This window comes from Lepidochelys kempii, chromosome 2, assembly GCF_965140285.1.
Source record: "Lepidochelys kempii isolate rLepKem1 chromosome 2, rLepKem1.hap1, whole genome shotgun sequence".
Taxonomy (NCBI): domain Eukaryota; kingdom Metazoa; phylum Chordata; order Testudines; family Cheloniidae; genus Lepidochelys; species Lepidochelys kempii.
The window spans coordinates 188,088,613-188,375,531 of NC_136381.1; the positions used below are offsets into that span (position 1 = coordinate 188,088,613).

Genomic DNA, 286,919 nt, shown 5'->3' on the forward strand with positions numbered 1-286,919 from the left:
CTGTTTTTTCAGCCGCGGAGTGCATAATGACCTCATGCACGAAGTCCTCCTTGGTTCTTTGTGGCAGCTTTCTAATTCTGCACAGCTGTTCAGCCGGCAATAAAGAGGGAGGCTGGGCTCCCAAGGTCATATCTGTGAAGCCAAAATGCAACATTTTACAGAAGCAGTGTTTGCAACCCACAGACCACTGACGTTTTTTAAAAACGCAGCCACTATTCACATACCTGTCACTAACTGGCTGACCCCAGGCAAGCACACATGAGCCACAAGACCCCCAAATGGTGAGTAACCACATGTACAGGGAAAAATCAGTGTTCCCGGACCCTACTGTACACTGGGCACGTGGCTCTTTGGGGACAGGAATCCCCTACCTTGCTGGTTCTCCCACATTTTCCACTGGCTGTGTTCATTATGGAAGATCTCACTGCTGAGGGTGAGCAGGGAATCAAGGGAGGGTCTTCTCCAGGAGTGCAGCTTCCGCCCTGGCCATTATGTGGCTCGCGTGTGTGCAGCAATGGTCCTCCCCACAGTGAGGGCAGAGTGGCGTGGGAAAGTTACCCTTAAAGGGGCAAGAAACAAAGCAGCTCTGCCAAAGAACCTACAGCAGTGGATTGCCCAGTATCTCCATGAGAGTTTCCTGGAGATCTGAGGCAGATTCCCATGAAGTGAGGAGTCAAACACCACCCTGTTCTGCTGCTCAAAGTAGGCATGTGGTGGTATGCACATCATACAGACGCAAGCCTGCTTCTGTAACCCTCCTGCCCCCAACATCTTGTTTCAGCGATTCCCAAAATCAAAGCCACTTACCAGGGACCTCCTCTCCTGTTTGTGCTGCGCCAAGATCAGACTGCTGTGACTGGATAGTCTCCTCCAGGGTAGAGAAGAGCTCCTGGCTGCATGCATCTCTGACCTCCGAGCCGTCCTCTGGGTCCCCCTCCACATCCTTGTCCAACATTTCTTCCTCCTGGCTTAGACCATTCTTGACTGGCACACAAGCCACTGAAGTATCCACAGTAGCCTTTGCAGTGGAGGTGGGGTCACCATCTAGTATTGCGTCCAGCTCTTAGTAGAACCAGCAGCTTGTGGGCACAGCACCGGAGTGGCCGTTTGCCTCCCACGCCTTGTTGTAGGCGTTTTGCAGCTCCTTCACTTTGACCCTACACTGCAGTGTGTCCCGGTCATGGCCCCTTTTTATCATGCATTGTGAAATCTGTCCATAGGCATCAATTCCTACAGCTGGAGTGCAGCTGGGACTGGACAACCTCCTCTGAGATCCAGTAGCTCGGCATTGCTCCAAGTGGGGGATCGCCTGGTGCGTGGAGCAGGCATGGTCACCTGGAAAGATGCGCTGAGACCACTGCACACGTCACCGAACAAACGGGAAGGGGACTTTCAAAATTCCTCAAGCAATTTACGGGGTGGGGATGATGGTCAGCTGAGGGTAGGGCAGTTGAGTTCAAACATGACCAGAGAGGCAAGAACAGGCATTGTGGGACATTTCCCAGAGGCCAATCACAGTGCTGTAATTGATCGGGGTGTCTACGCTGGCATTGTGGCACCGTACCCCCAGTGCAGAAAGCTGTACATCTCATCAGGGTAGGTTTTTTTTTTTTTTTTTAACAGCATTGCAACTGCACAGTTTCTGCGCACTACATGGCTTGGCCATGTGTACACCTCGGGCGTTACAGCACAAAAAGCCGCTTTACTGCGCAAAAACTTGCCTGTGTAGACACGGCCTTACCCGATACTATGCAAGAGAAGAAAGTGAAATTGCAACCAAGGTCAAATACCACTATAAGCAACACAAGTTATATGCAGAATTCCAAGGGAAAGTACATGGGCTGAAACGTCAGGTAGTAGAGATCACACAGGAACCTTTGCATTTAGCTAAAAATTAGTCAGTTCAGTCTAGTGACACTAAATCTGGGACAAATGACTCCTAACAGGCACACAAGCAAAACAAAAGATACACTGTGGCACCAGGATTACCAAGGTGAATTTTTAAGATCTGGGATGTCTTCCAGGCACGTTACACCTAGAAACAGACAAACAAGTTAACTAGTACAGCACCTACCTTACAGGGTACCCTTTGCATTAAAAGGGGACATAATCAGAGCAATAAAGCAAATGGAAAATGAAAGCATCATTGCTAAAGTTAGACCTCACCAGTTGGATAGGCAGCATTATAGCCTGTGAGGAGCCACACAAACTGTACATTCGTAAGGACCCAAGCAATTTAAACAAAGCACTAAAAAAAGAAAGTGCACTACCAAATTCCTACAACTGAAGTGCTACCTGACTTTAATACTTGATACCAAAGATGGATGTTGGCAAGTGCTACTGGAAAAGTGAAACAGCTACTTCACCACAGTCCAGACACCAGCAGGTAAATATAGACGGTTGAGACTGCTGTTTGGGCTCAAACCTGTAGCAGAAGAATACTGGTGCTGCCAACACGACATACTAACCGGACTTGCCGGGATCAGCACCATAGCTGATCACATCCATCCATTAGAATATCGAGGCAGCCTGGCAGAAGCTGTGGCAGATCATGACTACACCCTCTTCCGTCTGCTAGAAACCACCAAGAAAACGAATGAGAAACTGAATAAAAGCAAGATGAAATTGTAAGTGACTGCAGTACTATCCATGAGGGCACTTGTGGACCTTCAAAGCGCTATAATAGGACCCTGAAAAGGTAAAAGCAATGCAGCAGCTGCCAACACCTGAAGATATTAAATCGGTTTAGGGACAATTCGATTTGAAAAAATTGTCAGATAATTTACAAAGCTGTGACAAGCAGGCTCCAGCCACCTCAAGCAGAGGACAGGAGGGTTGAACCCCAAAGAATAAGCAGCTCAATCAACTGGTTGTATGCAATGTGCTATAAAATGTCAAGTAAAGTCTTTTATGAAAGCTTGTAATGGTCTGAACATGACAGTCCTCGTTAGATACATGTACAGACTATAGTTATGAATTTGTATATAACTGTGCTCCTAACTTCTTCTGCAACATGCAGCTCTACCTGAGGCAGGCAAGGTCTGCCTCCCCAAACAGACAAAACTAGCTTCAAGTACCTAGCATTATATGAGCTAGGAAAAGACAACTTTTATGGCCCATTATCTAATGGAAAACACTGAAACAACTAAAAAGAAAACCCCAGTCTTGGAAAACTATAAGAGAAGGGAGTTTTCTCCCCTTTGAATATCTAAAGGCATTTTTTCCTTTTGTCACTAACCTTTGAGAGAAGGGGTTTGAAGTGAAATCTAGACACAGGGATAGCAGCTAGGGACAGCAGCTCTCTCTGAAATGCTGGATCCTCTTCTACGGTTAGGGGGTATGCTGGGAAATGGTTCAAAAACAATAGGTAACTTAGATAAAAATACCTTTTCTAATACAAAAGGAAGTGTAAAGTCCAAGGTTGTGTCTTTGTTTATTTTCTGTCACTTGTATAGGCTTGCTCTCACTTTCATCTTTGAATCTGATTTTTCTATCAAATAAAAATGTTACTTTTATCCCAACCACATCTCTGGTGTGCAAACTGTGTGGAGTGTATGTGCCAAAGCAAACCACTCTGGGGGGTTGGTTCCAGGCCTTCCGAGGTGACAAACCAGAGTGGAAAAGTCTGAGTGTCTGGTAAGTTTCAGAGTAACAGCCATGTTACTTGTGGCACTTTAGAGACTAACCAATTTATTTGAGCATAAGCTTTCGTGAGCTACAGCTCACTTCATCGGATGCATACTGTGGAAAGTATAGAAGATCTTTTTATACGCACAAAGCATGAAAAAATGGGTGTTTACCACTACAAAACGTTTTCTCTGGTAGTTAAGAACTTGATGTGGATGGATTTGGGTGACTCGGGACTGGAAGGACTGTTGGAGTCACATGTGCAAGGAAATAACTAGGCTGGTAGAAGCCTGGGTGAGACCTTTATGCTTGTAGGCAGGCTACTGGTGTCATGGCTCTGAGCCCTAACAGCATAGTTATAAGGCAGGTAGTGAGAGAACCCCTTGGTCATCCGCAAAAGTCTCACAAGCCTCTCAGATGTGTGTAAAGCCCCGAGGCAACTACTGGACAAAGATGTAGTACGGACCTGGGTACCTCACCATGGTGCAGCCATTGCACATAACAAGGAGATAGTGACCAAACATCCCATTTTGAAATACTAAGATGTGAATGAAGAGGCAGCCATCCAATGGGATTCCAGTAAGATGGGGTTTGGAACATCACTACTACAAGAGGGATAGCTGGTAGCTTTCACATAAAAGTCACTAATATTACCAATGGAACAAAGATACACCCAGATTGAAAAGGAATGTCTTGCAATAGTGTTCACATGTGCAAGTTCAACAGGTACGTTCAAGGATGGGAAACTATTGGAGTAGAGTGGGACTATGAACCACCATGAGTGTGGTTTTTTTAACCCTACATCCTGCCAGCAGCCCCAAAATGCTTACAGCTCATGTTCCTGAAACTGCAATGCTAGAATTTAAATGTATGCTACAAGAAAAAGGACTGAAAGGATTTATCAAGAGCAGCCATTCCGACTGGAAAAAAAAAGTGACTTCTGAGTCCTGTAGGACTGTGGAATAGTAAAATATAGACTCTTTGTAATGGAGAAGCTTGTGCACCAAGTGAGTAAACAAGACAAATGCCAAAAAGATGATAGATATTTAGAAATTTGGTCATCCTTTTCAGTGTACTCAGAAGCAGGGCTCCACAGCCAGCAAGCCAAAATCTTTAACCAGGTTCTTTTCATATTAACCTGATCCTGAATAAGTAATACATGATATACTATGTTCATGCTGTATGGTAACTTTGCCTTAACAAAAAGCTGCCCCCCCCAAAAGCAGCCTTTCCACACGAAAATACAGCAACGGAACAAGAATAGGAGACCCTCAATCTGACAAATCTAGGAAACACAGAAAGACATCAACCAAGCCAGCTATGTGGGAGTCTCAAGTCAGGGGCTGGAATCCAAACAACTATACAAGATATGAATATAAAAATGCTTTTATCCACCATTCTGTCTGGATCATCAGGAACCAGCCCCACCTGCTTCTCAAGACAACTAACTGATGAGATGAGCATACCAGCTATCATATACAAAAGCACCAGCTGAGTCATAATAATGAAATGTATCATAATACGCAGAACAGAAACTCTCAGGAACACATTTGCAGCCATTTTGGAACAGAAGCCTGTATTTGGAAAGCCAGAGTCACCACATACTGGCCAAACATGGCCAAGGATATCTGAGACCTGCTGAGTATTGTGATGTATGTGGGGAAAGACAGGGCAAACAACAAAAAGACAGTGAAAATATAAAACATCCCCAACAGACTTTAGACCAAAAGTAGGAACGGACCTTTTCACCGCAACAATACAAACTACCTCATTACTATAGACTACTATTCAGACTTCTGGGAACTAGAAGTAATGTCAGACACTACTGTAGTGACCATCGTAGGCAAAGAAATGAAGCATTTCTGCAGATATGGGATTCCAAGTTGTGTAGTTTCAGACAATGGACCCCATTTTACTTTTTTTCACATTACCCGCAAATGGGAATTCATTCACATCAAATCATCGTATTATAGCCAGTCAAATGGCAAAGCTAAATCAGCAGTTGAAATTGGTAACTGCTAAAGAAAGCAAGAAAAGAAAAATATATGGTGAGCCATTATTGATTTGAGGATGCACTTCCACCAAAGCCTTAATAGCAGCCTGAAACAATGCTTGATGTCAAGGTGCATGCCTAGTCCCAGCATTACTACAACCAGCATCTGTAAAAGTAGTAACAGACCAAAAGGAAGAGTGTCATAAATATAAAGGGAAGGGTAAACCCCTTTAAAATCCCTCCTGGCCAGAGGAAAAATCCTCTCACCTGTAAAGGGTTAAGAAGCTAAAGGTAACCTCGCTGGCACCTGACCAAAATGACCAATGAGGAGACAAGATACTTTCAAAAGCTGGGAGGAGGGAGAGAAAAAAAGGGTCTGTGTCTGTCGGTATGCTGCTTTTGCTGGGGATAGACCAGGAATGGTGTCTTAGAACTTTTAGTAAGTAATCTAGCTAGGTATGTGTTAGATTATGATTTCTTTAAATGGCTGAGAAAGGAACTGTGCTGAATAGAATGACTATTTCTGTCTGTGTGTATTTTTGTAACTTAAGGTTTTGCCTAGAGGGATTCTCTGTTTTGAATCCAATTACCCTGTAAGGTATCTACCATCCTGATTTTACAGGGGTGATTCCTTTACTTCTATTTCTATTAAAAGTCTTCTTGTAAGAAAACTGAATGCTTTTTCATTGTTCTCAGATCCAAGGGTTTGGGTCTGTGGTCACCTATGCAAATTGGTGAGGATTTTTACCAAACCTTTCCCAGGAAGTGGGGTGCAAGGGTTGGGAGGATTTTGGGGGGGAAAGACGTGTCCAAACTACGTTTTCCCAGTAAACCCAGATAAAGTTTGGTGGAGGCAGTGGATATTCCAAGGACAAAGGATAAAATTAATTTGTACCTTGGGGAAGTTTTAACCTAAGCTGGTAAAAGTAAGCTTAGGAGGTTTTCATGCAGGTCCCCACATCTGTACCCTAGAGTTCAGAGTGGGGGAGGAACCTTGACAAAGAGAAACACGCGAAGGCCAAAGCCTGTCAAGAACAAAAAATTAAAGACCTCCCAGGACTACAACCCAGAGATTCTGACAGGATCAAATTGTTTCCTCAGGACAAATGATGAACTTGAAAGGAAGCTGAACAGATAAATCTTTATTCATATAGGGTAGCAGTGGATGGACATATGTCACCAAAACCACATAGACATATGCCCATGACAAACACAGACATGGAGTATGGAGAAATAAGCACTCCACTTGGACTTGATCAGCAGGGTATGGAAGAAACAGGCCAATGTGCTGTTAGCCCGAGACAGTAAAGGCTAGGTTTTACTTCACAGAAGATGGGCTATCTGCAGTATTCTACCCCCTTTGCATCTATCAACAGTGTTTTAGTGTAGTTAAGACACAGGCAAGTTAAGGGTGCAAAAAACCAAAATGTTTATTGGGACACACAACAAACTAGGACTCCCTGCAACTAAGATAACATTGAAGCAGTTATTCTTTGTGTTAACACAGACGGTATAATGGGGATGAATGCCAGAGCCCAAACCCTTACACAGTGCGGGTTTACAAGAACAACAGAGAAGGATTATATCCTGTCTTGCAGACACTGGACAGGAGAACAGGAACACAGATGAGAACCAGGGACCTCAAGGGAGGATCAGGAACACAACAGGAATCAGAGTTCAGAAACATCTGTCACAGGTAAGTAGATCTTCAGCGGGATGTCTTCTGCCTTCTATACTTGACCTCAATATCCTGCGTGCTGACTGTAGACACTACACAGTGTGATGGTTTAATAGGTGAGTGAGGGTAAGTCCAAGGAACCTTATTAGGTGTTACTAGTCCACCTCAGGTCTTATTCCCTCAGGGCTCTAGCCACCAGCAAGGCCAGTGCTGTGGGAGGAATTCTATGCCTCACTGGGATGACCTTCTTTCACAGCATCCAAAGACACAGAACCCCTTCCTGCCCCCCGCTGGCTGGAACACATCCTTACGTAAGTTTCCTGTTGCTGGGTGGATTTCACTATCATGTGACACTATCTTTCCCACCTTTCCTTCTGCTTTGGTGCCAAGCTTGAAAAAGAGCACCAAAAGAACTGAAGGAGAAGAGGTGCCAAGACAGAGGACAGGTTGTCCTTTTACCAATCCAAAATGGCTACTAGGTACATTTAATTGAACCTTTTCTACCCAACAGTGCAATAAATAGATCTCGAAACACACTCTCTGAGCACACCACCACCAGAAAAAAGAACCAAATGCAAGGCAGTCTCCTTGTTGTCACAAGACAGACAGACTTGCACTCACTCCAGTATCAAACCACCTGCAAGGTATAAACAAGACTTTGTTGAATATGAAGACACAAAAGAACAACTCTCCCCAAACCAGGAGGAAAATACTTTCGTTTTCCAAATAAAACAAACAAATAAAAACACATGATACAGACTAAGGGTAACAGGGAGGCTCTTCCTATAAGGGCGAGAGAGCTGGCACTAGATAACCCTGATTGCAGAATGAGTCACCTGGGAGAGAGGAGGGTGATTGCCCTATGAAGAGCAGCAAGAAGCTACAATGAAGGGTGGGGAGGGATACGTAGAGATTAGACACATGAAGTTCTGTGGGAGCAGCGGCAGTAGGATGCAGTAGGACATGCAGCAGGCAACCACAGTGGTGACGCTCAAGGCACAGCCGTGGTGCACTGATGCCAGCCCTGAGAGCACTGAATTAAGCCAGGTAGGCCCAATCAGCCAATTGTCACAGGGCGCTCCACTCACTACTAGGAGGCGCCCCCTTCAGGTGATTATCTGTGCCTGGTTCAGCACCCCCTTCCTTCTCTCCCACAGTCTGCAGCTCTTCTCCCACTCACAGTCAGAGTGCAGCTTCTGCATGACTCAGCCCTCCGGCCAGGTCATGTTGTAATTCTCCTTTTGTGGGGGTGGGGGTCTTTCAAAGTCTCTCTGTATCAGCAGCATTAGGCAGTCCTCACACCCACTGCCCTGGCTACATCTTCCCATTCACTGCACCCAGCAATACGACTCTACAGTAGATGATAGCAGAACCCTAGCCCACCCTCTACTTTGGATTCCAGTCCAGGTCCCTACAGCAAGCAGTTAAAGTGTGTGGCTACACCTACATTACTGCTCTCTTTCCTGGACTACATCCTATCATGCTTCCCCGAGTTTTCGATTCTCCAGCCTTCCTAGTGAATGTCAAAAATGTTGTAAATTAGTTTTGACGTTGAGTGAGCTTTGCTGTAGTATTAAAAACTGAACCTCATTTAGGCCAGGAACTTCTAGTAAGTGATCTGACACTCCTCAAATTGAAAGTGGAGACACCAAACCAGGGGTGCTTTAAATCAGTTCTTGTGTGCTAAACAGAATGATGTGGGAAGGCTGGAATGTTTCATATTGTTATTTTAACATATACAGCACTGCAAAGATAAAAATATTGGATACAATGGAATAAAGCTATGGTAGTGACCTTAGTTGTCCCTCCTGCTAAGCTCAGAGGGAGGCCACTCTGCCTCTCACAGCAGATAGTTAGTTAATTATTAGGTTAGGGCTCCGGCTGCCTTGGGTAGGGCCAAGCACCACTCAGTCTATAGCCAGAGCCTCTTGGCAGGGCAGCCAGTAATTTATATTGTCTGGGGCTCTGACCCCCTGGGCAGGGCAGAGCACTGAGCAATCTTTTAGACCAGACTTCTGGCTAGGGTAGACAGCCAACACACAAGACACAGGCCTTCCGGCCTAGGGTGAGTAGGACACCACCCCGGGGTGAGGGTGGCAGCAGGGGGCCAGGAGACCCAGGCCCACCCTACTCCACCAATTCCCAGCCCAGGGCCCTAACAGTGGCAAATGGTCGCACCATGGGTCAGCAGGAATCCTACCAGAACACACTGACTCACAATGTGACAGCACAAACAGACTGATGTCTGGTTTCCCTGGGCTACTTCCTACTGCAGTCCATTGTCAGGGCTCCATCATCTGAGAGTCCTCGGTCTCCTCTGGGTAAATAGCAGTCCCAGCAGCTCCTGTCCACACTCAGCCCCCTCTGGGGGTAGGGCTGGAGTCCTGCAGCAGGCTAGCAACATCCACCACCTTTTCTGGTTCCCTCCTAGTGAGCTCAAGGGCCTGCCTCTTATACCTTCTGCCCCACCCCTCTGCTTCTGGAGTGGGAGCAGGGCTCGGCTGGCTTGGCTCCACCCACCAGGAGGAATGTAGTAGACCCTCCCCTTCAAGCATGGGTGGGAATTGCAGCCTACGACATAGATGGTTTGTAATGTCTCATGTGACTGACTAGTCCAATCTGAGATTTGCATGATCTTTGGCAGTTATTGCAAATGTATGTATCTTGGTTGGGAGCTGCTTGCTTCCTATGGGCTCTTTTCTCTTCAAGCTGTAGAAGCCAGTTCCTGTCATGGACTTTGATGCTCTGATGGAGATGATGGCATAGTTTATTGTTAAATTATTCTTAATAGGCTGGTTGAACTGAAGTAGTGCAAAAGGATTTGATCTGTAGAAAACTTTCAATTAAGTGAGTGGATATGACTGTAATTATCTATCTGTTTTACTTCTGGACATGGACATCCAGTTATTTTATTAACATTATTAATGTCCAGAGGAAGCATGCTAAAGAATGTTTGTTTTTTCTTTGAGAGCCAAGCACCATCTAGTGGATAAATCAGAAGTAATCGCTCTGGCTTCATGTTCCTACATACCTTTGTAAGTATCAATGAGTGAACCTCCAAAGGTTTAGAGTTGGGATAAGGCCATGTCTAAACTAGCAAGTTTACAGCAGCACAGCTGTACCAATGCAGCTCACATAGCTACTTTATGCCAACAGGAGCCAGCTCTCCCATCGACATAATCAAACCACCTCCACGAGTGGTGGTAGATATGTTGGCGGAAGAGCTTCTCCCGCCAGCACTGACATAACACTGCCCACACTGTTGCTCCTGTTGGTGTAACTTACGTTGCTTGGGGGAGGGAGGTGTTTTTTGTCATAAAAGTGGTAGTGTAGACAAGCCCTAAGAATCCAGAAGTTTGAATGGGTATCTGAAGCTTAATTAAACTGTTCAAAACACCCAACTCTGCAAAATCAAACTAGACATCTTACAAGAACAAAATTTCTTGTGAGATTTCCAGCATTTCCACTCCTGGATGGAAATCTTGCAAGACAGCCTTCCACACAGTATGTTGTTACATGGGGGTTCCAATCACAGCTGGAACCTGTAGATGTAAAGGCAAGCAATAAAATAAGATAAATGTGCCAAATATTGCAAAAGAAAAGTTTGGGCAGGTGCAGGAATTGTCCTTTCCTGTGTGCCCATAACAGTGTCCAGCACAACGTCATGGTTGTGGTCTCTAGGCGCTGTTTTAATAATAAAAACTAATAACAAGCATATTTTATACCACAAGCACCATTCCCTCTAATGTTTTCCATCCATGTGCAGAATGAATTTTGTTATGTGCACCAAATTACTGAGGTAATGTGCGGATATGCGCCACCAGTAGAAACAAAAACCTAGATATAATATATATTTTTTTAAAAGTTACCATAGGGATAATTACTTCAGCCAGGATAGATTAGGCATTTTAGAACTCACTACTCAAAGAATTATATTAAAGGATAAGAGAGAAATAAAAATTATGACATGTATAGACCAGTCAAAAAACTCAAATACTAGCACTTTGAAAAAAATAAAATTACAGAGACTATATGTGCATTGCAGGAAGTACCAAGAAATAACAACAACAATAATACAAATATGTGTTTGGAGGTGAGTGTGAAAGACGGTGTGTATGAGTGATTGATATATGCATTGCCCTTTTAAGTACATTCGCAACCTGGCAGGACTCCCCAGTGGACTGCAGCTGCCCTGGGCATCCTTCAGGTAATCAATATTGCTAACTCTCATGCTATATGGTGCTTTTCTTTAAAGCCCCAGTGTGTATACACAGGCACAGGAGGATGATATTTAGGAAGAAGTGTGTATATACAGCATCCCCTTGAATTCTGGGAGAAGTGGAGCGGCTTCCTCCCATTCTGAGTTATAGTCAGGGAACTAAAACTTTAAGTATCCGTACGCTCAAAGTGTGGAGTGCTGGCTGACAGCTCTGACATGGAACTGCATGCCGACAGAAAAGTCAGGCCATTGCTCCAGTCCCGGGCAACATGGATCCAGGGAGGGGGAACACATCTCCCAGACTGCATTCCTCACTGAAAGAGGCCCTTTTTTTTCTTATTCTACAGAGGACCTAGCCTTCTCTCTCTCTCCACCAGAGGCAGCTCTATGGAGGTTACTGTCATTCTAATGTTTACACATCAATTTACAGTGTTATGACTCTATATTCATAATGGAAAAAGATAGAAACTCAGGGACTGTTTTAATTAAAGTGCAGAATTTCAGATGATGGCAAAACGCCCCCCAAATGGTGGAGACTTGCTAAAATCCTGAGCGCTACTATTTGTTTTCAGCCCTATGCTTTGCTGCTGTACCTTGCCCTTTTAAGTAGATTTGCACTCAAAGCAGACGCAGCAGCAGCCACCAGCAAGCTCCCTCCATCCCACTCCTGAGCCCTGTCGCATTCCCTTCCCCACTCTGCAGAGACGGGGTACAGGGCTGGGGGGGAGAGGGACACCCTGATATAATGCCTTCTCCCTCCTTGCTCTGCATAGCAAGCAGGAGGCTCCCTGGAGCAGTTCCAAGACAGAAGGCAGGAGCTGCATGGCAGTGGTCTGAAGGACGCCTGAAGTGTGGCACGTGATAGCCTGCTGGGAACTTGGACCATAAGAGCCACATTCTGCTTTTAGGGTGAAATTCACCCCTGTACACCAGGCCAGCACAATGCCTACACAGTGCTTCATTCAAAACTCCTCAAAATAGATCCTGAGTGGTAGAGCTTTGTGTTGAAGTTTTCAGTGCTACTACCTCTGCTGCATCTAACCTCTGGCTATATTAGAGGATTTTACCCTTTGGGACTCAGTCTGGGAGTTTTAACTCCCACAAAATTCTCTTTAAATAATAATAACGGTCATTAGTTCAAGCAATACTTGTTGTCTTTGGCTGAGTTTCCATGTTTTTTCACAGAAGACTGGCAGCATAAGAGTTTGGCAAGCTCTGGTGGCACACAATGTAGGACTGGCTTGCGATGTTCTTACACACGAGTAATCTTTTATCAAATGAATAGTCCTACAACTGAAAAGGGAATCTTGGGTGCCTAAGGACTGTTCCCAAGAATAAGCATTGCAGGATCAGGATCTATTAAATTAAATGGTTTGTACATTATGTCTATCAGAATTTAACCGACATAATTTATCTCCCATATCCAAATATCCAGTACGATTGGTGTCTGTGTGTGTGCATATGGCAGCAGGTATGCACTTACACACAACTTTTTACAAACAGTGAAACCCTACAAAAGTGTTCTCTGATTAAGACCTCTATGTTTCCCTCCAGAGTAAATACCAGGGAGAGAAACAAATGCATCACAGGTTCTGATGTACAGCCATTAAATTGGATTTTCCGTTTCCCCATAGGTCCAGTGAGAGATACAGTGTGGGCAAAGTGCAAAACCAGAAAGAGTTATGGAGGTTGGTGAGCTGTCCTGTCGGAAGCTTGTGTTGTGATCTGGGAAGTTTAGATCTGGATTTGAATTTCACAGCTCAGGACTGTCTTTATAATGGCCCCAACTACAACATAAATGTCACTCTCCACCCCAAACTTTGGGTCACGTTAGCTTCAGCTCTGAACTCAATAATAGATTCATGAGAATTTTTGAGATTTTTTTTTTAAAAAAATCTGTCACAAATTGGGACAAAATTTGAAATCTCAAAAATTGTCATGAATCAATAACAATGCATGCTTTACAATATGCCTTGAATTTTATGTTTTAAAAAAAGAATGAACAGTTTAGCTACCAACCAAATTAAAAAAAAAAAAAAAACGAAAAGAAAAGAAGAAAACCCAAACTAGCCTCTGACTCCTGATATACAAATAATAGAGAAGTAAACCAAATTACAGTAATTTTGTTTTCAATGTGATAAAGATTTTGCCTTGATTGGAACTCTTTGAATTATTTTCAGGCTAGTGATAGTAAGATCGTTGAGCAAACATACAGATAGTGATAAGTATCAGGGCAAAGATATAGCTTCTCCTAGCTGGAATACTGGTTCTTTCATATCAGAAAGCTTTTTAATTATATTTGCTTTAAGAGCTTGGGGTACAGTAATTCTCTTGAAGGGAAAAAATATACAAGATTTTCCCTATCTGCATGGGTTACTCACTGCTCTATAAGGAAATGTGTACTTATGAAGGTGGGGGTGATATTTAGCCCTCTGCTTGGTGCTTGTGCTGGTCTTCTGCATAGGGATGAATTTCATACATGATAGTAAGTTCCAAGATTTAACAGTAGTTCTTGATCCTGCCATAGTGTTTTATTATTCATGTGAAACATGACAGCTTAACAAAGGTGCAGTAAAATGCAAGCACAGGCATCACTAATTGCTATTCATTCCAACTAATTGTTTAACCAGATCTTCCAAGTATTATATTTAAAAAGGATGAAGTTATGAGCAGGATAATTAGAAATGATGTTCTTGTACTGCACCTTAGTTGTTAGGTTATACATTAATCATGCAATTATATAATTAATTTGCCCATAATAGACCATCTGTTGTTTAAATAGTAAAACATAATAGAACCTGTGGTTGTGATTAACACCCACCTTGGGTGTGTAACAATGAGGTAGGAGGTGACACTTGTGGTATCAAAATATCTCCTGCTAGTACTTAGCTTTAAAAGCTATATTAACCCCTTCTCTGCTAATCTTCAATTCCAACATATGTACAATTTTATCTGCTGAACTTCTTTGGAACATCATGGCACACATACCTGGTATGACCAGCGCAAATAGAAGTAGGTCTGTCACCTTTGAGAGATTGTTGGGTGGCACTAAATGAATGTTAAGACTTCATGCTGGTGTGTAGGCAGCATGTCACAATGCAATGTGACATTTTAGTGAAGCATCATTACATGGCATTGAAAGATTATCATATGGAGACAGACACTGGCAATTTTACTGGATGGTTGTCACATTGCATCGGAATTCCACAGTGCAGTCTCGGACTTTGTCATTACATTTGTATGGAAACATAATCACAGGGGATAGAGAACTTCTGTGGGGACACATTATGCCATTTCAACACCATGAGGAAGTCTCACTGAAACATTGGCACATTTTGCATGGCCCTTAAATATTTGGGGGCCCAGGAATGTCCCAGTTCATATCACTCCGTTAAAACCAGGATGGTGCTGGAGACAACAGGACCTGGGAGCAACAGTAATCAGTGTGTGGGCCTGACATCTTGCCGAGAAATATTAATATTTGGTGATTTTATATGGTTTGAATATGTGTATGACATGAGAGAAACAGGGCCAGATCCCGACCTTGAATAAGACTATTTTGTGCTGCTCCAGCACAAAGCAACCTTAAAACTGCTCTAAGCATGTTAAAATTCTCTTGGCATGAGGGATTCCCCAGTTGGTGAGATGATGTACAGATGGCATAGCCAATTCAGTCCCACAACTAGAGTGTGCAATGGGCTGTAGCTGGAGCACACTGTGCTCCGGCAATGTGCAACGGGTGTATTGGCCTTGTGCTTCCACCACAAATACATAAAACATGCTCACTTAACATGCACATATGTCAATGCTGAATATTTGCTAATGCTGCTGAAGTTGGGATTAAAGTTTTGCATTATATAGCTGTGAAGGAGATTTAATAGGTTTTGAGAAGTGTGTTTTATCTGTTGGAATCAGAAGAAAATTCCTTGTGAAGGCTGTGGAATCTGTGACTAGCAGTGTAAACCTACTCGATGGATGTGAGGGTACATTTAAAGGTATCACATAACTTGGCATTTCCTTGCTTCTATGGCTTGCACTTTGGGGGGATGTCACACTTAACCAACCTTAATCCCTTTCAAATGAACGATTTCCTAATGGAATTGCTGTGGGTGTTTTGGTTTAGTATTTTTTACAAGTGAAGGAGGATATGAAGGGGTAGATAACAAGGGTGGTGGGGAACGAATGCCCTCTCTCAATGTTGCCTATGGTGTGAGGGGACAGGAAGTGTTAATGGAGGCACAGTATCAGGCAGACAGTAAGGTGGGGATGTAGTGTTGAGTTGAATTTGTGGAGGTCTTCGTTCTCCAGTTACCAAGAGTGGACCAGGATATGTTGTAGGAAGACCTTTGTAAAGTGAGGGGCTTCTGGGGAGGAGCTCACACTCTACTTCTCTGCTTAAGCCCATCAAGGTTGCCATCTTTGTTCATTCAGTAGTCCTTGGTCACACTACAAGGGAGGTAAGGAGAGAATAATTGTGAGGGCACCGGTAGGTCTGTCTTTATCTCCCTAATTCCAGCACAACTGTGCCTGCAATCCTGGGATGGAAAGAGTAAGAGTCTGTCAAGCCATCTATGCTATTGCTTCTGAAAAGTGGAGTAGCCTCTGTCGAAACCACAGAGCTGCAACAAAGGCTGAAGAGCGCTTTAGCTTGTAGCTCCTCTCACCTAGCAACTCCTGCTACTCATCCTGACAGGGCCCACAACATAGATTATTTCCTTTCAGTTTTTGATTCAATGTACTACAGAACTGGGGAGGGGGTGAGGGGAGAGGGAAGCATTTTCCCTGAGGGCAGTTTGGCTTCAGTCTTATTGTAAGGTAAAAAAGGGAAAATTAGACACAACAATCGTTAATCACTTAGCTTAATTGTAACCTGACTTCTTCATTGGGCAGTGGTTTACAATAAATTAGCTATTTGGAAAATCTGGAGGATAACAAAGGAAGCATTGGTTAGCGAGTATTGTCCAAAAAAGGTGAGCCAAACTCAGAAGTTTTTCCTAAAGGACCTATTTTTAGTTAACTTTGGTTCATAAGATAAACAACAGATTTACTTGCAAATCCTCAGAAATTGAAAAGTTTAACCACAGATTCTGATCTTAAATTGGGGTAGATGCACTGGATTCTTTTTCCTAAAACCAAGAAGTGACAAAGGGAACCCAGCCTTAATTGTAGAAGTGTGGTCATGCCAATATAGCACTGTTGCACAGAATTAGGGTTGGAGGTGTAAAATAAGCAGCATATAGTCTGTGCTATATATTCCGTCGGAGTGTATATTTTGCAGTATTTATTCTCCAATGGGAGGTGGGGGAGGAGGAACCGATGCAGAGTATCCTGCACAGTACCTATTCCCAGACATGCAAAAGGTGTAGAAGAAGCAGTGTATGCGGCATAGTATCTATCTCCCAGGAGTGGTGAAGGAAACAACGTACGGGGTGTGGGTGTTGTATAATGTTTAGCCCCTAAGGTCGGGGGACGGATAATACGCGAAGTATATAGCACAGTACTGGCTGCCTGGCGGAGGGAGGCGTATCAGACGCACAGCCTACTGCCCGATGGCTGGTCCTGGGCGAATACGGGGCACGGAGAGCGCTCTGCGGGAGGGGAGCCACCGCGCAGAGCCTCACCCCAGGGCAGGGCAGGGAGACGGGCCGAGACTCTCCGGCCGCCTCGGCGGGGCCTCGGGAGGCACACAGCGCGATATGGGCCGGGCGGTCGCGCCCAGCCTTGTGCTCCCCCCCGCCCCCCCCCCGGAAGGGGGAAGGGGAGGGGGGCTGCGGGGCGTCACGCACACAAACACACACACACAGCGTGTCACTCCGTGGCCGTGCCCCGGCGGGGGGGTCGGGCGCGCGCACACACACACAGAGCGAGCGCTGTGCGCTATCTGCTCCCTGGGGGTGTCGTTGTCTCCCGGCCCGCCGTTTGCAGCGTCAACGACGAGGCGACGCTTTCGGGACCGGGCTCTGGGGAGAGACAGACACACCGCCACTGGAGGAGGAGGAGGAGGAGGAGGAGGAGGGGGTGGGGAAGAAGAGGAGAAGCTGGCCGTGACGGCGCGGGGCATGCTGGGCACTGTAGTTTCCCGCCGTTTTGCGGCCGCTTGCTGCCCGCTTGGGAGGACTCCATTCCCCAGGATGCTCCGAGCCGACGGAGGTCACGTGTCCGCGGCTGGGGCAAGGGCCGGGCATAAGAGCGGGCGGCCATTTTGTGAGAGAAGCAGTCGCTGCTGCCTCCGCGCCTGCCGCCCCGGCTCCCTGCCGCCGCCGCCCCCCCGGACTTGCGGTTTGTTTCCCCCCCCCCTCTTCTCCTTGCAGAGCCAGTGAGACGTGATCCGGGCGCACCCAGCCGCGGCCTTCTCCCCTGCTCAGCGCCCCGCCACTGAATCGCATGTCCACTATCCAGAACCTCCAATCCTTCGGTAAGCGCCTGCCGGGACCCCCGCCCCTCCCCGCCACGGGGGGTTCCTGCCCGGCGACTCGCCAGCGCGGAGCCAACCCTGGCACCCCGCCGCCCCCCGCCAGGCTCCCCCAGCCTCCCGTAAGCGATCCCTGCCCCTCCCCCGTCGCCGCGGAGGTGCCAGTGTCCCAGCCTCTGACAAGGGCTCCCTGACCTGCTGCCGCCCCCATCCGCCATCCCGGGTGGATGGGCTTTGCCTTGCAGTGGGGAACAGCCTGATGGGAGGGGAGCGGAGCGGAGCGGGGGGCGTCCCCACTCAGTCCATTAGCCTTGTCCCTCTTGGTAAGGGGTACTGCTCTGGGGGTATCCCCCCCCCCAGCCTGCCCTCTAGGATCTCTGCTTCTCTGGCAGTGCCTAGGCTGCCCCCTCAGCTGCTGTGCAGTGCCTCCCCCGAGGCGTGATAGCGTCACTTCACTCCCCCCCCCCCCCAATCCACTGTATAGACCCTCTGGGACTGGATCTGCCCAGGCACTGGCAATTAATCTGCCATGGGATTATCTTTTCTGTCGTCTGCCACCCACTGTGGGGGAAAATCTCTGGTTCCCAAATTCCAGTGACTGCCCTACCTTAAAGCCCACTTCAGGTATTGACTTCCGTGGATTATGGAGCCTCCTTTTTGCATGGTTCAGAACTGTTAATCCTTATGGAAGGCATCCCAGGTACTGGTACTATGCTGCCTGGGGCAGGGGGAGAAGAGAGAGTCCCAAATCCTAGGGACTGACCTGCCAGGGGAGCCCATCTTGTGAGTAAGAATTGGCCTTCCCCCTGTCCAGAATCTTATCCCCTTTGGCAAGGGATTTTCCTTTCTTGGTCCCCTCTTTCCTTATATCCATACTGACTGAAATTCCTGTTTGGTCAGTTTGCCCCAGAATTTAAACCCTTCCCGTGCCCGCTCCCACTTACTCTTTTAATAAGGTATAGACTCTAGGGATTCATCTGTGATTCAGAAACCCTGGATTCTTTAACAGAGGTGTGGAGGAAGTGGAATCAACTTACCTCTCCTTCCTTGCAGCTATTGACAGGCCAGAGTTGTGCCTGCTCCTCTGGATGCTTTCTGTCCTGAGCCCCTGGATCCCTCTTCCATGCTCTCCCCACTTTAGTTGCTTCTGTAGGCCAGGTTTGTGCCTTGCCTGCTGCCAAGCTAGTTTGCTGGCGCTGTTAGGCCTGAGTGCTCCTTCTCTTGGAGGTTTGTTTCTGCTTCTGGGAAGTAGTGGAGTTGCATAGGTAGATGCTTAAATGAAGATTTTCAAATGTGACTAGTCATTTTTGGACCTCAAATTTTCTATGCTAAATTTGACACCTTAAAATGGCCTGAATTTCCAAAAGTGCTGAGTTATATACACCTTCTGAAAATGGGATGCATTAAATTAACCCAAATCACTAGTAACTTTTGAAAATCTTGACCTAAAGGTCATTATCTACTTTAGCTGAAGAATGCTATGTAACAGGTGAAGGAGTTGAGTGGGAAACATGCAGGTCTAATCTAAATTGGTTAGAAAAGGTATTTAAATACCAAAAAGAAAAGGAGTACTTGTGGCACCTTAGAGACTAACCAGTTTATTTGAGCATAAGCTTTCGTGAGCTACAGCTCACTTCATCAGATGCATACTGTGGAAAATATAGAAGATGTTTGTTTTTATACACACAAATCATGAAAAAAATGGGTGTTTATCACTACAGAAGGTTTTCTCTCCCCCCACCCCACTCTCCTGCTGGTAATAGCTTATGTGAAGTGATCACTCTCCTTACAATATGTATGATAATCAATGTGGGCCATTTCCAGCACAACTGTATTTAAATACCATTTGTTTAGAGGGTAAGGAATACCTCAAACTAGTTGAAGGGCCACAGGAAGCCATATTTTTTCTTCTTTATTCCCTTCTAAAAACACTTGGCTCTTCTTCCCCATGCGTCAATACAGTTGAAGACTGGAGGGGTCTGAAGGGTGCTGTTGTGTAGACAAGGCTAAAATGAATTGTATTGGCTTTTTGCCTGAAACTTGGTACCAGTTGTAGAGGGCACTGTGTATGCAGTCCCTGGTATCTGCTGATGTTTGTCACCATGTCTTGAAGACCTTCTCTTAGCACTGTTACATATGGTGCTTAAAATTACGGTGACTCTCTGGAACTAGTACTCCTCACTGGTAGGGAAATTTTTCAGCAGAAATATTAGTTGACACGCCCTTAAGGTGATGGGGCTCTGTGTGAAGTGAAATTTTGATGTGACAGTTCTTGAATTTCAGTGTTTATGGTTTAACAAGTGTAAACAATAGTTTTGGGCTATGTCATCTGTTTAACCTTTGAGGGGATTTTGAAGAGAAAGCACATGTATAAGTTGGTGAAAACATTACAGTGAGTTAGCTAGAGCTATTATAATGTTAGTTATGTTTAGGATAAAAGAATGTTTTTTTCCCCTGTTAAACAAGACTCTTCCAAAGGTCATTCTGTATAACTGGAAAATTCTCCACTAGCTGTATTGATTTATCTTTTTCTCATGAAAAATGTTTTGTATGTAGTAAATTGCCTTTTTCTCTGCAGACCCCTTTGCTGATGCAACTAAGGGTGACGACTTACTCCCGGCAGGGACTGAGGATTACATTCATATAAGGATCCAGCAACGAAACGGCAGGAAGACATTAACTACTGTTCAGGGAATTGCAGATGATTATGACAAAAAAAAACTTGTGAAAGCCTTCAAAAAGGTAAAGCTGCTAGCTTGATGTGGAAATAGGAACGTAATGACAATTTCTGAAAACTGAGTATTTTACTTATACTTTTTGCTGCATGTCGTCTTCTTTTTCACATTTGGCTAAAAGCCAGAAGGGAACAGTTTGTCAAAACTGTGTATTAAATGATGACCTTTGTTCAAGGGACAATACAATATTCTTGAAATTAACATTTTTTTTTTTTACAAATGTTAGTCTCTTAAAACTTGTGCTAAGTAGTCTAGTTAATTTCCACAAGTGTCTGTCATTTTTGTTTATTTGGCAGATATAAATCAATTACATGAGTGTTGCTTTTAACTTCATGGTACTGCAATTTTTGATTTGCAGTGAGTCTTGTTTCCAGTGAAACTCTTAAGAAACATGGAAACTAGTGGCAAATTGGACAGGCAAATCTTAAATGTGACATTCCTGTGCTTAACTTTCCATCTTTTGCTTTTAAGTGTGGTGTTTGGGTGTGGTGGGGGGGGAGGGGGGAGTGGGGAGTGGATGCAGCTTGCTAGTTTACAGTTTTTTTTGTCTGTAATGCTGCTGTCCTGGTGTCACCAACTAGCTTCCATAGTGTGTTTAATCAGTGTAGTTTTAACCATGTTTGTGTCTCTCCATCCTTTTGTTGATAGATAATCAGCTTATTTGTAACCTTCAATATTTATCTTGCGCAGCTTCTGTTGTGAAAGTACACTGTAAAGCATAGTAAGCTTCATTACAGTTTACATGAGATGTCTTACAATATGAATGTTTTTCTAGAAATTTGCTTGTAATGGTACTGTGATTGAGCATCCTGAGTACGGTGAAGTTATCCAGCTTCAAGGTGACCAAAGAAAGAACATTTGCCAATTCCTCTTGGAGGTGAGTGACTAGAGACAGACCACTAGCAGTGGTCTCTCTGAAACTGATAAAGACCTTAATTGTTAAAGGTATGATATTAATTTATTTCTTTACATTTAACCAGTTTTTGAACCTTTAATACACTGACCTGAAAGAACAAAACCAGATGCTTGCAGTACATAAGAATGGCCATGCTGGGTAGGACCAAAGGTCCATCTAGCCCAGTATCCTGTCTTCCGACAGTGGCCAATGCCAGGTGCCCCAGAAGGAATGAACAAAACAGGTAATCAAGTGATCCATCCCCCTGTTACCCCTTCCCAGCTTCTGGCAGACAAAAGCTAGGGGCACCATCCCTGCCCAACCTGGCTAATAGCCATTGATGGACCTATCCTCCATGAATTTATCTAGGTCTTTATTTGAACCCTGTTATAATCTTGGCCTTCACCAGGTCTGGCAAAGAGTTCACCAGACTGACTGACTGTGTGTTGTGTGGAAAAATACTACTTTTGCTTGTTTTTTAACCCTGCTGCCTATTAATTTCATTTGGTGACCCCTAGTTCTTGTGTTATGAGAAGGAGTGAATAACACTTGCTTGTTTACTCTTTCCACACCAGTCATGATTTTATAGATTTCAATTATATCTACCCTTAGTCATCTCTTTTCCAAGCTGAAAAGTCCCAATCTTATTAATCTCTCTTCACATGGCAGCTGTTCTATACCCCTAATCATTTTTGTTGCCCTTTTCGGAACCTTTTCCAATTCCAATATATCTCTTTTGAGATGGAGCGACCACATCTGCATGCAGTATTCAAGACGTGGGCGTGCCATGGATTTACATAGATAATAAGACGGAAAATATATTGCCTCTATCTCTTTCTTAATGATTCCCAACATCCTGTTAGCTTTTTTGACTGCTGCTGCGCATTGAGTGGATGTTTTCAGAGAACTATCCACAATGACTCCAAGATCTTGAGTGGTAACAGCCAATTTAGATTCCATCATTTTATGTATGTATAGTTGAGATTGTTTTCCAGTGTACATTACTTTACACTTATCAACACTGAATTTCGTTTGCCATTTTGTTGCCTAGTTCACCCAGTTTTGTGAGATCCTTTTGGAGCTCTTCGCAGTCTGCCTGGGACTTAACTATCTTGAGTAGTTTTGTATCATCTGCAAATTTTGCCACCTCGCTGTTTACCCGTTCTTCCAGATCATTTATGAATATGTTGACTAGGACTAGGCCCAGTACAGAGCCTTGGGAGACACCACTATTTACCTCTCTCCATTCTAAAAACTGACCATTTATTCCAACACTTTGTTTCCTATCTTTTAACCAGTTACCAATCCATGAGAGAACTTTCCTTCTTATCCTGTGACAGCTGTCTTTGCTTAAGAGCCATTGGTGGGGGCCTTGTCAATGTCTTTCTGAAAATCTAAGTACACTATATCCACTGGATCCCCCTTGTCCTCGTGCTTGTTGACCCCCTCAAAGAATTCTAGTAGATTGGTGAGGCATGATTTCCCTTTACAAAAACCATGTTGACTCTTCCCCAACAAATTATGTTCATCTGTGTCTGACAATTTTGTTTTTTTGCTATAGTTTCAACCAGCTTGCCCAGTACTGAAGTCAGGCTTACTGGCCTGTAATTGCCAGGATCACCTTTGGAGCCCTTTTTAAAAATTGACTTCACATTAGCTATCCTCCAGTCGTTTGGTACAGAAGCTGATTTAAATGATAGGTTACAGACTACGGTTAGTACTTCTGCAATTTCACATTTGAATTTCTTCAGAACTATTAGATGAATACCATCTGGTCCTGGTGACTTATTGCTGTTTAGTTTATCAGTTCTAAAACCTCCTGTAATGACACCTCCATCTGGGACAGTTCCTCAGATTTGTCACCTAAAAAGAATGGCTCAGGTTTGAGAATCTCCCTCTTATCTTCAGCTGTGAAGACCAATGCAAAGAATTATTTAGTTTCTCCACAATGGCCTTATCATCCGTGAGTGCTCCTTTAGCATCTCGATCATCCAGTGGCCCCACTGGTGGTTTAGCAGGCTTCCTGCTTCTGATGTACTTAATCTTTTTTGCTATTTTTGTGATTGTATAGTCTTTAGATTTTGTGCAGTATTTTGATAATCGGGGTGATAAACCTCTTCTAGGAGTCTATTGAATTAACAGTTCCCATTCTTTGGGGGGGGAAGTTGAGTTTTGCCTCTTGTTGTAAAAGATGAAAATATGTCTGACAAATATAACTGATACTGAACAGGTGCTGTGTGGTGGGGGAAGATAGCTAATCTTTTGTCTTGTCATAAGAATACTCAGCTGTAGCTGCTGTTTGGAGGCATGTGTTATCAGCTGGAGTTTTTTAAAGCAGTTTAGATCAGAAGGATAAGTGGAAAAGACTAAAGGAATGAGATGTTCTATGTTGTTTCTAGTGACCAGGTTCCTAAATAAAAATTTCAAGGCGTATAATTTTGAGGGGCAAACTTCCGGAGAGAATTCTCTAACATTTGACTCTGGAACCTGGAAAACAGCCATGAATCCTATATTCTACCTGTTGATGCACATGGAGTCCCTTGTCATTCCTAATGACTGCTAGATCTCCTCTCTTGATGTAATGTTATGGCCATTCCACATCACAGAAGCTTTACTGAAATGTGTTTCCCTTTTGCAGGTTGGCATTGTCAAGGAGGAACAGCTGAAAGTTCATGGTTTTTAAAATGTGTATAATCACATGAAGAAATCTGCAGTTTTTGTTCATACTCAAGCTGGCTAAACTGTGAAATGAGTCTTTGCAGTAAATGGACTTCCCACTTACCTAAGCATTTAAAGTTTTATTCACATTTGCATGATTACAGAAAACATGTGGTGTGTAGACTAGAAACACATAAAAAAATTGCAGTAAGATGGTAATGAAGACCTTTGTGAATTTTAACACATTTCCAATGGAAATGTTTTAGTGCTGATTGTTGAGTTTATTACTTTTCACCTGACTTTAATGTTTTTGTTGTATTAAAACCATGTGTGTTGCAGCTTAAAAATAGTGTCTTCGTATTTTTCTTTGAGTATTTGGAATGCTTAGTTAGGCAACAGTCCTGATTTAATGTGATAAAACAGCTGTGGCAAATTTAGTTTACTGAATACCAACTAAAGTGAGGTCTGCATAATGAAGTGTTAGCTAATTAAAGTCAGAAGTAAGATAAATTAGGACTTTATGATCTCTTTTGAGTTCGTGCATTTGAATGCCAATTTTATTCGTACAGTTGTTGGTAGATTGTACAATTAAGAACTGGATCTTCACTCTGTTAAACTCTTAAGATAATCAGTAAATTCTGAAATGCTAGTCTTACAGTCAAGAGGACTTTTGCAAGCAGTACTGATTTCCTAAAGGAACTTGGCTATTGTACTTCAAATCTAGGTTTTCTGTTACACACTGCCATTATCTTGAGCACCAAAAAAAGTTAAAAAATGCATAGGGTCTTGTCTCTTCCCCTTCTCCCAAACGGAGGGAAAATGTTTTGAGATGAGTTCTGCCACAGCTGTGCCCTTGGAGTTCAGTTCCCTATATGGGATAGTGGTTATTTCAGAAAGTTAGTGTAGGTAACTTTTCTATCAAAAAGCTCATTCTATTTTGTTTGAAACAATTCATAAGCTGTTCTTATTAAACTGGCCTTCTAGTTTCCATTTACACTAAATTAAAGGGACTTCCATCTCTGGGCCATATCTGTTAATAGAAAAAAATTAAATGTTTCCTATTACTGAAATATGCAAAGATCAGTTCCTTTGGGGGAAGAGCATGGATAACCTCTGAATAAGTACCTAAGATTTGCTGAATCAGGAAATTATAAAACAGTTGCCAAAGCTGAGGGCATTAAATGACTTCTCTTCTCCAGCATCCTAGCTCCCCACCAAATATCACCCCCCCACCCCCCAATTTTTGTACTGGTTTAAGCTTCCATTACAAACATTAGGATTAACAGGAACTGACTGACTAGTAAGTGCCGTTTGTGGGAGCTGAAGAGCTATACCAAATACTCATAATGGCTGTTTGCTAGTTATCTCATCCTCAAGGGCTTGACTTTCTAAATGTTGGATTGGTGCAGCTCTGGTGTAACCCCCTTCCACCAGTCTACATCAGATATGATCCTGCAGGTGTGGGGCTAATAAGTAGGGTCAGGGAGCTGCATTCTGTACCTGAATAACAGTGCTGAATTACATTGGCTATTGCTTGGGCAGGAGGATCCTGTTTTTACTGGTATAGCTGGTTTCATTTGGGGGGCAGTGCATTTACTTGTTGGGTACAAAGCACAGATTTTCCAGTCTAAGCCCACATCTACAGTAGGCATGGATGCAGCTAGATTGTAAAGAATTATTAATAAACCTGAAAGCCATGTGACATTCCCCAAGGAACAATCTGAACTGTTGAACAGCTGTGTCCCTTTAATTCTCCAACCTGGGGTACTTTTTACACTGAGAACAATCATGCCTGGTCTGTTCACACACAGCCTCCCAGCTGTATTATGAGTGCTTTAGCCAGCCACTTCTGAATTATAGTACAGCATTACAACAGCAAATTCACAGTTCTGGATTTGTTCCTAGAAATGTGTATCTTGTACTGCCCAGCTCTTTCCTTTTGGACAATACAAACTCATAGTTTCATTTTAGTAATAGAAAAGGATATGCACAAACCCTGTTAAATCAAATGGAAGTTTCAAAACACTGGTTTAAATCAGACAAGTTTATTAACTGCAGAAAGATTTTTTTTAAGTGGTTACAAGTAATTAGGCATAAGTCAGAATTTGGGTTACAAGAAAATAAAAGGTAAAATGCAACTAACATCTAACTTAAGCTAAGTGAATTCAAAACACGTCTCTTGCTTTTGCAGTCTTACTGGCTGGATGTCTTTCAGCCATGACCCTTCCCCCAGTCCAGTGTTTCTTTCCTTGTCCTTTAGGTGTTGTAGGCAGAGAGAAAGAGAGATGATTTGTGTCCTTTGTTCTCACTTATATTTTCCTCTCATCCAAAATCATCTCCAGCTGAGGTTCAAGAGACAGGCTGTTTGCATAGGATCTCCAGCTGTTCCTTGACTAATCTGTAAATTTTTTGCTCACACCCTTTTTTGTGCCAAAGAATGGCTGCTTAACTAGGTGATAGTCCATTTGATTATGTTGACGGCTGGCCAAGGCATCAGTTTGCCTTTTCCCTCTGAGGAACTGGTTTATGCCTGGTTTTCTACACTTGGAACCTCTCAGCAGTGTCTAGAGGTGAAAGTAAGCTAGTATGCCCTACTGGACCAGCTTCCCCAGTGGTGATTTAAAGGGCCAGGGCCCCAGCCACTGTGGGGAGCCATGGGCTCTTTAAATCACTGCCGGAGCCCTGCCTTGCTACCCTGGGGCGCTGGCAGCCAGGCTTGGGTGGGGATTTAAAGGGCGCGGGCCTCCTGTCACTCCTGAACGGCAACACTTTTTGGCAGCATTTTGGCAGGCGGTTCTCTGGTGGCCTCACTTGGTGGCGGCATTTTGGCGGCGCGGTGTCCTGCGGGTGCATACAACTGCCCTGGCAGTGCCATTGTGCCTGTGGGCTCCACAGTGGGGACCCCTGGCTTAGGTTGTACTCTACTCTAAAAATAATGCCAGAAAGAAATAGAACACTTTAAACTGGTTAGTTTTAAAATACTAAGGAAACTCTCACAAAACAATTACATCAGAGGTGGGGGATACTCAGTTTTCAACACCAACTTTAACTCTGCCCTATTCTCCCTGATCACTCTCTGCCATCCTGGTTATGGTTTACATCAGGGGGTGGGGAAACTTTTTGGCCTGATAGCCACATGGGGGTTGCAAAACTGTATTGAGGGCTGAGTAGGGAAGTCTGTACCTCTCTAAACAGCCTGGCCCCTGCTCTGTATCTGAACCCTCCCATTAACTGCCCCCCTCAGAACCCCTGACCCATCCAAACCCCGCCCCCTCCTGGGACCTCTTGCCCCTGACCGCCCTCCGGGACCCTATCCCCACCCCTGCCCCTGACAGGTCCCCGGGGACTCCCTCGCCTATCCAACACCCCCTGTCCTCTGACCGCCTCCCCAACCTCTGCCCCATCCAACCACTCCCTGTCCCCTGACTGCTCTGCCCCATCCGTCCTCTGGAACCCCACCCCCTATCCCAGAGGTGGGCAAACTACGGCCCCTGGGCCACATCCAGCCCCCAGGACCGTTCTGCCTGGCCTCTGACCTCCTGGCCCCTCCCCTGCTGTCTCCCCGCTGCTGCGCAGCGCAATACTCTGGGCTGCAGAGCCACAAGGAGCGGGGTGGGGGGAGGTTGGATAGAGGGAAGGGGAGTTTGGGGGGTGGTCAGGGGCGTGGATAGGGGTTGGGGCAGTCAGAGGGCAGGGAATGGGGGTTGAGTGGGGTCAGGGGTCCTGGGGCAGGGGAAGTCAGGAAGGAGAGGGGTTGTATGGGGCGGCGGGGGGCAGTCAGGAAGGAGGGGATGGTGGATGGGGCAGGGGTCCCAGTGGGGCAGTCAGGAAGGAGGGGGTTTGGGTGGGGTGGTTTGGGGGAGGTCAGGGGACAGAGCAGGGGGGGAGGGGCCATCAGGGAATGGGGGGGGTTGGATGGGGCAGGAGTCCTGGGGGGGGGGGCTGTCAGGGTATGAGAAGCGGGGGGTCGGATAGGGGCTGGGCCATGCCTGGCTGTTTGCGGAGGCACAGCCTCCCCTAACTGGCCCTCCATACAATTTCAGAAACCCAGAAAGTTTGCCCGCCCCTGCCCCATCCAACTGCCCCCTGGAACTCCCTGCCCCTTATCCAACCCCCCCCCTCCCCTCCCCCTTACAATGCTGCTCAGAGCAGCATGTCTGGCAGCCATGCTGGTGCCAAACTTGCTGCTGCGCTGCCCGGCAGGAGGGCGCAGCCCCACCCACTGCCCAGAGCGCTGCCTGCACAGCAGTGTAGCTGCGGGGTGGGGGGGCAGAGTGGGGGAGGGGCTGAGGGCTAGCCTCCCGGCGGGGAGCTCAAGAGCCAGGCAGGGTGGTCCCGCAGCCTGTAGTTTGCCTACCTCTGGTCTACATACTCCTGTTATCCTAACCAAAACACTACAGCTAGACTTGTATGTTCCAAACCACCAGTAAGTAGAGAGGAGACCAGATATCACTCTTACTGATGGGTCAGAGACTTATCACCTTGTTCATATAATCTGCACAAGATCCTGCTTTCATTCACCACCCAGCTGTCTGGGGGATAGCCTGATCACCCGTACAGTATTGGTCAGATCCTGTATTCGTGCTACAGGTTAGTGATTAACTTTTTCAACATCCTCACTGAAGGCAATGGTCCATAGACCTGTACCATGCTCTTGTTGAAACAGGCCTGAAATTTCCTCCTGCTATAGGCTGGGATGATGTGTACAAGGTATATCATATAACAAAAGGCCATACTTTGTAATCCATGTGCACAACAGGGAATGCTTGTTTCTCTTCTGTGGCAACTAGTGGGGATTCTCCCAGCAGTAAGCAGGGGATAAAGGCCGGGGGGGGGGGGGCTGGTGGTTGAACTTTAACTGAATATTTTCAAAAAGAAAAGGAGGACTTGTGGCACCTTAGAGACTAACCAGTTTATTTGAGCATAAGCTTTCGTGAGCTACAGCTGAATGCATCCAATGAAGTGAGCTGTAGCTCACGAAAGCTTATGCTCAAATAAACTGGTTAGTCTCTAAGGTGCCACAAGTCCTCCTTTCCTTTTTGCGAATACAGACTAACACGGCTGCTACTCTGAAACCTGAATATTTTCAGACTCTCTGCAGTGTGTAGATATTTATTTTAAAATACCGCAGTCCCCAAAAATTCTTGTTACCATATGTGTTTATTTCCAACTCTCTCTCTCCCCCCTCACAGAAGAATCTTTAGTCATTCTCGGTGCCATGGCATTGGTCACAATAGTCCAAGCAAGGACTAACCAGTGAGGTGTGTGAATATCCTTAAGATGACTCATTGACCCTACAGCTAGCACACATTTTTTGAAGTTTAAGCCTCTGTACATTCAGGTTCCTTTCATCAGGCATTTATAGAAGCCCATGATTAATTAAGTCTTAAATGTTAATGTGTCTGTAAGCCTGTGGGGTTTGTTGTATACAAGTTTCCATTGACAATAATGTGTTGAATATTTTTCAAATTGGCAGTTCAAATGTTTTTATAAACTGAGTAAGGGAAAAACTAAATAGAGCCATTCTGTGTTTACTGATTTTTACACAGATTCATTTTACATACTACTTCTAATCTACATATAAAAAGTGTTTTAAAGTTGTTGTGGGCTTTTGTTTTGTTTTTAAACTATTTGGAAGACTTAGTTCTGTTTCAGTTACATTCCTGTAACTGATCACTTCATGTTAAATCTTAACCTGTTTTTCAGTAATGCTATCTACTTGAGAAATGTGAAACTATCTAAAAGAAATTGTACAGTGTTGTCTTATGTACATTTTCTAAAAAATTAAAGTTTATGCCATTTTTAAGGTAGATTCTTTCTTGGAAAATATGAGTAATGTATATCCTCTAGGGCTGTTGATTAATCGCAGTTAACTCATGCGATTAACTCAAGAAAATTAATTGTGATTAAAAAAATTAATTGTGATCAGGCACACTGTTAAACAATAGAATAATTGAAATTTATTAAATATTTTTGGGTATTTTTCTACATTTTCAAATATATTGATTTCTATTTCAATACAGAATACAAAGTATACAGTGCTCACTTTATATTTATTTTTTATTACAAATATTTGCACTGTAAAATGATAAACAAAAGAAATAGTATTTTTCAGTTCACCTCATACAAAAACTATAGTGCAATCTCTTTATCGTGAAAGTGCAACTCTCAAATGTAGATTTTTTTTGTTACATGACTGCACCCTATAAAAAAAATGTAAACTTTTAGAGCCTATAAGTCCACTCAGTCCTACTTCTTGTTCAGCCAATCGCTAAGACAAACAAGTTTGTTTACATTTATGGCAGATAATGCTGCCCACTTCTTATTTTCAATGTCACCTGAAAGTAAGAACAGGCATTCGCATGGCACTTTTGTAGCCTGTATTGCAAGGTATTTATGTGCCAGATATGCTAAACATGCATATGCCTCTTCATGCTTCAGCCACCATTACAGAGGACATACTTCCATGCTGCTGATGTTTGTTTAAAAAGATACGTTAATTACAATTTGTGACTGAACTCCTTGGAGGAGAATTGAATGTCTCCTGCTCCATTGTTTTATTTGCATTCTGCCATATATTTTGTGTTATGGTAGTCTAGGATGATGACCCAGAATATGCTGTTTGATTTAAGAACACTTTCACTGCAGATTTGACAAAACACAAAAGATTCCAATATCAGATTTCCAAAGATAGCTATAGCACTCGACCCAAGGTTTAAGAATCTGAAGTGCCTTCCAAAATCTGAGAGGGATGAGATTCAGAAGTCTTAAAAGAGCAACACTCAGGTGCAGAAACTACAGCTCCCAAACCACCAAAAAAGAAAATCGACTTCTGTTGGTGGCATCTGACTCAGATGATGAAAATGAATTTGCATCGGTCCACTCTACTTTGGATTATTATCTAGCAGAATTCATCATCAGCATGGATGCATATCCTCTGGAATGGTGGTTGAAGCATGAAGGGACATAAGAATCTTTAGCACATACGGCATGTAAATATCTTCCAACGCTGGCTACAGTGCCATGCCAAATGCTTGTTCTTACTTTCAGGTGATATTGTAAACAAGAAGCAGGCAGCATTATCTGCTGCAAATGGAAAAAATTTGTCTGAGCAATTGACTGAACAAGAAGTAGGACTGAGTGGACTTGTAGGCTCTAAAGTTTTACATTGTTTTATTTTTGAATGCAGTTATTTTTTGTACATAATTCTACATTTGTAAGTTCAACTTTCATGGTAAAGAGATTGCACTACAAGTAATTGAGCCTTGAGTAATCTACTTTCTGAATTGTCTTTTCATTATGTAACAAAAATACTTAAAGGAAGCAGAATTTAAATGTGGAATATACTTTTCAGAGTGAGAAACGATATGTTGCAGTTTTAAGTTTCAATCTGTGGCTCTGTTAACTGACTTAAGTAGTTGAGCATACTGTGCCATGTTCTGGAATGATCTCACAGTCCTAAAACAAGGCTGTTGACACGATGTCCGGAATGTTAGGTAGAGGAGGATCGTCTAGCATTCTGGACAGTCACAATATTTTTACATGATGTAAGTACTGGCAGTTAGAATAAGTCTCTGCCCACAGTAGATGATAAACTGTTTTCAAATATAGCTTTTGTCTGCATGCTGTCATACAGCCCTTAAAAATCAGCTATCGGCTTGGTAAGTTGTCCCTCTTAAACCATCCTTACTATGACTGTAGCAAAAAACATGGTCAAGCATAGTTCTGCTGCTATACAACAGTAGTTAAGTCTTTGGACATGGTTGTAAATAAAATCACTCTGATCCTAGTGTGAACAGGGCTTTAACTACTAACTGTCTTTGTGCTTATGCGGCTTGACTGAGGTCCCACAGGAAGTCATTAGTAGAGCTGGAACTCTGGTCTTCTGAGTCTATGTCCAATGCTTTAACCACAAAGCTCTCCTTTCAAGTGAGCGCCTTAAACGCATGGGTATTCTACTGCCTAAACACCAAAATAAGGCATAAATACTTAGCATGTATTTGGCAGTCATGGAACTGCTGTACAGCGAGAAGTGCAAGAATAATTGTTACATCTAAATCCAAGATTTCTTTTGAGAACTACTGTGTTTATTTCTCTGAGAACCTACTTGGCTTGCTATGGTTTTGCACTTTTACTGACAAATCCATGGGAACCCAGCCCTGTTGTAAAAGAAATGCAGAGACTGGGGTGCCTTTTGGTAATGTAGGAATTGCTTATGCAAAATGTTGAATAATGTGCTAATCAGTAAATAACATACATCCATATAGGGCAAACATTGGCAATTCTCTTGCATACTCTACTGTACAACCTTGCTAAAAATGGCCTTATGAATTGTGCTCGGTGATTGCTATGTAGTGGGAGTTGTATATATCTTCAGTCTCCTGTAACATCTTTTTACCCAAAACCATATCTGGGCCAGGCTGCAGCAGCACATGATTGGGACTGCATTACACCATTAAATGACTTGATTATGGTCTAGAAGGGCCAGATTTGTAAATGTATTTAGGCACCTAATGATACAAATAATTGTCTAGTGAGATTTTCAAAAGTGCCTCAGTGCCTAACTTAGACACTTTTGAAAATCCTACTAAGACGCTATCTGCAACTTTAATCGTCTACATTACCTTTACAAATCTGACCTAAGTACTTACATGGGAGAAGATTTCTGAGCAGTCTGAAGATTTCTCTTTAAGTCAGCAGAGAAAGGCATAGTAAGATCCAGTGACTAGAAGCTGCACAAATAAAGACTAGAAATAAGAGGCAAATTTTTAACAGTGAGGGTAATTAACTATTGGAAAAACTTACCTAGGGATGTGATGGGTGACTTCTCTGTCACTTGAAGTCTTTAAACTAAGATTGACTGTCTTTCTTAAAGATATGCTCCAACTCAACCAGAAGTTATGGGTTTGATGCAAGAATTGCTTTGTGAAATTCTACAACCTGTGTTACGCAGGACATGTCAGACTAGATAAGCATTAATAACTAGATAAGCCTTCTGGCCTAAATTCTACAAATCTATTAATTGCCGTGCTTAGATCTTTTGTTCTCCTCTCAATGTAAGTGGAAGTCTGGTTGACTTGAGCCAAAGTTTCCGTGCTTTCCAAAGCCCCAGTGAACTCAAAATATATTAGGAGAGAGAACCAGAGTGTGAACAGGAAAGAAGAGGGAACATGATATCTTTCTCTGTCATAAATCTGACCCAGTGTAGAGAAGGGAAATCTTGATCTGCTGATTTTGAACTTATTCAGAATCTCATCCCTGCAGAGTAGCATGAATGACTAGTTAATTATATAAGCAGATGCTTCTAATTTTATAATGATGTGATTTGAGGAAAGAGAATGAGTCTATGCTAGATAATTAATAGCACACAATTGTTAGTCATAAAAATTATTTTTTCCTTGTACATTACAGGTCAAAGAAAAGTCCAGATATTTTGTTGTACATTTTGGCCACAAATTTTAATTTAAGTAAATGCCTAAATACATCTTTAGGGTCCTAAATAAAAATGGTCTGATTTTTCAAAGATGCTGAGCACCCACACCTTTGAAAATCTGATCCTTTATTGAGGTGCCTAAATATAGGTTTAGGTGTCTAATTTTAGGCAGCCAGGTTGGAAAATCCTGGCCTTCTGGTAGGCAATAAACCTGCTCTTATGTTACAACCAGCTTCTAGTAGTGTGCACTATCTTTAGTGGTTAGAAGTAGAGCTAGCTGGAAACTAGAATTTCTATTTTATGTGAAATTCTGAAATTAAAAAAAAAGTTCCAAACAGAATGAAAATGAAATGTTGAAAGGCTCCCTGAGCTGCTCGAAGCCTCAGCATCTTGCCAGGCAGAGAGCTTGGGAGCCAGGGTCCCAGGGAGACTGGGCTGCTGATAACTGGGAGCAGGTTCCCCAACACCCCAGAGGCAGGTTGTCAATGAGTTGGGTGGATGAGCTGGCAGGGAACCCGGCAGGGTTCCATTCCAGTTCCCAGGACATCCAGGCAGAATTTTGTTGAAATCAACATTTTCCTTCGGAACATTTCAACTTTGACAAATCAGCACTTTCTGACAGGAAAACGTTCCATCTGAACATTTCTGACCAGCTCTAGGTAGATTTTATTATTATTTTTATTTATATTAATGTTATTTTCCATATTAAGTAACTGAGTGGATAGTAACCACTTGTGAAATGTATTTCATAGACTTTAAAGTCAGAAGGGATCATCATGATCATCTAGTCTGACCTCCTGCACATTGCAGGCCACCAAACCTCACCTACCCACCCCTCTAATACAGCCCTAATCTCGGTCACACTGACCAGCCCTGCTGCTATAACTGTCTGCTGTGGCTACTTGCAAAAGTGGCTACTCCATTCAGACTTGGAGGCTGATAAACAGATTCCCATTGCAATGGAAAAGGTACCAATGGAAGCAGACAGAGTCAAAGGGTCACTGAAAGGAGCTGAGAAAGCAGACAGGAAAGATGCCGGGGGGAAAAATGCTGAGTTTGAAAGACAGAATAATAACCCACCATGAACATGACTAGTGAGTAGCAAGGAAATAACAGAATATTCTGCCTGTACCCTCACACGATCCAGGAACGTAAAAAACAAGGTCACTATTTACTATGACTGCAAGGAAAAGCTTCATAGTGCAAAGCCAGCCGTTTAAAGAATGAGAGATAGTGAGTAGTAATATAATTGAAACCCTATTTGAGCTGTTCAGAGCTGAAAGATTGAGAATGTTCCTGCTAGTGAGCTATTTGTGTAAAACAAAGGGATTATAAAACAAGGGCAGAAACATGATTTTTAACAATGGGCAGCTTGACAGCTGGAGAAAGCATTACCCCTAATAAAACCTGTGTGAGCAGGCTACTGGGGCTTGATGAGATGGTGACTTGGAAAGAGAATGCTTCAAAAGTGCTCTAAGGAGCAGGATTCACTTTCCACTCTCTTTCTGCCCACTTCTCCCTTCTGAGACAATCACCACCATGACCGGGAAGGAGGTGACTGAGAAGGAAAGGAGAAAGTTTTTCTTTCTCCCCTCCCAATTGCCGGGTGAAGATCAGGGCTCCCTTGTTTGTCTACTTCCTCTCCTGGAAGGGGAGTGGGGGGTGGGGGTTACACTTTTCCCATTGCCACAATCACCTTCTTGGTTTCTAGAAAAGGGAAGGTGTTTCTGTTCCTTCTCACAGCCCATTCACTCCCTCCCTCACCCCATACATACACACACTCCAGTCCCCCTCAGAGGCACTGAACATTCCTCGGCCACAACCCTTTATCTTCAAGGAAGAGCATAAGGTAATGATCAAGTGATCTCGCTCCTGCCATCCATCTCCACCTTCTGACAAACAGAGGCTAGGGACACCATTCTTTACCCATCCTCGCTAATAGCCATTAATGGATTTAACCTCCATGAATTTATCCAGTTCTCTTTTAAACCCTATTATAGTCCTACCCTTCACAACCTCCTCAGGCAAGAGTTCCACAGGTTGACTGTGCGCTGAGTGAAGAAGAACTTCCTTTTATTTGTTTTAAACCTGCTACCCTTTAATTTCATTTGGTGGCTCCTAGTTCTTATATTATGGGAACAAGTAAATAACTTTTCCTTATTCACTTTCTCCACACCACTCATGATTTTATACAGCTCTATCATATCCCCCCTTAGCCTCCTCTTTTCCAAGCTGAAAAGTCCTAGCCTCTTTAATCTCTCCTCATATGGGACCCGTTCCAAACCCCTAATCATTTTAATTGCCCTTTTCTGAACCTTTTCTAATGCCAGTATAATTTTTTTGAGATGAGGGGACCACATCTGTACATAGTATTCAAGATGTGGGCATACCATGGATTTATTTAAGGGTAATAAGATATTCTCCGTCTTATTCTCTATACCTTTTTGAAACAAAGAGATTGAGACAAAATATGGCATCTCTTACAGCCTCTCCCTAATTTCCACTATTAATTCACACTGTGCCTTTTTTTGCCAAGTTAACTCAAATTATTATCTATAATCTAATTAATTCCTCTCAAATTAGCTTAGCTCTATTGAGAGTGGCCACACTGCAAAATAACATTCGAGCTGCACAGCATGGTTGTATTAACTGTTCACAAGCAGAGCTAACTTGAGGGGTAGCCTGTACTCCCTAGTGGGCCAGCTAACTCGAGTTAAAAGCACCATCACACTCAAGGGATTCTGTGTGTGGTTGGGACTCTAGTTAGGGGCAACACATGAGTTCTAACTCAGATTAACTCTGCTGTGAAGACAAGCCATTAGCCATTTTTCCTCACACACAGGGCTGGTTGTGTCAGATTCATATACTTTTGCAACATTCACAAATTATGAGGTTGACCGTCTACTTTTGGCCCCATTGCCTGTACGCATCAGTTATTAACTGTTACTGACTATAAAAAAGATTTGTGAATTTACTGGCATTGCTTAAGCCTGCTGTCTGAAACATTGAGACCTAAATAGCCAGCCTCCTGGCACAGATCCAGTTTTCCACTACAGCCCTCGCTAATGTGTTGTAATTCATTATTTGAATGGAATATGTCCCAGAAAGTGGATTATGAGAGTTATTAATTATTTAATTTTAACAGTGAAAACAAGTCTGTGTTGGTTTTATGTTAACGGAGAAAACCTTTCTTGATGGGACACCCCAATCAGTCAATTAGTTACTCTTCCTCAATGTATCGGGGGTAGCTGTCTTGTCTGTATCCACAAAAACAAAACCTTAAGGTGCCACCGGACTCCTTGTCGTTCTTCCTCAGTGGATACACCCTATCGCCATTTAGCACACCCACAGAACTCCCTGGGCCCAGCAGATCTAGAACAGGACTTGGGGACTCTGCACACGAGCTGTCTGGGCCAGGGTAGTGACAGGATCCAATCTAAAGCAGATCCACTTACCAAACCACGCTTAACAGAATGGAAGTACAGCCACTGTGGAGGCTTCTGCAGAGCTACCGGCTGTGCTGTTACTCTCTGGTTAGGGTGGAGGGGAGAGAAAACTCCTCTGTGCACACACAGCCCACATACTCAAGGTCTATGAGATGGTACAAGGCAATTTACTATGGAGAACAGGACAGCATACAAGTTGCCTTGAAAATAATGGGTTGGTTATTTTTAGAATTGACAAAGCAAATGGTTTTAAACTTGGTTGGGGAGGATTTAAATAGCCTAAATAAACATGTACTAAGCACTGCACAGACTGCAAGCTTAATAGTAAATAGACAACATTATTATATGTTTACATCACAAGCTCTTTGGAGAGGGGACTATATTTATTATATATATGTATGTACAGCGCCTAGCATGATAGGGCCCGGATCGCTGATCAGGGCCTCTGGGCACAATACACTTAACAAATAATATTAACAATTAGAATACTTTGATCAAAAACACCTGGATGCCCTAAACTACTGAGCTAGAACAGGGGCTTTACTGCTACTGCTTGCCTGATCCTGCCTCCTCCTCCCCCTGACGCCCAGGTAAGACTCTTGTTAAAAATCAATAGGAATTTTGCATGAACAAAACATGCAAACTTCTACCCAAAGGCAGTAGAGGCTTGATTAGGAAGGATTCTTCAGTGGTGAATGGTGGTGTGTAGCAGACAGCGTTAATTGTTACAGGTGACTGGCACCACTTCCTAGGGAAGGATGATTCTATCTAAGGTTGCTTGTTTCCCCGACCATGGAAAAACAAGCAGTTCAGATACAGTAAAATGGCCATGTTCATGGAGCCCCAGTACTTTTTATTTTTTTTTTACAAATATGTATGTTAATGGTCAGTAGGTGGGACAAATAGACAGTTGAAAGTGTGTGCTTTACACAGAGGGCTCAGGATGTCAGCCCAGGGGAAGCACTTCCTGGCGCTCCCCAGCTAGCAGGGGCAGTGCAGTGGGTGCTCAGCCCTTCCCCCATCCACACAGCTAAACTTGCTGGCCTGCAATTTAATTTGTATTAAAGGGAGGGTTTCCCTCAGTCTGTAGGGATGATTGTTTCATCTGCTTGCTTTAAAGGCACTGATTTATTCAAACACTTACTTTAGGGAATTTGCTATGTAGGACTGTTCTGTAATACGTGGATTGTCTTAGCTACGACAAACACATATAGGAAGTTATCCTGTTCTTCTTAATCACTGATTAGCTAAACTGTAGATATGTGTCCCTTCATTCCCTTAATCCATTTTATTGTTCTTCTCTGAATTATCTCTTCATGGTAAGGAGGTGCCCAAAACCGAACACAATACTGTAGGTGTGATCTCATCCCATGCTATAGAGAGGGCTTGTCAGCACCCTGCTATGTTCGTAATGCAGCTGCATTCTTCTGGAAGTACCAAGGACTGAATCTAGCAGAAAACAGGCTTCACAGCCGCAGAAGCTATTTCATATTCAGAGGAGGAAGTGCCCCCTTTCTAGTAGCTGCAGAATGACAGACTAGACCACTGGCAGTTTGAACACAAAGAAACCATTCTCTTTCTACTCACTCAGTATTGTAATACAGAAGGGCACGAGCTTATATAAGCACAGTAGTTCTGCAAGGAGCAAGACAAGGTGTGTATGACGTGGAATTTTCTGCTCCTGGGGTGGTTTCTTTGCTTGGTTCTTTGGGTGGAAAAAAAAAACTCATAAACAAGCTTTTTAACCCTTTTTAAAAGGTTTCCCTCGGCTATTTTTCAGGCCACCCTAATGCACCTGACGTTAAGCAGTTCTCCAAGACGTTAAAAAAAAAAAACAGAATAGTTTTGAAGGGGTACCTGTGTGAAGCGAATGGGTATAAAGGGTATGTCTGCACAGAAATCAGGAGGTGTGATTGCAGCACCCACCTCAGCTAGCTTTGATCAAGTTAACTAATTAAAGGGAGCTGTGAAGCCCTGGTAGCATGGGCAGCAGTATGGGCCAGCCACCTGAGAACCAGCGAGTCTGGGACTCCAGGTACATATTTAAGCAGCTAGCCTGCAGCACGGTAGTCAAGCACAGCTTGACCACAACCGGAGGGAGGGTGAGGTTGTTCAATCACAGCTAGCTTGTGTAGGCCTACACTTGCCCCAATCACATCTCCCGAATGCTGTGTAGACATACCTAAAAGAGACATTATTACAGACAGTGTTACAGTATGCTAATTTGTGTTTCTGTAACTCCTAGAAACCCTAACCAAAATCGGGGGCCCCATTGTGATAAACAGTATAAGGAACAGTCCCTGCCATGAAGACTTCACGCTCCTCCCACAGCCCTGGTACCTTGGGTGTCCACAAATTAAACCTTTCAACTCAGAGATGCATCCTTCCTGATCCATCTGAGAGCCCTATTCCTCCAATAGAGTGTAGTGAAAGTGGTCATTTGAGGAGCGCAAATCCGTGACTGAAACAAAGTAGGTCAATGGTGCAAATGGAATCAGTAGGGTCAGGAGACTGTCTTCCCACATCTGCTTCCTGTGGTGGCTTGGTGATCTGGCAAAATGTCTGCTGGAGACAAGAAGCCTGACCTTCCAGTTCCTTCCAGCAGTGTAAATCAGAAGTAATACCACTGATATCACTAAAGCTATTACACTGTAAGAGACAGGATGTCAAGGTTCCTCCCCCACTCTGAACTCTAGGGTAAAGATGTGGGGACCTGCATGAAAAACCTCCTAAGCTTATCTTTACCAGCTTAGGTCAAAACTTCCCCAAGGTACAAAATATTCCACCCTTTGTCCTTGGATTGGCCGCTACCACCACCAAACTAATACTGGTTACTGGGGAAGAGCTGTTTGGAAACGTCTTTCCCCCCAAAATACTTCCCAAAACCTTGCACCCCACTTCCTGGACAAGGTTTGGTAAAAAGCCTCACCAATTTGCCTAGGTGACTACAGATCCAGACCCTTGGATCTTAAGAACAATGAACAATCCTCCCAACACTTGCACCCCCCTTTCCTGGGAAATGTTGGATAAAAAGCCTCACCAATTTGCATAGGTGACCACAGACCCAAACCCTTGGATCTGAGAACAATGAAAAAGCATTCAGTTTTCTTACAAAAAGACTTTTAATAAAAATAGAAGTAAATAGAAATAAAGAAATCCCCCCATAAAATCAGGATGGTAGATACCTTACAGGGTCATTAGATTCAAAACATAGAGAACCCCTCTAGGCAAAACCTTAAGTTACAAAAAAGATACACAGACAGAAATAGTTATTCTATTCAGCACAGTTCTTTTCTCAGCCATTTAAAGAAATCATAATCTAACACGTACCTAGCTAGATTACTTACTAAAAGTTCTAAGACTCCATTCCTGGTCTATCCCCGGCAAAGACAGAATATAGACAGACCCTTTGTTTCTCTCCCTCCTCCCAGCTTTTGAAAGTATCTTGTCTCCTCATTGGTCATTTTGGTCAGGTGCCAGCGAGGTTACCTTTAGCTTCTTAACCCTTTACAGGTGAGAGGAGCTTTCCCCTGGCCAGGAGGGATTTCAAAGGGGTTTACCCTTCCCTTTATATTTATGACACAGGAGAATCAGGTTGAGACCCGGCTCTAGGGCCTTGCAGTCCTGACACAGGGGAAATTCCCACTGACTTTGCTCACTTTTATTTTTTCCCTTATGACCATAAAATAGTTTCAAAACAAGACTTGCAGAGGCAAAAGACTGCTGCATGCACTACCAAGCACCGAATATAAAAAGTGTGTGTCAACACGTTGGTTTGAAATGCCCAAGAAGTCACAGCAGCTACGTTTAAAAATAGCACTGCTGTAGTGCATACATGTGTGTACTGTTTTTCATAGTCTGTGCAGGATTTTCCCACTTGCTTTATTTCATTTCCAAAGTTAGATCTCACGGATCCGAGCCTCCGCTGGTATAAATTAGTATAGTTCCATTGCATCTGTCCCTTTGGTTTTGAAAAAAAACCCATTGTCTTGTTTGACTTGCTTTACCCACACACTCATTTTCATTCAGACAGATTAAAAATCTACTTTAGCCTGGCAACTGCAAACACATATGCACATACGGTCCCTTATATTGCTTCTCCCCTATTGACGTGAATTTGTTTTGTGCACACCTCTCCGCTGTATGAAACACAAAATATTGCTTTGAGTTTTCTGGGGCCTGCACATGATTTCTTCTGCATAGAAAATAATACATGTCGGACGAGTATATCACGTTAAATTTACATCGACCAGCTTTTCAGCTGATATGAATGGAGCTATGCCAGGGGTTGCAACCTTTCGAAAGTGGTGTGCCGAGTCTTCATTTATTCATGCTAATTTAAGGTTTACAGTAATACATTTTAACGTTTTTAGAAGGTCTCCTTCTATAAGTCTATAATATAGAACTAAACGATTGTTATATGTAAAGTAAATAAGGTTTTTAAAATGTTTAAGAAGCTTCATTTAAAATTAAATTAAAATGCAGAGACTTGCGAAGAGTTTTGCTCTCCAGGATCACCATGGGTGGCGGGTGAAGATTCCTCTTGGGAAGGCTGGCCTCTGCCCGCCCCTTCCAGCAGAGGCCCTGCCCCTACTCGCTGCTCTCAGCCTCCCCCCCCCACTCTGAACTTGGTTGGGGTCATGGGGGGGGGGAGGTGGGGTTAAGAGCTCTCAGCCTCAGCTGGGTCCTCTGGAGCTCTCTGCCCAGGCTGGAGAGCTGAGCACAGAACCCCTCCCTCATTCTGCCCCTCTCCCTGCAGCCGTGCCCCATTCCACCATTCCACCCATGCCCCTCCATTCTGCCCGCATTCTTCCTCTTTTCCCCCTTGAGGCCCTGACTCACCTCGCTTCTTCCCCCCTGCCGCCCAGAAAAACTCTGTGCCCCCACCGCGGCCCTAGAGCCAGTGGGGAGCAAGAGCTTCTCCAGCCCTGGGGCTGTGGTGGGGGAAGGTTTTTCAAATCCGCCAATGCCCCCCACCCCCAGCGGTGCGAGGTTTGGGGAGGCTTAGCCTCCTCTGGTCTCCATTATGTGCTGCCTATGAGGATCACACTAAGTCAACCTGTTGGCACTCATAATCTCCTGAACTCATCATTATGGATTTCAGCTTCTCAGTTCTTATGCTCTTGCTTCTGAATTCTGTCTTATGTCCTTTGCACTTAATGATTTTTTCTGTATGCTGTCCTCCTGTATTGCTTATGGGCCAAAGCCTCAAATGATTGAATGGTGTTGCTCCACTGACTCCAATCTGTGAAGCCAATGGAGCTGGGCTGATTTATGCTAGCTGAGGATCAGCCCTGTAAAGGATAAAGTTACAGCTAATACAAACCATTTAAGGGTAACCCACACCCCCAGTTTTCTAAAACCAAATAGTGGTTTATTTAAACTTAGTCTCTATGTTTGTGGTAATAGGGTATAATATGTTATAAGCAACTGAAGTTTTACAAATTAGAAATGTAATGCAATGGTTATTAATTTATAGAGATACATTTAAGTTCAAATCTTGCAACAGGACAAAGCTTTTGTAAAAAGGATTGTTTTTCTGATGCTTCTGTGGAAACATTTCCCGCCCCCCCCCCCCATCTCCCCGATGAAAATCTCCCCTTCCACAATTAATCAACTGTTACAAGATTTAATTTTGTTAAATAAATACACATGTCAATGATGAATCTGCCATTTCCTGTAAATTTCCCAAAGTGACACCAAAGACAGCAGAATGATGTGAATAATGATAGAAAAGACAATGTATGCCAGGAAAATACTCAATGCAGAATTTAGATTGTGAGAGCATGGAGCTAAGTTTTTGGTGGAATTCCAGTGAAGCTGCAGTTTAATTTATGAGAAGAGGAGTGGGGGCGGAGCGAGGGTGTCAAAATGCTGACAGAGGCCACTAGAGTACTGTATTTTTTACACAGGACCCCTTCCAGGGGAAAAGATAGTATATGATCATACAATTAAAGGCTGAATCATAATATATACACACAAAAGGGGCGAGTTAAAGGTTGCTCAGGCAGCCTTAATTCTGGCATTTCCTAACTTTTGAGTTCTTGACTTTGCATCCTTAATAATGTTCTTCCAATTTATAATATATAATCAGTACCTAATACAGGTAGATGGAAACCTTTCTTCTGTTCTTTCCTGTCTCCTCATTTACCTCAATCTAAATAAAACATCATTCATACTTGGTTGCCCTTTGTGAACAGAAAATACAAATATGGAGCTGCCATTCCACAGTCCTGCCGCCCTGATTAGCTGGGGATGGGCAGACAGGAGGAACTGACCCCTCCATGCCCCGAGAGGCCTAGCTGGCTAGAGAGCTGGCTGGAAATCCTGCCCCTACTGCCTGTTGTTAGCTCTCCTCTGATTGGATGACAGGATTGCCATTTGAGAAGGGACTGACCAGGCTGTGGGACAAGACAAGTGCTACTACAGGGAAACTGCGGGAGGAAAGTCTTAGCAAGGGGATCGGCTTTAGGAAGCAACCTGAGCATGTGGGCTCAATGAGCCTGCACTCCATGTAAGAATGGGCCATTGTCCAAAGGTGCCTTACTCCAACGTTTAAGAGCTGAGGCTGGGAGGAGCTATCAAGACTGTTTGTGACAGTTGGAGGTAGAGTTGCTTTTAGGCATCTGTGATTTGTGACATTGACAACAGGGTTGCCTTCAATGACACTGAGGTTCTGTCTGTGTGGATAAAGGCATTCAGATAGATCTGTATGATAGAGCAATTCCTGCACCTGCTTCCCCGAAGGTTGTAAGAGTTTGAAACAACCTACTAGAGAGAGGAGTCCTCACAATGCATAACTCGTATACATTCCCACTGAAATCAATTGAAGTTTTGCATCTGGGTTGTTACCTGCCTGAAGACCTTGTTTATAATTGAATGCTTTCTCTAAACAAAACTCCACAGGAGTGGAAAAGATTGACTAGCAGGTGCTGAAAGTGATACTTACTTCTGGAACTTGACCTCTGAGAGGATAAAATCAACAGACTTTAAGATGGGAGCTGGCCAGGGGATTAATTTCCTTCATCTGGTGATGAAAATAAGTTTATCCTTTATTAGTCTGAGCCAAAGCCCACTACAAGTCTTTCGATTGACTCCAATAGGCTTTGGATTAGGCCCTATCTGAAGAATCTACAACCTATCCTAAAGGATGACCCAACACTCTCACAAATCTTGGGAGACAGGCCAGTCCTTGCCTACAGACAGCCCCGCAACCTGAAGCAAATACTCACCAACAACCACATACCACACAACAGAACCACTAACCCAGGAACTTATCCTTGCAACAAAGCCCGTTGCCAATTGTGCCCACATATCTATTCAGGGGACACCATCACAGGGCCTAATAACATCAGCCTCACTATCAGAGGCTCGTTCACCTGCACATCCACCAATGTGATATATGCCATCATGTGCCAGCAATGCCCCTCTGCCATGTACATTGGTCAAACTGGACAGTCTCTACGTAAAAGAATAAATGGACACAAATCAGATGTCAAGAATTATAACATTCATAAACCAGTCGGAGAACACTTCAATCTCTCTGGTCACGCAATCACAGACATGATTAAAACAAAAAAACAAAAAAACTTCAAATCCAGACTCCAGCGAGAAACTGCTGAATTGGAATTCATTTGCAAATTGGATACTATTAATTTAGGCTTAAATAGAGACTTGGAGTGGCTAAGCCATTATGCAAGGTAGCCTGTTTCCTCTTGTTTTTTCCTACCCCCCCCCCCAGATGTTCTGGTTTAACTTGGATTTAAACTTGGAGAGTGGTCAGTTTGGATGAGCTATTACCAGCAGGAGAGTGAGTTTGTGTGTGTATGGGGGTGGGGGGGATGTGAGAAAACCTGGATTTGTGCAGGAAATAGCCCAACTTGATTATCATGCACATTGTGTAAAGAGTTGTCACTTTGGATGGGCTATCACCAGCAGGAGAGTGAATTTGTGTGGGGGGGTGGAGGGTGAGAAAACCTGGATTTGTGCTGGAAATGGCCCACCTGATGATCACTTTAGATAAGCTATTACCAGCAGGACAGTGGGGTGGGAGGAGGTATTGTTTCATATTCTCTGTGTATATATAAAGTCTGCTGCAGTTTCCACGGTATGCATCCCATGAAGTGAGCTGTAGCTCACGAAAGCTCATGCTCAAATAAATTGGTTAGTCTCTAAGGTGCCACAAGTACTCCTTTTCTTTTTGCGAATACAGACTAACACGGCTGTTACTCTGAAACCTATCTGAAGAAAGATTGCTTTGTAAGACTCTAGAATTTTTTTCTGTTTTTATTTTTTAGAATGAAATTTATTCAAGGTATGATTAGGCAGCCCAGACTACAGTGTGTGTAGTGCACATTAGCTCAGAGATTCCTAAATTCTTGTAACAAGTTGCAACACATCAATATGTGACTTACACACAGAAAACCAAAGATACCAGGCTGTGACCAGGTGCCTGGATGGGCCACACTGAGAATACCATACTCAGGGCAGACTGCAAGAAATAGAGCAGATAATCCCCGAAACTGGGGGTTTATTCTATAATTAGATTCACCAAGCCAGTAACAAAAGAGCTTCTGCAGTACCACACTGGGTAACCAGAAGCCAAACACAGTCTCCATTTAGTCATTCCAGACCTTGGCTCCCATCTAGACAACTAAGTCTAACATAGTGAGGGGTTACTGAAAACTCTATTCGCCATACTTAAAGTTTTACCAATCCCAAAGGACTGGACACGTACTCTCAGGTCAATATGAATCTCAGATCTTACCCAAATATCACACTGTCTGCCAGTTCTTAGTAAACTAACTAAAAATTTATTAATAAAAGAAAAGAAAAAATGCTGTTAATGGTTAAGGAGTCATATACATACAAGTGATTTTCCATATTCATAAATCAGGTTCATAGCCCTGAGTTGTACCTGCTGCCTTGTAAAAGTCTCTCTGGAATCATCCCAAAAAGATTCAAATCCAGATGCAGTTTAGATGCAGATGGCTGATGGCTTGTCTACACTGGCACGCTAAATCGGTGCTGCTGTGATCAATGCAATGGCATCAATTTAGCGGGTCTGGTGAAGATGCAATGAGTTGATGGCAGAGCACTCTCCCGTCGAGAGGTGGAAGCTATGTTGGTGGGATAGCATCTCTTGCCAACATAGCACAGTGCAGACGTCGTGTTAGGTCAATGTAAGCTACGTCGCTCAGGGGGGTGATTTTTTCACACCTCTGAGCGACGTAACTTACATCGACTTAAGCGACAGTGTAGACCAGGCCATAGAGTCTTTCCATGCATATTCCAGGGTATTCCAAATAACTATTTGGAAGATCTCGGTCCTATGGCTTAGACCTTCCCTGTTCAAGTTAAACAGACCTGAGATGAGAGGATCAGGCCTGAGGCTCCTCTTTTATATCTCCCTAGCAGTCTGACAAGCCTCCTCACAGAAACTGTCAGAACAGGGCTTTCCTCCAAAGAAGAATAGACATTGCAGATAGTTTATGGACATTTGCTTTGAAGTTAATTTTCTATTTCCTATGCATACACAAATAATCTAGTTACTCTGTAATACAACCACCAATCATTCATTATAACAGAGATAGATCAGCTGAAGACAATGTAGGTAATATTATTAGTTTCCTGCAGTATCTCATATCTTTGATCTTAAGGTCATGGGCAGCAGGTAAAGCTTCCCCTGAGGGAGGCTAGCTCCCTGTCCCGCCTCTTCCAACCGTGGCCCCACCCACACTCCACCCCCGCCCCATCCCAGGAATGGCCAGTACCAGAGCTTCAGGGATAGTCGCAGAACAGGGCAGCTGGAGTGATCCATCCCGGTCTTCTTCTCCAGGTTTCTGGCAGTCAGAGGTTTAAGGTCACTCGGCGCATGGGATTGCATCCCTAACCACCTTAGCTAATTGCTATGGAGGAACCTATCCCGCATGAACTTATCTAGTTCTTTTCTGAACCCAGTTATATTTTTGGCCCTCAGACCATCCCAAGGCAATGAGTTTCACAGGTTAATTGTGTGTTGTGTGACAAAATACTTTCTCTTGTTTGTATTAAATCTGCTGCATATTAATTTCATTGAATGACCCCTGTTTTTTGTATTGCGAGAAAGGGTAAATAACACTTTTCTATTCACTTTTTCCATACCATATATACCCTTAGTCATCTCTTTTCTAACATTTTTAGTTTCTCTTTGTAATGAAGCTGTTCCATACACTTGATCATCTTTATTACTCTTCTCTGAACCTTTTCCAGTTCCACTATATCCTTCTGGAGGTATATTCAAGGTGTGGGAGTGCTATAAATTTATATGTTTCTGAGTAGCAGCCGTGTTAGTCTGTATTCGCAAAAAGAAAAGGAGTACTTGTGGCACCTTAGAGACTAACAAATTTATTTGAGCATAAGCTTTTGTGAGCTACAGCTTACTTCATCGGATGCATTCAGTGGAAAATACAGTGGGGAGATTTATATACATAGAGAACATGAAACAATAGGTGATTTATATAGTGACATTAGGTTATTTTCTGTCTTATTTTCTATCCCTTTCCCAATAGTTCCTAACATTGTTAGCCGTTTTGACTGCTGCTGTGCATTGAGCTGAAGTTTTCAGAGAACTATCCATGGTGACTCCAAGTTCTCATTCCACTGGAATAAGACACCAATAATCATCAAGCGGCAACAACATCTGGTCACTACTACACTGAGGTGGATTTGAACTAGTGACCTAAATTAAGAGTAAAGGATCCATTGGAGAGGCATGGTTTATTGGTTGGAGCATAGAGCTAAGAGTCAGGAGACCTGTGTTCTTTCTCATGCTATTTGACCTTGGGCAAGTCACTTAACATCTCTGAACATAAATTATGCTATTTATAAAACAGGGATAATAATACCAATCTTTTTAAAGCACTATGAGATCCTCAGCTGAACAGACCCAGGGTGCTTAAATATTGTTCACAGCAAGTTCCATAAAACTTCAAACATGAAACTAACAGAGATCACTTTGAGTATATCATCTATCTAATAATGATGATAAAGCAGAACTTTTTGTTGTATAGTATCTTTACTACTTTTTTGCATGTAGCTATTAGTGTAAGCTTTTAAAATTTCAATATGCTGTACAATCAAAATCTCCAGCGTAAAAAGAAAATGCAATGATCTCATTGTCAAATATAGCCTGTTTGTAGTAATTCAGTACTTTTCTAGCTCCACTAGGGGGAGCTAGTTAATTATTTTAGGGGTGCTTATTGACTTCATGCAATTTTTTTTACTTTCTTATGTGTTTTGTTATGTGATAAGTTTTTCTTGAAATAATGTTATTCCAACCATGGTTAATAGGAACCGGTAATTAGCTATTACATAGTTTGAGAATAAAGCAGAGTACATGACGGCAGTCTTTTGTGGGAGGGTGGGGGGGCTCACTGGAGGAGTTGGGCGGTGGGAACTACTGAAACCAAAGCGTAGAAAGAGCATCAGTACCTTTGCCTTATTTGCAAGTTCACCGATTCATTTCTATCTTGAGAGCCTATCATCTTTCAAAAGGGAGAAAGAAATGAAGGCTAGATTGAGCTTTTATAGAGCCTATATAAAAACTTCCTCCCCAGCAGCTTCAGAAAAACTAAGAGTTATGTTCTCTTGCTGTCCACTGAGTGACACCTTTTGGGGCCAGATCCTCAAGTGAAGTTTGTGGATCTCTGCCAGTTTACACCAAGTAAGGCTCTGGCCCAATACTGCTATTCATATAATAAATAGCAATGGGAGGGCCTTCCCTGAACGTTAAGAACATATCCCGGAAGAAGAAATCTAGTGCAGGTGAGAACCTAGAAACCCAGAGCCACATGCTAAATTAAGAGACTTTTTCTCTGCTTTAAAAAGTGCAAGAAATATAGCATGTCTTTGGGTTTTTAAAAATATTCTGCTGTGAGTAGGTTTGAAATCCATTTTTGTGAACCTAAAACAGATATCCATTTGAGCAAGATGTTCTGAGTAGGTTCCATAAGAGGAATTCTTATAGTAGGAATTCTCCTTCTCTGCTACCACCAAATGTATTGATGACAAAGCCACTGGGGCTCACCTCAAGTGAAAATGTGATCTCCAAGAGTGTGAGGATGATTTTGATTTCCATAACAAATTAATCCCCAAATGCAGTATGTTTGTTATGCTTATTTAGATGGTTTCAGACAACTTGAAAATTCCTTTATGAAGACTACACCACTAAAGGGACTTAGCTAACAAGAGAGACTATATGTGATGAGGTCCATTCATCCTTCTTCAAATGGTATGCATTGCACAATAAGAAACCGAAAAGAGTTCAGGAGCTGTGATGTATCACACCTATGAAAGTATTAATTTGGCAAAGGTAGATTTCAGAAGCAGCCGGATTCAGTCTCCTGGTCTCACAATATGATCAGCAAGTAGGGACTTGTTCTAATGTTTTAACTTGTCTTTCACTGGTAGAGTGTATTGTTAACATTTGCTATCCTCATTGGAGAGTTTGGTAGGTGGAGTTCTGTGAAATAGCAAGGGACTCTTTCTTCAGCACGTCAGTTCAGTAAAACTTTTTGATGGTATTACCTTATCTTTAAGAAGAACTGATCAAATTATAGGCTGAAAATAATATCACTAAATTAGCCCGGTTTTCTATTTCTGATTCATTCATAAACTGATCCTGATTCCTGGGAATTCATTTGTAAGTAAGTGTTCACTGAATAATTTAGATCACTCATTCTCAGTGGGAGGTATGGCTACTTGGTACCTCTGAAAATCAGGCCAGTCTTACTTAGTTGTTTAAATATGAGAGGTGGTAGGATTTATTTTTCCTATGGAATATTTTAACAAAAAGGAAAAACATCTAAAATCTGAAAATTTTGACTTTTTGCAGAAAAATCAACCCTCTGCTAAATTAGCTGTTACACACAAGAAAGAGATCTTGGAGTCATTGTGGATAGTTCTCTGAAAACATCCACTCAATGTGCAGCGGCAGTCAAAAAAGTGAACAGAATGCTGGGAATAATTAAGAAAGGGATAGATAATAGGACAGAAAATATCATGTTGCCTCTATATAAATCCATGGTATGCCCACATCTTGAATACTGCGTGCAGATGTGGTCGCCCCATCTCAAAAAATATATATTGGAACTGGAAAAGGTTCAGAAAAGGGCAACAAAAATTATTAGGAATATGGAACAGCTTCCATATGTAGAGAGATTAATAAGACTGGGACTTGTCTCTTTTCCAAGGTGAAATGGAAAAGGGGAGATATGATTGAGGTCTATAAAATCATGACTGGTCTAGAGAAAGTAGATAAGGAAGTGTTGTTTACTACTTCTCATAACAGAAGAACTAGGGGTCACCAAATGAAATTAATAGGCAGGAGGTTTAAAACAAATAAAAGGAAGTATTTCTTCACACAACGCACAGTCAACCTGTGGAACTCCTTCCCAAAGGATGTTGTGAAGGCCAAGACCATAACAGGTTTAAAAAGAGAACTAGACACATTCATGGAGGCTAGGTCCATCAATGGCTATTAGCCAGGATAGGCAGGAATGGTGTCCCTAGCCTTTGTTTGCCAGAAGCTGGGAAGGCAGGATACTGGGCTAGATGGACCTTTGGTCTGATCCGGTAGGGCCGTTCTTATGTTATGTTCAATTCAGAAATGCCCCTGTGTTGCTTCAAGGGAATTATAGTTCAAGTGCCTTGTGCTCCTATTCTTCTTTATGGCCAGGCTCCCTTTTCAGGTTTCAGACATTCTGTTTTTCCACCTCCACCCCCACACCAAACAATCAACAACTTCCAGTAAAAGCAGACACTGCAAAAAACAAACAAACAAAAAAACTTTAGTTGAAAACCCAATTTTCCATCAAAAAACTGTTTCAATGGAAAAATTTCTATCAGCCTTACTAAGTCTGGAATTGATTTCCTAAATCTAGTACTTAAATTGGAAAATTTTGACCTAAATACTTTACGGGCCAGCTACTCCAAGGCACCCCCTCTCTCTGTCTGACACACCACAGCATCTGTGTTGACCTAGGACACTGAAATTAATCACTTCAAGTGTGAGGCCTGAGATAGCTCAGAGAAGGGGGTTCTCAGGAGTAAGACATTGAAGTTGGCTTTGAGCAGCAGTAGGGTGCATATTGTACAGCTAACCTTTACTCCAGCTGGATTGTAGGGTTCTAATCCAGCCCTTGTTTAATAGTGAAAAAAGTTTTTGGGCTCACTCCTGAAGTCAAAGAGGTTTTTTTCAGTTTCAGCCCAAACCAACAAGAAGCTCCATTTAACAACTGTGAAGCAGTTACAGCAACTCTTGATTCTAAATTTAAAGTTATTACAAAAAGATTCTTTCTCCAGAGACTCTGCAAGAGATTTCTGTAGAAATGAGCCCACAGTCTGCTCTGTAATTGTGAGCTAGCTGGCCGGGAGTTAGTACCCAGGCATTTGGCAAGCTTACTGTTACTATCCACTGAGCCATATTAAAAAATAAGATCTCACGTATAATCATTACCTTCTTGCAATTCACAAGTGGTGGTTTTGAACATATTTCCTCTGACTTACCTTGAACAGCCTTTTCATAAGAGACACTTGGCTAGTCTGTATCCCTGAGAGGAATTTTTCAATTCAGGCACAGATAATTAAACTGGATAGCATTTTTCTAGAATGTAAGATGATGCTTTTCTGCTTATGCTCTCTGACCTAACTAGCCCTGGGTAGAGCCATCTATTACAATGTCTATTTTAATTCCACCGAGAATCACAGCCGTGCCTTATTCACCAGAAAGATCCCAGCTGCTCCCCAAGTTTTGGGATTAAGGGAAGGAGACTAATTTTTTTTCTTGTCATTTGCTTGGTTGATAAGTTGTTGTTTTGCCATTTACAATAAGAAGGAATCAGACCCTGGAAAACTTTTTATGGCCGAAGTGAGCTTCGGTGAGAAATGACAAAATCTAGCCCTACAGCTGGGCTCCCCGGGCCTCAGAACCAGTGTGTGCATGCTGAGTGTGGTGTGGCTTTGTAGGGTCCTACTGTGTGTTGGTCACAGCACCACAGCAGAAGACCCACCATATACCTAGCCCCATTAAAAGGAGAGAGGCTCTGGATTACTAGGTATTTTAGTGTGATTTTCCCTGACCTAGTTACCATCCTTTGCAACCAAGGCCCTTTCTCTGCAGCCAGATCTGCACAGGCAGACTCTTGCACCCACATGGTATCCCAATTAAATCTCCTATTTTGGCATCTAAATAAGTCTGTGCAGGTGATTGCAGAGCTGGGGCCTAAATTTGAATGAAGGTTACTGCATATGCCTGTGGCCCAATCGTGCAAACACACCTGTGAGTAAATTTGCCACTAAGCTCAATGGCTATGGCTACACTGCAGCTGGGAGCAAACCTCCTCTTGGCTACTGCAGCCTAGTGAATCAGTTCTTTCTTTTTAAAATCAAACCACCTAAAAGATTTCATTAGTCTGTAGGAGTGCCATTGAAAGTCTGGACTACTGCTAAGAGGACTTTCTTTTATTCGGAGCATGTATAGGGAGTCACCATCACAAGATACAGCTAGAAAATTGCCCCCAATAATGGCTTCTGTTTTCTGACCCTCTCCAGAGCTGGCCATAAAATGTTCATTGAAAAATATTCATGACAAGGGGAAAACTTCAACCAAAATGTTCACAGTATTTTTCCTGTTGTTTGAATAGCTCAGATCATCATCTTGGTCATTACACAAAGTAAAACTATTTCCCCATGCTTACTTTTTCCCACTACTGTTACTCACACCTTCTTGTCAAATGTCGGAAATGGGCCATCCTGATTACCACTCCAAAAGGTTTTTTTTTCTCCTGCTGATAATAGCTCACCTTAACTGACCACTCTCGTTATAGTTGGTATGGCAACACCCATTTTTTCATGTTCTCTGTGTGTGTGTGTGTATGTATATATATACTATCTTCCTACTGTATTTTCCACTGCATGCATTGAAGTGGGTTTTAGCCCACGAAAGCTTATGCTCAAATAAATTTGTTCGTCTCTAAGTTGCCACAAGTACTCCTCGTTCTTTTGTCTTGGGATCTGGCTTTCTAGCCGTGGCTTAGATTATAAGCAAAAACATTTCCCCAGTTGCTGTGTAGGGAGCAAATACCCAAGAACAGCACAACTTTAAAGTCAGGCATGGTAAAAACCTAACCGGTAGGCTGAATGCTGGTGGGGAGGGAGCCGCCAGCTAGGAAACAGAGTGGTGCACCTTAATTTTCTGAATGGGACCAAGCTTAGACTTAGCCCTGGCAGGAGCAAAATCTATAGGCAAGAAGGCACAATTCCCAAGACTGCTCCTGGCTCTCTGAAGCCTTATCCTTGGGATGGTTAACTTCAGAGTCCCAGCCAAAAGCATGTGGAATTGTGGCTCAAAAAGTGGGAGACACCCCTTGAGGTAGGTAAGCTCTAGGCCAGGGGTTCTCAAACTGGGGGTCGGAGGTTGCGAGGTTATTACATGGGGGGTCGCAAGCTGTCAACCTCCACCCCAAACCCCGCTTGCCTCCAGCATTTATAATGGCGTTAAATATACAAAAGTGTGTGTTTAACTTATTAGGGGGATCTCGCTCAGAGGCTTGCTATGTGACAGGGGTCGCCGGTAAAAAAGTTTGAGACCCACTGCTCTAGGCCATTTAGGTTAAACCTTTCAGTTGTGGATGACTAAAAATGAGGTCCCCCAAATCTGTAGTTAAGGATCTAAAGGAAAGTGTCCTGAATATCAGCAGGGGCTACAGCTGTTCAGCACTTCTGAAATTCAGGCCATCTGTAATTTCGGTGTCTTGCTTTAGGGACCCACATTTAAAAAGTTTGTGGCTGTTCCCGGCACCGTCAGCTTCATCTGGAAGTTAACTGCCAGCTAATTTGTAGTGCTTGAACACAGGTGTAATAGACCTATTTGTTCTAGTCACCTTGCCTGGATCTAGTCAGCTGAATTTCACAACTAGATCCAGCTAGACTACATTTCAGATAACCAGAGCACAGCGAGAGGAGCCTGATCTCTTTCTTTTTTCCTTTTCAGTGTTATAGAACTTTTAATTAATAATGTGTATTGAATGCTCTCCCCCATCCCAATAGCTGCTTTTGATTGTATGTGCAAAGGGGTTTTATGGCAGTGTTGCAGGCAGATGACTAAGAAAGCAGATTCCACTCTATTACTCCAGGTTCATTTTGTTCCACATAACAACTGCCTTCTCACTGCCTACAGGCAGTGACTGATCATCAGTGAAGCAGGTGTTTTTCAATGAACATTTCTGGCACATAAAAATGTATGTTAAAAACCAGCCTTGAACTGAAGTCTGTGGGCCAGATTCTGATCATGATGTGATCGTGTGAATTTGGAGTAACACCAGTGACTTTAATAGTGTGTCTTTTATAGAGTCTTTTAAATAGTGTTTGAAGGTAAAAACCATTCTAAGAGGATCTCTTTTAACAGTGTTAATTTTTTAAAAAAAGAAAAGGAGTACTTGTGGCACCTAAGAGACTAACCAATTTATTAGAGCATAAGCTTTCGTGAGCTACAGCTCACTTCCTCAGATGCATATCGTGGAAACTGCAGCAGACTTTATATATACACAGAGAATATGAACCAATACCTCCTCCCACCCCACTGTCCTGCTGGTAATAGCTTATCTAAAGTGATCATCAGGTGGGTCATTTCCAGCACAAATCCAGGTTTTCTCACCCTCCACCCCCCCACACAAATTCACTCTCCTGCTGGTGATAGCCCATCCAAAGTGACAACTAATAAATTGGTTAGTCTCTAAGGTGCCACAAGTACTCCTTTTCTTTTTGCGAATACAGACTAACACGGCTGTTACTCTGAAACCTTAATTTTTTAAAACATTCTTTTTGGGTTGGCTACAGCCCAGGTCATGTACAGGCGGAGCTACCTTCAGAGGAACACAGAGTAGTTTAAAACCAGTTTTAAACACTTCCAGATATAAATTGACCTCCTGCTGAGTCCAGGCTGGACTAAGCCAGAGGGGCATTAATGTAGTGGGAGTTAGGGGAGAGCAGGGGAATGGGCAAGAGTCTAGGAAGGGATACGGGGAACATGGATAAGGGGTCAGGACAATGGAGGAGCCGTGGATTGTGAGATATGGAAGGATGGAATGGAGGCACGTTGTCTGAGCTTGGAACGGGTAGAAAAGCTTCTGGGAAAACAGTAAGTGGAGGCCTTGGCGGGGCAGGCGACTGGTGAAGCATAGGGGGGTATGCACAGTACTGTGGGGCGACAGATCACAGGTATTGAAAAAAGGCAGGGAACTGGGATGAATGGAGGGTATGGAAGGGTACAGGACGATAACATGGGAGCAGGAGACTGGAAAAAAGGCATGGAACCAGATGAGGTGTAGAGAAGCCAGGATAGTCATGGAGGGGAGGGTTGTATGGGGCTGGGGGCGGCATAGACATCAATCATTCTAATTACATGAATAAAACCAATCTAGCCCATCAACACATCACACTCTAGAACTCCAGCATAACTGAATGTACCTTGGGACTGTATTCCCCTGGAGAATCTTACTGCACTTTAAAAAACCAAACAAACCAATGTGTAACACATAACCACAGGAAATACTCAAGAGCATACTTCCATTAGAGCACAAAACAAGGGGGCAAATTTGGTGGGGAGAGTGATTGTAAATCAGCCCCCAGGAAAGTCAGTTGTTTCTCTATAAGGAAAACTTGATCAAGATGACTTCTTTCAGCTCTCGCAATGAGGGAAACAATCAGACAGAAAACAAAGGCTGTCATCTGCATGCAGAGAGGCATATCATCTCTCAAAGGAATTGATTCAGCACAGTGACACTTCACATTGTAGAACACCTGACGAGTTTTTGTTGGGTAACAAAACAAAACTACATACTGGTGAGTTCATTTAGAACTGGTGACATCTTTAACTCAGCATGTATTTGTGCACCCTTTGAAGCATCACGCCTACCAAATAAATGACTTAATTGTTCCACTTAAAAAAATAAGGCCCCACTCTCATTATCTCTAGTGGAGGGCAGCTTAGTAATACTCTAGACTACACAGGACAACTTTGCCAAGTTAGCCAGTCATGTCATTGTCATGGACCTATGGAAATTTACACCACCTGAGGCTCTGCCCCTCATAAGGAAAGAGACCTTGCAAAGGTTTAACAAGTAACTTGGGGCAGGGTTTCTTAAATTTATTGTAGTGTAGAGCGCATTTTATTAGAGATTGTCTCCTGGACACCTCCCCTTCTCTTTGAGATTGCTTAGACCACCTCCCTTCCCTTTCAGAATACAATAATATCCCTGTAGGAATTAGAACAAATGCATATGTTAGGAAAGTACTTAGGGCAAATGTTTCAAACTTGGGTGCAGAAAGTGAGGTCCCACCCAGCAACTTCCCATAAAGTCAGTGGGAGCTAGAGTTGCTCAGCACCTTTGAAAATGATTATGTAAATTGCCATAGTGCCTTAGCCAGTCCCAAGCCTGGTTGAAAAAAGAGAGGCGGGTAGGGGTCAGATGGGCAGCCAGCCGTAAAACATTCCAAAGAAATCCATGAAATGAGTCCTACCCAACCTCACATAGATGATACTAAGGCTAGAAGAAGAAAGAGGGGGGTGCCCAGGAGATCTAATCATGGACCATAACACCCACAGTGCTAAGTGCTGTACAAACACAGAACAAAAAGTTGGTCCCTGCCCCAAACAGTTTACAATTTAAGTAGGCATCTAAATATGGGTTTGGGAACCTAATTTTGAGCATCCAAGTTTGTTAACATTTGCTTTAAATATTTTAGCTGTCTGTTAATGTAATTTAGCAAAGCACTTGAGCCTGTGCTTAAAGCTAACTTCCACTGATTTCATAAGAATGACCATACTGTGTCAGAACAATGGTCCATCAAGGCCAGTATCCCATCTTCCAACAGTGGCCAATGCCAGATACTTCAAAGGGAATGATCAGAACAGGGCAGTTATCAAGTGATCCATCCCCTGTCATCCAGCCCCAGCCTCTGGCAGTCAGAGGCTTAGGGGTACCCAGAATCTGAGGTTGTATCTCTGATCATCTTGGCTATTAGCTATTGATGGATCTATCCTCATCTAATTCTATCTAATTCTTTTTTGAACCCAGTTATATGTTTGGCCTTCACCACATTCCCTGGCAACAAGTTCCACAGGTTGACTCTGTGTTGTGTGAAGTACTTCCTTTTGTCTGTTTTAAACCTGCTGCCCATTAATTTCATCTGGTTCTGTGTTATGTGAAGGGATAAATGACACCTTTCTTATTCCCTTTCTCCACACCTTTCATGATTTTATAGACCTCTAGCATTTGTCTGGTGAGCTGAACAGTCTGTCTTTTTAATTTCTTCTCATATGGATGCAGTTCTATTCCCTTAATCCCTTTTGTTGCCTTTCTCTGTATTTTTACCATTTCTAATAGGTCTTTTTTGAGATGGGGCAACCAGACCTGTACACAGTATTCAAGGTGTGGACATACCATGAATTTATATAGTGGCATTCTGATAGTTATTGTCTTATTATCTCTCCCTTTTCTAGTGGTTCCTAACATTCTGTTCACTTTTTGACTGCCGCTGTGCATTGCATGGATTTTTTAGAGAACTATTCACAGTGACTGTGCAATCTTTCTTGAGTGGTAACAGCTAATTTATATCCAATCATTTTGTGTATATATAGTTGGGATTATGTTTTCCAAAGTGCATAACTTTGCATTTATCAACACTGAATTTCATCTGCGATTTTGTTGCCCAGTCACCCAGCTTTGTGAGATCTCTTTGTAATCCTTCACAGTTTGCTTTGGACTTAACCATTTTAAGTAATTTTGTATTATCTGCTAACTTTGCTACCGCACTATTTATCTCTTTTTTTCCAGATCGTTTATGAATATGTGGAAAACTGGTCCAAGTAGAATTTCCTGGGGGACACCACTATTTACTTCTCTACACTGTGAAAACTGACCATTTATTCCTACCCTTTGTTAACTATCTTTTAACCAGTTACTGATCCATGAGAGGACCTTCCCTCTTATCCCACAACACCTTACTTTGCTTAATAGCCTTTGGTAAAGGACCTTTCTGAAAGTCCAAGTACACTATATCCACAGGATCCCCCTTGTCCACATGTTTGTTGACCCCCCTCTCAAAGAATTCTAATAGTTTGGTGGGGCATGATTTCCCTTTATAAAAGCTGTGTTGACTCTTCCTCAACATATTGTGTTCATCTGTGTGTCTGATGATTCTGTTCTTTACTATAGTTTCAACCAATTTGCCTGGTACTGAAGTTAGGTTTACTGGCCTCTAGTTGCCAGGATTGCCTCTGGAGACTCTTTTAGAAATTGGTGTCACATTAGCTATTCTCCAGCCCATAAACAGAAGCTGGTTTAAATGATCGGTTACATAGCACAGTTAGTAGTTCTGCAATTTCAAATTTCAATTCCTTCAGAACTTGTGGGTGAATACCATCAGGTCCTAGTGACTTCTTACTGTGTAATTTATCAATTTGTTCTAAAACTCCTCCATTGACACCTTAGTCTGAGTCAGTTCCATGACCTAAAAAGAATTGTTCAGGTGTGGGAATCTCCCTCACATCCTCTGCAGTGAAGACCAATCAAATAATTCTTTTACCTTCTTCACAATGGTCTTGTCTTCCTTGAGTGCTCCTTTAGCATCTTGATCATCCAGTGGCCCCACTGACTGCTGGGCAGGCTTCCTGCTTCTGATGTCCTTTCAAATACTAATAGGAATTTTTTTTGGTCTTTTGCAAGTTGCTCTTCAAATTTTTTTTGACTTGCCAGAGTTTATGCTCCTTTCTATTTTCCTCAGTAGGATCTGACTTCCAATTTTTAAAGGATGCCTTTTTGCCTGTAATGGCCTCTTTTACTGGGCTGTTTAGCCAGGGTGGCATTTTTGGGTTCTCTTACTATTTTCTTCAGGGTATACATTTAATTTGAGCTTCTATTATGGTGTTTTTATATAGTTTCCATGCAGCTTGCAGGCATTGCACTCTTGTGACTGTTCCTTTAAATCCGTTTAACTAGCTTCCTCATTTTTGTATAGTTCTCCTTTTTAAATTTAAATTCTACTGTGGTAGGTTTCTTTGATATTTCTCCCTTTCATGGTGGATGTTAAATTTAATTTAATTCTGTAGTATCTGGCTGGTGAATCTTGCCCATATGCTCAGGGTTCAGCTGATCGCCATATTTGGGGTCAGGAAGGAATTTTCCTCCAGGGCAGATTGGAAGAGGCCCTGGAGGTTTTTCGCCTTCCTCTGTAGCATGGAGCATGGGTCACTTGCTGGAAGATTCTCTGCTCCTTGAAGTCTTTAAACCATGATTTGAGGACTTCAATAGCTCAGACATAGGTGAGAGGTTTTTCAGGAGTGGGTGGGTGAGATTCTGTGGCCTGCATTGTGCAGGAGGTCGGACTAGATGATCATAATGGTCCCTTATGACCTTAGTATCTATGAATCTAATTATGTTATGGTCAATATTACTGAGCAGTTCAGCTATATTCACCTCTTGGACCAGATCCTATGCTCCACTTAGGACTAAATCAAGACTTGTCTTTCCCCTTGTGGGTTCCAGGACTAGCAGCTCCAAGAAAGAGTCATTAATGGTTGAAACTATCTCTGCATCCCAACCTGAGGTGACATGTACCCAGTTGATATGGGGATAGTTGAAATCCCCCATTATTATTGTTTTCAATCTTTATAGCCTCTCTAATCTCCCTGAGCATTTCATGATCACCATCATGGTCAGGTGGTTGTTAGTATATTCCTACTGCTATACTCTTATTACTCAAGCATGGAATTTCTATCCATAGAGATTCTATGGTACTGTTTGATTAATTTAAGCTTTTTACTATAATTGACTCTTTGCTTCCTTTTACATTTTGTGCCACTCCACCAGCACGACCTATTCTGTCATTCCTATATAGTTTGTATCCTAATATTGCCGTGTCCCATTGATCGTCATCATCCCACAGAGTTTCTGTGACTCCCATTATATCAATACACTAATTTTAAAATGGGCATTCAAGTTCAGCATCTTAGCATTTAAAGTTCTAGCATTTCTATACAAGCCCCTATAAAATTTGTCACTTTTTTAGTTGTCTGCCTTCATGTGAATGACTGAATGACATTCAATGTGAATGACTGAATGACATTCATTTCCTATTAATAGATCCTCCTCTACAAGATGTCTCTGTCCAAACTGCATGCTCCTCAGCACCTGCCAGCTTTCCTCCAGCCCTTAGTTTAAAAATTCCTCTATGACCTTTCAAATTTTACATGCCAGCAATCTGGTTCTGTTTTGGCTTAGGTGGAGCCCATCCTTCCTATATAGGCTCCCTCTTTCCCAAAACGTTCCCCAGTTCCTGATAAATCTAAATGCCGTCTCCCTGCACCATCTTCTCATCCGTGCATTGAGACCCTGCAGTTCTGCCTGTCTAACTGGCTCTGTGTGTGAAACTGGAAGCATTTCAGAGAAGGCTACCATGGAGGTTATGGACTTTAATCTCTTACTTATCAGCCTAAATTTGGCCTCCAGGACTTCTCTCCTACCTTTCAGTGGGAGTTAAGCACAGGCGTAAGTGTTTGTTGCATCAGGTCCTTGTGGCCAGCCAGCTCTTTTGCAGATAGCTATTTGGGAATTGCTGATCTGATAAATCTCTGCTCTCGTATCTAGCAAAACAAGCTCTCACAACTATGTGTGTGTATAAAGCAGGTAGGTTCCCTAGAAACTAGGAATGAACAAAAAGTACACTTAATTCTGAAGTTTATTGATGGCAAGATATAGAATGTCAAACCAAATAGCTTACAGGTCAGGTAAACTAACCTTTTAGCTTCTTTGTTAAGATTAAAGCTGTAACTATATTTGTCATGTCAATACAAACAAGGGGTCTTACATAAGATTTAGGACCACAATCTATTTTCAGTTTAGGCTGTAAGTTCTTTGTGACATGGACTGTCCTTTACTGTATTGTAACCCTTCTGCCAGGCCAAGTTGATAGCAGCAAGGGTTCAGTACACAGGGGTTCCCTCTCATCAAAGCAAATGCAAAACTGGCTCGAGCCCCCACCCAGTGACCTGGGAAAATCCTATACACCCCCTGGGTGCCTCAAAGAGGCAATACTTCCCCTCTCGCAAGCACAGGGTCTCGGTGTAGCAGAGAATCTTTAATAACATGAGGTAAACGACATCAGCATTAAATTGGGAAAATACCACAACTAGTGTTCATTAACCAAACCATGAGCAAAGACCCACCCCAGCAAATTGGGCCACATCCTTTCCCTCGGTTTCTTGAGTCCCACAACCCAAACATCTCCTGGGTCCAGCAATCCAAAAAATCACCCAAAGTCCAACCCCAGAGTTCAAAAGTTCATCTGCAGAGTGTTACTCCCCAGGCTGGCTAAAAATGTGCCTGGGGGAGGGTGGGGTGGAAAGAAAGAGGTAAGGGGCACCTTACGTGACCTGAAGCCGACTGCCCCACAGGGCTCCGCTCATCATCTCACAAACAGCTCCGCTGCACTCTAGAGCTTCTGGCTCCCCCCTACTTGACACAGTGCTCAGTGATTTCAGCTCATAGTAGTGGGGAGCCTTAATGCTGGTGCACCATAAGGCCAAAGTGAATTCAGCACAGCACCTGTAGCAAGACTCTTAATAGACCCAAAATTAGCTCTGACATTCCACAGTAGAGAGAGACAGAGGTGCAATTGGTGTTTCAAGCCCTTGCAAAGGGACCCACACCACCAGGTACTAATACCTGTCTCAAGCCTCTCTCAATTCACAGAGTTTTGGAACCCATGTCCCTTGCCTAGCGAGTGCTACTTAGTTGATGGTGAGTACCTCCATCATAACAGAAGGCCAAGTACAGTTCCACTGTCCTTGATTCCCATAATCAGGGTAATAACAATTTATTCTTCCTGCCCCAATAACAGAGACACTGGGGATCCCACAGCAGCCAAAGTGACCATTTGGGCAGCTATGGCCTCATTCTAGGCGGGGTGGGTGTGCCTATGCAAATGAGATCAGCCCCTGAAGTTCTTTTCCAAAACTTGCCACACCTCACCACCAGATGTCAGGGTGGAGCTCATCCTGACTCTGCTTACAGTATGTTTGCACCATCGGGTCCTGGCCTGCTTGTCGGCTCTGAAATATAACTGTTGAGTTATCACATAAGAATTGTACAACCAGTGAGGTGTGCATGGAGAGCAGAATCTGTCCTCTTTATTTCTGATGATAATGTTGCCCCTTTTTGACTCGAGCAGCTAGTCAAATTTCAGGGCTCTGGGATGTTCCAGCTGGAAGTAGAAACTGATGGAGTCTGGTATTCTCTTTGATGCAATCTTGTTTATTTGCAAGGAATGGACAAAGTCCTGCTCCTCCAAATGCAGGAGGAACCAAAACCTAAAGGAGCCGTTTCTTAGGCTATGTCTACACTAGAGAGCTTACGCAGCACAACTGTACTGATGGAGCTGCACTGCTGTAAGATCTCTCGAGTAGCTACTCTATGCCGAGGGGAGAGCGCTCTCCCGTTGACATAATTCAAACCATCCCCACAAGCAGCGGTAGCTATGTCAGCAGAAGAAGCTCTCCTGACATCCTAGCACTGTGCACACTACCACTTATACCAGCGTGATTTATGTCACTCGGGGGGGCGGGGTGTTTTTTTTCATACACTGGACAACATAAGTTTCGCTGACATAAGTGGTAGTGTAGACAGGGCCTTAGCTTACAGCGCCAAGCCTCATTAGCCAACAGACCCAAAAGTTCTCTCTCTAGCTTCATCCAAGGTCATGCTACACAGACAGTCACAGAACTCCCCACCCACCTGGTGCTATTTTCTGGTCAGACTCTATTAGGTCTTGTTTGAGGTGTGGCCCTTAATTGTCTCTCACTATGATCGTAAGTGAAGCATGTATTCACACATCAGTTTGAATGAGGTTTTTATTAACTTAACCCATAACAAGGTTTCACTCAGCTCCTAACAATATGCATATGCTCTCTAGACAATTGTACTTCATCCATTTCTAAGGGGAATAATTGAAAAAACAGCAACATAGCTGTTAGTAGCACTAACTGGGAATTTTCCACTGAATTTGACCACCTTCTTCCCAGGGAAAGTCTGCAAATCCATGACAATGGGTTTCACTCCTGCTGGTAGCTCCCTGGAGGCAGAAGCCAGACCTGCCAAGCAAAGCACGCCCTAGAAGCGCCAGCCAACCAGTACAAAATTCCTCCAGCAGCTGCCGGAAGGCTTTACCAGACCTCTTGCTTAGAGCAATCAAGAAGTAAAACAAAACCAAAAAGGGATCTGTTTTGTTCTTAATATTCGGCTTATTGGAGTCTCAGTGTCACTGGGCTGTTTATTCAGGGTTGGGAGCCTGGCCAATAGGGGAGAATGGAGGTATCAGACTCCCAAACTAAAACTCCCACGAGGCAATGTGCTGCAATGGGAAAATGAAATGTAATGTTGAACTGACTTCAAATAAATTGTTTCAGGTCAATTCAATAAACCGAAATGAAACCTTTAGCTTTTGGAATGTCAGAATGTTTCCTTTGGACATTTCTGAATCAACCATTTTGGGAATATTTCACTCAGTCAAAAATTGCAACATTTCCACTTTTTCATCCTGATTTGGGATGAAAACAAAAGTTGAAATATTGGAATTTCCCCTAAGATGGACATTCTAAATTTTGCAGAGAATAAAGAGGAGTAAGGGTTTGGAACATAAACCTAAATCAATATATTTCATTTTCCCATTAAAGTGGCAGTGGCCAACTCCAAGAAATAATAATTGTAAAGGCCAAGAAAAGAATATCATGGTTCTACTGAAATATAAACAGAGAGCTGTACACTACATTCCCAAATCACAGGGAGGCATAAAGGTTGATTTACATGTAGTGGGGTAGGAGATTTCAGAGGGGTAGCCGTGTTAGTCTGTATCAGCAAAAACAATGAGGAGTCCTTGTGGCACCTTAGAGACTAACAAATGTATTTGGTCATACGCTTTTGTGGGCTATAACCCACTTCATCAGATGCATGGAATGAAAAATACAGTAGGCAGGTATAAATATATAGCACATGAAAAGATGGGAGTTGCCTTACCAAGTGGGTGTGGGGGGGGTCAGTGCTAATGAGGCCAATTCAGTCAGGGTGGATGTAGCCTATTCTCAACGGTCAACAAGAAGGGGTGAATATCAACACAGGGAAAATTACTATTTGTAGTGACCCAGCCACTCCCAGTCTTTATTCAGGTCTAATTTGATGGTGTCAAGTTTGCAAATGCATTCCAGTTATGCAGTTCCTCGTTGAAGTCTGTTTTTTAAGTTTTTTTTTGTTGAAGAATGGCCACTTTTAAGTCTGTTATTGAGTGTCCAGGGAGATTGAAGTGCTCTCCTACTGGTTTTTGAATGTTACAATTCTTGGTGTCTGATTTGTGTCTATTTATTCTTTTGCGTAGAGACTGTCTGGTTTGGCCAATGTACATGGCAGAGGGGCATTGCTGGCACATGATGGCATATATCACATTGGTAGATGTGCAGGTGAACAAGCCCCTGATGGTGTGGCTGATGTGGTTAGGTCCTATGATGGCATCCCTTGAATAGATATGCAGACAGAGTTGGCACCAGGGTTTGTTGCAGGGATTAGTTCCTGGGTTAGTGTTTTTGTTGTGTGGTGTGTAGTCGCTGGTGAATATTTGCTTCAGGTTGGTGGGGCTATCTGTAAGGGAGGACTTGCCTGTCTCCCAAGGTCTGTGAGAGTGACAGATTGTCCTTCAGGATAGGTTGTAGATCCTTGATGATGCGCTGGAGAGGTTTTAGTTGGGGGCTGTAGGTGACGGCTAGTGGCATTCTGTTATTTTCTTGGTTGGGCCTGTCCTGTAGTAGGTGACTTCTGGGTACCCTTCTGGCTCTGTCAATCTGTTTCTTCACTTCCCCAGGTGGGTACTGTAGTTTTAAGAATGCTTGATAGAGATCCTGTAGGTGTTTGTCTCTGTCTGAGGGATTGGAATAAATGTGGTTGTATCTTAGGACTTGGCTGTAGACAATGGATCGTGTGGTGTGGTCTGGATGAAAGCTGGAGGCATGTAGGTAAGTATAGCGGTCAGCAGGTTTCTGGTATAGGGTGGTGTTTATGTGACCATCGCTTATTTGGACTGTAGTGTCCAGGAAGTGGATCTCTTGTGTGGACTGCTCCTGGCTGAGGTTGATAGTGGGGTGGATATTGTTGAAATCCTGGTGGAATTCCTCAAGGGCCTCCTTCCCATGAGTCCAGATGATGAAGATGTTCTCAATGTTGCGCAAGTAGAGTAGGGGCATTAGGGGACGAGAGCTGAGGAAGCGTTGTTCTAAGTCAGCCATAAAAATGTTGGCGTACTGTGGGGCCATGCGGGTACCTATAGCAGTGCCGCTGACTTGAAGGTATAAATTGTCCCCAAATCTGAAATAGTTGTGGGTGAGGACAAAGTCACAAAGCTCAGCCACCAGGTTTGCCGTGACATTATCGGGGATACTGTTCCTGATGACTTGTGGTCCATCTTTGTGTGGAATGTTGGTGTAGAGAGCTTCATCCTACATTCAGCAGATTTATTAAACATGTATACACTTTGGAATTAGAAAAGATTTAATTTAAAAAAATTACCAATCTACCTCCCCAAAAAACTCCCTAAAACAAAAAGTCTGTACAGCTTGAATTCTCACTGGATGAAATTTCTTTTCCAGACATCTCTGGATGCATTTAGTTGAGTGGCTTTTTCTCTAGGGTAAATAATTGAGGGAGAATTCATGGTAGCTTAATAGTAAAGTTTAATGGCCTACAAAACTAACTACGTTATGTAAGGATTTTATAGATTTCTTCACATGTTAGCCTCATGTCAGTTTTGTGAACAGAGGGAATTTCTCATGGCAGTAATATTGCATCTTTCCAGCTCCATCTTTAAAGAGCAAATTCACCTCTGGTGTAGCTCTCACTTTAATGGCTTTTCATCTGGGGTGAAGTTGGCCTTGTAAAGCTGGCTATCCAGTGACCAAATCTGTACCTTGTCTACACTACAAATGTTTTGCAGGTATACCTATACTGTCAGAGCCCTGTAGTGTAGACGCAACATATGCCAACAGAAGGAGTTTGCCTGCCTGTGTAGGAATGCCACCTCCTTGAACAACATTACCTGGTGCTGATAGAAGCATGTTGGGTTTTTTCCCACACCCCTGACCAACATAGCTATGCCATCAAGACTTTGTAGTATGGACTTGGCCCTGGTTTCCTGTTGTAGCATGCTGTCTTTGGGAAATAAAACAGAAGCGTTCCACTTCATAGGTCTCTGAAGAAGGCCTTCCTATTCACCTCCCTGAGTAGCTATAGCTTTGTCTACATTGCTAAAAAGACAGCGTGTTTATTAATGTGTTAGCTAGCCCATTGTAAACTCCTTGTGGATGGAGACAAGGTGGTGCATGTTTACTGCAAGATAAATAGGATGAGGTCAACCCCAAGCGGGGTTACAGCACTGACCTCACCTAGCTACCTCATGGATAAAAATTACAGGGAGCCTCTCTCCACTAGGAACTGACATCATGATAACTATCATTTACTATTATCTTGCTGTGAAAAATAAAACAACAACTCCCCGCCCCTTTTTTTAGTAGTGAAGACAAAAAGCCTATATGGAAAGGATGAGGGAGCAATAGGGGGACTGACAATTTGAAACTCCAGCTGTTTGCTCTCCAGTTCTAAATAGTGCTCGGTTGACATAATCATTTTTACATACTTTTACGGCAGCAGAAGTCTCTATTAATAACAATAAATTATTCATCCCCCCCAACATTGCTTTCGGCAACTGAGAACACCAAAACCCTTGGGTTAGAAGAAAGAGCTGGAGTCTGAAATACAGATTGCCAACCCTACCATTTTTTAAAAGATATCAATAATTTTAGAAATAGTTAGTTTGTGAGTGTACCCCTCAACTGCAAAACAGGGTGAAAATTATGGTGGTGGTATGATATCCATGCAAAAGCCACACTTATAAATCACAGGAACAGCTTGTGATGAACATCAGTCATTGTTAATAGCCTTAGCTTTTGTTCATTTAATTAAAATCACCCCCCAAATATGATCCATGAGCGACACATGGACATGTAATTTTACACAACTACCGTAAAAATGACTGATTTAGATTCCTTGGTGCATAAAGTAAATCAATTAAATAGTTTGACTTAGGCTATTACTATGAGTAAATCTTTATTCTGGGTTGCAAGAATTTTTTGTGGACGAGTGTCGACAGACTGCATTATAGATTTCACATAAATAAAAGTAGGTACATAGTCTGTCTTCTTATATAGCCCCATCACCATAGTATCTGACCACTGCACAAGCATTCATGAGTTTATCCTCACAACACCTCCATGGGATAGGCTGTTATCCCCGTTTTACATCAGGAGACCTGAAGTACGGAGAGATGAAGGCCAAAATAATCAAGCAGCCACTGATTTTTGGAGCTGTTTTCGGGAGCCCAATTTTATATCTCCTTTGCTTGAATTCCAGAGGTGCTGCGAGGCACCTCTGACCGAAATTGGCAGGAGCTGCAAATGCTCAGCCCCTCTGAAAATCAGGTCCGAGATACTTCATGCTGAGTAAGAAGCTGAGGCACTCCAAATCAGAAGGCATGGCTGGCCTAAATGACAGGCCCAGGGTCACGTAGGAAGTTCATGGTAGAATTAGAAACTGAACTCGGTTTTCTTGAGTCTCCATCCAATGCCTTAACTACAAGACTAGCTCTTACTGCTTTCATAAGTGGAAAATAGAATGAGGCTCTATATAGCTGAAAGGTCTTAACTTCCTTCCAAAACGTTAACCTTACCAAAAACCTGTTGTGTGGTATATAACTCTCCAGATCTTTCTATGGCTGTCCAAATGCAGAGCGGATTACTTTCTTAAAATCTATGGTTCAGTTATTGGGTTCAAAATTATTAGGTTCACAGTAGGAATTACTGGGTGAAATTCTATGGCCCGTGTTATGCAGGAGGTCAGACTAAATGATCACAGTGGCCCCTTCTGGCTTTAAAATCTAGGAATAGCAGTAGCTCTTATAAATGATATGAAGCAACAGCATTCCTTAAACTGACGGAAAGCTGGCCTTATTTGCATACAAATGAATGTTAAACTTTCCTCTGTGTGGTTCATTTAATTGCTGTATCGTCATCTGATATCCAGTATCTGCCTATAAAATTAGACTGCAGCGTGATTACAAAAGCCATCAGCAGGTTTTGGTTAACCAGAAAAAGATAAGGTGCCACGAAATCTTTTAATATAACAAAAATACTCTTGGAGCCATCAGTATGAATATATTTGAATACCCACACTATAGGCATTTAATTCAGTGCATATGGAATATCAATAGACCTTTTTTTTTAATCCACTAACATGTTCAACTGCTGGATCCTTTCACAGGATTCATTTCTTGGATGCAAAGCTGGTGCACCTCGCAAAAATATTAGAGACCGAAATCAGTACTATTTGAATATGTTAATTGCAAGCATGAAGGTGTTGCATTATGGGTAAATACAACTCTGCACTTTGTCCGTGCACCATAGCATTTCACAATGTTCCATGGATTTTAGCTACTATTAAAGTTCATGGGATTTGTATGACTGACTTCCCATGCAACAAAAAATGACTTCTAGCTACCTCTTTCTTTTGGCTTAATAAATGTAATGAGAACCAAATGATTTCATATCCTTATTCTGATATACCACAGTACTTTACGTCACCCAGTACGGACATTAGGTGGCAGTATACACTGTATGTTTTCCAGCTGAGCAGTACAGCAAGGAGAGGTAGTAAACTATGCAGTGAGCTGAAACAGAAAGTGATTGCCTGGTAAAGATGTTGTTAAGTAATGGTTGCCTACAGTTACACTGAGAAACCTTGAGGACACTTTAAAGTGGTCACTTCACACAGGTGTTTTCTTACTGGAGGTACAGATGAGCTTGCGCTGCAAAGTTTGGGTCTTAACTTTTTCAAAGTTTCTGTGTTGCTGGGTTGCATAGGCCAGGGGTGGGCAAACTATGGCCTGTGGGCCGGATCCAGCCTGTCAAGTCTTTGGATCTGGCCACGGAATTGCCACCCCCATGGTGCCACAGGCCCTGCACCACTCTCAGAAGCGGCTGGCACCACGTCCCTGCCATCCCGAAGTGTGTTGGGGGGGGGGGGAGTAGAGGGCTCCAGTGCGCTGCTCTTTCCTGTGGCTACGTCCCCCAGTGCTCCCATTGGCCAGGAACAGGGAACTGTGGCCAATGGGAGCTTCAGGGGAGGTACCCACAGGCAAGAGCAGCATGCAGAGCCCTCTGCCCCCCCGCCCCCCCCCCCAGGGACATGGTGCCGGCCACTTCCCGGAGCGGCGCGGGGCTGGGGACAGGGCAAGCAGAGAGACAGGCAGGGAGCCTGCCTTAGCCCCGGTGCGCGCCATTGCCACCCCGGAGCTGCTCCAGGCGCTGGGCCGGAGCCCGAACCCCTCCTGCACCCTACACCCCAACTCCCTGTCCTGAGCCCCCTGCCGCATCCCGCACTCCTTCTGTACCCCAACCCCCTACCTGCACTGCACCCCTCCTGCACTCCCACCCCCTAACCTGAGCCCCCTGCTGCACCCCAAATTCCTCTACATCCCACCCCTCTGCCCTGAGCCACTTGCTGTACCTCGCACCCCTCCTGCACCCCAACCTTCTGCCCTGAGCTCCCTGCCATACTCTGCACCCCTCCCTGCACCACTGCCCTGAGCCTCCTCCTGCACTGTGCACCCCCTCCTGTACCCCAACCCCCTTCCCTGAGCCCCTCGTACACCTTGCACCCCTCCTCTGCCCCAACCCCTTGCCCTGAGCCCCTTCCTGCACACCACACCCCCTCTCACACCCCACACTCCCTCCCGCACCCCAACCCCCTGCTCCAGCCCTACATTCATGGCCCTGCATGCAATTTTCCCACCTCTATGTGGCCCTCGGGCCAAAAAGTTTGCCCACCTTGGAGATAGGCTCATCTCTGATTGGAAGAGCTCTTGAGTACAACTGTAACTGTAGTGTCATGTAGAAATATGCTTCTGTTAGATCCCCACTGAATCAGTCTTACATCTGTAAAATGTGGCAGGAGATGGGCCTGGAAAATTACTAAAAGTCACTAAGTAAGAAACAACCAAGAATATTGAGTGGCATAATCAAAAATTTGAACTACAGGGTTACTTGAGCAAGCATAGGTCAAACAAGTCATCTAAGTATATTGTGGGAGGGGCTCGACACCGCTAATATGTATCTATCCAAGATGCCAGATCCATGCTTGGGGTGGCTCTGCCCTCCCACCACTTGTACCACCGCATTTACACTCTATTTTTAGCACGCCAGCTCAATCAGAGTTAGTATGCATATGGCTCCTCAAGCTGGAATTTGTACCTCCAGCTCAACGTGTAGGCCAGCCACTTTAGGCCGCTATTGCACAGGATGTGGCCAGGAAAAAGAGGGCAAGGCTGGGTGTGCAGCCAGCTTATCTCCTGTTGCTGTAACAGCCCCTGCGGGGTATTGACATCAGATTGCTCTTGTACATCGGGAGCCAGTCAAGGACTCCGGCTCAGGAATGAAGAGTGCAAAGGTGTGTTAAGGCCACCTTTGCCCCTCCATCTGGGCTTACTCATGCCTCAGAAGGACCAGAGAACAGTGGTCATAATGTCTTATGACCATTATTATGATTTTATTTATTGAGTGCTGTCAGCATGCAGGACAAGATAGAGGAAGACCTATCTGTCCAGGGAAGTCATAATCAACGTCAAGCAGACATGGGTCAGACATGTCAGAGACACCGCCTGTCAGTTTAGTTTTGTAGTGATACAACTTTAAAAATGTTCTGTTTTAGAGGGCTTAGTAATGATTGTTTTTACAAAAAAGGAGCTTGTTTGTGCAGAAGGTGAGGGAAGGCATTTCAAGAGCAGGGATTGGGATGGAAGAACAGACAAAGATGAGCCTGGGGAAAAGGATCAAAAGGGGCACTAAGAAGGGAGCTTTGCAATAACTGTAAGCAGAAGGTGGAGGAAATAAGCAGAAAACAGAGGCAGGAACGTTAGCTTTGATGAGCATTTGAGAAGTTTAAATTTGTTGTGAAAGGCATCATCTTGTCTCTAATGGAAATAAGAGATTGTCCTTATCCCCAGCTGACATGCTCTCACTGTTGCTTTGGAAGAACATTCACATAGATTCAGACTCTGAATGGGAACAATATCCCTGCAGCCATTTTAAGGTATTTGAGGGACAACAAAAATGATTAAGGGTTCGGAACAGCTTCTGTGTAAGGAGAGATTAAAAAAGACTGGACTTTTCAGCTTGTAAAAGAGACAAGTAAGAGGGAATATGAAAGAGGTCTATAAAATTTGAAGTTGAGTACACTAAACGCTAAACTAGAACTCACAACACAGCTGCTGTTATAATGCTGCTGTGATCAAGGCAAGGGAGAGGGTAAATAAATTGTCCATGGCCCTTTCCCCCTGTCACACCAGCAGCAGGGAGGATGAGTGGTGTAAGATCCCTATGTTGGCATTCATCACAGGACTATTACTCTTGCCCTGAAATAATCTTCCCAGGCTAGTTGCACCAGCTTTACAGTTAGTTTGTGTCAATGCTGCAGCACAAAGCAGCCAATACTGCTGGAGCAGCTGGCCCCTTACTGTAGCAGAACCTGAATTCCCTATGCAGGAAAATATCCTGAGAAGAAAATACACTTCTTAACAAGGTCTTTAAATGAAACAGAAATGGACTTTTCTCAGTCAATTATTTCAAAGATGCTGTTGTCCTTGACCTTCATTTCTAATAGAATCTCTCTTATTTTCCAAAGTTTTTTTTGTTTGTTTGTTTTAAATATTGGGTCTAAATTAGGTCTCAAAGGGATGCTGGCTCCGGGAGCATGAAAATGAATATACATGCAATTGAATTTAAAGAAAAACAATGGAGGACAAAACAAGTCAGTGGCATTGGAACTGGAGTTATGCAAATTAGTTCATAAAGATTCAGGGTTAGGAAATTATATGTGATCTAATTCATTTTACTTGGCCATCAAAATCCTTCTTGTCCATCGTTCCATTGGAATGAAAGTCCTTCAATTAAATAATAGGCATATAAAATCCCTCTTTTCTATTTCTCCCTCCAAGTAAAACTCTTTGAGTGATATAAAATAACCATGAGCAGCAAGAATTGACGCTGAGAGGAGAGCTGACAAATATGGTAAGCAACATACTGATCAATGCCTTGACAAATAATTTCAGCCTCTGACAAATACTGATCCTATTTTCAGGGCCTTTTTTTTTGCATCTTTGCTTTGGAGTTAAGTGTTCAATATATAGAAGAAAAAAAAGCTTTTGCTTGGTATGAACTATTTCTTTGTGCTCTGGTTCACATATGTTTTGTTAACTCAAAACTGGACTTTGCTGTTGTGGCCTGTAGCCGTGCTTCTCAACCAAGGGTATGCTTACCCCAGGGGAACGCAGAGATCTTTCAGCGGGTACATCAAATCATCTAGATATATGCCTAGTTTTACAACACGCTACATAAAAAGAACTAGCAAAGTCAGCACAAACTAAAATTTCATACAGACAATGACTTGTTTATACTGCTCTATGTACTATATGCTGAAATGTAAGCACAATATTTATATCCCAATTGCTTTATTTTATAATTATATTGTAAACATGAGAAAAGAAGCAATTGTTCAGTAATGGCGTGCTATGACACTTTTGAATTTTTATGTCTGATTTTGTAAGCAAGTAATTTTTAAGTGAAGTGAAACTTGGGGGTATGCAAGACAAATCAGACTCTTGAAAGGCGTACAGTCCTGGAAAGGTTCAGAGCCACTGGCCTATAGAATCAGTAAGGACCCTGTCATCCATGCAATCCCACTGATCTCAACTCATCTCCAAGATAAATGGGGTTGCTGAGGTGCAACTGAGAGCAGAATTTGGCCTAAGAAAAGATAGCAGTCGAATTATTCCTTTTATGAAATCATGAGAGAATGACACAGCAAGATGTGGCCTTCATTCTTTATGTCCTTCTTCTTCCCAAGAAGGTGATGTGGCATGGAATCCTGACTAAAGATAACACAAGACTTTTTAGATTTTGTGCATTTATTTGAAGGGCCAAAGAAAGTGAATAAGATCAACAAAAATGGACCATGGAAATATATATTACTGTTGTAGACAGCACTCCAGTTTGTAACTAGGCCAGATCTGAATGGAATTTCAGGGGACCAGCAAAAGTTCCCTTCCAAAGACCAAATTCCTGCTACAAACAAAGAATGGAGGTGTTAGAACTTCTGAAAAAAAGTCACAAGAATCGTTTGTAATGAAAATGTTAAGTAACGTAAATATAGCTACCCTTTCCTGTAAAAATCTGTAAACCAAAACTATCCTGTGTGTGCAAGTGTATATGTGTGTGTGAAATGAATGTTAAGGTGGCAAAGTCAAGGAGTCAAAAAGTTAAATGCCAAAGTGTAAGGTTCCCTGTGCAACCTTAATTTGGCCCTGTTGTGCATATGTGGATAATATGACCAAGATTTGTAGTCTTCCAGGTAATGAGATCAGCATTTTTTACAACCACTAAATTCATATGGGAAAGAAAAAAAATATTGCTATCTCTTTTGTAATAGAGCACTTTTCAGGCCAGTACTGTACTGTTCATTTTGTCACCAGGGAATCACTATACTTCCCAGTCACTCTGTGGTTCTTAAAAATAACAACTGATGAAAGGATTAAAGGCTGTATCATAAAAATTACTTGACCTGTGCTGTTGGAGATTAATGATTAGATTAAGAAGATAAGAAGGATCTTTCCAATAAAACACTTTTCCCCTTCCAGATTATTTATGACAGCTCCCATAATGAAAATGTCAAGATATAGCTGTCAGTGATTTTTGGATTAAGAAGGTACACGATGTTGTTTTGTAAATGGATAACATTATTTGAAATTACATTCAGCATGTCGGCATTCTTCCCCCTTCATAATAAAGTAATTATTTCCTTCACAGTAAAATGGAAAAAAAATAACTGGAAACTCTGAGAGATGAATGTACTAAATAATGACATTTCTGTGATACTGTCAGAATTCCATTAATCCATCATTGGCTCATCTGCGTCTCTAAATACCTGTAGTATTAACTACATCTGTATAGGTGAGTGGCTGATACCACGGATTGGATTGACTTAATGTACCCTTTCCACACCTATACATAATATATCATTTGAAAGCTTGTTATGTCTACTTTAAGATGAGGTATGAAATGGAGCTGTCAAATGGTGCCATTACTATAGAAACAGGGATAAACAAAGACCACTTTGGAATATTTGCATTCATTTCTGTTAATGTATTACTTACTTCAAGAAATAAAATTGGATTTCTTTGTGACCTCAAAGCATCACAACAATATAGAGGGTAAAACAAAATCTAATAATAAATGTGTACAGGCATCATCATATAATCATCATTATCGTCATCTTGTTCAAGATTGCAACCTTTGTTGAGAGTGCGTAGGTTACTACAGTCTTCATTGCCTTGGTACATAGAACAACCTTCCTTGTGCAGAATTGTGTGACAACAGACACAGTTGATTGTGCAGCGACCCCTACTGGTAGAGGCACAAAAAAAATCTTGTAGAAGCTCAGATGCCATTGGGCCCTTGAAGAATAGAGGGAGTAGTTAATCATCCACATTTTTCCATCCATGTTGCAATGGTGATCCAATATCTGGTTTAGCTGTGTACGAAGACATCCAAATCTTTGTTTGCCAAGATGCTTTTTTGATATGCAACTGTCCTCACGTGGTGGGAGTTTGGCCAGTGACTTGTCCTTTTTAATAGCTAGGCTGAGATACAAGAAATTCATGTCTTGGGGGGTCTTCTTTTCTTTCTCACTCTCATCATACAGCACTGCTTCCAGCTTCCTTACTGCAGAAGTTGCGGCTTGTCCATCGTTCTCTCCAAATTTTGGCAAAATCTCTGAAGCAGTAAGCTCTAGAGGTGCCAAATTCCCTAGTTCCCAGGGGCTGCTCGTCCCCCGCTCCGCCCCTTCCCCAAACCCCTGCCCCCACTCCACCTCTTCCTGCCCCTGCTCCTTCCCCTCCCCCCCCAGCACCTCCTGCACACAACTGAACAGCTGATCGCAGTGGGCAGGACAGCGGGCAGCTGGTGAATGCTGAGCACCCGCTATTTTTTTTCCGTGGGGGCTCCATCCCCGGAGCGCCCATGGAGTCGGTGCTCCTGGTATGCCCCCTTTGTTTTCATAACATTAAACACAGATTTTTTTTTCCCTGTACCAAATAGGGATGACACAGTCACATGCTGTTAATGCACGTACAGCGGGAAGTATGTTGCAGAAGGCAGGAGTGAGTGCATCACAGATTGCAGATGCACAGTGAACAGCAAGGGCCAACACATCTGTATCGGATGACTTAATTGCTCTGGTTCCTTTGACATCGAGAAACCCCCAAACCATACTGGCATCCTTGTGACGACTTCCTTTTGAGTACTGTACAAGTCTTGTGCTTTTTCAATGCTTCTATTGGTGATGGATTTTGCTACTTCACCATTGGAAAAGCCTCCTGCAAGAAAGGAGTGTTTGTGCTGAATGCGCTCCTGAACTCTCAGGAGCATTTTGAACCATATATTCACAAAGGAATTTTACAAGTTATTGCTTGTTGGACGCCATGTTTAGAAATTTCTTCCATGGAGGCACAGGACATCCACCAACCACCTGGCATTTCTTGCATCCAACGTTAGCTCCTATTCAGCACTGTCTTTCTGCAGTTTTCACAGAGTTACTATTGTCATAGCTTTCAAAGATTTTGATTACAGAATTAGCTTTATCAACTCCTTGTAGGCCCTGCCTCAAGTACTCAGCAGCCAATTCATCAAATGTACGCATGTTGTCTTCAGCCATCATTTATATGACATCCATGGCATCTCTTTGATGGGTACATTGTGGTTTCGTTGTTGCATTCTCTTAGCTCATGGATTCTTTCAGCTTGAGCTTCCAGCTGATACCTACTTCACCTTTGTCTGTTCTTCTCATTGTTCCATCAGCATGGAAGAGGGACATGGGGTCACTCAATAGGACTTGTGCCTAATAGGACAATAGAACAGTTGCCATTGAAACATAATCTCTGTATCTTGCTAAGGACAGGGCTCTGTAGAAAACATTTTCTGGACTGAGCTGCTGTGGTTGTCCCCCCCCCCCCTTGACAGACTTAAATTTGGACTTCTCGGCTATGTCCCCAAACGTTTTGATGCCAGATTTCTTGACTAGGCTGAAGAAGCTACGTGTCCCGTCAGAATCAAGTGCACGTCTCACAAATCTTTCTATTTGTTCTACACCAACATCTGCTATTTTCAGTAGAAACTCTTGTACATCTGACATGCAATAGATATATTGATAAGCACCTCTGGATGTGATTCAGTGTCAAATGGGTTTGTCATATTGTTTAACCTGGTTGGTAAGACCTTTAACACTCATCATCCCTCTTCAGTGCAGCGACAAGGACTTGTGTGTGGATTTTGTCTTTGCTACTTCTACTTAGATTAGATTTTCTTTCTCTCACAGTGTTTGCATATTCATAATATGAAGCTGTGTATTGTCATCGATAACACTAATACTGAGCAGTACATAAGTGTCACTGAATTAAAAAGCTAATTTCTAAAATATTTCAAGGGATAATACTGCATGCATAGGCAATTACACATTAAAACCATCTCCCAGGAAGACTAGATACTACATTGTATGTAAAAAATGCTGACAAATGGAGAAGCATTACATGAGGAATTCTCATGCATTTCCATCTATCCATGAAGAAAATTGTGGGCATGCAAACTACTGTTACTGGTGCACAACCTTCAACGTGAGACTGATCTGGTCAGCAAATGTGCACTGAAAGTATAGAAAACTATTGTAATCACTTGTGAGATACGTTGACAATTAAGAATATGTAGTTCAGTGCAAAATTTGGATATTTACATGTTAAACAGCTTCATCATTTCTGGGGAAAAAATACTTGCCCCTGCAAAACCAATACAAATCTTTTAATTCATGTGTGGTGGTTTTGACCAATAAACACCCCATTAAGGTGCTGAAATTAACTTAAACAGTAAACACTGTAATTATTATCATGTTGCAATGTTTCTGGAACTGTGCCAAAAAAAAAAAGACATTCTCATTTTAGGGACCATTGTTTCACCTTGCCTACAGGCTTATGGGACTACTTGACAGCTCCACAACACACCTCATCTAAACATACATAAAATAAGCTTTCAAATGATATGATGTGGCTGTGTCTAGGGTGGGTACATTAAACTCCAAATATGGCCCGTTTTTGGAGAATTGCCACACACCCAGTAGCACTGTACACAGCTAGTGTATATACTAATTATGCAAGTTTTAGGCCATAAAAGTGGTCTAGTTCCTCAGCTGTTGGATTTGTAGGCTTGCCTGAGAGCACTGAAGGCTCTAGTGCCTTTCCTTTTGTAAAGGGCTTTAATTAAAGCTCTGCTGAGAGGACCAGCAGTCTGTAAACTGGCTTATGTAGCAGGATGTAACTACATTAAAGGAATTCGGATCTCTCTGTTGGCTACATTAAGCTGTGAGCCAGTTGCGCTGAAGATAGAGAAGGGAGAGAAGTGGTCAGGTAGACGTTAGGCTTTGGAAGTGAGATGCTAGCAATTGTGGCTGTCCATGCAAGGGGGAAAGAGGTGACATGCAGCGCACATTATGAAATATCTCTATTAATTATGTTATGGTTTACACTCCTATTTTGCAAATCAGTTGCTGAAAAACTGCATTCAGCTTAACTGTGCAGGAGCTTCCTCTTACCCCCGTTTGCTTCAGCTTGATAGACAGACAGAAAACTGAAGGATCCCAGTTGTCAACTTTGCTGACAGCGTCAGAGCCTCTTAGTTGTAACTCTTATATCCGTGCAAATGAAAGAAATGCAAAACCACAATTTCAGTAAAGCAGGTGGGACTTCAGATAAGTATTCTTTTGTGAAACACTGCCAATCACTTCCAGTCTAAATGTTATTTTTAACGCTGTTTTCAATAGCACAGATCCACTGGCAGTTTTTAATCATGCCGCCATAACTTCAAATTTGTTTTTATTGGTTTAAAGTGTTGAAGAAGCCAGGTGGTCTATATTACAATCACTGGGGCTGCCAACATCCCTTTGGCACTAAGCATACATATGTATGTGTGCAGAGTGGAAATTTCCACTGAATAAATGATGTCCCAGTATTCCATTCATGCTGCACAGGTGTCCATAAGAAAGTGGAGTGGAATTTCAGTTTTAATATGGAACATGTGGAATATGTTCTGTGATGATGTGTGTGCCCTATCTCTTTTCAGAGGTAGTGTGAAGGCACGTGGGAGAGGTAGGGTTACCATACATTTGGGGTTTCCCAGACAGCCTCTTTTTTGAGCTTCCCTTCTCTGGCTGGCAGATTTTTGAAATAACAGGAAATGTCCAGGGGGGTTTGCAGAGCAGACAAGCTGCACCTCAGAAACAGCCCCAATTGGTCCTTCCCCTGCCATCTGCAGCTGACTGGTCCAGTCCTCTGCAAGCCACAGCTGTTGGATCCCACCCATCCGGACTCCAGCTCCCAGCCCTGGGGAGGGGATTCCACAGGGAGTTGCTGACTGACAGCTGAGCTTGCGCATCTGCCCTGCCACTGTGACAGGGAGCAACACTGCCCCCCACCGCCAGTGAGTACCCCCTGCTGCAGGAACCCCCTCCATCACCCCGAACTGTATCCCTCTCCAGCTCCCCCCCCCCCGTGCTCCCTCCCCCTCTGGCAGTATCCTCTTTTTGGGACCCTGAAATATGGCAATCCCAGGGAGATGCCAGGGCGCATTCTATATGATACATAAAAGTACATATGACTTGAGAACCCCAATTTATTCTGTGACAGCTGTTGCCTAAGTGGGTGCAGATATTATGTTCTGCACTTTTCTAGCACATAACTGCACATTAATGGAATGTCTTGGTTTTATAATTTGTTTTTTTAACTGCTCTTGGAAATTCCATAGAGAAGCCAATGTTAAAAGAATACTAAGGCTGTTAAATCATAGTTAAAGTTGCCTTCAGAACCATAACACTATCCTTTTGCATGCAGGCATTAAGAGTGAGTTACACAATCACTGTGATGGATTGGTATATGTCTGTATCTAGCTAGAACCTCCAGTCTGTTTTGTGAACATCATTTTGATTGTAAACTGCACTGTGCTCTTCACTTTTGCACTATAGCCTCCATTTTGAGCGGGGACACCCAGGAAGTCAAACAATATTAGTTTGATTCACGTTCTGAGGGAGGCAGAGGCGCTAACAATGGGAAAACCATTAAGGGTCCTCAATACTGATGGTTCTCCATTCAGATGGAGCCACCTTTGAACAATAGGCTGGCTGTAGAGCAGGGGAACTACTATTCCCAGTATAAACCTGGGGGCAGAGGGAAAGCTGGAGCTAGGCAGCTGATCACCTAACAGAGGGTTGATGCTGCTCAGGAGCACACCTGACAGAGGGGCCAGAACGAGTTTGGGGCTCTTTCACCAGTCATCCCTCCAGCTTCTCCCAATCACATGAATCCCTGATATCTGCATGGCTGGGAAGGGGGCATGACCAGTGATGAGCTGCCAAAATCTTAACAACCGGTTCCCTCCTCACCCCACAAGGGGGTCATTGCCCACCCCCGCCCCCTGGGGCTCCTGCCCCATCCAACCCCTCCACATTCCTTGACGCACACCCTGGGACCCCTGCCCCATCCACCCCCCTCCCCTGTCCCCTGACTGCCCCCAGAACCGGGCAGGAGAGTCTCGTGGGCCATCGCAGTGGTGCCTATCCCACCCCTAAGAGCCAGAGGGACCTGCTGGGTGGCAAGGTGGGGAGTCCCGGCGGTGCTTACCTGGAGCGGCTCCCAGGAAGTATCCGGCAGGTCCCTCTGGCTCCTAGGGGCAGGGTAGCATAGCTGGGAGGGAGCGGGGGAGCGGCTGCTCCCCCCACTGATCACATCAAAAGTGGCACCTTAGGCGCCGACCCTTTGGGTGCTCTGGGGTGCAGCACCCACGGGGAAAATTTGGTGGATGCAGAGCACCCACCGGCAGCTCCCCAGCCCGTGTCCAGCCCCAGCTCACCTCTGCTCCACCTCCTCCCCTGAACATGCTTCCCCGCTCTGCTTCTCCACCCTTCCCTCCCCCGGCTTCCCGCGAATCAGCTGTTTGCGCGGGAAGCCTGGGAGGGCTGAGAAGCAGGTGGCGGCTTCGCGCTCAGGCCCAGGGTGGCAGAGGTGAGCTGGGGCAGGGAGCGGTTCCCCTGTGTGCCCCCGGGTTATCTGCTGCAGCGCGGGCAGTCCTCCTCGCGCCCCCCCCCCTGCCCCAGCTCACCTCTGCCTCGCTGGGCCTGAGCGCGAAGCCACCGCTTGCTTCTCAGCCTGGCCTACCCCCAGCATCCCATGCAAACAGCTCTGGAGCACCCATGGAGTCAGTGTCTAAGGTGCCACTTTTGGCCGGTTGTTAAATTTAGAAGCCCTTTTAGAACCGGTTGTCCCTCGCGGAACAACTGGTTCTAAAAAGGCTTCTAAATTTAACAAACGGTTCCAGTGAACCGGAGCGAACTGGCTCCAGCTCACCACTGGGCATGATCATACTGCACTTCAACTCTCTTCTGTCATAGGGGAGTTTTTCCTACCTTTGGACCTTTCTGATGGGTTTTCCTTGAAGTAGAATTGACCTGCTCTCATTCTGTGACTATTTAGTTGCCTATGTGAAATGAAAAGGAGTACTTGTGGCACCTTAGAAACTAACAAATTTATTTGAGCATAAGCTTTCATGGGCTACAGCTCACTTCATCGGATGCATAGAATGGAACATATAGTAAGAAGATAGATCCATACAGAGAATATGAAAAGGTGGCGTCAGAGGCTAATTAATTAAGATGAGCTATTATCAGCAGGAGAAAAAAAACTTTTGTAGTGATAATCAAGATGGCCCACTTAGACAGTTGACAAGAAGGTGTGAGGATACTTAACATGGGGAAATAGATTCAGTTTGACCAGCCTCCAGCAGATGCAGTACATATCACAAACGTCTACCACCACCGTCACAGGGTACATCTACACTGGGATAAAACACCTGCAGTAGGGCTGTGGCAAGCCCAGTTGACCTGATTTGGCCTTGCGGGGTTTGGACTGCAGGGCTATATAATTGCACTGTAGCTGCTCAGGTTAGGGCTGGAGCCCAGGCTTTGAGATCCTGCAAGAGAGGAGGATACTAGAGCTCGAACATCTACACTGAAATTTTATAGCCCTGCAGTTTAAGCCCTGCTAGCCTCAGCTAACTGGCCTGGGCCAGACACGAGTCTTTTAGTGCAGTGTGTACATACCAAAAATGACCAATCTCCTTGTCAGGCTCATTTGAGAGGCTGTGGGCTGAACAGGCATGGAGACTGAATTGCTCTCTCATTCCCAGAGGATGCTCTCTCCGCGTCAGGGCTGAGCTATCCTACCATAGTGAGAAGTGTGCACTGCCTTTGCCTGTCCCCTAGCTACCCAGGGGCCTTTGCTTACCGGTCTGATCAGTTTGGAATTGTTTATAAGAACTAAGTTAAGTACATTCAAAGAGTGTTCTGCCACCTTGCAAAGTATTTTACTCTTTTATCAATAGCTTGCATGAAGTATTGCATTTTGTTTTTATTTATCTTTGTAGAATTATCATGCAGGGACTAAACAGAAAAAGCTTTTATAAAGGAAACACATCCACCACTGGACAAAATTACATAGCAATGCTATAGGTCCCAACTGCATGGAAATGCTTTGAGCAAAGACATGATCCCTTTGAAACTGAATCAAAGTCTTTTAGTGGTAGAATTTCTGCTCCACAGTTTATGAAGGAAATATTTTATAACTGTGAAGGGCCTCTCTAGAGATTTTCGGTATCATCTTTCTTACCCCCAAGGGCTTCCAAACTTCATTAACAGCAATAAATCTTGTTTAGAAGTGCACCATTTCTGTGTTTCAAATATGCATTGAATATTTTGCTGTTTATGCTGTTCCTTGAAGTAACAGCATAATCAAGGATCCAGAAAGTGAAGGTATGTGGTGCGTTCTGAAAAGAACTTTTTGCAATTTATACAGTACCATAATAGATGCTGCAGATACCATTGCTTCTTTGGTAGATATTTGTAATAAACAGAATGAAAATGCCTGTTGAGGCAAATGAATCTGACCTAATGAAAAAAAAAAAAAAAAAAGAACAAGGAAGAAAGCTTTCTAGAGACCTGGATTTAGAGTGGCATTTTCAAAGAAGTTAGGTGCCCAAGTTCAACTGAAATTCAATAAGAACTGGGCTCCTGCCTTTCTTAAATGCCTTTGAAAATCCAAGCTTTAATCCCTGGCTCAATCAAACTATTGCAGGAGTACTCTGTAGCTCTATATATGTGTATAGTTAAGATGCTAATAGATGGTGCTCAACATGGAGTAGCTTGGTTCCTAAAGTTTGTAGGATCAGTAAAACTTGTTGCGCACTGCAAAGGCTGTTATTTACACCATCTGTAAAATGGGTCTAATTTAAATGTCCTTTTCTCACAGGGATGTTGTGAGAATGAATTAATTAATGGCTGTGAGGTGTTCACATGCTACCATGATAGAGGCCACAGAAGTGCCTAAGTGGATGGGCAATACAAAGTTAAGTTGATATAACAATGAATCTATGAAGTTTTAGGAGATATGAGTGAAAATACAGAAATGGCACTGGTATTATTTCCAAGTTTTACTCTTGTTTTATCACTGAGAATGCTAGTGCTATTCTATTTGCATAAGGAAGTTGTAATGTTCTGCTCTTTGCCTCTGATACCTGCGTGCTGCATGCATGTCTACTTGCTGTATTAGGATAATAGGCGAGTAAGTCAAACAAGTTCACCAAAGGCCTGGACTCACCTTTTCAATACTATAGGTATGTCTAAACCAGGGACAAGCAAACTTTTTGGCCTGAGGGCCACATTGGGTTTCTGAAATTGTATGGAGGGCTGGTTAGGGGAGGCTGTGCCTCCGCAAACAGCCAGGCGTGGCCCAGCCCCCGCCCTCTATCTGACCCCCCCTGCTTCTCGCCCCCTGTTGGCCCCCCTGGGACTCCTGCCCCATCCAACCCCCGCCCTCTATCCGACCCCCCCCCCGTCCCCTGACAGCTCCCCCGGGACCCCTGCCCCATCCAACCACCCCTTCTTCCTGTCCCCTGACCGCCCCCGGAAACCCTGCCCTGACTGCCCTCCGCCTCCCCATCCACCCCCTCCTTCCTGACTGCCCCCCCAGGACCCCTGCCCCTATTCAACCCCCCTGTTCCCTGCCCTCTGACTGCCCCAACCTCTATCCACACCCTTGAGGGGGTACAGCAGGGGTGGGGCCAGGGGCTAGCCGCCCGGGCCAGGAGCTCAGGGGCTGGGCAGGAGAGTCCCACGGGCCAAATGTGGCAGGAGGGTCCCATGAGCCTTAGTTTGCCCACCTCTGGTCTAAACTGTAGTTAACCTGGGTTTTAGCCCAACCCCCACAACCAGCCACACAGAAAAACCTCTGATCCTGATTTGGAGGTGCTTTAAGCCCAGGCTAGTTTACCCACCTGAGGGTGAGGGTTAGAATCTAGGCTCTGCTTTAACTCAGGCTAGAACCTGTTCACTTTGTAGTGAGGCTGCAGGCTTAATCATCCAGTGCCTTCCCACAGTTTGCCTCAAAGCACAGACAAGTTCTCCCACAATTGACTGGAAAAGAACCCTAGAGCCTCTTAGCACAATGAATCCTGGACTATGCCCCCGACACACACAGGTGAGTCACTGTGCAGAAGCACTGAGATTACAATGTACGTAGAGCTTTGCTGCGGGGATGCTTACACCCTGGCTAGGCTAACCCAGGTGCTCACACCTGGGTGCCAATGGCCCAGGTTAACTGTACAGGGTAGACATAGCCAGTGATGAGCTGCCAAAATCTTAACAATGGGTTCCCTCCTCACCCCACGAGGGGGTCGTTGCCCACCCCTGCCCCCCGGGACTCCTGCTCCATCCAACCCCCTGCGTTCCTTAACAACCCCCAACCCCCCGCAGGACCCCTGCCCCATCCACCCCCCTCCCCTGTCCCCTGACTTAGAATCATAGAATTTCAGGGTTGGAAGGGACCTCAGGAGGTCATCTAGTTCCCCCGGAACCGGGCAGGAGGGTCTTGTGGGCCACTGTAGTGGTGCCCACCCCACCCCTAAGAGCCAGAGGGACCTGCTGGGGGACGAGGTGGGGAGTCCCGGAGGTGCTTACCTGGGGCAGCTCCCAGGAAGCATCCAGCAGGTCCCTCTGGCTCCTAGGGGCGGGGTAGCATAGCTGGGGGGGAGCAGGGGGAGCGGCCGCTCCCGCCACTGATCACATCAAAAGTGGCGCCTTAGGCGCCGACTCTGTGGGTGCTCTGGGGCTGCAGCACCCATGGGGAAAATTTGGTGGATGCAGAGCACCCACCGGCAGCTCCCCACCCCGCGCCCGGCCCAGGCTCCCCTCACCTCACCTCCGCTCCGCCTCCGTCCCTGAACTCACCGCCCTGCTTCTCCACGCCTGCGCCCCCCCCACCCACCCCGGCTTCCCGTGAATCAGCTGTTCGGCAGGAAGCCTGGGAGGGCTGAGGAGCAGGAGGCGGCTTCCCGCTCAGGCCGAGGGTGGCGGAGGTGAGCTGGGGCAGGGAGTACTTCCCCTGCGTGCGCCTCCCCCCCACAGGTTACCTGCTGCAGTGCGGGTGGCCCTCCTCACGCCCCCCCGCCCCAGCTCACCTCCGCCTCCCTGGGCCTGAGTGGGAAGCCGCCTCCTGCTTCTCAGCCCGCCCCGGCTTCCTGCGCGAACAGCTGATTCGAGGGAAGCCTGGCGGGGGTGGAGAAGCAGAGCGGGGCGGCGCGTTCAGGGGAGGAGGCGGAGCAGAGGTGAGCTGGGGCCGGGGGTGGGGCTCTGCACCCACCAAATTTTCCCCTTGGGTGCTCCAGAGCTGGAGCACCTGTGGAGTTGGTGCCTAAGGCGCCACTTTTGGCCGCTTAAATTTAGAAGCCCTTTTAGAACTGGTTGTCCCTCGCGGAACAACCGGTTCTAATAGGGCTTCTAAATTTAACAACCGGTTCTAGCGAACCGGTGCGAACCGGCTCCAGCTCACCTCTGGACATAGCCTATTTACTTGATTCTAAACATGGGGTCTAGCTAACATTCAATAACATATGTGTCAGAGGGTTCAGCATCTGAACTCGGTAGTTGTCCCAGTGGTGAGAGTTTGAGGCAGTATCTCCAACTGGTAACCGTCAGTGGGGCTGGAGGTAGAGGAACCCAGACCCTCCCTGTTCCACCGGGTTCCAACCCAGGGCCCAGTGACTGGCAGGTCAGGTATGTGGCCTAGAGTGGATGTCCCTCCATAAGCCTGCTCCCTGGGTCACTCCCTGCCAGGATCTCTGCCCCTCCAAAGTCACCATAGAATCCGCTTATGGACTCATCAAGTGTGTGGGAGGGGTTCTCCCTAGCAGGGATCCGGAAGCTCTTCTCCGTCAGGTGCAGCCACCCATTCCCGGTCTCCATGGGGGCCTTCGACTGCGTGGCAGCAAGGTCTGGTCCAGTCGATGTGCAGCTTCCGTGGCCTCTCTGCAGCAGCTAACAGCATAAGACTCCTCCATCACTCTGTCCACCCTGACTGCACTGGGCTGCTCCCTTTTGAGCTCTGCCTCCACTGTGAGCATGCCTCACAGGTGTGGTGGGATGTGACGGTCTGGGCCCAGAGCTGCTTGTTAACCTTTGGTTCCTTTGGTTCCCCAGTGTGGGGCTTGTACATCCCCCTCACACCAAACAAATGTTGTTTGACAAATCCTAGATGTGCTATAGCATTGTTATATCTGGCTTGAAATAGTGAATAAATAACATTAGCCGCATCCTAATAGGCTTTAGGTCTAGATATATTTTTCTCCCTGGAACTTTATTTCTGCCTAAATTTGGACCTGCGTTATATAGCTTTTGCTATGTTATTTCACAATTTCAAATGGAATTTAGACTAATCAAACTTTGTTGCTCACCACCAGCAGCACTCACTGTTTCCAGATTTCATGGATGGCAGCAGCACGTGGGTCATCGGGGCACCATAATAATTTCATTGCTTTAAACCAAGGGCAAGAAGATGACAGCACAAAAATGAAAACATCATCACAGAAATGGGGATACTGTTCTCTCTAAATTGCACTTAAATCCAGACATGATCTTCTCTGTAATAGATGGGAATAGGAATTAATGTGGACAGATCAAGGCAAGGACACTCAGAAGCAAAGCTGTCATTGTTAGGCCTAGTTTATAGGAGTATATAGTGTACACTCCTCACACTCTGCTCTCAGAATCCAATAATTTCTATGTAAAATGGAAGAAATTAGGTGTGAAACAAGAGCATTAACTCTGAATTTTCTTGCTCTGGTTACATGCGCTGCTTCCCGTGGGGCTCGGTGCAGCTGTAAGTGTTTCCCCGGGGTGTGAGCACGGAGAGCTGCTCTGCTGGGGCGCGGGGCTCCCCTCCCTGGCTGGGCTCATGGGGGGAGCTGACATATTACTGTGGCTCTTTGGCAATGTACATTGGTAAATTCTGGCTCCTTCTCAGTCCCAGGTTGTCCACCCCTGTATTAAAAACACTCCAGGACCAGATCCTCAGCTGGCATAAGTGTAGCTCCATAGGCTTTAATGGAGCTATGCTGATTTACACCAGTTAAAACTTGGGCCCATGTGGTGATAATGCTCCTTCTTAACTATAACAACAAACACAATCCTTAATGAAATAAAAAGGAAATTATATTTGGTATTTAACAAACATCTTTCCTCCAGACTGTCAACAAACAGGAAAGAGCAGAAGGTCATGTGAATTTATAAACATCTCAATACATGCAAACTAAGGCATCTGACTAGGAGAGAGCCAGACACCTCCACTCCCACCCCTACCCACTCCTCGTGAGACAGAAGGACTTAATATGAGCTGTGTTACTTGAACTAAAGCTCTACAGACTTCTGGGTTAAAAACTCTGGAGTATATACCATTAACAAAATTCATCAGTACTTCTAATCTTTCATAAATAATTCTTGCCCTCCAGGTTAACTAACTCAAAACTCCTTTCTGCAATTAGTGGTCATAAAAATAAGAAATAGTAGGTGATCTGGTTAATAGAACTGCATTTGAAGTGCTTAGGCCTTTTGAATAATCAGTACACTCAATTATCCACATTGTGTGTCCATTTTACAATATGGAAGGTATGAAGAAAAATTTCAGTGAAATTATTGTGTGTCTGTTATATAAGGACATATCCTCAGCTGTTAATCAACGTTATTCTATACAAGCCCAGGGAGCTAATGGCTTGTCCACACAGCATATTAGTTCACACTAGAGGAGTATAAATTTGAATGCACACTAACAGGCCCATGTGGACAGTTTTGGTGTGCACTGAGACTTCCCTAGTGTGTGTTAACAAAGTACTGCTTGAAATGGGACTATATTATCATGCACTAGGGAACCTGTGGAGCACGCCATTGGGTCCACACAGGCCAGTTAGTGCATGACAGCCTACTGCACACTAGAATTTACACCCTCTCGTGCGGACTAATGAACTATATAGACAAGCCCTATGTCGATTTACAGCATTTTCAAGATCTGGCCCAGTATGTTAAATATGTATGGGAGTATGGTAACTGTACCTTTTGAGCCAGATTTTGAAACAAAACAATTGCATATACAACTGCAAGCTTAATTTTCATACAGTTAACTACAGTGACCCAATTAGAATAATAGAATCATAGGGAATCTCCTTCCTTTGAGGTTTTTAAGGTCAGGCTTGACAAAGCCCTGGCTGGGATGATTTAGTTGGGGATTGGTCCTGCTTTGAGCAGGGGGTTGGACTAGATGACCTTCTGAGGTCCCTTCCAATGGTCATGTACAATCACAGTAAATGCATGTGCAAATTAGGTATATAATTGTATATTCATTTTTCAGCATGCAAACATGGTTGAAACTCTGGCCCTTCATGTCATTAAAACATCTCCTCAAAATTTGCCCTCCTTGACACTATGGGCAAGTCTACCCTACAGTGCTACATCAGTGCAGCCGTGCTGCTGTAGGGCATCTGGTGAAGACGTATTATGCCGATAGAAGATCTTGCCATTTTTTTGCTGGGATTTTATTTATGATATTTTTATTTTTTATTTTATTTTTACATCATCCCATTTAGACTTGAGTTTTTTTCAGGGGTTGTTTTTTAAATATTGAAGCATTTTCTCTTAAGGCCTGACATAGTTTGAGAATTTTAAATTGGCAAGATCAATTGACTAGATAGAGTTCTCAATGATATTATTCCTAGGAATTAGTGATGGAAAAGACCTGGACAGATTCACTGGTTGATTTAATCACAGGTAGCATTTAGGCAATGAGTTTCAAATCCTTTAGATTTAGGTTCCCAGCACAAGTAAACACATCAGCGTTGAACATGGAGGGGTTTTCCAAAGCCTATGCCAGGAACTGGAAACCATCACACCAGTGAGGAACTCAGCAGTCTACAGATAGCTATCAGCAATTTAAGCAAAAGTAGCAGACCGATCAAATCAGGCAGTTAGTTTGTGCAAAATTCCAACTCCAGTACTTTAAAATTGCATTTTCGTAATGCACCACGATTTCTGTACTTTTCACAAAGGTATCAGAAAGGGATACATAAAAACTACAATTGTTATTCTGTTTCTTTCTTATACCGGGGTTTAATGTGATAATATGGAAGTGCTAGTTGTGCATATTTATTCTGAACACTGTATTCTGCTAACCTATAAACTAATGGAATACTATAGAGATGTAGCTATTTTACCATTACAAACAAAAGGATTTTTTTTTTAAATACAATTCTCTCAATTTACTTGCATTGTTCAGGCTGCAATTTAAAGTTCCTGTGGGTGTTGCCGTGGGGAGTGTTTTCACACACACAGATACACACAAGTATTGGAAGTGGGTGCTCCTTTTATACACTTGTTAATTAAAGTGAACTTTTCTCCACCAAGGTAACCCAGTTTTATTCTGAACAGGCAATATTGGGCTGGGGGGTGGGAGTGGGGTGGGGAATGAAGCTGACACTACAGCCATGCTATAAAGAAAGGGATTGGCTACGTAATGTGTTAAAGGACATCAAGCTTACAAACATGTCCAATGTGAACTAGGAGTTTCTAGAAGCCAAGCCTTCTTTGACTGGACTGAATGCTTGTGCAGTTAATAAAGAGTGCTATGGCTTCTGTCCTAACAAACTTCAGCGTATTTATTAAAAACTATGGCTAGTATATATTTTAATCTAGGTTTAAAGAGGCCATCAATCTAAAGGCTGCACACATTTAACTCAATAATAATTATCCTGTAACTTTCAAAGCAAACGAGCAATTGCTACAGTGAGAGGAGAATTACTAAGTGCGCACTTAAGATCACACACTTGGCTGACATGGTAGGCTGAATTATAGTAGAACCTCAGAGTTACAAACACCTTGGGAATGGAGGCTGCTTGTAACTCTGAAATGTTCATAACTCTGACCAAAACATTATGGTTGTTCTTTCAAAAGTTTACAACTGAACATTGACTTCATACAGCTTTGAAACTTTACTATGCAGAAGAAAATGCTGCTTTCCCTTTTTTAAAAAGTAGTTTACATTTAACACGGTACTATACCCTTTTTTTTTTTTTTTTTGGTCTTTTGTCTCTGCTGCTACCTGGTTGTGTCCTTTCAGTTCCAAATGAGGTGCATGGTTGACTGATCAGTTCGTAACGCTGAGATTCTACTGGAACTATATTCCCATAGGTGGTGGAAGTTAGCCAGCTACCTGGTAGGTTCATTGGCAAACCGTATGCTGCTGCCACTAGGCTAAACACTAGACTGAGTCCTACCGCTACCAACCTCAGAAACCATGGTACTGTTCTGGCCAGCCTCAGAGGCCCTGGTTGCCACCTGCTTTGAGACCTTTGAGAAGAAGGGGAATATGTGTTATGTTACGTGTGTTCCCTCAAAACAGTGAAGTAGAGTGAACTTGTTCATGAACAATACCAAGTTTGCCTTTTCAGAATTTTAAAAAACAAGCCCACATCTATTATATAGTGGATCGTACTGTATAAAATATTCTCCTTCAACAATATAATAACACTCCCATTTGTTGCTCTATTGTGTGTCAACTTGTCATAGCAGAAATGTACATTGTCACATGGATTAGTCATTCTTTTTAGCTTGTATAGTCCTTATTAGTGTTGTAATAAATTTTCCAAGTATGATGACAGCAGTCAGATGGTGCATACACAGATACTGCTGTGATAGGAACATTAGAAATATCTTGACAAAACATCAGCCATATCAGTTTAGGTGCAAGCAATGCAGCGATTGTATTAGTCTTGGTGATTTTTACTGGGGACACAGAAAAACTTCTGTTTCTTTAATTCTGTAATATATTTTTGCTTGGTCCCCCTCCACAGATATGTCACACACAGCTAGCATGGTATAAATAGCAGTGTAGCTGAGGCGAGTAGAGTGCCCTCCATTAGAGGCTCTGAGGAACGTGACGACTGAGTGAGAGAGAGACTTGAAGGCTATGAGAGAAGAGAGAAACAGGTCCAGAACTGTGCAGGGCCTGGAAGGTAAGGGCATAAAATTAATGTATAATCGAGGCCCAATGCTGTGAGATACTGAGTGCCTCCTGGAAGGTATGAGGTTGGCACATTACAGGACTGAGCCCCTTAAAGAGGAACACTGAAGCAGCCCGAAAAGCCCATCCCTCATGGCCATAAATGAGATACTATATTTTTTGCAGTCAAATATTGTCTTATCAGCATATAGCACCACTGTGGAAGGATACAGGAGGTGAAACAGGCATAAGGAGGAGGGGAGATAAAATGGGTGATGTGAGGAGAATGAAAAAGGCCTTTTAACTCTGCCTTGGTCTGCCTTTCTCTGAGTGATGCTCTGCAGGTCAGCAGTGGCATACAGACAGCAGTAGCTATCTGGCACAAAAGTGTGTGATTTTAAAATTGTTAGTAGCAGGCGGAGTCCTGAAGGAGTGGGAGGAAGTGGAAATAGAGAGAGAGAGAGAACGCTTGACTTGATTGATTCTCTCATCCTCCTCCACATATAGTGTGAGAGCCACTGATCATCCCCCTGCAAATGAGTCACTATCAAATTGTCTATTCTGCAGCTACTCTACATGGGGGACAGCTGAATCTAGAGTGAGGTGTATTGATTATCTTACTCTGCCTCTTTGCATAACACCTGATGAAAAATGTTAGGTCTTGTCCTTACAAGACTGCTTAACCTGTTAACACATTATTTAGTGGTGCTGACAGATTTTTGTGGAAGATTTGGAAAATATGCAGACTTTTTTCCTTTGGAAAGCAAGAGCTTGTCAATTCTTGGCCGCTATGAACTATGTTCTATTCCCTCTTGGGGTAAAGAGTTTAAAGATCAGTGTCACATAGTAATTGCTCGGTTGCCTCAGTTAAAATCTCAACTGGATAGTCATGAAGTGGATAATGTAAAGAGCGCAAAGAGTAGAATTTTCAAAAGTGCTCAGCATTAGTTTCAATTAGTTTCAGATAGGCCAGCAATGAGCACCCTAAATTTTCTTCCACTTTCCCACCCCAAAGCTCTGGACTAAGGATATTGATACAGTGGTGGATTAAGACTACATAGGTCCTAGATCCAAGCCAATCCAATCCCTCCCCACCCCCCAGCAAACTAGAGAGACCCGCAACAACACAGCTTCCTCCGCTTATAATTTGATCTCTACCCCATCAGTGGAGGAAGATACCTGAAATGAGTAGTTCCTTTGGATTTTTCTTTTCTTTCTGTTTGGTAGCCAACACTGACTGCATGTTATTCTTCAGGAGGTGTTATTTTGTTATATACAAGGCAATAGCAATAAGAGCAGCAGAAACTGGAGCAACACCACCTGATTTAGCTTTGATTCATGTTGTAGAACCTGTGCAGTCTATGGGCATACAAAACACTTCAGAGCAATAAGACTCACACAGCATAATACATGTATAGTAGAACCTCAGAGTTATGAACACCAGAGTAACGAACTGATCAGTCAACCACACACCTCATTTAGAACCAGAAGTATGGAATCAGGCAGCAGGAGCAGAGACCAAAAAAAAAAAAAAAAAGAAAGAAAGAAAAGCAAATACAGTACAGTATTAAATATACACTACTAAAAAAATTAAGGGAAAGCAGCATTTTTCTTCCGCATAGTAAAGTTTCAAAGCTGTATGAAGTCAATGTTCAGCTGTAAACTTTTGAAAGGACAACCATAACCTTTTATTCAGAGTTCCGAACAACCACCATTCCCGAGGTGTTCGTAACTCTGAGGTTCTACTATATAGTAAGTTTCAATCAGAGAGTTGTATCAAGGATAGCAAGGTGATGTAGTGAAATGAAATTGCTATCCAAACAGAAAGTGGTGTTATTGTGGTATGAATGTACTAGGGGATGGCACACAGGCAAACACGCATGTTAAACTGAGAGAAATAAGTGTATGAACACAGCTGTATTTTGCCCCACCTATTTACAAAATATCCACACACAATAGTGTAGGAAAAAAGGGAGATGTTTTCTGGTGTCAGTGTGGCCTAGTATGTAGTAAGATGAGAACCTTGTTCACTGTGCGCAGGATATGTGATGGAGGGAGGCATGTTTGCTAAAGCAACAGAGAGATGCATGCAGAAATACCTACTACTTAAGTTCCCTCTAAGCTGCGCGGCCATGCAGCAGGCTATAAAGGGCCACGCAGACACGCTGCCAGTGGGGAGAGGCGCCTTTCTCCCAGCCCTGGCCCCAGCCCCATGGCAGCTGCAGCAAGAGAGGAGGGAGTCCTCTACCCCCACTGCAGGGCCGGGGCAGCCTGCACCCCAACTCCTCATCTCTGGCCCCACCCCAGAGCCCACAGCCCCAGCTGGAGCCCAACCCCCCCCCCCAACCCCAACCCCTTCCCCAGCCCTGAACCCCCTCCTGCACCCTGAATCCCTCAGCCTCGGACCCACCCCAGAGCCCTCATCCCTGCACCTCAATCTTCTGCCCAAGCCCTGAGCCCTCTCCTGAATCCTTCATCCCCACCCCAGAGTCCACACCCCCAGCCAGAGTCCTCACCCCCTTCCTCCCGCACTCCAACCCTCTGCCCCAGCCCTGAGCCCCTGCCCCCGCCCCCACACACACTCCAAACCCCTCAACCCCACCCCTGCCACACATCACCTCCATATTGGTGCACATAACAAAATTCATTCCACACACGGACATAGAAAAAATTAGAGGGAACGTTGCTTATTACCCCCAGCAACAATGAACAACACCCTTCCCCTAATTCACCACCAGGATTTTTCCATATCCAAGACAAACAAAAACAACACATGATTCAGCATGTCTCCCTGGGAGACTCAACCAGCAGGGCTCCCACAGTGTCTCAACTGATCTTAATGCCCATCCCCAGAGAAATCTCTGGGATATGGGGAAGAATTCACCCACGCTGGCTATAATGCAACTGCCCTATGTACCATGTGCCCAGAAGCACATGGCTAAAGATACTAATCACTTAGAACCAAGGAAGCGTTGTGCGAGGCAAAGGTATCTTAGGGTTGGGAGAATTTGCACAGCAGTTGAACATTGCATGTATGGGAATGGGAGCAGGCTGGCTTGCTGAGCACTTGAAAACATTATTGTTTTGCTGGAACTCTGAAAGTTACCCTAGAGCTGTGTTAAAAAAAACAACAAAAATAGCAGAAGAGTTATCCGTCTTCGTTCATAGCACTGACAGGAACTATGTAATTATTGTAAACAATAGAATAGGGAACAATGCCTGTGTTTGTGCTCATTAATTTCTCTCCCCACAACTCACTTCTGGAATGCAGGCCCTGTTCAGAAGCTGGGACAGTCCTGCCTCAATGTAACTTATAGGGCAACCTTGGTATAGCATAATAGGATAACTGGAGAAGAGAGTTGCAGCCTTAAATTCCTTGTCCTTTATGGTTTAAACCTGAATTGTAATATTACTTGAACAGAGCTTTTGTTTCTGGCCTTAATTATACAGCTTCAGGCTTAGAAGCCTCCAAAAACTGGAGGAAGCCTGTTCAAAAGAGCCAGTTCATTACTATTACAGCTGGATGAATGATATTTACAGAATATATTAGACACCAAAAATTGCTGCCTTAATCAAATAATTTAGTTAACAGGTTTTTTTTTAATGGATTTAACCAGCTCTACAGCTGCTTGTGTCCTATTCATTGAATAAATCTGATGAATGCTGGGGATATGGATTGAATAAATTATGCAATAAGTACTAGCAATATCTGTGACATTAATTATTCAACATATTTTCCCCTGGTATTTGACCAGTACTACTTAATGCACAGGATGTTTCCAAGTTCTCCTGGCTCCACTTATTCTTAGCTGCCATCACAGTATTTCACTAGCACTTTTTAAAATTTCTGTTGCATTTTGAATTAAGATCAGATTTGAAATAAACACCTACATGAGGGTGTCAGTGCTCATTCCATTTCCCCACAGGCCTCTCATGTGCAGAGAGTGAGTCCAAGTGTGCTCTAGATCATTTTGCCTAATACAGCAGGCCATGAATCTCATTGCACTAAAGATGCTGGTCATCAAATTGCCAGTTCCAGAAAGCAGAGAGGATCATTGTTTCTTCGAGTGCTGCATCGAGCCCACACCTCAATAGCGAAATGTATTTCTTTACACTTTAACAGTAGGTGTGTCATGCAATCCTTGAGACAAATGCTGCAGATGTTGTGTGTGTTACTTTCCCTTGTGAGGTGGCTCAGCCAGAACATTTTCAAAGGGTTGATTTTTTTCCGTTGGGACTTGTTCTTGGGTTGGGAGTGATTGTGTGGCAAGGCAGTGGGCAGTGCTGCTTATTGTAATAACAAAGAAGCATGTTTCGCAGTTACCGGATCTTCTCCTACCTGTTTTCCTTTCCCTGTTGTCTTTTGTTATATGTTTATATTGTAAGCTCTTGAGGTCAAGGGCTGTCTTTGTGTGCATGCACGTCCAATGCCTACGGCCGTGGGGTTCTGATCCCTGTGTGGCATTTCACTAGTGCATGGAATAAATAATACTACACTATAACTTAACACTTGCCAACCCCACGAAGGTGCTGTGAGGCTTAACTAATTAATGTTTCTGAAAGACCTTTGGGATGAGCAATGCTATATAAGTGTAATGGATTGTCATCAAGAGTTACATTACCATTTAAATGGGGACTTGCGGGGTATGTCACAACCACCCTCCCATGTGCCTATGAAGGGGGGTTTGACCCCCTTATTAGGAATTGGTGCCATTAGCAGGAGCTGAGGGGAAACAGTGCCCATTGCAGGCTATACTGCACCTTGCATGAAGCTGGAAACTGACAGTCATTTAATTTCAGATGAATTTATGGAACAGAAGATATCCTTGATTATGGGTGACAGAATTGTCATCCAGTGTTGGGGCCTCTGGCACTAGTACACCTCGGTCCCTCCTATTCTTTGCCTGTGGCACATAATAGTTCAGTGTCCTATGGATTGTAATACTTTGGTCTAATTTCACTTGTTGGGCTCAGTGTGGGGTGCTGTTGGTAGCCTGTGATATACAGTCAGTCAAGACTAGGTGATCTAGTGGTCCCTTCTGGCCTTAAACTAAACTCTGCACTTCAGATTTGCCCCAGTGTATCTGGGCCCTTGTTTCCCCACCCCCACGCTTTTCTCAGAATTTCTCTGTCACCATGTAAAATACAAATGCCGAGAAAGCTTTCAGCAGCCATCCATTGGCTGTGTTCTTTTTCCTTTGTGTTTGTGTCACCTGATTAGGGACAAGAATTTCTGTAAATCTTCTGCAGTGAAGTCCAGATGACTCTCATCAATACTGAACATCTACAATGGTCTTTCTATGGTCCATGCATCTTGTCTCCTTACATGAATTCTAGAGAAAACAACCTAGTAAAATTAGATTAAAGAACAAAGAAACTAGTTTGAATTGATCTGCTTCAGGAAGAAGCCTGGCTCAAAGTCAGATAACACATCAGCCCTGAGCTCTATTTACTATTATCCCAGTTATTTCTGGAACAGAAAGAAGTCTACATTAATACCCAACCCAGAACAAGCTAAGATAGGTGTTTCTCAGTCATTGCAAGGGGATTACCAATTTAATTCCTTTTCTTTGCCTGCTGAGGGGTCACCTGGAAAAATCAGAGAGCACAGACACATGCCATGCTGCTGGAACAAATGTAAACTTGTCTGCAAACCCTGAGAGCAGCAGTGGTATCAAGCTCCTTACAGAATTCCTGAGTAATTACAATGATTCACAATGACGTCTCCTGCATAGAAAAAAAAACACAGATTTTTATATTTTCCTTATATATTGCTAACTGATCTGATCTCAGCCAACTTAGAAAAACATTCGCTGATTAAGTGGTCTAAGCCCAGTGGTTCTCAACCTTTTTTCATTTGAGGACCCCTAAAAAATTTGAAATGGAGGTCAGGCCCCTTTGGAAATTTCAAATGGAGGGGCGGACCCCTTTGGAAATCTATTGTCTGTATATATCGTTGAATTCTGTTTAGTCAGTTTTCAGTCTGTGTCTTTTGTGAACCCCTTACATATAGTCAATGGACCCTGGGTGCATACAGGTAGAGAACCACTGGTTTAGCCAAACAAGACAAAATTAACGGTGGTGCTCATAGGCGCCAACTCCAGCCCTGGAGCACCCATGGAAAAAATAGTGGGTGCTGAGCACCCACCAGCAGCCCCCTTTCCCTCCCAACACCAGCACCTCCCTCTCCCCGCAGTGCCTCCTGCCCGCCCTGCTGATCAGTGCCTCCTGCAGATCAGCTGTTCCACAGGGTGCAGGAGGCGGTGGCGGGAGGAGCGGTGTCAGGACACGCTCAGAAAAGGGGGAGGAACAGGGCCTTGGGAGAATGGATGGAGTGGGGGCAGGGCCTGGGGCAGAACTGGCGGGAGCACACCCCCGGCACGTTAGAAAGTCGACACCTATGGTGGTGCTTCCAAGTACAAGTGGAATGATGTGCTCTGTCCTCTAGGGGTTTTTTTTTGTTCAATGTTCTAACATAAGCATGGACTGCAGAATAGACAGACATACAGTAGCAGAGGGCTAGTATGATCCAGAAATTGTTGCCGTCCAAGAAGTCCTTTCAGTATTGTATCCTGCACGTGATAAATAGTTTATCACCCTTTTCATTAGGGTTGCCACTTTTGGTTGTATGTATTCCTGGAGGTTTCATCACACTAGGTGATCTTCAATTCAAGATTCATACCTGGAGGGTTGGCAACCCTACTTTGCATTTTCACTTTTTAATATGTGAACAAGCATTGCACAGAACTGTTACATATTTTCACATGTGGTGCTTTTATTTTTTGATAGCCATTTGTTACATTTCAATGCAATATTCCTCTAATATTCCTTTGTCTAAGTGTTTTGTAACCTTTCAAATACCAGACATCTAGTTCAGATGAAGAATATAAATCAACATTCAGAGCTGGTTATTGGGACCAAGAAACACACAGTTTTAGCTCAGTTGCATGACTAGGTTACATGACATTTAGGTCCTATCCACACTATGAATTTGAACCATGTAGTACCCGGGTCAAGGGACAGTTGTATTGTAATCAAGTTCCCCAACAAATATGGGCTTTTTATTTTTAGTGTAGATGGGCCCTAGGATGAATAGACTATTTCTGCCTGATCCCTTCTTCAGAGCAGGCAGACACAGTGAATAGTGAAGTCAGTTAGGCCACTGGCTTCATTAGGCTTTGCTAAACTCTTAGTAGAGGTCTCCTAAGCATGTTCAGAAATTATTTTTGGATACATATTTTTTAATCATTGCTTTCCCACTCTTCCAAAACTAAAAAAAGCACACGGGCCTCAGTGAGCATTATGGTATGTCTGCACAAAATGTCAAGTTCCAAACAGGGCTGGAGTCCTGTTCAAAAAAGTGTGTGTAATTTTCCTCCATTCTCCAATTGCACAAAGATGGTTCAAGCTTTTACAAAAATAAAACAACAATACTAAGCTTCTGCCCCAAGCATGGAAGATTTCCGCCCCAAAGTTAAAAATTTCTAACATCCCTCCCCACCTCCTCGCAATGAATGGGTAAAAATAACAGTTAGATGAGAAACTCTTTGGCCACCTTTATGACACTTACACCTCCTAGGTGTCTGCTCTAATTCCCTCATGTCGCATGGCTGAACATTTTATACCATAAGCACTGATTATGATACATGGGGGGGAACAAAACTCAAAGAAATCTGACCAAACATAAAAATGAAATAAACATTGTGTTTGGCCCATTCAGAATCCCAGGTCCCATAGCCAAAAGGACCCGATGTCTCTGATCCAAAGGCCACTGAAGTCAATAAGAGAGCTTCCATTAACTTCAACAAGCTTTGGATCAGATCCCATGTGTTTTTGAAAGAAACAACCCCAATTTTTCTGAAGTTTGGACTGCCTTTTATCTCCCCACTGTAGACTAACTCATTTTTTTTTGTTCTCTATGTTTTATATGCTTTGAGCAGGAGGTTGGACTAGATGACCTCCTGAGGTCCCTTCCAACCCTGATATTCTATGATTCTATAAGTACAGGGTTACATAAAACGTGCCATTTTCAGAACACATTTATAAACATACTGGGATGTTCTTTCAGGAGTGTGCTCTCTCTACATATAAACTTGTGCAGTGTCCTGTATTACTGGGAGCTTCTTGAATGAATGTTCGATTAGTTTTAGTAAACATGCCTATACTGAAAGAGCGCCCAGAAAGCACTAAGTAAAACTCATAACCTCCTGCCATAGCATACACTGTACCCAGTGTAAAAGTTGGGACAGATATTTTGGGTCTGTCTCTTCTTCCAAAGTCCTGGTCAGAAATCTAGACGGGGCCATGATATTATAACAACACTCAGCACCCGAATTCTGTGATTCTGTATACCCCATGCATTACCTGTGGATACAGGTTCCATGCAGAATTTGACATAAAACAATAGTTAACGTTATAGAGCCATGGTGTGTAAAGTTACATTAGTGAGACTGTAAAATGATGACTATTGCAACAGTATATGTTTGCCTCAAGATTTAAAAAGGTTTTGAAAGGAAATAGAAAATTCACTGAGGCATCCAAAACCAAATGCAAATTTCATCTAAAGGTCAAGACAAGATAGCAGTAAATATAACCTTTAAAATACCATCAATGTATTGAATATATTTCCATCTATTTTAATCCTGATTTAGTGGCTAGTATTTCATTCACATTTCTAAATTAGTGGATTACATATTAACTCTGTGTCCATAAAGCATAACATTTTCTACTACTCTATTATTTTGGTACAGGCTTGTGTTACAATCCTCAGGTCTCTATTGAATTGACTATTCTAGCAGTTCATATCAGATTCCAAGATCTCTGAGAATTTGTGTCATATATTTTCTAACTAATTCTGTTAATTGATGGTGTCTTATGTGCTCTTGTGTTTAAGACTTTACATAATTGTTCTGACAAAGAAAATCACACACTTTTCATTTCCTGAAAGAAGCATAAGAATTTTGTCTCAGTTAAAGATGCAGTCTTACACAGAACCCCCACTGAAATAAACTCGTATGTGATAAATCTTATAGGATCTTTCTCTAAAAGTAATATACACTTTCAAGTGAAGTAAAAATGACTGGCCCCAAATCTAAAAGCTACAGTTTATTGGTTTTGTATAGCTTCCATTTATGAGAAAGTTGCATATGACTTTCAAAGAAATTAGGAAGATCAGGAACATCAAGCAAAGCACTGAATAAATTGATCTGAAAAGTTACAAATTTAAAGACAATTGGGAGGGATAATGCAAATAATTCAAATGCAGTAATTTTATAATGTAGAGCTTAAAAATGACCCACAGGTTGTTTGTTTTAAATCCTGCAAAACGGCATCTGTTAATTTCTTTCCCATTGGGATTCTTGGGAATTAGTTGTCTTTTTCCCACTGCAGCATTTATTGTGTGTGACTCAGCTAACTATGAGTGCTAGGCAGACAGTAGAATCAATTCTTTCTATTAATTGATCCTTCTGGAAAAGTGGAATTGGACTGTTTCTTTTATTTCTCCCATGGGAGGCTGCCTTCATTTTTCTTATGTTGTGTCATGTACATCTATTTCTATAGGTTCATATAATCTAATTTTGCATGAGGTTAATAGAATAAACCCTATAATAAAAAGATCTAGGTAAATAGAAAGAAACTTGTCATACAGGTTAACAAGAAATATCAAGGCATTCTTGTTGCAATAGATGCAGGAAAGGCATTTAACAGCACAATGCATCATTATTTATAGAGCAGAAAGGCCATTAAGCATTTTTGTGTCATCCTCCCCCCCGCCCCCCCAAAAAAAATTGACATAGAATTTTTGGTTTTTGCAAATTTTTCCATAACTTTTTTTGTAAACTAAAATTTTTAATCAAAAATATTTTTGAAATCACTCCTGAATTTTTTTAAACTAAAAATGTGCTTTCTTTTTTAAACAAAAAACATTTAAAAATGATTGACAAAAAAAGTCAGTAAAAATGTTGATAAAAGTTTTATTGAATGTTTTGATAAAAATATTGTAGAAAATTCAGCGGCAAACAGGTAATAGACCCATTTTAAACCCACTAAAATGGAAACAGCTTTGAAATAGTTCACAAAATTGTTTTTCTAATAGCTCTATTTATTTAGTTTGTATTTACTTTTAAAAAATTCAGATCAAGACAAAGTCAGACTAATTAAAGGTTTAGTCACAAGAGATGAATTTTAAGGGAGGAATGCAAGACAGAGTGGAAACTATTTGATACTCGGATGCGGGAGGGGAGGAAATGGTCACAAATGGGAATCAGAGATTTGTACAGTTCTTTGTTGGAGTTGGTGTGAGACCCATTCTCCATTTCAGAGAGGACACTCAGGTTCTCTGACTTATACCAGTGCAAATCAAGAATTCTAGTGAAGTCAGTAGAGTTACACATCTGTAAAATTGGTGTAAATAAGATCAGACTCAGGTCCATTGTCTGTATTCATAGACAGTCCAAACATAGAGCCAGATTTTGACATCAGTTGACAAGTCCAGAGTAGTTCTGATTACTTTAGTGCAGTTATTCTAGCTTTTATACCAGTTTAACTGAGAGCAGAATCTAGTCCACAACTGGTAAAAAGTGGGTTTTAGATTTGGACATAAAACTGAAAAATGGAATAACATTTTGACCAAAACCCCCACAGAGTCAGCATCAAATATAGGTAATTTTCTAAAATCTGGTACAGTGAACAGTGGTTATATGAGTGGTTTCAGAGCAGCAGCCGTGTGAGCTATAGCTCACGAAAGCTTATGCTCAAATAAATTTGTTAGTTTCTAAGGTGCCACAAGTACTCCTTTTCTTTTTGTAGTTATATGAGTAATACACAGATGTTTTGCCACTGTCCAAACATGTCCAGTTACTGTCAAGAAATAACAGCACATATCTAAAACTGTCAATAAAATTATTCTTACTCAAATATTTGTATTTTACATACAGCAGAAAATGATGCAACACAAGACTCTTAGTTGCTTCATGTAGTTATCAAAAAGATTAATTGCTATTACGTGAAAATATGAAAAACTGATCTGTTCTTCACATTAGATTTAAGAAAATGTATTAGCAAAGGCGTTTTTTTTACTCCGGAAGAGAACATTTAGATTGTGATTTGATCTGAGCTCCCAGTCTAAGTTCCTTTCAACACCAATGATAATACATACGTTCAGATACCACAATGATGAGTGAATTTGTAAAAACCTGAATAGATAGATCCTATGTGATCCAAATAATCTGTATGTGTATTACAGTAACAACCCAAAGCTCCAATCAGGTATGGGACCTCATTGTGCGAGAAGCTGTACAAACACATAGGGCTCAACCCTGCCTTTGAATATACTGTAGGCAGGCGCTAATTGCTATGTAGCTTATAAAAATCAAATGCTATGTGCACGCACATGGTCACAATCAAGTCTGTAATATTGTCATCAAGTCAAAATCCTCATGGCAAGAGTACTGACTGCATGAAAGCCTGGCAGAAAATGAGATTGTGACAGATTATGACCCTCGGAACATCCCAGTGCCAGAGGGCAAGGGGATCACTGGTATCAGATAGTGAATTTCAGCTGGCCTGACCAGTTCAGTGTACCCCAATTCACTTATGTCATGATCTGTGTCTAATAGGTGTCATGTAAGATATTGCTGGAAAACCAATCACACGCTGATCATCAGTATTATTGTGTGGTGGATGTACAGTAAACACCCAAAGGACTGTACAAATGTGAAGGAAATATGGGACTAAAATGTGTTTGAACCAGACAAGTCTGGGGAGTGGGTAAACACGTTCTTTCCAGACACCAGAAAAGCCAATGTCTCCATCCAGGTGCAATCACAGACAATTGACAATAACAGGCTGCAGAAACAGATCAATTTGCATTGAAGAAAGCACAAGCGGGGAAGAACCCAGCATGGAACCTTCTCCATCAGACTCCATGGCACCTTTCCTCACAGCCACTGGACTTCAAGAAGGATACATTTCAAAACTTCACTGGACTATAAGAGAGAGGGGCAATGAACCCCATCCTATCTTTCACCTAAGACGACAAAGGAACCAAGGGCTTTGTAGTTAGTGGGAGATCCTGACCAAAGGGATGTCAGCCATCTTGCTAGAAAGAGGTATGGTAAAAGTCTTATCTTCAACCAAGACTGTAGTTCTCTTAAATCTTAGCCAGTAGGAAAGCAGTTTTCACTTTTATTTATTCGTAACCATTTCTAACTTTATCCTTTACACCTGAACTCACGTAGAACCTCTCGTTTTTGTTAATAAACTTGTTTTACTTTTAATCTAAACCAACTCAGTGCTGTGGGTGAACTGAAATGATTGTTGACTCCCAGGTAAAGCAACAGACTGCTGTGTTTTTGTCTCTTTAAAAGAGCAACAGACCTACATTTTCCAATAGAGGGCTGGGAAATTTGGAAATGGGATGTGTTGAGGTCAGTTGGCCAGTACTAACTAAGGCTGGTGGCGTCAGAGTTGCTGAATCAGGGCTGTTTATCACAGAGACTCGGTGCATGCTTGTGTGCTGTCTGGGAACATCCAGACAGGGAGCTAGAGCAGCAGAGCATTTTAAGTTACTCAGGGTCACAGGACAAGTGGCGACAGTACCTCTCACTGGTGTGGGCTGTACCCCAAAACAAGACACAGGTGAAGAGAGGACAGCATGACTGCAGGATTTCACAGGGACTATTCACCTCAGTTCAATAAACAGTTCATGGCTGATCTACGTTAAGTACCTCATATTAGGCAGAATTTGCTTGAGGCAAATTGAAACTTTCTTGGGGAAATACGTTGGTTTTCACCTGCAAAGACCTTATGGAATCTCACCAAAGGCACCTTCTTGGGCTGTATAGTTTCCTTCCTTTCCTGTTAATTTCAGGATAAATGTACCACTCTGAGACTCTGTCATAATTTCTCAAGGGTGATAGTTGAAGTCCCATCACTTCAGTTGTTTCTCAAGCATATACTGGAGGAAGCAAGCTTCAAATGGCAGGGGATGGATCCAATGGCTCAATAGGTCGTTCCAGCTCTGATTTCTATGACTCTGTGAGAAAGCACTCTGGAGAATGTATTCCTTTTTCATATCACTGATGAGAGAGCTATAGTTGGACCAGCTCATATAAACAATAATACTGGGGGAAAAAACACAGAAACTTCTCTCACATGCTGAATCCTTGCAAGCAAATAAAATATTTACCAGGAAAATATAAAGGAGAATCACCTCATCTAATAAAATATTGAATAGCGTGTCAATGGGACTTTAAAAATATTAATTGGTGAGTTGGTTGGAGTTGAGGGAGTAAGACAGAAGTATCTGGCACTGTCTCCCAGGAAACGTATCTACCTTGCTGCAGTTCTTTTTCTATCTTTTCTGCCTTTTGTATTATTTTTCTTTAGTCAATGTAGCTAATTTAACTGATTCCACCAGCTATTCCAGTATCAAACTCCCAGTATGTCAATGGCCACCAAGTGACATCTCGTTAAGGATGAGGGAAAGTGGTTCAGATAATGAAAAAATTGACCAGAGCATTTGCCCACAGTGGAAAGTGAATCAGAACCCAAACTTTGGGGGGAGTTAGAAAGAGTTTAATTTTTTAAAGAAATGATTAGTTCAGCTCCTGTTCATGTGGTAGCCACAGAGAGTGTAGCACCTTATACATTATGGCAGTCTCTGCCCCGGTGAACTGGAGAGAGAGGAGGGAGTCTTTTTACCTATAGACCCCACTGATGGCATGTGCACAAGAGGCAGCCACGGTGCATCAGCTTGCACTTCCTGAGCAGCACAAGGCAGTCCTGGGAGGGGAACACTACGTGCTTCACCTTGAATACCGCTGTAACAAGTGCCACTGCTGAGCATGCTCCTCCTTCATTCATGTAGACATAAGACCTCCCTCCACCACCACCATTGTGTCATGGTTGCTTTGTCCCCAGGGCAAACAACTGTTCGATGTTGTACAACAAACTATTGCAATAATTCTATAAACAGCCAAACTGTATTGATACCCAGTGATGCTCACTGCCAGGCTAACTTCTCCCTCTTTCCTCAGTTCCCCATTTCACTCCTCTTATATGGGTCCAATACATTTCTTCATAACAGAAACCTGTCTTTTAAAGGGTAACTCTGCAGGAGGAGCATTGTTTCTTTGTATGTACAACTCCATGCAGAATGGGGTCCCAGTCTTGACTGGGGCTTGAATGCTGTAACAGAAGGGAGAAGCAAGAAACCGAACAATGAATTATCCTGCTGCCTCATTTACTCCTTACCTGCTTGGCTGTGATTCTTCTACACTTACATTAAGTGGTACTTTAATCCCATCAGTTTCAATGGAGTAACTGAGGCGCTAAGGCTAACTCAGCAATGACAAAGGCAGCAGAAACTGGCCCTTAGCAAGTAAGACAAAGTGTGTCCTCCAGGCTCTATACTAACAAAAACCAAAAGGATGCTGCAATTTGCAGACTGACCAGACAGGGCAGGTCTCAGGGTTGCATTTTTCAGCATCTGAGCAGGCTATAGGATTGTGAACTTTATGAGGGGTTTTTTTGTGTGGGGGTAACATAAAAAAATTAAAACGGCCATACTGGGTCAGACCAAAGGTCCAACTAGCCCAGTATCCTGTCTTCCAACAGTGGCCAATGCCTGGTGCCCCAGAGGGAATAAACAGAACAGGTAATCACAATGATCCAACCCCTGTCACCCAGCTTCTGGCAAACAGAGGCTAAGGACACCATCCCTGCGCATAATGGCTAATAGCCATTGATGGACTTATCCTCCATGAACTTATCTAGTTCTTTATCTAAGCTAAATAAATAATGCAAAAGGGACATACCTTTCCCTAGACTCTGGCTCAACCCAGAATCCAGCAAGTCAAAGAGAGCCTTTCAATGCACACAATGGAAACCATTACAGTTACTTATAGCTATTACTGAACAGAATGACAGATAGCTTATTCCGGTCCATAGTTACCTGGATTGAACTTTCACCACATACCTGGATGCAGGAAAGGTAAATGGAATAGAGCAGGGTTCATTAAAAAAGCATTAAAGGGCCAGATTGTGCCTAGATCTTACGCATGTGTACAGTGTAAGGTAGGGCATGTGGAGTTTTCTCTCCCACTATGAAGCTTGCAGAAAAGCCAGGTAGAATTGCCCTGGGAAGCACAGAAACTTCTTTCTCCCTACTTCTTTTAAGGTACACCCTTGGGAGGGGTGTGTGTGATAAGTTGGCATTCTGGGTTTGCCCCCTCAATCCCCCATTGGACAGGAGAATTAACCTGCTGTGAGATGGTGGCAAAGGGTGTAACAGTAGGCATGCGTCCTTTGTACACCTGCAAACCCTGATGCAGAATGCCTCCCACTGCTCCACCTGGGATGATATGGGAGCACCTCAGCACCCTGAATACAGGGCCATTCCTAACTGACCTAATCGAGCCGTAAGTGAGGTGTAGGCATGGGAAAACTGCTTTGATTACAATAAGCAGCAACCTGAACCATCCATTGACTGAAACCAAAGATATGTTGAAGTACTGTATAAAAATAATTTCCTGCCTTTCTTCAGTTGTGTGCTCCTTGTGCACCCCAGATTATAATGCAACAAAAAGCATTAGGGCCCTGATTCAATGCTCATTACAGTCAATGTAAAGTCTTAAATGGGAATTGGGTCAAGTCTCAAAACAGCAAATATCCATTGAAATGAAGTAGTACTAGAAACCTCACAAAAGCTCCTCAGCATCAACAAACCTCAAACATTCAAAAATCATGAGTCAGGCTCCTAAGAATCAGGAGATAAGCTTGAAAATATGACACGAGTGCACCCTGAAGACTCAAAACCGAGCAAGCAAATAACAAAGAACCCAACATTTATTAGGCTTAAAATACATGAATTAAAAAAAACCTATCTCCATAGCCCCAAAGGCTTGAAACTTACTTTAAAAAAAAATCAAAAGGGGAGATTCTGAATTACATGCATCAAGGAGATGGAACATTAAGGAAACCACCACATATCATGCGATTTGCGATAAAACAGCCAGAGCTGGCAACACTGGATCCTGTCTCTCAAACACTAGCCTAGGACTTGAGAGACATGGGTTCAAGTTCCTACTCTGCCACAAACTTCCCGTGTGACCTTTCGCAAGTCACTTAAGCCTGGTCTACACTAGAAAATTAGGTTGGTGTAACTATGTCCATTGGGGGTGTGAAAAATCCACACCCCCTGAACAGCACTGTTAAGCCAGTCTAAATCCTCGTGTAGACAGTGCGAGGTCAATGGAAGAATTCTTCTGTCAACCTGCCTACCGCCTCTCAGGGAAGTGGATTACCTACACTGATGGGAGAACCGCTCCCGTCAGCATAGGTAGTGTCTACCTGCACTGCAGCTGCACCACAGTAGCATTTTAAGTGTAAACCTGCCCTTAGTCTCTGTGCGCCTCAATCCCCATCTGTGAAATGGGGATAATAGCATTTCCCTACCTCACAGGAATGTTGTGAAGATAAATACATTAAAGATTGGTTTCAGAGTAGCAGCCGTGTTAGTCTGTATTCTTTTTACATTAAAGATTGTGAAGGGCTTTGAGATCTACAGATGAAAAGCACGATGCTAGAGCCCGATATTATTATACAAGATCTCTGGTTCCATTTCCAGACCAAAGAGGCCTTGGGAAATTTGGACAAGATTTGCAGCCCCATAAGCTGAGGATTCATCATGCTTCACTAGCTCATTCACATTGACTAGCTCATTCATTCATCACACTTCACTAGCTCATGCCATTCTTCTCCTTGTCTGTGAAGGAAGCAAGGAATGCTCTCAACCCAATGGTTTAGAATAACAGAACTCAAGCATATAAAGCGTATAGTGGATCTCATCTTGGTCAGCTCATGCTAGTGCAGGGCTGTTCCTTCCAGTACGGTCCCCAGTGCTTGGTCCAGTCTGACTGAAAATGTCAGAATATTGCAATTGAATTAACCCAACTCCAGACCACAGAAAACACAAAACTGTAATTTAAGAAATTAGATTTCACAAGACAGAAAGACAATAAAAACGAATCCAACTGAGCAAAGGCAATAACGTCAGGAACACCAAACAATAATGGTGATAAGAAGAAAAAAAAATCACTTACTAACTAAAGCCTAAAGCTTCTCCTTACATCTTCGACCAAAAATAACAGCTGGACTAGAAAAAAGGGGTGACTACTAAGATCCCAGGCAAAGTAAGGTGCCTGGAATCACATACCAATTAAGCTGTTTGTCAACTTTTCAGGTAATAGTGTAAAAATAGCAGTAAATTTAACTATCGCTAGTAACAAACAACAAGATATTAATGAAATACACAAGTTGAATGCATGTGGGCAAAAGTGTCTCATGCTGTGGAGGGTTTTGTGACAGCATGCTGACTTCAGTTTACTATGTAGACTCCGAGAGGACCCTGAAATGTCACTCCAAGGCAAAATGTAGCCTACAGATTGTTTAGAGACCCAGGCCACGAAACAGAACAGTTAGTGTATGATGATAAACGCACTCGATTTTTATTCTGATTCCTAGGACTGCAGAGCCAAATGAGATCTTTCACAGGGGCTTCTAGTGAAAGTTATTAAACAGCTGGTGACAATTATTCAATTCACAACTGCCATACGGCATGAAATTTAATAGGCCTAGACAGCTCATCTATTACTAAATATTTGTATTTGTCAAATTCACCAAGAGAGCATAAACCCCTGAAGAATGGCTGCTTGTCCTTTTGCTAAGCTGTCTCAGACAGAATTTGTCATTTGACAGTCAGGTATGATTGCCTTGTCTTTTTGTATTCACTGTGGTCCTGTTTAAGTTTACTAACCAATCAGTTCAGTGAGGTGACTCGCAGAGAATTCCATGGGCCAAGATCAGGCCTTTATCTGGCAGTGATGAGAGAGGATTTTTCTCTCTGAGCTTGGAGCTGTGCTCCAGGTATTGTCGGTTTAGAAAAGTGCGAAGATCCAGCATTAAGCTTGGCGCGAAGGGGATGTGCTTTGTTTTGGAAAGCAACGTTCCCCGCTTCTGGACCTCCCCTTTGCAAAAAGCACGGCACTGAGCGGTGCATATTAGCACTTTGGATCCATTTGCCAAAAATGGTCAGCATGGGCCTAACCCTGCTCCACTGAAGTCAGCGGGACACTGGTCACTTTTGAAACACCTGACCTTAATTGAGACGGGAGCAGTACACCATTGCTAAAGATCACCTCACTCAGGGGCCGGTTGTGCCAGCTACAGAGGATTAGGAAGCACACAGCCCCCTACACCCTTTGTCTCACACCTCTCTGCAGAAGCCAGAAACTATTGCAGTCTCTGTGCTGCCTTTGGGGTTAGACACCCCAAAGATGGTGGGGAAGGGCAGGTAAACAGTAGGCCTACAATCCCAATAGCTCCCCAGCGTCAATCGCTAGCCAGCAAAACTGGCTGGGTAAGCCGTGGTGAGTGTGCTGTGGCCCCAGAAGCCATGTAACAGCAGGTACGCTGCTTCTGTGCATCAAGCATATCCCTGGGAACAATCCTGCCTCGCTGAGGCAGAATTCCTCCCAGTGCTTCCCCTAAGGGGAGGGAATTTCTCAAACCCAAACACAGAGCTGGGATTGCCTTGCACCAGAGAGACTTCTGTAAGGATTCAGTTTCAAAGAGCGTCTTGCCAATTACGAGTTTGTAAAATAATCCCATGCCCAATGGGAGTGCAAAACTCTTGTGTATAAAGTTGGATCACTGATCTGTAATCAGTAGTAATATACCTGAGTGCTCAGAGCTAGCAACGGGCTGAGATAGCATATGGGAGTCAGAATCTTCCGGAGAAGCAAAGAGTGTGTGGAAAGAGGTTGGCCCCAGCCATGGGAGTGTCTGACAGTTTGCATGTGGGGAGAGCAAAATAGGGAACATGGGCACCAGATGGGGAAAAGGAGACATCCCAAGAGAAAGAAGCAACAATCCCTCTTAGAAAAATCCTAGATAAATTTCAGAGAGAATGATAACTTTTCTAGAGGATTTTTAGATCAGCCTATGGAATTTAAGAGGGAACTCTGTCCCTGCCGTAGAATTCTTATAGGATGGCTCATGAAGCCTCCATAAAGATGGTCTTTCTCTGTTTAATTCTATAGGTATTTAGTGTCATTGCTCTAGACACCTGTCAAGTCTGTAGAGTCCTATTGGTTTAATCCCTATTAAAATCTATAGGATTTCCCCATATGCATATGGTGGGGTGTTTGGAAGGTGAGTAGAGATGGGATGACCCAGCCCATCTTTTGTGACTTGCAACTGCCTTCTTGTAATTCCTCTAACCTGTTATAAATCCCTTTGAATTCCTGCTGTTCTTGGACTGTGATTTTACCTAGTACACACAGAAAAGGCCCCAAATCCTGCTCACCTTACTCACACATGAGTACTGTATTCCTATCATCTTCAATGGGACTTTTTCAATGAGTAAAAACAGAAGGAGGAATTCCTTATTTCTTGATAGCTGTTTGCCTGGTGTTCATCATTGTAACCTATTGGTGTGAGATTTCACAATGTGCAGATCTTCCGTAGGTTTACTGCTACTGTATGTTGAATTTATACAGCACGTCAGTTGCATCTCAATTCATTCCAGTGCTTAGAGCTCTGTACTCTATTTAATCCTGGAAAAATCACACACATATATATGATAGAGGGGTCTCTCTTCCTAACTGCCTGTAATATTATTGCCAAACAAAAATTACTCTGCTCTCTGGGGAACAAAACCCAGACATGATTCTTATTGGATTATAACAGTAAAAACCAAATAAGCTCCTAGCATTATATTTTCCTGCTCATTTTTATTTTAGGTTAAACAAACCGAGCAGGTGTTAGAGGCAATAAAAATGGACTGCTTGGGAGCTTAGTTTGAAACAGAAGTGATTTCAGAATAATCTATTGGAAAAGAAATTGCTGCAACAAATGTTCTCTAATTGCAGTCTCTTCAGTTTATTATTATTAAGTTTCTATTATTCATTTTGGAGGTTGCGAGCAGGGAGTGGTAAAACTCCTGGGACCTAGGTATACTGTCCCACAGCCTAAAAATTCCACCAGTGCTGCAGGAAGAGAGGGTCTTTTATGAAGGAACTCACCCTGCAGGCGGGGAATCCACAGCTGAATGGTGGATTGCAGGAGTGGTGTGGCAAAAAGCTCCACAACTGTGTCATGACTTGTAATTTTCCTGCTATTCCGTTACTGGCACCTTCTGCTAAACCGTACGGAGGCTTTGTAAAGCAGACGAAGACCCACCGGGGTTAGGAACAGACCACAATGCTCATTTAATTTGCAGCCTTATCAGAAGCTGAACCCAAGTGTACAGGGAGAGTGCCTGATTCAAATCCCATTGATGCCGGTGGCAGCTAGACTCGGCCTCTAGTGGGAAACAACAGCCTCCACAAGAATGGTCGAATAGCTGTTACTCAGATTTTCCAAATAAAATCCATCTTTGGGCTGAGACCAAGCTTGGGAGCTTATGGTCCAAAAAGAACCTTTTTATTATTGTGGTGTATTTAAATGGTGTTAAAATGACAAGCTATCACTTTAAGCTTTAAGGGGTTTCCTGGTCCTGCTTGCAAGTTAGGGGTATCTGTAGGAAAGTGTGCAATCAGAGTCAGTTCATCAGACAGCTATCTTAGAATGAAGTTGTGCCTCTCTGCCGTAAGGAGCAGCCTGCTTTGTCTCTCTCTGTGTATTTTGGGGTTCTTGTGTGTTATCATTCTGAATTCTAAGAAATAAAGTCATGTTATACTGTAACCTTCAAGCAAGAGAATTGAGGGTTTTCTCTGTTGGTATGTCCTGAACATATCTATGTGTATGAAAAAACAGAGCTTTATAATGCATGTAGAGCTGCATATTTAGCTATAACAATTTATTGTGTAACGATAGCATTTGGAGGGTTGTGGGCTATTATATGCAGTGATATCTAAATATAATGAGGTGGATTATGCCACAGAATTGCAGGCTTGGCTGTGAAATTCTCTCTGTGCTTGTTTCAGAAACTTAGTGTTATTTCAACTTGGCTTTTGTATTTCATAGATGTTTTTCTGCTGAAGGGAAAAAATTGAAAATGCGTACCATCATTCACACTTTGTTCTTCTACACCGCCTCCAGCAGCATCCCTTCAACACATAAACTCCTTAGCGTAGCAAAATCTGGACTGCAGAAATAAACCTCTGGGGATCTGTAGGTGCATGGCCTTCTCCAAGCATCCCCTTGTGACCTAGAGATAGGGTGACTAGACAGCAAGCATGAAAAATCGGGATGGGGTGGGGGGGTAATAGGAGCCTATCTAAGAAAAAGACCCAAAAATTGGGACTGTCCCTATAAAATCAGGACATCTGGTCACCCTACCTAAAGGCCTCACCTCAGTTTGCCTCCTGTGTCCTGAGTAACTCCAAGCAAGCATGTCCTCAGTCCATCAACATACTTTATTAACAAAACATAAAGCAGAAGTCCCATAGCATAATCCATCTCACCCCAGTGCACATAGTCCCTAAAAATCATACATCTCCTTGGCTATTGACATAAGACATTGCGGTGTCTTCTGCTATACTTGAACTGTCTGTCAGGACAGTCACTCCAGCCCTTCCTTCTTGGGGGTAACCCCACTACTCCCAGCAGGAGCTCCCACAACCTCCTTGCTTGGAGCATCCCTCACTGCCCCGGCCCTCTCACAGTACCTCTGGATCTAGAGCTCTCCGGCTTAGAGCCAGCAAGCAACTCCCTCTGCTGCTCCTCCTCCTGCCTTCAGCTCTCTCCAGCCTTGGCAATACCAGCCAGCAAACCCACCTGCTGCTCTCCTGCTTTCAGCCTGCTCCCAGGAACCAGCTTCTCTCTCTGACAGGTTTCCTCTCCTGGCATTCTACTGTCTGACTCCTGACTGACTCAATCTGCTCCGACTCCCCAAGCTTTCTTATCAGGCCCCTTTTAGCCCCTAGGTGCTTCCCCGCCCTCTTAATTGGCCCAAATGGGTTCACCTGGACTGGTACAGGAGAGCTGAGCCCAGTTTCCTTTAATGGCCAGCTACGATGTTACTGGACCCTATACTGGCAGTGCATTGACATTCATGTTTAACAAGGATTAAAAAAGGGTTCTTACAGACATATTCTCTCTCACAAATGCCCCCCCCCCGCCCTCCGAGGACTATATTTATGTGAGATGATAGGGAGATGAAAATTGCACCATTCTCCCACTGAGGAACGTACCCTGTGGCAGGGCTGCCACCTTTCCATCCAGAGTTCCCAACCAGACACAGCTGTTGTAATGTATGGGGTAAGGTTCCATAGGAGCCCAGCTGGCGGGACCTGCCGAGTGAATGTGTTATATCAATGCATTCCCCGGCTGCCCTAGCCATACTGTGGCTTACTATTTAGTGAGTGCTGTGCTGGCTTCCTGAAACCCCAGCAGTGGAAGGAGAGGTTACTACACTTCATAGTACTTCAACCTTCTCCCTGGTGGACTTTCCACTGACTTCCACCAGCTTCTGCAGAAGCCAATGTACACCCTGAGTGAACCTGGAGGCCAAATTCTCTTGCTGGTGTAACTCCATTGAAGTCAAGGGAGTTATACTAGCAGAGAATTTAGCCCTGGGCCTTTAAGATATCTCTAGATAGGGATACAAACCCACGGCTGGCCTGAGTCAACTGACGGGCTCGCAGGGCTTCTTCTCTGGGGCTGAAAAATTGCGGTATGGATCTTTGGGCTTGGGCTGGAGCTCAAGCTGTGGGACCCTGCAAGGGTGGAGGGTCCCTGATTTCAAATTCCAACCGGAGCCCAAACACCTAAACACTGATATTTAGCCCCGCAACCTGAGCCCAAGTCAGCTGACCCAGGCCAACCATGGCCATGCCGCTAGTCTTTTATCCCTGTGTAGATATAACCTATGTACCCATGTACATTTTTGGCTTCCTTTCCAGCTAGACAGATGGTTGTGTACAGACAGCTGGGGTTGACAGTTTTAAATGTGTTTTATATTCTAATCTTTTATAGGTTTTATTACTCAGCTGATGTTTTTTCCATTTGCTTCTGAGCCCCCATAAATTTTTTTTAAAATTGCCTAAAAATCTGTCTGTGAGTGGTTCCTGTTGTATGGTTAATCAAGCAGGCCAACCAAAAAGCTCAGGGTTCACACAAAATATGGTTTACCCTGTCTAGTATCATCTAATCATGTGTACTACTAAACAGAGCACAGGGAAATGGGAACTCTTCATGCCCATCGACACGAGAGGTAGCACTTAAAAATTATAATATAATCTGGTTCTATTCTATAGTCTCTTAGTCATATTCCTCTCTGGAATAAATCAGAAGTGTGTACAGCCACTTTTGCCCAGATACTGCCCTTTGTTATTAATTTGTTTTGCAATCTGATTTTCATTACTTTGGCAGAGATAACATACTCTCCTCAACCATCTATTTAAAACCCTTCATGCAAAGCCTAACAAGTGTCTGGTGAATTTTCACTTCCCTGTCCCTGAGCCCTTAGCTCTTTCACTGGTTCAGTGGATCTTTTTTGTCTCTTTATTCATGGAGGGTGGAAATGTGAATGTCACGCCTCGACCTCTACCTTTCCTCCTGGCTGAGTTTGCGGCTGCTGTTTATTTAGAACAGGGGAATGCTTTGAAATGCATAATTTGGAGTCAGTGCCAAGGTTCCAGCTTTTCATGTGAAATACAACAATGTTACTGTGAAAGATGGGCCCAAAGCAAAACCCCAGATTGTAACTTCACTGTTGATTGCTGCAATTCTGTAATGGGTCAAAATAAAACCCTGGATATTAATACACATACACTGCGAGTGTGAGGAGGTTCAGATTTAAATCTGAATTTTGGAGCAGGGGCCTATCCTTGGGGCTCAGTCACGAGTCCTGAGCACTATGTTATGCTGTCCCAAGGGCAGACTGGAGTTTCAAGTCACAATCTGCCTTCTGGTTTCCCTCTTGCTCTGCAAGGGGAATTACTTTGTGGCAGGTCAAAACCAGGTGCAGCATACTTCTCCCTGCACACCAGTGCAACGATGCCAGTTGGTGAACTGTGGGAGCAAAGCCAAGGCTACCTACTCCTCACCCACTTGAGTAGGATAAGGAAATGCAGCAACCCCACACAGAGACTGCTCTTTTCCCTGTGCCGCTGCTCACAATCTGGGTGGCCAATGCAAGGAAGTAAAGTTTCTCTTCCTGACCCTCTTGCATGATTATGCAAGAAGGCCTCAGTCTAGCCCCTAATTAGCACCTGTACTTGGAAGGGCAGTACTGAAACAGCAGCACAAATAAATCTCAGATGCACACAGTTCAAAACAGAGAGCCTGATGCTGCTCTCAAATCGTGATGATTCCATTGAAGTCAATGGGCTATAATCAATATTTGCAAGTCAGTGCCACTAAGTCATTCCCCCAACTTCTGGCAGTGGGAAGCAGGTTATAAAATGTCAGAGAAGTACACTTTTGTGGAAGAGAGAAATTTCTCTTCTGGTGTAAAATGAATGATAACCCAGGAGCTGGACAGGAGCTTTATGCACGGCAATTGGCACAGTGAACTTTCCATCTCGGTGGTGGTGGTGGGGGGGGGGGGGGATACATGCATTTTGAACAGCACCCACTCATCAGAAAAAATCAGGCCTTTTAAAGATAACTCAAGTTGAGCAACTAGAATTTAAGGCACCCAAGATCACATGTCATGTTTGAAAATGCAGGCGTTGGTTTTCAAACTGGGGGGAGGAGGGGAGAAGAAAAGAAAAGAAGCCAAGATATTTATCTTCAAAGATTGTTGCATGTAAATATACCTATTGGACCTTCTTCTACAGGAAATTCGGAGATGAGTATAGTCATCTAACATGGGCTTCTAACATGTGATTATCCTGTATAACACACACCATAGACTTTCCACCCAGTGATTCCAGCCACACACAGTACATTCAGCATATTTAAATTTGCCTACACATCATTTGTGTCCTGAGGAAACAAAGAGGAGCAAAGCAAGGAGATGGAATTAGGAGCATCACTGTTTTCCTAATGTTTTCAAAGCAAATGATGGTACGTATCACAAATAGGTAGTATGTATATAATAGATGCACCACTGCCTGCTGCTTGATGGACTGTCCAACTTGTTGAAGTGTGTGCTATCATGTCACCATCTAGTGACTGATCCATGGGGGATAAAGCCCTAGTGCTGTGGTGGCTAATGGAGATTGTCCTTTAGATACAAGTGGTTAAGACTTATGTATCTAGACCTTGATGCCCTGAGTTCTGTCCTCAGTGATGAAAAATATGGAGCCATGAAAAGGTCCCCAAGAGGCAAAGCATGCTGTAACTTCTTTTAATATTCCAATGGAGAGTCTAAATTGGTTAAAAGACAATTACTACATAAAATGTCCTCTCTCCCTTTCCACCATTCCCTTCTTGAAAGAAAGATCACTGGCAATTTCTAATGCTGAAGCATTTAGCTTAGAGCAATAAATAGTGTCAAAACAGCCCTTTGCAATCTAGCAGTGAATGCAGAGATCATTCAAAGAGTACAGAGAAAACAAAGCCCATTAAAAAAAGTACTAGTGATGATATTGTAAAATACCGTATATACTTCATGTAATCCTGAACTTTCATATTGATATGGACCTTCATGACACAGTACAATTGATCAAACTATAATCCAGAATGAGGAACAAATCTAATACTTTGCCATCTCTTCACAGCCCATTAATCCCACAGGTCGTCAGCAACAGTTTATGGCAGCCTTATGTCAACAATTATCTCATGCTGGAGGACAAAGCAAATGTTAGGATATCGATGAGGATGATGCAAGGACACACATTGTTTAGTGTTTACAAACATCCCGCGGCAACATTAACCTAGACCTAAAGCAAAGCCCAGATTTTCAAAGAGAGACATGCAAAAGCATGCACGCACTTATGCACACACGACACCAACAACCTGTCCCAAGATGCAACTCTGCTTATGGAAATAAAAGTGGCTTAAAATGCCCCATCAGAAATAAAGGGTGCCATTCTGCAGAGTTAAATGCGCCTTTTTGGTAATGCTCTACAATTCCAAAAGTTCCTAAACACGGATTTCTTTTCACTTTCTCTTCAGACTCTGTATCTAAGTAGCTGACTACATAGGTGAATGATTTTTCTTTGGGACTTAGCATGTCTGAATCAGTCTGAGTGGGAGTGGGCTGAAGTTCCTCATCCTTTCTCTCTGCTTACGGCATTTTAGGCCAATCTGCCTAGGAGTGGGCTGCGACCTCTCATACTTTCTCTGGAGCTGGCATTTAGGGATTTCTCAGTGGAGCTAATGGAGTATCGCCACCTTGACAAAGAGCTTAAAATACAAACCCTAGGTCCCAGTCCTGCTCACTAGGGCTCTGCCTACACAAAGCTCATTGTGAGATCAGGGACTCAGAACAAAATTCTGCCCTCAGGTGCAGCTCCATTGACTTAATGAAGTTGTGTAGGTATAACTGGGGGCAAAAGTTAGCCCTTCAGTAATACATTTAAAATGTGAACAGTGTTAGAAGACAAGGAAATTTCCAGTATACCTTCATAGACTGAAAATCCTGCTTTGGAGGAATCCGCACTAAAATCTCTGCAGCAACGAGCTGCTCACTAACAAGTAAAAGTCTTTTCAGGCTTGCGGAGCTGTTTTCCAAGTTCCAGTGTATGTTGAAGAACGGTGGTAGCAGAGTTCATTCCTTACAGGTCATGATGCGAGCATGGGTTAACTTCACTAGGGAGCTAATCCAAAGCCCACTGAAGTCAGTGGGAGTGGACATTGTCCAAAGGGGTCATTATCCAGATTTGTGTGTGTTGGAAGAGAGATGGCATTTGGCATCTGGAATATCTAAAATATATATTAGATTAAACACATCCCTAAACTGCACAAATCAAACTACCTAGACCAAAGGTATACCTATGGAAACCAACCACTGTCTACAGATAAGCTACTTATGCCTGTGCTTACATATAGAAAGCATTGCAATACTCCTAACATTACCAATACCATACATGTAAACCAACATATCAATGCCTTAAAATAATAATTGAATATAATAAAGAACATAGCACTGGCTGTGATCAATAGCTCTGGGTTGCTTGATATTCAGTGTGAATATTCCTAAGAAGTCAGTACACTGATTTTTGGGGAGGTACTTAACGGAGGGAAACAATTCAACATGGTATCAAGTAGCATTCATGTGGAATCCTCCTGTTTTTTCCCTAGAAACTCAACACACATTGTACGAGAGCAAAGTCACTCTCACATACCTGCATGGAAGAGCGTCCATGGCACCAAGTTTCTCATTACATTTCCACTCTCCCTGCAGAAAATTGTGCCTGTCAATTTCAATTTCTACTGACCAAGAGAAAATTCTGAGTAAATGTTGTTTAACAAACAGCAGAGCACAAATAAGAATTAACGTAGGAGCACCTGCAACTTAAAATGCTACTGAACACCCTTGCTTTAGAATTCCAAAAAGAAATCAAGATTTAAGAACTTCATAGAAATTCAGGGCCAGATCCTCAACTAGTGTAAATCAGCATAACTCCACCGATGTCAATGGAGCTATGTTGATACACATTAACTAGGGATCTAGCTCACTATGTATTATAGAATAAACACTAATGTTAGTGCCAAAATTTAGAGCTAAAATAAAACATACCGTTACATACTACACACGTGTATTCCAAACTCTGTCTGGAATTGCTGGTTCAGAGGCTTCATTACTCAAAAAAACAATCTTATAATTAGAAACATAAAGATATTAGGGTAAATATTAGACTAAACACCTCCAATGTTTTAATTTACAACTTTGTATGCGTTTCTCTGCATTTCTCCAAAGGGAAGTTTTTAGTGAATTTAACACATGTGAAAAGTATCAGGACAGTTCTGGAGACACAAGTCCATCACTTAATCATAGACCAAGTACAATATAGAGACCAGCAGTTCAAGCTACCCCGGGGCCATGGTGCGGCAACAGAGCTTCTCTGGTCTTGGGGCCAGAGTGGGATGGGGAGGGAGGGAGATAAAGGAGCAAACGGGTGTGGGGCTGCAGTGGGGGGATGCAATTGGAGGACCCTGGGTGGCAGAAAGTGGTGGGGTTGTGGGCGGGGCTTCAGGTTGAGGGGGGCAGAATGGGCGTGGGATCGCAAGCGGAAAGGGTAGAGCGACTTGCTCTGGCCCAGGACCCCAGGAAACCTTAATTCACCTCTGTTTGCGGTTCATCTTGATGGGATTTTGGCTGTTTGCTTTGTCTTGTCCGTAAATGAGCTTAAGCATAGTATTTTAACATCACACAATGAGGTCCAGAGCCTGCAAACAGTTATGTGAGAAAGTTTATCCCACTGAGCAGATGCTAATTATTAAATACTGTATTCTATGGAGAAACAGCATCTTTTTACTCAACTTGTGTGCACATGAAGGAAAACAGTAAGATATAAATGTGTCCATCTGTTGTACCTTTTTGGTAAAGTAAACCCACCGTTTTTATGTTTTCTAGATGTCCATTTGCAGAGAAGTATCATTTTAATTAAAAAAAAAGAGAGAGAGAGAGGCCAGAGTCCCTATCCTATTGTGCTCCCTAATCATCACTTGTACGACACAAAGGGAGCCAGAACCTCTCATCAGATGGGAGAGGCCTGAGCAGGTGTAGACGCAGCGAACATGGGTCCTCTGCCTTCCTCCCAACACACAAGGAATGTGTCCGGGCAGCCGGGAGGGTGGCTACAAAAAGATGTGCTCCAAGTATCACCAGCTGGCGCTGTTCAGAGCAGGTCCCAGGCTGTTCTAAGCTGTGCCCAAGGTCAGGCTGGAGAGAGAGGGCTTGATCCTGCTCCCAGTGGTGTTAATGGCATAAATCATGTTGAGTTCTTCAGTTTAGGATCATGGTTAGAATCACTTAGTGATAATGGGCTCCTTGACAGCCCCCTCTCTGCTGCACCCAGCAGAATCTGGATCTGCCTCTTTTCACCTAATCTTGGAGGCAATAAATGACACAATGCCGTACAGTGAGACAATCTGTCAAAGTGTCACACAGCTCACAAATCAGTTGTTCTGGTCAGAAATTTTGAAATATTAAGGATGGTGCCCAGCCAATTTTTATGATCAGAGTTTCATTCACTAGACTTTAGGTGATGATTTGGCTTTCACTTACACCAGTGTAAGTCAGGAGTAACCACACTGACATCAATAGAGTTACACTGTGTAAAAGCAACGTTAGAACAGAATCAGGTAACCAGCTGGACTCTATAAGCAGATCTGTTCAGAAAAAGAAGCCAGCCAGTTCCTCAGCTGTTTTAAATGGGTGTAGTTCCATTGAAGTCATATTGATTTACAACAGCAGATGATCTAGCCGCTTGTCATTAGAGTCGAAACTGCAGCTGTAATGCTGGCCCTGAAAAGATTGAGAAGCAGCAACCTCCTGTTTCTCTGAAAACCCTTGTGAACCCAGAACTCTTTCACAGTGTAATAATCTTAAATGCGTGTATTATAACCAGAATGTCAGAATGTTACCAGTATACACACTGTGCTCGAACACTCTGTTCAGTACTTAGGTAGTGATTCTCCCCTCTGTTCTCAGGGGCTGACCTAAAAAGTTTGGAATGATTTATGCTTTAAAAGGGTTATCAGCAGTCTCTGTGCTGCTGAGATCTGATAGTATTCTGCTATGCTGTGAAAAGCAGGGCTCTCCAGCCCTACATCTCTTCTATAATTATAAAGGCAGAGCACTTGAAACAAGAGTGGTTTGATCAAGAGTGGGCAATTTTTTATTTTTTATTTTTTAACCAAATGCATACTGTAGGTTATTCCTTCATTATTGTCTGCAGCAGGTGGATGTGAAACCAGTTTATTGAGCATAATTTATTCCAATAACTTGGTTATATAAATGATCCCCTTATGCCTCCTCACCTAGGAAGCTGATCACTCTCTGGATACTATTTATTGTTTGGTTGCACATTTTAAAAATACTTCTTTACTGATATTTTAATAATGCAGAAAAAAGTGGGAATGGATAAATGGCTTAAGAGTCTAGCCCAAGAAAGTGGGGTCTGACTGATAAAAATTCAAACTGTAGCCCTCAGGGACTCAGTTAACCAAGCAACATAGGCATTTCCAGTAAAACAAATACAAACTAAGGGCCATACATTACCCCTCTGCTTGGGTGAGGAGTACGGATCAAGTGAACCCAGGGCTGGGACAGCTCAGAAGGAGATAGAGCAGTTATGTGGTGTGCTCCCCTTTCCTCCTGACCTCCCAAGTAGGTGCTCTGTGGGGAATAAGGTTTGATGGGTGGGGAAAGGGGAAAGCTCCAATACATCATCCTCACTGGGATTTCTGGTGTGAATTAAGGCTGACCCTGAGAGCCTTAAATTACACCTTATTTCTCTATATCCAATGAGACCTCCCTCCCTGAGAGGAGTTGGGAGGCAGCTGCCACCATGCAGCAGAGCTCCCTTCATAAAAATCAAAATTTGGAAAACTTTTACCCGTTCTAGTCCTATGGGTGGTATCAGGCCCCAAGGGGAGAATGGATTCCCCTGCAGTAGCACCCCTGCTAGGGAGGAGGAATAAGGGAGGCTGCTGAGCAAAAAACAAATAGCTTTATGTGTCCAGTTTTAAGGCTCCAGATTTCCAGGATAGTTGAAAAATGGGACAGTCCTGGAAAAAACAGAATGTCCAGTCACTTTGCCCACCACTGCCCATCATGCAGATACCAACCCTACAAAAGAGCCCTACAAGGCTCTTGGTAAGAGGGCGAAAGTGCTGTAGAGATGAGGGATGCTCTTGTGTTTAGAAGAGATGATGTCTTCTTGGGGTAGGGAGCCTACATTCTTGTATCTCTGAGGGCATAAGCTGGCCATCTGTCAGGAAACGGAGAGAGCCCCATTTAACAGAACAGATTAGCAGGCTGTAGCTGTCTGTTGCGCGAAGCGTGCATTAAAATACTGGCTGATGTTGAAAAGGATGATGAAAACTGCACCTACATTTCTGTTTCATATGATTGTAAAAAGGTAAAATCATGGGCAGAAGATAAGAGCCCACTCTAATGACTGGGCCTTTTAACTCAAAACTAACCTCTTATTCAGAGGAAGCATGGTCTAGCGGTTAGGATCAGAGCCTGGAGCTGAGGAAACCACAATTCAAGTCGCTGCTTCCTCTGTGACCCTGGACTAACACTTAGTGTGTGACAAGCCAGGGTGCCAATCTACAGCCCATTAGCCTACTTCATACAAACTATCCATGTGGGCCATGCTACCATGCTAGTGTACTGTCAGTGTGGACTGGAGAAATTTTAGTGCACAGCATGAAGATCCACTCAGACAGTTAGTGCAGATTTATACCCCAGCTTGCTGCCCACTAATTGTTTGTCTAAACAAACCCTTAATCTCTCTGTGCCTTGGTTCCCCATCTGTAAAATAGGACCAACAGAGGTGTTGTGAGGATAAATACACCAAAGACTGTGGGCACTCAGCTACTACAGCATTGGGGGCCATATAAGTACCATAGATACTGAACTTTGCCTGCTTCCTGGTTAAGGGCTGCAGACTAGAAGACTGTTTAAATTGCTTTTCTGGAAGCAATACTGTTGTTGAACTTTACATGATTGTGATGAGGATTTTGAGGGAAATCACCATGTGTTTCTATGCTGTTCTTTTGAATCAGTCATTGTGTGGAAAATGTGTAAGACCAAATTCTGTACTGAATTACACCCTCAACTATTCCACTGACAGGAAGAATTTGGCCTGTATTGCTTCGTGTTCTCTGAACTTAAGTGGCTTGGACATGTTTTGTTCCTCCTGCCATCCCTTCTAATTGGTAATTCAGGCTGTAACACAGAAGAATAATGAATATAGATGTGATTTTTCTCCCACCTTCAATTACCTTAGCCAGTAACCAGGGAAATAGTAAACCAAATTCAGTCTCAAATTACACTGGCGCAACATCATTAAGTTGAATTATATTAAATAACTCCAAGCTCCTGTAAATCAGCCACTCTGCAGGACAGAAAATAAGGGCCCCTAGAACTCTTGGTTTTAATTATTTTTTTAAATTAATTAATTTAATTAAAAAAAATAATTATTAAAAACCCCTGGCTTTAATTATTTTTTAAAAGTGCTGCAGTTTTGAAACAATCATTACTGATTAGAAGTTTCCAGAACAAAGAAATTGTTCCCCTGTGTGCTGCCAAATTTGTGTCTGTCCTACCTACAGCATAAAATCATAGAACTAAAGAAGGGCTGGAAGGGACCTCAAGAGGTCATTAGTCCATCCTCCTGTGCTGAGGCAGGATCAAGTAAACCTAGACTACCCCTGACGGGGATTCCAAAACCTCCCTTGGAAGCCTATGCCAGAGCTTAACTACCCCTTTAGTTAGAAAGTGTTTCCTACCTCCATAGCCTCCACTTTCACATTCTATCTCCTTCTGCTCCCATTTTTGGTTTTTCCTTTCTCCTAAATGCTCCACTTCTTCCATGATTCCTGTACCCACAATCCTCCATTCTCCCTCCCCTCATTGGTTCTCCTGTCAGACTCTGTTACCCTAGCCACAACCCACCCCACTCCTGCTCTCCTTCTGTCACCCCTCTGATCACCAGTGACCACTCTTTATTTTGCACACGTACCACTTCTGCCAGGTGCCAGTGGCAACACCAAGGGCCAGGTTCAATCTAACATAAAGGAAACTATGGTTTGAGCCACCTCCCAGAGCTGTACTCCTACCCTTTGAGTCTATGCAATTAAAATGTGACCTAGTGGTCACCTTCCCAGGTGGTTCTTCCCCTCTTGCAAGTCCTCACAAGTGTCCTTGGTAACACTGAACCACAAGTACCTTAGGAAAAGCCAAACACAAGAAACACGAAAACCATACAGATAACTACATATAGTAAAGCAAGCAAGACCCAGTCAGCGCACCAGGAGTCGGGCCACCAGCACAATTCCAAGAATTAATCATCTGGCTTGTTGAAGTCTAGAACTCTTAGCAACAAAGCAAACCACACTCACCTAAAATCCACTCGCAAGGCCAGCTAGACTCAGTTATAGTCAGGGAGGCATCAGAGGGTGGCTCTCCTCTGCCTGTCTACTCGAATAGTCCAGTGAAGTCTGCACCACCAGGTCCCCCTCAGATATGCAGCTTCCTGGTCTCATCCTGTGACACCTGCTCCGCTACCAACACGGGGCTTGTTGTGAAGTCAGTGCTGTGCTGCCACCAATCCAGTCAGACCTGCTGCAGCCAGGGCTGCACTGCTGCCATTGGTCTAGTCAGGCCCTGCCGTAAAGCCAGCTCTACATTGCTGCTACCCGTTGAGTCCAGTCACTCCACACAGACTTCACAGTCTCCAGATGGGGAACCCAGAGTAAAATGGGACCCTTGGACAGAGCCCTTATTCTCTGAGATAGAGCTCCTGATTTTTAAAGCAGAGGCTTTCCCCTAATCTTGTTGCACTTGAATCCCATTCCCAAACCAGAGTCCACTACCTGTCAGTCAGGGTGACCCTCTTGCTCCAGGGACCATCTTGCACAATTCCTATGCCCTTTTGAGAGTACAGTAATGGCAACAATCTATCATCATTTATACAAAAAGAACCTAAAAAAATTCCAGCTAAAGCAACAAAACATAGTTTATAGAACTATGAGTAAGTAACAATAATTCATGTAAATGAAGCCACTCTACAGCTGTCTATTCCCTTGTAAAGGGAGCGGAGAATTCCATCCTTCTAAGGGTATGTCTATGCTGCAATTAGACACCTGCAGACAGTCCGTGCCAGCTGACTCAGGCTCGGGCTATGGGGCTGTTTAACTGTAGTGTAGACATTCAGGCTCAGGCTATAGCCCAAGCTCTGGGACCCTCCCACCACTCAGGGTCCTAGAGCATCTACACCACAATTAAACAGTCTCTTAGAACAAAACTGCAAGGCTGAGTCAACTGGCACAGGCCAGCCGCAAGTTTTTAATTGCAGTGGAGACATATGCTAAGCCCTCTAGCTTTGAGGCTTACACATGAAACATGTCAGGCAGAGCACCAGTCATTGGGATTATGGACCTGGCACTTTTGAGCAGCTGCATGTGCTGCGGCACTGAGCACTTGTGCAGGGTTCAGGTCTCTAGCCCGCTACAGGCAGGCTGTGAGAATTTATGCTGAAAGCAAGAATATTCAACACACAGAGAAATCCAGATGGCTGACATCTCTATAAAGTGTCAAATATCATATGTAGTCTGCCTTCTTATGGTACTTAGCTCTAAATGGGGAAACAATTAGCTTGATTAATGTTATCATTCAACTCCAGAGGGAACAAGTGAATCACTGTGACTAATATACATTATTTCACATTTCTTAACCAGCAGAGAATAAGGAGCATGTGTGCCATTTAAAAGACTATTAATCAAGCAATTGTTTACTTTCTAGCCAAAGCCTCAGGCAATCAGACAAAATCCAGTTGTTTGCACTCAAAGTCCTATGGCCAATACTGGAGGGTGGGAAGGGGGAGGAAAACATTTTCTTTTGTATCAGCAAGAAAGAAACCGTTCTAAAACTTCACAGGTCTTAAAGTAATTTGCATGGCATTATATTTCCAAAAGAAGATCTTTTGTAAAAAACCTTTCATTATTTTCACTACACCTGATTCTTTAATGCAAGCTCTGAAAAGAGATGATGTGCCAGCAATGTGGCCTATGAATGTGTAATAATATTAACATTTACTGTGTACTAAGTACATAATTGCTAGATTGTTGTATGGATGCTGTACAAGCATGAAAAGGGCATTTAGGACTAGTTTTTATAATATTTACAAGAGCACTTTTAGAACCTTGGATAGGCTTTTACCGTCCTCTTTATAAAGTTAAGCAGATGGTTATTTTCTCCAAGCAAGAGATTCTGCTAAGCTGTTTGGCAAAGCTGTGTGGCACGTCAAAATGATTCTTTCCTCTCTACCAACACATATTTTCTCCAGCATCTATAGAATCAAAAGAGTAGGGCAGTTTCTCTAACTAAAGAGAAAACTTGAGAATGGAGTTTCCTGCATAATTTCTGTGCCAACAGAAAACTAATGAAGCCATATGTTAAAAAGCACCAAAAGAATAAATTAAAAATTATTTGTTCTAGTCTCTCAATTTTCCCCCCCAGCTACAACTCAGAGAAACTGCAGCTTATTTTCAAATTGTGATTCTGCTGAGAAACACAGATTGGCATAGCCCTCCTGTAGAGACATAATATATGCTTATGGTGCAGGAACACCACCTCCCCAAATGACATTAGGTATGCCAACAGAAGCACTCTTCGTCCCTGCGGCTCGCCGCTTCCCGCAGCTCCCATTGGCTGGGAACAGCAAACTGCAGCCACTGCAAGCTGTGGGGGGCCGTGCCTGTGGATGGTCAACGTAAACAAACTCTCTCGCAGCCCGCCAGTGGATTACCCTGATGGGCCACGTGTCGAAGATTGCCAACCCCTGGCCTACACCGACAAGAGAACCCCACCCATAGGTGTAAGTAGTGTCTCCTCTGAAGTGCTACAGCCGTGCCATGGTAGCATTTCAAGTGTAGACCAGCCCTCCTATTGACATAGCTGCAGCTACACTGGGGGTTGTTGGTGTAGCAATGTCACTAGGTAGTGTGATTTTTCTCAACCCCCAACATAGGTGTACCAGTATAAGTTTTAAATGCAGATCATGCGTTTGAAAGTTTCCCCATTTTGGTAAATACAGGAGGAAACCACAAAGTCATTTAGAGAGAAAAGATGCTTTGATGGGAGCAGTGGTTACTATTGCGATTCTTTCCCTGGATTCTTCTCTCCTTTACACTGGCATTACACCTATGTAACTCCACTGACTTCAACCAGCATGAAAGGATGGATTTACACCAGCATAAGAGGACAATAATGTCTACCATCAGGTTGTGACCCATTTAAGAAAGGGGCTATAAGTAAGAACACCTGATTCTCCACTGCCTGCATGTTATGTAGTGGTTTATATCTGGGCAGGGTGAGTGCAAAGTGGGTATAACATACTCTGATTGTAGACATGTGTTATACCCACTTTGCACAGCGGTGACTACACAAGGTGCAAGGCAATAGAGGGTTGTGCCCTTTGTGGAACTGGGATGTATTTCTAACCCATGTGTAGGGTGCCTATATGCTCCTTAAATGCATAACAACAACAAAATGTAATAATAAATCCAGTAGTATGGTGCAAGCAGGCAGTTAGCAAATACCAGACAGAATAAGATTTTAGCATTTCAGAAAAGAAATCTGCTGCCACCCGATTCACAAGCAACTTCTGAATGAGAACAGACAAACTACGATTAATAATTTAGGGTCCAAATCAGCAAACATTTATGATGGGGAGTAGTGCTTACTTAGGGTTGCCAAGCCTCCAGAATTGTCCTGGAATCACCAGGAATTAAAGTTTAATCTTTAATTAAAGATTATGTCATGTGATGAAACCTCCAGGAATACGTCCAGCCAAAATTGGCAACCCTACTCCAGTGAGTGATTCCATTGCAGGCAAAGTGACTTTGCTTAGCTAATTATGCCATCACAATGAGGTCAGTAAAACATCTCTGCAAGCATTGTCTTTGAAGCACTAACAATTTTCTTTTACTCATTGCAATTTCAAAAACCCTTAGATGCAGAAGTGTTCCTGTTTCTTATTCCAGTTGCTCTTCTAAGAGTTAGCCCTTTGGGTTCTTTTTTTTAATTTTCTTTAGTAGCTCAAAATTGTCTAGTTATTTTAAACAAGTCAGTATCCTTTTAAGAGTAAAGTAATTCAGCCAGGAAAGAATGTTGGGCGCAACTGCCCCCTCCCATGGGAAAATTCTTGGTGGGTGGGGGAGAACTGAAGGGTACCAAACCTCTATGAGACTTCCCTGATCATTCTGTCAGGGGACAGGATTTGCCCTTCATAGAGCAGGCCACAGGACCCAACCACAAACCACACTGATCCCTCAAGTTCCTCACAAATTCTGATGACTGAGCTGCTAGAGCCATGTAGGGCCTGCATGCTGCCTCTGAGCCTCCAGCCGTGTGGCTTTGATGTAGTTCTACTAACAGCTATAGCTAGCGGCTTCCCCAAGCATCCCCTGTGTGACAGGGAGCTGAAGAAAGGTAACACAGTTCTTATTAGCTTCCCACTCTGACCTTTACAGGGGTATGATCTTTCCACCCTTAGCTAGCGGGAATGTGGTCTCTGTAAGCCACCATCACAACCCTACCTCCTGTCCCAGATAGCTCCATTGAAGCCACATTGCTGGAGGCCCAGCTCCCATGAAGTTGATTGGTTTCAAGAGGAATGGGACTGGGTTCTTACCCTGCATCTTTTCTTTTGTTAGTAGTGGCAGAGCAGAATGCCTGTCAAAAGAATGAACCAGCAGATCACATGTAATGAGAAAATAAATACAGAAATATATATGCCATAGCCAAGTTCATTAGATGTGGCAGTCTTGCCTTTGCTGCCTGTATTCATTGGGAGAATTTGAGCTCAGGCACAGATGAAGAACATTTCTTATGAAATCTAGTCAAGCCCCCTGAATGATTTTCTATTATTATCCAGTAATCACATAGCCCTCAGCCCATCAGAACTGCATTCTTTATACAGTTGCTGTGCCCGGTATCAATCAACTATTCTTAAAAGTGTTTTAAGTCCTAGTCTCATTCCAATTGTGCACAGATTGGGAACAGTTTATTATTATCCTCAGTATCATTGGGACTATTTGTATTCTTCCTGCATGCCACTGGCTATCCTAGTACATTCCTCTCAATTTGATTCTGAAGCTATTAAGATGAAGAACTTATTCATGCCCCAGGCACCATCGCTTAAAGACCTCATTCTGATATATGTTCTGGGCCAGACCGGCATTCCTCATGAGCTGCTTCCATAGCACAGAAGGGCTGGGAAACTGCCCTGGGTTATCCACTCTCAGTTGCCCTGGATAGGAGTTGTATTGGATGGAGCACAGCCTGAGTGCCTTCTGCTCTAGTGATCCCCAGCTGCATAATGACCTCTAGGCCAACTGGCCTAAGTCAGGCTGTCTGTGAGGCAGCTGTAACTTACGCCAGAGAAAGAATTTGAAAGTCAATGGCAGCTAGGCATTCAGGTGCTTTTGAAAATCTCACTAGGTGCCTACCTGCATATTTAGGGACCTAAATACCTTTAAACAAAAACTGGTCCTCTGTGCCCATACCACCTCTATGCAATGCAGGGAATGCCTCCCCTACTTCCTCCTCCTGCAGTTACTGCCTCCGGCAACACAACCACATTGAAATTCAGAACCCTCCCTAGCCTCAGATACTTTCCTCCTGCCAATGGCCCTCCCAACCTGCTCACCCATTTCCTTGAGTCCGGACACTATTCTAGAACCCCTCTCCTGGTCCCTCCTATGAGTTGGCTCCGTCTCGTCACCACCTGCATTATTTACCATCAGGGTCTGCTGAATAACAAAGGCCAGCGATATGGTATTGGTCAGACCAGAAGGAAATGGATTTATCCCATCCCTACTATAAACATCTTTGGAAGGTTAATAAGAGAAAGACCTAGGGTGCCGTGTGTGCACACGAACACACCCCAGGCTCCAGCTCACAGAGTGAGGAACACAGCAGGTGTTGTACAGAGTTACCAGACAGGGTCTGTCTGCGTCTGAGCCTGGATTCAGCACAGAAGGGACTGTTGCTACATCCTTCCCCTTTTAAACTAACCTATTAAACTAACTAATAAAACATATTTAAGCGTATCCCAAGAGCAGATAAACTGAAAGTTGTTGATCATTCCCTTATCAATCAGTCATCACGCAGGGAGATTCAGCAACATGAATGTGTATGGACATCCCTTGTCTGTTCCTCAGTCAAGCTAATGGATCTACAGTAACTGAAGATCTGTTCCCCATCCCCCCATTTTCACAGTGTAATACATTTCTAAGGTGCTTACATACATTTGCGGCTAATGCTGCACTTTGCAATAATACACTCGAACTACGATCAATTTCCTATTAATCTGACCCATTACTAGCACTGACTGCGTGGAACAATCAATCACTTTTAATTATTAAGCCAAGAGCTCTCTGAAACAACATAGAGATATATGATCTCTTTTATACTGTGAATGGCTAGGTCTAAGTCATGCAAAAAACAGCTATACCATAACATTAATCACAGCTCTGTGATCAATCGTATGTCAACCACAGTTGTGTTGCAAGAGTGTTTTTGTGTTGATTTATTTCTTGTTCCTTTTTCAAAATGTTTGTTGCACCACAATACTACAAGGAGTTTTCTTTTAAAGTGGTTTAAAAGGCCCATTTGCAGGGCATGAAGACATCGTGTATAGTTCTGCTATGCGAGAATCATCACAAGGCTCCCACTCTTCATGTGCCCAGTGGTGGCTGGGCATGTTGCAGCTGTGATGTGCCTGTGGTCATCTTGGGAAAATGATACAAGGATTTTGTTCCTCAAGCCCTCCTTGCCAATTCAATCTACAACCACTAGAGGTGTGTGCGTCTGAATAGTGCTGCATGTAACCTGTACCATCATCTTAAAACAAAAAAGTTAGCAGACCCAATACGTGAATCCATACTGAAGTAATAGTATGAGGGAGGAATGCCCTTTTGGCATATTTAGATTATCAAACTTTGATCACACCTAAAATTAAGAGAGAGATCAAAGATATCACCCAGGAGAAAGGAAAGAAAGGGCCTGATCACAATTTCAGCCCCGGGCCTGATTCACCCCTATTGCAACTCTACTAACTCATACTTGGCCCCTTGAGTTTGCCGTAAGTTTAAACAAAGTCCTTCCCTTACTAAGGAGCCATGCAGCCAGAAAGAGGGCAGAGGATATTGACCTGGTGCAAAGGTTCACAATCCAGCAGGTATAGGCATAAGAAGATCGAGGGTTGAAAAATGAAGCTAGATAAATTCAGAGTAAAAATAAGGTGGAAATTGTTAACAGGGAGGGTAATTAACCATTGGAACAATGATTGTGGTGGATTCTCCAAAGCTTGCAGTCTTTAAATTAAGTACATCTTTCTAATTAGATACTGTAACTCACACAGAAGTCACGGGCTTAATGCAGAAATGTGGTATGTTTCTTTGGCTTGTGTTATGCAGGCGATCCTAATGGTCCCTTCTGGCTTAAAAATCTATGAATCTACGAAAACGTTAAAATTGTATACACCTTCTTCCCATCTCCCACCCCACAAAATTTCACAATTTGAAACATTTCAACCAGCTCCATTTTCCACTTTCATAACTCAGAGCTGTTTTTATCACCTGTGCACAGAATGCCACAAGAAGGCCTGACCAACCACAGACAAGCAAAAACAAAGAAAATGTTAATATCAACCTGTGAGCACTTTCACTGGAATGAAAGCCTTGGACTGATGATCAGTTACAAATTTGATAGTATTTAATGACTGATTCATAACCATCAGATCAGAATACAATCAAAACCTATCCAGTTAAATCTTTTAATAAATACATCTGAATACATCAATTAAAAGGTCTGAAAATAATACAGAAAGTGGGAAACATGAATGGAAGTGAAAGGGCTGCCAACTATTTAGACAGCTTTAAAGTGATGGCTCAAACCATAATAATAATGCAGATCACTGGCGGATTGGTCTTGATCTGTGGAATCAACTAATGAAGGAGAGGAGAAGCAAAGGAATATTTTCACAGGGGTTTCTTGCTAAATGTGTAAATCTGCTTCTAGAAAAATGTTTAACCTAGACACACTGTATGTCAGCACTTTATGTCCCCACAGGGCTCTGTCTTATAAAAATCACAATGAAGACTACAAAGTGAAACCCTGGCCCCTTTGAAATCAATGGCAAACTTCCATTGACTTCATTAGAACCAGAATTTCTCCTTACTAGCTACACACATTAGGCCAGATTGTGATCTCAGATACATTGGTGTGCTTCCAAAGATGTGCTCCACTGGACGCATGTCTAAGTCACAGCAACGGGAATATTCAGATTTCATCGGACAGTTCTCACTCAGGGAATATGTTTATTTATTTCACTGTTAAAGAACTGATGGAAAATTCATGGGGTTTTTCTTTTTAAACATTGTTGTCTCCCCTTTGGCAGAGCTACTTGGAAAACGCTGTGGTCCTGGACCTCAAGTTTATAGTCTGTTGTGGAGGGAAAATTAAGGCAGGCCTTACAAAACTTTGATTGTACATAATGTATGCTGCAGCTCTGGAGGGCCTTCAAACCAGCTGTTCTATGGATTCAAGTTTTTGACCTCGTCTGCAAAAAGAGACAGACGCCTTATAGCATTTCTTGCTCCTTGTTGCTTTTATGTCAGTATATATACTGAGAAACATAACCATCCCCTGCTAATGTGGCTCCTGAAACAGTCTTCTTATATAACCTAAATTGTGAATTCTCTTGGACAGAGACTGTCTTCCATTAACCTTGGGTAATGATGCCACAAATTTAAGAACAGCTGCTTTGGGAGAAAATGTGCTCCAGTGCATAGGATTGGACTGGTAGTTAGGAGACCTGGATTCTGTTCCCAGCTCTGCTAGTGACTTGTTCTATTCCCTTGGGCAAGTCATGGCACCTCTCTGCCTCAGTTTTGCCATTTGTAAAATAGGAATAGTGAGAGGTACTGCCTTTGAAATGTGCTTTGAGATCTAGAGATACAAAGTGCTATAGAAGAGCTAAGTATTATTAGTTTGTCATTTTACTAGCTGGGTATCACATGGGGTAGCAACAACACGGCTCGGTGAAGTGGTAATTCAGGAGATTTGGGAGTAAACACCTTGATGGCTTAATAAAACTTGTTTTTTTCTCCATTTTTACTTTGATTTAATTTTGCATGTTGTTTGTCTTTGATATAGCAAAATCCTCAGGATTAGATTGTGACTGGCCCTTACATAGATGTCCAGTGGAGGATGCATGTTAAAATCAGTGCCCCACAAGAGCCCATCACAGTTATAGACCTTGAATTCAGTTAGAAAGCATCAAAATTGAATGGAGACTGAGAGGGGTGGAAAACAACTCTGATCATTTGCACAGCTGAGATTCTGCTATGATCCTTTCATGCAGTGGAGGAGTTTTGATTTTAAATCTTCTGGCATAGTTGATTGTGTTTAATATTTATAACAATGGAGACACCTGATTTAAAAAAAAAATCAGTCAATCAAGGAAAGAATATGACTTACAGCCATAGGATGCCATGGGAAAAAACTGCCCTATTTTTCCCACCAGAAATGCTGCTGGTATAACAGAAACTATTGTAAATGGTGTAACCGAGAGCATAATTTGGACTTAACCATACAATATAATTCTCGCACATTAAACACCTTACAATCTTTTTGCTTTTGCATAGGAATGTGAAATGTGGATACAATTCAAAAGGACACTATTCAAGACTAGATCATGAACTGGCATAAATCAAGATACTGTCATGACTTCAATGTACACCAGCTGAGACTCTGGCTCTCAAGATTCTGTTGTTGGCGTTGAGAACCAGATGAGCTTTGAGGCACAGTAAATATTTCACCTTCCTCTAGAGAATCAACAAATACAAGGTGGTTGTTTGGCTTTTTTTTCCTCCCAAACCCTTAAAATGTCCACTGCAAAGATTAAAACCTTGCTAAAGTACAGTGCTTTTCCAAAGTGTTCTTCTTTCATGTATCCTAGGAGTCTTAACCCAGCTATCGGGACTACGTATGCAACAATTTATGGCCTTTTCCCCATGCTGATGCATGTAAAAAACAACTCTTATTATTCTTCAGAGGACAATTGACTAACTTTCTACTAGTATCATTATTGGGTTTGCCCTTAGGTATTTTCAAAGGGCCATTAAGACTACCAAATATCAACTCTTTTACATTGCCCCAGCTTCTACTTATTCCAACAACATTTGAAATGTACCCTGAGAAACACTTTGAGTTTTATTACTTAAATTTTATTTCACTCATACATACATTACAGCCAATATTATCCATGTGCCACCAGCATCATCAGTTTCCCACAAAGTACAGTTTTATGTGGAAAATAATTGGCCAGAGCAGAAACACCTTATAAGCCAATTTTAAAATGATACATCTGTAGGGTTAACTGCACCTTTGACACACAAAGGCCGTGGCCTCCTGTAGGGCACCCACTTAAGGTTTCAAGATTTCTCACTGTCATCTCTCTCAGGAGGAGACCTGCATGTCTCTCCCTTCAGACCAAGGATTTAGGCTTGCAGTCCCTCTGCACCGCACTGTGATTTCCTCAACAGCTCTGCCCAGGGTTCTGCGCCTGTGGTTTGCTCTCTCCATTGGGGCTACAACAGTGTACACCTGTTACCAACCAGCCTTCACAAAGCACAATACATTTTTTCTTAGGACAAAAGTATCACAGAGAAAACATTGTAAAATAATAAAAGGCTCGACACATGTACTAAACAGACCAGAAATTACCCATCAGTTCTTTGGGGCCCTGGTAGGCCAAAGTCCTTCCAACCCTTCAGCAGGGACCAGAGATCACATCATTTTGCTGAATCGAAAGGAAGGCCCTGAGTCTGTTTAAACTCAATCTTGTATACCACAAGTCTTGCTTAGTCCCCCAGCCTCCTGAAAACAAGTAAAAACAGTCCCTCCCCCTATTCCCCAGGAGGCCAAGCTTCAAAGCCTGACTAGATAGCCAGTCTTGGGATTTTTTGCATTAATCATCCTTTGGTGATTCCAGGAACACAAAAATATACATAGCCCTCTGTATCAATACAGGTTATGGATATTCCGCAGTCTCGTACGTATGGCCCACCTTTGTATGATGGCTGTTGAAGATATGTTTGTGCTCATATCTGTCACAATAGCAGCCATCAATATTGGATCAGTGCTTTGTGTTTGCAAGGACTATAGCTGAGATTTTCAAAACCGGTTAATGGGATTTGGACTCCCAGTTTGCATTAAAATGAATAGGAATTGACTGTCCAAATCCTCTAACCTGCTTTGAAAATCTCAGCCTACAAGTAAATTAGTTTGTTCCTTCCAGTGAAAATGGCAAACTCCACAAGCCGAAGCACAAAAGAATAGGATTTCAGGGGCTGGGCCCGAAGTATGTCCATATGGATGGTGGTGAATTGCCTGCTTGTATTGCCACCCCAAATGAAATATGAGATACAGGAGAGTCACAGTGCAGCAACTTCTTTTAGGGCTGAATATAAGGATGTTATAATGCCTCCCAGTTGGGAAAAAGGGAACCTGTACATTGTGCCATGAGATAAGGAGAAGTCAGAAAGGTCCCAATCCTGCCCACATTTATATACATGAGTAACTTTATTTGCATGAGCAGTCCCATTGAAATCAGCTGTGCTGACCAGAGCTTTCTGAGGAGTTGCAGTGCTCCTGCTGCCCACCTATTTGTGTGGGAGGAGAAGTAGCAGTCCTGTGGCAGCTGTCCCGTTCCCTGCCTCCTTGTACAGACCTCTGCTGCAGATAGCTTGTACAGAGGAATAAAAGGGGCAGCTTCACAGACACAAAAGATGGCTCATAATAATGATGCCCTTTTTAGCTCTGAATAGAAACATGGCTATGGCAGCACACACTAGCCTACTGTGGAACACCTGAGCAAATCTAGGTCTTCCATTCTGAAAAAGGCTCCGAACACACCCGGGACCATGTGAGCACTGACCAGTTATTTCCGACAGTCAAGGAGCACACCCTCCTTCTTCAGCCGTCTTCCATTTCCTTTGAGAGCGTTTTGGTCACCAATTAGAAGTTAAAGGTTTGTGAATTGCAGAAGTAGATCTAATTTTATTATTCAAAATGAGTGCATCCCACACACTTTCCACAGAATGAGTTAGTTGGCCAGAGCCTGCCTTTGGTTAAACACACAGAATTCCCACTGAAGTCAATTAAAAATATGCAGCGAGTGCATAAGCAGAAGTGGATGAGCATTCCAGTTCACGGGGTGAGGCCCAAGTTTTGTTGCTGTCCCTAAACTATTTAGTTTCTCAAGATTAAATATAACCTTCATGCTGCAAATATGAGAACTGCTAAACACTGCAGTACCTTTGGACACTTCGGGCCAAATTCTCAGTTGGTACACATGAACATAGCTCCATTGACTTCAGCGGTATTTCATCCATTTACACCAAATATGAATTTGGCCCTTTTTGAACAGTATGTTTAAGACCATGGTGACGGATCACTCACTGCAGGCAAGAATACAGGTATGGTCCCTTTTATAATGAAGGCCTGTCATAGCACCAAGTATAAAATGAGCTGTCCAAAATTGGTGGCATTGGTGGCACCTAGATCTCTCTTGTTATCTGCCTGTGGCACACAATTTAGTTCCCTAAGGCTTGAAATGTTTTGGACTAATAATGGGCTTAAGATAGGGACATCTAGGTGAAATTTAATGGCCTCTGACATTCAAGGGGTCAAACTAGATCATCTAGTACCTTCTGACCTTGAACTCTATGAAGGTATGAACAAATGCTTGCAGACAGTGAGGGCTCAGTTCATTTCAGTCTCTATGCTGGTGGAAGTGCTGCAGATCCTGGTAGAGAGTTCCCTCGTGGCTGCGGAACAATCATCCCATCACATTTCCTTGACTGGGAGGCCATGTGAAGGACTGGCACAGCTCCGAAAGAGGGCAATGCTGGCTAGGACAAGGGCAACTAGGGGGAGGGCATGGCCAAGGTAGTTAGGGCATGCAGAGACTGAGTACATCCCTGCTTCAATCTCTGCTGATGGAACATCTATGGAGGGAAGGCAGTAGGGGTAAAAACTGCCTACTGTTCCTTGGGACTGAATGGGTGTTCCCTCTGCTTTTTCTGGGAAAAGAAGGAGAGGGAACGCTCAGTGGCAGAGGAAGTGGTTGGAAAGGCTAAGTGAGTAGGAAAGGTTAGTTTTTTAAAATCGTATTGGGCCTGATTCTCTGTTACCTCATCACCAGTCAGATTTGGCAGCATTTTACATCCATTTTTCGCTCACCCTGCTCTGGGATAAGTGACTGAACAACCTGGCGGGCCATTTGGATCTGTGAGACCAAGAAAGCAAATCATTCTGTTAAGAGTTTTATTGTTTACATATCGCTTGATCCTTAATGATTAACCTCACAATTACTGCAATGGATGACTGAAATGAATGACTGTCAGACGACATCTTTGCTAGATAAATACACAAAAGGAAGCACCTGTTTTCAGGAACTAGTTGAGCTATCAGGTTATGTAACCTAATGTCTCCGTAGCTGAGTGAACAAAGTTATAGAGGCATTTTAAAAACCATTTTATAAAGAAAAAGAATCACCTCTTTATTTTGGCTGCACTTTGAACCCTTAGATTATTTTAATTAGATTCAGTGTTGGTTCTTTTCATTTTGAGGGTTTTTTTATATTTAGCCTCAGGAATCAAAGGAATTTCATATTTTCTCTTATTAGGGAGACCAGTGAGTAGACAGTGAGGCTATTCAGACTTCCACCTGCAGAAGAGACATATACATTCATTTTTACTTTTGCCTCCCTCCCTTCTCTTATGTACTAACCATGGGCTCAAGGGTGAGCCCTCCTACTTCCCTGCGGGCGACCCATATTGAGGCCAGAGAGTGTGCAGGATGGGGCAGCTGACACCAGGCTGCCAACCCTTCTCCCGTGCAGATGGGCAGGCAGTAGACAGAGCCTTAGTTCTGGCCTTGCTTCCCCAGTGCACTAGCCAGCTGGATTGGCACAGAGAGGGAAGGTATGCTGCATCAAGGGAGGCTCACAATTTGGTCCCAGTTCTGCTGCTGGGGAAGCAGAATTGCATGCTGCCCCTGACTCAGGGCAGAATGCAAAGTGCCAGTCCAGCCCCATACAGAAACAATATAACTACAGCTCTGTGAACCTGCTGACCTATGGAGAGTTGCTGAAATGTTGTCAGACATTTGATTTTCTTCTAATTACCCTTTGCAACCACTAGACTGTGAAGAAAAATCCTGAGACACTCTAATGTCACAATTGTGCTGGCCAATGCCCATAATTCAGTTTTAGCCAGTTGGTATAACTATACTGCACACTACCCATTTCTACTAGTTCTTAAAGTCAGGATTTTCAGACATTGATGACAGCAGGATAAATACCATGAAGGACAGACTGAATTACTACCGGTAATAGGTTTTCCCATCTTTAATTCCTGCTACCCTGTGTACCAGTTTAATTGTTCGGCAGATCATGCTGTCCTGCCACATGAGGCAGTGGACCTTGATAATAGCATCACAAAATAGGGTATTACGAGAGAGAATTTTGTCATTATACAGAAAAAATGCCTAGGAAGACCACATATCCATTTGCAGCTACTTTTATTTATAAGTATGTCTGATCTCAGTTTAATTGTTCTCCTCTCGATGACTAAAAACTAGAGACAGAGGGAGGAGGGTGCATTTTGCTAAGCCCAAGGCTTGTATTTTTTGCCTCCAATGCAGTTCTTGGAGAATGGGTGTAACTGACATCAGCAGGCCTATCACGTGACCTGATCTAACTCCTGTTACAGTCAATGGAAAAAAACTTCCAGTTCCTAAAGGAAAATGGATCGGGCCCCTAGGATGCATGGGCCTGATCCAAAGCCCACTGAAGCCAGTGAAAGGAAAACTGCCATTGACTTCAATGGGCTTTGGATCAGGCCGCAAAAGAGCACCCACATTCTGCAGCTTTTGCAGCTCTCAGATAAGTTTTAAGGAAAGGTTGACTGGAAGCATATTACAGTATTCTGTGTGGTGTACTGACTGTTGGAATTGCAACTTAAAGCGATCACTTTAAGAGTGGGAGTATTTCCTGGCCCTGCTTGCAGGCTATGGGGCTCTGTAGGGAAGCATGTGGGAGCAGCAGTCAGCCTGGAGACAGACATACTGTAGTAAGGTGTGGTGAGGTGTGCCTCTCTGTTGTAGGGAGCAGCCTACATGGTTTCTCTCTGTTTTGGGGTACTTATGTATTAGAGTTCTGGAGTTTAAGAAAGAAGGCAGTGTACATTGCAACCTTCCAACAGGAGGTTTTATGTTAGTATCTAATTTCTCTGTTTGTATGTCCTGAACATAACACTCTGAATGTGGCAAGTAATAACAAACTACCAACTTGAACATTGTACGTTATGTAGAAATCCATTTCTAACAGCCTCTCCACTGGAAATACTAGCCAGCAACATATAAAACTTCCTTGACTCAGCCTGAGTTTCAGGTGAATTAGCTGGCTGGGTATGAAAGATAAAGGCCCATCATTTTCTATAGATAGTGAAATACTGAAAAAAATTCCACAAGTATTTGTTCATATTTCAACTGTATACAGCCCATTTTGTGTCCACTGCCTGCAATCATTCACACATTTGGGGGTTCACACTCATGAATGCTTGCAGAAAGCAGGCTTCAGTTTCATATGTTCAAACGCTTCTAAGAATTTTGGTTCCCATTAATATTAATGCAAATTGGGGATCCAGATCTCTTACGCAGCTTTGAAATTCTCAGCCTTCAAAATCCCTTTTCATGACCATACCAGATCACCAGCCAATCAAGAGATAGAAACAATACCAGGTGATTTATTTCACCAATCACAAAGCGACAACTTGAGTTTCGTCGAGGAAGCTAGAGTTTAAAATATTCCAGGAGAAAAATTATTTCAATACTTTAGAATAATGAATACATATGAGAAAACCTCAATCTATTTTCAGTCTTTCTACATGCACAGAGGCAGAATTAACCAATTTGTTCAACTGTAGCTATGCTTTTTCCAGAACCTAAGACTAAAAACAAAAAAACTTGGTGTGAATGGAATAGCTTTTCCAGGGTAATAGCTAACAGAATGTGGATTGAGGGCAGGACACATTCAGAGAAGAGTAGGTTGCAGAAAATGTATGGTTACTGTGACAGGGTCGGGCCAGATGGCTATAGGAGAGTAATTTTTTTTTTGAAGCAAAAGATGTTTTTATTTGCATGACACACTTACAAAGTAAAAACAGCAGCATATGCAATGTATAACACAGCAACCAATCACAATTGTTTTCTCATTAGCTTCAGGGGAGGGAAGTGTTCAAGCTTGCCTGGGCCCAGAGCGGGGGGCTTCCTCGACTCTCGTGGTCTTCCACCCTTCCGAGTTACCTGGTGGCCCAGAGCGAGGGGGCTTCATCGACTCTCGTGGTCTTCCACCCCCTCGACTTACCTGGTGCCACGCCTGAGTGTCACCAACAATTCCCTCCTCTGAAAGCACCCAACAAGAGGGGCAGGCTGTGGGGTGGACAATCCGGGGGGGGGGGGGGGTCACGTGCACCCACATGTGAAAGGACCCCTCTAGGGTGGTGGTGTCTGCAGCAGCAATGGCTGGGGCTGGGGTCCCTTACTCTCTCCCCCAATCAAAGGGTCAGACAAAGGGACCCAGACAGGGACACTGAGCAGAGAACCTCGGACAGCGCCCACTGCTCCTCAAAAGCAGCAAGGGAGTCGGTGGACGCCGCCCAGAGGAACTCTGCCCGGATACGTGAATGGACCAAGGATCGGAAAATGGCCACACAGTCACAGGAAACTCCATCGGCCAACCTCCTCTCTCTGGTTTTATAGATGGCCATTTTAGCCAGGGCCAGGAGGAAGTTAACTAGGAGATCCCGCGACTTTGTGAGGCCACAGATAGAGAATGCATAAATAAAAAGGTGAGGGGAAAAATGCAACCAAAAACGTAATAGGAGATTTGTGTGTGAGGAGCTGGAACAGGGGCTGCAGCCTGGCGCACTCCAGATGTACGTGCACCAGGGTTTCCCTCACACCACAAAAGGGACAAGTATCTGGGATGGGGGTGAACCGCGCCAAGTACGTGCCCGTGCTCACAGCTCCGTGAAGGAGCCACCAACTGATGTCCCCGACGGGCCTCGGAACCAAGGTGGAGTATAGACTGGCCCACCGGGGCTGCTCACCCTCCAAAGGTGGCAGAAGGTCTCGCCACTTTGTGTCGGGGTGGGACACTAGGGTGAGGGCGTGAAGGGTGTGGAGCACGAGCATGTATAGATGTTTCCTTGGTGCGGTTTGGAAGCGTACTGGCTGCAGTTCATGCAGCCGGCTCGCAGTGAAGGGGTGGGGGGGGGTTGATTGGATCTGCGGGGCAAGGGTCCAATTAAAAAGTCCGGCGGGCCTGGGGTAGAGGGTGGGCGGGGCATGCCCTGGAGCAGGACCCGGTCGAGGTAAGCTCGAGCAGTGGGTGGCAAAGTGGCCTTCACCTCCTGAAGTACACGCCGGGCAGTACGAGGTCTGGAGAGCCCCATGCGCCGGGCAAGCGTCAGGGGATCCAGCCAGTCTCTCCGGTCATAGTCCAGGAGGTCTCCGACTCTTGTGACTTCTGCCAGGATCAAGCTCTGGCACACTGAGTAGGACTCCGCCACCTGCACACGGAGCTGGGGGTTGTGTAGCAGGGGCTCCACGAGGAGATCTACCCCCTCGGTGGCCGGCACAGACCTGGTAATTAAAAACAGTTTCCAAGTCCGGAGGAGGTCCTGATAGAAGACCGGCAGCCCGGAGAGGTCTCGCGGAAGGCCTCCCAGACGGAGATAAAAGAGCTGCCGGTCATATTGGAACCCTCGGATGTGGCGCAGGATGGCATGCACCAGTGTGCTCCACACCGAACTGCCTGCACCATAGAGGAGCCTCTGTAGCCCTGTCCTCCTTGCTTCAGGGGTAGATGAAGGACCCCTACAGGGGCCCAGTGTGTTCCTGACCAAAAGAACCCCAGAATCGATGTCCGGAGGTTGGTCAGGAAACCCGAGCCTGGGACCAGGGTGTTGAGCCGGTACCAGAGCATGGACAGGACTAGTTGATTAAGCACCAGCGCTCTCCCTCGGAGGGAGAGACATCGGAGTAGTCCCGTCCATTTCCGGAGCCGCTCTATCACCCCGCCCTCTAAATTTTCCCAGTTCTCCAGCGGAGAGGGATGCGTGGCAGAAAGGTAAATGCCGAGGTAGAGCAGCGGACCCGCGCTCCACCGGATGGTCTGAAATGCGGGTGGGAGGGAGCTCGCCTGCAGCCAGTCTCCTACCGCCAAGCCAGAGCTCTTGACCCAGTTGACCCGGGCGGAGGAGGCTGCTGAATAGATGGCCTGGCAAGCCTCCACCCACGCCAAGTCGCTGGGGTCCTGGATCAGGAGGAGCACATCATCAGCGTACGCTGACAGGACCAGCCGCAGCTCCGACTCCCACAGCACCAACCCTGTCAACCTCCTGAGGAGGAGACAGAGGAAGGGCTCGATCGCCAGAGCATACAGCTGGCCTGAGAGGGGGCACCCCTGCCGTTCTCCTCGCCCTAAGCTGACCGGTTCGGTCAGGGTCCAGTTGAGCTTAACCAGACACTCTGCGGAAGCGTACAGCACCCAGAGAAAACCCACAAACTGGGGTCCAAAGCCAAATGCCTGCAGAGTGCTCAGGAGGTACCTGTGGTCCACCCTATCGAACGCCTTCTCCTGATCTAGGGACAGGAGGGCGAATGACAGACCGTCTCTACACCTGAGTTCCAAAAGGTCCCGAACCATGGACCAAATAGGTTATCAAAGATACTGCGGTCCGGGACAGTGTAGGTCTGGTCTGGGAGGATCATGTCCACCAGCACAGACCCTAGCCACAGCGAGATTGCTTTCGCTACGATTTTGTAGTCTGTGCTGAGGAGCGAGACGGGACGCCAATTTCGTAAATCGCGGAGGTCCCCCTTCTTCGGCAATAAGGCGAGCACAGCTTGCCTGTACGAGAGAGGGAGGACCCCGCTCTGCAGAGACTCGGCCCAGACGGTGACTAGGTCTGGGCTGAGGACGTCCCAAAACACGCAGTAGAACTCCACGGTCAGCCCATCCATGCCTGGAGACTTATTAGTGGGCATATGACGGACGGCTTCCGAGAACTCGGCCAAAGTGAGAGGCAACTCTAGCTGGTCTCGGTCGCTCTCGCTGACCGTAGGGAGCTCCTCCCAAGGCACTCTGCAAGCGCTAGAGTCGGTCGGATCCGGGGAGAAAAGCCTTGCGTGGAAGGCTTGGGCCCTCCCACACATCTCCGCCGGTTCAGTGAGGGGGGTGCCGTCTTCTGCCAGGAGGCAGGTGACATGTTTCTTGGCCCCCCCTCATTTTCTCCAGGGCATAGAAGAAGCGGGAACTGCGATCCATCTCCCGAAGGAGGCGGATGCGGGATCGAACAAAGGCGCCCCGGGCCCGATGGTCCTCGAGGGCCCGGAGCTCCTCCCGCTTCTCCCAGCATGCTCCACAGAGGAGTGGGTCTTCGAGGTTGGCGGCCAGATGCCTCTCCAGCTCTAAGACCTCCCGTTCCAACTGCTCTATCGCCGCATTTCTCCGTCGGCTGGTGCCCCGGGTGTACTCGTGGCAGAAAAGCCGGGAACACACCTTCCCCAGGTCCCACCATCGCCGTGCTGAGGGAAAGGCACGCCGCTGCCCTCGCCAGGCCAGCCAAAATTCCTGGAAGGACGTCACGAAGCCCTCATCCTCCAACAGGCTGTTGTTAAAATGCCAATAGGCCGGCCCCGGCCTCTCCGCACAGAGGGAGGCTGTCACGGTGGCTAGGTGATGGTCAGAAAATGGAGCCAGCCAAATGCTGGAGGAGTGGGCTCATGAGAGATGGAAGCGTGATAGATAAATGCGGTCCAACCGGGAGTGGCTCGACCAATGGGCTTCCACCCGGACAAAGGTGAATGTGGAAGTGTCATCCAGGTGGTGGTCATGCCAGATGTCCACAAGGAAGTGACGTTCAGCTATCTCCCGGAGGGTGTCCACGGCGGCCGGGCACTGCTCGGTCCCCGAGCAGTCTCGCTTCTCGAGGGTGGTATTAAAATCCCCTCCCAGGACCAGGCACTCATGAGAATCTAAGGTGCCGAGGAAGGCGGATGCCAGCTGATAGAATTGCAGCCGCTCCAGGCCCGATGTCGGGGCATAGACGTTAACAAGGTTAACCACAAGCCCCTCTATACGGACCCGGTGTTGCAGCAGGCGACCCTGCACAGCCTCGGTGACCCCTAGCACCTTGGGCCGTAGGTTGGGGGAGAACAGGGTCGCCACTCCAGCCTGCCAAATCGTGGAAATGCTAAAATAGACCCTGTCCCCCCACTCCAGCCGCCAACTATCTTCGGTGGTCGGATCCGTAGGGGTCTCCTGCAGGAAAGTCACAGAGTACCCTCCCTCCCGAAGGAAGGAGAGCACCTGGGACCTGCGGAGACCCATCCTACAACCCCGGTGTGCAACGTTGTGATGGTGAGAGGTGTCATGGGGAGGGCCGGGGGGGATCCTCACTGGCAGGGATGCTCGCATCCGCCAGCGGGCCGCGTGACAGTCCTTGACCCATCCCGTAGGTGAGTACTTGGTCACGGAAGACGCAGACCTGCCAGTAGGCCGCGGCATCCTGCTTCCCCGTCCCTTTACCTTCCCCCCATGAGGGTCCTTGTGGCCCGGAGGATTTGAAAAAAATCCCCCCATCGCTGGAGAGCAAGCTGTACCTTGTTGCAGGAGCCACGGACATCCTCTAAAAACTTCTTCAGCTCTCCTTGCAGCTCATGAGGGGGTGGGGTTACAGTTTCCCGGTTGTTCCCCGGCGGGGCCCTTGGTGCAGCCCTGTGGCCCACTAAAACGGGCAAGCAGGGTGCAGACCCCCGACGAGGTGCCTGATGGGCTGGAGCTTCTAGGCCCACCTCAAACCCTGGGGCGGTAGGGGGCGATGGAGGGAAAATAGCAGCCCCTAATTGGTCGGGGCAGGAGAATGCAAAGGCCGCTCCCTGGGGGTCATCGGTTGGAAAAGGGAAGGAGACAGCCCCGGGGGCGGTGATAACATCGCAGGAGGTAGACTGGATAGGGGTAGGGGCAGGGGCTGAGGCGAAATTCTGGGTTTCGGGAAGCAAGCAGCTGGCTGGTGGCGCCTCCCGATCAGGCTCGAGGGTTAAGGGGGTAGGGAGGGAGCTCTCAGTGATACCGGGCGCGGGCTCTATGGTGAATTTAGCGGCTACAGCATCAGGAGGTGGATTATCTTCTGTTGGGCCCCGCCCGGGAAGGAAATCGATTGCTCCGCACCAATGGGGGTTGTCTCTGGCGGCTCGTGTCCCAGCCGCATGGCGCTGGCTGTCACCTGAGCAGGCTTGGTGGTTGTCTGCGGGGTGGCATCAGCGGCCGGGTTGATGGAGGAGTCCAGGGGCTACTCGGAGGTGGGAGCAGAAACAGCAGTTAGGGGGAGGGAGCATGGGGAAAAGAGGGGTGGAGTGTGGTCGCCCAAATCGAGGTTTGCTGGCAAAAGGTTGTCCTCCCCCTGGGCAACCAGGATCAGATCTAGGGCCTCAATCTCCTCGAACATGGAGGAGAGGACACTTTCCATCGCCCCGGGGTTCTCCCCGCTGGCACCCGCCACGATGGTTGTCTCGGGGTTCACGGGGGCTTCGGGTAGTGTCAGGACAGAAGGGGCTTCCTTGAGGGTCTCGGAGGGGAGGGTCTCCCGTGGAGGGGAGACACTACCTTCTGGTGCTACCACGGCTTTCCCGGCTGACACTGGTGGATGGGATGCACTTGTGGGCAAAGCGGAAGGTTTGGCATCGGTGCCCCCCTTCCTGGTCTTCCGGGGGGCCTCTGCCTTGGGTAGATGAGGCGGAGCTCGAGCCTTCCACTTGCCTCGCTTCCCCTGGACTACGGCCAAGCCCTCCATAGCATCATCTGGGGGCTGGTTAGCAGGGGTCGTATCAGGGGGTAAAGGCGATGGCTCAGGGGCTGGTGGGGGGGCAGTGGGGCAACATAAGGGAGGGAGAATTCTCCCTGGGGCAGGGTCTCTCCCATGCCTGGTGGTATCTCTGCCACACCCTCCTCCATAGGCCCCACCAGATTGTCAGCAGCGACGGCGGGGCTCTCCCGCTCATCTGGGCGTTGTAAGGGAGGTGCCCCTTGGGCCTGAGTGGGAGAAGTGGTGGTCCGAAGAGGAGGGGGGGGCGGGTTTGGGTATCGAGCAGCCAGGGGCATCGGCAATGATGTGGCCGATGTCCTGCCGGGTCTCGGGGATCCCAGGTGCCCCTCCTTGCCGGGCTAAGGGGCAGTCCCTCCAGACATGCCCTGACACCCGGCAGAGGTAGCACCGGGCTTCCCCCATGGAGAAATACACCCGGAAACGGGCCCCGTGGTGGGGGACTAGGAAGGACTCCTTGAGTGCCTCTCCGTCACGCGCTGCCGATGGCAGTAGAAGCTGCACTTGTGGGCGGAAGGAAAAGACGTGAAGGAGGGTGAGGTCCTTGCAACCCAAAGGGAGAGGGCTGATGACAGAAACAGGTTCCCCCAGGGTGGAAAGGGCGGGTAATAGGGCAGCACTGGGGAGAAAAGGAGGGACAGAGGTCAGGACCAGGCAGACGCCCAGGTCCTCCAGCGGCTCTAGGGTGACAAACACCCCCCCCACCGCCAGGCCCCTTTTCACTGCCTCCTGGGCGGCAGCCTCCGATGCTAAGAAGAAGACGACCTTCCCATACATTTTGGAAACCGCCACAATGGCCGAGGGCCCTACCACCCTCGCCACCGCCCGCACATAGGTCTCCACATGGGGCGAGGCAGGCACCAGGAGGCATCGGACACCGTGCTTCCTTGTCATGGTGGGGAAGGGGCCCCGGCCGCTGTTGATGGTGGCGGAGGCGGTGGGCGGGAGAGATGACGAGGCGGCAGGCGGGGGGACTGGGGGGTGAGGGAGGGACATCCTGGGGGGTGAGGGAGGGACACCTGCAGAGCCGGTGGAGGGGGTAGTGGGGAGGGATGCTGTGGTCGATGGCGGGGCCGCAGCAGTGGGGGTGGCCCCTGCCACGGAGGGCCTGGTGCTTTTAGCGGGGCCCTTCCCCTTCTTCTTGCCCTGGCCTTTCCCACCAGCTTGGGGGGGTTCCCTAGAGTCTGGGGAGGCGATGGGCCTAGCAGCGGCGGAGGTCACCCCGGTGCCCTCCATTGCCGATGCCCCAGCGGGGGCGGTGGCAGGTGGTTAACTGGAGTTGGGGTCAGGTAAAGAGGGACAGACTGTGGGATGGGCAGTTCGGGGAGGAGGGGGCACATGAACCACCGTACGCTTGTCCAAAGAGTCCTGTTTGGTTGGCTGGTGCTTCTGGCCCACACGGTGGAATCAGGGCAAGCAGCTAAGTCCAGAGGCAGATGTTAAACAGCCAGCAATGACGATGGAGGGGGCAGTGATGAGGATAGTAGTGTGGGGGGGGACACAGATGGATCGGGGGGCAGCTCCATGCCACACCCCCTGTGTCCCTACAAACACAGTCACGACACAGTCAAGGCCTCCCCCCACATGAGAGCACAGTTCGAAAGTTACTCAGTCTTGGGCCCCCTCCACGGCAATTTGTAGATTCCCCAGGCGGTGTTCCTCCAGTAGATGGCTGTTTCCCTTCCTTGTCCAGGCTTTCTTTTTCGCAGCTCCAACATTCCAGGGATGCCAGAGCGGGTGATAAGAAATTCTCTCAGCCGGAGATGGGTCCACAAACAAACAGCGAGCGGCTGGGTCTGGGGGCTGGGTCCTTCCACTCCCCGCCTCCGGGGAGCGGGTCAGCAGGCTCCCCCTCTCTCGGGGGGGGGGGTTCAGCTGGAGCAGCAGCAGCATCTGAGGGCAGGCTGGGGGGGTGGGCGCTAACAGCCGGCTGGCAGCCGGCCAGCACGCTAGCAACAGCAGAGAAAGAAAAAAAATCAACAAAAAGAAAAAAAAGGGGGAGAGCGTCTGGCCCGGTCGGGGGGAAGCCAAAAGCAGGGGCAAAAAGCAAGAAAAGCCCAGGCCAGAGGGCAGCAGTATGAGAGCAGGCTAAGTAGGTCCCTTCTCCCTAGGTAAGGTAACAGGGAAGGGTTTTTTGGTTTTTTGTTTTTTTTTTGAAACAGAAAAGAATTTTATTGTGTAACACTTGCAAAGAGTTACCAAAAAACAAAACAAACTATGCAACAAAACAACGCAAACAGAAGGTATAACACAGCAGCTTTCAGGAGGGAGAAGTGTTCAGGCTAGCCTGGGCCCAGTGCGGGGGGGCTTCCTTGACACTCGTGGTCTTCCACCCCCTCGAGTTACCTAGTGCCACTCCCAGTGTCACCGATCCTCCCACTCCTGAGAGTGCCCGGCAAGATGGGCATGGCTGCGGGGTGGGCGGTTTAGGGGTGGGGGGGTAGACACCCATGTATTATAGGATCCCTCCTAGATGATGGTAATGATGGTATCCACAGCAGCAACGGCTGGGGCTGGCGTCTCTCGCTCTTCCCCTCAATCAAAGGGTCAGACGGAGGGAACCGGACGGGGTCACCGAGCAGAGAACCCCAGACAGCGCCCACCACTCCTCGAAGGCGTCAAGGGAGTCGGTGGACACCGCCCAGAGGAACTCCGCCCGGATACGTGAATGTACTGAGGATCGGAAAAAGGCCCTACAATCACAGGACGTTTCATGGGCCAACCTCCTCTCTCTGGTTTTATAAATGGCTGTTTTAGCCAAGAGGAGACCAGGAGTTGACCAGGAGATCCTGCGATTTTGTGGGGCCACGGATAGGAAGTGCAAAAAAAAAGCAGTCATGGGGGGGGGGGGGGTCGGATGCTGGCGAACTAAGGGCCGAAGCACGTAGACGGGAAAAAAAAAAACAAAGAATCAAGAAAAAACAAAAAAAGCGTCTGGCCCGGTTGGCGGGGACTAAGGCAGGTGCAAAAAGTAAGAAAAATCCAGGCCAGGGGGCTTTAGAAAAGAATAGAAAGCAGATAGCTGAGGAGCAAGCAAAGGACGTTCCGTTTCCCAACAGGGAAGGTTTTTTTGAAACAGAAAGAAAGTTTATTGGTGACACTTACAAATTACCAAAGGAAACAAAACAACTATGCAACAAAACAACGCAAAAGAAGGTATAACACAGCAGCTTTCAGGAGGGAGAAGTGTTCAGGCTAGCCTGGGCCCAGAGCGGGGGGGCTTCCTCGACACTCATGGTCTTCCACCCCCTCGAGTTACCTAGTGCCACGCCCAGTGTCACCGATCCTCCCTCTCCTGAGAGTGCCCGGTAAGATGGGCACGGCTGCGGGGTGGGCGGTTTAGGGGTGGGGGGGGTAGACACCCATGTATTATAGGACCCCTCCTAGATGACAGGAATGATGGTATCCACAGCGGCAACGGCTGGGGCTGGCGTCTCTCGCTCTTCCCCTCAATCAAAGGGTCAGACGGAGGGAACCGGACGGGGTCACTGAGCAGAGAACCCCAGACAGCGCCCACCACTCCTCAAAGGCGTCAAGGGAGTCGGTGGACGCCGCCCAGAGGAACTCCGCCCGGATACGTGAATGTACTGAGGATCGGAAAAAGGCCCTACAATCGCAGGACGTTTCATGGGCCAACCTCTTCTCTCTGGTTTTATAAATGGCTGTTTTAGCCAAGAGGAGACCAGGAGTTGACCAGGAGATCCTGCGATTTTGTGGGGCCACGGATGGGAAGTGCAAAAAAAAAGCAGGCGTGGGGGGGGGTGCGGATGCTGGCAAACTAATGGCCGAAGCACGTAGACGGAAAAAAAAAAACAAAGAATCAAGAAAAAACAAAAAAAGCGTCTGGCCCGGTCGGGGGGGACTAAGGCAGGTGCAAAAAGTAAGAAAAATCCAGGCCAGGGGGCTTTAGAAAAGAATAGAAAGCAGATAGCTGAGGAGCAAGCAAAGGACGTTCCGTTTCCCAACAGGGAAGGTTTTTTTGAAACAGAAAGAAAGTTTATTGGTGACACTTACAAATTACCAAAGGAAACAAAACAACTATGCAACAAAACAACGCAAAAGAAGGTATAACACAGCAGCTTTCAGGAGGGAGAAGTGTTCAGGCTAGCCTGGGCCCAGAGCGGGGGGGCTTCCTCGACACTCGTGGTCTTCCACCCCCTCGAGTTACCTAGTGCCGCGCCCAGTGTCACCGATCCTCCCTCTCCTGAGAGTGCCCGGTAAGATGGGCACGGCTGCGGAGTGGGCGGTTTAGGGGTGGGGGGGGTAGACACCCATGTATTATAGGACCCCTCCTAGATGACAGGAATGATGGTATCCACAGCGGCAACGGCTGGGGCTGGCGTCTCTCGCTCTTCCCCTCAATCAAAGGGTCAGACGGAGGGAACCGGACGGGGTCACTGAGCAGAGAACCCCAGACAGCGCCCACCACTCCTCGAAGGCGTCAAGGGAGTCGGTGGACGCCGCCCAGAGGAACTCCGCCCGGATACGTGAATGTACTGAGGATCGGAAAAAGGCCCTACAATCGCAGGACGTTTCATGGGCCAACCTCCTCTCTCTGGTTTTATAAATGGCTGTTTTAGCCAAGAGGAGACCAGGAGTTGACCAGGAGATCCTGCGATTTTGTGGGGCCACGGATGGGAAGTGCAAAAAAAAAGCAGGCGTGGGGGGGGGGGTGCGGATGCTGGCAAACTAATGGCTGAAGCACGTAGACGGAAAAAAAAAAAACAAAGAATCAAGAAAAAACAAAAAAAGCGTCTGGCCCGGTCGGGGGGGACTAAGGCAGGTGCAAAAAGTAAGAAAAATCCAGGCCGGGGGCTTTAGAAAAGAATAGAAAACAGATAGCTGAGGAGCAAGCAAAGGACGTTCCGTTTCCCAACAGGGAAGGTTTTTTTGAAACAGAAAGAAAGTTTATTGGTGACACTTACAAATTACCAAAGGAAACAAAACAACTATGCAACAAAACAACGCAAAAGAAGGTATAACACAGCAGCTTTCAGGAGGGAGAAGTGTTCAGGCTAGCCTGGGCCCAGAGCGGGGGGGCTTCCTCGACACTCGTGGTCTTCCACCCTCCTGAGTTACCTGGTGGCCTAGAGTGGGGGGGCTTCCTCGACACTCGTGGTCTTCCACCCCCTCGAGTTACCTAGTGCCGCGCCCAGTGTCACCGATCCTCCCTCTCCTGAGAGTGCCCGGTAAGATGGGCACGGCTGCGGAGTGGGCGGTTTAGGGGTGGGGGGGTAGACACCCGTGTATTATAGGACCCCTCCTAGATGACAGGAATGATGGTATCCACAGCGGCAACGGCTGGGGCTGGCGTCTCTCGCTCTTCCCCTCAATCAAAGGGTCAGACGGAGGGAACCGGACGGGGTCACTGAGCAGAGAACCCCAGACAGCGCCCACCACTCCTCGAAGGCGTCAAGGGAGTCGGTGGACGCCGCCCAGAGGAACTCCGCCCGGATACGTGAATGTACTGAGGATCGGAAAAAGGCCCTACAATCGCAGGACGTTTCATGGGCCAACCTCCTCTCTCTGGTTTTATAAATGGCTGTTTTAGCCAAGAGGAGACCAGGAGTTGACCAGGAGATCCCGCGATTTTGTGGGGCCACGGATGGGAAGTGCAAAAAAAAAGCAGGCGTGGGGGGGGGGGGGGCGGATGCTGGCAAACTAAGGGCCGAAGCACGTAGACGGGAAAAAAAAAACAAAGAATCAAGAAAAAACAAAAAAAGCGTCTGGCCCGGTCGGGGGGGACTAAGGCAGGTGCAAAAAGTAAGAAAAATCCAGGCCAGGGGGCTTTAGAAAAGAATAGAAAGCAGATAGCTGAGGAGCAAGCAAAGGACGTTCCGTTTCCCAACAGGGAAGGTTTTTTTTTTTTTGAAACAGAAAGAAAGTTTATTGGTAACGCTTACAGAATTACCAAAGGAAACAAAACAACTATGCAACAAAACAACGCAATCAGAAGGTATAACACAGCAGCTTTCAGGAGGGAGAAGTGTTCAGGCTAGCCTGGGCCCAGAGCGGGGGGGCTTCCTCGACACTCGTGGTCTTCCACCCTCCTGAGTTACCTGGTGGCCTAGAGTGGGGGGGCTTCCTCGACACTCGTGGTCTTCCACCCCCTCGAGTTACCTAGTGCCGCGCCCAGTGTCACCGATCCTCCCTCTCCTGAGAGTGCCCGGTAAGATGGGCACGGCTGCGGGGTGGGCGGTTTAAGGGTGGGGGGGGTAGACACCCATGTATTATAGGACCCCTCCTAGATGACAGGAATGATGGTATCCACAGCGGCAACGGCTGGGGCTGGCGTCTCTCGCTCTTCCCCTCAATCAAAGGGTCAGACGGAGGGAACCGGACGGGGTCACCGAGCAGAGAACCCCAGACAGCGCCCACCACTCCTCGAAGGCGTCAAGGGAGTCGGTGGACGCTGCCCAGAGGAACTCCGCCCGGATACGTGAATGTACTGAGGATCGGAAAAAGGCCCTACAATCGCAGGATGTTTCATGGGCCAACCTCCTCTCTCTGGTTTTATAAATGGCTGTTTTAGCCAAGAGGAGACCAGGAGTTGACCAGGAGATCCTGCGATTTTGTGGGGCCACGGATGGGAAGTGCAAAAAAAAAGCAGGCGTGGGGGGGGGGGGGCGGATGCTGGCAAACTAAGGGCCGAAGCACGTAGACGGAAAAAAAAAACAAAGAATCAAGAAAAAACAAAAAAAGCGTCTGGCCCGGTCGGGGGGGACTAAGGCAGGTGCAAAAAGTAAGAAAAATCCAGGCCAGGGGGCTTTAGAAAAGAATAGAAAGCAGATAGCTGAGGAGCAAGCAAAGGACGTTCCGTTTCCCAACAGGGAAGGTTTTTTTGAAACAGAAAGAAAGTTTATTGGTGACACTTACAAATTACCAAAGGAAACAAAACAACTATGCAACAAAACAACGCAAAAGAAGGTATAACACAGCAGCTTTCAGGAGGGAGAAGTGTTCAGGCTAGCCTGGGCCCAGAGCGGGGGGGCTTCCTCGACACTCGTGGTCTTCCACCCCCTCGAGTTACCTAGTGCCACGCCCAGTGTCACCGATCCTCCCTCTCCTGAGAGTGCCCGGTAAGATGGGCACGGCTGCGGGGTGGGCGGTTTAGGGGTGGGGGGGGTAGACACCCATGTATTATAGGACCCCTCCTAGATGACAGGAATGATGGTATCCACAGCGGCAACGGCTGGGGCTGGCGTCTCTCGCTCTTCCCCTCAATCAAAGGGTCAGACGGAGGGAACCGGACGGGGTCACTGAGCAGAGAACCCCAGACAGCGCCCACCACTCCTCGAAGGCGTCAAGGGAGTCGGTGGACGCCGCCCAGAGGAACTCCGCCCGGATACGTGAATGTACTGAGGATCGGAAAAAGGCCCTACAATCGCAGGACGTTTCATGGGCCAACCTCTTCTCTCTGGTTTTATAAATGGCTGTTTTAGCCAAGAGGAGACCAGGAGTTGACCAGGAGATCCTGCGATTTTGTGGGGCCACGGATGGGAAGTGCAAAAAAAAAGCAGGCGTGGGGGGGGGTGCGGATGCTGGCAAACTAATGGCCGAAGCACGTAGACAGAAAAAAAAAACCAAAGAATCAAGAAAAAACAAAAAAAGCGTCTGGCCCGGTCGGGGGGGACTAAGGCAGGTGCAAAAAGTAAGAAAAATCCAGGCCAGGGGGCTTTAGAAAAGAATAGAAAACAGATAGCTGAGGAGCAAGCAAAGGACGTTCCGTTTCCCAACAGGGAAGGTTTTTTTGAAACAGAAAGAAAGTTTATTGGTGACACTTACAAATTACCAAAGGAAACAAAACAACTATGCAACAAAACAACGCAAAAGAAGATATAACACAGCAGCTTTCAGGAGGGAGAAGTGTTCAGGCTAGCCTGGGCCCAGAGCGGGGGGGCTTCCTCGACACTCGTGGTCTTCCACCCTCCTGAGTTACCTGGTGGCCTAGAGTGGGGGGGCTTCCTCGACACTCGTGGTCTTCCACCCCCTCGAGTTACCTAGTGCCGCGCCCAGTGTCACCGATCCTCCCTCTCCTGAGAGTGCCCGGTAAGATGGGCACGGCTGCGGAGTGGGCGGTTTAGGGGTGGGGGGGGTAGACACCCATGTATTATAGGACCCCTCCTAGATGACAGGAATGATGGTATCCACAGCGGCAACGGCTGGGGCTGGCGTCTCTCGCTCTTCCCCTCAATCAAAGGGTCAGACGGAGGGAACCGGACGGGGTCACTGAGCAGAGAACCCCAGACAGCGCCCACCACTCCTCGAAGGCGTCAAGGGAGTCGGTGGACGCCGCCCAGAGGAACTCCGCCCGGATACGTGAATGTACTGAGGATCGGAAAAAGGCCCTACAATCGCAGGACGTTTCATGGGCCAACCTCCTCTCTCTGGTTTTATAAATGGCTGTTTTAGCCAAGAGGAGACCAGGAGTTGACCAGGAGATCCTGCGATTTTGTGGGGCCACGGATGGGAAGTGCAAAAAAAAAGCAGGCGTGGGGGGGGGGTGCGGATGCTGGCAAACTAATGGCCGAAGCACGTAGACGGAAAAAAAAAAACAAAGAATCAAGAAAAAACAAAAAAAGCGTCTGGCCCGGTCGGGGGGGACTAAGGCAGGTGCAAAAAGTAAGAAAAATCCAGGCCGGGGGCTTTAGAAAAGAATAGAAAACAGATAGCTGAGGAGCAAGCAAAGGACGTTCCGTTTCCCAACAGGGAAGGTTTTTTTGAAACAGAAAGAAAGTTTATTGGTGACACTTACAAATTACCAAAGGAAACAAAACAACTATGCAACAAAACAACGCAAAAGAAGGTATAACACAGCAGCTTTCAGGAGGGAGAAGTGTTCAGGCTAGCCTGGGCCCAGAGCGGGGGGGCTTCCTCGACACTCGTGGTCTTCCACCCTCCTGAGTTACCTGGTGGCCTAGAGTGGGGGGGCTTCCTCGACACTCGTGGTCTTCCACCCCCTCGAGTTACCTAGTGCCGCGCCCAGTGTCACCGATCCTCCCTCTCCTGAGAGTGCCCGGTAAGATGGGCACGGCTGCGGAGTGGGCGGTTTAGGGGTGGGGGGGTAGACACCCATGTATTATAGGACCCCTCCTAGATGACAGGAATGATGGTATCCACAGCGGCAACGGCTGGGGCTGGCGTCTCTCGCTCTTCCCCTCAATCAAAGGGTCAGACGGAGGGAACCGGACGGGGTCACTGAGCAGAGAACCCCAGACAGCGCCCACCACTCCTCGAAGGCGTCAAGGGAGTCGGTGGACGCCGCCCAGAGGAACTCCGCCCGGATACGTGAATGTACTGAGGATCGGAAAAAGGCCCTACAATCGCAGGACGTTTCATGGGCCAACCTCCTCTCTCTGGTTTTATAAATGGCTGTTTTAGCCAAGAGGAGACCAGGAGTTGACCAGGAGATCCCGCGATTTTGTGGGGCCACGGATGGGAAGTGCAAAAAAAAAGCAGGCGTGGGGGGGGGGGGGCGGATGCTGGCAAACTAAGGGCCGAAGCACGTAGACGGAAAAAAAAAAACAAAGAATCAAGAAAAAACAAAAAAAGCGTCTGGCCCGGTCGGGGGGGACTAAGGCAGGTGCAAAAAGTAAGAAAAATCCAGGCCGGGGGGCTTTAGAAAAGAATAGAAAGCAGATAGCTGAGGAGCAAGCAAAGGACGTTCCGTTTCCCAACAGGGAAGGTTTTTTTTTTTTTGAAACAGAAAGAAAGTTTATTGGTAACGCTTACAGAATTACCAAAGGAAACAAAACAACTATGCAACAAAACAACGCAATCAGAAGGTATAACACAGCAGCTTTCAGGAGGGAGAAGTGTTCAGGCTAGCCTGGGCCCAGAGCGGGGGGGCTTCCTCGACACTCGTGGTCTTCCACCCTCCTGAGTTACCTGGTGGCCTAGAGTGGGGGGGCTTCCTCGACACTCGTGGTCTTCCACCCCCTCGAGTTACCTAGTGCCGCGCCCAGTGTCACCGATCCTCCCTCTCCTGAGAGTGCCCGGTAAGATGGGCACGGCTGCGGAGTGGGCGGTTTAGGGGTGGGGGGGTAGACACCCATGTATTATAGGACCCCTCCTAGATGACAGGAATGATGGTATCCACAGCGGCAACGGCTGGGGCTGGCGTCTCTCGCTCTTCCCCTCAATCAAAGGGTCAGACGGAGGGAACCTGACGGGGTCACTGAGCAGAGAACCCCAGACAGCGCCCACCACTCCTCGAAGGCGTCAAGGGAGTCGGTGGACGCCGCCCAGAGGAACTCCGCCCGGATACGTGAATGTACTGAGGATCGGAAAAAGGCCCTACAATCGCAGGACGTTTCATGGGCCAACCTCCTCTCTCTGGTTTTATAAATGGCTGTTTTAGCCAAGAGGAGACCAGGAGTTGACCAGGAGATCCCGCGATTTTGTGGGGCCACGGATGGGAAGTGCAAAAAAAAAGCAGGCGTGGGGGGGGGGGCGGATGCTGGCAAACTAAGGGCCGAAGCACGTAGACGGAAAAAAAAAACAAAGAATCAAGAAAAAACAAAAAAAGCGTCTGGCCCGGTCGGGGGGGACTAAGGCAGGTGCAAAAAGTAAGAAAAATCCAGGCCAGGGGGCTTTAGAAAAGAATAGAAAGCAGATAGCTGAGGAGCAAGCAAAGGACGTTCCGTTTCCCAACAGGGAAGGTTTTTTTTTTTTTTGAAACAGAAAGAAAGTTTATTGGTAACGCTTACAGAATTACCAAAGGAAACAAAACAACTATGCAACAAAACAACGCAATCAGAAGGTATAACACAGCAGCTTTCAGGAGGGAGAAGTGTTCAGGCTAGCCTGGGCCCAGAGCGGGGGGGCTTCCTCGACACTCGTGGTCTTCCACCCTCCTGAGTTACCTGGTGGCCTAGAGTGGGGGGGCTTCCTCGACACTCGTGGTCTTCCACCCCCTCGAGTTACCTAGTGCCGCGCCCAGTGTCACCGATCCTCCCTCTCCTGAGAGTGCCCGGTAAGATGGGCACGGCTGCGGGGTGGGCGGTTTAAGGGTGGGGGGGGTAGACACCCATGTATTATAGGACCCCTCCTAGATGACAGGAATGATGGTATCCACAGCGGCAACGGCTGGGGCTGGCGTCTCTCGCTCTTCCCCTCAATCAAAGGGTCAGATGGAGGGAACCGGACGGGGTCACCGAGCAGAGAACCCCAGACAGCGCCCACCACTCCTCGAAGGCGTCAAGGGAGTCGGTGGACGCTGCCCAGAGGAACTCCGCCCGGATACGTGAATGTACTGAGGATCGGAAAAAGGCCCTACAATCGCAGGATGTTTCATGGGCCAACCTCCTCTCTCTGGTTTTATAAATGGCTGTTTTAGCCAAGAGGAGACCAGGAGTTGACCAGGAGATCCTGCGATTTTGTGGGGCCACGGATGGGAAGTGCAAAAAAAAAGCAGGCGTGGGGGGGGGCGGATGCTGGCAAACTAAGGGCCGAAGCACGTAGACGGAAAAAAAAAGACAAAGAATCAAGAAAAAACAAAAAAAGCGTCTGGCCCGGTCGGGGGGGACTAAGGCAGGTGCAAAAAGTAAGAAAAATCCAGGCCAGGGGGCTTTAGAAAAGAATAGAAAGCAGATAGCTGAGGAGCAAGCAAAGGACGTTCCGTTTCCCAACAGGGAAGGTTCCAGAACAATCAGGAACCTTCTGGAGACAATTAAGACAGGCTGATTAGAACATCTGCAGCCAATCAAGAAGCTGCTAGAATCAATTAAGGCAGGCTAATCAGGGCACCTGGGTTTAAAAATGAGCTCACTTCAGTTTGTGGTGCACGTGTGAGGAACTGGGAGCAAGAGGCACAAGGAGCTGAGAGTGAGAATGCAGACTGTTGGAGGACTGAGGAGTACAAGCATTATCAGACACCAGGAGGAAGGTCCTATGGTGAGGATAAAGAAGGATAAAGTTGGGAGGAGGCCATGGGGAAGTAGCCCAGGGAGTTGTAGCTGTCACACAGCTGTTCCAGGAGGCACTCCAGACAGCTGCATTCCACAAGGCCCTGGGCTGGAACCCGGAGTAGAGGGCGGGCCCGGGTTCCCCCCAAATCCTCCCAACTTCTGGTCAGACACAGGAGGAGTCGACCTGGACTGAATTCAGAAAAACGGCCAAGCTGAGGGCTGCCGTGAAGCTCCAAGGTGAACAAATCCACCAATAAGCGCAAGACCCACCAAGGTAGAGCAGGAACTTTGTCACACTACTTAATTTGTTCTTGACAAAGATGGATAGACTTTCTACGTAAAAGAATAAATGGACACAAATCAGATGTCAAGAATTATAACATTCATAAACCAGTCGGAGAACACTTCAATCTCTCTGGTCACGCAATCACAGACATGAAGGTCGCTATCTTAAAACAAAAAAACTTCAAATCCAGACTCCAGCGAGAAACTGCTGAATTGGAATTCATTTGCAAATTGGATACTATTAATTTAGGCTTAAATAGAGACTTGGAGTGGCTAAGTCATTATGCAAGGTAGCCTGTTTCCTCTTGTTTTTTCCTACCCCCCCCCCCCCAGATGTTCTGGTTTAACTTGGATTTAAACTTGAAGAGTGGTCAGTTTGGATGAGCTATTACCAGCAGGAGAGTGAGTTTGTGTGTGTATGGGGGTGGGGGGGATGTGAGAAAACCTGCATTTGTGCAGGAAATAGCCCAACTTGATTGTCATGCACATTGTGTAAAGAGTTGTCACTTTGGATGGGCTATCACCAGCAGGAGAGTGAATTTGTGTGGGGGGGTGGAGGGTGAGAAAACCTGGATTTGTGCTGGAAATGGCCCACCTGATGATCACTTTAGATAAGCTATTACCAGCAGGACAGTGGGGTGGGAGGAGGTATTGGTTCATATTCTCTGTGTATATATAAAGTCTGCTGCAGTTTCCACGATATGCATCTGATGAAGTGAGCTGTAGCTCACGAAAGCTTATGCTCTAATAAATTGGTTAGTCTCTAAGGTGCCACAAGTACTCCTTTTCTTTTTGCGAATACAGACTAACACGGCTGTTACTCTGAAACCTTTCAGAGCAGAGTATTTTTAAAAAAACGTTTGAAAATCTCTTTCTCCGTTCCTCCTCTCAACAATTTGCTGTAACTTTATATAAAATATTACATTTGCTTGCTAAATTGAAGCAAACTGCACTTAATTATTGTTTATATTACAGTAGTGCCTATAAGCTCCAACTGAGATCAGGGTCCCATTGTGCTAGGAACTGTATAAACCTATAGAAAGAGAGACAGTGCCTTCCTGAAAGGGCTCACAATGTAAAGGTCCAATCCTGCAAAGTGAACTCCTTTTAGATTGTTTTCTTCTTTTGATCCAACTGTGGAACACCTGTTGATGCAAGGGGCTGCCCATTCAGAAGAGAGCAATCTATAACCAAGAGTGGGTTCTTGTTTTAGAGTCTGAACTTAAAAACTTTTTGCTCCTACTTTATATTCATTTCCTTCTAGGCTTTTTCCTTTACTTGCCCCATGTTGCACTATTTTATTACATTTTAGCTTAGAACAGTTGCTGAAAAAGGTTATCAACTTCTACTTCTAAAGCCATCTTCTCCTCAGCACTCTAGCTTTTCAGTACTGGGGTAACAACATTCTGCAAGATGTTTTGCTGTATCTTCTTTTCTTTTTCTTTTCTTTCTTGCCTGCTACCATTCAGGTGGGTTATGGCTGAATTACTGTAACCTGTAAGATCAAGTCAGACACTGAGTCACTGGTCCTAAATTGCCATCAGTTAAGAAAGATACTAATCAGAAATGAATTGACTCAAGGAAGAGAATCCCATCTGAATAATGAATGTAAGTTTTTCTTGTCATTTTCCCTTTTACCCTCCCCAAGGAGAAGTGAAGGCGGTCTCTGAGGTATTGGGGAACTCAGCGCACTCCCAATCAAACAGAATAATCTCCTGAACAAAAGACTACAGTATAAAAGGGATAGATTATTAAAAATAAAGGGGGTACCCTCTCAGTTTGATGACATGAACCAGTCAAACGTGGTTGAAGCCAGAGCAGTGAGAGATTGTGTCACCACCTGCCCTGTAACCCTAGGTGTTTTAAATGCTCTGCTGCTCTGATTCACAGCCCGGACACCAATATCCAGCAGATAAGCATGCAGGTCCCTGAGTGTCTGTACAGCCCTGGTTCAGCACTCTAAGCTCAGCAGCCTGTGAGCAGTAAATACAACATCTGAAGAGGCTCTTAGAAAGAAGATATTATGGATAGAGAACAATCAGCTGCTGTGACCTGCACAGGGTGTGTCCTGTTTGTCTTTCTCCCAGAGGACAGAAGCGACTTCATCTGTACAAAGTGCAAGCTGGTCTCCATATTGGAAGAGAAGGTTAAAGGACGAGAGACCCAACTATCAACCCTGCGTTGCAGAGAAAAGGACGACTTTCTGGATAGAAGTCAGCGTTTGGTACCGCAGGCACGGCATGCTGAAGAATCGGAGAGGGCAGTGCAGAATGGGGAAGAAAATTGGCAGCATGTGACCTCCAGAAGAAGAAAGTGGAGAACCCATGTACCCACCAGTGCAGATAGAGGTAAGAAACCATTTTCAGGCTCTCTGCACAGGCAGTACGGTGGAGAATAGTTTGGAAGAGTTATCTGAGGGAAGGGATCAGAAGGAGATCCCATCAATCGGAAGGCATGGGGTGCACTGTCCTAGGGATGGGGGTTCCACGACCACCACTCCCCAGAGGAGGAGACGGGTGGTGGTGGTCAGGGACTCCCTCCTAAGGGGAACAGAGTCATCCATCTGCCGTCCAGACCAGGAGACTCAAGAAGTGTCCTGCTTGCCTGGAGCTAGAATTCAGGATGTGACAGAGTGTCTGCCGAGACTGATCAAGCCCTTGGACCACTACCCCTTCCTTCTCCATGTGGGCACGAATGATACTGCCAAGAATGACCCTGATCGGGTCACTGCAGACTATGTGGCTGTGGGAAGAAGGATAAAGGAGTTTGAGGCACAAGTCATGTTGTCGTCCATTCTCCCTGTTGAAGGAAAAGGCCCAGGTAGGGACCATCAAATTGTGGAGGTAAACATGTAGTTCCACAGGTAGTGTCAGAGAGAGGGCTTTGGATTCTTTGACCATAGGATGTTGTTCCAGGAAGAAGGATTGCTAAGAAGAGATGGGATCCACCTAACAGAGAGAGGGAAGAGCATCTTCACAGGCAGGCTTGCTATCCTAGTGAGGAGGGCTTTAAACTAGGTTTGCTGGGAGATGGTGACCTAAGCCTGGAGGTAAGTGGGGTACCGGGAGGAACCACAAGGAGGAGGGTGCAACAGGGAAGGCCTCCTGATTCATACTGAGAAAGTAGGGCAATTGGCTAGTTATCTTAGGTGCCTGTACACTAACGCAAGAACCCTGGGAAACAAGCAGGAAGAATTGGAAGTCCTGGCACAGTCAAGGAATTATGATGTGATTGGTATAGCAGAGACTTGGTGGAGTAACTCACATGTCTGGAGTACTGTCATGGATGGGTATAAACTGTTCAGGAAGGACAGGCGGGGGAGAAAAGGTGGAAGAGTTGCACTGTATATAAGAGAGCAGTATGATTGCTCAGAGCTCCAGTATGAAACTGGAGAAAAGCCTGTTGAGGGTCTTTGGGTTAAGTTTTGAGGCAAGAGCAACAAGGGTAATGTCATGGTGGGCATCTACAATAAACCACCAGACCAGGAAGATGAGGGAGACGAGGATTTTTCGGACAACTAACAGAATTTTCCAGATCACAGGCCAGGCCTGGTTCTGATGGGGGACTTCAATCACACTGACATCTGCTGGGAGAGCAATACAGCGGTGCCCAGACAATCCAGGAAGTTTTTGGAGAGTGTTGGGGACTTCCTGGTGCAAGTGCAGGAGGAATCAACTAGGGGCCGTGCTCCTTTTGACCTGCTGCTCACAAACAGGGAAGAATTGGTAGGGGAAGTAGAAGTGGGTGGCAACCTGGGCAGCAGTGACTATGAGATGGTCGAGTTCAGGATCCTGACAAAAGGAAGAAAGAAGAGCTGCAGAATATGGACTCCAGACTTCAGAAAAGCAGACTTTGACTTCCTCAGGAAACTGATGGGCAGGATCCCCTGGGAGACTAATATGAGGGGGAAAGGAGTCCAGGAAAGCTGGCTGTATTTTAAAGAAGTATTTTTGAGGGAGCAGGAACAAACCATCCCGATGTGCAGAAAGAATAGCAAATATGGTAAGCGACCAGCTTGGTTTAACAAAGAAATCTTTGGTGAGCTTAAACAAAAAAACAAAGCTTACAAGAAGTGAAAACTTAAACAGATGACAAGGGAGGAGTATAAAAATATTGCTCAAGCATGCAGGGGTGTAATCAGGAAGGCCAAAGCACAATTGGAGTTGCAGCTAGCAAGTGATGTGAAGGGTAACAAGAACGGTTTCTACAGGTATGTTAGCAACAAGAAGGTGGTCAGGGAAAGTGTGGGACCCTTACTGAATGGGGGAGGCAACCTAGTGACAGATGGTGTGGAAAAAGCTGAAGTACTCAATGCTTTTTTTTGCCTCGGTCTTCACAGACAAGGTCAGCTTCCAGACGGCTGCACTGGGCAGCACAGTATGGGGAGAAGGTGAGCAGCCCTCAGTGATGAAAGAAAAGGTTAAGGACTATTTAGAAAAGCTGGACATGCACAAGTCCATGGGTCCGGATCTAATGCATCTGAGGGTGCTGAGGGAGTTGGCTGATGTTATTACATAGCCATTGGCCATTATCTTTGAAAATTCGTGGCAATCGGGGGAGGTCCCGGACGATTAGAAAAAGGCAAACATAGTGCCCATTTTTAAAAAAGGGAAGAAGGAGAATCCAGGGAACTACAGACACACCTCAGTCCCTGGAAAAATCATGGAGCAGGTCCTCAAGGAATCCATTTTGAAGCACTTGGAGGAGAGAAAGGTGATCAGGAACAGTCAACAAGGATTCACCAAGGGCAAGTCATGCCTGACCAACCTGATTGCCTTCTATGATGAGATAACTGGCTCTGTGGATGTGGGGAAAGCAGTGTATGTGATATATCTTGACTTTAGCAAAGCTTTTGACATGGTCTCCCACAGTATTCTTGCCAGCCAGTAAAAGAAATATGGATTGGATGAATAGACTATAAGGTGGATAGAAAGCTGGCTAGATCATTGGGCTCAATGGGTAGTGATCAACGGCTCAATGTCTGGCTGGCAGCCGGTAATAAGCGGAGTGCCCCAGGGGTCAGTCCTGGGGTCTGTTTTGTTCAACATCTTAGAATCATAGAATATCAGGGTTGGAAGGGACCTCAGGAGGTCATCTAGTCCAACCCCCTGCTCAAAGCGGGACTAATTCCCAACTAAATCATCCCAGCCAGGGCTTTGTCAAGCCTGACCTTAAAAATATCTAAGGAAGGAGATTCCACCACGTGACAGGTTTCAATCAGTCCACTGAGCCCTTAGGGGGCGATGGAGAGCTATGGTCCCACGGGCAGGCCTTAGTCACACCTTTCAGACGCTGGGGAATTAGCAGAAAAGGTGTGCTGGCTGGAGCCCGTAGCGCGCCCCTCAAGCCCTGGGGCACGCCGGCACGAGTCTGCAGCGGGCCCCTCAGGCAGGGGAGTGCCGGTACGGGTTTGTAGCGCGTGGTTCTGCTACCCAAGGCAGGTTGGCTGGGGTGGGGGAACGCAGGCCCACCCAACTCCACTGCGTTCCAGCCCAGGGCCCTGACAGTGGCGGGAGGAGAAGGTCCTGCCGCTGGGTCAGCCGGGGGCCATCCGTGCCTGCTGACCAAATACACCCACCACACGGTGCAGTTCTGCCCCTGGTCTACTTCCTACCCGGTCTCTCGAGCCTCCCCGGGCCCTCCAGCTCCCCGGGCCCTCCGGGTATTCAGCTGCTGGCAGCTTCAGCTCCCCATCTGTGTCGGGCTCACGCTGGCCCGGGTTACAGCCTGGCCCCTCCAGGTCCTCCGGGTACTCAACGGCTGGCAGTCCTGGTCACCACAGGCCTTCCTCCCGGTCAGGTTCCTCCTGGCCCAGGGCCTCCCCTGGGTCGGCAGCAGGATCTCAAGGGAGCAGCCAGCAGCCTGTGTCTGTCTCCCTCCCTGATCCTCCTCTCACTGGGCAAAGGGCCCCGCCCTCTGTACTTCCTGTCCCACCCCTCCCCTTCCGGGGATTGGCGTAAGCTTGGTCTGGCCCCGCCCACTCAGGCTGAGAGGGTGGCTCTTTACCTTCTGGTTCGGAGGGAGGCCACCCTGGCTCCCTACATACCCTACCCCTCAAATCCAGCTCCCGACCTTCGGAGCTGGCATCCTCACCCTCTCCGAGGCGGGATAGGAAATCTGCATTGGCGTTGTCTCGTCCCGCCTGATGGTGAATCGTGAAGGCATAGGGCTGCAGAGCTAGACACCACTGCATCAGCCTGGCATTATTGTCCTTCATCTTATTAAGCCACTTCAGGGGTGCATGGTCCGTAACCAGTATAAAGGGGGCACCGAGGATGTAGTAGTGGAGAGCATCGACTGCCCACTTAACTGCTAGGGCCTCTTTCTCCATGACAGAGTAGTTCCGTTCTCTGGGGAACAGCTTCTGACTGAGGTAAACGATCGGGTGTTCCTCCCTGTCCACCTCCTGTGAGAGGACTGCCCCAAGCCCTACACCTGAGGCATCAGTCTGAACGATGAAGTCACGATGAAAGTCAGGGCTGAAGAGTACTGGATCGCTACACAGCCGTTCTTTGATAGTTCGAAAGGCTGTCTTGCACTCGTCGGACCAATGCACCCGGCGGGGGGCTGTCCTTGGTCAGGAGCTCCATTAGCGAGGCTGTAACGCTTGCGAAGTGGGGTACAAACCGCCGGTAATAACCAGCTAAGCCCAAGAATTGACGCACCTGCCTCTTCGTGGTCGGCGCCGGATATTCCTGGAGTGCTTGGACTTTCCCGATGAGGGGGTGGACCTTTCCCTGGCCCAAGGTGTACCCCAGGTAAGTGGTTTCCTCCCGCCCGATTCGGCATTTTTTTGGATTGGCCGTAAGCCCGGCTGCGCGGAGGTCCCGGAGGACCGCCGCTACTTGGTTAAGATGTTCCTCCCAGTTATTGCCATAGATGACCACATCGTCCAGGTAGGCCACAGCATACTTCGTGTGTGGTTGCAACACCCAGTCCATCAAACGCTGGAAGGTTGCCGGGGCCCCATGTAGGCTGAAAGGCATCCGGGTGAAATGGTACAACCCTGAAGGGGTGGCAAACGCGGTCTTCTCCTTGGACCTGGGATCCAAGGGGATCTGCCAGTACCCCTTGATGAGATCTAAAGTGGTGATATAACAGGCCTCCCCAAGCTGGTCGAGGAGCTCATCGACGCGGGGCATCGGATAGGCATCAAATTTTGAAATGGCGTTTACCCTCTGGAAGTCAATGCAAAACCACCGGCTTCCATCCGGCTTTGGTACAAGGACAACAGGGCTCCGCCACTCACTCTGGGAGGGCTCAATAACACCCAGATCCAACATCACCTGGACTTCCTCCTCTACGGCCTCCTGCATTTGCCTAGGCAGTGGCCGGGTTGTCTCTCGGACCACCACCCTGGCTTCAGTCTGGATCACATGGTAGGTGAGCGTTGTCTGCCCGGGTTTCATGGTGAATGTCTTGGGGAATGCCCTTACTAAGCAGAGTGCCTATTCTTGCTGCTTGACTGTGAGTGTCTCTGCTAGCTGGGGCTCACCATTATCCGACTCCTCGGGTGGTTGGGGTCCCAGGTCCAGTTTGGGGGGTGGGGGTATGGGACAACGAGGAGTCCTTCCCAGTCCTGCCAGGGTTTTAAGAGGTTTACATGATAAATCTGTTTTTCCTTACGGCAACCAGGTTGCCGAATTTTGTAGGTGACAGGCCCTACCCGGCGGAGGACCTCATACGGACCCTGCCAGCGGGCAAAAAGCTTTGATTCCTCCGAGGGAAGCAGGAGGAGTACTCGGTCCCCTGGCACAAATGATTGAGCCTGGGCGCCCCGATTGTAGTGCTGCTCCTGGGCTCTTTGGGCTGTGTTTAAGTTCTCCCTTGCAAGCTCGCCCACCCACGCCAGCCGCCCCTGCAGTTGTAAGACGTATTGCAAGAGACCCTGTGTTGCGGACGGGTTGTGTTCCCAAGTCTCCCTCAAGAGGGCCAACACCCTGCGGGGTTGCCGCCCATAGAGGAGCTCGAACAGGGAGAACTTCGTGGACGTCTGTGGGGCTTCTCGAATTGCCAGTAGTAAAGGAGGGAGCAGCTGGTCCCACTGGCGGAGGTCCTGGGTGGGGAAATGCCACAACATTCCCTTCAGGGTCTGGTTAAACCGTTCGACCAATCCGTCAGTCTGGGGATGGTAGACTGAGGTCTGCAATTTCTTAATCCCCAATAGGGCACATACCTGATGGAACAGCTTAGAAGTGAAGTTGGTCCCATGATTAGTGAGTATCTCCCGTGGGAGGCCCACCCTTGCGAAGATCTTCACGAGCTCCGCAGCGATAGTGCGGGCGGTGATACTTCTTAAGGGGATGGCCTCGGGGAAGCGGGTGACGTAGTCCATCAGGACAAGGATGTATTGATGGCCCTCCTTACTTTTTGGAAAAGGCCCGACCAGGTCCATTGCTACTGGCTCAAATGGTACACCTACGATTGGTAAAGGGACCAGGGGGGCCTTCCGTACCCCTGCCGGGGCTGCATGTTGGCAGTCCAGGTACGACACCCAGTAATCCTTCACCTCATGGTGGACACCGGGCCAGAAGAACCTGGCCAGGACCCTGGCCACAGTTTTTTCCTGCCCTAAATGGCCTGCAGCTGGGATGTCATGTACAAGCTTCAGGACAGTCCGACGATGAACGCGGGGGACTACGAGTTGGGTCCGGACCTCTTGGGTCTGGGGGTCTCGGTCAAGGCGGTAGAGCTGCTCGTGGTTGAGTTCAAACCTAGGCCATTGGGTGGACTGCCGTGCCTCCACGACCTCACCATCCACCCGGGCCAGCTGCTCATAGGCAAACCGGAGCGTAGGGGGTGAAGTCCATCAGGTCAGGAGGGGGACCAGCCGTTTCCAGGCCATCCTGCCCAGGGGTGGGACTTAGGTCAGCTCCAGCGTCGGACCTTGAGTAGGGTCCTGTCTTCCTCTCAGGCGGAACTCCCTCAAATGCCTCTTTGGTGGGTAGGAATTGGAGCACCTCGAAGAAGTCTGGCCAGTCGCAGCCCAGGATCACTGGATAGGCAAGGGATAATGCCACCGCCACGTTCATTAACTGAGTTGCTCCATTCACCGTGATGGGGACCTGAACCATGGGGTACGATTTTATGTCTCCGTGGATGCACTGAATCCGTACTTCCCCAATGGTCCGCTTGGTGTCTGAGAAGAAAGCCTGGTGGACAAGGGTCTGCCCACAGCCCGAATCAACTAGACCAACTGCGGGGATCCTGGCAACTTCCATGGGAGCTGTCAGTTTGGCCACGGAGGGCAGATGGGCCCATTGCTCCCTGGTGCACACCAGGCCAAAGTTGCAGTCCATTGCAGGACAGCCCCGTTGCAGATGACCATACTCGCCACATCGAAAGCAAGGTCCTACCTCTGGGCGCCCCAGCCACATGGGTGCACCAGTGGGGGCTGCAGAGTTGGCTGGGGCCCGGTTGTCGGGTTAAGCGTCCAGGGGCGGAGAGTGGTGTGGACTCGGGGTGTCGGGAAAAATTGGTCCTGCCGCCATCTGGTCACCGGGTACGGTGGGGTGCGTTGGTTTGCAAGGTGGGCCCCCTTTCAAGTTTCTGTGCATTGGGTCCAGGGTTTGGGGGGCGGGCGGCCGGTCCTATCGGGGCCTCTGCCTCAAGAAAGTCCTCCATAAGCGCGACGGCCGTGCTCAGACTTTGTGGCCGGTGCCGCAACACCCAAGCCCTCCCCTGGGGCGGGAGGATATGCATGAATTGTTTGAGGATGACCTGTTCAGTCACCTCAGCTGCTGTTCGATGCTCGGGTTGTAGCCATCGGCTACCTGCGTCCTTCAATTCCTGGGCCACGGCCTGGGGTCTGGCACCCGGTAGGTAGACCTTTTCCCGAAACCGTCACCGAAAAGTCTCCGGGGTAATGTCGAAGGCATCCAAGATAGCCGTTTTCACTCGAGCATAAATGCGGGCCTCATCATCTGGGAGCCCACAGTAAGCCTTCTGGGCCAGCCCCATCAGATATGGGACGAGGAGGGTCCCCCATTGGTCAGGTGCCCAACCAGCCACTGAGGCAACCCGCTCGAAGGTCACCAGATAGGCCTCTGGGTCATCCTCAGGCCCCATCTTGGCCAGACGGATCGGTGGGGCGGGAGGGGTCAGGGTGGCTGCTCTCTCCGGTTGAGCCCTACCATGGCCCAGCCACAGGGTTGCAAGCTGCTGGAAACACTGGGTTTGTTGTTCATGGTGCTGGGCCCCCAGGGTTTGAAGCAACTGCTGCTGGTGGGCACCCAGCTGCTGTACGAGTTGGTGCTGCTGCTGTTGCTGGCTTTCAGCGAGGAACGTGATAAGCCTTTCCATCTCCATCTTTCAAGAAGGGGAGCTTCAGAGGCCCCCTCGTGCTAACCCTTTCCTGCTGGGATAGGGATCACCTGCCCGCATTCTCCACCACTTGTGACAGGTTTCAATCAGTCCACCGAGTCCCTAGGGGGCGATGGAGAGCTATGGTCCCACGGACAGGCCTTAGTCACACCTTTCAGACGCTGGGGAATTAGCAGGAAAGGTGTGCCGGCCGGAGTCTGTAGCGCGCCCCTCAGTCAGGGGAGCACCGGCACCAGTCTGTAGCGCACCCCTCAGGCAGGGGAGTGCCGGTACAGGTTTGTAGCGTGTGGTTCTGCTACCCAAGGCAGGCTGGCCGGGGTAGGGGAATGCAGGCCCACCCAACTCCACTGTGTTCCAGCCCAGGGCCCTGACCGTGGCGGGAGGTGAAGGTCCCGTCGCTGGTTCAGCGGGGGGCCACCTGCTGACCAAATACACCCACCACATGGTGCAGTTCTGCCCCTGGGCTACTTCCTACCCGGTCTCTCAAGCGGACCTCTCCAGTCCCTCCAGCTCGTCCAGGTATTCAGCTGCTGGCAGCTCTAGCTCCCTCTCTGTGTCGGGCTCACGCTGGCCCGGGTTACAGCCTGGCCCCTCCAGGTCCTCCGGGTACTCAGCAGCTGGCAGTCCTGGTCACCACAAGCCTTCCTCCCGGTCAGGTTCCTCCTGGCCCAGGGCCTCCCCTGGGTCGGCAGCAGGATCTCAAGGAAGCAGCCAGCAGCCTGTGTCTGTTTCCCTCCCTGGTGCTCTCCTCACTGGGCAAAGGGCCCCACCCTTTGTACTTCCTGTCCCACCCCTTCCCTTCTGGGGATTGGTGTAAACTTGGTCTGGCCCCGCCCACTCAGGCTGAGGGGATGGCTCTTTACTCTCTGGTTTGGAGGGAGGCCACGCTGGCTCCCTACACACCACCTCCCTAGGTAACACATTCCAGTGCTTCACCACCCTCCTAGTGAAAAAGTTTTTCCTAATATCCAACCTAAACCTCCCCCACTGCAACTTGAGACCATTACTCCTTGTTCTGTTATCAGCCTCCACTGAGAACAGTCTAGAGCCATCCTCTTTGGAACCCCCTTTCAGGTAGTTGAAAGCAGCTATCAAATCCCTCCTCATTCTTCTCTTCCGCAGACTAAACAATCCCATTCCCTCAGCCTCTCCTCATAAGTCATGTGTTCCAGTCCCCTAATCATTTTTGTTGCCCTTTCTGGACTCTTTCCAATTTTTCCATATCCTTCTTGTAGTGTGGGGCTCAAAACTGGACACAGTACTCCAGATGAGGCCTCACCAATGTCGAATAGAGGGGAACGATCTCGTCCCTCAATCTGCTGGCAATGCCCCTACTTATACAGCCCAAAATGCCATTGGCCTTCTTGTCAACAAGGGCACACTGTTGACTCATATCCAGCTTCTCATCCACTGTAACCCCTAGGTCCTTTTCTGCAGAACTGCTGCCTAGCCATTCGGTCCCTAGTCTGTAGTGGTGTATGGGATTCTTCCATTCTAAGTGCAGGACTCTGCACTTGTCCTTGTTGAACCTCATCAGATTTCTTTTGGCCCAATCCTCTAATTTGTCTAGGGCCCTCTGTATCCTATCCGTACCCTCCAGCGTATCTACCTCTCCTCCCAGTTTAGTGTCATCTGCAAACTTGCTGAGGGTGCAATCCACACCATCCTCCAGATCACTTATGAAGATATTGAACAAAACCAGCCCCAGGACCGACCCTTGGGGCACTCCACTTGATACCGGCTGCCAACTAGACATGGAGCCATTGATCACTACCCGTTGAGCCCGACAATCTAGCCAACTTTCTATCCACCTTATAGTCTATTCATCCAGCCCATACTTCTTTAACTTGCTGGCAAGAATACTATGGGAGACCGTGTCAAAAGCTTTGCTGAAGTCAAGGAACAACATGTCCACCGCTTTCCCCTCATCCACAGAGCCAGTTATCTCATCATAGAAGGCAATTAGATTAGTCAGGCATGACTTGCCCTTGGTGAATCCATGCTGACTGTTTCTGATCACTTTCCTCTCCTCTAAGTGCTTCAGAATTGATTCCTTGAGGACCTGCTCCATGATTTTTCCAGGGACTGAGGTGATGGATGATGGGATGGATTGCACCCTCACCAAGTTCGTGGATGACACTAAGCTGGGGGGAGAGGTAGATAGGCTGGAAGGTAGGGATAGGGTCCAGAGTGACCTAGATAAATTGGAGGATTGGGCCAAAAGAAATCTGTTGCGGTTCAACAAGGACAAGTGCAGACTTCTGGACGTAGGACGGAGGAATCCCATGCACTGCTACAGGCTGGGGACCAACTGACTAAGCAGCAATTCTGCAGAAAAGTACCTGGGGATTACAGTGTACGAGAAGCTGGATATGAGTCAACACTATGCCCTTGTAGCCAAGAAGGCTAATGGCATATTGGGCTACATTAGTAGGAGCCTTGCCAGCAGATCGAGGGAAGTGATTATTCCCCTCTATTTGGCACTGGTGAGGCCACATCTGGAATATTGCATCCAGTTTTGCCCCTTCCCCCTTCCCCCCCCGAAAGGATGTGGACAAATTGGAGAGGATCCAGCAGAGGGCAACGAAAATGATTAGGTGGCTGGGGCACATGACTCACAAGGAGAGGCTGAGGGAACTTGGCTTATTTAGTGTACAGAAGGAAAGAGTGAGGGGGGATTTGACAGCAGCCTTCAACTACCTGAAGGGGGATTCCAAAGAGGAGGAGCTAGGCTGTTCTCAGTGGTAGCAGATGACAGAGCAAGAAGCAATGGTTTCAGGTTGTAGTGGGGGAGGTCTAGGTTGAATATTAGGAAAAAACTATTTCACTATGAGGGTGCTGAAGCACTGGAATGGGTTACCTAGGGAGGTGGTGAAATTTCCATCCTCAGAGGTTTTTAAGGCCCAGCTTGACAAAGCCCGGGCTGGGATGATTTAGTTGAGGTTGGTCCTGATTTGAGCAGGGGGTTGGACTAGATGACCTCCTGAGGTCTCTTCCAACCCTAATCTTCTATGATTCTATGATCTCACGCTGTTTTTTCCTTCCTATGGACTTCCCATCCCCCTGCTGATTCATATCTAAATGGGGCTTCCTCTGTTTTGATTCCCCATGCTACCTTCCCTCCTGTCTAGGAAAAAATGTTATTTCTTCCTTTGCTTGGTCACAAAATTTAAAACATTATATTAGTAAAGATCCATAATTCCTTATATAGTGTTAACACACACATTTCACAATGATATTAATCACCAGTGTGTTACAGGCTTCCATAAAACACATTACTCAGTACACTTTTATAATATAATAATATGGTATAAAAACAATTGATTCAATTGCTTATTCTTTAGGGTTCAGAACCCCTATCTTTATAGACCAGTAGACCTTTGAAATGTATTCTCAGGTAAAGTTCCTTTTCTCCTGTTTGGAAGAGATGCCATGTGGTCTAGTGAAGACTTCATACTGGTTCTCCCCAGCTGGGGAATGTTGAGATGTTACCTCCTCCCCTTGTTAGCGTGATGACGTTGTTTACCTTGTATGTAAATGTACCTTTGTCTCTGCCTAACGGTCAGGCCAGTCAGACAAACAAATAAACATTTGTCTAGGGCAGATTAGGCTTACACATAGCTTTCCAAACATAATTCTAGTACATATCTATAACACTTTGTACACACCCCATATGCATATCATGTAAGAATATTAAGGATCAGTAATTATTCATTTTCCAGTGATATATTACATATCACCTGGCACTGCCACTCAGAAGAAGCAGGCAAGCCTCCTTAACTGGCCTGCTGGTCCTGACTGCTCAATGTCTCCTCCTGCCCCTTCGGGGCCTCAAGGTGGCCTGGTCTGAGTGGGTTTTCCTTGAGCCATGGAAAATACTTCAAAAATACTTAAGCATTCACTGGAGCCCAGATCTCCCAGGTGAGTGCCCTAATGGCCAGACTGTAGTCATTTTCACACTCTGTCAGCCCCAGTAAGTATTTAAATAAAATAGTTACACAAAGTGGAACAGCTTCAACAGAAGAGCTTGAGAGCCCTACTTCAGAACACCTCATACCCTGGTGGTTAAGGTACTTACCTGAGAGGTTGGAGATCCAAATTCAAATCCCTGCTCCACAGCAGGCAGAGTAGGGCATTGAACCAAGGTCTCTCACATCCTTGCTGAGGGCCCTAGCCACTGGGCAGAACATTAAGAGGGAGATACCAGTGCTGCTCCTCTTGTGTGAATCTCGCCCTTCATTTTCTTTGCTTTTATGTTAAAAATGCTGAGAAACATAACAGAATCAATCCCATGATCTCCATTCATTCATTTCCAATTAATGCTGTTTAACTAAATCAGCCTTCTAAGTTTTGTGCCTGATTTGAGTCCTCAGTAGCTTTCCTAATGCTTAAAAAGTTTATCACTTTGCAATTTCCTGGATCATTTCTAGGTCTCTTCTTAAAAACAGGTCTTATATAAGTTTCATTCCAGTCCCTGAATACAGTCCCTTTCCTGCTTCAAAAAAGACTTTAAATATAGTTGTTAACACTGTACTTGCCTTTTTTCTTTCCTTCACAATTCTTGGGATTGTTTCTACCTGGCCCGGAGTTCAGTTTTCAGATGTTCAAATCTCTTAATCATCTCTTCTGCTGTGATCCTGATTTCCTTTGGCAAGTCATCTTCTTCTTCCTCCTTTCGGAAATTTATCACTATTATTGGCAGCTATCCACTATCCTCAGTTGTGAGCACTGAGATAAAGAATTAAATTTCCTTTTTTAAAGCAATATCTAGTGCTTTTCTCAATACATTCCCATTGCCATTTGTTGGCTATTACTGAGTCCGCTGTCATCTTCTGTAACATTTTACTCTTATGTAAGATTGTTCTAGAATGCTTGGTTCTTCACCTCAGGTTCAAATATGCAAGCCTTACTGACAAGTAAACTCAACTCATGCAAGTAGTCCCATACAATTCAATTGGATTAATCTCATGAGTAAGGATGACTCATGTGACCTAAGACTATACTTCTTTTAAAAAGAACAATTCAACTAGTTTTGATAATAAGTTGGTTGGGAAAAGCAAACTAAAGAAACATGGGACTGGTATTTCAGTGTTCGAATCATATAGTTTGATATATTCATTCAACAGACTTTCCAATAGAACAGGTTGGGAATTTTTTGATGGACCAAGTTTTTGGTGAGAAAATACTGATTTATTGAAACCAAAATTTTAGAGAACAAACATCCAGAATAGTCAATAGGCTGGTGGTTATGACAGTCACCTGGGATGTGGGAGACCTAGGTTCAACTCCTTATTTTACTTGAGTCAAGCCAGGGACTTGAACCTGACTGTACCACGTCCCAGCTGAACATCTGTCTCTCACAATCTTTCCTGTCGGAGCTGATCCATGTTGTTTAGATAATTAAACATTCATGGGGGGAAGAGAGAGACTGACTCTGTAGTATGGTGGTTTATGGCACCCACCTATGATGTGGGCTTTGTCCCTGTGCAAGATGGGAGAATCATTTTTCACCCAGCTCTGCTTTACAAGGAAGGGAGAGTGTTCTCCAATCTTTGTCACCCCAAGTGAAGCCAGATTTCATACAACCAGCAGATAGTTTCTTTGCAGTTTGCACTCTGTGGTCCCTTTTTCAGTAATAGCATTATGACTGACATCTCTGTCTCCACAGGGAGTTCTCCTGAACTAACGGAATTTGTAGCAATTTCTGCTCCCTAAATCCCTCACCATTTTTATAGCATAAATTATTGGTTCATCAATCATTAAGCGAGCACTGACCACCCTTTGCACTGAATGCAGTTGGCGATCTTGTGACAAAGATAGTGATCAGGTAATTAGAGAGTGTACCATAATGCATTTGCACAAGGGAGCCAAATTAAGGTTGCATGGGTTTCTGTAATTCTGGCATTTCCTAACTTTTTAATGTTTAACTTTGCAACTTTAATGTTTTTAACATAAATTGTGTGTATGCACGTATGCATAATTTATTATTTTGATTGCAAAAGCCCACAAAACAACTTAAAATACGTTCCAAACACAGAGAAAGAGACAGTTACAGGACAATTGGCTACTATATAAAGTAGTAAATGAACTACTGTAAATTTCAGTTCTGTCTCTGTAATTCACTCCTGTTCAGCCTGAAGACCTGCTGGTCTATCCAGGCATTTACACTGAGCTAATGATTTTGGTGTCCAAGTCCCATCAAATTCTCACAGCACTGATGGGCTAGGTATTGCTCCCTATAAAGTCAATGGAAATTTTGCTGTTGCCTTAACAAAAAGGAAACAAATACATGGAAACTGAGATTTTTTCCACACATATCTCACCCTGTTCTTTCCTTGCATAACGCTTTTGAAATGTATGAAGATCTGAGTTGCTTCCTGCCATTTAAACAGCTGTGGGAGTGAGTTCCTAGATATGGTAAGTCTTGTTCTGTTTAAATTTGATATGCAGTTCAATCTCTTTGCCTTTTAACTCCCCACTGGCTCTTTGATCAATAATTTAAATACAGGTCCCTAGGGAATTATATTAGAGTTACGCTGTTTATTGGCAAATCACATTGAGTGAGCTTTAGTAATCATTATGGGAGGGTTTATCTAAAACATTCTCTGAAAATAATTGTAACTGTAGCTTTCCATTAGCGAGCATGGGCATAACGAACAGCTGTCCTGATGAGCAAGTATAAAGAAAACAAATATTGGAGCTCTATATTTTCTGTTGCTATACAAACAATGCAAACAGCAGCCATCACAATGTACAGCAAGCAGAGCTATAAACAGCATACAGCACAGGCGTTTCTACCAGCTAGCTCTGGAGGCGGCAGGATGCAGCAAAGGCTGTTGTAGCTCATGGGCTGTGGTAGTAGCTTCAGAGTAGCTCCAATGGAGCCTGAGAAGGAGTCAGTTCCTCTCTAAGCTTCACAGAGGCCACTTTATCCAGGGGGAGTCAAGATTTGGCCCTATTTTGCCAATAACTTCCAGCAACAAAATGCATTTGCATTTACTTTCGGCAGTTTTCCTCTAATTTCCCTCAGCGCAGAAGGCTTTCTCCGCCTTCTTTCTTGGCCTGGTATCAGTCTGAACGCAGTCAGTAGTTGACTCTTGACAGCTGTTCTTCCCTTCCTGGGCATTATCTTCCTTCAGTAACTGCAGGGTCCCCTACAGGGGTTACGGCAACACCCCAGGAAGCTTCTCCAACCAGGGAATGTGACACCACCACAGAAAACTTCCCAGGAGTTTTTCTCCTTAGTTGAGATAAGTTATGAAAAACAAAACCACAGCACTTGCTTCCCCTCTTTGCACTGAATACATTGTAGGCCTGACCCTTCCGTTGCATGCAGGGTTGTAAGGGATTATAATTATATCAAAGCCCCACACAGGATGCATTCAAAGGCTTGTCATTTCCAGAGAAACACTCACTAGACTTGGTGGCTGCAGGAGCTCTCACATTGCTTCAAATCAATGTCCGCTTCAATTAGCCTTTATTTTTAAATTGCAAAGATAAATCTTTATGGGCAATGTGGCAATTATCCACGACATGCGCCAGCTCTGTCCAGCTCATTTAGCACCTTCTAGTCAATAGTATTGATCAGCTGTCAAAAATATTTGTTCAAGCTTTTTCTCCGCTCATCAGTATCTTGTTACCAAATGGCTTTTAATCCACTACTGTTACAAGTGTCTTTTGGTACAAATTCAATACCACACAGTCATATTTCTTCAGTGCTTTCTCCCATGACATCTCATTTTTACCAAGAAAGAAGTTTAATACATCACCATCTTAGATTTCACATTTGGTTGTTTGGTTAGGAGCTGAAGGATAGTCTTGTGCTTGTGATTATGGGAAAATGCTATGCCTATGCTCAGCTGTATGCAATGTTGGTGTAGCCGCGTCAGTCCCAGGATATTAGAGACACAAAGTGGCTGAGGTAATATCATTTATTGGACCAACTTCTGTTAGTGAGAGGGAGAGAAGCTTTCCAGGAACACAGAGCTCCTGAAGAAGAGCTCTGTGTTAGCTCAGAAGCTTCTCTCTCTCACCAACAGAAGTTGGTCTAGTAAATGATATTACCTCAGCCATCTTGTCTCTCATGCTCAGTTGGTAATGTTCCTACCTTGCCATGTGCTAAACTGTTTTTTAAAGGTCCAAACAGCCTCAAATGTATAACACTATTTTTGCAGCTATGCACAAGAAGGAATCGAGTCAGAAACTGTAGATGAGGTGTTCAAAATGCTGGATAGTTCTGTGACCAACAATTAATGTATTTATGCATGTTAAGATAACAGCAGTAAGATCTTATACTTCAGAGCATAACCTGGTCATCACCGGGGTAAGGAGAGAATTCCCCTCCACCATTTACAACATGCACAAATGGCGAGGGCCCACATCTGCAAAGGTACTGAGGTGCCTGCATCCCAGGTTTAGGCTCCACTGCGATCCACAGAACTCCTGCTTGGCTGCTGCCTAATCCTGGAGGGGCCTACACTCATTTAACAGCTACGGTTTTGCTGTAAACTGGGCGCATTCACATTGCTGCCTCACTCTAGATGCCCATCTCCTGTCTAAACCCCAGAGGGATCCACAAAGTGGGGGAAGGTAGGTGTTTGTGCGCCTAACTCACGAGTCGGGCCCGATCCAGTCGGCATCATCAGAGGCCACCTACTTGATAGGGTCCCACTCAAAATCCATCCAGAGAAGGTGGTGGTGTTGGTAATGTCCAGCTTATAATTTTTAGTCCAGTGGTTAGAACACTCACTTGATTTCTCCCCACCCCACCCCCACCTGCCGGAGCGGGAGAAATGATTTAAACAGGGCTCTCCCTGCTCTCAAGAGAGCTCTAACCACTGAGCTATAAGAGATTGTAATATGGCGTTCCCTCAATCTCTCCTGTTGAAGTTGTTCCACTTTGGATAAATAAAAAAAAATTCATTGAAGCAGGGGGACTGGCTCCTTCGGTCTCCATCTGCCCCCAACCCATGGACAACAGATCATTCCCACTCTCTCTGACCCAATGACTCGAAGAACAGCTCAGTGTAAGCTCAAAAGCTTGTCTCTCTCACCAACAGAAGTTGGTCCAATAAAAGATATTACCTCCCCCACCTTGTCTCTCCAATGACTTTAAGCATTTATTCAGAGATAGATGCCTCCCCGCAGCCCAGACTTAGTCACCTACCTCCATGAGAGGTTTAGGGCTCACCCACCTTGTCAGTATCTCCAATGGCTAGTTTAGGCAGACAGTGCCTAGCATGTTGGCTTTTGTGGATTGCACTCTTAGGCGCCTCTCTCTCCCCATGCACTCTATAAGGAGCCTAGATATCTAACTCAGGCTTTGTGGAGCACGGTGCTGTTCCAGTGCTTTTCTAGGCATCTAATAGTTAAGCATTGACACTTAGCATTGCAAAGCCTCAGACCCTTTGAGGGCTTACTTGCCTTGTGAGTGGGACCAAGGTTGCCTTCATCTCACTCATAGGTAACTACAAGACTTGGACAAAGAGTTTGATACAATATGGCACATCCTGTGCCTTGAAAAGCCAAATACCCATTGTATTTTTGCTCTTCATTCCTTATATCATTGTTGCTGACACATTGGTAAAATTTAATTGAAAACAAAAAGAACTTGGACCAAAAATGCAACATGACAGGCCACATGCTTCGGTTCTGTGATGTTGAAGCAATTGTGGACTTAAATTGGAAGAGAAATCAAAGTTTCTGTCCTCGTGAAGAGGTGGTCATGGGACATTGCACAATGCTTTAGCTAGCATTACAAGGCTCCCAGAAGAAATCAGGGGAGCAGGGGGATAATGGTTCCCCCTTCAGAATAGAGTAAAGCCTTTATGGGAGGGTACCTGGAAGTCCAAGGCCAGATGGGGCTGAAGTATTGGAGGGCTTCTTTATACTGGAGAGGAGCCTTATCTTATTATTTCTCTTATTTGAAGTTACTTGTGATATGGATACCAGAAGACCCCAACCTCATTACTCTCCTGTCTTGTTCAAAAGGCAGATTATAGGTGAGAGCAGCAATGTAGTTCCACAACGAGTGCCAAATTTTCAGAACAGGCCAGCTGAACTGAACCTGCAATATCTGTGCATTGGATGTGTAAGACCTCTGTGTGTGTGTGTGTGTGTGTGCACGCAAAATGTGATTGATTGAAGGGGGTTAGAGAAAAGGGCTATACAAGTTTTGCAGGTGCCATTCAAGGGGTGAAAGTTAAATTGAATAATCAACGGCCATATTATAGCTCACAGAATATTGTTTTTAGATGGTCCCACCAGCATTTGTGACTGCCTGGTGACAGAAACAAACCAGTGAATTTGGGGATCTGTTCAATGAGGTCAGAAAGTTTCTTGCAGAGTTCATTAAATGAGAACAAAAAAAGCTTTCTATTGTCCCAGGCTGGGTCTGGCTCAGAGGGCCAACCTAAAATCCAGAGAGAGGAATTCAAATGCTTACTCCTTATAAACCCTCCCAGCAAAATGATTCTCTCCAGGTGAGCTCAGCCACATCCCCTTCAGGACAGAGCTCCCTGGCAAGCCCTGAGGGCAGACATCTGTGCTGGGTATTCTGCTCAGAGAGAAAGTGTGAACTTTTTCTCTGCCATGCACTGACTGAACACCTGGTCACAAGATTACAAAATGAGAAAGAAAATACCTTGGGAGCTTCAAATGGGTTGAATATTCTCATCTCTCAGCCAAATTAAGCTGTTTATGCCAGTTGTGTTTTTTAAAAAAACCTACGTCAGCTCTTGTTGGAACACTAATGGATCATTCCTGCAAAATTTATGATTTGCATAAATATTTGCATAATAGTCACTAGACTTACTCTCCTGAGCTTCTCTATCAAGACGGAGGAAAGAAAATGCAACAAGAGTCTTAAAATTAGTGGTTGGAGTTTTTTAAAAATACTTGTTAACATTTCACCTATTTACATTCATAATGTCAGAGTTAATTTCACAATGGAAATAAATAGCTGTAACAAAACAGTACAAATGTTTTTAGAGTAGAAATAATTGCAACATGAGGTACACGGATTTCAGCAGTGATTTTAAAAGTAAATGTTCAATCATATGGCTCACTGTGGGGCTGATTCTGCAACACATATACACACACTGAGTAACATTTACTCACAGGATTAATATCATTGAAACCAAATGGGAGAGAAAATAGCAAACATTTGCAAACCTCTAGAAAGATCAGTTCAGATTTGATGGATGCCTTGGTGAAGGTTTGGGTCAGATATTATATCTAAACCAGTTCATCTAACCTTGTTTATGAGGTCATTCATCATCTAACGTCCTACTGTGATAACCTTGACAAACCTCACTGAATGAAGTTAATCTTTATTGAGTTAGGGTTGATACCTTTGGAGTTCGTTGTATTAAAAATGGAAATGTTTCTGTACCAGTGTGAGACTGTATAAAACTTCTTTAGCAAGAAGACAAGACTAATGCAATTCCTGGAAGGTCCAAAGGGTTGTTTGGAACAATGTGTGTGAAGTGGATTTCCTAGGAATATCTTGAAGTGAGGGGAATGCAAGTTCTCTCCTCCAAAGCCAACTTTCTTGAAGATAGATCCTGGGGAGAGAGACTCTTGGTATAGTAACTACCTGCTTCTGGAGACTCCCAATCAAAGACCACTAGTCTGTATAAAGGGTGAATAAACATGTTATGAGTGTGCTTGTTCTGAGCTGAAGCTATGATGAACTGGTAACCACACAGAATCACCTTTGGGTGGGGATTTGAGGAACCAGAATCCATGCTGGGTTTGGGGTGGGGGAATATCTGGTAAGCTCATTGGCACATGTGTATGTTTTTAATGGTTTTGTAATGCTTTTTACCTTTCTGTGAAAGCCTGTGTGGTAACTTATAATGGTAGCAACGACACCTGTTATCAGCTTCTAAACAGAAAGCAAGCCAATGTCTGTTCTGGGATATACACAGCGAAGGCAAGGAACCACACAGCCTGGGAATACCTCAGTCAGAAGGGAGAGGGACATGAGAAGAGAAGCCACAGCTGGGGAGCTGGAAGCCTGAGAGCGGGTGCCCTTGCTGGGCCACTAAAGGGAAATATGGGTCCAGTTGCCCTGAACTGTGACACCTACCATGCTACCTTGGTATCTCTTCAGGCAAGAGAGACAAAGGAAGAGGCACTCCAGGCTGGCCTTGGCTCAGAGACAGAAGAGATACCATTGCTCTCCCCCTGGGGTCTCTGAGCAGAGAACATACAACTCATGTTTAGGATAGTGGGTGTCAGTCTTTTGGGGGGGGGGTTCAGAGGGTGTAAAACCTTGTGAGGAGCTCTTAGCACCTCACAGCATCAAGCACCTAGCACCTATTGTGTCTCTGCAGGGACAGTTGGGGAAGGTAATATAAACTTCATGGGCTAGATTCTCATTTACCCTAAAGGGAGGGGCCTTACAATGGATGTAAGTTACATTTATGTCCACTTTAAGGCCCCTTTTCAGTGCCAGAGTGGCATAAAGGGGTCTACTGTGATGGGTGGTTGTGCAAAGCAGACAGACAGAAGAAGAATCTGACCCTATAATGTTCCCCTCATTATAGGGCTCTCTTAACAACTACCTCTTAACAGAAGCAAAAATAGAGTTGACTTCCCCCAACCAGTCCTTTACAGGGGAAACCTTTATTTTTGTTATGTTTTGGTTAAGAATTCATTTAAATGAGTTTGGTTTAGCAGTAGGAGATGGATCACAGGACAAGTAAATTCCATTAGAGGATCACAAAATACTTAGGGTCTGAGTCATTCCAATTTTACACCAATCAAACTCTGTTGATTTCAGTGAAATTGCATAGGTGTAAAATCAAGAATCAAGTCCTCATTTATTCTGGAGGAGATTGTGATACCCTTTCTACCACTGAATAGCAGGGACCTTTAATCCTTTGGAGAACTTTTTCTGCTCTGTGTACATTGGCTGTTTGCACCAACCCTGCCTTTCCCTGTCCCCTTCACTCCCCTCAAAGTCCCCTTCCCATTTCTTTCCAGTTACCTTATCCACTCTGAAGCATACCCACCTAAAGAAAAGAGAAAATCAAGGAATTAACATGCTGTTTGTCACCACCACTTTGTTCACTCTGCTTGTGTGTTCTACCCCTGTCCTATGTCTTTCTTGTCTATTTAGATTGTAAACTCTTTTGGGTCGGGCACGGTCTTTTTGCTTGGTCTGTACACTGCCTGGCACTGTGGGGTTCTGCTCCAGGACTGGGACTCCTAGGCACCACAAGGATACAAATAATAAAAACAAGTAAGAGTGTCACCACATAGTCAATTCTGTTTATGCAGCAATAGAAATAGCACCTGGCACCAGTGAACGGACCATAAAATTGTTATTTATGGTTTTGAAAATTCAGTTCTGGCTAGAGCTCTGGAAGGCAGTAAGATTTACAAGACAGCATATCTGGAATCTTCATCAAGCTCATAGAGATGTACCAAATAAATGTTTGTTTTACATATTACTTTGATGAGCAGACACTACCTGTGCCACTGAAATAATGTTAGAAATAATAATGAAGTGTGCATTTGGGAAAACACTTCGGACTGATTTCCACTTAACAGTTAGGCTCTGCTGATGTTTTGTTTTCTTACATTAAATACAAATGCAGCACCATAACCTTCCTTTTAAAAAGTTTATACTGAGAATTTTGCACATAAATAAAAAATGATATTTTCCCTCCTTTGTAATAAAAGCTATTGTATTTATTTTGTTGCCTGCTATTCTTTATCCTGCTGAGTGAAGAAACACACTCAGCTTATAAATATGCCCCAGCTCAGAAGGAAGACCATATATTTGTATATTATTATTTATGCCCCGTGCAAAAAAGTTACATTCAGCACAAAATACTAGCAAGGAAATCTATGCAATTGAGGATCCTGCAATCACATCGTATAATCCCAATGGGTGGTGAGGATGCTCTACATTTATCAGGATCAGATCCTAAATTAAGGTTATAATCTAAAAGTGTAGCCATTTATACCTGCACAGAGTGGGCCAGATTGTTATCTTCTATGGGTTGGACTATATGCACTGCTGCATGGATGAAAACCTGGCTCCACTGAAGCTTGCAATTGACTTTGACGGATTTCACCCCCGTGGTGGAAAGGGATGGGAAGTACACCGGATTTCTCCAGCAGAGTTTACAAGTAATGCTTCAGACTTTCAAAATTCCGCTGTTTGGGTACAGTCATGACTAAAAACAGGGCTAAAATACTTTCAGTGTATTTTTTCCACTCAACACGCAAATTAAAAAAACAAAAACAAAGGGCTGAATCTTTCCACATAGACACACAAATGCACAGTCAACTTCAGGCAGAGTAGTAGCATGTAATAGTTCGGCTAAAACGGTGGATATCTCAGCAAGTTAAGAGCACAAGGAAAAAAGGGTTATAATGGAAGTCATTTTGCAAACCTCACTACAGTATTTCCAACCAGGCAAACTCCAAAATAGGCAGCACTTGCTATGTTATTGAGCAGGCAGCAAAACAATTAGTTGCCCTGTTCTCCTTTTTCATATAAACTTAATTGGCTAAAACACTGGGGGAAAAGTATATTTGTATTCCATTTGTGTTCATTAAGAACATAGTTTTTTTGGGTCTTCAGAGTGAGGTCTAAAAATGCTTTTCGTAGTATGAATATAGATCTGAAAAGCAGATGATTCTGAGCTAGCCTGTGCCTGCTTAAGAAAGCACCAGTTTAATAACAGGGATGAAAAGCTACTCTGGGGTCTGTCTAATCAGAAATTCCATCCTGGACCTTAGAAACCAATATTTCCTCAAAATATTTTGGTTCAAGGCAAAAAAGTGTCAACCTTTTTCATTAAATGGAAAAATTGTATTCCAGTCAGCTAGTTTTCAGCAAACATAACAAACCCTGTAATTTCATGTCTCATATTAGAGACATGGAGAACTGTTTAAGTAACCATTAATGATACTTCTACTACAACCAAGAAGCCCATGCCAGTGGAAGAACTTTTATACTACATATTGTGTACAGAAAACTGTTTAAATATCAATATTGTGAAGCAGAGCACTTAAAAGCAGGAATGATCAAAATTAAGATTGTCTGAACAACCTTAACTCTGCCCCTTGTGCGTATTCATTATTTTGCAGACATTGTTTACATGATAATATACTTCTTATAGACCCAGTGTTCAGATCGAATACTACTAGTGAATTTTTACCATACATGTTTGCCCTATAAACATGAGTATAAAACTGCAGTCTACATATTAACTTTTCTAAATGATGGTGTCTAATTTGGCCTGCTGTTCAAGAGGGAAAAAACCAATCTTGACTCTTAGACGTCAGGTTTAGTTGGCAGGTCTGGCAGGTGGGGAAAAAATATCCTTGAAAACTGAGCAAATTTTATATGAAATCATTGAGAGAAGACACAAAGCCAGTCTGCGGACTACAATTACAGCTTAAGTCTCAATCATGCTGTTCATTCATTGCCTTGTAGGTGGATTGGCTACAGTACAGGAGAGGGCTGAAATTTTAGTCATTTCAAAAGATTTTTCTGTGCTCCTTTTTATAAAAAGGGACAGGTGCAAACGAAGCACATAAATTTGTCTAGTAAGCTATCAAATATGAACTCTTAGAATATAGCACATGCCCCAGGAATTGTCAGCATCTGCGTAGCAAGAGTACATTATAATAAGCTAGGTACTCAGATATTACAATGTCAGACAGCAGTATAAGAACCAAAGAGGCCAGAAAGCAACCAGATACACCAAGAGATCCCCAGCTTGAGAGGATGATGACCCAGCTGATAGGAGCTGCTATCTGAGCTCTACACCAAAAACTCTCCAGCAATCTCTGGTATAGGCGGCCTGCCAGGGGCATTTCTGTGAGGCGAGAGGATGTGACCAGAGTACACTGAACTTCTTTAACAATCTTGGAGCCATACCAGCCAAGCATAGTAAATGTTAATTCAGAGTAGAGATTTGTCCTAAATTGGAATCAGAAGTAGCTCCCTCCACACATACACACACGCCCGAGGATCAGGGAACCACATATGACTGCACCACCTTCACTCCCAGCTGCACTCTGTGGCTATCTGGCACAGTTGAGGATTAAGGCCATTATTGGCTAACAGTGTAAATACATACGAGTCCAGCAAGAGGCTATTTAGAGTACACAATGGTGCCATTCCTAACACTTTGCCCTGGAAGACTCAGCCTTTAATAGCCAGCCTGGATTAACTCTTCTAGTGTGTCTATTGAATGTTCTGGGGATGTCTAGGGTTTCAGATGGTCTCTGTAACAGACAGGGGTACAGGCTCATGGCCCTTGCTTGCCTGACGAAATAGGAAAGTTCTATAAATGACTGACACAACTACAGTTCCAGTGGCATTTCTTGGCTCGTTTATCCATCTAAGTGCTGCAGAGGATGATTGCTTCCTCCGGTGTGGTTTATGTGCCGTCATTTACTGAGGTTTTGTTCACTTTAATTTACAGGGAAGTTCTCTCTCTCTCTTTTCTTGTCTTTCATTCTGTTTACAGTTGATAAATGACTCCCTTATAGAACTTTTTGGGTTGACTATGTCCAGAGTGAAGCAGGATTGGTGATGACACCGTGATTCGGTAGCTCTTGACACTGAATTGCAGCAGTTGTTCATGGCTCAACACCCAGCAAAGAATTAGTGTCAGGTTCACTCTAACACATACCTTGGTGGTTTGAACACAAGCACATTGCATCATGCTTCAGTCAGCTTAACATGCATGTGTATGATGGTTAATGATGATTAATTTTATGTAAGTAATACACCTAGTTATGGTTCTAAGAGGATCTGTGGTCTAGTGGGTAAAGCAGGGGACTGGGAGCAACGAGTGGGACTCCATTATTCTCTTCCTGATTTTGCCACTGACTTACTGTGTGAACTTGGACAATTAAGCCAAGATTCATTAGAAACCAGAATGCATAGTTAGGTAGCTAAATAAGTAACCTGATTTTCAGAAATGCTAGGCAATGAGCAGTTCCCACGGATTTCAGTGGAAGATGTTCAAATAGATGCTCAGTATTTTTGAAAATCAGTCTTAACTATAGGCTTCAGTTTCTGAAATTCTTGGCATCGCTGTTCAGACTATCCCTGGGTGTCTCTTCACTGGGGGGGGGAGGGGCGGAGTGGAAATCTGAACTAGCTAAAGCAGTTAAAATAGAAGAGAAGAAACAGAAACTCTCATTTTAACTAGGGTTAGCAGCTCAAATTAAGCAAACTGCTTATTATTGCATAACAAAAATAGACTATACATCACAGCTCATCATGAATAAGGGACAATACATTAAGACATTCATTTGTGATGCACTTTTCTCTCAGTTGGAATACTGTTAAGGCCAAATTCATCCTGGTCTAATTCCATTTCACAGATTAAACTACGTCTCTGCACAGAATAAAACAAATGTTTTTAAAAAGTTGGTATCAAGTTTGAGACCTAGGCATTGAGCGTTCCCTATAATACCTAGGTATTGGTTCCACTTTGTAGTTCTTACCGAAAGGGATCCATCAAATTATGGTTTAAAAATCTGGGGAGTTTGTGCTAAAAAACACATGCTACAAGTATGAAACACTCCTATTTGCTATTCATGAATCTGCAGGGCTCAGACACCATGGTGATGGGTGTATGGTGTAAGAATCTGAATGAAATAGAACAGGACATACTAATTTTTCTGTTGGCACTCTACTGCTATAATTGGCTACTCAGGGGGAGAGGGGAGGGCGTCTCACACTTTTTCTATTGTAGACTACATCTCAGTACAGAGATGGTCTCATGACCAGCTCCTCACAAATTCACATGTGCACAGACCACTTCCTTCCATTCATAGTCACTTAACATCTCCGCAACAACCACAGCAATTGCTGATGCAGCAGAGTAATATTAGGGAAGTCTCTACTGCAGTTTTTGCTGTCCTTTTATGCCATTTGGGAGCAGGAACTAAAGAGGAAAAACCAGCACAATGGCTAGGATTTTCAAAGGAGACTAAGAGCACTTGCATCCCATTGGAAAGTCTCTGAGAAGTTATGGTCTATATGTACCTTTCTTATTCTCTCACTCACAAAACATTAAATTGTGCTAAAATCAGCAGCAACTTGGTCAAAAATGTGATCAGATTTTTCTATTTCATTTGATCGCTTGCTATCTTGGGTATCACAGGCGTCACTGTTTGCAACCGAAGAAAACCTGCCATTGGCAAGACTTCCCTCATGGTCTCCTCGTAGAGCTCACAATGACACTCTATTGGTGGAGGGCCAAACTGTCCCTCCAGCTCCTAGCTACCTTCCAAGATACGCTCATCTAAAGGTAGAAGAATGGTTAGGGAAATCCAAAGAAGGCGTCTTCTTAAAGACTCACACTTACTCAGTTCACTCTCAGCCAAATGAGTTCTGCATATACTTTCTGCTCACTTGTTGTGTCACAGTGGACTTGAAACTATTAGCCCATTTCTGAAAATTGGGCTCTTTTACATCTGCAATAATTGCTCCAATAATTAACTATTGGCACATATTATAATATTTAGACTTCTAACTGAGCTCAACACTTTCTGAAAATCAGGCCCCTTCAAGGTATCAAGAGAGGCACCTGAAAACATTCGTCACTTTTGAAAAACCTTAGACGTGCAATCTAACATGTAGACAAGATGAATGGGAGTAAGCTGGGTGTGTGTTCTTATCATGCAGACCTGGTCCTGATCTTTGCTTTGTTTCATCCATCCCAAATAAAGTCAGCAATTTTCTTGAAATTGTGCTCTGGAGTTTTTAAGGGGAGCATGGTGATTACATCCTGAAGAACACTATGCCCAGGGTAAGCCATTTAGTTAACCCATCCTGACAGTGAAAGATGCATTTGCTTCCACCTATTGGTGTTTGGATTTTGTGAAGAAGCATGAAGAAATTATCCAGTATAGCAAGCCAATCAGTTGTTAACAATATTCCATGGTTTTTCATTCTCTCCACTTGCCATTGGCAGAGGAAGAACTGTGGGCAGAAACAGGATATTGACAATGCTCATTTATGTTTGGTGATGGCAACAAAGTTTAATTTTTATACCAGACAATATTTGCCTTCCTTAAAGCTTAAGTCCCTTGTTTTCTTTATGAAGCTATATACTCTGGACACTAATTCAAATAAACAACTGTATGGTTACTGGTGAGCCTGGGACTACCATTTAAAAATCCAAGAACAAACATACTGCATTTACAAAACAGTCTGTCATTTTTCTCTTCAACATATCAGCAGGTTTACACTTCAGAGGTTAAAGATATTACATGGGTGACTAAAGTGGGAGATATGTAAATATAACTAAAAAAAGCACATAAATGAATAGATTGGTAGGTATATGAACTCAATGTAGATTCACTTTTAATAACTGTACTGAAAATTGAAGAAGAAGAAGAAATAGTTTAAAGTTGGAGACCTCTGCAGATGGTGGGTGTCAAGTTACAGTCTCAGGACCCTTTGGATAAGTAACGTCTTGAATTCACAGACAGGGCTTGTTAAAAGTATGACTTGAACCTTGCCAAATGCAAATTAAGTGTCTCTTGGGCCTGGTCTACACCTGAATGTTAGGTCAATCTAGCTCCATCTCTCAGGACTGGGGAAAATTTCATGTCCTGTACAATGTGATTAGGTCAACCTAACCTCTGCTGTAGCTGCAGCTAGCTAGTTAGCACCTCTCAGGGTGAAGGATTTACTACAGCAATGGAAAAGCCCCTTCCATCACTGTGGAAAGTGTCTACGCGAGAGCACTACAGCCATGTAGCAGCAGCTGTGCCAAGGTAGCACTTATAGCGTAGACATACCCTTAGTGTTGCTCTACCCTGAAACTGGAGGTGTGAGTGCAGTGTGGGTAGGCTTGCCCGAGGCATAGGTGTGTGTCTCAGCTAAAAACGGAGGGGTCCCTAGAACACAGGGTCACAAGGGGCAGTAGAGCACATTACATTTAATGACGAGCCGTAACCTTTTCACTTGCAGCAGAACCTCAGAGTTACAAACACCTCGGGAATGGAGGGTGTTCATAACTCTGAAACGTTCGTAACGCTGAACAAAACATTATGGTTCTTTCAAAAATCTACAACTGAACGTTGGCTTAATACACTTTGAAACTTTATTATACAGAAGAAAAATGCTGCTTTTAACCATCTTAATTTAAATGAAACAAGCACAGAAACACTTTCCTTCCCTTATCAAATCTTTTTTGTAAAACTTTCCCTTAATTTTTTTAGTAGTTTATGTTTAACACAGTTCTGTGCTGTATTTGCCCTTTGTGTGTGTGTGTGTGTGTGATTGTGAACTTCCAGTTCCAAATGAGGTGTGTGGTTCACTGGTCAGTTTGTAACTGTGGTGTTTGTATCTCTGAGGTTCTACTGTACCTTTATTCCAGCTACTCTTCTGTGTGGAAAGAGAAGGATTTTGGTATTGGGCCTCAGTAACTGAGCCACTGAGTCCAGTTTATTAATCTTAATTTTTCAGGGTTCAGTTTTTGCAATTGAACCTCACACAAGTGGAGCAACTAACATGAATGGCACAGTACTCACAAGTAAGTGCTACGAACAAGACAGTTGCAGAATCAGGCCCTCAGTTTTATTTTTAGTACAACACCCCAGTGCCTTTTTGCAAAGGGTTTTCAATACATTACATTTCATTTAAACAAATTGCTCACTTCTCCCTTCAGTATGATATTAAGTCCTTCTCAAAATGTCTGCAACAGATCTAGTGTTGAGAAGCTGTGGGCTTATAATGAATGCCTCATTTTTTCCTCTCTCTCACATAAATCCACAGTTCAGTGAACTCAAATTTTACAGCCTTTACTTTCCCCAAAGTGGCTGGACTAGATTGCTTACACTTCTGCAGATTTTGTCTTTAACATGTTAACAAGCTTCAAGAGCCTATTGCCAATGCAAGCCGTATTGCTTTAAGGCTTTATCCACCATGTCACCAGGGAAAATACCTTCAAGTAGCAATTCTGTTTAAAGGGGGAAATACTTCAAATCTCAAGCTCTGAGACAATTAAACTTTCTTTCAAAGTAGAGGTCAGTGTGGTTTTATGTTGTTTGCTGTCCAAGGTAAGAGGTTAGTGATTGCAGGTTTCTGTTTTGAAGAGAGTTTCATCTGGACCAATGTGTTTAACAGAATTTGTTCAGCTATTTAGTTTCTTTAGATCTCTTGGACGTGGGGTGACCAGGTGTCTGGTTTCTGACCGGATCACCCGGTTGAAAAGGTATCCTGGCAGCTCCGGTCAGCACCGCTGACCGGGCCGTTGAGTGTCTGCTTGGCAGCGCCACACAACAGGGCTGGCAGGCTCCCAGCTAGCCTCCGCACCCCATGGCTCCCAAGGAAGCAGCCGGCATGTCCCCGCCCCTGGCTCCTACGTGTAGGGGAAGCCAGGGGGCTCTGCATCCTGCCCCTGCCCCAAGCATCGCCCACAGCTCCCAATGGCCAGGAACCATGGCCAATGGGAGCTGCAGGGGCAGTGCCTGCGGACGGGGCAGCACGCAGAGCCACCTGGCCACGCCTCCAGTAGCAGCTAGAAGGGGGACATGCTGCGGCTTCCGGGAGCTGTTTGAGGTAAGCACTGCCCGGAGCCTGCATCCCTGACTCCCGCCCGGGCCCCAGCCCCAGCCCCAGCCCAGAGCCCCCTCCCACACTTCTAACTCCTCAGCCCCAGCCCAGAGCCCTCTCCTGCACCCCAAATCCATCATCCCTGGCCCCACGTCAGACCCCGTACCCACAGTCAGATCCCTCACCCCCCCAGAACCCCAAAATGAGCAAGTAAGCAAGGGTGGGGAAATCGAGTGAACGGGGGGCAGAGCCTCAGAGAAAGGGCAGGGCATGGGTATTCAGCTTTGTGGGAGTAGAAAAGTTGGCAACCCTACTTGGAAGTGACCAAAAGCACAAGCAGTGGCTAGGTTTCTCCTATTTTCTCCATCATCAAAACTCACTTTACAATGAACCCTCCCTCACCAATTCACAATCCACCGACCATTTCAGATGCTTGCATACATTTGAATATAGCACAAAAACAAAAATAATTTAAAAAATTACGTTTGTTCTTAGTTTAACAGGGCTTTCAAGCCTCAGAAAAGTTTTTTGCATGCAACCTTGGCGATTGCATGTTCAGATGTGATTTGAAGCAGGAGTGCCAAAATACCAGAATAAGTTATGCTCATAATATACCACTTTAACCAAAAATTAGGAAGCACTGGGTATTACTAAAGAGAGACTAAACTTGATGGATTTAGACCCCCAGGACCTAGACACATACAGCTAAGCTTGAACATTTTGGAGAAACAATAATTGCTATTAATAAAGACTCTGCTCAAAAACAAAAACATTAACGGTGGATACACTTTTAGGAGAATGAGACCAAGTGTTATTGTGGTACAGTAGAACTTCAGAGTTACAAACTGAGCGGTCAATCATACACCTCATTTGAAACCAAGTACACAATGAAGCAGCAGAGACAAAAACAAGAAGCAAATACTGTACAGTACTGTGTTAAACATAAACGACTAAAAATAAACAGAAAGTTTATAAAAAGATTTGACAAGGGAAGGAAATTGTTTCATTTAAATCAAGCTGGTTAAAAGCAGCATAAAGTTTCAAAGCTGCATTAAGTCAATGTTCAGTTGTAAACTTTTGAGAGAACAACCGTAACCTTTTGCTCAGAGTTACAAACATTTCAGAGTTATGAACAACTTCCCTTCCCAAGGTGTTCGTAACTCTGAGGTTCTACTGTACTGGATAGCGTTACACCATCACAGAGGAGGACTCCAACACAAGGACTGTCACAGAAAGGACAATGAAGAGTGAAGAGCATTACTGAGATTCACCGGCTCAATAGCAAGGACAGTCTTCTATTCTTAATTTCTTCTCCCACTATTAAGTGGCTATTTAAAGTGCCTGCTGGGATTATAGGCATCTATTATAATGGCAATGTTTTTACAGTTCATTGTGACTAAATTCAAAAATTAATTCAACCAACAAAAATTATTTAAGGACCAATATAAACTTCTGTCTTAATTACCTGATGTAGCTGTTAGAAAATAATTTGTAGGCCCATATCAGGGTAGCATTAAGCAGTGGAATTATGCACTCACCATGTCCCTGTTTCTACAGCAAGTGACCCAGCTGATGATGTTGATACAGCTACACCAGAAAGTACAGATATTGTTGCAGATACTGTTCTGAGGCCTATGACATTATTCAGTGAGACATCATTTAGTGATAGTAGTATGTCTGTTAGAAGTCCTATAGTATATAGAGATTGTACAGAGTATTTTAGTGTGTACTGACTTCACGTGTGCTTTTTATGTAGCCTATTGTAAAACTAGTTAAATATCTAGAGGAGTTGACCTACCCCCAGAAGATGTCTACATACCCCCAAGGGTACATGTACCCCTGGTTGAGAACCACTGATTTCATTAAAGGAGGAGTATGTCTTATATAAAAACAAGGTTGCATCCCTTTAAATAATTTGTGAACTTTCTAGAAGTGCTCACCATATTCTCTGAGAAGTTGCCAGAACCCAAGTGGAAGCTGTGGCTACATATACAAAAGGAATTGTGTCATAGGACAGGGACACCATGCTAAATGGTTCTGTTACGACTGCATATGGAATATTCTCTGCAGTACCATCACCTCATTTGTGGAAAGTTTTTGACAAACTGAAATAGGTCAAGAAAGAACAATAAAATTAGCTGGGGGCTGGCAGTCCTAGAAGGAAAGATTTTAAAATTTATAACATGGCTCAGTGACGAGATAAGTCTACAGATATTTGAAACAGCTAAACACCAAGGAAGTAGTAGAATTATTTAACACAAAAAATTGCTTTAAATCCTGGGATGAAATTCAGAAAGGGAAAACTAAACATGAATATTTGAAGACTTCCTGATCTTGGAATATTCTCTCAAGACGAGTGGTAGAAACCCTACTGCTCAGAGTCAGAACTAAGTTGGAAAACATACTAGTAAATATTTTATAAAGAGAACAGTCCTGCACTGACAGGCAGATAAACAAGATGACCTAATAAGTGTTTTTAAATTTCTAGATTCTTTGACAATCTATCATCTGATGCCTTTGTACCTTTTTCATTTTCTCAAACAGATGAAATTTTTTGCTAATAAGGGCAAAGTAATGCACACTGGAAAAAATAATCCCATCTATACATACAAAATGGGGTCTAAACTAGCTGTTACCACTCAAAAAAGAGGAGATCTTGGAGTTATTGTGGATAATTCTCTGAAAACTTCCACTTAATATGCAGCCACAGTCAAAAATGCTCACAGAAACCACTAGGAAATGGATAGATAATAAAACAGAAAATATAATGGCATTATATAAATCCATGGTGCACTCACATCTTGAATATTGTGTGCAGTTCTAATCGCCCCACCTCAAAAAGAGATATTAGAACTGGAAAAGATATGAAGAATGGCATAGAACAGCTTCTTATAAAGGAGAGATTAAAAAGATGGACTGTTCAGTTTAAAAAAGATGTAGCTAAGTGGGGGAATATGACTGAGGTCTGTAAAATCATGAATGATGTGGAGAAAGTAAATAGGGAAGTATTATTTACCCCTTCATGTAACACAAGAACTAGAGGTCACCTGATGCAATTAATAGGCCACAGGTTTAAAAATCAAGCAAAAAGAACTTCACACAATGCACAGTCAACCTGTGGAACTTATAGCCATAGGATACTGTGAAGCCCAAAAAGTATAAACTGGGTTCAAAAACAGAAAAGAGAACCACTAGATAAGTTCCTGGAGGATAGGTCCATCAATGACTTTTAGCCAAGAGGGTTGGGGATGCAACCCCCTGCTCTGGGTGACCCTAAACCTCCAACTGCAAGAAGCTGGGACTGGATGACGGGGATGGATCACTCAAAATTGCTCCATTCTGTTCATTCCCTCTGAAGCATCTAGCACTGGCCACCATCAGCAGACAGGACTCTGGGTTAAATGGACCACTGGTCTGACTCATTATGGCTGTTCTTCTGTTGTTTATGACAACGGAACATGTAAAGGCCCAAGTGGTAGCCCAGAATTTTTGCCTTAACTCTCAGATTCCTTACTTTTTTTTTCATTTCTCCTTCAGTATAGCCTTTTCTTTGTGTGTGTGTGTGGGGGGGGGGGGGTTGTAGCTGCGTTGCCCTGGTGATTCAGAAGACCAAATCATACTGAAGACATTGAGGAGAGCATAATTCACTCCAGGAATCCTTACAAATGTTGTAGTCTACCTTATGTCGATGAAAATGAAGGAGAAGGGTCTGAGGAGCTCTGTAAAAGGTGAGTTGGGGAAAGCACAAATTCAACAGTTAATTCTACCAGCACCTGGGGGTGGGGTGAAGTTGTGCATTAGGAATAAATTAAAAACAAAACAAAACCCAGAACACTGATTTCTAAAGTTCTTCAGCTTTAAGCACTCCACTGTCTTGTTCAGATCAGCTTTCATAATACTGTACTAGCATCAAAGAGACTAGAGAAGCAATAACAGCATAGTTTCCTGTGCAAACAGCAATCTTAGGAGCTAATTGGGTAACTTTCTAGGCTTTTAATACAATTAAAAAAATTCTATCATATGGCATCATGTTGATACCTACCTGGGTCACTAAGAAGGTTGGAACCTTTAGATCCACCATTCAGACATCTGCCACTTGAGTTAATGGCAGAAATGATAGGTGTTGTAGGTTGTATCCCTGTGCAAATCAATGCTGACAGACACTGCCAGAGGATTTCACATAATCTGACCGCAGAGGAACGGTGAAACAAAGGAATCTTGAGTTCCATTCCAGGCTCTAAAGCAGAGTACGGAAGGTACAGAGACTTTCCTGTCCATTTCCCACAAGTATGACCTCTTCCTCTCTAACATGTCCTTGATCCAATCCTGTCTCCTCCCCGCAACTGGCTCCTTGTCCCAATCCCATTCTCCTCACCTGGCCAATCCCAGTCTCCATTCCTCAGGCTTCTCGTCCTAGCCCCAGTCTTCTTGCCCAGCAAGTCCTAGTCATCCCCTTCAGATTCCTCAACCCAGTCCCAGTCTCCCACCACCATGCCCAGTCCTAGTGTCTGCCCTCTGCCCCCAGTCCCAGTCACCCTGCCCAGCGATTCCCAGGTCAACCCACATCCCCCTCGTGGATCCTTGACTCCAATTTCTTTGTCCAGCCAATCCTGGTCATCCCCCCTCCCCCGCTGCCAGCTGCTCAATCCAATCAGGCCCTCTCCCTCCCCCCACCCCACCCACATCCAACTTCAATGGTTCTCAGTCCCAGTCTCCTCCCTGAGCAATTTGTCCAATCTCAAGGCCCCCCTCCACCTGGCTTGTTGTCTCATTCTCTTTACCCCACAAGCTCTAGTTCTACCCCTAACCCTTCCCCTGCTTTCTTACCCACACCTCATTCTTTGCCCAGCCATTTCCAGTCTCCCCCTCCAATCTCAGTCTGCTCTCCATGCATTTGCTCCCAGTCTCCCACATCATTTCCCTCCCTCCCTTACTCCAAGTCCCAGTCACCTTGTCCAACTAATCCCCATCTCCTCTGATGCCCCAACTCCCAGTCTCCTTCTCCACCCCCCACACCTCAAATCTCCCTCCCCCACAGGCACCTGAGCCCAAATCCAACTCATCCTCTGCATTTGATTCATGTGACTTCATCCGGGCAGCATAGACAACTGGTGTCTCCTCATACTGGCACAAGCTACAGGAGAAGACACGTGACCACCCCACATGCCTCCCCTGCCCACTGTGCCCTCCCTCTCTGCACCTAGCCTGGGGCCGCAGCGCTCTCCCCACCCCACGTTACCATCAGTGGGGCTCTGGCCTTTTCTCCCTGCGCCTCCCCATACATGTTTGGCACCTCACTCTGTAACTTATTCGGATGAAAAACATCTCTGTGAAAGGTCTGTAAGAAGTAGGGCTGCTGATTAATCACAGTTAACCCACACAATTAACTAAACAAAATAATCACGATTAATGGCAGTTTTAATCGCACTGTTAAACAATAGAATGCCAACTGAAAATGTATTTAATATTTTGGATGTTTTTCTATATTTTCAAATATATTGATTACAATTACGACACAGAATACAGGGTGTACAGTGCTCACTTTATATTATTTTAATTACAAATATTTGCATTGTAAAAATGATTAACAAAAGAAAAAGTATTTTTCAATTCACCTCATGCAAGTAGTGTAGTGCAATCTCATTGTCGTGAAAGTGCAACTTACAAATGTAGATTTTTTTAACATATGAACTCAAAAATAAAACGTAAAACTTTAGAGCCTACAAGTCCACTCAGTCCTACTTCTTATTCAGCCAATTGCTAATACAAACAAGTTTGCTTACATTTTTGTGAGATAATGCTGCCGCTTCTTATTTACAATGTCACCAGAAAGTGAAACCAGGCATTCACATGGCACTTTCTTAGCTGGCATTGCAAGGTATTGTGACAGACCCAAACCAGTGCAGTACAGACGTCTGGTCGAAGGCAAATATACTGGCCACTGGATAAACAGTTTTCTGTTCCCTGAGTGACCAGAGCAGGGGCTGCCCTAGAGCAATCAGGAACCTGCTAGAACCAATTAAGACAGGCACGCTAATCAAGACACCTGGAGCCAATTAAGAATTTTCTGGAATCAATTATGGCAGGCAGGCTAATCTGGACACCTGGTTTAAAAAGGACCTCCCTTCAGTTAGAAGGGGTGTGTACAAGGAGCAGGGAGTGAGAAGGTGTGCTGCTGGAGGAGTGAAGAGTTCAAGCATGATCAGGCTTCAGGAGGAAGATCCTGCAGTGAGGATAAAGAAGGTGCTGGGGAAAGGCCAGAGGGAAGTAGCCCAGGGAGTTGTAGCTGTCACGCAGCTGATACAGGAAACATTGTAGACAGCTGCTATCCACTGGGCCCTGGGCTGGAACCCGGTGTAGAGAGTAGGCCTGGGTTTCCCCCATCCCCCCAACTCCTGATCGGGCATAGGAGGAGTTGACCGGGTCTGTGAGAAACACCAGAAGGGAAGGTCTAAATTGGAAAGGGATCTGGCCTGTCCCTCACCTACTAGGTGGGACACAGTGACTGCAGGGATTGTTCTCTGTTTCCCCCATGCTGGCCAGTGATGAGGTTCGCTGAGTGGATGGAAGGTTTGAGCCACTAGCAAATGTGGCCAAACTGAGAGCTGCTGTGAATCTCTGAGGCAAGCAAATCCGCCAATAAGCGCAGGACCCATCAAGGCAGAAGAGGAACTTTGTCACAGTATTTACATACCAGATATGCTAAACAGTCATACGCCCCTTCATGTTTCAGACACCATTCCAGAGGACATGCTTCCATGCTGATGACGCTCATTAAAAAAATAATCTGTTAATTAAAATTGTGACTGAACTCCTTGGGGAGAAAATTGTATGCCTCCTGCTCTGTTTTACCTGCATTCTGCCATATATTTCATGTTATAGCAGTCTCGGATGATGACCCAGCACATGTTATTCCTTTTAAGAACACTTTCACTGCAGATTTGACAAAACGCAAAGAAGGTACCAATGTGAGTTTCCTAAAGATAGCTACAGCACTTGACCCAAGGTTTAAGAATCTGAAGTGCCTTGCAAAATCTGAGAGGGACAAGGTGTGGAGCATACTTTCAAAAGCCTTAAAAGAGCAATACTCCAATGTGGAAACTACGGAACCCGGACAGCCAAAAAAGAAAATCAACCTTCTGTTGGTGACATCTGTCTCAGATGATGAAAATGAACATGCGCCAGTCTGCATTGCTTTGGATCATAGGCGCTGACTCCATGGGTACTCCGGGGCTGGAGCACCCACAGGGAAAAATTAGTGGGTGCTCTGCAGCCACCAGCAGCCAAGCTCCCCGCCCCGTCTCACCTCCTCCGCTGAGTGCGCCGTGTCCCCGCTTCTCCGCCTACCTCCCAGAGTTTACCCCCGCCAAACAGCTGTAGCAAGCTCCGGGAGGGAGAGGGGGGGAGGGGGAACGTGGCACGCTCAGGGGAAGAGGTGGGCCTGGGGATTTGGGGAAGGGGTTGGAAGGAGGGGCAGGAGGGAGAGGGGAAGGGCTGGGGGCAAAGGGAGGTCGAGCACTGACCGGCGCCAGTAGAAGTCGGTGCCTATGCTTTGCATCATTATTGAACAGAACCCATAATCAGCATGGACGCATGTCCTCTGGAATGGTGGTTGAAGCATAAAGGGACATGTGAATCTTTAGCGCATCTGGCACATAAATATCTTGCGACACCAGCTACAACAGTGCCATGTGAATGCCTGATCTCACTTTCAGGTAACATTGTAAACAAGAAGTGGGCAGCATTATCTCCTGCAAATATAAACAAACTTGTTTGTCTGAGCAATTGGCTGAAGAAGTAGGACTGAGTGGACTTGTAGGCTCGACATTTTTACATTGCTTTAGTATTGAATGCAGTTTTTTATACATAATTCTACATTTGTGAGTTCAACTTTCATGATAAAGATATTGCACTACAGTACTTGTATTAGGTGATTTGAAAAATACAGTTTCTTTTGTTTTTTTACAGTGCAAATATTTGTAATAAAAAATAAATATAAAGAGCACTTTACACTTTGTATTCTGTGTTGTAATTTACATCAGTCTATTTGAAAATGTAGAAAACATCCAAAACTATTTAAATAAATTGTATTCTATTGTAGTTTAACAATTCAATTAATCGCAATTATTTTAAAAATCAGTTGACAGCCCTAGTAAGAAGGCAATATTTTCTCAGTCTAAGGAGATCAATTATTTTTGTGCATACATTTACTTGTAAAACTGTTTCAAAACCCTAGAATTCTCTTTTCTTAGCAGTTTTTCACTCTTCTAATAGGGTCTCCAAATTTTAAATTTATTGTTGTATAACAGAAAGCCCATTTATTTGTATCACATTTCAGTTACTGGGTAAGATCAGGCATCAACAGCCTCAAAAAATGAATTTTGCAAGCAGGAATAAAGTTATTGAATGGCAAACCTGGCAGGATGCTCATCTACAATAATGATGCAAACATTTTCATCAGAAATTGTTTGTGACAACACGTATTCACACAGTGTTTGCAATTATTACAAGGGTGAAAGTGGAAGATTTACGAGCCAGAATTGACGCAGGAGAGAGTCATTTTCAATGACTATCAAGTCATCCCTAGATCTTGCCTACAATTCTAACAAAGTAATAAAATAAAAAAATGCAGTTGAAGCAAAGTTTGTTTATGAGAGGAGGAGAGTTCTCTGTTCAGTTCCTCCTGCGAGATGGCTTCTGACGAAATAACTCCAGGTCACGGAGGACTGCCTAGAACAATCCAGATTAGATTAGATTAGATAGATTAGAGGAGAAACAGCAGTCTGAAACATAACTGATTGTAAAAGATGTTGGTGTACAAGCTCTGAACCAATGTCAAACTGGAAAGAAAAAAAAAAGTCTCCCTGGACCCGATTCACCATTACTACTCCAGTTTTACATAGACGTAACTCCACTGAAGTCTAACACAACAGTGAATCAAGCCCTTTCATTCAGACCATTCTTTGGAACAATCCACTGGCAAATGTTTTTCACCTATCACAAACCACAGCCCCAAACTTGAACTGTCAATTACTGTCTTATTAGCCAAGAGGTAGGGAACTGGCCTTCAGTCTAAAGCACAACACCCTTCTAGCAGGAGAGAAAATCCTTCCAACATCAGCAAGAACTAAAGGCCCTGGCTCTCTAAGAACTCTTTGGTAACCTCAGTGAAGTTACTGGGTGGTCTTACCTACCCATGAGAAATTGGGTGTCTTCACAAGAACCACTATTCCAATTGGTAACTTGTTAGAGCAGTAGAGACTGCTATCTTTAGAGACTGCTATCAAACCCTACCTTAACTCATTGAGAAGTACTCCTTTTGAGGCTCGGTTTGAGAAACATTGGTGAGCTTACATTGTTACTGTCTATGCTGCTCGTGTTTCTAGGACTTCGCTTTCCTGAGTTATCGATCTGATTCCTTCCCCTCACTTAGCTTAAAAATGAAGACTGTCAGCCTGCATTTGGAGCTAAAAGGCTCTGCTGAAAGGCAGTCCATGCCAATGATCAGAAGGACACATTGTTGGAAGGAATAGGACCTAATTTTCCACTTATGTCCACCAGTGTAAATCAGGAGTAACTACATTGAAAACAGTGGCCTTATATTGGTACACAACTGGTGTGAGAGGAGAATCAGGCCTACTCTGATGTCAATATACAACCAACCCTGCAGTTCTGAATTAAAACGCTATGAGTTTTTTCAACCAATTCAAAACACCTGCACAGTATGTTAAATTTATAAAAATTATGGATACAGCTCTACCAAGTAACAATAGAATATTGCATACCATTAACTGAGATGCCAAACACAGAGTAGTAAACTGCTGAATGGCCTAGCTACGCAGCTACTGATGAAATAGAAAAGCAGACACACATGGATAAATAAGTCATGTCATATAGACAATTATCATATCAAAGGCAATCCTGTGTTTTCTAAAGGGAGCACAGATAGAGGCAAACAGAAAGAAACCTCCCTACTCCGTAGTAGCATTTTAGATCCTGCCTATAGTCAAGCCAAAGAAACATAAAAGAAACTTCATAATTCAGTGCAGAGTTTTATTTTATAAAGAACTGCGAAAAGAAATAGGGCGAAATTCTGTCCCCATTGAAGTCAATAGCAAAACTTCCATTGATTTCAATGGGGTTAGGATTTCACCGATAATATCTAGTCCATATGTGCGTCTGCCAACAGTTGTTTCAGATTTGTTTGTGTACCTTACAGAAGTCCCAGTCTACTCTCCTTCGGGTACACAATGCCCCAAAAGAGGACAAGGATGGGCATGGACTTCCTTGCATTGGCCAATCATGTGATGGAGGTGTCACCTCTGTGCCTTTTCATGTCTTTCAACAAAGACAAGTGCAGAGTCCTGCACTTAGAACGGAAGAATCCCATGCGCTGCTACAGACTAGGGACCGAATGGCTAGGCAGCAGTTCTGCAGAAAAGGACCTAGGGGTTACAGTGGACGAGAAGCTGGATATGAGTCAACAGTGTGCCCTTGTTGCCAGAAGGCCAATGGCATTTTGGGATGTATAAGTAGGGGCATTGCCAGCAAATCGAGGGACATGATCGTTCCCCTCTATTCGACATTGTTGAGGCCTCATCTGGAGTACTGTGTCCAGTTTTGGGCCTCACACTACAAGAAGGATGTGGAAAAATTGGAAAGCATCCAGTGGAGGGCAACAAAAATGATTAGGGGACTGGAACACATGACTTATGAGGCGAGGCTGAGGGAACTGAGATTGTTTAGTCTGAAGAAGAGAAGAATGAGGGGGGATTTGATAGCTGCTTTCAACTACCTGAAAGGGGGTTCCAAAGAGGATGGATCTAGACTGTTCTCAGTGGTAGCAGATGACAGAACAAGGAGTAATGGTCTCAAGTTGCAGTGGGGGAGGTTTAGGTTGGATATTAGGAAAAACTTTTTCACTCAGAGGGTGGTGAAGCATTGGAATGTGTTACCTAGGGAGGTAGTGGAATCTCCTTCCTTTGAGGTTTTTAAGGTCAGGCTTGACAAAGCCCTGGCTGGGATGATTTAATTGGGGATTGGTCCTGCTTTGAGCAGGGGGTCGGACGAGATGACCTCTTGAGGTCCCTTCCAACCCAGATATTCTATGATTCTATGTATGTGTGGGTTGGTCCTCCATGCTGTTTCAATGGTGGTCTCATAAAATTCCAGTGATGCCAAACCTGTAAGCCCAAAATGATCTAAAAATGCCAAATTAAAGGTCCAATCTAAACTACCATTGAAGTCAAGGGGAGACTTTCCTTTAATTGGCATATGGTCCTGATGCAATTCTAGACCTCAGAGGAGCCAAGGCCAGAGGTATACTCTTCCTTTTGTCTCTAGCCCTTTAAGATTTTATCATACATACTGCAAAATTCATTAAACTTGAACAACTTTCAATTGGCTAGAGGGCAATTAGGATTTGATATTCCCTTTTTTGTAATGTTTGACAAGTATTCCCTTATTGGCACTGTTTAATATAAATGTTAAGTATTAAAGTGGTGCTTCCTCACTCAAAGGAATGGAAAGCCAGTAAACATATGCCACAAGACTTTGGGGTTTTTTTTAATATATGCAGAGACTGTCTGAGCTAATGAGCTTTCAGAGGTAACCCAGTAATTTTCAAGATGCTATCAGTAGATAGTTCATGAATGGAAGGTCAGAGCATTAATTAACCTTCCCATAATTATATACTAGAATTTTGTATCCTATTATTTTCCTGGCTTTCCTTTGTTGCAGAAGCTCCCTGCAGATAATCCTATTCTGAGAAATGGGTATGAGAGCTTTTCCCTTTTTATATTCATTTGCTTTGAGTCATACAATAGTGATGCACACATTGAGGGGCAAACTTCACAAGGTTCAGCATTTCAGTTCAGCGAAGCCTTAATAGTGAAAGCTATTGGAAAAATAAGCTTTTTTGTTTGAAGGTTACGTTCCGAGTAACAGAAACTCTTGATTTATTCACAGGCCAGATGATACAACTCATACCATAATACAACCAACTGCACAATCACTTGCAATCCTAATAAAATTACAAAAGCACCTAGTGCTAAGAGAAGATTCAGGGTGCATGCTCACTGGTTTGTGTGTTTCTAGCATCAAATTAATAGTGTTCCAATGAATGCATAAAATATGTCAGAGGAGACTAATGTGAACAAATGTGAAATTGAGTCATGTAAAGGAATATATATATATATTCCAGGCTTGATTTCTGAACTGTTCATTGGTGTCCCAGCCTCTAACATGTTAGATACTGAGTTGATCTATTAAGTGCACCAATATTCACACAGGCCTGGTTTAAAGTTATTAAATAAACCCCCTTGGGGCCACAAAGTGATCTGAACTGGACATGAAATAATGCACCATAAGTGATGACCTTATACCCAGTAACTCAGTCAGCCCCTCCAAATATATAATGTAAGAGTTGATCATTTGTCTTCTCCTTGAAGGGTAAACAAGACATACTAGGAAAGATTCTCTTGCTGAATATCCACACTTTGAATAGCTGGTGTCTTCTTTTGAAGTGTTTCTGAGCTACATGCAGCTAGCCTGTCATACAAGCAAGATACCACTTTGTGAACTAGGAACAAAGATATCAATAATGCATGTCTATTAGAACAGCAACTAATTGTTCCTAGAGACAGGTCTGCACTTTACTGGCAAGGAGTGTAGCTTTCTTTATGTTTCACACAGAAACTGGGAGTGTTGAACAAATTCATTGTTGTTAGGATGGGGATGGACTGAGAGCAAGTGTGTGGATTTATTAAGAAAACATACAAAAACTCACAGTGAGAAGTTGTCTTTTGACTGTTTAATACGGGGTGGGCAAAATACGGCCCGCAGGTCGGATCCGGCCAGTCTAACATTTCTGTCCTGCCCACCATGACTAACATTTCTGTCTGGCCTCCTCTGCCCCCTCACGATCTCTGGGATGCTAAAAGTACCACAGTACAGCGGGGCGCTCAGGCAGGCTGTTTATTTAGACAGATGGCGCAAGATTCAAGATTTGGGCTCAGTGCCAGACTATCCCAAAGTTCAGAGGCATTCTAATTGGTGATTTTGTCTGGCTCCATGCCTAGTTATTCAAACAAACCTAATTTTATTCTTTGGATGACGTTACATGTTTGGCTGATAAAGGTAATGGTGTCAAGTTACCTTTCAATATATGTAATATACTTAGGCTTTTGTAAAGCATTTATATACAAGCATGACATTCCGATTAAAAAATTAAGACTACCCAATATGAATGGACACATTAAATGGATTAAGAGCTGGGTAACAGAGAGATCTCAAAGTAGCTCTAAATGGGGAATAGTCACTGAATGAGGGCATTTCTAATGGGGTTCTACAGGGATTTATACTAGACCCAATGCTATTCAATATTTCCCAATGAATGATGAAATGAATGTAGAATCTCAGCTGACAAAATGTTCAGATGACACAAAGATTGGTGCAGTGGTAAATAATGAGGAGGACTGTGCAGTCATACAGAATGATCTAGATCACTTGGTAAGTGGGTCCCAGGCAAACAAAACTGTGTTTAAATACAGTCAAATGCCAACTTATACATCTAGGAAAAAGGAACGCATGCTATACTTACAGAAGGGAGGACAGAATCCTGGAAAGTACGGCCTCTTAACCAATGTTCCCTCTAATTTTTGACATGCCGTGTGTGCAAAAAAATTTCTTTTGTGCAAATTTTTGAAGCAGAGTTCAAATTTGTGCGCCATGAGGCAAATGCACCCAAGTGAGTAAAATGCTTATACATTTAAAAAGTTTTAATTTGCAATTTGTGATTATAATAGTTTTACACCATGTTATTTTATAAATGTCATTTTTAAATACTTAGAAAAAGGAAATTTAACCATTCTTCATGAAGCAGAAGTTAGTTTTAAGCATTACGCTTTATGAACTTTTTTATAGACAATCACGAGCATATATCAAACACATATTAACCATGATCATTATCAGTCCATAGGCTTCTGCCCATTGGTGTCCACTTTCACCTTTCATTCTATACACATGTCCAAAGAGATTTTGATAAACATATAATAAAGACAATTTAATAAGCATGCCATTATGTCAATTTATATGGGTTTTCAGATAGAGACATCATAAGTAAAAAAAGAAAAACAAGAGTTTGTGTTTTAAATTTAAAATTTTCCTAAAAAATATCAATAAATGATTATCAGCTAAGAATAAGATATGTAATTACAAATGCATTTTAATTTCCTTATTGGTTGAAATGTCAAAGACTGCTAAACTAACCTTACTGTTTTTCCCTGCGATCTTTTTCATTTGCCCATTCAATATAAACTCTGTCCAGATCTATCAGTCCTCCATCCAGCTGGTAATTCTTAATATACATCAGCATTTCCAAATGATCTACTTGTAAACGATTCCGTAGTTTGTTTTTTAGAGTGTTCATTAAACTAAAGCCATGTTCACAGTCTGCACTTGACGTTGGGAATGTTCCTCCAATATCCATCAACTTTGCAAGATCCTGAAATTGTTCGTTCTGGTGAGCAAATGTCACCATATCCGGGGAACTTAAAACCAACTGGCTTTTGCAGTAGCTGAAAGAATCAAACTTGAAGTCATTATACTGACTGACGATAACAATCTCTTCAGCAAGAAAGTCTTTGTATTTTGAACATAGGGATTTGACCTGATGAATTCCAAAATTGAAGTCACACTTAACTATTGCTGCACAATCAAAAGCGGACCACTCCTGGACTTCATCCTCTGGAAACCTGTCTGCCAAATGTGCACACAAGTTGTTTATGAAAGTTATTATGGAACTGGTATCAATTTCATTATTTTCTTGAGAGCTCATATCTAAGAGAGGCTTAACTTTGTCACTCCATAAGACTGAATCTCCAAGGTACTGTCTTCTGATCTTGTTCAGTTTACCTCGGGCAAGGTGAAATGCTTCAAGAGGTGTAAGGCCCCATTTCTGGAGCAGCATGGATAATGAAGCCAGCTCTGACAAAACATCATTCAAAATTTCTAATGTTATTCGGTATTCCATGGTATTCAGCTTTTTGTGGCAGTATTTAGAAACTGGATCAGTATCTTTGTCTTGCTCAAAATATTCCAAAAGAGGATTATAGTTGCAAATAATTGTTCGAAGTGCAAAGAGCCTAGATAACCAGCGCACTTCATTGAGTGGCCTGAAAGCCACTGACTGACATTCATAAGCATCCACTATTTCCTGAAATTTGCATTTTCTCCTGGATGACAGACAGAACACTGTGTAGACAGTTCTCATTAAGGTTTTGATGTCTCTTATCAGCTTGATCTCTTTCCATGCATCAGAAATCCCCAAGTCTTCCCGGTGTGCTACGCTATGTTGCTGAACTAAGTGTGGAATATCACGTTTCAGCTGAGCCGCCACATCATTGAGTTTGCCCAACATCACGGAGGCACCATCAGATGTGAACATCACCATTTTCATTAGATCAAGTTGGTGTTTTTTATAAAACTCTTTGATTGCAGACACTTTTGAAACAGCATCACATTCTTGCAATCGTAATAGTCCAAAAGAAGATTTATAGTCCGCAGAATTTATGGATCTACATTCAAAGTAGAGTATCAGGTATCTGTTAATGGATATATCAGTGCTTTCATCAACAGCTATTGCTGATGCTATTTCATGCATGAGGTCATTATGGACAATGCAGTTGATAATTTCAAGAAATTCAAAAGCATAATTTTTACTTCTCCAGCTCTCTGGTATGCGCACATACTTTTCCATGTGGTCATTAATATCCTGAACAGAAACCATTGAGCTGTTCATTTTAATAGCCAACACCACACTATCAATAAGTACCTTGATTTCTTCTGGGTTTGAGCACTTGCTTCAAGATTAATTTGCCTCCTCTGCTTTCAGGCTGGACTTTCAAGAATCGTGCTAACCAATCCACTCCATAAGGAAGGGTTTTTGTTTCTAAGTCTTGTTACACCATCTATATGAGACTTACTTGATAGATGACGCTTTAAGAAATCCAACTTCCATACATCGTTCCACATTCTTCCTATTGAAAATTCTCCCGAAGCTCTGGCATCTCGACAATATACACAAACCACTCCATTTTCCTAATCATATGTGACTATTTCACGAAGTTTAACAAGCATTACACTATGTGACTTTGGTGTAACCGTCTCTCTAGTCTCATCCAGCCATCCTGATTTAAATGAAGTCGTTGTTCTTTTATGCTTTAGACCTCAAGACAGTGACATTTTGGGATTGATTTTTTACCAGATTGGTTTATTTAAAATTAATAATTTTATTATATGGCTACTATTTCTATGCACATAACAGTGTGACTCGACAAAAGGGCAAACGGGAGATCATTCAGATCAGGATACCAGAAGTTTGTGCATAGCTTCTATCACATCCATGCATCTGAGGCAAAAAAAAGTGGAAAAATGGTAAAACATCATGAATAAGTGTATGAAGTCCAATGCCTTTGAAAGATTTCAATCACGAAAACAACACTTACCTTTGTTCATTTCTGGGAAATCTTTGCAGTTCCCTAGCAACTACAGCCAGGCATTTTGACTTATTCGCACATACTTGAGTTTGTACACATCCAAATGAACAGACTACAAGGAGATGTGTGGGTCCTGACCATCCCGACGTGACCAACGTTCCACGTTCGAAATGCTGGCGGGGAGAGGTACGATTCATTGCCCTCCTTTCCCTTCCCCACCCTTGCCAGCTAGTAGAATCTTGCTGTGTTGACAGATGGTGGGCGAACAATGTCAAAAGTCCCCCATAAATGATATTTCGGCCTGGTTCCAATGTAGTATTTCATTTTTGGTGCGCGCAGTGTTTCGCCATGTGTGCAGGGTTTAGGATTGCACGTGCACAGCTTAGAGGGAACAGTGCTCTTAACAGGATTAGAGATCATAGTGAACAAGCAACTGGCCTTGAGCTCCCAATGCAGTTCTGTGGCAAATAGGGCTAATGTGATTCTTGGACGTATAGACCAGGAGTAATGAATAGGGAGGTGATTTTACCTCTGTATATGGTATTGGCGAGACAGATACTGAAATATTATGTACAGTTCTGGTGTCTACATTTTTAAAAGGACAATGAAAAATTGGAGAAAGTGCAGAAAAGAGCCAAGAAAATGATTTGAGGGCTGGACAAAATGCCTTCCAGTGAGAGACTTAAAGAACTAAATCTGTTTAGTTTATCAAAGAGAGAGATGATTGGATTTCAGTGTATGAGCACCTTCAGAGAGAAAATACTGAGTATTAAAGGGCTCTTTAATCTGGCAGAAAAAGGCTTAGCAAGAACCAATGGCTGGAAACTGAAGCCAGAAAAACTGAAATTAGACAGAAGGCACAAATTTCTAGCAGTGAGAGTAACTAACCACTGGAGAAACATCCGAAGGGAAGTGATGGATTCTCCGTATCTTGATGTCTTTAGATTAAGACTGCATACCTGGCAAATTCACATTATACACAACACAAGTTATTCGGCTCAATACAGGGAGTAACTGGGTGGAATTTAATGGCCTGTGAGATACAGGAGGTCAGACTACATGACCTAATGGTCCCTTCTGGCCTTCAACTCTATGAATCTATTAGTTCTTTTTTGTACTGCTCTTTCAAGGATGGGTGTGTGTGTGGAGAATCACACTGAGCTAGATTGTCACAATTCTTATTCAGCCATGCAGGGGGCTACAGCCTCTGTCCCTTGTTCCTCTAACCCACATGGTAGGGTCCCAATCTGGGCAGAGCAAGAGCTGCTCATCCATGGACAGAGAAGGAGCAAGGAGCAGAAGCAGCGCTGGGTTTTTCTCCCCACTTGCAAGCAAGAGTAGATGGACTGGACAGAGAGGGCAGAAAGCTGCTCCTCAAAAAGGAAGGCAAGAATTTAAGTTCTCTCCTGAATTAGGGCCTGACTCCCCCCAGAGGAAGGGGGGCTGTGCATGGAAGGGATTGGGATGCTGTGGGCTTGTCTACACTGCTGTGGGCTTGTCTACAGTTTGGACTACTAGAGCGTAAATAGCAGCATGCACCAAAATGCTGGGCTGTAACTGGACCACGTGGATGCTGCAGCCACAAATTAAAAAGCTCCTAGTTGGCTTGAATGTAACCCACTTTAAACAGGATTGCTATAGAAATTACATAACATTGCTATTCCTGGAAAATTTTCAGCATCTGCAATTCTTTGACCTTCGGGAAAGAGCCTGAGTCATAGATCCCATTAGTCTCCATTTTGGAAAACTACAAGTTTTCTTACAATTTAGAACCAAAAATGAAGTGCATTCTCTACAACAAATCAAGAGGATGTTTTCCAGGCACTGGTAATGAAAGAAAATAAGCCAAAAAAACTCTTAAAAAGGGCTGTAAATGAAAGGAATTTCTTTTAAGACTAATGTGGCATCTGAGACAAGCAAGCATTACACTTGGAAGTTGGAAGTTAAACTAATTTAATTTGCAAAGGTGTCAGGTTTTGCTTTGAGACAGATTATGTTGTTCTGACTAGTTAAAGGTGATGTCAGTTCAATAAGAGTATTATTATCTACTTACTCTTCTCAATGAGTTACTTTGGAACGCTGATCTTTTTATATGCCTTCCCCAGCAAGATTGTGTCTTACATGGACAGTAAACCTAGAATTCAGTTTAAATTGTCCCCAAATGAAAGTATTTTATGAATCATCTTATGATTCTTTTCACCTTAAGATAATAGGAGTCTGCCAATTAAATCCCCTGACATTGTTTGGCTGGATAGATACCTATAAATATATTTTTATATTCTATATTGTTCCTTGTATGAAAAAAGCTGTGGAATAGATGCTGATCCCTGCCCGCCACTCCATGCCTGTTCAATTTTGGATCTGAGCCATCTAGCTACAACCAGGATTAAACACCATTGGTACTAGCAGGCTCTCTCCTTTTACTGTGTTTGCTTCAGTCTCCAAGCACCTCAGAATTCTAAAAACAAAAAATTATTTTCTTGGATTTTTTTTTTTCCTGTTCTCACTCCCCCGCCTGTTTTTTTGTAATTTCCACCTACAGGAAATAACTAGCTCTCTCTGTTCACCTCTTCCCCCCCACCCTTCCTTTTCATTTTAAACCTTTCCTCTCCCTCCCCTTTTTTCACTGGAAAAACAAAAGGGAGAGAAAGGGGTGGAAGAGAGGGAATGAAAATCCAAATATCAAAATGAAAAAAAAAATTGAAACTAAGCAACAAAATTTGTTATATTAATTTGGCTTCTTGGAGGGCTCTGGAGATCATTGTCTTTGATTATTCCTGGGGATTCTTACATTTCATGATTAAACAAATGCATATTTCCAACTTCCACTGCTAATCATAGAATCATAGGACTGGAAGAGACCTTCAGAGGTCTTCTAGTCTAGTCCCCTGAGCACAAAGCAGGACTAACTATTATCTAGACCATCCCTGACAGGAGTCTGTCTAACCTGCTCTTAAAATTCCACAACCTCCCTAGGCAATTTATTCCAGTGCTTAACTACCCTGACAGTTAGGAAGTTTTTCCTAATGTCCAACCTAAACCATCCTTGCTGCAATTTAAGACCATTGCTTCTAGTCCGATCTTCAAAGATTAACAAGAACAATTTACCTCTCTTCCCCTTGTAACAAATAGTTTTTGAGTACATAAAAGGTATTATGTCCCCCCTCAGTCTTCTCTTCTTCAGACTAAACAAACCCAGTTTTTAAAATCTTCCCTCCTAGGTTATGTTTTCTAGACCTTTAATCATTTTTGTTGCTCTTCTCTGGACTCTCTCCAATTCATCCCCATCTTTCCTGAAGTGTGGCGGCCAGAACACAATACTCCAGTTGAGGCACAATTGGCACAGAGTAGAGCAGAAAATTTACTTCTTGTGTCTTGCTTACAAGACTCCTCCTGATGCAAAAAAAGCAAACATTTTGTCAGTGTTACCCTGCTGACTCATATTTAGCTTGTGATCCACTATGATCCAGAGATCCCTTGCCGCAGTACTCCTTCCTAAGCAGTCATTTCGATTTTGTATGTGTGCAACTGATTGTTCTTGCCTAAGTGGAATACTTTGAATTTGTCCCTACTGAATTTCATCCTATTTACTTCAGACCATTTCTCCCATTTGTCCAGATCATTTGAATTTTAATCCTATCCTCCAAACCACTTGCAAACCCTCCCAGCTTGGTATCATCCACAAACTTTATAAAAATGTACTCTCTCTGCCATTATCTAAATCACTGATGAATACATTTAACAGAACCAGACCCAGAACTGACCCGTGCAGGACCCCACATGATATGCCCTTCCAACTTGACTGCGAACCACTGATAACTACTCTCTGGGAATGGTTTTTCCAATCAGTTATTCACCCATCTTATAGTAGCTCCATCTGGGTTGTATTTCCCTAGTTTGTTTATGAGAGGTTCATGCAAAAGAGTATCAAAAGCCTTACTGAAGTCAAGATACAACACATCTACCGCTTCCGCCCCATCCACAAGGCTTGTTATCCTGTCAGAGAAAGCTATTATGTTAGTTTGACATAGTTTGTTCTTGACAAATCCATGCTGACTGTTATTTATCACCTTCTCTTCTAGGTGTCTGCAAATTGATTATTTATTTGCTCCATTATCTTTCCGGGTACTGAAGTTAAACTGACTGGCCTGCAATTCCTAGTTATCCTTATTCCCCTTTTTATAATTGGGCAAATGCAGTGCCATTTTCCAGAGCTCTCCAGTCTTCCATGACTTTTCAAAGACAATCACTAATGGGTCAGATATCTCTTCAGTCAGCTCCTTGAGTATTGTAGGATGTATTTCATCAGGCCCTGGTGACTTGAAGACATCTAACCTGTCTAAGTAATTTTTAACTTGGTCTTTTCCTATTTTAGCCTCTGAACCTACCTCATTTTCACTGGCATTTGTTAAGTTAGATACCCAATTGCTACTGAACTTTGTTTTTCACCAAAACAGTCATTTAGCACTTCTGCCATTTTCACATTTTCTGTTATTGTTCCCTCCCACCCGCCTTGACTAATAGGCCTACCCCGTCCTTGGTCGTCTTCTTGCTTCTAGTGTATTTGTAGAATGTCTTCTTGTTACCCCTTATGTCTCTAGCTAGTTTAATCTCATTTTGTGCCTTAGCCTTTCTAATTTTGCCCCTATATGCTTATGTTATTTGTTTATATTCATCCTTTGCCATTTGACCTACTTTCCATTTTTTGTAGAACTCTTTTTTGAGTTTCAGATCTTTGACAATTTCCTGGTTAAGCCAGGGTGGTCTCTTGCCATACTTCCTATCTTTCCTACACAGTGGGATAGTTTGCTTTTGTGCCCTTAATAATAAAAATAAATGCCTATTTCCAAATTTCATTGCATTGATATCTCACTTTGAAGATTTCTTGATAAGTGAGGGATGCAGCACATTCATAACTCACTGAAATTAGTTTTGATTATAATTTAGATTTGGGATTTAACAGAGTTGATCAACCCTTAAGTAGCATTTTGGTTGCATGCACATAACCTATTTTAAAGGAGATGGGTGTAACTCTCTAACAAAGGTTGTTATGTACCTGGGACAATAAAAATCAACAACATACTAGTCAGATTAATCCAGTGTAGTAACTTTCTGGATGAAGGCAAAGTAACTTTCCCTCAAGGCAAAAAACAAAATTATTTTCTCCTTACCGCTTTCTCCTGCTAAAATGACCATGGCACGGAATAGCAAGTATTGGCTATTATTAAAGTGGCTACATCCAGATGGGCACACAGCTGTCTTCTATAAAGCTTTCAGTTCCCTTTGTTCTAAACCTTTGTGCAATATGCTCAGTCTTCTGCTCACCAGAACCTCTGCCAAATCATTCTGTCACAGAGGGTGGGGGGATCTTGAAAATTGCACATCAGAGCCATATCTCAGCAATACAGAGCTCAAGAAGGTCTTTTGCCAAGAGCTACACAAATGGATAGCAAGCAAGCTTTACTCCATAAACCAGTTCACTCAAACCACTCAAGTTTCAACAGAAAGCTCCAGATAACTTTCAAAAGCAAGAATGGAGAATTGCATGCTAGAATTGCATGCTATATCCATGGAAATAGGGCATTTGAAAGAGTTAAGAACTATATGTTCCTGCCAAGCCAGGTTTTAAAACTCAACATGTAATAGAATATAAAAATATTTTTATATATATATTCTTCCCATACTCCCCTTTGACACTTGCATATGCATTTGTATGGTGACACAAAGGGACTCGTTTTATATATATTGTAAGGAATCTTGTTTACCATCCAGATTACAAATCACATTGGCATAAGTGTCAAGGACTGAATGATTGAAAGGTGCTTTCTCCAGAACAGATTGAGGCATATTGCTCTTCCAATGTGGGAAAGCTTGCCTCTTCTATGGGCAAGATTTCATTCTCTAGGGCCTTAATTTTCAAAAGCAACTAGTGATTTTTGACAGGTACCTTAGACAGGCGGCCAGTTTCAGAAAGCGCCGACCCCCCATCCTCTGAAAATCAGGACCCTCTACAGCAGTGCTACTCAAAGTGGTGGTCCACAGACCAGTGCCAGTCCGCGAGCCATCGGCTGATGGTCCGCAGCGCCCGGGACCGGAGGCAGCGCGTTCTGCTCGTACCGGCTCCGCTCCGCTCCCCCTCCACCCCACTCCAAAAAAAAAAAGTAGCCCCTTGATGCTGGAAGACAGTTTCGTGCAAGTCTGGGGAGAGGAGGATTCATTATTATTGGTGGTGTTGTTGCGCCGTGAAATTTGACAGCATCTGAACTGATCAGCGGAGCTGGCAGAGGAAAAAGACACTGCAGCAGGTTGTTGGGTGGGAGCGGATAAGCCCCCTAAAAAATGTCCGCCAACTTTTATTATATTCATTATATTGTTTCCAATATAAATTAATATTACTATGAATGTTCAAATAATATTTTCTTGGGTCGTAAATGAATAATACTCATTTAATACTATCCGCACAGAGAAACAGCCTTTCAGTCAGTCTTCAATGTGTTTAAATGGGAACATCTCCGCGAGTAGGCCACACTCCCATTCCAATTAATACAGTGAAGAATGTTAGCTTTAACATTTTTTGGAGTGGGGTGGAGGGGTGAGGAAAAGAGAGGGGGTGGCAGCCACGCCCAAGAAATTGCCAGAGATTAATGAGCCTTCTCCTTATTAGTGTGTCCGTGGGCTTTGTCTGCTCGGGGCTGGGCGGGGGGACAGCGTGAATGGATGGCACAATGTGCAGGAAACACACACATACATTACACACGCTGCAGCTTGAGCAGCACCTCTCCCTCTCCATGGCATAAGGGTGGGGGGGGCGACCTGGCCAATGGCAGCGGCCGTGGCAGAGTTGCTGGCAGCTGCTGCTGCGGCGTCCAGGGTCAAGCCTGGATGAGCCAGGGCAGCGGAGTGGAGCCGGCACCAGCAGAACGCGCTGCCTCGGGTCCCAGGTGCCACGGACCGGCACCGGTCCGTGGACCACCACTTTGAGTAGCACTGCTCTACGGTGTCTAAACTGAACACCCAAAAACTGAGCCAACCAAGATTAAGAGTAACTTTGGAAAATTAAGCCTCAATTGGACACCTTTCACCAGCGTTCAAAATAAGTTTTAATATTCCTCAGCTCCATTGTGTAGTCAGACATCAGAACTAGGCCACGAGGCATGGTGTTATGCAATCATGCCTAGCAGGTATATTAGTATATTCTAAAAGCAAAATGAGGAGCATTAAGACAACATTAACTTCTCTATCCTTGTGTTTATGCTGACATAGTTAAAGGACTGCAGCAGAATTCCTTTCCGTGCGAAGTTACCTGTGATTACCCACAAAAGCTTGTGCCCAAATAAATCTGTTAGTCTTTAAGGAGGAGTCCAGTGGCACCTTATTAGAGAGCTTCTCCAGAACTGCTTCCTCCAATAAGAATTTTATTTTTAATGAGGTCCACTAAAAGAAACTCATTTTAAAACAACAACTTTTATTAGATGAGTAGTTGCATGGTTATTTCTCAATCCTAAACAATATTTAAAACCTGTGGTTCATGACTGTGATGCTTTTGTTTTTAAGCACTGCAACTTTACATATCTTTAACCCTCACTGGGCATAGTTCCACAGCCATCTTGTTGCTGCAGCCTGTTACTAAAGAGAGACAGACTTTGTGCTTTCTCCTGGAAACTGTACTTGTATTCTTTCCTATTGTTGTCAGACACCACACAGAGGCAGGGAGAAGGCTCTTTGCCAGGAGCAGCAATTCAAAGTCTCCAGGATTGTGCATAAACAGGGATATATTTTCCACACTGTTGGTGTGCCATTCACACTAACATTGCCACTTACTCCACAGTTTACATCAACAAATTTGACCCAGACTTTTCAAGGGAGCCGCACATCTTTTGAAATGGGCCTTGGTGTGGTGTTTGAAACACACTAACCCCCTTGCCACCGTAAGGATGATGTTTCTCTAGTTTGTAAAATGGTGAATAGAACTGGAGAAAGAGGATCGGGTTTCAGGAAGGACCTAGACTGGTGAAGGACTGGAAGCTCAGCAATTTGACCCTGGTGGTGGTGATGTAACCCATCCCTACTCAGTGTGGTACTCTGTCTTCTAGTGATAAATGGGGTACATCTAGTAGATCTGAGTTTGCTACAGCATGGCCAGCAAACATGGGTCATTTAGCCTAGGCAGAAGAAGTTCATGCTTTAACATCCACAGGTAAGGTTCAGTTCCTGCTGCCAACAAACCACTCAGGTGCACAACATTACACTGGCAGCTGGGATATGAATAGCACAGCCTCAGCATGTTACACCAGCCTCTCACTATGTTTAATAGAGCAGTCTCTCTTACAACTCCTCTTGTCTGTTGCATCACTTGTTGCTGTTCGTTCTCATTCTCGCTCACACACAAACTCTACTGCCAGGTCAATTGGGAAGAAAAATTTGTGTATACATTAAGCTATAGGATCACAGGGCCCCTATCACGTAAATATTCTCCATTCTTTAAAAACGAGTTTGCCATTTCAATACTCAAGCCCCGGCAGAGAGAAGAGCTTGACAGGAGCGCCTCATGCTTCAGTGAGAATTGTTATAAGCCTGTAGATTTGCATGTCAGAGGAGAAGCTCTGTTGCACTGTTATTTAATCACAGGAAGATCATAGTTCAAACATGTAATTTATTCAGAGCAAAGAGTTGACCTACCCAAATATTTTATTAAACACAATTATACGAAAACAATACTGACACCATGGTACAAACTGACACAAGGAAATAGGTCTGGTCCTCACCCTCTCAAGAAAACATCAGATGGGAATTTCCCTTACCTATACTGAGAGTTTTTTCTATGTGAAAACTGCAGGATCAGGCCAAGCAAGGACGCTGTTAAAACCACCATTGTGTCCTTAGCTCACCATATTGTACTTGTTTAGGGTTACAGACAAAAGGAAACCTAGGGCCTGATTTTCAGAGATGCTGAGCACCTGCAACTTCATTGACTTCAACTGAAGAGAAGGACCACAGGGCCAGATAACGCTCTCTCTTATTCCTGACTGAGATAGGTGGGACTCCGATGGAGTCATTCTGATTTTTTAACATCAGAGTAAGTGACAGAAGAATCTAGCTGCTGGAAAGCAGATGATTACATTTGGCTGTGGAGAGATGAGGCTATGTTCACGCCCCTTTACCAAGAAAAGGTTAAAGAAACTGCACTGTTCCCTTGAAGTCACTACAAGCCAAATCCTGTTTGTGAGTCAAGGGCAAAATTCACAATGACTTTGATGGGATCAGGATTTGGCTTATAAAGGATTTTAAAAAAATGTGAGAAACTTTGGATTTTCTTTCTTGTAAGAGGGATATGTACATTGGACCCCAAGAGTAATCTAACATTATATGGGTGGAACAGTACCTTCATCCCCGCTTGGTTCACTTGCCTGCATCATGCCATAATTAAGTATATTTTTTTGACTATCTCACTGGCTGGAAACATGATGAGCCAAAAGTCATTCCTGACTTAATAATTAAATATTTAACATTTAATAGCATTAATATTGAAATTATTATTATTATTATTATTTAATATTTAAATGTGCTTTTATTATTTATTGAAACAGTGGTTTAAGGCAATTTTAATGATCCCAAATTATGAAATATTTGTATCAAATATTGGTCAAATACCATCAAATAGCAAACAAATTTGTAAAAATTAAAATCTTTTTTCAGACAAAGGGAGCCTAATTCAAATTTAAATATTAATACATTAAATATTTAATTATTAAATTATTATGATTAAAATTACTACAAATATTTAATCCCACTGAAGATGGACTAGGGATAAAATTTTCACATTAAGGCCCAGATCCCGCAAACGTTTCCCTCACATGTATTAACTTTATTTACATGAATGATTCCATTAAGTTCAATGGGATTGCTCACATCGAATTACTCAGGTGTTATTAAAAAATTTTTTTACAAGTGTTTGGAAGACCTGGGATAGTATGTTTCCTCATCCATCTCCAGGACCACCAGGGCTAGTGTTGCAGTTCATGTGTATCTAAATAAATTTTTAAAAGTTATTTAGGGAAAATAAAATGTATTCATTCAACAACTCCCAATGACATCAGCAAGTTTTGGATCAGGCTCTTGATTTACACAGCACATATAAAAATTGTAACTGTCCATTTTTCGTATTGTCAGGAAATGCCTAGAGCTAGAGAATGCCAACTTTCACTTTCCTTTTCCTTTTAGCTTTACATGCAAAACCCATTTCTCTAGAAGGCAGCCACTAGCTAATGGATCTAGTTATGGGGCTCTTGGGCCTTGTCTACACTTAAGAGTTTGCTGGCATAGGTAGAGTGGCAAGAAACCCTTTGCGTAGATGCAATTAATCACTTTTATACCTGTACAACTTATTCCAGCTTGGTGAAGCAAAATAAGCGATACCAGTGTAACTACATCCGCAGTAGGGTTTTTACCAGCAAAGCTGTCAGTTAGAAACCACACCCCTTGCTGACATGGCTTTGCCAGTAAAACTGTGTATACCAGACCTTTATCCAAGGTGAAAACCTGGCACATGATTTACTAGCACCACCCAGCAATGGGAAGTTGAAGTCACAGTTCTATGGACACTCAGCAGGTCCAGATCTAGCCCCTAATGTTTACCTCTCAACTGAAAGACTGCACGGCTAGCAGCAATGGTATTGGGATGCTAGTCAGACAACTTTCAGAGTAACAGCCGTGTTAGTCTGTATTCGCAAAAAGAAAAGGAGTACTTGTGGCACCTTAGAGACTAACCAATTTATTTGAGCATGAGCTTTCGTGAGCTACAGCTCACTTCATCGGATGCATACCGTGGAAACTGCAGCAGACTTTATATACACACAGAGAATATGAAACAATGCCTTCTCCCACCCCACTGTCCTGCTGGTAATAGCTTATCTAAAGTGATCATCAGGTTGGGCCATTTCCAGCACAAATCCAGGTTTTCTCACCCTCCACCCCCCCACACAAATTCACTCTCCTGCTGGTGATAGCCCATCCAAAGTGACAACTCTTTACACAATGTGCATGATAATCAAGTTGGGCCATTTCCTGCACAAATCCAGGTTCTCTCACCCCCTCACCCCCCTCCCAAAAACCACACACACAAACTCACTATCCTGCTGGTAATAGCTCATCCAAAGTGACCATTCTCCAGACAACGCGGCAACTGACTGCTCCACACTTCCTGTAACATCTGAGTCTTCCCTCCGAGGGCCCTCGGCCAAGCACGGACAGGCCATATCCCGTTTAGCTTTAAGGTCAAACAAGAACGAAATCTAAGGTGAAGCCCATCTCCCACGGTTACACGTTGTCAGTTTATTGCAGAACAGCATATGTTTTGCCATAAGCATTACAGAACAGAGACAATAACTTCACTGGCATTGCTTGGTTACTCAGGCGGCTTATCCCATTCTAATTTGGGAACATCTGTAGTCTGAATCAGGGCAAACATATCCACAGAACGAAGGTAGGCATTTTTTTCTAACAGATGGTTAAACAGTTAATTTTGAGGATCAAACAATTACAGATGTCTGGCCAGCAGAATGTTTAACTTGGGGAATAGAAAGTGAAAGTTGTCATGGTCTCCACTTTGGTGGAGCTAGAGCATTTGTTAAACGAATGAGTTTGGGGTTGTAGGGTGGGGGGGGGTGTTTTTTAAACACACACACACACACACCCTTGACAGCCACCTGGAAGTGAACAAATCAAAGCCTGCTCCAAGACACAGCATGCCACTCTGTTCTGAGCAGCATTCCAGAACCCTATGAAGAATAACCTTAATTTTCAACTCTCCAGCCACACCCTAAACCCTTACCAGAACAGCAGCAGCTGCTTCATGCTGTGGCTTAACTACTCCCAATAACACTCTAGAATAACTGCATCAGTACATCTTTTGACTGCCCTTGAAAGCCACGTCGCCCTTCCTAGTCAGCATCACTCACACTTCGGGCGGTTACTGGCTGGCTCCAGGCCTTCAGGCGGAGTTGGAGCTGGAGTTACAAATGCTCCCACCCTGTCAGTAATTTGAGAGAGATGTTTATACTTTACACACACATTTTATCCACAAAATGTGCTCTTCACAAATTTTCAAATTATAGGAAGTAATAGAGACACCACACTTCACAGTGACTACTGGATCTGTCAGGATTACTCATTAGGACTTCATTACTCTTACTGCATTGAGACAGCAGCTGACTTTGTCAGGATCATGCACTCTCCCATCTCCTTCTTTTATGGATGTTGCCTGTCACCCTTTTCCCCCCTAGTTGTAGATTCAAAAGATAACCAATCATCTCTGTGATGACACAGTGTTCTTAAAAATAAATGGGATTTAAAATAGTAAACACAAATGATCTGATTTCCCCCTCACTTACACTTAGTGGTCAGTTCACTTACAATGGCAGCCAAAGGAAAAGAGAACTTCAAATCTCTCCTCTTTTGGTATTATTACTAAGCTCAGAAAAGAGAAACCTTATACACGACAAGGATGGGATTTTCCAGAGTGCTCAATGTTTGGCCTACCTCTGCTCCCAGCAAAGGGAGTTTCCAAAGGAGTGATGCACTCAAATCCCATTGACATTCAAAAGCAAATGAAAAACTGAAATTGCATGGTGTTTGGGGCCCCCTCTGTTCCAGCCTTCGCCATTGGCTATAGGAGCAGTTCGGCCAATACAAAACATTTTTGAAAATCTCAGAACACATCTTTGGTATAAAATGGTCACCCTTCTGTGTCCATCTTTGGGTGACGTCTGTGACTGTTCTCTCACTGACTCTCAGAAGTAGCATTGTGAAAACCAGCTAAGCACCTCTGCTATTTCCAGTTCCCTTTTAGCAGTCCTGAAGGCAGAGGATATCGCAGACTCAGAAGTGAGCTGTTATCTCTACTGCTGCTCTGTCTACCACAGACTGTCATTCTCTTCTTGTTTTCTAGAAGAGATTAACTTTGACTCCTTTTTAAAAAAAAGCAACTAATTGATATTTTATTAAAATTTCATGTAAACTAACTTATAGCCACTTCTTCTGTTCTTTCCTGTGGGGTTACATACACACACACAAACTTACCCCTGCCATCCACCTTCCTGAAAATGCTTCTTGCAGCAAATTTTCCTCAGCTGAGGAGTACTGTCGCATGACCAGAAATGTTTTAAGGAACAGTGGGACCTGTTGGAAAGTGCTGGGCTTTCTGGAGCGATCTAAAATTCTTTTCTGAAGGAAACACCAAGCAAAAAACAGACAGAAAAAGCACAAGCTCACGCTTGAGTCCCAAATGGGGAATGTTTGGAAAGAGGGACTCTTCCTTCGTCTTCTTTGATTTCTGTACATACTGTGTATTTGATTTCCTTTTTTAAAACACACACACAGTTTGCCTGACTTTTGTTAAGCTGCCAGACCCTGAAGACCCAGTTCCTCTATTGATCCGCAAATAGAAGTAGTGAGTTTCCCTACACTGCCCTGCTAATATGTTTAGACTCTGGCTTACCATGCCCATTTCTATGGACAAGAGGCTAATTTGGTATTTGACTCTTGTGTTGAGAGAGCCAACAAATGCCATGTACAATGGTGGTTTTGTGATATGGACAGCTGTCCATTGGTCACTTCTAGGTTATATGGGCCACATAGAATCATATAAGTATAGGACTGGAAGGGACCTCAAGAGGTCTACTGTTCTAGTCCCCTGCACTCAAGGCAGGACTAAATATTATCTAGACCATCCCTGACAGGTGCTTGTCTAACCTGCTCTTAAAAATCTCCAATGATGGAGATCCCACAACCTCCCTAGGCAATTTATTAAACTGCTTAACTACCCTGACAGTTAGTAAGTTTTTCCTAATGTCCAACCTAAGCCACCCTTGCTGCAATTTAAGCCCATTGCGTCTTGTCTGATTCTCAGAGGTTAGCAAGAACCATTTTTCCTCCCATCTCTATGTAATCGTCATAATATACGAGTAGCTGGACTGAGACTATTCACTTAAGAATCCCCAAGGTAGACAGTATTGAAATAAAATGTCCATGTTTCATTAGTTTAAACTGTTCACACTTTCTGTCCTAAAAAGTATTACAAAGTGTTCTGTGTTCCGTTAAAGAGTTACATGTCACTATAGAAGTGGCCATGTTTCAGTAATCTGTGAAGTCTCTCACTCACACATACACACGCACGCAGCATAGAAATCAGTTAGTAAAATGCCTCGGGATCCTTCTGGATGAAAGGTGCCATCCATAAACATAAGCCATCATTAATTACACTTTGGCCAATGGTTGCATAGCATTTAAAGTTAAATCAAATAAAACTATTTTTATGATAAGTGTCAGAAATAATGCAAATAATGATTAAACATTACCTGCTGCAGACTCATTTCTTAATGAATGACCCTCTAGCAAAGTCTAGTAAACTGAAGAGAATTCTCTTGTAAGTCATGTAACTGAGGCTATTTTATTAAAGGATGCTTTCTGTGCTAGCTAAATTCACAGTATCTTCCAGTTTAGGTTATCAAAGATAACGATTTGTAAAATTTAATGAATTTATTCTTGGGATTAAGCGTGGCCTTTCATATTAATTAGGTGAAGCAGACAGCTTGTAGAATTTGAATTCCCTAAAGGGCTACAAAGGATGCCAGTTTGTTTTGGATAGGCCATTATAATCAAGTCATTTGGGAGAAAGATCGAGATTTCAAAACTTCTGCCATAATTTGTGGTGCATAGTACAGACTTCCAGCTATCAACAACATTGCTTTCATGCAAGGCAGCTCTCTTTAACTACCCTTAACTCTTTCCTCACTACCAAAGTGTGCAGCTTCTAAAGCAATTTCCAAATCATGTCTGCTCCAGTGAAGGGAATATCAGAACACGGAAGTTAACTTAATTTAACCTCACAATGTCTTTATAAGGTAATTTATTATAAAGTCCTGAGAGCCTTATATTAAACACCCTGGTTTTTGTTCGATAATTACAGTTTTACACTTGTATAAATCCATTGACTTTAATAGTTACTTCTGATTTACACTGTTGAGAGATCAGAATCAGACCCTGAAAACACAACATTTTCTGCTTAGACTGGATTGGAAATTCCATGAAAAATACCTTTCCTGTGCCATGGTATTGCACTGTTGCTATAGGCAGACACCAGGAAAATAAAGATGCAGCTCAGAGGGAGGAGGAAAAGGTAACCAAAGTTTTCCAAACCTAAAATAACATTCAGTGTGTATTTGTTTTGCGTATTGTGTGAAGGCCCAGAGGTGGTTCAGATCCACCAAATTTTCATCAGGATCATTTTCTGTTAATTTGTGCACACAACGTAAGGGTAGATCTAGAAACTGGCAGCTTTTTCACCTGCACACACATGTTCTGGGCTACCTTTAGGCACAGCCCTGTATGAAGGATGGCGTGAAGCTGCATTGCCCCCAAAGGACACTGAGGGATCAGAGTTCCCTCTGCCCTTTGCTCCCAGCATAAATAATTTACCTTAGCCTTTGAAAGGTGACAGCTCACTTCCCAGCCCCACACCCCCCACACTTGTGACAGCTCTGCATGGCTGGCGGCAAGCTCTGTCCCTCCACATCCTCCTCTCCTCCTTCCCCCACCACCACCACTTCCTCAAGGGATGGCAAGTAACAGGCAGATAACCCCTGCTTCCCACCCAAACTGCAAAACAGGGAGCATCAATACAGCCATGCAGCGGGATTGGCTCGTACTCCCCATTATTTCCCTGTGAAGCTGGATAAATAAATATCCAGACCTCTGTAAATCAAATCTTTTCTCCCAGTGTTCCTTTGGGGCAGTCCAGTCACAGGACCCCGTGTAAAGAATGGTTTAATCAAAGATACTGCCAGCCCAGGAGAGACGGTATCATGGCAAAAGTATGTCTAGTCAAACTGGGCCGTGTGTGGGCTTAACAACAGAGATATGCTGAACCTTTATAATCAACCTGAAACCAGACAAAACTCACCTGGTTTCTGATTTTGTCAGAAGTCCAAAGCTCAAGCCAGCTTCACCACGTTTCACAAGCCTTTCTGTGAGCCTTGGCATTAGTTGAGTGAAACTGGTGTGATTTATGGTTTCCATGTGGGAGGGAAAAAAAAAAGTGACAATTGCATGTGGTTTGGGCCCAACACATTGAGAGGGTTTAAACAGTTTCACATCATGGGTTTTTTATTTGGTTTATAAATTTGAACATGAAATACAAGCCAAAGTCTAGGAAGTGCAGATCCAAGCCCATCAGAGTCAAAGTAGGGCTTCTGCTGATTCACTGCAAACTCAACCCTCCGTGTTTCATACAGTTCTAATGAGGCACCTTCTCAGGATTCATTTCATGAGCGCTTCGTTACTCAAATCACGTTTCATAATAATAGTCCAAGCCACAATTAAAAGCTTCAGCTACTGATCCAGGGAATGATATGAGCCTAATGATAACTCAGTAACAGAGGTTAATGCGATCCTCCTCATACTTCCCCAGAGAATTTTAGTTACTGATCTAGTGCTGAGAAAGTCTGAAGGATCAGATTCCATTTCCCATAAATAAGCTAATTCATAAAAGCTATGAACAAAATCATAACCAATGTAATGAAAAATTCTCTAGCTAGAAGGAAGAATGGCGGGGGGTGGGGTGGGGGGGTCTTGCTGGTAGAGATTACTTGGTGCTGTCCATTTTCAAGACATCTACTGTGTTGGAGTCAATTATTTTACTGTTGTATTTGGAATTTACCATAAATCAGTGTCCTATTTTAACCTAGGTCACAAACTCTCACACAACTGTACAACCACAGTCTTATAGGAGTGCTTTGAAAGCGCACACAAAAAAAGAACTCTAACATAGCTTGGTATTTTTCAAGAAATATGGTCAATTGAGTACACACACAACCAGTTTTTGAAGTAAGTTCACAAATCCCGAATAACTTATAGGGCCAAATTGTCAAGATTCAGATCTTGACCTGTGTACACAAGACTCTTTGGGAACTATGCCTGACAATGTATTTGTAACTAATGGATATGTGCAGCCATGTTGCAGAAATTGGGTTAATTGTGCATACTAATAGATATTTGTTTAGGCACTTATGTAACCCACTGGTTCACTGTGTTAAAGGCCCCCCCAACCAGCGCCTGGTCAATATAAATGGGCAAGAGCCTACTACTGCTACCAGTTAATGGAGTTACTCCATTAACTCAAGTGGCAGGGGAACATGCTTTTAGCAATGCAAATCCTGGATCAAGTATGTGCTACTCCTGGGGGGAAGGGTGGGGCAAGAATCTTTACATTCTAGTCTCTGATTTGCAAGTGAAGACACAGAGTTTGCAGGCTCAATTACTTGTGAACAAGTGTATATTCGTTTCAGCAGGAAAAACTTAGGACTCAGATTTTGCAAAGGAGCAATTTTTTTTTTAATTGGAATTCCTCCTCCTCCCCACTCCTCCCTCAGAGCCAAGTGCTAGAACATTTGGCATGTGTCGTGTTAACAGTTAAGGCAACAGCAGCAAATGTAGCTCAGCAGTAACAGAAACCCTTATTATATGTCTATCATCTCACCTAGGAAAACTGCATTACAAGAGACTGTCTCAGCTGAAAATAAATGCAAAGTTCTTTAATATTTCAGCAGGCATCTTAACACTTCAATGCCTCACCATGCAATACAGCACTGAAGAACGTGAGAATGTGTAAATTCCAACACCACTTATTGCCACCTCCTAGAAAGGAGCCTGTAAGAGATGTAAATTAGTTGTCTGCAGAAAAGGTTGGTGGTATTAGTTAATTGTGGGGGAGGAGAAAGGCTGTGAGCCCTGCTTAAATAGAAGCACAAAACTCTAGAAACAAAGCTTCCCACTACAAAAAGCTTGCCATATTTTGTACAGAGATTGACAGGATAGCAAATACAGTGGAATCAGATCCCTACAGTGTTTTAGGATTTTTTAGATGTATGAAAGCCCATCTGGCCACCCATTCCATATATTAAAATCCATATCACAAACGAAAAAACAAACAATGAGACTGCTCATCTTCCCCTTACAAATAAGTATTTGCCAACAAATATAATTGGGATAATAAATCCATATGCCTCCAATACACTCAACCTCCCAAAAAGTAACCTGGGGAAAAGCATGGCCGGAATTCAGTGATGCAGGACGTATGTCGATATAACATACCTAAATCTGATACCTGATCTAAAGGAGGTATACTAGATAGCAGTGTTCCTGCATATACAGTGAGAATGCACATATCATGATTAGCACTTTAAAAAAAAAAAAGAGGATAAAGATCTTATTGCATGTCAGATTGGTGAACACCCAGAGGGGGCAACGTACGCTAATGCAAACACAAATCAACTCGCACACAATGAAATGTTCATGTGAATAGACAGAGCGGATGAAGGGAAATAAAATTCCATCTTCTGCGGAACATGAATTTTACAAGACAGAGACAGCCACGAAAGAGAATCATGTTCCCACAACAGTTTGACAAACAAATCAATCCTTAGTTCCAATCAAAGTCTGCACAAACCAACCAAAAAAAGTGTTTATTGCTCAGTATACATGAATGATTCGGTGATGACCTTACATTGTTAATGCTGTTGAAGTAAAAACCACCAACAGCCCCACTGCAAGTCATTCTTCCCCATTGCAGTAAACTAGATTACTCTTACAAGCAACAGCATGGACCAATGGATAGGGCCATTCGACTGGGAGTCAGGGTTGTAGTCCAGGCTGTACTACTGACCTACTGTGTGATCTTGGGCAAGTCATTTTACCTCCGTTTTCCATTTCACTCTTTGTCTACTTATTGTAAACACCTCAGGTCAGAGATTGTTTGTACAGTGCCTAACACAATGGGGCCTTGATCTCAACGGGAGTTTCCAGGCACTGCCTTAACAATAGTGAAGCAGACAAGACAATGGCACCTTTGTTTCCCAAAATCATTTACTGTTGTTCTAGCCCCAACATTACTCCTATTATATTACAAAAAATGTAAGCTTAGATTTTTAAAATCAATAAGTGCCCAACATCAGTTTCACTGACCACACACAAATGAAAAAGATAATATTGCCATCGACAAACAAAATTTCAGATAGATAAAGTCAGAAAAAATGCTGCTTGAGAACTGAGAGTTTAATTGGACAATTTGGTTTAAGCATTATAAATTTTAACTATCAACACCTACTGTCATTAAATTATTGCCTGCCCTACCCCCACAAATTTTCAGTTTCAGGAAATTAAGTGCTTTCAAAAAACACCACAAACACACACACACAGCAGCAGTATCTGTTGAAATGATAAAACAATTAAAATTGAATTCTGCCAAGCCTAAAAATAACTCATTGCATTTACAGTATATTGCTCCTTCAATCTAAATATATTTACAAACTAAACAAACCTGTGAGACAGGTCATTTAAGCGTTAACAGATCCATTCCACAGATGGAACCGAGGCAGAGATGCAAGGTCAGAGGACTAGGTAAAGAGGTGTAAGTTTATATCCAATGACGGCCCGATATAAGTCCCACTGAAATCAATGGAAAGATTCTGCTGAATCTCATTGATTTACTCACACTGACTCACCTATGTTTTCACAGACTTACTGTATTAACCCTGCTGGGATGAATAAACTGTCAAGTTTAAGGGCAGTTACATGCCTAACGTCCATTGAAAGTGAAGGGAGAGACAGGCCAGTCTTTGCTTACAGACAGCCTCCCCAACCTGAAGCAAATACTCACCAGCAACTACACACCACACAACAAAAACACCAACCCAGGAACCAAACCCTGCAACAAACCCCAGTGCCAACTCTGTCCACATATCTATTCAAGGGACACCATCAGAGGACCCAACCACATCAGCCACACCATCAGGGGCTCGTACACTTGCACACCTACCAATGTGATATATGCCATCATGTGCCAGCAATGCCCCTCTGCCATGTACATTGGCCAAACCAGACAATCTGTGTGCAAAAGAATAAATGGACAGAAATCTGACATCAGGAACTATAACATTCAAAAACCAGTCGGAGAACACTTCAGTCTCCCTGGTCACTCAATAACAGACCTAAAAGTGGCAATTCTTCAACAAAAAAACTGCAAAAACAGACTCCAACGAGAGACTGCTGAATTGGAATTAATTTGAAACTGGACACCATCACATTAGGCCTGAATAAAGACTGGGAGTGATTGGGTCATTACAAACCTAAACCTAATTTCCGCAATACTAATTTCCCCCTACTGTTACTCACACCTTCTTGTCAACTGTCTGAAATTGGCTACTCTCATTACCACTTCAAACGTTATTTTTCCTCCCTTGGCATCCTGCTATTAATTGAATTGTCTCGTTAGACTGTCCTCATACTTGGTAAGGCAATTCACATCTGTTCATGTATTTATACCTGCTCCTGTATTTTCCACTCCATGCATCTGATGAAGTGGGTTCTAACCCATGAAAGCTTATGCCCAAATAAATTTGTTAGTCTAAGGTGCTACAAGGACTCCTCGTTGTTTCTGGAGAGTATTTGAGTGCCTAACTGCCCTTTGAAAATCATCCCCTAAGTGGACAAACATTACTTTTAATGCTGCAAACATTTGTACAAAGCATTAAGGATTTCAAACGACATTGATACAACTTGTATCAGTAAGGAACAAAGGAGCCAGTGCCCAAGTAATATGAAGGATGTTTATACCTGGTAATTCTTAAACACCAGCCAGCAATGGAAGGCTGCGTCTAAGATATTTCTTTACCAGTTTTATTCCATTCATTTCCTTTGCAAGATGTATGAGAATTACACAATGGCATTTCCAAGAACTCGATATTTCTGCTTGGTTTCACACTATGTTACTTTATTATGAGCACAATAAGAGGAGTCAATGTTATTGAGTTAGCACCTGAGGCATGCAATAAATCATTAGATATTATCCTCAAATCATATAATGCATAATTCATGTAAAATTAAAATCTTTCATGTCGCATACTCAACCCATTGTTAGAAAATATGTAAGAATGGAATATGAACATGCATCTGTCCCAGAAAAACTTCAGTTTAAGGATACAATATGAAGTATGAGGGTTTTCAACTCTGTATAAACGACCTGACTTCTCATGCTTCAGACACACACACACACACACAAAAGTTTTGCCTTTCCCAATGGTATCAAAGATGCGAAATTCCCCTGTGGACACAAGGAGAATCAGTTAGATAGTCTTTGGTTAGGAATCCTGCATTTGCTCCCTTTGCTAGGAGTGGGATTGTCAAGTGAGCCTAACAAATTTAGGCACCTGAATTCTATTAAAATTCAATTTTATTTGGGTGCCTAACTCTTAGGCTCTTTTGCAAGACCCACCGTAAAGACCTTCGTATGCCTTATGGACATAGGGCCACACTGAGGCAACATGGAGCTGCATTACCGCAGTAAGGGATTTTAAGCAGTACTGGTACTTTTAAAGGCACAATGCAGCTTGGAGGTCCTAAATAGCACAGCTGCTGCACCATCCCTTAAGAGGGTACAGAACTAGAGAAGAATGGTAAAGAATCCAGTCCATGGCTATGGGAAAGGACTAGGCCATGTATTTCCTGCCCCCTTTGGGGCACTAGCAGCAGCACTTAGCCTCATGCACTCCTTGCAGTCAAGCAAACGCAAGAAATAGGATCATGACCAGCAGCAACATGTGGGCAAAAAAATGGGGAGAGGAACACCTTGCACCCACCCCCTCCCTTGTGCTCCACACAGGAATAAGGAGCCATCGTGCCCTCTGTGACACCTGTGAATAGCAGAGACCATCTGTTGCAAACAAGTTTAAAGTGTTATGCTCAAATACAAAACCACCCTCAAGAATCCCCTTCAGCTACATTTACAGAGCTCTGAAATTATAAAGAACCAAAGATGGAGCAGCTACTTTATTCAAGTCCATTTAAAGTAATTAGACAAACGTCAGACAACTTACATTCCACTCCAATCAACAAACCCATGTCAGTGCAAGTCGCACTGATGACATGGTGGGACACTTCCAGTATTTTCATAATACTAGTGCTACAACGACCCAAGTATCAGAAATTGTGTTTGATGTGAAAGGACTGCCACAGTCTGCTGCTAAATAGCATCCCAGAGAGAGCGGCACTTCCATAGTGACATAACTTTTATACTCATATGCAAAAATTCAGTGAATTACCTCGGGATCCTTCAAAATGAACAGCACTGTAATAAATGAATCATGCAGAAAAGTGTTAAAGTAGAAGCCTTAGACTAGAGGGTGTGTGTGGCATTAGCTCATGTGCTTTTGGGTACCATTAAAATACCCTTGGGTAATCAGTACATAAACAAATGCTCAGGTCAGGCATCCAGTACCCAAAACGGTTACATGAAAAATAGCTGTCTGAGGTGAGGTGGAGCCTCCCAGGGTTTGTCTGCAGCAGGCTTCCAAAGAAGTGAGTTTAGATTCGTGAGATTGTAAGTCTCTTTGCAACACAGACTGCAGAGTCCTTTAACGTAAGAGGAAGGTACCCGTAAAAGAACTAGCTGCTGAGGGGATTGGGAAGGGCATACAGAACGCTATGCCTCTGAGTCTCCAGTGGCCAAGAGTCACTGCTTTGTAGCCTACGGAAAGTCACTCCAGAGTCAATTCTGAAGTGATGAGAGGAGTGTAATATAGTGTTCAAAATGCCTGCAAAGGGGTGTTCAGTAGGGAAGCAGTGCATTCACAGAATTTTGTAGCTCTCAGTTGGGCATGGGTGACTTTTTCTGGGTCACACGACGTACCATAGGGGAGTCCCATGTCTTGTTTAAGTCCTGAAAATGGCTACTGTCCACAGTCCAGAACTCATCTATCAAAACTGCTGAAACATTGTTGGCAGTCTCCAAAGAGGCCAAGCACTCAGCAGACACAGGGGCTCAATTCCTAGGGATTGCAGAACAGGGCTGAAGCACTGTACAGTGCTGAACTGCTGCTGTACCTGTTCTGTAGATAAACAGGAAAATGTTTTCCAAGGCTCTGATATGACACCTTCAAGAGCATTAGATTCACCAAAAATGTTTAAGAGCAGAACAGGTGTGATACACCTCACAAACTGCCTTAAGAGGATTCTAAACTGAATGAGTCTCACTCCAAAAGCATAGCTATTGTGTGCACTGAATTAGCTTTGCAGAGCTCCTTCAACATCCAAAATAACTACATTTTAGCAAACAGGCAGTAGCAAAAGTAGAGCTTACCTTCACCAGGGTATTTTTGAAATTCTACTGCTGCTAGCCCCCAGGATTATCATCATTTAGCAGTCTTTGATTAATACACAGCTTTTTGGGGGGGTTGAGCAAAATGTATATGGGGGTACGCTAAGTATACAGATAGCTGGAGGTTGGGGACAAGCAACATCTCACCTGCAGATAGCAATATACTTCAAAGAGAAAGGCTTTAAAGTAAGTTAATGTGCGCTCTTTATTAAAGTTTGAACATCTATCCATTGTTGAGAACACAATTCTGCTCCTCTCCTTGTCAAAGACAAATGGATATCAGTGTTACCAGGAAGTAATAATGAGTTACGTCACGTAAGCCATCTCCACCGCCAGCCTGCGATGAGTAATGTGAAATGTGGTGCCAGAGGTACCGGCAGTGGCATTGGAGACAACAGAAGCGAGATGGGAGCCCTGCACCTGATGGAGTCCCTCAAACATTTCTAAATCAACTCAGCCTATGTCCAGTTTAGAGAAGATCTCCCAGGTAGGTCTACTGTCCAAACCCATCTTTATTGGAGAGGCTCTTCTCTGTATTCTTAGGAGACTTCTGCCCATCCAAACTGAAGAATGGCAACAGCAGCAGGAAACAAGGAAAGAGCGTAAGAGTTTATAAAAAGGAGCAGAGGATATTTCAGTGAGAAAATAACAATGCTCCAGATACAACACTCTTGAGCCCCGAAGCATTCAGCACTATTCTGAAAAGAACCAGTGCCAAGTGCTCAGTGATGATAGAGAATAAATGTGTTTCTCAAAGAAAGGAAAGCTGTGTGGCAGGAAACAAATGCAAATGTATTGAACAACAAAACTGCGCAAGGCAGTTACCGCAGCTTGCAGAAGAGAGTCTGTTTTTCCTGCAGCCAGTATTTTAATCTAGATTCCCCTTATTTTGCAATGTAGAAACAGACCTAGGTCTCCCATAGGACAAACATTAGATATTCTTCTGCTCCTTCCCACATCATTCCCTTTTATTTAAAATAAAGACCCCGGCGTCTAACTCATTCCTCTGCTCGTCACTCAGAGTCAATGTTTAAAAGAATGCAGATCCACATACACAACAAACCAAAAATACAAAGCCGTGTGGTTGCCTCCCCTCCAAAAGGTAGCAGTTCCCTGGGGCTTTGCAATGGATGAGAAATAAGTTACATGGAACCTGGGTCTATTCAAAGGGTAACTTGCTTTGTTTGCATACATATATACCAGTCCTGGAACAGAGGTGGTTGATCAGCACGCAAGGCTTCTTTCAGGAATCTCACCCCCATTCCACTGCCCCAGCAAGTGACTGTCTTAAAAATTGACTCCAAGGCAGATGAGCTCTCCTGTTGCTTGGACAAGTCCTTGCTCCCAGAACCCTGCATAATAAACTATCACTATCACACAGTACGTCTTCCAAGACTGAACATTTGCTCACACGCCAATAAAAGATAGGCTTGGAAGACTATGTAATTGTGCCACCCGCCACAACAACATTAATTCTAAAGCATATTTCTCATCCATGCGATCACTTGTCTTCATCTCAACCTTTTTGGGAACAGGAAGAACTCACCACAAACTTTCAGGGGTAGAAATGTGCAGTGAGCCAGACATGTCTGTACTCTCAGTGTTTAAATATTCAGCAGCAGCAGGATGTCCCGCAATCTGCTCTTCAGCAACTCATTTCCACATAACCCGTAGGTCTTATTAACAAAAAATGCGCTATTAAAATAAAGTAGAAGATTAATGGTTGTTTGACCTCTCCAAGTGCAGCTGCAATATCTAACTACTTTAAGAATACAAATAGGCCCATCCTGTTCTGATGGGTATCACCTGTAATACACAGCTCTTTTCATCTCAAACTGAAGGATATCCAGATGATTCCACTCAAGCGTGAGTGAAGTGCTAACCCCCACCTGTGTCTCCACACACGTTCTCATATGAAGACTTGCTCCATTCTAAAGAAAACCAAATTGGATCCCTGGCCCTACACAGCCCACATTAATTGTGTGCATTTATCACTTGACATTTGCAGTCTCTTGACCACGCCTCTTCTCCCATTCCCGCATGTTATCCTCACCAATCTGAGTGTACAGTAGGTGAAAGGCAGGATGTTCATGAGCTCATAACTGTGTTCCCTGTCTTGAACTATTTCCTTTTCCCAATGCCATCCATTAAATCAAATGCAAATTAGAGTTCAGTACTGAGGACTACAGCTACGTCAGTCACTGATTTTTTGGTTTCTCCAGGAAAGAAAGAAAATGAAAAAAAAACAACAACCCTGAAAAATACCAGTTCAGAATAAGTTAAACAGCCCCAGTAGTTCAAGAAGGGGCCTGTAACAAAGCCCATGTTTCCCCATTCTAAAAGAGACACCAGACATATTGGTTAACAAAGCCCAACCCTCTTCTCGGGTTGGTCTTTTTATTTAGGCCCTTAATGGGATGGGAGTGTTGGGGACACTGGGGTATGGCCACTAGGTAACTCGAGGGGATGGAAGACCACGAGTGTCGATGAAGCCCCCTCGCACTAGGCCCAGGTGTCCTTGGCCCCGCCTCCTGCCTGGAGGCACTCGCAGCAGCTCTGCGTACTAGGCCCAAGTGTCCTTGGCCCCCCCGCCTGGAGGCACACACAGCAGTTATGCTGAGAATCTGCAACAACATGCTGCGGAGTCAGATTGCCTGAAACTAAGCAAGGCCACACAGGGGAGATATGGAAGAACAATGCTGAATAAAGCAGCTTTATGTATGGTTTAAGAAATGATACAGAGAACAAGGGAACTAGCTGGGAATTGGATTGGCTGGCTATATGGATACTTAGGGCAGCTTGCTATTGGATAAGTATGCTGGGAAAAAGGATGTATAAAAGCCTGTGTAACTTCCTGCTCTGTGTACAGGATTTGAGATTCAAATCTCCCTGTACCTTTCTGAAGCTTCAAATAAACTTTTCTGCTTCTCTACCCCGTTGTGATTATTGGGTGTAGCACACCGGGTAACGAACCAACTCAAGCTGTTGTTTAGCCTCTCGGCACTGGGTGCCGGCAACAGCTTTTGGCGTCCCTGGGTGGGCAGAGGCTGCAATTTAGCCTTGCCCGGACCCCTCCTGGAGGTCGAGGATTGCGGCGAGAACCGACGCCCAGCGCGCACTGGTGAATTCATCGGGGGCCTCGGTGGAGAGGCGATTTGATCGACCCCGGAGGGCACAACGGTGCAACACACTCATATAGTGGAGAAGCAGTTGTCGTGGATGACGGTGAAGAACTGGTCCCTTGCAGTTGTGGACGACGGTGAAAAACTAGTCCCCTGGATAAGGTAGGAACCTTTTGAAATCCGGATTGTATGCTCTGTTGGAACCTGGGGACGCCCAGAGTTACCCTGTAGGTATGGGACAGGGACAGAGCTCAGGGGTTAGGGCACGGTGTACGCCCCTAGAGTGCATTCTAGCAAACTGGAAGGTATTTGGTGCGGAACCAATGGCTAAGAGCCAATTAAAACGATTCTGTACAGTTGACTGGCCTCAATATCAACTAGAGGACCAGGACTGGTGGCCACCAGGAGGGTCAATTAATTACAACACGATCCTTCAGTTACTCCTGTTCTGTCAGAGAACAAGGAAATGGAATGAACATATGTATGCGCATTTGTTTCTGACTTTATGTACTCAACCAGATATTTTACAGCACTGTAATCTGACTCCGACTGGTTCGATAGCAGCTAATGTTAGTCCCCAGACCCCCACCCCCCCTGTAATGGCAGAGCCGGTGTCCCCTTTGGCCCCCACACCCCCACCTTATAAGGGTAGGATGCCTCGGGTTACAGAGATTGCCCCCTCGGTGGGACTCTATCCTTTGCTTACCAAGACTGTTGTGGCTTGCCCAGGGGCAGACGGACGTCAGACTACCACTATGCAAGTTTACACCCATGTGCCATTCAATCCAATAGACTTAGCAGCTTTTAAAACACAGGCTGGGGAATTCTCAACGAACCCAAGCAGGTTTATTTCAGTCTTTGAGGGGTGCCTCAATAGTCACAAGCCGGATTGAGACGACAGTAATATCCTCCTGAGAACCCTGTTGTCTGAGGTAAAGGAATCAGGTTACAGGTAAGGCAAGGGGAGCAAGCAAAAAAAAAAAAAGGAAGCTATCTGTCAAGTTCCTACCCTAAGTAATCGTAAGCGGCTCAGGGCATTTCTGGGTATGGCAGGCTTTTGCAGGATATGGATCCAGAGTTTGGACTGTGGGATAAACCCCTGTACGACTGTGTAAAAGGAGCAGATCATGACCCCTTCTATTGGACCCCAGAGGCTGACAGGGCATTTAAAATCCTCAAAAGAAAATTGATGGAAGCCCCGGCTCTGGGCCTGCCGGATCTCTCTAAGCCGTTTCAGTTGTATGTACATGAATGAAGGGGGGTGGCCCTAGGAGTGCTCACACAGCTGTTAGGAGCATGGAGATGTCCGGTGGCTTATTTGTCTAAGCAATTGGATCAGGTTGCAAAGGGTTGGCCGGCATGTTTATGGGCGGTCGCAGCTACTGCCCTAGTGCTTGAGGAAGCCGAGAAGCTAACATTGGGAGGGGTTATGCAAATCTATACTCCCCATATGGTCCGAGCCTTATTGGATGCAAAGGGAGGGCTTTGGCTCACCCAGGCTTGGATTGCTCGGTATCAGGCTAAGCTGTTAGAGAACTCTGAAGTCACCTTACAGCCTTGCCCCTCCCTTAACCCAGCCACTCTCTTGCCAGAAACAGAGGAACAGAAACATGACTGTTCAGAGATCATAGATGTCCAGTACTCCAGCCGTCCGGATTTAAAGGATGTACCCCTCCCAATTGCAGATTATGAGTGGTACACTGATGGTAGCAGTACTGTAATAGATGGGCAAAGGAGGGCGGGTTATGCTGTTGTGACCCTCCATGACACTGTGGAAGCTGAAGGTTTGCCTGCTGGGACCTCTGCCCAGCTTGCCGAACTAATAGCCCTGACCCATGCACTTGAACTGTCAAAAGGAAAGTGGGTCAACATTTTTACTGATTCAAAGTATGCTTTTGGTGTGCTGCATGCTCATGCTGGCCTATGGAAGCAAAGGGGTATGCTGACAGCCCAAGGCTCCCCAGTCAAGTACGGGCCCCAAATCCTCCGGCTCCTAGAAGCCGTACAACTTCCCTTGGAAGTGGCGGTGGTACACTGTAAAGCCCATCAAAGGGAGGATCAAGATGTGGCCAGAGGTAACGCCCAGGCAGATAGAGAGGCTAAGCATGCTGCCACCCTGCCATCCCCTCAAACTGAGAACGCCCATATGCATGCCCTTATCCCATCAGTAGGGGAGCTTCCAACCCCTCAGGACTCTGGGGAGGAGAGACAGCTAACTGACAAACTCGGTCTCCGGGAAAAGGAGGGATGGCTCCATTCCCCAGAAGGGAAGGTCCTCTTACCAAATGGCCTAATCCGGACAGTGCTGCAGAAACTACATCAAACCACTCATGCTGGCAGGGAAGCACTTATCCAACTAATGGGAAAATACTTTATCACTTCCGGACTCCGACCCCTGGCTGCCCAGGTACAAGCGGATTGCTTAGTCTGCCAAAAGAATAACCCCCGACCGGGACATCCTGTGCCACCAGCTGCCCTAGAACACATTCCAGGCCCTGGACAAGTGTGGCAAATAGACTTTACTGAGTTTCCCCGGACCCAAGGGTTCAAATACCTCCTTGTTATAGTGGATCGGTTCAGCGGATGGCCAGAAGCCTTCCCATGCCATAACTGCACTACCAGAACAGTGGCCCTCAAGTTTGGTAAGGAGATCATTCCTCGCTTTGGACTCCCCCTGTGGATGGAATCTGACAACGGGACACACTTCATGGCAAAAATCATTCAAAGCATCTCACCTGCCTTACAGATCCCCTGGAAACTCCATACGCCCTGGAGACCGCAAGCCAGTGGGGTAGTGGAGCGGACCAATCAGACCCTTAAACGGCATCTCTCAAAAGTCTGCCAAGAAGTCTCACTGTGATGGCCTGATGCTTTGCCCCTCGTCCTACTCCGTATCCGTGTTCTCCCAAAGGGTAGATTAGGGCTCAGTCCCTTTGAAATTATGTTTGGAAGGGCATGGCCTATGAATGGCACCCCGGTTCTGTCAGGGGAATGAGAGTTGGGTAATGTTTTTTTGTCACAGTATATGTGTTCCCTGTCTGCTGTTCTCTTGTCTCTTCACAGGTATACCAAGGATTCCCAGCCTCTCCCCTTGGACACTCCCATCCACTCCTTACAGCCCGGTGACTCTGTGCTTGTTCATACCTGGAAAGACGAGCTTCTCCAGGAAAAGTGGAAAGGACCCTATACCATCCTGCTGATCTCCCATACAGCGGCAAAGATCGCGGGACACAAGAACTGGATCCATCACTCTCGTCTGAAGGCAGTACCCGCCCCCTCGTCAGCAGAACAGTGGACCATCCAACCTGCTGACTCCTCATCTAGTGACGATCTTGGGCTAAAGCTACTGTTTAAAAGACACAAATAGTGGGCACCTTAATGCTAAAATGGGCCCACGCAGGTTCTGGAGACCCTGGGTTGGGAAGACTCTGGTGATAATTAATTGGGTAACATTGTTATTCTCTGTATTGGTATTTCCAAACTGTGCATATCGGGAGCATAACTCCTTTGTTTCGCTTGCGCACCATGTTGCTACTTTAACAAACCAGATTGATTGCTGGGTATGTGCTCCAACTCCACTGTCCCCCAAAACGGGAATGCCCCTTGACATGCTGCCCCTGACCCTAGCAGAATTAGCCACCACCAAAGAGCAGGAAAGAACGGACTCGCCGTTCTGGAATAAGACCTCTTTACAGCAAGCCACCTATCAGGACCAGGAGTATTCAGTTGCAGTACTCACTGAGGGAGTGTTATGTTTTACCCAAAACCAATCTGATCACTATGGGCATCCTGGGGAAAAAGCTCCTGTGTTATTACACAGTGGGCTAATGGGTATTGGATAAAGACCAAAAGGGGAGGCCAACAGTGTGGGTGTAATGGTTCCTCCCCTTTTAGGGAAACTCTTACAAATAATCTTACCACAAAAGAGGGGTTTGGAAATATAATTTGCCATCCAGTTAATATCTCCAATGTAGCAAGCCAATGGTGGGTTTGTAGTGGTCCCTATGGCGAGTGTAATTTGAATGGCACAATTAGAAACGCCCCCACTTGTACCCAATCAGGAGGATGGGATGCCCCCTTAGGGGCATATGAACTGTTTGGAAAAGCAGCCTTAAATATCCCAGGAATCCCCTTAAGAAACAGTCCTTACTGGGCCCTACAGGGTCACTATTTTGTATGTGGCTGAAAGGCTTACAAGGTGCTGCCAGCCAACTGGACAGGTAGCTGTTATATAGCTCATGGAGTTCCTCATCTGTCAATAACTGCCACACTGCCCAAAGGAAAGATTAGAAATGCCCGAGACACCTCTGTTGAGTCACGAGAAAAGACCCTGCGGCGACTGACTACGGCATTGGAGGGCAATATGAAGAATCCCCTCACAACCAAGAAGCTTGTAGGGTGCTCTGTACTGAGAATAGCGCCACTGGTTTCCGGACCAGCCATGGCATGCATAGGCCGCTATACTGTAAGGCTGCAAATGGTACTTGAGAAAGTGGCCTTAGAGTTAGAGGACTCGGTTAGTGATTTAGGGTCAACAGTAAAAACATTAAATAAAGAGGTACAGCAGCTCAGGACGTTTTCCCTCCAAAACAGGCTGGCTTTGGACTATCTCTTGGCATCCCAAGGAGGGGTTTGTGCCCTTGTCGGGCCCCGATGTTGTGTATATGTAAATGATAGCAGTTATGAGATCTATGAAAAGGTGGTACAGGCTGAGACCCATGCCTGAGCCGGAGCACAGGTTGCCTATACTGCCCCCGAGAGCGATTGGTTGCAAATCTTGTTTTCAGGCTGGGGTTTGTCGTCTTGGCTTGGTGGTTTATTTAGCCTGCTATTGAAACTTCTCTTTCCTGTATTGCTTGTATTATGCTGTGCAGTATCATGTGTTAGGGCCCTTTTGCAGAAGTTAATAAGTCATTCTCTTCAGGCTATCACAAAGTGCTTATGCAAAGTCCTATTGTAAAGAAATAAGTAGCCCAAGTGAGAAAACTCAGAGCCAAGGCTGTTGAGTGTTCTCAAAGGGAGGAGTTGTTGGGGACACTGGGGCATGGCCACTAGGTAACTCAAGGGGATGGAAGACCACGAGTGTCGATGAAGCCCCCTCGCACTAGGCCCAGGTGTCCTTGGCCCCGCCTCCTGCCTGGAGGCACTCGCAGCAGCTCTGCGTACTAGGCCCAAGTGTCCTTGGCCCCCCGCCTGGAGGCACACACAGCAGTTATGCTGAGAATCTGCAACAATATGCTGCGGAGTCAGACTGCCTGAAACTAAGCAAGGCCACACAGGGGAGATATGGAAGAACAATGCTGAATAAAGCAGCTTTATGTATGGTTTAAGAAATGATACAGAGAACAAGGGAACTAGCTGTGAATTGGATTGGCTGGCTATATGGATACTTGGGGCAGCTTGCTATTGGATAAGTATGCTGGGAAAAAGGATGTATAAAAGCCTGTGTAACTTCCTGCTCTGTGTACAGGATTTGAGATTCAAATCTCCCTGTACCTTTCTGAAGCTTCAAATAAACTTTTCTGCTTCTCCACCCCGTTGTGATTATTGGGTGTAGCACACCGGGTAACGAACCAACTCAAGCTGTTGTTCAGCCTCTCGGCACTGGGTGCCGGCAACAGGAGGGTGGAAGTAACACAGCAAGGGCCTTTGTAGAGAGGGTCACAACACCAGCTCTCTCTTTTACAGTCGTTAAACTGCCGTAAAAAAGAATGAGCCAGAACAAAAACTCCCCTATTGGCTCAAACTCTTTCTTGAAAGTTCTTTGTATTGGCTTTACAGCCTCCCTTCCTAGGCAATGTCCGCAGGTTACACACTTCCTGCTGACAGTGTAATAAGAGTCACCCACCACACTCACCTATTTGACTCTTTTTGGTCCTTGATACCTTCCTGCAGTAGATATAGAGGTTGCACGATTACTCTCCAGGGATTAGTTTAGGAAAAGGAGTCTTAGTAATAGTAATAATCCGGGAAATTAGAAGTTAAAGACAAAGCACTGAACAAATGCACCAAATCATGTTCTCCAGCGTGAGGCACGAGAATGTGGCGGGGGCAATTAACCTGCCCCCCAAGCCAAAGGCTTTGTCAAACCAAAGCCAAATCATAGACATACTCTAGCACAGCATTGGGCTCCTACAGTAGCTACATATACTGTAGCTGCAATATTTGTCTTCTGGTAACAGATCAATGGAAAAAACTGATCTGCTGCAGAGGACTCTTGGTACCCCCAGGAACCCTTTATTTAAAGCTTGCCACCCAGCTGAAGGGACAGTTGGGACGATTTCCTTGAAAATCGTGAAGTTCACCCCCCTTCACACCCTCTGTCAGAGATGATTTATTAAGAGACTTCTGAGGAGGAAACAACATGCCTTTAAATTGGATCACATTGCACCAATGTTTTCAAGGAAGTTTCTCAGGAGATGCTTCCCCTTGCTCCCCTCAAAGGGGTCTTCACCTCAACCTTTCCTCATCCTTTCCCAGGTTATATAAGCTGAACACTAGGTGCTGCACAATCAATAGACTCCTGTCCCTAGTCTGTTTAGGCACAAAGATAGAAACTTCTAACAAAGGGCTCTTTGTTGCTTCCCACATGAGTTATCAAGGGAAAAAAAGTGTTTTTCTTTAAACAGGGAAACAAGTGAATAGCAGCCCCAAAACTAAGATACACACATATACGTCTATACGCACCTTTACCCTTGAACACAGGGTTTTTAAATCACAGGCTAAGTGGGACCCCCTTGTTAAAACAGTAGCAACACATCACTATCTAGGTTATTACATAGCTCCCATTGCCAAGTTATATTTAACATTGAGATGCTTAAAGTACACATTAGGGCTGTCAAGCGATTAATCATGCTGCTAAACCACTTATTTAAACATTTTTGGATGTTTTCTACATTTTCAAATATATTGATTTCAATTACAACACAGAATACAAAATGTACAGTGCTCACTTTATATTTATTTTTGATTACAAATATTTTCACTGTAAAAAACAAAAGAAATAGTATTTTTCAATTCAGCTACTACAATTACTGTAGTGCAATCTCTTTATCATGAAAGTTGAACTTACAAATATAGAATTATGTACAAAAATAACTGCATTCAAAAACAACACAATATAAAACTTTAGAGCCTACCAGTCCACACAGTCCTACTTCAGCCAATCGCTCAGACAAACAACTTTAGTTACAATTTGCAGGAGATAATGCTGCCTGCTTCTTGTTTACAATGTCACCTGAAAGTGAGAACAGGCATTCGCCTGGCACTGTTGTAGCCGACGTCACAAGATATTCACATGCCAGATGCGCTAAGGATTCATATGTCCCTTTATGATGATAGGCTCTGCTTGATAACGATCCAAAGCAGTGCGGACTGATGCATGTTCATTTTCATCAGCTGAGTCAGATGCCACCAGCAGAAGGTTGATTTTCCTTTTTGATGGTTCAGGTTCTGTAGTTTCCGCATCGGCGTGTTGCTCTTTTAAGACTTCTGAAAGCATGTTCCACACCTTGTCCCTCTCAGATTTTGGATGGCACTTCAGATTCTTAAACCTTGGGTCGAGTGCTGTAGCTATTTTTAGAAATCTCACACTGGTACCTTCTTTGCGTTTTGTCAACTCCGCAGTGAAAGTGTTCTTAAAACGAACATGTGCTGGGTCATCATCCGAGACTGCTAGAACATGAAATATGTGGCAGAATGTGGGTAAAACAGAACAGGAGACATACAATTCTCCCCCAAGGAGTTCAGTTACAAATTTAATTAATGCATTTGTTTAAAAAAAAACAACAACAAAAACAAGTATCATCAGCATAGAAGCATGTCCTCTGGAATGGTGGCCGAAGCATGAAGGGGCATACGAATGTTTAATATAACATGTGCCTTGTGAACACCCTTTCTCACTTTCAGGTGACACTGTAAATAAGAAGCAGGCAGCGGTATCTCCCGTAAATGTAAACACACTTGTTTGTCTGAACGATTGGCTGAACGAGAAGTAGAACTGAGTGGATTTGTAGGCTCTAAAGTTTTACATTGTTATATAACTGCATTCAAAAATAAAACAAACAAAAAAACAAACCTACACTTTCATGAAAAAGACATTGCACTACAGTACTTCTATGAGGTGAATTGAAAAATATGATTTCTTTTGTTTATTTTTATAGTGCAAATATTTGCAATAAAAATAATATAAAGTGAGCACTGTATACTTTGTATTCTGTGTTGTAATAGAAATCAATATATTTGAAAATGTAGAAAAACATCCAAAAATATTTAATAAATTTCAACTGATATTCTATTGTTTAACAGTGCAATTAATCACGATTAATTTTTTAAAATCACGATTCATTTTTGAGTTAATCATGTGAGTTAACTGCAATTAAAATCGACAGCCCTAGTAATAATATATTAGAGATAGGAAAATTTTCCTACCAAAATTTTTTTCTACCCAAAAATGGTGGTTCACTTGTTGGTTAAAAACAAATATTTTTAAATGAAAAATGTCGTTGGACAATTTCTATTTCAGTTTTTGACTGGGAAGTTCTTAAAACAACAACAACAACATTGAAAACTGAAATGAAAAAAACACTGGAAAATTTTCAACATTGCTGGTTCTCCCCACCTCCCACCCCCATCTCTGAATGCAGTAAAATTAATCATGTCCAGGGGATTTTGAAGGGATTCCAATCCCCAAATGCACTCCATTAGAAAACTTCCTCAACTTCAGAAAACATATAGCGTGACAAAAGGAAAACTGAAACAGTGTAACTGTGTCATTCGATAACTTTTCAAGAGTTGATGAAGTTGAAAAAGGGGGAAAGGGATAACCCTGGACATTATTTATTTTATGCATTCAAGGCAAAGGGGGGTGGGAGGGATGAATAAGGGGGATGAAGTCCAAAATTTCTCAAAAAATATTTCACAAAAATTGTAAGAAAGTGTTGTATTTCAAATCCTCTAACATGGAAACAATTTTTCAGAGAGCTCTGATATTCATCTCTGTCTCCTCTCCCTCCTGTCAGCAATGACTGGACCTTGCTCATTTTGAAAAGGGGAAAGGGGCATTGTTTGCTGGATTTGGGTTGTTTGTTTAATATGGAGTTGTTGTGGGAAGGCGATGTTAAAGAAGTAGGTTTTGCATTTTGCTCTGAACGCACTGAGGACTCAGGTTCAATTCTCTCTATAAAATGGGACTAACTGCACTTTCATATCAACAGATGTGTCATGAGGATAAACACATTGAAGTGTGAGAAGTGCTCAGATATTACGGTCATGGAGACCAGGTGAGTACCTAATATAAGATAGTGAAGTGATCTTGAAGGCACCCAGTCAATTTGCTCAGATATCTTGCAGGTTTCATTGTGTGAGGATCACACTTGTGGAAGGTGTTCCTCTCACTTTCCTTGAAACATCTGATCACATCCAGCTGTATACAGTCCCCCAAAGAGCAAGAGGCAGCTCATGATCTGGTCACTTTGGCCAATCAGTTTTGTCAGATGTCTGGCTTAGAGATGCTCCTCTCTTCTAGCTCCAGCTCACCCTTATTGATAGGCAGTACTCCATGCATTATTCTAGTCTTCCTGTAAGACGCTTCTAGCTCCCATTTTCTCACCTAGAAAACCCAGCTTCCTCTCTGTTCTTAGAATCTCCCAATCTCTGGTCAGTCCTTTCCCTGATGGAAACCAAAAACATAATTATCCACTTGCTGTAATTAGGATTGCCAATTTTGGTGAGACGTATTCCTGGAGGTTTCATCACATGACAATCTTCAATTAAAGATTGTTCTTTAAATCCTGAACATTCCAGGGCAATCCTGGAGTGTTGGCAACCCTAGCTATAACCCAGGCAGTGAGAGTCTGGGGACTGTTCTGATTTCAGGGTTTTCATATGGAAAACCACCACCACTAGCACCAGATCACCAGTGGGAGCTTTGACGAGAGGACAAATATAAGACACGTGTAACCCTTCTGCCCATCAGAGTTGGCAGCAACAAGGGCCGGGTTCAATATCTAGGGGATCCATTCCAATAACACAATGAAAACCGGCTCGAGCCCCCACCCAGTGACCTGGGACAAATATATACCACCCCCGCTGCGCGCCTCCAAGAGGCAATACTTCCCCTCTCGCAAGCACATAGTCTGAGTGTAGCAAAAAGCCTTTTAATAACAGAGAGAAACAATGTGGCATTATGTTGGGGAAGCACCACCAACAGGATTCATAACACAACCCATGAGCAAAAAAACCCACCCCAAGCAAATTGGGGCACGCCCCTTTCCCTTTGGTTCTTGAGTCCAGCAACCCCAAATCACCCAAAGTCCCAAAAGTCCAATGACCCAAAAGTCTTTGTCCCTGGTCAGGGCAGCCCCAGAGTTCGAAAGTTTATCTGCGGAGCTTTACCTCCCAACCTGGGTGGAGATGGGACAGGGGTAAGAGGCACCTTACATGATCTGAAGCTGACCGCCCCACAGCTCCATAGGCCTTCACTCCGCTCCCCCAGCTGCCCCACGAACTCCTTCACTCCGCGGCCCACAAGCAGCTCCCGTCGTCCTACAAACTGCTCCACCAGCCTGTCCACGAGGCACTCCAGCTGTCCCGCAAACTGCTCCACAATATATCTTCAGGCTCCCCCACTACTTAACACAACGCTCAGGGATTTCAGCTCTTAGTCAGTTTAGCTCTTAGGTGAATTCAGCTTGCAGTAGGGGAGCCTCAGTGCTGGTGCACTGTTAGCCCAAAGTGAGCTCAGCAGTCTGTAACTAGACTCCTAATAGAATCAAAATTAGCTCTGATATTCCACAGTGGAGAGAGGAGGAAGTGCAATTAGCATGTAAGGCCCTCACCAAGGGGCCCATGCCACCAAGTATTAGTACTTGTCCCCAACCTCTCTCCATTCACAGAGTTTTGGAACCTATGACCCTTGCCTAGCGAGTGCCACTTAGTTGATGGTGAGTCCCTCCATCATAACAAAAGGCCAAGTACAGTTCCAAGCACAGTTCCCATAATCAGGGTAATAATTTATTCTTCCTGCCCCAATAACAGAGACACTGGGGATCCCACAGCAGCCAAAGTGACCATTTGGGCAGCTATGGCCTCATTCTAGGCGGGGTGGGTGTGCCTATGCAAATGAGATCGGCCCCTGAAGTTCTTTTCCACAACTTGCCACACCTCACCACCAGATGTCAGGGTGGAGCTCATCCTGACACTGCTTACACACGCATTCAGACTCAGTCTTGTTGGCACTAAGTTGTTCTCATATAATCCAGCTAGAGACAGACCATGGGCACGAGTCTAACACAATAATACTCAATACTCTACAGGTCAGGACCTACTAGGAAACAGTTTTTAAAAACATCATTCCAGGAATCACTGACAAGACATATTTGCACCAAATCCATCCAGTAGTAGAAGTGTAGGGTGGAGATATGTGGGTTTGGCCTAGTCACCTTTCTGCCAGCTAAATAAGGGGAATGCTGGGGGGGGGGGGGGGGAGGGAGGAAAAAAGGATTAAAGAGATGAGAAAAAGTGATGTAAGCCATCACATTTTGATGGAAAGGGAGTATGAATATGATATTCCTCTTCTCCCTCTATCTAAGCATAGCTTAAAATCCAAATTTTAACATAATTCAAAGCAAGTCTGGGTTGTTTACCTGTTAATATCAGTAGCTTACACAATCGTTGGAGCAAGTATTATAGGGATAGTTATGCAAAAATATATTCCCTTATTTTCCCTCTTTCTTCAGTTCTCTTTGTTTTTCCTTTTTTCATTCATCCCTTTTATAGTTTTTCCTTTCTATGCTCTCCCAGCACCAACCTTCTTTCCACATTGCCCTTGCTCCCTCCTTCACTGTGCAGCTTTTTCTTCCTCTTTTTATCCTTCCTTGTTTGTCCATATTTCTTTTTCCTCCTGAATCTCTTTCCTTTTTCCCCAGGTTCAGGCCAGCGGCTGGGGAGTTGTGGCAGTTGCTGTCTCCCGCAGTGAACCAGTGGCACCTGTTATGAGTGAAATTGACTTGATTGCACGTTTGCTGTCAGGAGCACTCACAGCAGGTGCCGAGTGCTAAGTGCTTGAGTGGTGCTACACCTCCCCAGCGACGAGCACACATCAGTTTGCAAAGAAAAGATAGACCCACTTGCACCATACTTTCAGTAAAATCTCTTGAAGATTCCTTATGAGTTACAACCAGCAAGATAGGAACTTTTGGACTAGCACAGTAAAACTCACTGAGGCATGGACTGCCAGAAGAGATCTAGCAGAGCGACGAGGCAAGATGAAAAGTAGAATGTTTTTAATCTCTAAGTGTGTGAGTGAGTGGGAGAAAATAGAAGGAAAAAGGAGGAGGGAGAGATCTGTAGCCAAAGAAAACCACCCAGTGATTGTTTCATTTCCTCAGCTGAGACCAAAATAGGTGCGAGAGGTTGCGACAGGGAGGGTGTTTTTGTTTTTAAAAGGATGACTCAAAAGGGTAGTGACCCTTCCCCATCTAGAGTGGCCAGTAATCTTGTTAGAGATCTATAGGCCAATCAGCAGCTCTATTTCATTCAGGCACAGTCCTTTGCATCTGGTTCTTTATTCTCTTTAATCTAAAAAAAGTTATCTGGTTTCAAGTGTTACTATATTGTCCTTGCTGGAGCTGTCCTAGCACCAAAAAGGACGCTACCCCAAATGCTCTCCTTTAAGTCAGGAAGAAAGCTCTGAAGTACCTCAGAGACACTGAACAAATTATTTGAAAGAGGTTCCAGAGTCAGTGACAGCGTTGCCAGATGTAAAGTCAGGCTCCAATGCTAAAAGCTCCATTTTAAAATTTGCTGAATTATTTACTTCACAGAAAGCTTGTTTCATTCAGCTAGCAGAAAGCGTTAGGCTGCTGGTTAACTCGTGGGAAACTTCTAGAAGCATTCTATTATTCTGTTGAGAGAGATATTTTTGTTATTGTTGTGATTACTGAATTATTTCATTTGTGGAGAGAATAATATGAATCCACGTGGTCTAACAGGAGTTGATCTGCTCTTGCTGTAGATTCGTCAGTTGACATCATTAGCCTTATATGAGGGATTCCTTTTCTCCCCAAGGCCCCTGAAATTACAAAAGGAGGGCTTGAAAGGCAGTGAGCGGATCTTGTGGAGTTCCACTAATGCACCCTGGATGACACCTGGGGGTGAGAGGGAAGAGGATGCCAGCTCTTATGGAGAACCATAAGTTGAGCCCAGTCACATGGTCGAAGAGAGAGGATCTGACCCCATGACATCATAACATGCTTCTGTATCGTGTTGTCACTAGAGCTGGTCAGAAAATGGAATCATCATCCAATGAGGAACACCAACACTTCAGTAAAAAAATTCCAAATTGGAATGAAAAATCAAAATATCCTGTGAAAGGGAAATTCAAAAAATGTTTGTTTCAGAAACAGTAAAACATTTTGTTTTAGTAATATTGAAATGTAAGTGTATATAATAGTCAAAACAAAATGAAACTGAATAATAGTCTAAATGAAACATTTTGAAAACATGGAAGTGAAATGTTTTGATGTTTCTGAAATAAGAAAGTGGAAGCAAATAGTTACAAAATCTTCCCATCAAATTTCAATGACAATGATATGTTCCAGTGAAAGGTTTCAATTTTCATGAAACTGCAGTTTCAATGGAAAATTGTCCAAAAAAAATTGGACCTCTCTAGTTGTCACAAAGTGAGGATTATCCCATCAAGTGAGGAATAAGCAGCAGGAGCAGATAAACTTCTAAGGACCAAAATCCTATTCTTTGTACATGTCTCTAGCATTAGTAAACAAGGTGCGGAAGAAACAAGCAAGGTGCAGAACTCCAGATATGTACACAAATACACACTAGGAGGTTTCATGACATGACATAATCTTTAATTAGAGATTAATTCCTGGAGACTCTAGGACAATCCTGGAGGGTTTGCACCCCTAATACACACACAAGACACACTGCAATAACATTTAGTTTTTTGTATCATGGCAATGCCTGAAGCCTGCAACTAAGATCAGGACGAAGGCTGGGTGAAATTTTTCATTTGAAACTTTTCTGGCAAAAAAAGGCAGATTGGGGTGCATGTGAATTTGATTTTTTGCTAAATTATTTTGGTAAAAAAAATAAACCCTAAAATTTTTCAAAAAAAAATCAAAATGTTTCATTTTGATACTTCTGAAATCAAAAATTGCAATTTGAAACTACTCTTTGTTTGGAAATTTGCATTTTATTAAAAGTATGAACACATTAAAAAACCTTCAATCTACATGAAACTTCTTTTGGGTTAAACGAAATGGTTTGGTTGTAGTGAAATGAAATTATTTTCAATTTGCTGAACATCTAAAAATAACTTCATTTTCATTTTTCATCCAAAACTTTTGTTTGTTTCGTATTGCCAGGCAACCAAAATATCAATTTTTGCTCAACTCCAATCAGGACTTCAGTATGCTAGACGCTACCTATGCATAATAAGACATAGTCCCTATCCTGAAATGCTTGCAATTGAAATGAACAAGAAAGGGAAAGGGGGGATTTTATAGACAGCAAATGGAAACAGGGACATTAATTGATTTATCAATGGTCACGCGTGAAGTCGGTGGCAAAGCTAGAAATTGAACCCAGATCTCCTGAGTCCCAGCCTTGTGCCTCAACAAAAAGACCACCCTTCCCCGCAAAACAGTCATGTTCTCTGTCTACAAATCAAACTCAGGCCATGGTAGAGAGAGCACTGAATCCTTTAACAACTAGATTGGCATGGGGCTCTAAAAGGTCCTATATAATCCCTCCTTGGTACAGCTAGAAAGTCCCAGTACTTCTAGCAAGTTACCACTATGTGTGATTGCTAGAATGCTTGCCTGTTCACACACAACACAGCCAGCTCCAGCCTCCTCACTCCCTCCCCTCAACACCCCTTTCTTATTTTGTACGGATGCAAATGTGGTGTAAAACTTACATCAGTGCAATGTCACATCCTATGGACATTTGAAATTCACAAATGGGAATCTTTCTATTCATTTCAATGGGGATTGCATCAGGCAGCAAATACAGAAATTTGTATCTTATTTATTTGCATGTCTATTTTTAGAGTAGGGAATTATATATCAAAGCCATGTTGCTTACAAAGACTATAATAATTCATATTTCAGTGTTAACAACTTTAGTATATTGTACTTCAAAAGCATAGCATTACACTTGAGTGCCTTTTGTATTTTTCTTTGGCTCTATATGGTGCATTATAACTTAAGTATACTTCTCATATAATGAAAGTAATTACACAGTGAATGCGTTGAAGAATAGACTTGATACAATGTCCCAGAAATTGTGATGGTATAAACAACACTGTAGTAGATTATTATGCTTTGGGGTTTAAACTGGGTGATATCTCTATTCAGCAACAACTAAAAGTGTACTTAAGGCATGAATCCAAAACCCATTAGTCAGTGGGAAAGACACAGGCTTTGGAAAGGATTTTTATTGTACTTTATCTGTAACTGTTCGATATTAATTTTAGGGGAGTTCACTGATTTAACTGCATGTTAACAGAGTTTGTGTGACAATGCCAATATTTTTAAGCAAGGGAGTTTTTAAAGTGAATTTAGCACTCCCTGGAAGTTATTAGCCCATTTGACCTCAGTTGAGAGACAAGGCCCCCAAAAGAGACTCAGCCTTGATCATCAGACAGAAAAGAAGGAGCAGAAAGGAACTGGAGCGAACTAAGTACATGGGAGAAAGCAAAAATCCAGGATCCACCCATTTAAGTTCCAGGAAGAGGTGGATCTAAGACCATAAGGAACCAATGGCCTGCCCCCCTTAAACACAAAGGGGGAGGGGAAAACAGAGCCCAGAAACCAAGTAAATGACGGGAACACCAAATGAAAAAACAGGAATGGGAGTGTAGCACAAAGGTTAAAATGATGGAACCAGAAAGGGACACCAAGTAGAGAACCCCAGTCAGCACCCACTGTTCCACAAAGGAGACTGAGTCAGTGGATGCCATCCAGGAGAATTTGTCCCAGAGGAGTGAAACAGTTAGGAAACAGAAGTATGCCCTACCATTGCAGAGAACCACTCCAGCACGCCTCCTCCTCCTCCTGGTCAGATGAATGGCCACCTTGGCCAGTTTCAGGATGAGGTCCTGCAGCTTTGTGGCACTACAGAGTGGGAGTGCACAAAGGTAAGATGCAGGGAGAAGCACGGCCAGCAGCTCAGCAGGAAGTAGTTCTGGAGGAGCCGGGGGGGGGGGGGGCTGCAGCCTTGTACACTGCCAGTGGGCTTGTGCCAGCATGTACCTCTCACCACAGAAGGGTCACATGTCCAGGAGACATCTCCAGGAATTGCACCAACCAGACTCCTGTGCTTGTACTTCTGTACAGGAGCTGCCAACTTAGAGAGCCCTTGTTCTTTTTTGCATCATCTCCAGAGCCAATAGAGGGGTGCCGTCTTCCACCAGGAGACAGTTGATGTGGGATTTTTGGTGTCCTCTACTCTTCCATGGTACAGAAGAAACGGGAGCTGCAATCCATCTCCTGAAGGACTTGGATACATAACTGGATAAAGGTGCCCCCTACTGATGGTTATCAAAGGCCCAGAGTACCTCCCGCTGCTTCTAACAGTCTCTGCAAAGGGATGGATCGATCCGCAGGTGAACAGCCAGGTGCTTCTGCAGCTACAACACCTTCTGCTCCATCCCTCCTATGACCGGCCCCTCAGGTATATTAATGGCAAAAGAGCTGTGTGCACAACTTCCCCACACCCTGCCACCTCTGCATAAAGGGGAAAGCACTCCTCTGCCCAGACCATGCCAGCCTGAACTACTGGAAGAATCCACAAAGGCCACAGGCTGTTATTAAAGTGCCAGGAAGGTCTAGCATCAGCCTGATACACTGAGGACTTCAGTCTTTAGTATTACCAACAGAACAAGTGCCCTGTGAACAGCAGCTATAGTATAATGTGTGGAGCTGGTGAAAGACTGTCAGGTTTCAGGAGGGACCGAGTTCAGCGTGACACCAATGGACGGAGGAATGCAAGCAGGGCTCAAGTCACTATCTCCCAAACTGTATCACCTCAACATAACACATTGGCTACACAGCATGCTTAATAAATATCTCTTTTCTACAACCCTACCTGCCTGCTACATTACTTCTTGTTAATGAAATACTCTAGGCTGCCCAGCCAATGTTCGTTCCAAGTCTTGAGAACAACGAAGTCCTGCCTGTCTGTGGTTATTATTCAGATCCAAAAGCCACATTAGGCACTCTGAAGATCATCTTGAAATAGTGCATAGATCTTTTTTTGTTTTGTTTTCTGGAATGGTGGGAAACTAGCCTTCCAGCATTAAATCTGTTGAACGCTTGTCTCTTCACAGGTTCTGCCAATACACATTCCACCACCTCTCCTGAGATGCCTTCCAGTTATCGTTTGAGTGTCAGCAGAAAATTTTCTGGCTAGGCAAAGAACAAGCTCAGCCTCCATTTTGAGCAAATGGGTCTTTAAGTGGCAGCAGCTCCCATAGAACCATAGAATCATAGAATATCAGGGTTGGAAGGGACCCCAGAAGGTCATCTAGTCCAACCCCCTGCTCGAAGCAGGACCAATTCCCAGTTAAATCATCCCAGCCAGGGCTTTGTCAAGCCTGACCTTAAAAACCTCTAAGGAAGGAGATTCTACCACCTCCCTAGGTAACTCATTCCAGTGTTTCACCACCCTCATAGTGAAAAAGTTTTTCCTAATATCCAATCTAAACCTCCCCCACTGCAACTTGAGACCATTACTCCTCGTTCTGTCATCTGCTACCATTGAGAACAGTCTAGAGCCATCCTCTTTGGAACCCCCTTTCAGGTAGTTGAAAGCAGCTATCAAATCCCCCCTCATTCTTCTCTTCTGCAGACTAAACAATCCCAGCTCCCTCAGCCTCTCCTCATAAGTCATGTGTTCTAGACCCCTAATCATTTTTGTTGCCCTTCGCTGGACTCTCTCCAATTTCTCCACATCCTTCTTGTAGTGTGGGGCGCAAAACTGGACACAGTACTCCAGATGAGGCCTCACCAATGTCGAAAAGAGGGGAACGATCACGTCCCTCGATCTGCTCGCTATGCCCCTACTTATACATCCCAAAATGCCATTGGCCTTCTTGGCAACAAGGGCACACTGCTGACTCATATCCAGCTTCTCATCCACTGTCACCCCTAGGTCCTTTTCTGCAGAACTGCTGCCTAGCCATTCGGCCCCTAGTCTGTAGCGGTGCATTGGATTCTTCCATCCTAAGTGCAGGACCCTGCACTTATCCTTATTGAACCTCATCAGATTTCTTTTGGCCCAATCCTCCAATTTCTCTAGGTCCTTCTGTATCCTATCCCTCCCCTCCAGCATATCTACCACTCCTCCCCGTTTAGTATCATCCGCAAATTTGCTGAGAGTGCAATCTACACCATCCTCCAGATCATTTATGAAGATATTGAACAAAACCGGCCCCAGGACCGACCCCTGGGGCACTCCACTTGACACCGGCTGCCAACTAGACATGGAGCCATTGATCACTACCCATTGAGCCCGACAATCTAGCCAGCTTTCTACCCACCTTATAGTGCATTCATCCAGCCCATACTTCCTTAACTTGCTGACAAGAATACTGTGGGAGACCGTGTCAAAAGCTTTGCTAAAGTCAAGAAACAATACATCCACTGCTTTCCCTTCATCCACAGAACCAGTAATCTCATCATAAAAGGCGATTAGATTAGTCAGGCATGACCTTCCCTTGGTGAATCCATGCTGGCTGTTCCTGATCACTTTCCTCTCATGCAAGTGCTTCAGGATTGATTCTTTGAGGACCTGCTCCATGATTTTTCCAGGGACTGAGGTGAGGCTGACTGGCCTGTAGTTCCCAGGATCCTCCTTCTTCCCTTTTTTAAAGATGGGCACTACATTAGCCTTTTTCCAGTCATCTGGGACTTCCCCCGTTCGCCACGAGTTTTCAAAGATAATGGCCAATGGCTCTGCAATCACAGCCGCCAATTCCTTCAGCACTCTCGGATGCAACTCCTCCGGCCCCATGGACTTGTGCACGTCCAGCTTTTCTAAATAGTCCCTAACCACCTCTATCTCCACAGAGGGCTGGCCATCTCTTCCCCATTTTGTGATGCCCAGCGCAGCAGTCTGGGAGCTGACCTTGTTAGTGAAGACAGAGGCAAAAAAAGCATTGAGTACATTAGCTTTTTCCACATCCTCTGTCACTAGGTTGCCTCCCTCATTCAGTAAGGGGCCCACACTTTCCTTGGCTTTCTTCTTGTTGCCAACATACCTGAAGAAACCCTTCTTGTTACTCTTGACATCTCTTGCTAGCTGCAGCTCCAGGTGCGATTTGGCCCTCCTGATATCATTCCTACATGCCTGAGCAATATTTTTATACTCTTCCCTGGTCATATGTCCAACCTTCCACTTCTTGTAAGCATCTTTTTTATGTTTAAGATCCGCTAGGATTTCACCATTAAGCCAAGCTGGTCGCCTGCCATATTTACTATTCTTTCGACTCATCGGGATGGTTTGTCCCTGTAACCTCAACAGGGATTCCTTGAAATACAGCCAGCTCTCCTGGACTCCTTTCCCCTTCATGTTAGTCCCCCAGGGGATCCTGGCCATCCGTTCCCTGAGGGAGTCAAAGTCTGCTTTCCTGAAGTCCAGGGTCCGTATCCTGCTGCTTACCTTTCTTCCCTGCGTCAGGATCCTGAACTCAACCAACTCATGGTCACTGCCTCCCAGATTCCCATCCACTTTTGCTTCCCCCACTAATTCTACCCGGTAGAATTCCATGAACTTCTGGAAGTTAGATCGCCTTCTCCCACCATCCTTTTGTGCTCCCAGAAGGTATTTTGAAATCTCCCACGTGCTGATGTTTGAGGGGTCTGGGCTCCAGTGGGGCGGAGTGCTAGCGTGGAAGTGAGGCGAAACAGCGCAACTGAAAAAAGGGTGCTAGTGTGGAATGTCCACACTGTTATGTTTACGCTCATTCATTCTCACTGGTTCAACTCCCAAATAGTTCAATTATCTAGTGTAGCCACAGCCACAGAGGGGGAAGAGAGAAGCAACTAGTGATGAAGCCAGAAGTTACCCTTTCAGGGAAAGTGCCTTTCTGGTTCTAGCCTATGCTGTGTCCTAGGGATAGAAGAAACCCTCCACCCAAAAGCTAGACTTCAATGGAGTTTCAACCATTTACATCAGCAGTGTTCGAGGGGCAGAGGATAGGTGAGAAGGAGGGCATACAGGGGAAGGTTTGGGCACATACAGGGAGGACCGGGACCTATTCTAGAGTTCAGGAGATGGAATATGGCCTATGAATACTATTCTTCATTAGAATATCTCTGTCTTCTCCCCTCTGACCTTTTTTTCAGCTTATGGCATTTGGTTTTCCCTCTGCCCACTCTGATCCATATTTCATCCTATTTTTTCATATCTTCCCCTCCCTGCTCCTTCCTCCCCTCACTCCAAGCTAATTTAATCAGAATCTGAACTCAACAAACTGGATTGGGACTCCACGGGCCTGGGATCTATTCCCAGCTCAGCCACTGACATGAGCCAAGTCCCTTCACCACTCCATGCCTTCATTTCTGCTCCCAACCTCTATCTGTTTAGACTATCAGCTCTTTGGTGCACGGGCCGTCTATTACTCTGGCTATGTACAGCCCCAGCATAATGGAGCCTTGATATCATTTGGGGCTTCTAGAGTCTACCATAACAGAAATAAGGACAAACGTTAGTTAAACTTCCAAAACCCAAACTGTTCAAAAATAAACAAAAATGAGCTCACTTCCCTCATGCAAGAGGCCCAGTTGTGAATCTCTTACCCCCAGAGGTAGACACTTTCCCATGCCCGTGGTGTGTGTGAGTGCTCCCTGACAAGAGTAAGGATTCCACAATCAAACCCCAAGTGGTAAAGTGCAAGCATCTAGTAAAAATGTGAGGGTGGAAATTTTCTTATCAACCCAGAAAGGCCTGTCTCTTCCACATGGCACCAATTTTCTGCTAAAATCCTCCAGTTAGTAATGCGCATATTTAAAAAAAGCAGATGCTAGGACCTACTTAATACCTAAACTCTGAATAAGATGTAAAGCTATTTAAAATCTCTCAGAGAATAGATTGTATTTTCTTTACAGCACATGGCAATGTAGCAAATTCAGAGCTATCTGCAGTCTGCATTCAGCTTGCAGGAAAGGGCAAGAGGTCTATATTTTGTCTAATATTGATTTTAGACTTGGCAGCGATTGAATTGAAAAGTAAAGTAGGATGGACGAAAACAGTTGAGGTCTGGTACTTAAGGTCAAGAGTGAAAAGCTAATCAATTTTCCCTCTTTTGATGAAGGACTGAGAGAGTGAGTTCACTTACATCCCATTATCTGTACACATGCAGCATTCCCCATCTGTGCAGCTCTAATGCGACTCTGAAGACACTTCCACACACAATGCAGCCTTTTAGAGAACTTTCAGAAACATCCTTCTCAGTGTTTCTCCGTGTCAATCACTTATGGTGTCCAAATGGCATCTCAGCCCCACAATGGAAGTCTACAAATAAAGCTTTAAGTTAATGAGTGCTGCATGCAGGGGAGCATATACCAGAGTTAGGAATCAAATTTGTTTACAAATGGTAAAGGAAGTTAGGGCAAAGGAGAAAAGCACATGGACACAATTATTAACCTGGTGAGAGAGAATTTTGTTATTTTCCAGTCCCTGCATAAGCTTTTCTCTGTTACAGTTCACACAAATGAAGATGTAATCAACCCCTGTAAAATGAGTCTTAAAATTTGTAGACCTTATGGTGTGGTTTTGATGATTTGTATAAAATGATTCCTTCTTTCCTTTCCTTCCTGCACAAGAATTACACAGCTTCAGATCAGATTTACATGACCTCAACCAAATTATTCACCCAGCCCCAGTATTTGAATAATCATTGTGTTGCAGCTATACATGCTAAGATCATGTTCAGAATGTATGATTTTATCATCTAGATTCAAATACTCTGTCCATCACTGTGGCTTTCTGAGCACTTACAGGAACTTAGATCTCTAATGATCATCTGTAAGTGTCCAGAAATAATTACCCACACCCCTGTGCACAGCACTGCACAGTCAGCAAGATTCATTAGGGAAGGGTGTTTCGTTTCTCCGTAAGTATCAGATATTGGTCATTGTTAGATGAAGGATGTTGTGTTTGACGAACCAATGATTTCACCAAGTATGGTAAACCCTATGTTCCTGTATAATAACCCACACATGATGTATTAGTCAGATTTTCATGTTTGTTCAGACAAACTACTACCATTTTGGGAACGTCTCCTGATTAGTGTAACCCAATTTAGAAAACTGGAAACCTAAGCACTTAAGTGACTCAAATGCTTTCAGCTCATCTATCAAATAAGTCAGGAGGGGAGGACTGAAAACCACAACCTACTATTCCTGGATAGTCACAAATATCTAAAATACCTAAGAGACAATTTCCAAGTAACACACACATTCCAATACGTGCTGTAATAGTCCAATGAACGAAGATGATATTTTCAAAAGCTATGAAAAGGGGACTTGTGCATGCAAAACAGTCAGTTTCAGACACTCTCACATATTTTGCACGCAAAACAGCAGCATGGGCTTTTGAAAGGTCAACGCTGTTGGCCAGATTCTCAGATCCAAACTTCTAATTTTCCCCTTTGTACTTCCAGGGTTTCACTTTCACTGCATGTAGCACGATTGAATATAGGAGGAGTAACAACACAGAAGCACAAGCAGAGACTTAACTATATTATGGATTCTCTCTCCCTCCCATCACCAAGCCCTCACATCAACCTTAAGAAATTGACATTCATGGGACAAGATTTAGTAGATCTCCCAGCCAAGACAAGAGATTGCTAATTTAGGGTCTCTGCTGTCAGATACATTGGTGTATAAATCCAGAGCAGAACCAAATTGTTCTGGTTTGCAGCAGCATAGCAGAGAGGAGAATTTGGCCCTAAGATTTTACAAGCACAGAGTTTGTATGGCAAGTCATGTACCTGAGACATAGTCTCAGCTCTTCAAGGCAGGGGAGCTGTCTTCTGTTTCAGTGAAGTGTCCAACACATTTGTGAGCACTAAATAACAATTATACATGAAGGATTGTAGTAAGGGCAAAAATGTGGGGAAATCAAGTTGGAGAAAGATGGGAGTTATAAAAGATAAAAACAGGATTTTTCTCCATTGTATTTCAACAATAACATTCTATGTTTAGAAACAACAAATCCTATAAACCCTAATAGTCATGCAAATTATCTGCTCCTAATCATTTATTGCTTGACAATAGCAATTGTTCAAGGCTTATCAGAAATTTACTAGCTACTAATGATAAAGTTCTATTCTGTGGAGGTTGTGTTGGGTTTGGTTCTTTCTTTTCTTTTTACTTTTCCCACAAAATGCAAGTATGTTTTCATTTCATTTGGTAAAGTGTTTCTAGCACCATGGGCGAAATGGCTCTTATTGTGAAGCTCTTGAAAGGAGTGTTTTTTAAGCAGTTGCTGCAATACTGTGCAGATGAAATAGCGTATAAATAACAGGCAATGGATTTGTGCGGCTTTTGTGCTATGGAGAGGTTCTAATGAGGTCTCAAGAACCACAGGAGTTACCAAAACCCCAGGGCTGGGACACATTCCCTTTGTGCCTGTTTTTACATTATATATATTACTATATGTGGGTCCAAATTTGTTAAAACTCCTTTCCCTCAAGGGACACTAACCTGGTTTCCCTTGACATGTGTGCAGAAGGACATGTTTTTACCCCAGCGGTGATTTGGATGCAATTTCTTTAGTTCTGCTATGGAAAATTAATTTCACTACTACACTATAAAGAATATGGGCCAAATCTCCAGTTGGTGTACATCAACATAGTATCAAAAAATCAATGGAGCTATGTTGATTTACGCCAGATGAGGATCTGACGTTATTCTAGGATCTGTCTCAAAGACTGGACAAGGCAAATAATGTGGTATCTTCCTTAACACACACAAGAAATATAAGACATAACTACAAATTAATAGTAATTTGAAAGCAGCTCATAAAAAAAAAGTACCCTGGGAACTCAACTCCTTATTAAACTTAACAGATTTAGTTAAATCAAGGAGCTGGAAAGTCATCTACTACTGTATTAACTCCTTCCTTTCATCAAAAATTGTTATAGCCTTAAGGGTAAAATCATTTGTTAGATACCAGTTAATATGTGAATGTAGTTTTCCTCCTTAACTGCTTTGCCCCCCTGTTAGTACTCCTATGGAATACTGAACATGTGCCATCTCAGCCAAATCTATTCTGTACATTAATGCACATTATCACAAGCTGATATATTGTCATCTTGTGACTTGAAAATCTCTAAATTCCACACTTGAAAATAAATACAAACTGAATCAAAGAGTGTGAGAACTTCTAGGGCCAGATCCTGAGCCTTCTTCTAGCAATCCAAAGGGAGGAAAAGCTAGCTTAAATACCCAGCTCTATACTTCTCTTGAAGGGGAAACCCCAGGTGCCATAAAACCAGCATAGCTAGCTCTATGCCACAGATTCCTGGTCTTCTACCACAAGAGGCCTTCCAGGGGAAGGATGGGGCATGGTCATAGTGTGCTGAGTCCTGGCAATTCCCACTGGCATAACAACACCTAGGGATTGCTCTAGCCTGCACAAGGGCCAGAACCAGACTCCAGCTGCCCTTCTCCTACCACATTGGCCCTTTCTCCACCTCTTTTGTGAGTTATTTGGACTTCAGGATATGAATAGGTTTTTCATCTCACCCATATTGCCCTCTTTTTCTACTGGACCAACTTCTTTCTCTGCACTGCATGCAATCACTCTCAGACTCAGTGTTGCCAACAGTTAACTAACATATGTAGGCTTGAATGTGTATATAGATATAATATGTGTTAGCCACATATTATATGTATACACACACACATATATAGATTACATTAAGCACAAATATAGTAACAGTGGTATAGCCAAAACTGGCCTATACCATAATCCTGTTCACTCACCCGAAGTATCCCATAACTCCTTGCATTTGCTGAAGTAAGCATGTGACATAAGCAAATAGGAAACTTGTCAAAATCAAGGTACATTTGTTCTACGCCTTAGCACAAGCGCTAGAGAAGTATCTTCACTTCAAGTATCTTGAATGCTAGCATCCAAAACAAAGATAGGGAAGGAACAGAACAATAAATTAGGGAACTGGGACAAACTGATGGGTTGCATTTTACTGACATGTTACGAGATGTGTAACTTGGAACATCATCATATAAATACTACCAGCTGCAGTGTGTAATTTTGGGAGCACATCTTCTGCATACATGTGATTTTTACCTAGCAGAGAAATCCACACTTACTTTGCATTTTTTCCAATATATTCCTACTCCATATTGCAATGATTTTTGATATGTGTATGAATGCTCAAGAGATGTCAATAATCAACTAAATTTTACAGTGCACGTTTCCCCATATATCTTAATTCATTTTAAATACCTGATGAATTAATTTCCAGATGGCTAGAATTCCCCCAAACCACTTGTTTACTGAAAATAATTTTATATCCAGGGTGATTGATAACTCCTGAATGCGAAGGCCCTAATTCTTATTTACACTAAGGCCTCTTTACACTACTCTGGCAGTGTAAGGGAGGTTGAAGTGGATGTAACCTGTACACTGCCAGCACAGTGTAAAATGGCCATAGTGTAAATAAGAATTAGGCCCTCGCTCTATAAAAATTGAAACACATTCATATTATCTTCTTGTTTGTTAACTGTTGCTATAAAATCTCTTTGGAATGCTCACATATTTTGTGCCACAAAATCCTGTCACCGTGTAAATTATGTGGGAGAGTAAAGCAGGTTTCCAAACAGGGGAAGAATCCAATTCATTTGCCGCCTCCCATACACATTTTCACAGAAAATGTCTGGTCTTTGCGTCAATCAGAAAATCCACAGTTGCTTCTTGTTTTTCTGTTCACCGTGGAAAATAGTGTGATCTTAAATGGCTATGGGCTGAAGCCATGGTTATAAGAGGGACAGAGTAAAAGCAAACCACTAAACTCTACCAGAGTCTTTCGAGGATTCTGAGAGACAGAGCGTGGCAGTGAATTTGTACACAGCATATGAAATATTCATGTAAATGCAATTACAACAGATTCCCTTATTTATCCGATCCAGTCATTTATATCCCATTACAGACAATATCACTGAGATTTTTACTGTGTAGTCTATGCCTGTCTTCTGTCACCAACTCAATACACAAACAAAAAAAACCCCATTACTTGTTATGACAGGAGTGTACCCAAAATCCCATTGATCAGTGCTCCACCCTGGCCCGGCAACACATGCTGACTTGTCCCTACTCGCAAAGTCTTTTCCAAAGCTAGTGGCTCCACTACTATCAAATTGCATTATGGCAGCAGAGGACAAGTATTTCCCTGTATGTAATATCCATATTACAGAAGATGCTCAAAAACGTAATACCCCAGCAGGTAGGTAAAAGCCTGAGTACCAAAATGTTTATTGGTCTATAATATAACGTGATCTGTAATGGACAGCTAGATCCAAAAATATGATCTATTATGTCACACTAAACTTGGAGTCAGTTGTGCCTTAAATTTCATGTGATTTCTAGAGGTATAAAGTGGCTTGGCTTGGCTTGGCTACACTTGCGAGTTACAGCACATTAAAGCAGCCCTGGGCGCACTAGCTCATGACCCGTCCACACTGGCAAGGCACGTAGAGCGCTCTGACTCCACAGCTAGAAGGCTCCTGGTGATCCACCTCGGTGACTGGAATAACATTCGATGTGCCCCTGCTGGAGCACCGCGACGCCAGTGTGGATGCCCTAGTCTGTTATTGCGCTGTGATCGGCCTCCAGAAGTGTCCCACAATGCCTGTGCTAGCCACTCTGGTCATCACCTTGAACTCTACTGCCCTGCCCTCAGGTGACCAACTGTCAGACGCACCCTTTAAATTCGCTGGGAATTTTGAAAATCCCCTTCCTGTTTGCTCAGCCAGGCATGGAGCGCTCTCAGCGAATCTTTCCAGGTGACCACACCTCCACGCGAGCCCCAGTATGGAGCAATGGCGAGGTGCTGGACCTCATCAGTGTCTGGGGGGAGGAAGCTGTCCAGTCCCAGCTGTGCTCCAGCCTTAGGAATTACGATGCCTTTGGGAAGATATCAAGGGACATGATGGAACGGGGCCATGACCTGGACGCTCTTCAGTGCAGGATTAAAGTGAAGGAGCCGCAGAATGCCGACCAGAAAGCCCACGAGGCAAACCACTGCTCCAGTGCTGTCCCCGTGACCTGCCGTTACTACAAAGAGCTGGATGCAATATTTGGGGCCGACCCCACCTCCACTCTGGGGACCACCATGGACACTTCAGAGCCCAGTGCAACTGGGCAGGAGGAGGAGGAGGAGCAAAGCGGGAGTGAGGGTGCTGAGGCGGAGGAAGAGACCCCGGAATCCCTAGATGCATGCAGCCAGGAGCTGTTCTCAAGCCAGGAGGAAGGTAGTCAGTCGCGGCGGCCGGTGCCTGGGGAAGGGCAAACACCAGAGGAGGTTCCCGGTAAGCAGCTTTTATTTTGGGAAGGAAGTTATTCGGTGCAGGCTCTTGGGGTGAGGAGAGTTAGGGCTGCATGCATGCCTAGATGCGGAATAGGGCGTTGAAGTGCTCTCTCACATCGCGGTAATTGGCCTCAGTGATCTCTTCAAAGGTCTCCTCCAGACCTTGGGCAATGCGCTTGCACAGGTTTCGTGGGAGAGCCACTGTGGTCCTTGTCCCAGTCAGGCTAACATGTCCTCGCCACTGTGCCGTGAGGGGCGGCGGGGGGGCGGGGGACATTGCTGCACACAGGCAAGCTGCATATGGGCCAGGGCAGAAGCCACATTGTAGTAAAAGACCCTCCCTTGCTTCCCAGGTCACCCTCAGCAGTGAGATAACTTCCAGGACGAACTCCTGTGGAAAATGTGGGGATAGTGTTCAGTATAGGGGCCCCCTGCAGCTGTTGGCTCTCCCCAAGACACAGAAATCCAGAGGACAGTACAGCCATGAAAGAATCAGTCCACCTTTACCCTGTGCTTACTCACCATTTTGGGACTCCCGGGGGTTATGTGCACTTGCTTTGGGACGGGCAAATTATGCTATTGTATAGACTGTGCTTGCCCTCCTTAAGTATGGGCGAATCATTGCTCTGTCTGGTGTGAACAATGCTGCCTGTTAAGTGTTGCATTTTGCCTTTACAGATGCAACCTTGAGATCTCAACCATCTGTGTTATCACCAGCCAAGGGGCTGCAAAGAATCAGGAAGAGGCCACATAGAAGCAAAGAGGACATGCTGCACGAAGTCATGCAGCACTCCCTTAATGAAAATCAAAAAATGCAGTAATGGTGGGAGAGTGAAAGGAGGGTCCACCAGCAGAATGCAAATCGCCGGCAGCAAAGCACAGAATGGCTGATAAGCATAATGGAGCGCCAAGCGGACTCGATCCAGGCGCTCTTAGCCATGCAGAGGGAGCACTACTGCGCCCACCACCCCCACAGCCTTTGTCCCAAAACTCTTTCACTTGTGCCCCCATGTCACCTCCAACCCACTTTCCCCAACATCTGGGTTCTTACTGCCACCAGCTGCCTTCAACACCCATAGCTTCACCACCCAGCCCTGAAAACTCCAACCCTTACCCACTGCACTCAACCCCCATCACCATGCAGTAGAGCCATCCTGAAGTGCAGCACTCATTGCACAGAACTCCAGACAGGAAGGCTGAGTATGGTAACAGGACATATGCAAACCTGTGATTGTACCGTTCCCCACCCCACCCTCTTGCCCTGTTTCCCAAGCAGTTGTGTTTCTTTTCAATAAATGCATTTTCTTTTCATTAAATGGATTTTTTTGCTTTGAAAACATTCTTTATTATTGCATAAAGTAAAAGATACCTTAGCCCAGGAAAGAGACACTGCAAGTCAGTGTATCATACTTAGCAAACACAGATTCCTACTAACATTGGAACCACTGCACTTCACTCCGTGCAGGGCACCAGACATTACTGGTGGCTTTCAGCCTCAAATTGCTCGCTCAAGGCATCCCTAATCCTTGAAGCCCCATGCTGGGCCCCTCTGATAGCCCTGCTCTCTGCTCTGGCTGTTCAAATTCAGCCTCCAGGTATTGAACCTCCAAGTTCCATGCCTGAGTGAATCTTTCGCCCTTCCCTTCACAAATATTGTAGAGGGTACAGCACACAGATATAACTGCGGGGATGCTATTATCGGCCAGGTCCAGCTCCCATATAGAGAGCACCAGCAGCCCTTTAAACGGCCAAAAGCACACTCCACAGTCATTCTGCACTGGCTCAGCCTGTTGTTGAACCACTCCTTGCTGCTGTCAAGTCTCCCTGTGTAGGGTTTCATGAGCCATGGCATTAAAGGGTAAGCGGGGTCTCCAAGGATCACAATGGGCATTTCGACTTCCCCTACGGTGATCTTCTGGTCTGGGAAAAAAGTCCCAGCTTGCAGGTTCCTGAACAGGCCACTGTGCGTGCGTCATGCGCCTTTCTGGGCCAGCCTGCGTTAATGTCAATGAAACGCTCACAGTGATCCACAAGCGCCTGGAGAACTATGGAAAAATACCCCTTCCGGTTAACGAACTTGGAGGCTGGATGGGCTGGTGCCAGAATTGGAATATGCGTGCCATCTATCACCCCTCCGCAGTTAGGGAAACCCATTTGTGCAAAGCCAGCCACAATGCCATGCATGTTACCCAGAGTCACAGTTCTTCTGAGCAGGATGCGATTAATGGCCCTGCAAACTTGCATCAATACGATTCCAATGTTCGACTTCCCCACTCCAAACTGGTTAGTGACCAATCGGTAGCTGTCTGGAGTTGCCAGTTTCAGATTGCAATAGCCACCCTTTTCTCCACCGTCAGGGCAGCTCTCAATCTCGTGTCCTTGTGCCACAGGGTGGGGGCGAGCTCCTCACACAGTCCCATGAAAGTGGCTTTTCTCATCCAAAAGTCTGCAGCCACTGCTCGTCACCCCAGACTTGCATGATGATGTGATCCCACCACTCAGTGCTTGTTTCCCGAGCCCAAAAGCGGCATTCCATGGTGGTGAGCATGTCTGTGAATGCCACAAGCAATCTCGTGTCATATGCGTTACTCAAGTCGATATCATAATCAGAGTCCTCACTGTCGCTTTGGGATCTTAAGGAGTAACTGGACTGCCAAACGTGATGTGCTGGCGAGACTCGTCAGCATATTCTTCAGCAGTTCGGGCTCCATTCCCGCAGACGGAAAGGGAAGTCAGAACGCGCAGTACAAAAAACGTTAAAAGATGGCGCCAATTGTGGACGGAAGCAAAGGGATTGCTGGGATGCAAACCAATGCGTCACGGGGCGTTGGGACAGGACCCAGAATTCCCAACACCCCTCACCCCCTTCCCACAAGCCACAGCACCAGAATGGGAAAAGGGGCTCTGTGGGATAGCTGCCCACAATGCACCACTCCCAATGCCATTGCAAGTGCCGCAAATGTGGACACGCCAGTGCGCTTGCAGCTGTCAGTGTGGACTGACAGCAGCTCTTTCCCTACTGCTCTCTACAAAGGCTGGTTTAACTCAAAGCGCTCTACATTTGCAAGTGTAGCCATGCCCTCAGAGTGAACAGAATCCTCATCTTCTCTTTACCCCTTATTTAAAAGAGCGTTACTCATAGCCTGGTAACAAAAGGTGCATTTCCCAAATGCTTTCACAAAGAGTAAATCATGTATTCTCAGTCTAAAATGACTTGTTTTAGATTAAGGAAACCAAAAGAACGCAAGTAGAGAGAGTGCACTATGTGTGCTTCCCCTTTAACAAGCTACAACATCTCTGAAAATAAAACAGCAATGTCCCCTGCAGGCAGAGTTCTTAGAAATGCAAAGGTGCAGTGCAGCAGGAAAAAAGTCATACACATTTTACATTATCTACACCACAGGAATGTATTCTAAATAATGGTGGTGTATTCAATGGCTCCATGTCTAGTTGGCAGCCGGTATCTCGCGGAGTGCCCCAAGGGTCGGTCCTGAAGCCGGTTTTGTTCAATATCTTCATTAATGATCTGGAGGATGGTGTGGATTGCACCCTCAGCAAGTTTGTGGATGACACTGGGATGAAACTGGGAGGAGTGGTAGATATGCTGGAGGGTAGGAATAGGATACAGAGGGACCTAGACAAATTGGAGGATTGGGCCAAAAGAAATCTGATGAGGTTCAACAAGGAGAAGTGCAGAGTCCTGCACTTAGGACGGAAGAATCCAATGCACCGCTACAGACTAGGGACCGAATGGCTAGGCAGCAGTTCTGCAGAGAAGAACCTAGGGGTTACAGTGGACGAGAAGCTGGATATGAGTCAACAGTGTGCCCTTGTTGCCAAGAAGGCCAATGGCATTTTGGGGTGTATAAGTAGGGGCATTGCCAGCAGATCGAGGGACGTGATCATTCCCCTCTATTCAACGTTGGTGAGGCCTCATCTGGAGTACCGTGTCCAGTTTTGGGCCCCACACTACAAGAAGGATGTGGAGAAATTGGAGAGAGTCCAATGAAGGGCAACAAATATGATTAGGGGTCTGGAACACATGACTTATGAGGAGAGGCTGAAGAAACTGGGATTGTTTAGTCTACGGAAGAGAAGAATGAGGGGGGATTTGATAGGTGCTTTCAACTACCTGAAAGGTGGATCCAAAGAGGATGGATCTAAACTATTCTCAGTGATAGCAGATGACAGGACAAGGAGTAATGGTCTCAAGTTGCAGTGGGGGAGATTTAGGTTGGATATTAGGAAAACCTTTTTCACTAGGAGAGTGGTGAAACACTGGAATGCGTTACCTAGGGAGGTGGTGGAATCCCCTTCCTTAGAAGTTTTTAAGGTCAGGATTGACAAAGCCCTGGCTGGGATGATTTAGTTGGGGATTGGTCCTGCTCTGGGCAGGGGTTGGACTAGATGACCTCCAGAGGTCCCTTCCAACTCTGATATTCTATGATTCTATGACTCTATTATTCTATTCATTAACATCTGATGGGGACAATGCAAGAGAGTTTTGCAGACAAATGACTATGCAAGACTAGAAAGGGATGACTTTTTGCCTTGCTGGGAAAGAAAGAGGACACACTGTCTGGATAGGAGATACCTGAGCTGGTGAGGGAGATTGAACTGACCTTGCAGCTGAGCTGCAGAGTGGGGAGTGGAGGGGAGGGAGAGAGACCTTTCCAACCACTTAATATTATGTTTAGCAATATTAGGTGAGTTTATGTCAAATTATCTTTAATGTTCATCTCTATGGAACTTGATTTTAATTAAGCTATCTGAATGAGATGATCTATATCAGGCAATATGGCTGGGGGGCAGGGGGAGAAGGGGCATGCTGCATTTTGATGCCAGAAGAGGTTGAGTGTCAATAAACATAGAATTCATATATTATAAAGCCAAAAGGGATCATTGTGATCATCTAGTCTGACCTCCTGTGTAACACCGGCCACAGAACTTCCCCAAAATAATTCCTAGAGCCGATCTTTTTTAAAAATATCCAATCTTGATCTAAAAATGGCCAGTGATGGAGCCTCCACCACAACCTTTAGTAAGTTGCTCCAGTGGTTTATTACCCTCACTGTTAAAAATGTGCACAAGTAACAGCCTTATCACTGGGTCAAAAGCAAGGGAATAGTGAGAGGCCCCCCCGCCCCGAAAGTTGCTGTGAGAACACTGGCTGAAGTCAGTGTGAGCACAAAGAGAACTTACAGACCTGGAGGTTGCCAAGTGCAGTTTAAGCCTCCCATATTCAGAGGTATCTAAATCTTCCTGGGGGTATTTACAACATTGGTGGATTTGAGTGAGTGATTATAGTTTATAGAGTACAGTCCTACAGACAACTAACAGGCTAGGAGATGTGTCTTTTACTCTAAAGATGGCATAGTGAAATACTACATAGATTTCCTACATAGTTATGGAGCCATATATTAGACTAAATACATAATGCATTAAGGTATTTGAACTGTATTTATTTTGACAAGTACACACTGCAGATAGGAGAATGTATTCCAGTCCTCGGCATCTGTAGATCTGTCTTCTGAATATCTCATGTTTATTCTTCTTGTGCATTTTATGTGGTAGAAGGAAAACATTCTAATCTACCTTAACCTCATGGGTACTGATGGGTAGAAGAGGAACGAGACACAGACTGAGGTACGTCCAGCAAAAGGCCCTACAAAAACTCTATAGCAGCAAACCCTAATGAGATGTAAACCCATTATTTAAAAAGGAAGCAGTTAGCATACAGTTGGATTATTTTTCTCCGACTCCTTTTCCACGTACTTACATACTGTGCTTTAGTACAAAATGTTCTTGATTAAGCTACTTGAGCAAGGCATAAAATAGAGCTGACTTCTGGTTTTTTGCTCTGCAAAGTGTTCTCAGCGCTAAAATTGTTTGAACCATTTCATGAATCATTTCAACAAAAGTGTGGTCAAGCTTCAATAAATGTTTCTGTAGCTTTGGAACACATCAAAGATGTGGTGCATTCAGGTTCAGGAGTTCTGTTCAACTCATTATGAAGGTACTTGGAATATTTAGAGCCAACTTTGGATTTCAAAACACCCTCAAAATTCAAGAATGTCTGGATCCAGGATCTTGCTTTGGGTCCATTTCTAATTTTTAGCAGTGTGATAAATCAGGCCAGGGGATAATTTTCAAAGTGCCTCAATAACTTAGGTGACTTAGGAGCCTAAGTTTCATTGGAAGAGAAAGAAGACTTCAGCTCCCAAGTGCCTAAGGGCTAGATTCACAAAGGAACTTAGGTGTTTGATGCTCAGCATAACAATGTCTGACTTCTAAGTGCCTAGAAAATCACTGGGATTCACAAACCCTGGCTTAGGGGCTCAGGTTCCTATACAATTAATGGAGGGAGAAAGATGCCTAAGAATGGGATTCACAGAAGCCAGCACTGCTCAGCAGCTCCCTACCTAAGCTAGCCAATGGGAGGTGAGGTGCCAAACCAAGAGATATATGCTAAATTGCCTCGCACCCTCCCCCGTGAGTTCAATGCCTAAGTCAGGGTTCGAGGGAGTCACCTATTCTCAGCTATGAACTGTCTATTGGAGTCAGGCATCTAAGGGGTTTCTTGCAAGAAGTTGATGGGGGATCCCTAAGTCTCTCCTGCTGAAGCTGTTCCACGTCATATAACAGAAGAGCCACTGGAGCAGAATGAGTGGATCCTGGGTCTCCCGCCTCCTGGCGAGTGCTCTAACTACCAGGCTATAGAGTCATTCTCATGCTTGCTCTCGCCCCTTGGCCCAACGACTCTTTCATTATTTAATCCAAAGTAGAATAGCTTCCACAGGAGAGGCTGGGAGCCCTACATTACAACATCCCATAGCTCAATGAAAAGAGCACTCTTCTGAGAGATGGCAGAGCCTCATTTAAATCCCTTCACCTCATCAGGCAGAGAGGAGACTTAACCCAGGGATCTCCCACATCCCAGGTGATCCCTAGCAACTGGGCTAAAAGTTATGAGGGAAGCTCCCCGCCCCCAGGTGTTTGGTGTGAAGTTAGGGGTGCTCAGCGCATGCCTACTGGATTGGGGCTCACAGGCGAGTTAGGCAGAGGAACACCTATCTTCCCCTGGTTTGTGAATCCATGGAAAAATAAATTTCTACCAGCTCTGCAGATATGCTTACTTCAGGTTAGTGGCCACTAACTTCAGAACTGCAATGAAACTACTCATGAAGTAAGGTCCTATTTGTTGTGAGTAAAACTACCAGAATCTGGCCCATAGTACTCAGAGAAAGCAATGGAAAGATAATGAAAAACATAGTTTAAAATATACAGCTAGTTATTGCAAAAAGAACTACATTTTGCAGTTTTACCAAGATAGTATGGCACAAGTGAAATGTGGTGCGGAGTTGTTATTCTTAAGGGCATAAGGGCTTTTTCTTTTGTTTTTGTTTGAATATGTTAAAAAAACATATAAAGGAAAATTGCCATCAGATAAATGGCTATTCAAGAGTTACTCTCTCTTCTTTTGAAAACACAAGATGTTTGAAGTCTCTATAGTTGATTATTTCAGTTCAATTACACACTTAGCGTAATTATCTTTTAAAGGTGTTATTTTAAAAATGCAAACATTCTGCTTTAAAATAATTTTAGAAGGATGAATCCAACTGACAAGAGTGAGGGCATTCTGAGATGAAACCAACATTGCACCCCTAGTTCACTCCATGTTTATGTTAAGGTATCACAAAACTGCCAGAATAGTGGTTGATCTGATGCATGGCCTCTCTTTTGCATGCACAACCCAAGAGTGGGTGCCCAATCCTATTTTAGGATGTTTTAATCAAACAGAATATCACAGTATCATAGATGATTTGGTACCATCCTGTTGGTTTTGAGTTAATAACTGTACATTTCCTGAAGCATTAGAAACCAGCTTTAAATCTTTGGTCCCACAAAACCAAATTATAAAGAGGTTTAATAAGCTTTACTGATAGAGATCCAATAACACAGAGACCTATGAAACTTGTTGCCAGGCAGGAGTGCACGTACGGTAGTACCCTCCAAGAGATTTTTAGCTGATACGGGGTACCAGAAAGACTTGGGGCTAGCTCCCCACTCCCCGCACCAGAGAGGAGGGTGGGACTGCGCTCTGCTCCTTAAAGGAGCAGAACGCGGCTAGGGCGGACATTCATTCTTTAAATGGCTTTAACAGCACAATACATATGCTAACAAACTTTTAAAAAGGCTTTAAACCAGATGCCTAAGGAATCTGCCAAGAACTTTGAGAAAATATGTTCCTCATCTTAGCAATGGAGCTGAGACTTATCACACATCTGCCCACCTTTATTCGAATGAAGCTCCTTCTGATCTGACAGCTCAGGCATTGTCAGTTTCATCCAGAACAATTTACAAACTTGGAACCTAATCCTGTAAACCCTTAATCATTTGATCAATCCCATTGAAGACAATGGGACTATTTGCATGTCTATGGACCACTTTTGTGGACTGGTAAGAGTTTCAGGAGTCTGGTCCTATAAAGGAAGTTGAATCCCCCATTGAAATGCAATGTTCTGGGTACAATACCACAAAGCAGTTTAGGACGCATTTTTACTTAAAATTTGTCTTTTAATAAGTCATATATATGCTGAAATGGCTCCTCACCCAACTCCCATATTCCATATAAACAGACTGAATTCTGCATATCTGGGGGAGGATGTGAGTAGTTAGGCATGTTGATGTATATACAAAGGGGGGCATCAGAGGGGATGGGGAGAGCATGGGGGTCCCAGACTGGGCAGGAAGGAGTCACATGGAGGGTCACATGAGGAGATCTCGTGTCCCCCCTTGTGTCTCTCCCATGAGTACAGTACCGGCAAGAAATTATTTCTACTTGCACCACTGTTGCCAGGGGATGTTATGAAGGCCAAAACTATAACGGAGTTAAAAAAAGAATTAGGTAAGTTCATGGAGGATAGGTCCACCAGTGGCTATTAGCCAAGACGCAACCCCATACTCTGGGTGTCCTTAGCCTCTGACAGTCAGAAGCTGGGAATGGATGACAGGGGATGGACCACTTGATGATTGCCTGTTCTGTTCATTCCCTCTGAAGCATCTGGCATTGGCCACTGTCAGAAGACAGGATACGGGACTAGATGGATCATTGATCTGACCCAGTATGCTGTTCTTATCTTGGTCAGGACCTGAATGATGTAATGCTTTCTGAGTGTGTTACAATATGCAAGTCTTGTACGGGGAGAAATTCACAGAGCGACAACCCATTTATTACAATCAGTGATAGGCTAACAAGAGCATCACTGGATCCTATGGTGAAAAAGCCAACAGCATATGAGCACAGATGAATATTTCAGATCTGGTATAGTCAGATCATATTGTTTTCTGAATGGCTAATAGTAAGTAAGGTGGTCAACAGCTAGTTAGCGGCACCTACATAGATCCCAGCAGCCGATATTCTATTATACTGGCAGAACAAGAGGTTAAAGTCGATAGTGAAATATATCTGTTATGTTGTCCTCCCACAGGTGTTCCCTCCTGAAGATCATTTCAACATTACTAGTTGGATTGTTTCCCCACACAGGTCAGGCTGGACATATTTATGAGGATTAGACTACTATGAGTGGGTCCTGGCAAAGATGTTATTTGGGGGTCAATAATGTCAAGTGCTGCACAAATCCCACAGTCCAAGCACACTGCTAGTTAGTTTTCCCCATCTATGTCATTCTGGGAAAAGACAAGACGTAGGTTGTGCTGCGGGTTAATAATGTAGCTCTTTCTATTTACCATACACAAATGGCAGATACATACTTTCAGCCTGGATGGCTTACATCAGACTAAGGAAAAAAAGTAAAATAAGTCTTCATAAGAAAGAGAGAGAAGCAGTGTGTATTATGCTCTAACACCCATCTTGAATTGCCTCACTGCACCACTGCCAAGCAGACAGGCAGGAAGAGAAAATGGAGTCTCGGCAACTTCCCTTCATTTGCATGTCTACATACACACCACAATTGGTTTTCACTACTGGATTTAAATCCTGATTAGGTTGTAAATGAATATGGGCTTGATCCTGCACCACTGAAGTCAGTGGTAGTCTTACCATTGATTTTAGCTAAAGCAGAATCAAACCCTGTCAGCTTTGGCAGTCTCAGCATAGTCCCTTTAGTGTTTATCCAACTCAAATCACCACAACTTTCAGAAACAGTGAAGTGTGGCTAGGAGACTCCATTCGGAGGTAGCCTCCTACCTAGCTAGCTCCTTCCAGTGTTTTTTGGTGCACTTTATTAATTTTTACTAATATGATATTAAATAAAGGGTTATGTAATATATTAACAATTTCAAACAGTGAGCATGAGACAATACCCCCATAGAGCAAAACACCACAAACTCAAGAGATTCGTTGAATTTAAGAAACTAACATACAGACACACTCACTTTACTCTAAACTTCTCATAAAATTTCGTGCCACACAACTTTAGGAGCAGAGCCAGGAAGTTTAACTCATTCAAGAATCTACTCTGAACAGTAAATGTTATTGATAGAAACCTCTTCTTTAGAGGCAAACAGCTGGAGACAATGGAAAGTGAGCAGCAGAAAGACCTGTTTTCTTCAAAAATCATTCCTGTTAGATTTCACTGCCATCACCTGGCAATGTCTAGTTTCTGACATTCATGCTCTCAGTTCCCAATGGTCTGCAAACTTGTTTACCCCCAAGGGATCAGGATGTTGCCTCAGCTCAAAGGTGTTTTTACAGAAAGCACACCCGCTTAGGAACAATAAAGAGTTATTCAAATAGAGATTTGAGTGAGCAGCCATTCTATTCCCAGTCACTGGATTAATACAGCTGACTCTGACATGTTCTTGGGGAAAAGGTTCACTAGGAGCAGGGCTCAAACTGAGAGAGGAGAGGGGCACTGTTCTCCTCATTATGACATTTAAATTTTAAAAAAAGAGCAGTGGAACTAAAGAAGAGGACAAATAAGTAACAGGGCATTGCCCATACTGCATGTTTGCCAGTTAACCGCTGCCCAGGATCTCTGTGGAGCACAGCGCTTTCTGCCGGTAATTTCCCTAGAAATTCTATACTGGTCAAGGATACCGTGGTCTTGTGTATCCGTGCAGTGGTGGGTACAATAGAGTAGGGATACGGACACAGGAAGCATTTAATCCCCCATCCCTTCCTTACACCCTTCTTCAGGGGTCAGGCACAATCACAGTGCTTGTGCTCTGCATTTCTCCTTATGAAAAAATGTGTAGTATTTGATAGGAATTAAACTGATCAAATTCTATTTCTATAAAAATGTAATGGGGTTCTACAAAAAATCCTCTAATTTTCTATAGATTTTAATAGAGAGTGATTTCCTTTCAAAAGGTGCTTTGAATCCTACCATAGCATTCTATAGCAGGGATATCATTTTCTATTCGGTTCTATAGGGCATGTCCATAAGAGTTAGAGCAGCTGGATTTCTTACTGCCACTTGTGACTCATCCAACATCAGTCTGAAAGATCGTTCCCCAAAATATATATCTTTGCCAGAATATAACACATGAGATAGAGATGATGCCAATACAAAATGCTTTTATCTCATGGAAAACAGCAGCCTGCCTGCCCTGCTAATGAATCCACTCTGCTGGCATAGCATCTCCTGTCAATCAGTGCTATGTTCAAATTCAGTGCAAGAGGCCCTTTCATCATGGCACATCAGTGTGAGAAGTAAGGTAACAAGCTCAATTTGCCTTTTTTGAACAAACATAGCAGAGAAGTAGTTTCCCCATAGGAATGTCTATAAAAAATAAATAACTACATTTCAAGAGGAGCCTACGTGTCATCATTTCTTAAGGTCTGTGGGTTATCAGGTATCTGTGACATAGTAGGGTACAATCCAGACTAATGAGCAGCTGTGTCACCACTGCCCTGCACCCTTGGGTGCCTTACAATAGCTTGATGAAGTACCTCCCACCTGGGCATCTCACAAACAGCCTTCCAGCCCCTGAGCATGTGTGTGTAACTACAGCCTGCCAGCCACGCTAGGGTTACATTCGGGCTCTCACCAGCCTTGATTATACTGCAAGGTGACCCCAACACAGACCCAGTCTTAGATTTTCCCCTAGAAATGTATGTCTTGTACTGCCCAGTCCTCTCCTGGACAATGCAAGTTATATTAAGTTCATTATTTCTTTAAAAAGAATAGTATATTGTCACCCCAAATGGAGTTTCCCAGGCACTTCAACTTAAACATACTAGATGAGATAAAACAATAAAATTAGTTTATTAACTACAAAGAGAGAGATTTTAAGTGAGTACAAAGTAATGAGGCATAAAAGTCAGAAATTATTACAAAAAATAAAGAAAAAATGCAACCCGTACCTATCTTAACAAACTATGTTAAATTCAAAGCAAAGTTCTCTCACCACATTCTTTCAGCAGACTCATTGACCAAACTTCTTCCAGCAAAGGCTCCGTGTTGCTTTGGGTGCAGACAATGTAGTGGGCAGGAGAAAAAGAGGGGTCCGTTCGGGTGCTTGTCCCTCCTTTTTATAGTTTCAGTTCCCCTCTTGAAAAACATTTCCATCTAGGCACCAAGAGGCAAAAAATCTACGTGGAAGGATGTTCCCTGCTACTCTTTTCTCACCTATTTGAGCTTCCTGTGTTTCCCTTCCTGCTTGATGACTTTGTTTAGTGCTCAAAGGCAAATTAAGCAGAGCACAGATTCCTTTGTTTGAGACAGAACCTGTATGCCAGTCTCAGTTTGGAACATGTATTAATAACACCATAAAGTGGAATTTTATAACTTCACACACAATGTTGCCACACGTATTTTACCAAGACAGTACAAATCTGAAAATTATGAATTTTCAAATGACAATTTACAAGCCATACTCTGTACAAAGATTATTACAAATGTATGTAGGATGTGAATACAGGGGTACAATCTGTTACAGTATTCACCAGTGCAGTCACTTGCAGGATCATGTTCTTTACTGTTGTCCATAACTCAAGAGTTTCTTTCCAGTTTTCTTCCATACATTTTTTTGCTGTCTCCCTCTTCATATACACAATGTGCACAGCTCTAGAGATGAACAATTTTAAGTTTTTACCACCCTGAAAACTGTTCGGATTTAACCTCCAGCCTCCAAAATGTCACTCTAAACCCACCACACAGAACTGGCTAGTGATTAAACTATTACAGCTAATATGTTACAATAAAAACACTTTATTTGGCTTCATTGTTTAGTTCCATGCATCATTGCCAGTAGGTAACAGGTCTAGATGGTTTTAAACAATTCAGAGAAGTTCACATACTTCTAATCACAGAAATTCTGTGCCACCTAACCACAAATAGGTCAAACGACAGACTACATGGCCTACCTACCAAACCACTGCTTCTTACCATATTGATAGGTATTGCTGTGGAAAGTATTATACTTGTAATACTTTAGGGACAATTGCCACCTCTGACAATGCTGAGTGACCAATGAAGGAGCAGCCTTCCCAAAAGTATGGTAATATTGAAAATTCAAAATGGCATTCCCAAGTACCTATGTATTTGGAGAGTGCTCATTGCTACAAATAGGACCAGACACCTTATGTCACGCTGTCTGGAGTGGCTAACAACCATGAGTGCCTACCTCAGGGCAGACTGTCAAAACCATGGCAGACACCCCCAAAGTGGTGGTACATTCTATAATTAGATTTCATTAAGCCAGTACCAAATGTGAACTCCTGATTACTATAGTAGTCTTTCCATGGAGTCACAGACAGTCCCCTTAGGCAATCCAGTCTATCTTGCCACCCAGACAAGTTGGACTTAGTGATAAATGGTCACTTACTCCAAAAATCATAACAATATTCAGGTTGCTTCCAGTATCAAGAGACCAGTCACTTACCCCAGATCATTTTGGACCTTGGATCTTACATCAAAGATAAACGTCTACAGCCAATCCTCTAATAAACTATCTAAAGGTTTATTAATTAGGAAAAAAATAAGAGATTGTTATTTACAGGTTAAAGCAAGCAAACATGTATACACAAATGAGTTACCATCTATGGTTCCTAAAGATGACAGAGAGTAGTACTCGGTCAATTCAAAATGTCTTCCAGGGCAGATCCAGGGGTAACCCCTGGAGATCTCTGCCTCAGTTTAGTGTCTCTGGCCTTGTGAGAGTTCAAACGGCAAAGAGATGAAAAATTCTCTTGTGACCCTATTTTATCTTTTACATTTAGGCTTTGCCTCCTCTAGCACTTTTGTCAGTAAAACCTTTGGCGGTCAGGGGCGTGAAAAAACACAGCCCAACTGACGTAAGTTTCAGCGACAAAAGCGTCAGTGTGGACAGCGCTATGTCAGCAGGAGACACTCTCTTACCGACATAGCTACTGACACTCATTGGGGGAGCTCTCTCTGTCGGCACAGATTGGCTACACAGTAGACCTTACAGCGGCAAAGCTGCAGCGGTACAGTTGTGCAGCTGTAAAGTCCCTAATGTAGACATAGCCCTTAGTCTTCCAGTGTATGAGAAGAGCTCCCTTGCACACAGTATTTACAAGGTGTGATAGGGCCATTCACCAATCTTTTGCATCATGATGTTCCTTAATGGCCCATTTAATCTTGATAGGTCTCTTGAACAGGTTGGGGGAGGGGACAATTCCCATGCCTGGGTTCACAAGGTAAGAGCAAACATTTTCAACCTTTTAAAGCAAAACTTACATATTTCCTTATGGCATGGGATACAGACATTATAAGTGAAATTAATGCATTTGGCAATTTACAAGCATTTCAGAGAGCCTAAACACCAAATACATTCTTATAAGACTAATAAATATTTTGAACAAAACTAACACACAGGTGAGCTGGTTTGGTTTCCAGCTATGGGTTTGTCAGTTCTTAGCTAATGCCTATGGCCTTAGTTGTAGCTGGCACTTGGCTTACTAGCATCACATCCCACTTCCCTTACAAGTTTTTGATCCTCTTGTTTGTTCCTTTAGTGTCTTCTCTTTAGCCCCAAGGGGTCACCTGTCCTCACCTTCTGTTCAATCCAGGCTTCCATGTCTTGAGATCACTTTTTCTTCTTTATGAAAACTTCTTCCTAAATTCAAATCCCTGCCATGCACGGTCTCTCTCTCTATCTCTATCTCAATCTGCGTTGTCCTTTAAATTCATGTCATCATTATCTTTTCATCCCATCCAGCCATATTAAATAATTATATGGTACCTGTTCCCTTCACAGACCTTTCTGGAAGAATTTCTACCCTCCTGTGCCTCCATTTAAATGGGAATTGTCAGAATTACATTTCATATTTCACACCTAGGTTAATTCAATTTCCTCTGTATTATCAAGTGTCATTGAATGGTAGAAGAGTGACAATATGCTGGCAGTCCAATTCAGTTATGTTTCAAAGAGCCTCTATCCTCTTTGAGGGACACTGAAAAACAATGTTTGTTGGTACACCAGGCGAGTCAATCTCAAATTACCTTGTTCCACAGATCCTAGTAAGGGCCCCTCCTGGGCCACTGACTGGGCTTGTGTGTCACATTTCTGTCACTAACTCTCAGTCTCTTACCCCTTCTCAGAAATGGAGCTCCTCAGCCCACCTGCCTTATGCCCCAGGACTAGCTCTGTCCCCCAAGATGCCCTAGTTACACCCATCTCCCAGAACTCGACCCCCTGCAGTGTGAAGCTTCTGGCAGCAGTTTAACTCTGTCAGGGCATGAAGCAGCTCTGAAGCTGTAAACACACATACACATACACTTTGCACAGAGTCAAACTGTGATGGGGCGGTGCCCCACCCCCAGGCAAGATTGGGCTACAACAGGCCAGAGTGGCTGCCCCAAACGGCAGCCAATCAGAGAGGGCCTGTGGGGGAACCAATCAGTGCCAAGCAGAGGGCAGCCAATCGGGGCCAGGCTAGGCCCTATACAAAGGCTGTCCAGGCGAGATGCAGTCAGTCTCTCCCAGACCTTCAGAGGGGAAGCTCTGTCTCCTGAGCTAAGGAGACCAGCACCTCAGACAATGCAATGCTGGGCCGGCTCAGGGGAGCAGAGGAGAGCTCCAGCCTGATACCTGTCAGACTGCGGGCCCTGACCAGAAGGGCCTATAGGGTGCAAGGGGTCAGAGGGGAAGTGATCCAGGGAGGACGGACAGATGAGGGGAGAAAAGGAGGGTGGAGAGGCTGCCACGAGAGGGTCCCTGGGTCAGGACCCAGAGCAGTGGGTGGGCCTGGGTCCCCTGCTTGTACTACACCTGGCTGTGGAGAAGTGGCTGTGACAGACTGCAACTGGCCCTTGAGCAGAGGGGCTAGACCTTTGGGGGTTGTGGTTGGCCACTGTGGCTGGAGCGAACTGGAAAGACTGCTGTTAAACCCATCCCATCCCCTGGAAGGGGGTGAGGATGGACTATGGGGCACTGTCGGAAGGCAGTGACCAGAAGTGGACGTCGCCGAGCGGGGAGCAACGCGAGTCCAGATACCGGCACAGCAGAGATGCGAATGACAGCAGTTTTCATAACAGAACTTCATATCAACCAGAATTCATCCATAGTACAGACAGAGCCCCAGATTGTCACACCTTGCTATTGTTAAATTCTGGTCTCAGCATAAACAAGAATACGCAAATGTATAAGAGATGATAAAATAATTCATTGTGCTTACCGCATATAAGGTCCTTTTTCTGGAGATCTTAAAGTGCTTTAAAAATATTAATGGCCCAGACCTTCCCCTCTTGCAGGAAGGAACTGTGGGGTAGGATATTTCCATGCCGACGCTCCCATTTCCTCACCACCATAGTCAATACAGCTGCCTGGGAAGAACATGGCAACCAAACAGTGCCACCATCACCTGCACAGCTGTCTTGGGGTCAGTAATGGATGAAGAGCAGGTGTCCATTCTGATTTTCTTTGCTCTATCAGCTGCTTTTGATACCATCAGCCACCAACTGGTGCTGATATGTTGTCAGACCCTAGCAGAAACTGATAAGTGGATCTTTTCCTTCCTTTCCAAGAAGTCTGAAAGGATGGTGCTGGACAGTGAGTCTCTACCCTAAGAACAATGTTCAATAGGACTTGTTCCCCTTTTTGTTGGGTGTGTGTCTGGGCCTTTAAGGGAGTGTATCAAAAAGTATGGACGGTGATGTCTTCAACAGAGTGCCTTGACATTTCTGAGCGGGTTTTTAATTATTTATTTTATTTATTTTGCACCGTACCCATAGAATCAGAGGGGATTTTTATAAATATAAACAGACATTGTGTGTTATATGATGAATAAAGTTTACATAATTTAAAGTACAGGCTTAGGCCCAGATCCTCAAAGGTATTTAGGCTCCTAACTTCCATGGATTTCAGTTAGGAGCCTAAATACCTTTGAATGTCTGGGCCTTAATGCCATTGGTATATATACTGTGTTGTTGTGATACCCTGGGATTAATATAAAATTGATTCCAGAATCCTAGGGAATTAGATTCCCTAATGTCACTAGTTTTCCAAACTGAATACACTACTTTGTCATAGATAGCAGAGCATTGTTATGGCTGTTCCCCCAGAGAATTGTATGGTGAATTGGGTAACCAACTCTCTGAGTGGTAAATATTGCAAGGGTCTGCCACACAAACTCTCAGCTTCTGAAGGGAAGTCACAATTCCAAGCAGCATTAACAGCATGTGATATCACATGAGTGATTACAATGAAGTTGAATCTGACAGATTTTCAGACCAAAAATATCATATTCCCTGGGGAACTGAACCTTAGGATCTCAGACTGCCAAATGGTTCAAAGGGCAAATGTTCTTTATTAACAGGATTGATGCCACATTTCAACAGAGCACTTACCTTTCACCACAAAAAAAATCCCTTCCCTATCCAGCAAACCACTTCTTCACAGCTAATAAATCCCATTGATTTCAATGGGACTTAAGCATGTGCTTAAGTGCTTTGCTGACTCAGGTTCCGTAGCCACATTACTGTGCAATCTCTGAGGCTGCATTTATTTGCTTGTAGGCAGTGATGAGCTGCCAAAATCTTAACAACGGGTTCCCTCCTCACCCCACGAGGGGGTAATTGCCCACCCCCGCTCCCAGGACTCCTGCCCCATCCAACCCCCCGCATTACTTGACTCCCCTCAAGACCCCTGCCCCATCCACCCCCTCCCTTGTCCCCTGACTGCCCCCAGAACCGGGCACTGTAGTGTGTGCCCACCCCACCCCTGTGAGACAGAGGCACCTGCCGGGGGGAGAGATGGGGAGTCCCAGAGGTGCTTACCTGGGGCAGCTCCCAAGAAGCATCCGGCAGGTCCCTCTGGCTCCTAGGGGCGGGGGAGCAGCTGCTCCCCCACTGATCACATCAAAAGTGGCACCTTAGGCGCCGACTCCCTGGGTGCTCCAGGGCTGGAGCACCCACCAGCAGCTCCCTGCCCCACACCCAGTCCCAGCTCACCTCACCTCTGCTCCGCCTCCTCCCCTGAATGCGCCGCCGCGCTCTGCTTCTCTGCAACTGCCCCCCTCCCCGGCTTCCCGTGAATCAGCTGTTCGGCGGGAAGCCTAGGAGGGCTGAGAAGCAGGCAGCAGCGGCTTCCCTCTCAGGCCGAGGGTGGCGGAGGTGAGCTGGGGCAGGGAGCGGTTCGCTTGCGCCTCCCCCACCCCCGGGTTACCTGCTGCGGTGCGGGCGGCCCTCTTCGCGCCCCCCCACCCCAGCTCACCGCCGCCTCCCTGGGCCTGAGTGCAAAGCTGCCGCCTGCTTCTCAGCCCGCCCCGGCTTCCCGCGCAAACAGCTGATTCGCAGGAAGCCTCGGGGGGGCGGAGAAGCAGAGCGGGGCGGTGCGTTCAGGGGAGGAGGCGGAGCAGAGGTGAGCTGGGGCCGGGGGTGGGGCAGGGAGCTGCCGGTGGGTGCTCCAGCCCTGGAGCACCCAGGGAGTCGGCGCCTAAGGTGCCACTTTTGATGTGATCAGTGGGGGAGCAGCTGCTCCCCCGCCCCTAGGAGCCAGAGGGACCTTTCCCCTTGGGTGCTCCAGGGCTGGAGCACCCATGGAATCGGTGCCTAAGGCGCCACTTTTGGCCGGTTAAATTTAGAAGCCCTTTTAGAACCGGTTGTCCCTCACGGAACAACCGGTTCTAAAAGGGCTTCTAAATTTAACAACCGGTTCTAGCGAACCGGTGCGAACCAGTTCCAGCTCACCACTGCTTGTAGGCATGGCTACCTTAGGTAATCATGCTCTCCATCTCTCTTCATTGAATTGTAACTGTTTTACTTAGTAGAAAAAAAAGATATGTTTTGGTTTTGTTTTGACCCTCTTATTGTTGAGTTGCACAAAATAAAGTAATAAATGGGCACTACAGACAATAAAAGGCAGGGAGACAAGTACTAAAATGCCAAGAGATTCTACAACATAAGCATTACAGAAATTTCTTTCTTCATGAGAGAGGCTAATTACTGCATTTGATGGTTCATTTTGTGCTTGACACAACAAGCTTTTATCTTATTACGTACTAAAGAAAGAAAGGTGAGTTAAAATTGGCTAAAGAAATCAAATACATACAATAAATGTAAAGTTCTTGGTTCAGACTTGTAGCAGCGATGGAATAAACTGCTGGCTTAAGTCAAGTTTCTGGTTGCTTCCAAATTACTGGAAAGTTCTCAGTCCCTTGGTCAGAATGCTCCTATTAGTATAAGTCCATAGTCCAGAGGTTTAAGCAGGAAAGGGGCAAAATGGAGATGTTTCTAGGGCCTTTTATAGCTTCTGCCATGTGCAGGGAAACCCATTATTTCAAACAAAGCCCTCAGCACAGCTAGTGAAGAGTTACAGGTAGCAAGATGGTGTTTGGAGTCACATGGGCATGCATGATTTCACTTAGTCACAACAGGAAAGTCCATTAAGAGTAGACAGGCATCTTCCACTGTAAATTAAATGTTCTTTAATGGGTCATTCTACTTGAATAGTTCCTTCACAATGTGCTGGCTAATGTGGTGCTACCCAGAAACAAATACCTTAGAAATACAGGTACATAGTTAATATTCCTAACTTCAGCTACAAAAATGATACGTGCATACAAATATCATAATCATATTCAGCAAATCATAACCTTTCCATAGACATCTTACATGCCATATTTTGTACAAGATTTGTTGCAATTATATAACAGTGGTAGCTACAATGATCTACATGGTCATAGTTTAATCAGATAACGTCACAGTCTCCATGTAGGTTTCAGAGTAGCAGCCGTGTTAGTCTGTATCCACAAAAAGAAAAGGAGTACTAAGTCTCACCTTAGAGACTAACAAATTTATTTTCTCACTAATTTTCTCTAAACCAATATTTAAAAGAAATTCAGAGACCAAAATAAATCTGTGAAGTTGAGGCACTGGCACTGGAAACAGTTTAGCGGCAACATATAAATTCTTCTACGGTGTAATCCAGCCTCCATTGTAGTTAATGGCAAAACTCCCATTGACATCGTTGGGACCAGATTTCCCACTTATATTCAGGGATGACCCCAAGCAGTGTTTAGCTTCCTGCTAAGTGTGGTGTAAAGAACAAATGTTAACAGACAAGAAGCTATATGGTAGGATTTTGGATGATTTGAGAGCAATTACTGAAATGAAATTAAATGGATTTGAGAAAAGTGAAGAGGAAAATATGTAATGGCCAAATCAGTACCCATGAAAGTGTTAGGGCAATGAGTATTCTCACTTCTGTACTCAAGGCCCTTTGTTCATATAAGTATAGTTATGAAGCCTGTAAAATTATATATTCACTGATTTATCTGTGAAAACGTAGTGCCAGGAAAACGTACAGTTCCACTTATCTGCTATCTACTGCCAGTTCTTGCTACTTTGTTGTACACAATGGACCATATTCATCCCTGGTGCCCTGGTGCCACACAGTGAGGATAAAGTTCCCCCCAGTGTACCTTGTTCTTAAGCAACAGGGTCTCAGTTAAAAAAAAATCCACAAATGCAAATCAGAAAAATACAACACTTAAAGAGTTTAAAATGTAGTTTTTGGCTACCTTCCCAAGCACGAGGCCTCCTTAGTCCCATACAACAGCCATCTGGCTTTATTCTTTGTGATACACCATCCCCATATGCTTATGTTTAGCAGTACATAGTTAATTTTCTGATATAGACTGTAAATGCCTTTGAGTCTGAAGCCATGCAATAAATGATAGAGCTGTATGTTCCACTTCTGTCTAAAAAAACATCCAACACAGGCACAATAAATTGATGTGTTGCATTATGCATGCCACATGAAAACTATGTTGTTGCAAACAACAAGTGATATTGCTAAGAAAATATATTCCAATGAGACAAAACCCACAAGTACTTTGCATGGAATAAAGCACAGCACACATGTATCTGCTGCTGTAAAAAGGAGGCCGGGTGTGGGTAAGTATGCAGTGAGCATTTCTGAGTTCGTTGCCATCCGAGGTAAAACTCGCCATTTGTAAATTACCTTCTCCTTATTCCTGGAGAATTACTCTGTGGCACAGCAAACTGTCACAAGGAAAAAAGGATGGAAAAACCCAAGCCCTTTAAAAGCAAGGGTAAGCGTTAGATAGTTTGTGACTCTTTCAGGCTAGCAAATGATCCAGCTGGTTTTACTCACTGATGAAGTGAGGGAGAGGAGACCTGGCTATTAGCATATCTTAAGACCTGGCTTAATGCTTTCATTAAGAATGCTGTGAATGGGAAGAGCCTGGGGCCTCTGAAATAGAGTCTCTTCCTACTCAGTTGGTAGGAGAAGAGGTAGTACTAGAGAAAGGTGTGTTTCTAAAGAAGGGTTTAAAAGAGCTGCACCTCAGTGGAAAATGCTGTCTGAAGGATGTTGGGAAGATTAAACCTGTAGGTAACATATATGACAGGTTTCAGAGTAACAGTCGTGTTAGTCTGTATTCGCAAAAAGAAAAGGAGTACTTGTGGCACCTTAGAGACTAACCAATTTATTTGAGCATAAGCTTTCGTGAGCTACAGCTTATGCTCAGATAAATTGGTTAGTCTCTAAAGTGCCACAAGTACTCCTTTTCTTTTTAGGTAACATATACTAAACACTAAATACTCTAGGGAACTTAACTCCAGAGTAAAGTCCAAAGAGTCACCAGTGGATGAAAAGTACAGCACATCCTGCTACCATGAAAGGGAACTTTGATCATCTTGTTGTATAGGTCCCAGGTCAGGAAGAGACAAACCCGTGAAAATAATTACTCCATCTCTGTCTTCCTTTTTTCCTACCATACTTGTGGTAGGCAGAACATCCTGACCAAGCAGTGAGTGCCTTGTGGCATACTGACACACATGTTATGTGCCACTGTGATGTAGGTGTTTGCTAGTGGCATGTTACTGATGCCTAAGGTGACAGTAATTTACAATATCTTTCTCTGCATCAAGCTTCTTTTCTCTTAGGGGTATTGCAACCAGCGTGACTTACAGCTGCCCTTATGGACCTCGTGGTATGAGGATCAGGAAGCTGTAAAGGTTGTTTGCAGCCACCTTTGTGCCCCCTCCCCAAGCTATGTTGGGCACCAGCCAGCTTGCCCTAATTATCTCTACTGAAAGGAAAGTTTTACACCAAGAACAAAAGAGTAAAATTTCAGAATATTAATGCAAGGTACAGCCCTCTCAATTTATCATGTGCTATATCATAGTCTTTCCTAGGCGTTACAATTGTTCAAAATATGTGTGACAAAATGTGACTGAGTGAATGTACCCTACAAAGTGAACAGTTAGATCAGATGTTACAAACAAAACAATCCTAGCAGAATGGAAAAGGATCACAGAGTGGTCCTCTGGATTCAGATAGAAATTATTTTAGAAAAGAACCTCACAAATGGATTATTGTTACTTATATTACATATGAGATGCTAGATAAGCTAAAGATTAGGATTATGAAAAGATAAATTCTTTCCAATTCCCATCAAAGTAACAATGGCTGCATATTTGCTGACAGTAGACTCATTCCAGATAACAATGGAGGACATCATTTAAATTAGCTATTGAAGTAATAACAACATACTGGATGTGCTATATCCAAGTCCATGAGAACAGTTTAAGATTTGTGAGAACTTATTTAATGCACCCAGACTCATAGTCCACCCTATTGGATCCAAAAACTGTATTAGTTTCTCCATGAGGATATCATTTTGACCCTCTTAAAAATGCAAAGCTCTCCTCAATTAGTATGCATCTATAGAGCACCAATAGAATGCTTGATGCAGTGCAAAAATTGGATAAAAGAATAAATAAATCAGAATAGGATCTATAGGAATTCCATACACAAAAATAGATGAAAAGAAAATTAAGGTTGCAAAATGAAGCATTCAGAAATCTGGAAATGTCAAAATTAAGGTTGCTATTTCCTTTATGCAGTCTGTAATTATATTATCACACACACTATATTCTCACTATTTTTCCTTATTTAGTATGAAGGCTGGATAGCAAATGTGGCAGGGATCTGCATTTAGTATGAGTGAATGAGGCAGAGATAAGACTAAAAAATAAATATTAAATAGTTGCCTTGTTAACTGAGTACTGCCTAACCCATGCACAGAACAAGGCAGAGGTCCACGGGAAAAATCAGTATATGATCATGTAATACTATACATCTGCATAGGTACACATATCTCATATATGCAGATATGATACAAGGGTAAATATACAATGGACATTCTTATCTTCTCCATTTGTTTTTGTACAATACCAAGCATACTGCTAGTGTTCTCATTTTATGTATTTTAGACCATCAGTATTAGAACCTTGATTTATACCATATGTTCATTTGTTCAACAGCACACACAGCTCTCTCCATTAGTGCAAAATGCCACATTTTATAATTTATAATTAAATTAATATATATTCCACATCATATTGATGTAATTGAACTCATGTAATTATATACTATAGATGAAATTCATGCTGACACAGTACATGTTCACCCAGATCAACATTTTTAACATTATATATATATATATATATATATATATATATATATATATATATATATATATATATATATATAATTGTCTGCCTTTCTCCTCCCTCATTATGTTCACGTCTTCCCCACAGACTGAGTGTAGTCATTATGGTATGCTCCCTATTAGAATTGTCATTGTATTGCACTTTCCCAGAAAGTTTGTGCTACTTTTTCCAGCTAGCCACTGGTTATCTGTTTTGTTTCTGTAATAGCAGTGATCAGTTTAATCAGTAAGCCAAAACACTGAAACCGACTAATGAGGAATGCACTTGGTTTGACAGAGGGGACAAACTCTTAGAAAAGGAGACAGCTCCATTAGCAAATTACTTTGAAGAAAAATGGTGAATCTATTTTAAATGCTGCTCTTCTTTCCCCCTTCCCCTATGTATGCATGTTATTGCCTCTCTCCCCCCTCTTGCTCTGGGCCCCTTCTAGATCTTATTTTTTGAAAATTTATTTATGTTCTGTTGACAGCCTTTTTATCCTCTGGTGAAGATGTCTGAGACAAAAATCAGTTTTCAGGTCAGTCAGCAACACAGGCAGTCACAAAAAAATCTTCATTGATTGAAAACCTGAAAATCGTTGCGAGAGAATATGAAGCCCCATAATGTCATCTTTAGAGTCCAGCCACACATGGAAAGAGCAGGCAATAGCGGTCCCTTCGAACAGGGACTGTCCCAGGCAGAGGGAAGGCTATTGGGAAGATGCTGTCCAAGGTGCTGCCTTCCCCATGGCTAATTGTAGTCCCCTCTATCTGGGAGCAGTGTGTGATGAAGAATCAAGAGATGGAAAAGGCCTACTAGGTCAGGAAGGGTTTGGCTGCACTGCATTGTATACCTAGACCTGTGGGACCCTTGCTTGTGGAGCTGGTGTCTCCAAGCCCTACTTTGAGCACTCACGCTATGGCATAAACCCGGGTTTACAATTGCTAGACCTGGGTCTCACAACCATGCTAACAAATCCGTACTGCATGATGCTGATCTTCTGCAAAATGACAGGGCTTGGGACACAGCAGGACTCCAGCTCTGATCCACACCCCTAGGCGGGTCCCAGGACCTGTGTCCTGAGTCCTTGCTGACTTGAGTCAGACTGATTTGTGTGTGGACAAAATGGGGGGGGGCATGCTTGGGTTCAAACTTGAGTCAGAGCCTGGGGTGAATGTGTAGTGTAGACACCCCCCTCGTCCTGCACTTCATCAAGGCAGGATTGTTACCTACAAACTGGGTGCAGGAGAGCTGACTGGGGCGGGGGGGGGGGGGAGTTACAAGGAGGTCACAACGTGCTGTAGGAATCGTGTGAAGTAGTGGCAGGATGAAGCGCAGAGATTTTTGGAGGGGGGCGATCACGTCCCCTGTCATTTCCATAGGAGCCCCCTTTCCTCGTTTCTATAGAAGGGCCCCCCTCCTGTTTTCATTTGGGGGGGGGGTCCTCGCTTTCCCCTGCTTCACTAACGTTTCATGGAGGGTCCCCCCACGGCCTCAGTTACCAGAGCTGCGGCTGCTTGTGCAACACCCCCCCCCCCCCCCGCCGCGGCCCCGCAGGACACGTGGGTCTCAGGAGAAGACCGGGCTCTTGAAAGGAGAGCAGGCTGCGTGTAGTCCGCGTCTAGATTAACGCGAGGCGAGGCCAGGTCGGTTTCCAGCAAAGCGGCCCCACGCGGTGGTGGGTGCCTTATTTATAACGAGCGCTGGGAAGCCCAATCCGCCCCCAGAGCCCCGGTCCCCGGAGGCTCTGCGGGTCTGAGCTGCAGAGCAGGGGGGAGGGGGAGATTTTCCCCTCCTTCACTCGGGCGGCCTGCAGCTCAGAGCTCCGTCGCCCCGGCCGCTCGCGGGGAAAGCCGCTCTGGGGTTTCCGAGCCGCCGCTCTCTGGACCCTCCCCGCCCGGTGCCACGCGGCCGGGCCGGGCCGGGCCGAGGCAACCAGAATGTGACCTGTCAATCAACGTGTCAATCATACAACGTGTCAATCATACTTATCACCGCTCGACGCCGCGGTTCGCCAGCGGGGCCCGGGCTCCGGCTCGGATCTTGCTCTGATCCCCCCCCCCCCCCAGAGAAAACAGCTGCCTTGGGCGTTTCAGCGGCTTGCTAGCGAGGGGCAGCCGGTTCTGTGGCGCATGCGGGAGGCTGATGCTAAATGCTGGGGAGCCAGAGGGGTGCGGGGGGAGCGGGCAGGTGATAAGGGGTAGGAAGAAGGCGCGCGGGGGGGGGTGTACTGCTGGGAGCGGGACCCCGCCCCAGCGGCACGCAGATCTGCTCCCCGAAGGCAGGCGGTCGGACGGGGAAGGAACCGTGCTGGCTGCACGGGGAAGGCGGGGTGGGGAGAGGGGGCGCCGTGCAAGGGGGGGGGGGGTAGGAAAGCGCCAGGCAAGTCCAGATTTCCATCCCCGCGCCTTCTCCCGGGCTCCGCCGCTTGTTTGCTGGCCGCTCCCGCTCCGCTCGCTCGCGCTGGGCAGGGGGCGCGCAAACACAGCTTCACACTAGCGACAGCCCCTCGAGCCGCGACACCACCCCTCTGCTCCCAACATAAAGCGTTTGGCACATCAGTGGCCTCTGGAGCCCCCCCACCCCCATGCCACCGGAGTAGCAAAGCCCCAGGACTCTGCGCGTGTGAATACTGCAGTTAGAGCGAACCGATCCCACACCGTTTGTTGTCACATCCATTCCTTCCTTCGAGCAGGACGGTGCCCTTGGGGTGAGAAAACCCTGATCCTGTCCAAGGACCCCTACGCCCTTCCCCCCCCCCCCCCCCATTGCACTGGAAAATGAACACGCGAGGAGCAGGATGGAAAAGGCCCCACACAATCTGTTAAAACCATTGTTTGAGGGACGGAGAGGAGAGAGAAATTATCCCGCACTCCCTCAACTTCCAGCGTGTTTGGAGTGGTCTGGACGATTCTGTACGGTTCCGATCCAGCATCGCTTCCTTACTCTACATCCTAGAAACGCACGATTTGTAAAATCCAGAGGTAAATAAATAAAATCAGCCATCGCTAATTAGTGCCCAGAGCTCAGCTAGGCAGCGTTTGCGTTTCGCTGCTCTTCATGCCCAGGGTTTGCAACCAGGAACCGTTACTTGAAGTTTTTTAAGCATGGGGGGGGGTTGAAAACCATATTGAAAGGAGCCTTAT

General features: G+C 44.4%; 1 protein-coding gene across 6 annotated transcripts; it reads left to right on the forward strand.

The window, feature by feature from the left end:
* The first annotated feature begins 17,657 nt into the window (after window positions 1–17,657).
* On the forward strand, window positions 17,658–133,278 carry EIF1B (eukaryotic translation initiation factor 1B). Of its 6 annotated transcripts, XR_012157470.2 has the most exons (7): window positions 17,665–17,932; window positions 20,508–20,671; window positions 21,440–21,541; window positions 21,645–21,803; window positions 22,858–23,027; window positions 23,121–23,272; window positions 24,198–24,564. XR_012157470.2 is itself a non-coding variant. In XM_073333113.2 (4 exons), the coding sequence occupies exons 1-4, from the start codon at window positions 17,902–17,904 to the stop codon at window positions 133,142–133,144; spliced, it is 351 nt and encodes a 116-aa protein (XP_073189214.1). In that variant the 5' UTR covers window positions 17,658–17,901; the 3' UTR covers window positions 133,145–133,278. The 6 variants fall into 6 exon arrangements, 2 of the variants coding, with proteins under 2 accessions (XP_073189214.1, XP_073189216.1); XR_012157468.2 differs by having other exon boundaries at window positions 22,858–23,272; XR_012157471.2 differs by lacking the exon at window positions 22,858–23,027.
* Window positions 133,279–286,919: the final 153,641 nt, after the last annotated feature.

Bases quoted from the DNA above. Each gene is read 5' to 3' on its own strand.
- EIF1B (XM_073333113.2), top strand. From the start codon at position 17,902: ATGTCCACTATCCAGAACCTCCAATCCTTCG. The intron at 17,933-20,507 runs GTAAGCGCCTGC...TTTTCTCTGCAG, and splicing joins CCAGAACCTCCAATCCTTCG to ACCCCTTTGCTGATGCAACT. The intron at 20,672-21,439 runs GTAAAGCTGCTA...ATGTTTTTCTAG, and splicing joins TTGTGAAAGCCTTCAAAAAG to AAATTTGCTTGTAATGGTAC.